Below are 288,358 nucleotides of genomic sequence, written 5' to 3' on the forward strand. Positions count from 1 at the left end.
CCCTTTCTTGTTTTAGTTTTGTCTTTTCTTTGTTTAAAGCTTTTTCCAATAGGCAATGTTTAGAAGTCCTCCAAAAAATAGTCCCCCCAGATCCCAAATCAAATTCGAGTGAAAGCGTGATAGTGAAAGATACCCATCTTGGCTGGTCAAGCACACTATCTCAAAGTTCAAATGATAGCTCCAATTCGGAGAATAGGACAATGATAAGTGTAGGGGCTAATGTAACCATAAATGATGATAATGAGTTTCAAGAGGTCCTCTCTAGAAGCTCTGAAAAAAAGGAAAAAAATATCCCCAATAAAAAACATTTCCCCTCTCCCTGCCCAAGATCCTCTCTCCAAAAACTTAGGAATTTACCTTAAAATTACTCCCACTACCCCCTTTGAAATAAAAATGGGATTTCTGCTAATAGCTGTAGAAGAACAGAAATCAGCAGATACAATAATTAACCTAAAATCCCTTCTGAATACCCCAATTATTGCATCTAATTGGAACCCAAAACAATCACCAACAAAAATAGTAGTTTATAATGTTCCCCCAGAGATATCTACTCAGGAGTTAAAAGAAGGGCTCTCATATAGGGCTGGAAACACAATCCCAGTTGAGAAAGTTACCCAACTTGGAAAACCTAACTCTAATGGCCTAAAAACTAGTAGATCCTTCTTATTCACACTGAAGGATAAAATTGATATACCAGAAAAATTATTCCTAATTGGGCAAATCAAACCACACAAGGAATACAAACCTAAGCCTATCCAGTGTCAGAAGTGTATCAAACTCTGACACACAACAAACAAATGTAATGAAATTCTCCGAGGGTGTAGTAATTGTAAAGCTTTCCATCATAAAGAGCTGACAACTTGCAACAACACTCAGCCTACATGCATCAATTGCAAAGGCCCACATGAATCTACAAATAAATCATTATGCCCTGCATACAAGAAAAGAGCTCTAACACTCCAAATATCAACAGAAAAGTCCATCCCATACCCCTTTGCAGCAATGGAAGCAAATGCTGCCCAACGATACCAAATAAAGCCTGTAATGAAACCAACCAAAACCCCCAAGTCAAATGCCCCTAATGCATCAAGCGCCCCATATAAACACCATTTTCTAAGCCCCCTAGCTCAAATCCCAATCAGAAGGAATCACCAAGCCAACAAGCCTCTTTGTCCGGTGAGATGATGTCAGCCTGCCCCCCCCTCCCAAGAAGACACAAACCAGAAACACTACCAGGAATCAATCCCCTAACCGAAAAACAGGATGCACAACCAAAAATGCAATCCCCAAATATATGCTTATTCATTCTAAACTGTAATGCAGTTCAGGCCATGAGCATGCATCAACTACAGAAAACAAAAATCATTACAGAATTGGCAAAAATCTACATCCCAGATGATATGTTCATTCAAGTAAAAAAAAGATCTTGCTTTACTTTTAACAAAGCTGAACATTGATACACAGTCATATGAAGAATAAATCAACAACACAACATTTATCAATACTCCAATGGAATTTAAGATCACTCACAGAAAATAAGCTAAATAAACTAATATTATTTATGAATAATAATTCCATTAATATTGATTTCCTCCAGGAAACTCATTTAACCCAAAATCAACAAATTAAGTCTCTGAGATATACTATCCTGAGAAAGGATAGATCTTCAGAGATAAAAGGAGGTGGGGTAGCTTTATTAGTTAATATAATATAAAATTTTGTGGCATCAATTTTCCAGATTTTGCAAATGATGTTGATGTAATTGGTATCAGTGTTTGGCTGAATAATTTAAAAACCTACATAATAAGCTTTTATAACCCTAATGGCCAAACTACAGATGCAAAGGATTTTTTTAATTATATAAATAATTCTAATATGTTAAAAATATCATTATTTGTGGTGATTTCAATGCCCACAGCCTTTTGTGGGGGAATAAACCAGCAAATAAAGCTGGTAAATTCATTGAGCATATGACTTCAAATAATAATAAATCAGCTGTTGCTACCCCTCCAAACCTGAATACATATTTCAACCCCAAAAGTGGCAGATTCTCCACAATTGACCTACAAATTGTGTCATTAAATTTTTTGAATAAAATTTTCATAAATAAAATTGATAGTCTATGTACTGACACTTTGCTATAGTTTGCTCCCTAAATGAACCTGCTGAATCTTTATCTCATACCTCCAAGTATGTCAACTATAAATCAAATTGGTCTATGTTCCAAAATAAGCTAAATGATCAAATTACAAGTTTCACCCATAGTTCCTGCATTTCAAACACAACAGTTGACATACATAATGAAGCCTTGATATTTTTACTAATAAATGCAGCTAATCATGCTATCCCTAGAACAACACCTAAGAAAACATACCCTAAACAAATTCCTAAGGCATGATGGACAAATGAGTGCCTAAATAAATGGAGGATAAAAAAGGCAGCAAGGACAGAATTCATAAAAAAAACCATCACCTACTACATATTTAAAAAAATTACAAGCAGAATCTAATCTAAAAAGTACTATAATAGATGCTAAATATAAATACTAGAATAATTTCGCAAATAATATCTCCAGAGAAACGCATGAGCCAATTATACATAAAGTCATAAGCAACATCTGTGCGAAAAAGACTTCCCCCAACCCACTCCTGTATGAGCTTATACATAATAATAGCCATTATGACAATGATAATGGAAAAGCTAACCTATTTGCAACTCTTTTTGTTAATAAGCTAACATCAAATAATCAAAATAAACTGTCCACAATTCCTATGAACCCAAGTTCCTACCAACCACGCCCAGAATCCGAGTACATAACTAATCCATTTTCAATCCAGGAATTGAATAATCCAATACATCATATTAGAACCAAAACTAGCGGCAGCTATGACAATATACACCCTACATGGATAGAGAATCTCACACCTTCATATAAACAAGAATTGCTAAATTGTTATAATCACGCTTGGGCATCTTATATGAAAATGTTCGTCCCCCCTACCAATCCTAAAGAAAATTAAACCAAATTATAACCCTGAGTCTTATAGGCCCATAACGATTACTCCTGTGATGGGGAAAATAATGGAGAAAATGATATATCACAAACTCCTCTGGTTTGTTGAAAAAAATAATATGATCCCTCACACTCAAACTGGATTCAGGAAACACCACTTCTCAACAGATGCTTTCATTTTGCTAACAAATGCAATAAATGAATCTTTCTCAGAAAATAATGTCCTAGTTGCAGCTTTCCTAGATTTTGAAGGGGCATATGACAATGTGAACCACAAAATCCTTTTAAACAAACTTGCAAAACTTAGAGTACCCCCTAAGCTAGTATCTTTTATTAAATCCTTCATAGAAATGCGAAGCTTCATCGTTTGTGTTGGTTCAGCCTCTTCACCCCAAAAGACAATAACCAAAGGCCTACCTCAGGGAGCAGTCCTCAGTTGCCTTCTATTTGCCCTATATCACTGGGACATGAAAAAACCCCACACAAATCTACAATATGCTGATGATCTAGTGCTATGGTCATCTGGCAACACCTTCCAGATAGCACAGTCAAATCTGCAAAAGTCACTTTTCCAGTTTGAAAAATTCTCTCAACATTCAGATTTACCCATTGCACCCACCAAGTAAAAAATAATCCAATTTCACCGGAAGCGAAACCATGTTAATGCAAAAATAACTCTAAATAAAATAACTATTCAAGAAGATAATCATATTAATTACCTAGGTCTCATGCTTGACGAAAAACTTAATTTCCACCTCCACATTTCAAACACAATAAAAAAATGCCATAGAAAAGCAAATATACTAAAAAGACTTCTTTCCACACCCTGGGGTTGTAAGGAGAAAACTTTACTCCAGTTTTATAAATCACATATAAGACCTAATATTGACTATGGGCTCATCGTCTATGGTGCATGTGCAAAGACCCAGATGCAAAAAATTGAAACAACACAAAATGATATAATACGTCTCATATTTGGTCTTAGGAAACCCACAAGCACCAAGTTTCTGCCTATAGAGAGTGGATTAACAACAATAAGGGAGAGACATAGCTTTCTCTTGACAAAACATCTTACAAAAATTGAATCAAATAGCTCACACACACTACATAACTGGTTAAGAAATCCAGCCATGTATAGAGGCATTGCAGATGAGTATGCCAATATTCAGAAGAAGTTCCCCATACCAGCAAAGTCTATTGCACCAACTTTCCCCCAATCTCCCCCATGGAATTGGTCAAGTCCCATAATAAATAATGAGTTCTCAAAGTGGAATAAAGATTTAACCCCCATTGCTTTTGTCCAGAAAAAATTTAAAGAACTTAATACAATTACCTATAAAAATCACTTCCAAATATTTTTTGATGGGTCAAAAATGAATGAGAAGGTGGCCAGTGGTGTTCTACTTCCTCACCTGAAAATTGCAATGGGTGAGAGATTATTTAATAATTTATCTATAATTTCTGCTGAGTTAAATGCCATAATCATGGCATTAGAACACCTTAAAGAAAACCAACCTTTGATTGCGAATTCAAATAATATTATCATATATTCCGACTCTCTATCAAGCCTTGAGTTGCTGGCCTTAGCTCCTCAATATAAGTTAGACATTGAAACTTATCATTGTCTCAGTATTATTGATAATCTTGCTTCGAGTGGCATAACAACTTATTTTCAGTACATTCCTAGCCACTCTGGCATAAGTGGTAATCATCAGTTTGATGAAATAGCAAAAAATGCTATAAATATTGACCAGCCAAGTGGGAGACCAATCCCAATTAGAGATATTTACCGATGGAGGCTATCAGATATTAATTTTAATAAGATTCATCCTATCCTTTCCCCCTTTCCCAATAAGTATCTTTCTAAAAATTTATCATAGAATTCGTTCTGGAAAAAATAGACTAAATTTTCTTGCATTCTCATATAAGTTTTCTAATTCAAGAGGTTCAATTCCCCTGTCCCCTCTTTGCAGGCATTGTAATATGAATAATGAAACAATTGACCATTGCCTATTTGAATGCAATATGCTGACGCCTGCACAACATACCTTGCTTTCTAAACTGTTAAAATGCTTCAAACACCACAAAATCAAAAATGATTCGGCACGCCTGGCGGCACGCCGCCACCGATACCGAATCACACATTCGCCGCCGTCATGTCGGCGTGGCGCGGCTTCGGGGACTAATATAAGATATTGTGCTGTAACATAAAGTAAAAAATATTTAGGATGTCTTAGCGACTTTTTGAAATGAAACTAAAGAAATTCTAGAAATTTTGAAATAAGCTTAATTTTAGTTTAGTTTTTTTTCAAACCTATCAGGACTGGTATAATTATGACTGCAGCTGTTGCTGCAACCTAGCAAGGGGTAACTGCAGCCATTAGTGACCAGGATTTAAAAAACGTGTTTTGGAAAAGTTTAAAGCAAGAAACGAACTTTTGCTTATAATAATAATAATAATCTCTATTTGTTCCCTTTATCACACTGCAATAACATGGGTATTGTCAATTTAAGCAAAAAAAAGAAGAAAAGCATAAAAAGACACAACACCAAGAAAAACATAAGTGATGAACCGTCACCTCTACTACAGGACACTATTGTTGTAATATCTGACATACTAGGGCACAAAAGAATTTGCATATCTTGTCGTCGATTGTGTAGGTGGGCATTTCAACAGTTTTTTTTACCCCTTTCATAGTTCCCAATCTTGTTTTGTGTGCGTGGGTCTCTGAAGTAAATGGAAAAAGGATATCTTGGTGAGTTGAAGGCTTCAGAATGTCAGCTGCACACTTCATCAGCATTTCATGCCTCCGTTCCTCCAGGTTTGGGACCTTGAGTTGGCTCAAGCTTTGTTCATTGTTTTTATAATTCGGCCCTAGAATTATTTTACAGGCTCTCATGTGAATTTTTTCCAGGTCATGTCTGTGTTTCCCTATAAGTGATTGATTACAGTCAGGACAGCCGTGCATCATTAAGGGCCTTACATAGGGGTGATAATACGAAAGAAGTAGTTGCTCTGTTATTCAAAACATAAGTATATTTGAACAGGATTTTAGAAAACCAACTGCCTGGCTGATGTGATCTTCAAACGAGAGATCATCATTTAATGTGATATCAAGTATTTTTACTGATTTCTTTGTTTGGAGAGGTGCAGATTCATTTATGCTCTTCTTATTCTTCATGAAGCTGACATGCACTACACAGCTTTTCTCGAGGCTTATCTGGAGCTTCACTTGATCAGCTTGATGCTAAGGCTCTGCAACAAGGGGTATGAGCTGATTTGGGTGTTAATGACAGGAAGTGCAGCAGGCTTACCGAAAGATTATCTGCAAATTTATACCTCTGTTTGTGTTGCCTCAACAGTCGGGTGATGACTATAACAAATAAGATGGGACCTAACTTGGCTCCTTGGGCAGCTCTACACGTGATGTCTTGGAAGTTGGATGTTTAATAGTAACTGATATCAGAAGCAACACTATAGTGTTGCCTATAGTAAAGGCCATACGGCTCCAATGTTTTATTATTTATTATTTATTTATTTTTTCCCAGAAGCAATTCATATGGAAGGGTTCGTCATATGAACTTCAAAGGGAAGCCCCCTTCGATTGAAAATCGAGAGTTCTTGTGTCATTTTTAAGGATAAAAAGCGACTGGAAGGCAACTAAAACCCCTTCCACGCCCATCATTTCCTCAATCAGAGCCGATCAAAATTTTGAAATAGCCATTTTGTTCTACGTAGTTGATTTTCAGATAGAAATTATGTTTTTGAGGAGGACACTCCCCCACAGCCCTCGGAGCACGGGTTGTAAGTTATGCCCTGGGGCATATAAGGTTTTAATAGAAATCTTTGTCATAGAAACAAAAGGACTCATTCGATTGGAAATTTAAACTGGCTAGTTCCCTTTTTAACAGTCGATAGTGATTGGAAGGCATCTAGCACACCTTCCACGCCCACCTTTTCCCCAAACACATCCAATCAAAAGTTTGAGATAGCCGTTTTATTCAACATAGTTAAAAGTTCTGGAAATTATATCTTTGAGCAGGACACTCCCCCCATAGTCTTCAGGGAAAGGGTTATAAGTTATGCCCTAGGGGCATACACGGTTCTTATTGAAGGAGGGCTCGTACAAACTTCAGAGAGGTCTCATTTTATTGAAAATAGAAAGTTCTTGTTCACTTTTTAAGTGTGAAAAGATATCAGAGGCTAACCTATATCACTTGGCTTGAACAAAAGAGAAAACATAATGGTTTGAAAATCAAAAAAAGTGGCTGACACCACGATATTTTCCACATAAGGCATGTTTTTTCTTTCCGTTTTTTTCTCATCAGCTAGCTGGGCACTGTAAAATCATAGAGATCTGTATAATGACTCATTTTAAAGGAAATTCCTACACATAGTGCCTTTTGTAATTAATAATAAAACAGTTTTTAGAATACATCAATTTTGGCAAAAAAAAGCCCTGCTTTTTCGTGTACAAGCTTGATGAATGACGTTATAATCGCATATAGGTTATAACCAAATATGACATAATAAGTGAATGCAATATTTATACACGTTCAGCTTCCGACAAGATAATTTCATTTTATTTTAGTTCTAAGTTCTGGATCGCTGATGTTATTAAGTAAACTGCAAAAATATTCATGGTGTCCGAACCATAATTTAAATTTTTTAATTAAAACTAGAAAAATATCTGAAAATTTTAAATTAGTTTTATTTTTTGTTCAGTTTTATATTAAAAGACGATCATTAGAAGAACGAACCAATGCATACATTCGACTTAGTTAACTGCCTGATTCTTTGAGGGTCGTCCTTTACTACTCCAAAGAAGATAAACCCGTTGGCGTTTCGCCTGTTTGTAATCAGGGTTTACATAATATCCGGGTTGCAGCGGTAGCTAGCAACCTAGTAAGAGACGATCACGTCCAATGTTAAGAAATATAAAAACCCCTAACTCCTAACAAAGGAGTCAGATCAAAACAAAAAGTACACCATTAGAACCGCCTTGTCCGAAACCCCTGTATAGTAAAATTTCTGTCCCTTGACTTGAACAGCAAGGGAAATATATTGGCTTGAAAATCAAGAAAAGTGGCAGCTATTACAACATTCTGCCTAAACGGGATATTTTTTGTTCTCTCTCTTTTCTTTGTTTCCAGAGATAGCTTGGCACTGGAACATCATAGAGAGTTTTTCAATGGCTCATTTTAAAGGAAATTAATTGGGTTTTTACATAAAGGATCGATACAGTTCATTATATCCGGGTTGCAGCGGTAGATAGCAACCTAGTAGGAGACGATCACGTCCAATGTTAAGAAATATAAAACCCATAACTCCTAAAAAAATCAGATCAAAACAAAAAGTTTACCATTAGAACCGCCTTGACCGAAACCCCTGTATAGGAGGTTTCGGACTTACCTTGAACAGCAAGGGAAATATATTGTCTTGAAAATCAAGAAAAGTGGCGGCTACTACAACACTCTGCCTAAACGGCATAGTTTTTTTTCTTCTTTTCCACAGATAGCTTGGCACTGGAACATCGTAGAGAGATGTTCAATGGCTCATTTTTAAGAAAATTAATTGGGTTAAAAAGCCTTTGTAATTAAAATAAATTATTTCTAAAAGAGAATAAATTTTTCCACTAGAAACTGCATTTTTGATGTCTTTTCATACTGCAGTCTTTTCAAAGATATTTGATTTTTGTACATAAATCATAATCGTATACCAGCGGTAAGATTTGAACCCACGCCTCCGAAGAGACTGGTGGCTAACACCAGCACCTTGGACCACTCGGCCACGCTGCCTCTCAGAATTATATATTTGAATCCGGGTTGCAGCAGTAGTTATCGTAAAGAACAAACTCTTGCCCTTAGTAACCTAGGTCTTGTCAATTTATCTAATTAATTTCATCTGATTTTGTTTTAAAAATGTTTCCCACACCGGGATTTGAACCCGAGACGGTCGGTTGGAGGCCAACTATCGTAAAATTAGTCGAAAACTGAGTCAAAACTTAGTAACCCCCCCCCCCCCGAAAAAAAATCCTGGATCCACCCTTGATATTTATTAATAAAAGACGATCATAAGAACAACTTTCCGGGTTGCAGCGGTAGCTAGCAACCTAGTAAGAGACGATCACGTCCAATGTTAAGAAATATAAAAACCCCCAACTCCTAACAAAGGAGTCAGATCAAAATAAAAAGTATACCATTAGAACCGCCTTGTCCGAAACCCCTGTATAGTAAAATTTCTGTCCCTTGACTTGAACAGCAAGGGAAATATATTGGCTTGAAAATCAAGAAAAGTGGCAGCTATTACAACATTCTGCCTAAACGGGATATTTTTTGTTCTTTTTTCTTTGTTTCCAGAGATAGCTTGGCACTGGAACATCATAGAGAGTTTTTCAATGGCTCATTTTAAAGGAAATTAATTGGGTTAAAAACCTTTTGTAACTAAAATAAATTATTTCTAAAAGAGAATAAATTTTTCCACCAAAAACTGCATTTTTGATGTCTTTTCACACTGCAGTCTTTCAAACATAATCGTATACCAGCGGTAAGATTTGAACCCACACCTCCGAAGAGACTGGTGGCTAACACCAGTGGCTTGGACCACTCGGCCATGCTGCCTCTCATAAATAATTATATATGTGAATCTGGGTTGCAGCAGTAGTTTACATTAAAAGACGATCACTGAAATAACAAACCATTCCATACATTGGACTTAGCTACTTGATTGTTTGAGTTTCGTCTCTTACTATTTAAAAGAAGAAAAAGCCGTAGGCTTTTTCCTGTTTGTATTTATAGTTAAAAAACGAAATCAAGTCCAAAGAAAATGAACACTGTGGTTCATTCATATTATCTTCATTATTTTAGCTAGAATGTAAATAAACAAGTTTCTTTTTGTAAATTTTAAATTGAAAAGATAGTGCTTTTAATTCAACATATTAAAAGTTCTTCCCGACGGGGAATCGAACCCCCTTCTCTACATAAAGGATCGATACTATAAACTGGAATTTTGCATGTATTAACAGTATCATGATTTCAATGATTGTCAAACAGTTCGATGTAACGAAATTTATAGTATGAGCGACTCGTCTCAATAGTAACAGAAACTCTAAAAAACGGAATTTTAATATCAATAGATACATCAAAAGAATCAGATTTTTATGCTGATTTTATAAACATAATCCGGGTTACAGCGGTAGCTTGCAACCTAGTAAGAGACGATCACGCCCCATAGTAAAAACAAATTAACATATAACTCCTAAAATTAGAGTCAGATCAAAACAATAAGTACACTATTAGAACCGTCTTGTCAAAAACTGTCTATTTAGGAAAACTTACCATCACTTGACTTGAATAACAGGGAAAATATACTGGCTTAAAAATCAAGGAAAGTGGCTGAAACCACGATATTCTGCACAAAAGGCATCTTTTTTCTTTCCTTTTTTTTCTCCTCAGCTAGGTGGGCACTGGAAAATCATAGAGAGCTGTATAATGGCTCTTTCTAAAGGAAATTGTTACACCTAGTGCCTTTTGTAATTACAAATACAATGGTTTTTAAAATATATCAGTTTTGAAAAAAAAACTGCATTTTTGTGTACAAACTTGGTAAATGATGTTATAATCGTATATAGGTTATAACCAAATATGACGTAATAATTGAATGCTATATTTATGCACGTTCACCTTCCGACAATAGAATTTTATTTTATTTTATTTCTAAGTTATGGATCGCTATCATTCAGTTTATGATGTCTAGGATATGATAAAAAATGTGTAAAAACTTATCCAATACGATTGAGGAACAATTAGCTTTTTCGTCTCCTCTATTATTTTTAATGGGGGCTGCTCCATTAAAACATAATGTCTAACCTTTCATGGTGGAACAAACAGTTTTCATCTCTATTTAATGGTTGATTTGCCACGCTATGACTTGAAACGATAGAAAAAAGTGATGAGTATGGCAATGAATAATTTTGATATTTCAGAAGGTTAGGCATTGAAACATTCCTGATTGCTATTGAGTTACACAAATACGTTCGTTCAAGATAATTGAACGTTCGTTCGTTTACATAATTTGTTCGTTCAAGTGTTTTTTGTATCCGGGTCACAACGGTAGCTTGCAATCTAGTAAGAAACGATTACGTCCAATACTAGGAAAAACAGTAGCACATAACTCCTAAAAATAAAGTCCAATCGAAATAAAAAGTATCGAAATACAAAGTATACAATTAGAATCAACTTTTCCGAAACTCTTATGCAGGAAACTTAAAGCTCCTTTGCTTGAATAACGAAGAAAATCCATTGGCTTGAAAAACAAGAGAAGTTACTTGAACTACGATATTCTGCATCGAGGGTCTCTTTTTTTCCACTTTTTTTCCACTCAGATATCTGGGCACTGGAGAATCATAGACAACTGTTTAATGGCTCATCTTAAGGAAATTCCTACATCTAGTGCCTTTTGTAATTAAAAAACAAAAAGTTTTTAAAATAAAATTACATTTTACGAAAAAACTGTATTTCCATGTTTAAGCTTGATGAATGATGACGTCATAATCGCAGATTGTAACCACATATGATTAATGATGAATGATGATGTCATAACCGTAGATTGTAACCACATATGATGTAATAAGTGAATGCAATATTTATACACGTTTATCTGTCGATAAGACAATTTTATTTTATTTTAGTTTTCAGTTCAGGATCGATAAAGTTAATATATAAACTGCAAAAATATATATGGTTTCTGAGCAATAATTTTAATTTTTAAATTAAAACTAGAAAAATACCTGAAAATTTTTAAATCAGTTTTATTTTTTGATAGGTTCTAACTACCCAACGCGTGATTTAATGTGTATTTTCTTTAAAAAAAATTTAATTGTTTTATTTTAGTTTTCAGTTCAGGATCGCTATAGTTATTATGTAAATTGCAAAAATATTTATGGTGCCTGAGCAATAATTTTAATTTTTTAAGTAAAACTAGGAAAATATCTGAAAATTTGAAAATTAGTTTTGTTTTTTGTTAGGTTCTAACTACTCGAAACAGGATTTTATGGCAATGAGTTTTTACATTGAAAAGTTATGGTCTCAAGTGATTTCAATACAATGAATATATCATCAAAGATCATTGAATTGATTCTTCCAACATCAGTTTCTGTTGGACTCCTTTACTACTTTGAGCGGAAGAAAGCCTACAAAGTTCTAGAAACCCTTGAATTCTTTTGGGATAGAGTTGTGAAATGCTTTGAGGAGCTTCTTTTAGGCAAGGTCAAATATGATAAAGGCAATCTCTGGTCAAAATTGATCATTTTTATTTTGATCATTAGAATTGGAGCAATAGGATGTCACCCCTTACCGGTCAGCCCAACTTCACAGGTAAACACTACTGAATTTTCATCTTGGCGAATACCGGAAGGGGAAGGGAAACTAAAAGGTGGGGACCTAAACTTAAAAAGAAAAGAGTGGTTAATAAATCGTGGCATGAGAATTAAATATTTCGAGAGAGTATTTCAGGTCTCGTTCGTTGACGGCTACAAGGACAAAGTTCTTTACAAGGTCAATGTAACAAATTCAAGGTTTTCACTGTTCTCAATTAAAAATAAACAAAGGCCGATTGCTACCACATTTATTACGGATCGTTGGTTCTCCAAAAATGACGTAAAGTTTTACCTTTCAATCGCAGTCACAAAGCCTGATAATAATGATAAACAAACAGCTGATATTGAACTAGGCAGAAAAGTGAAAGCTTTCACACAAATATTTGGCTACACGTTCAAAATCGGAGAAAAAAGAGAAGTTCTTTTTAGATATACAGATATGGCCACGCCGCCAATTGATTTACATAAAGCTCATTGGAAACTTAGAGGCTTAGAAGTAATTAAGGTCCTAGAATAAATTCACAATATAAAGTTCAAGTAAGAAGAAACAAAGCCCGACTTGATTGTCGGGTTTCTTTTAGTATTATACTGCTTAGGTATGATTACAATCTTATGTATTTTTGACATTGCTTGATCTTCCTGTTATGAAATGACTTTACTAAAGGTAGTGATGATTACGCGATACAACCAATTAATATTAAGAATGCAGTGATAACTGCTACCTAGTAAAGAACAAGGCACGTCTACAGAAACCAAACATTTTGATGCACATTTTAATACACTGTCGAGTGAATAGCTGTCGTGTCGAGTGACTTTTAAACAATCACTTTCAGTATTTACTTAAAAATTATACAATCTACTTTGAAGTAATCTTAAATGAAACTTATCTCATTCCTAAAGGCAAATACTTCACTCTGGCTTGAAATACATTTAAAGCTATTAACTTACAACAAAATTTAGGTGACTGAACAGTAACAGATAAAAGTCTCTGACATTTTGAATTTTTGTGAAATTAATAGCTGTGTATAATGAATTGCTGTGTAAATGAATAGTAATGAATAGCACATATGGTCAACTGAAATCATTTACGTCATCCTATATCCCGTCACATCATCTCAATGACCATGATATAAGAAGTCTATTGCACCATTTGTGACATTACATTACGTATTTTATGTATAAGTATGCATAAACTGAAATCACTAACTAAGTTTAGATCTGACAGAGCAAAATCATTGCTCCGCCTAGTGAAAATTGCCTCACCAAGCCACAAAAGGGCCTTCCGAAACGAAAGATAGCTGCTCCATGTTTCAACTTGAAGTTAAAACAAAATCATATAGCGAGACGATATTTTAAAAAAAACGGAATGTAAGAAAATCATATAGCGAGACAATATTTAAAAAAAGAGAATGTATGTTGAAAGATTTATGAGAAGTATTAGATTATATCTTGTATTGTATAATATACGTTGAAGAATTGTAGGAACGCATTAGTATTATGCTTAATAAATTTGCTTCTTTTTCGTAACTTAATTTTTGGTAAAAGTTGAAATCCCCTTTGGTCCAATAAATCAGAAATAAACCGGCTATTTCAAATTAGCCTAAATTAAAATACCTTCGCTTTTTCATATCAGCCGTAATAAACTGACAAATCGTAAAGTGTATTGGTATCTATTTGTTTCAGAGGATAGCAACTATTGAAACATTTGACCTGTTATAATAATTGAAGACCCAATTCAGTTTAGTTTTTTAAAAGGATAAATTGAATATCGTAAGGTGTTGCGACATTAACCTTAAGATTTGTCCCTTTCTCAAGGACTACAGTGGGTACTTTCCCAAACTTAAAATTACGGTTAATTGTGTAGCTGTGAGAATTAGCTTAGAATAACCAGGTTGTAACGTGGGGTAACTCACAACAAGGGATCGAAAGCTATTAGAATTTTGTTCCTTTCTCCGTCAACTCAGTGTTTCTTGGAACTTAAGCTCAGTCTTTACAATATATTTTACCCATACAAATTGGAATTCACTGGACTCTGGTTTTTGTTTACCTCCTAGATTCGTTCTCTGGTGTCTGTACGGTGGAGTCTGAATTCTGAGTAGAGGTCTGCCTTTTCCAGCTTGTTCTCTTACCTCCCCAATTCTGTCTCTGCTGTCCTTACGGCTAAGCTAGCTGTTACGTCTATACAGAGGCGCTAGGGAGAGGGAAGTGTTATTTGTCAAGCTCAGAATTGAAAGTTGTTTCTGCAGTCTTAGGAAATTCAGTTAAAGGTCTTCCATGTTGAAGTTGAAGTTTACCTAAGGTCCAAGCAGCACTTATTCTCGCTATGAGAAATGATCGGTAAACTCCTTGTTTCGAGTTGAACTCCTTGTTTCAAGTTGAACTGATGAATTCGTGTCTAATCATTAATGGATATTTCGAGTTCTTAGCTCACTTTGGAAGCCTTTAACTTACTTCCCCGTATCCTATTTGAAACACTTTTAACCGATCAAATAAAACTTGAAATATTAATAACCCCATTCCTAACCTAATTAGAAGAATTTACCTTACTTTAAAATTTGGATTAAAAGATCCTAATACCACAAACTCGAGCCAAAACTAGTTATTCAAGTGCATTCTATTAGAAATGTTCGGTAGTTTTCAACTTCACCATAAACCTTTTTTCCTGGTGATGACATCTGGACAGTAGAGACAGCATCTTTGGATAACTGCAACACACACCACACCACACCAATTAATTCCGACGAAAACCATTGGGGAAAATCTATTCAATAGCACAGAATTCAACATTTTGAATGATTAAGAATGATCTTCAAAGAAATAATCTTATCGCGGGCCTTACTTTGTTTTGACTGTACTTTATAAAAATGTCTTTTTGTTACATGAATTAGAAACTGTCAATACTAAACAGCTTAAAATAATACAGAATCCTTGTACCTCTCGAAAGCCATAGGTGGGTAACATGTCTGGCCAGTGAAAGGGATGCAGAAACAATTTTTCAGGAAATGGATTGTTTATCAAAAATAAATGAAAAATTAATTCTCCTGTCTAACAAGTCTATTTCATTTCATTAGTGAATGAATTTGACCAAGAACTGATAATAGAAAGGAACAAGACCGTAGAAATCTCGCATGAAACTTCAAGAATGATTATTGACTACATATTTAAACAGAATAACGAAATAAATTTCTTACGACTGCAGGTAGATATTGGAATTATATGAAGAAGATTACGCCTACAAACGTTACAATAACAGGTCCAAATGGAAATGTTTTCCTAGCAGGAATAACTAATGACTGTAAAGACGAGCTTGAAAATTTACTTTCTGTATACTTTCCGAATAGCTCTAGTTCAACCATGGGTCTAGATGAAGTGAGGAAAATACGAGCAAGTAGCCAAAAGGAAACATGTAACAACATATTAGACATGTTTATTCAACATTTTTGCCCTTTTTTATCCATAATAGGACTCTCACTGGTAGGAATAATATTAAAAAAAAAAATATCGGTAGACTATCGACACTAAAAGTCTTAGGGGTTTCATTATGTAGTAGCACTAGTAGAAACGAATTACAATGATTCTTAATAAATTCGTGTTTTTTTCTTTTATCCTTATGAAAAAAATATACTAAGAATTTAAGTGGGGGAAGCTGTAAGGACGCCTAATAGTCCAATAAATCAGACATAAGCCAGCTATTACATATAATAATTGAGAAAACGTTCGCCTTCCATATCGGCCGTAATAAATTGTCAAGTCATAAATATTATTGACATCTCTTTCTTGAAGAAAATAACAAGCATGGAATATTTGAGCCCTTGTAAATAACGCGGGACGCAATTTAGTCCATTTTCTCTCTTGCCAAGAGAAATGATTGGTAAATATTTTGTTCGAGTTGATTTGATAAATTTGGATCTAATAATTTCAGGTTATTCCAAGTTTTCGTATCTCCCTTTGGAACTCTTTATTTTACTTTCTCTCATCCTATTTAAAATACTTTTGACTGATCAAATAAAACTTGAAATAGTAGTACCCCCATTCCCCACCTAATGGGCAGAATTTGCCTTACTAAATAATTTGAATTAAAAGATTCAAATACTTAGGACTTTGGCCTTAACTAGTTAGCCAAGTGCAATCCAGTAGAAATAGTCAGTAGTTCTAAACTTTACCATAATCCTTTTTTCTTGGTGAAGACTTCTGGCTAGTATAAGCACCTTCCTTGATTAACTGCTGCACGCACAGCACACCAGTCGATTTTGACAAAAACAATTTGGTAAACTTCTTTCAATACCACGGAATTTAACATTTTCTTCTTTTGTTTTGTTTGTCAAATTTAACATTAAAATCAAGTTATCACCGGATTAGAGTCCCGATTTGAACCTCATTGCCTCAGTTAAAAGCGCTATGATATGTGATTGTTTCCTTAAGAACTCTGAGTGACCTATTTTAGAAATCAGTACCTTAAGAAAGAGCGTTTAGTAACGCAGGTTACCCAAAGTCTGCTTAAGGCAATAACCAGACTCAGATTCTGGTCCTCGAAACAAGACAACCTTACAAAGATAATACATACATATCAATACTATCACTACTACCACTGCTAATTTTACTAATAACGCTGCTACTAAACTACTCGAACTACTTTTTTAATTGCAACAACTTGTTCAGTTTAGAGTATTAAGATGAAAAAGGTGTCAAAAGGGAGTCAAAAGCGCACACCAGAAATGTTTTGGGAACAGCTTACCGTGCCAAGGTGAATCTTCCGGGGCATCATGAAAGGGATATTCAACTGATCAAAAGGCAAGATATACATGCTACTACTGCTATTAATATTGCTGGTACTACTATTACTACTACTACTAATGCGGCACTAACAGTGTAACTACTTTTCCTACTACCACCGCAACTGTGATACTTGCATTATTAAGGTTAAATCTATGAAGGTAATATGTGAGAGAATATGGATAGAAAATTTGAAATAACAAGCCCTAAGTTCATTTAAATTGTCAATTGAGCGTATCTTAAGAATTGATTTGTGTAATGATTTTGAACATCGTGTTTTTAAGGGGATGTTAAAAAACCAAAGGTGATGTGTGCATGCTACTATTAATGCTACTGCTACACAAACTAAGGGTATTCAGGTGAAGCTCTCAAGGAATATTTGGGCAGATGTTAAACTAAATTGAAACAAACTATGATCATGGAGATTCTCAAAAGGGTGACAAACAATATCACAATAGCGACTTATATTATTAAGTTAGCCCTTTCAGGCTAAGTTGTGGTGGATTTTGAACTAGCCAGAAGACACTATGTGGATACTTTTAATACTTTTGCTACAATTGCTGTGGCTACTGACACTTAGGGGAATAAGCTGAAATTTTTAGGGAACGTTTAGGGGGAGTTTCAATTAAACAAAATAACTATGTGCATGCGGGTATTAAAAGGGTATATAAACAATTTCATATGCAGCGCTACTCTATCATAGATAGTTATATCATTGATATTTTAAACGAGCTAACTTTATTGGAAATTAAAAGTTTTAGTGCCCTTTTTAACAATCAAAAGTGACTTGGGGGCAATCAATCTTCCAATTCTACTTCCCTGAAAAATACTTCTTCAATATAAAATGAACAGAAATTTATTAAAAGTTTATTAAAAACTAAAAACTAAAAGAAAAATGGGTAAAAATAGAATCAAATAATCTTCCAAGCATAAATACCGCAAATCAGCATCAATAAATGGATGAAACCCACAACAATCAGAACTTACAATAAATAACAAAATCAAACTCAAAACGAGCAAAAATTAACATGATTAGGCCTCACAGCCCTTATGCCTTTTGAAGGCCAGAGCAAAATGTCACGTTACTGAAAGAAAAATTTAAATGTTTTCGTTTTTATAGCTTTAAGAAATTAATTTTTTTAGATTTTCCGGAATAAATACAAGCATATGTATATTAAACTGACAATGCACATTCCTTTGAATTTTTTCATTAAAGTGCAAATTATTTTCTGGCCTTCAGAAGGCAAATGGGTTGTAAGCCCTAATCATGTAATTTCTGCTAGTTTTTGTAGTTTGACTCTGTTATTTATTGTAATTTCATTTTGTTTTGGGTTTCATTTGTTTATTGATCCTCATTTTCTGCAGTTTTGCGCTTGGTACATTTTATGATTATATTTCTGCCCGTTTTCGGTTAAATGAAGTTCTTTAGTTTTTTTTCTTGATAAAATTTATTTTGTGAAAAAAATATTTGTATTAATTATACTAAACAGCAAACTCTAAATCTGGGTTGTTGCGGTAGTTTCAACCTAATAAGAGACTATCACGTCCTATACTATGAGAATAATAGCCGTAACTAAAAAACGTGTCAGGTCAAACTAAAAAGTAAACCATTAGAACCTACTTGTCCAAAACCACTATAAAGAAAACCTACAGTCCCTTGTCTTGAACAACAAAGAAAATCCATTGACTTGAAAAACAAGCACTGCAATCACGATATTTGGCATCGACAACATCTTTTTTTGTTTTTTTTTTCTCCGCAGCCAGCGGGGCACAGAAACATTACAGATAGCTGCTTAGTTTTTCATTTTAAAGGAATTTGTTGCATCTAGTGCCTTTTTTAGTTAAGAAAAATATATTTATTTATTTTATATGCAAGATTGTGGTTGAAGCGATAGATATAATCTAGTAAAACACTAACAAGGCTATGTTTTGGTAACATCTGAGCATGTCACATGGAAGTAAAACTGAGAAAGGTATCAGAGCAGAGCAACCAAAATATCTACCGCAAGAAAACGGCATTACAGAAGCAACAGAGATAGTATCTTATAATGTAAGAGAAATAAATTGAAAAGAAATGAAAAAAATTATAGTTAAGAACCAAGTCTAGGCCTTAGTAACTGAAATCTTGAATTAAAACTATGGAACAAGCTTATCATATAGAATTATGAAGACTATTTGATATAATACCAGTGTGACATTATCTTGCATAGGAATATACGTTTTTTTTGGCAAACATGGCTGCAGCAACAGTAAAAAGCGAACATCGGCCCAATCTAACCAAAATTTAAAAAACGTGTTTTTTAAAAAAAAATGCCATCTGACACTTATTCAAGAATGTAAGGTATCCGGGTGTCTTTAGACTGAGTGTAAAACTTAGGTTTTTTTCAATAGTAGCACCCGTATGCCACCTTTTTCTTGGAAAAAATAGCTGACTTTGGAAATGAGAAAATAATAATTTGACAACTATGTGCAGCTAGAAGAGTACAGGGTTGCCATTAATGACACTTTTGTGGCACTTGTGGTGCTTTTTTCTTAAAGTGACACTTTTCGGGAAACGTAACACTTTTCTGAAACATTTTAGTAAAAGTGGTATTTTTTTTTCAAAGTAGCGCTTTTTTTACCAAAAAGAATTTTTTTTAACAAAAAACCGGAAGGAAAACTGTCAATGTCGAAGCATCATTATCCTTTTCTCTATTATTTTTCCATCTCTCTTTTTTCAGATTCAGAAACACTCTAATGCTATTTTTATGCTCCTTCATATTAATCATAAATCTTATGCTTCACCATGATCACATTGCTCATAAATAATAGCCCTTTTGGAAACCTGCTGATTAATCACTACCAAAAAAGATTGGACGCACTTTCTCCTCTTAGCAATTTCCCGGTCGCGAAGTTTTGAGTGTAATAAGTGATAATAATTTTTTTAAGTTTTGACTCCCATGTACCCTCACACAAAGAAATCCTACGGTGTTTGCCAATTAAATTATTTGAAAGAGTCAATGTTTGATCGACTGTTAGTTGTATTTATCATGAAGTCATCAATAGCTGCAATCAATGTTCGCGGCATTCTGTTCAGTATTTTCATAGAAAAATTTCAAGTACTAGAAACATTCTGTAATAATCCAGTTAGTCCATTGTGTGAAAAAAATGGATGGACAACTCTCATTGTAGACAAGTATTACTGTCCTTTTTTTTCCATTTTCTTAAAAGAAAAAAAGCTCGGACGGCTTTTTCTCTTTTCTTTCTTTTTTTGCACTATGACCAAAGACTACTTAGAACAAAAAAGAGAAAAATCACTCTGTGGGACGAATTTTAAAAATCAAGCACCATTTGTGATTTAGCAGGTTTTATGGGGGGAGGGCTGAAAAGTTGACAAGAGTTGAAGGGCTACGCAAAGAAGAGAATCAGCACCACCTAAGTAAAATCAATCTTACTTTTTGTTGCTTATGGATGGCATCAGAGCAAACTTTCCATTTTTGAAAATTAAATGTGGCAATTATGTTCAATTTGAAATGGTTGTTGGTACCAGCGCGAGCGATGCAAAGCATCGCGAGCGGCAAATTCTTAGAAAATTACAATTTTTATATGATATTGACACTATTTTGCCACCGAAAGTGACACCAAATAAACACAACCCTGTCAAAGTATTTAAATTAAGATTTTGAGAGAGGTAAGTGCTAAAGGCTAACGAAGATGATACATTTGAAGGAAGACATATGAATTCTAAACAGTACTTTAAAACAATTCTAAGCACTTAGTAATGCTAAAGCACATTGCTCAACCTTACCCCTCCCCCATCCTCAGTGGAGCAATTATTTATGTAGATCACTAGGTTTATGTGCATCCCTACTAGGGTAGGCTTAATAAGCTACCATAAGTGCTCAAACATGGCAAAATTCTAAAAATTTTTGCCAACGACGCAAATTTTGTCAGAAATTTTGCAAAATTGCCCAAAAATTTAGCAAAATTCTTGGTTTCTGCAGAAAATTTGGCATAAATCAGGTAGCAATTCAGTAAAATTTACAAAGATCATCTCTCCAATAAAATGAGTCTTGGGAAACCCCTGGTCTACAGGCTAAAGTTGGGCTATGTCTGGGGAAGGTATTTTGAAGTAGGCTATGCAGGTGGTGGACTACCAGTCATCTCACCCTACCTACCTACAGTCCATCTCTCTCTAGAGGGTCCTGACCTTTGATGACCTTTAAAAATCTGTGTGTTATAAAACTGAAACCTTTAAAATAAATCCTCTGCTTAAATGAAGTAGCCTACAACAAAGTTGTTTTCAGCTTCATAACTTTGCTCAATCCCAATTTATAAGGTTTTAAAGATATGCAAAAACATTTCCTAAATTTTGGAAAAAAACATTGATATGGCTTAAAATTCTACTCAAATAATAAGAATTGTATTTTCAGAACTAAAGCCAGAGAAAAAGAAACTGATTACTGAAAATTAAGGTAAAATGGTGTTTTGTCAAAATTTTAATAGGTATAAATCTGTCATATGAGGAAATTTCTGGACCCTCTAGAGGGAGAAGGAGTGTGTACTACACACTCCTTCTCCCTTGTAGTAGTTGTTGTAGTTGTAGTAGTACTACAACTTTGTTGTAGCCTACAACAAAGTTGTTTTCAGCTTCATAACTTTGCTCAATCCCAATTTATAAGGTTTTAAAGATATGCAAAAACATTTCCTAAATTTTGGAAAAAAACATTGATATGGCTTAAAATTCTGCTCAAATAACAGGAATTGTATTTTCAGAGCTAAAACCAGAGAAAAAGAAACTGATAACTGAAAATTAAGGTAAAATGTTGTTTTGTCAAAATTTCAATAGGCATAAATCTGTCATATGAGGAAATTTCTGGACCCTCTAGAGGGAGAAGGAGTGGAAGTAGGTAGCCTACTTCAAAATATCTTCCTGGGACATACTTTAGCCTGCAGATCCAACCCTGAAAGTTTCATTTTCCTAACCTAACTCCTTTCCAAGATAGCCAAAAGTTGCTAAAGTAGAATTTTACCCCAGTTCAGTGGCTTCTTGCATTTATGAAAAGTAGTCAAGTTAGGTGAACAAAATTCTCAGGAATAAATCCAGGGGCAAAAATATATAGCCTATCCTTGGAAGCAATGGCATTATTTCATCAAAATCCTTCAAGAGGGTGACAAAGTTAGAGCCAATTTTCCCAAATCAAGTGAAAATGACAGTGAAAACTAAAAAATGAGCCATATTGCAACCAGGCCAGGATTTACATATGGGCCCAGGCCTAGGAGTACACAATGCCAAGGCATGCAAAGAAAAAACACTGAGCAATTTTTTTCTTTACAAAAACTAGACAGATCTTATTTATTGTCAAAGGCCAGGTGTATTTTGGTACTGCTTTGCCTATTCATAGAAAAGTGATTTAAAATAATGCAGAAATTTTTTATCTGCTTATAAACTGTCATGTTTCTCCCAAGAATAACCTAGTAGCTGAGAACTTGGTATCACCTCTTTCTTCCATTACTTTTAGCTCCACCCTCAAAGCCACATTATACATTCCCCCCCCCAAAAAAAAATAAATTTTTAGGAATTATTTTAAATAGCCTATCTATCTATAAGCCTATCAAAGGTATATAATTCAAAACACTTTTCTTGCACCTTATTTAAGCAAAAGATCTATTTTACAAGGTTTCACTTTGATAACATATAAAGGCCATCAAAGGTCAATGTCCTTTAGAGGGTACTCTGACAATACAACCCCTGCCCCTCCTAGATAAATTCCAGACTACAGGAGTACCATAAACCAAGTAGATTTCTTACCATTTTTGTATTTTGTGGCATGTAACATTTTTAATTGTTGACAGAATCAAATGAGCATTCCAGGAAAGGTGTAGCTAAGCTTCTAGAAAACATATTATTGTGAAAGAATTGCTTTATTTTTCTTTTTTTAATATTTTTTGGTCTAATTACACCCCAAGTGTCTAGATGAGATTGCACCAGCATGTTTTGCAAACAAGGAACAAAGGCATAAGCAAACAGGGTATACTTCTGTCAACAGACTTCATTTAAAACATAATTTGTTTAGAGTTGCCATTGGTTAAGGAATTTAATAATTAAAGGAACCTCTCATCTTCACAAACACAGTGCAAAACTAGACGCTCAGTAAAAAAAAAATATTGACTAAATAACCATAAGAATCTTAAAAGTCATTAAATGTAAATTTAGTGAGCTTAGTTAAAGATAGGCTACATCAAGAGCTGTCTCTGGTTCTTTGAGTAGTTCCAAAATTTTGGGCCTGGGTTTGTTGTTAATGTCATCCCAGTCTTGCTATTTCCAAACATCATGTTTGACTTAATCTTGAAAATCCCATTGTTCTTTTTTTTAAGATAATGACAGAAATTTTTCCCCTTCATACACAAACTGAACATAATTTCTCACTTTTAGCAGTAGATTATGGTTCAGATTGCTAGCTGTATCACTATTGTCTTATGCCTCTTGAGCATTTATTACAGTAAAATTTCATTTTCATTGGTGGAAAAACATGCAATATCTAAGAGTTGGGTCAAATGGGTTGAATTTGGTAGGAGTGAGATGAATGCAATGTGGCCCTCTTTGGAATTCTTGAGAACATCAGTACTGATATTTGATGAAAGTCTGTCAGAAATGACAAGTTTTCTGCTTGGCTTTTTCTTTAAGAAGAGATTAAGGAGTTGAAAAAGTAGTCTTCAAAGCAAGTCAGGTCACTCCAATAAGACTTGGTACAATTATATTAGATATGGTACCAGCTGGTCTTCCTTCAACTCATGACAACCCATTCCTTCACTTTTGTAAATAACATGGGGAGACAGTATCTCAACTGCAACTGTCCCTGTTGTAATGATTGTTGTTGAGGTTTTTGAAGCTTTCAAAACCTGCTCTAGGTATCTTGAGCCTCTTTTTATCAGAATTCTTTTGCAAACCTGGGTCATCATTTTAGCTGGTCTCATAAAATTGACTATATTCCCAGGTGGGATGCTTTTGAAATACTTTTCAAAATGGTCAAGGTACTAATTGAACACTTCTTGGCTTGTTGGTGGCTTTTTTTGTTTGGTGTTAGTTATATATCTGTCAGTCAACTCAGCACATCTGCTGATAAGACTCTTAGTTTGCTCTTCTCCTAGCAATTATGAGTTAAACCATTTCACTCTCTTGCTGGCCCTTTCTAGATAAGCTATCACTAGGTAGCACAGGTCACTACAATCAAAGGGAATCCTGTTTCTGACATGATAATCAAAGTACAGATAAAAATCTCCTCTTCTTTAGCATTCAGCTCTATTGACCACCAATTTTACCAGTATACTGCTTATATTGTTTGTTCATCAGGTGCTTCAGGGTATTTTATGCTTCTTGGCTTCATTGTGTACTATCACATAAGTGTATTGTATACCATAAAATTCTGTTTCATGTGTCTCTGCTATAATCAGCATATATTCAACTTCCTGGTTATCTTTTGTGCTTGTGTCCTCCAAAGAAAAACTAAATCAAGGAGGCACACTTGTGCCTCTATAAAGAGGCGACCCACCACAATGTTAAGTGATGTCAGGTCCTAGAGGTCGCAGAGAGACGGCAGTAATCGCATTTGTAGCCCAAGCTCAAACTAAGAAACTTGCAAAATTTCATCCTCCTCCGACTTTATCTTCATGGGGTAAACTGGGCCAGAAGTTTCGACCCTCCCACCACAGCCCCCCTTTAACGTTGTCTGATTGGGTTGAAATTTAGAGGTTAAGCTTTCCTAGGGCCCGGGAGCTTATCCTCGAAATTTCAGCTCAATCCGATCACTCTTTCCCTGTTTTCAAAAAACCAAATATAGCCACTTAAAATTCCTCATCATCATTTCTTTTTTTTTATCCACGCCTACAGGCCACAGTTGGCAACTGATCCGGGTGAATGAGGACTCATTCGAAGCAGAATTCGACCTGTTAGGGCCTTTTGATATTTTCAGACCGAAAAAATTATCCCCTAAATTTACATTTACGAAAAACTTCATTTTCCTATAATAGCCCATGTTAATTTTTCCCACCACAACCCCCCTTTAACGTTGTCTGATCGGGCTGAAATTTAGAGGATACGCTTTCCTGGGACCTGGGAGCTTATCCTCGAAATTTCAGCGCAATCTGATCACTCCTTCCCTGTTTTCCAAAAACCAAATATCAAGTTTTGTGGGAATTTGCTTTGCGAAAATAGATTCTATTTACTAAAAAACAATTACAATTGTGTCTCATTAGTTCAGCGGTTGATACTTCAGACTGTCAGGTGGAAAACCCGGGTTCGATTCACCGTCAGAGCAAATTTTTTATATACTGAATTTAAACTTTAAAAAAGAAACTCAGTTTCTTTTTTAAATAAACTGTACAAAAACGTGCAGAAATTATTTGAAAAAAACTGCGTTTTCTAAAGAGTTAAAGAGGCTGAGTTACAAGGTCGAACCTTAAAACGTACAGGGATTAGGAGGCACAGTTGGGGGGCTGCCGCCCCCCAAACCCCCGCTTTCGCAGCCTTTACATAAAAAAAAGTTTTTTAAACTGAAAGTAAGGAGCGACATTAAATCTTAAAACGAACAGAAATTATTCCATATATGAAAGGGGCTGTGCCCTCCTCAACGCCTCGCTCTCTACGCTAAAGTTTGACTTTCTCACAACTCTTTTTTTTAAACAATAAGAACTTTAGCGTAAAGAGTGAGGCATTGAGGAGGGCACAGCCCCTTTCATATACGGAATAATTTCTGTTTGTTTTAAGATTTAATGTCGCTCCTTATTTTCAGTTTAAAAAAAAACTTAAAAAAAACAGTTGGGGGGCTTTAAAAAAAAAACAGCCCCCCAACTGTGCCTCCTAATCCTTGTACGTTTTAAGGTTCGACCTTGTAACTCAGCCTCTTTAACTCTTTAGAAAACGTAGTTTTTTTTCAAATAATATTAACTAAAGCTTGTGCTGGTTCATTGCTACTCCATTTTAGCATCTTAAAGTGACCATTTTTAGATTTTCTTCCCTAACTTTCTTTGTAAATAAATTACTGTGAGTACTGGTTTTTATTAACAAGAGTTGCTTTTTAGCTAGAGTTTGCTACTACAAATCGTTTGATCAAGGACCCTGGTAAATGTGAGGATGGCTGCACCCTCCCCTACTTAGCCCTTGTTTTCTAAATTTTACTTTAACATTTGTATGGTAGTGTTTTGAGCCTCTATTAAAAGTACATCCTGTAAAACTTGTCTCCAGAGGGCATGGGGTCTAAAATATTTAGAGACATTTTGGGATTATCATTTTTGTGGTTTTCAAGGAGAATTCTCTGACTATACTTTTTTATTGGTAATGGCTCCCACCGTTACTCCTCCCGCTCCAGCACAGGTATAAATATGAATATAATCTTTTATGTTACACTTAATAGTTCTACAGCAAGAAGAGAGCTGTTTCCCAGCAACACCTGCATAATAAGTTTAGGCCAAAAATATTCCTAGGAATGAAGGAACATTAGGGTGGAATGTTAAGGATTTGGGCCAAGAAATGCAGTTTTTGAGGCTATAAGCATCTCTGTCCTCACCCATATAAGGATCAACCAGCCCATCTCCATAATAGCTCATGTAAAACTACATACTACTATACATGATTTAACAAAGCCTCAAATCATTTGACAGAATTAAATTAAGCTTAAAAATAATTGCCTATATTAACTAGTCATATTGTTTGAACTGCATGTTTCTTTTGGGAAACATTACACCTCTGGGATTGGGAACCTTAGTATATAGCTTTTTGATAATTCGAATCAACTCTAGTTGATTATATTTTGATCATCTTTGGGCCAAAATTGTATTTTTACATAAAAAATGGCGAAAACACACCACTTTGCTGTGGTACAACGTTGTGCAAATCAAAAAGAAACTTTTCGTTTGGATTTTTACTAAATCTTTCAATATCTGTTTGAATGATTACTTGCCCAATATTCTAAGACTACATGTTTAATACAATAATCCCAGGGAAAAAACAAACAGACAAATAAATATGCATCTGTGGCAAACCTCAAAGAAATTGCTTTACTTTGTATTTTTGTAGTTCAGTAGGTACTTAAACCTCTTTAATAGGGCTGTCTGATGTTCTGAATTAAATGGCATGATTTCATTATCATTAGTTTCCTAGATTTGTGGCTCCTTTGGGACTCGTTTTTCTCAAATTTGCCAAATTTCCTCAGATTTGCAAACTTGATGAATTATTCTAAACTCAATAGATTTTAAATGTTTGAATCATCATCAGTTTCTAGAATCATCCCATTCTATTGAAGTATGCATTGTTACCAAAACTCCCTTTCTATAAAGTTTGATTATTCTTAACGTGTTTCTCCTTATTCACAGTTTACTGGTACAAACTATTAATGCTCCTTAAGTGTAAACTCTGAAACAAGATTAACTGCTCGTCCTTGAATACCTTCTAACTTTTTACTATATTAATTTTAAAAAAAACTTTTTCCACAAAATAGGTTTTCCAAAGAAAAATAAAGAACTACATTAAACAAAAATGAGCAAAAATAAAATCAAATAATATACCAAGTGTGAAACTACCACAAATCAGCATCAATAAATAAATAAAACCCAAAACTAACAGAAATTACAATAAATAACCAAGTCAAACTCAAAACGACCAGAAATTAACATAAGTTGGGCTCAAAACCCCTATGCCTCCTCAAGGCCAGAACATAATTTGCACTTTACTGAAAAATATTTAAATGTTTTTACTTCTATAACTTTAATAAATCAAATAATATTAAGATTTTGATTACTAAATATCAGTATATGTATATTAAACTGACAATGCACATTCATTTGTATTTTTTTTCAGTAAAGTGCAAATTATGTTCTGGCCTTGGGAAGGCATAGGGGTTTTGAGCCCAACTTATGTTAATTTCTGCTTGTTTTAAGTTTGACTTGGTTATTTATTGTAATTTCTGTTTGTTTTGGGTATCATTTATTTATTGGTATTGATTTGTGGTAGCTACACACTTGGTAGATTATTTGATTTTATTTTTGCTCATTTTTTGTTTAATGGAGTTCTTTACTTTTCTTTGAAAAACTTATTTTGTGGGAAAATTTTTTAAAATTAATTTCTGTTCGTTTTGTTTGACATAGTCTTTTCAGAAAAAAAGAAAATAATAATTTAAATCTTTTTGTGTTTTTAAGAATTTATTGTTTGTCCTGCTATTTGTATGCTGGAGAAAAATTTTCAGCAATTTTTAACAACATTTACCCTCTTAAAAATCTGGACACAAATAGTAGTGTATAATTTAGTTTCATACCTCCTCTAGTTGACCTACAATGGAAAGCTTAATACCATTCGAAAAAAAAAATCTGTTCACTTCCTTTGATAGCTTGGATACACTTACGCTATTTTGATTTGGTTAAATTTTAAGAGCAGAAGCAGCCCCGAAAGTTTGAACATAATATCCACAGTCGTTCTTGAGATACTGCTGAGATGCCTTATTGGGAATTAGCATTAACACAGTGCATTTTGATTAAATCTTATGGCAACATTTAGTTTTTAAACATAAAGTCAAATGGGAGGGTGGGCGTGGGAGGGGGATTAGTTTCCCTCAAATCACTTTTGACTATTAAAAAGGGCATCAGCCATTTCTATTTTCAATCAAATGAGCCCTTTTTGAAGTTCCTACGACAACTCCTTTGATACAAAGTGCCCTGGTCTAAATGACAACAACAACAACAACAAAAATACATTATACCCACATAAATCTTAACTATATAAATGTCAAGCCTTCCAATCACTTTTGACCATTAAAAAGGGCACTAGGCCTTTCGATTTCCAATCGAATGAGCCGTTTTTGAATTTCTACAACAACACTTCCTATAAACACCTTATATACCCCCAGGGCATAAATTACACTTCTTACCCTAAAGGCTGTGAGGGTGGTTGTCATCCTTTAAGACCTAATTTCCAGAACTTTCAACTACATTAAATAAAATGGCTATCTCAAAATTTTGATTGGATGTGTCTGGGAAAAGGGTGGGAGTGAGAGGGGCGTTAGTCTTTCTCCAATCACATTCAACTATTAAAAAAGGCACTAGCCCTCTGAATTTCCAATCAAATGAGCCCTTTTGAAGTTTCAATGACAACAATTTCGATGAAAACCTTATATGCCCCCATGGGATAACTTACAACCCTCGCCCTGAGGGCTAGGGAGGGGGTTGCCATCCTCAAAGACCTAAGTCCCAGAACTTTCTACTACGTTGAACAAAATGGCTGTTTGGAAATTTTGATTGGATGTGTTTGGGGGTATGGTGGGCGTGAGAGGGGGGTTAGTTACCCTCCAATCACTTTCAACTATTAAAACGGGCACTATCCCTCTCAATTTCCAATTGAATGATTCCCTTTTGAAGTTTTTACAACAACTCTATCATTAAAAATCTTATATGCCCCCATGGCATAACTTACAACCTTTGCCCTGGGGACTCTGGGTCATTTGTCATCCTTAAATATATAATTTCCATAACTTTCAACCACGTTGAACAAAATGGCTATCACTAAACTTTGATTGAATGTGTTTGGGGAAATGGTGGGCGTAAGAGGGGGGTTGATTACTCTCCACTCACTTTCTACAATTAAAAAGGGCAATTTCAATTTCCAATCCAATCAGCCCCTTTTGAAATTTCTTCAACAACTTTCTATATAAACCTTATATGCCCCCAGGGTATAACTTACAACCCTTGATGTTGTACAGCCACTGAGGGCTCTGATGGGGTTATCATCCTAAAAGACCTAATTTCCAGAACTTTCGACTACGTTGAACAAAATGGATATCTTAAAATTTTGATTGGGTGTGTTTGGGGAAATAGTGGGTGTCAGGGGGGGGGGTTAGTTGCTCTTCAATCACTTTCGACTATTAAAAATGCACTAGCCCTTTCAATTTTCAATTGAATGAACCCTTTTTGATATTTTTACAACATTGCTTTCTATAAAAACCTCACGCTCCCAGGGCATAATTTACAATCCGTTCCCTGAGGGTTGTGGGGGGGATCGGTTGTCATCATTAAAGACCTAATTTCCAAAACTTTCAACTATGTTGAATAAAATGGCTATCTAAAAATTTTGATTGGATGTGTTTGGGGAAAAGGTGGGCGCGAGAGGGGGGTTAGTTGCCCTCATATCACTTTCTAATATTAAAAAGAGCACTAGCCCTTGGAATTTCCAATTGAATGAGCCCTTTTTCAAGTTTCTATGACAAAGATTTCGATAAAAATCTTATATGCCCCCAGCGCATAACTTATAACCCTTGCCCTGAAGGCTTTGGGGTGAGTATCCTGCTTAAAGGTATAATTTGCTGAACTTTAACCAGCATGGAACAAAATGGTTATCTAAAAATTTGGATTGGATATGTTTGGGGAAATGGTGGGCATGGAAGGGGTGTTAGTTGCCTCCCAATCACTTTCGACTATCAAAAAGGGGACTAGCCCTTTCAATTTCTAATCGAATGAGCCCTTTTTGAAGTTTCTAAGACAACGCGTTCTATAAAAACCTTATATGCCCCCAGGGCATAACTTACAACCTTGCCCTGAGGTCTGTGGGGGAGTGTCCTCCTCAAAAACATAATTTCTATTTAGAAATCCACAACACTGAACAAAATGGCTATCTAAAAATTTTGATTGGATGTGTTCTGGGAAAAGGTGGACGAGAGAGGGGGGTTAGTTGCCCTCAAATCACATTAGACTATTAAAAAGGGCACTAGCCCTTTGAATTTCCAGTCAAATGAGCCCTTTTTCAAGTTTCTATGACAAAGATTTCAATAAAAACTTATGTGCCCTCAGGGCATAAATTATAACCCTTGCCCTGAAGACTGTGGGGGGAGTGTCCTGCTCAAAGGTATAATTTCCTGAAATTTAACTGCATGTAACAAAATGGTTATCTCAAAATTTTGATTGGATGTGTTTGGAGAAATGGTGGGCGTGGAAGGGATGATAGTTGCCTTCCCATTACTTTTACTATTAAAAAGGGCACTAGCCATTTCAATTTATAATTGAATGATCCCTTTTTGAAGTTTCTACAACAGAACGTTCTATAAAAACTTTATATGCCCCAGGGCATAACTAACAACCCTTGTCCTGAGGGCTTTGAGGGGGTTGTCATCCTCAAAAACCTAATTTACAGAACTTAAAACTACGTTGAATTAAATGGCTATCCCCAAATTTTGACTGGACGTGTTTGGGCGAAAGGTGGTCGTGAGAGGGGAGTTAGTTGCCCTCCAATAACTTTCGACCATTAAAAAGGGCACTAGCCCTTTGAATTTCCAATCAAATGAGCCTTTTTTGAAGTTTCTACGACAACCCCGTCTATAAAAACCCTATATGCACCCAGGGCATAACTTACAACCCTTGCCGTGAAGGCGGTGGAGGAGTGTCCCCCGAAAAAAAATTCTATCTGGAAGTCAACTATGCTGAACAAAATGGCTATCTCAAAATTTTGATTGGATGTGTTTGGGGGAATGATGGGCGGGGGGGGGGATCTGGTTGCCTTCCAATCCCTTTTGACTATTAAAAAGGACACTAGTCCTTTGAATTTCCAATCTAATGAGCCTTTTTTGAAGTTTCTACGACAAAGACTTCTATAAAAACCTTATGTGCCCCCAGGGCATAACTTGCAACCCTTGCCCTGAAGGCTGTGGGGGAGTGTCCTCCTCAAAAACATAATTTCTATCTGGAAATCAACTACGCTGAACAAAATAGCTATCTCAAAATTTTGATTGGATGTGTTTCGGGAAATGTTGGGTGTGGAAGGGGTGTTAGTTGCCTTCCAATCATTTTCGATTATTAAAAAGGGCACAAGCCACTCCAAATTCCAATTGAATGGGCCCTTTTCAAAGTTTCTACGACAACTTCTTTGATACGAAGTGCCCTGCTGTAAAGGAAAAATAATAAATGATAAAAATTGCCAACATAGTTCTTATATGCCCTCAGGGCATTACTTAAAACCCTTGGCCCAAGGGATGTGGGGGAGTGGCCTCCTCAAAAACATACTTTCTATCTGAAAACCAACTATGCTGAACAAAATGGCTATCTAAAAATTTCGATTGGATGTGTATGGGGGAATGATGGGCGTGGGGGGGGGCTAGTTGCCCTGCAATCACTTGAATATTAAAAAGGGCACTAGTCCTTTGAATTTCCAATCGAATGAGCCTTTTTTGTTGTTTCTACAACAACACCTTCTATAAAAACCTTTATGCCCCCATGTCATAACTTAAAACCCTTGCCCTGAAGGTTGCGGTGGAGTGTCCTCCTCAAAACCATATTTTCTATGTGGAACTCAACTACGCTGAACGAAATGGCTATCTCAAACTTTTGATTGGCGGTGTTTGGGGGAATGATGGGCGTGGGGGGGCTAGTTTCCCTCCATTCATTTTCGACTATTAAAAAGGGCACTAGCCTTTTGAATTTCCAATCGAATGAGACTTTTTTGAAGTTTCTATGACAACGCCTTCTATAAAAACCTTACATGTCCCCAGGGCATAACTTAAAACCCTTGCCCCGAGGGTTGTGGGGGAGTTTCCTCCTCAAAAATATGTTTTCTATCTCAAAATCAAGTACGCTGAACAAAATGGATATCTCAAAATTTTGATCGGATGTGTTTGGGGGAATGATGGGCGTGGGTAGGGGGGGGGGGCTAGTTGCCTTCCAATCACATTTGACTATTAAAAAGGGCACTAGCCATTCCAATTTCCAATCGAATGGGCCCTTTTCAAAGTTTCTATGACAACTCCTTTGACACGAAGTACCCGGGTATGGAGAAAGAAGAAGAAGAAAAGAAAGTGCGACTGCCTTCCAGTCAACTGTCCAAACGCTTTGAGAACTTGGAAGAAATTTCCAATTTTACTTTAAGAAATTTACAATTAAATTTCTTGTGAATTATTTGTCTCGATTTATTAGTAGTTATACTGTACCAATCGTGCTCAAAATCCTCCTCAGGGCCATACTGTGGTGTTTCTTTTGTGGATGGTGAAGTTTTCCCCACAGTAGAGTGCAGACGATCTGTTATCATAGTAATATCCTTTCTTTTTTACCTTAAAGCTTATTCCAATAGGCAATACATAGAACTCCCCCTAAAAAAGTCCCCAAAGATCCCACCCCGAATACCAATGAAATTGATCCCCATCTTCGCTGGTCAAGCTCACTATCACAAAGCTCACATGATAGCTCTAATTCTGAGAATAGGACAATGATCAGTGTAGGGGCTAATGCCACTATAGATGATAATGGGTTTCAAGAGATCCTTTCTAGAAGCTCCAAAAAAGAAAAAATCTCCCCAATCAAAAGTATTTCCCCTCCCCCTGCCCAAGATTCTCCTTCCCAAAACTTAGGAATTTACTTCAAAATTTCTCCTAATGCTCCCTTTGAAATAACAAAGATTACTGCAATAAGGGTTGCAATTTTTAAATTGTTAAAATAAATGTTCTCTCTTAACATTCACCGTGATGGATCTTTGCTTATAGCTGTCCAAGATCAGCAATCAGCAGATATAATAATTAATCTAAAATCTCTTCTGAATATCCCAATTAATTCATCTAAATGGAACCCAAAACAATCCCCAACAAAATAGTAGTATATAATGTTCTCCCATAAATACCTATTCAGGAGTTAAAAGAAAGGCTCTTGGATAGGGCTGGCAACACAATTCCTGTTGAAGATGTCACCCAACTTGGTAAACCCAACTCTAATGGCCTAAAAACAAGTAGATCTTTCTTATTTACACTGAAGGAAAAAATTAATATCCCAGAAAAGTTATTCCTATTCGGGCAAATCAAACTGCACAAGCAATACAAGCCAAAGCCTATCCAGGGTTAGAAGTGTCTCAAACTGGGACACACAACAAACAAATGCAATGAAATTCTCCTAGCCTGTCGTAATTGTAAAGGATCCCATCCTAAAGAGTTGACAACTTGCAACTACACTCAGCCTACATGTATCAACTGTAAAGGCCCACATGAATCTACCAATAAATCGCTATGCCCTGCATATAAGAAAAGAGCACTAACACTGCAAATAGCAACAGCAGAGAAGAAATACCCTTTTGCAGCTATGGAAGCAAATGCTGCCCAACCACACCAAATAAAGCCCATAATGAAATCAACCAAAACTCCCAAGTCAAACACTCCCAATGCATCAAGTACCCCTTACAAAACACCATCCTCTAAGCTCCCTAGCTCACATCCCTATCAGAAAGAATCACCAAGCCAACAAGCCTCTTCGTCCTGTGAGATGAGGTCAGCCAGCCCCTCCCCCCGTCCAAGAAGAAACAAACCAGAAATACTACCAGGAATTAATCCCTTAACTGACAAACAGGATGCACAACTAAACATGCAAACCCCAAATATATGCTTATTCATTCTAAACTGTAATGCAGTTTAGGCCATGAATATAAATCAACTACAGAAAACAAAAATCATTGCAGAATTGGCAAAAATCTACATCCCTAATTTTATGCTCATTCAAGCAAAAAAAGATCTTGCTTTACTATTAACAAAGCTGAACATTGATACACAGTCATATGAAAAATAAATAAACAACACAACATATAGAGTCCCTCAATATAGTCAATATAGAGTCCCTGCGATAAGTATGAGTGATTTACATTGGGCGCTGAAGAGAGTAAAAAGATCAGATTCTCCTGATTGTGATGGCCTATGCTTTAGGAATTTTGCTTATGATTGCCCATTATTGTTGAACCACCTGCAGTTATTATTCCAGATTTGTATAGCTCAATCTCTGGTTCCTGATAGTTTTTTTCCGGTAGTGTCACGCCTATATTTAAACGCGGTAAAGATCCAGATTTATGCTCGAATTATAGACCGATTACTGTATCTTGCTTTATGAGTAAGATTTTTGAGTATGTCCTTTTGCCTGAAATAACTTCTAAGTGCGATTTTTCGTCTTTTCAACTAGGATTTAGAAGAGGGGTGGGTTGCCCCCAGGTTCATCATGTGCTAAGCCGGTTGTTAAAGGAAGCTTTTGCCCAGAAGCGTTCATTGTATTGCTGCACAGTAGACATTTCCGGGGCTTTTGATAATGTTGTTCACGCCCAGGCCTTGCATTCCCTTGCTTGTTCTGGAGTCAATTATTCAGTTATTTCTGCATTGCGGTATTGTTATGATAATTCTTATGTGCGTATAAAGTGACTGTCAAATACTTCAGATTCGGTAGCTGTTAGGAAAGGCGTTAGACAGGGAGGAGTTTTATCTCCTTATATATTTAAATGTGTCCTCGCTACTTGTTTAAAACATCTACCTCCTACTGTGTTTTTTCCTGATATTGGTGTGAGTTATATTGCATACGTTGACGATGTCCATTTAGGTAGTATTTCTCGTCCACAGCTGGCTCGGAATTTCAGTAAGCTATCTTCTTTACTTAGGGATGTTGCCCTATCTGTTAATATGGGAGAGTGTGAGTTTGTGTTTTAATAGTAGCATTTCTGTATCTTCATTAAATCTTAGTTCGATTTCATTTCCTTGTTTGGATAATGTCAAGTGGCTTGGTATATCGTTTTGCCCGTCCATTTACGAAACTTGCTCCGAGTTGGTTACTAATGCATTAAAAAATATTCGTTTGTCATATGGTAAGATATCTCCAAATAGAGGGCGTTATTATCGAAAGGGCCTAGCCCGGCTTTATAATAGTTTTTGCTCTCCAGGTGTAAATTTTCTATCTGCATTCCACCACTTACTGAGGAAAAAAGATTTACGGAGACTTAGAAGTGGTTACTTTAGATATTGTAAATATCTGATGTATTTACCCGGCCGTTTTAAAAATAGAAATATTGTATCCCGTTATGGTGTCATTGATGCTTGCGCGCGACTGGCCAGTGTGTCTTCGAATGTAATTATGAATACTAGTAATTTTTTTCTGTCACTGACCCCTTAGTTTGTTTTTTTTCATCGTGATATCGGTTAATTTGTATTTTTTTGTTGTTGTTTGATTTCGTAATGATGTTGTTATTTTTTCTTTTATATTTTCCATTACTCCCCAGTGTCATTTATAAAGTCATATGTGGGTCATAAATAAATAATAATAATAATATATCAAAACTCCAGTGGAACGTAAGATCACTTTCAGAAAATAAGTTGAATGAACTAATATCTTTTATGGATAATAAATCCATTGATATTGCTTGCCTCCAGGAAACTCATTTAACCCAAAATCAACAAATTAAGTCTCTGGAATATACTATCCTGAGAAAGGATAGATCATCAGAGAGAAAGGGAGGTGTAATCGCTTTAATAATTAAAAATAATATAAAATTCTGTGGCATCAACTTTCCAGATTTTGTAAATGATATTGATGCAATTGGTATCAGTGTTTGGCTGACTAATACAAAAACCTACATAATAAGCTTTCGTAACCCTAATGGCCAAACTACAGATGTAGCAATGGAAAATTGGTTGGCTACACTAAATTTGGTACTAAATACTGACCGCGTCAAAGGCGATATTATGCCCAAAGGTCGTGAACTTACACCTTGTAATTTCTCCGATAGCGCCGCTTATAGCACTAAAGAGTGTGTCAACTAGGCTAGCGCCGCCCTCAATTAACGGGAGATAATAGAATATATAGACATGTAAAGGTGGCCTTTTTTTCTTGAGCTATCTGGATATCAGATTCCCTGGGAACGTTACCTTGGAGATTTTGCGAACTAATTACCTGTTTTTTTAGACTAGATGCAGACATATAAAATTAAATAAACACAGGTAAAAAACAATAGGTTTATTGAAACTTACATATTTAGGTGAACAGCAGTGGGTCACTCCAAATGACAATAACAGTGACCGAGATACAACATGAAAGAAATTAAGACTTCTATCTGAATGGTCCTGATTCTCCTTTACGAATATCCTCAAAAAGCATTTTAACCCCACTATCAAACGTAGCTCTTCAGTCCTGCACTGTAAGAACTGGCTCATCATTGGCCCAAGAGGTCCAAGGATGCGAACCTTTCGTCCAATAATGTTTCTTAACTATTTTTGATGATTGAGGCGTTCACAGGGTTCCTATCGTTTAAACATCCTTAGAAATATTGTGCGTAGCACCTTTTTTATTGCTCACTGTCTTAGCGAAATCTAAAGCTTGGATAGTGCTGTTCTTTGTCTGGGGGTGACTGCACTTTTTCTCTTTGCTGATTGAGGACTTTTCATTTTTGAAACTAGATTTAACTTAACTAGAGGAAGTCGGAAATATCTTTAAAAAGAAGGAACTTTGGTATTTTAAATACATCGCATTTTTCTCATGGTACATATTACCCTTTTCAACAATTAATGACGTCCCGTCATTAGCAATTGCTCGCCTTTGGGCTTTTAAATTGTTCGCCATTTGTTAACTATTTCTTCTACATAATTATTTTATATTTATTTTATGGCTTAACCAGGAGATCTAAAAATTTTCTCTATTACTTTTCTTTTTCTTTTTTTTCTACATCCATATCCGAAACTCGTCTACTGGAATAAGATTATTTATAATTCCAGGCTAGCTACTGTACTAAAGATTTTTTTTTCTACATCTAACACTGATTGCTTTTACAGGTTGGGGCTATTCTACCTTTACATAATATTTTTTTAATTCACTTTTTACAAGGCTTTTTTTTGCTGTCTATATGGCATACTACTTTCTATCTACGCTACATTAAATGAATAGCTCGACAACGCTACACATAAATATCTGGACATCTAACACTACATACAAAAATGATTTAAAACACACAATATTGTGCTTACCCTGTTCACTAGTAATTTTGAAACACTTTCCCTAGATATATTTGCTAAGAAACGTTAATGATAGGATATTGGGGTTATTGAGTAATTAAGGTTATTAAGAAGTAACAGATGTAAACTCAAACCTATTTCGTCACCTTTAAGTCTTTAGTGTACTCAATCCTTCTGTTGTAAATTATTGTTCTTCACTCTTTTTGTCTTGGCAAAAATTTTGAAGCGTCTACGTTATGGTTTCTTCATGGAACAGTTCGAGGCTGATTGTGTTCACACGACAAGTTTTCTCTAATTTTCAACTGGGAACTGATGCTTCCCACTACAGGTGTTGGCATATGCTATCAGGGTTCATTCTCACCTGCCTTTTTTGTAATAGTTCATATGGTGCCTTATCATTATGAGGTCGCACCCGAGACGTGCGTTTATTTTCGTCTCGGTAAGTCAGTGATAACATGTTTTTGGTCATTTAGAGAATGTTTTCTTGCTTCGGACTGGTCATCTATTCCTTTTATGAAATTTTTAACTTAAGGTTTACGTTGGTTAACCCTTGCGATGCTTCATTTTCTACTCACGGGGGAATGAAAGTTTGGATTTGGACGGGTTGACATCAAATTATAGTGAATCTTTCTAAATATTGTCTTTAACTTCATCTTCAAATATCATTTAACTTCAAATATCGTTAAATATCATTTAACTTCAAATATCATCACTATACAGTCAAATGATTCTGGGGTCCATAATGATTATCAAGGGCAATATATCTGTATTTATATCTTGTACTGATCAATGGGGTTCTCAGAATTAAACTTCAAGTTGTCTTTAAATTCAACTTCAAATATCTTCAAATATCATTTAGCTTTAAATATCGTTAAATATCATTTAATTTCAAATATCATCACTATACAGTCAAATGATTCTAGGGTCCATAATAATTATCAAGGGCGATATTTCTGTATTTATATCTTGTACTGATCGATGAGGTTGTCAGAATTTATGTGATTATATAATTCGATAATGCGCTGGATACTAAGATTCAAATATAATGTTACCTGATACGTAATATGGTTCATGGTCGTAGAAACAACGATCAAAGGTAATTGTTGTTCTTGTAGACGAAGCTTGGATGAAAGTTCACCGGAGTCCAAGGTGAGTGCTATTCATCGATTGAGATTTGATGAAAATAGATGCTACTATGCTGTATCTGTGTTGGATGACTTATTCTAATACTGAATGTCCAATTCGTCAATCCACTTCCTGTAATAAAAATAACCAGGCAGAATCACACGTTCTTTGAAGTAAATACTCATAGTACAAATAAGTCACGTATTAATTGGGTACATGGATTTTACGCTACGAGACGTAGTTAAGTAAATATACTAATATTAGTACTCACAACGAATTTTTTTTTGTTTATAATAAAACGACATAATTACCATTGGGAAATTCAATACATATAAGTTTCTTCTAAGTTGTTATAGCCTAACGACGTTATAAAATATAAATTCTTCAACTTTAAGTGTGGTCTCTTATTATACTTTCTAATATACACCACTACATACACTTTATTTTAACTTCTTTCAACACTTAGTTAATTTTACATTAGATTTAAAATAATCATTTAAACAGAGTTTGTGCTACATGGTTAATTTTGAGGTCTAATTTTACAACATGTTTCATGCCTCCATTGTTCACGCACGTCCGTGCTGTTTAAGAAACGCATGTTGCAGCGTCATAGCCACACGGTTTTACGTAAACGATGCTACAATGAGGGAACAACACATAACAAGGACGAGTGGCGACCTCAATACCCACTCATTTTCTAATGTCTTCCCTGTTTCTTGGCTTAGACGTTCTCATGGGGCTCCGGGTTTAACCTCTGCATTTCAGCTGTTTCCCCGTGTTCTTCTCTTGGTTGTCGTCTTCTTAGTCTTAGGATTTTTCTGTAATTAAAAGTCAGTAGGGTTCTTATGGTCAGGGAAGTTACGAATACGAAACATACGGCCAATAGCATGTTCGACCAGAAATTGGTCGACTCTTTGAGTTCATTCGTGTTTCTTTCTAGTCTTGTTACTTGTTGAAACAAGGTCTCGAAGGTTTTGGGGTCCAATTTCATAAAGATTTTCCATGCGTCATGGCTAGCTAGCAATGAATTTTCATGCTTGAATATTACTCCATGTTTTACAATATCTTGGGCCACTGCGTGAACAACGAGAATTATGATGATATTCTTAGGCCTCATCTTATTGTTTGTTTCTAGAATTAATTTATCATTAATTGTACCCATTTTTTGCAAAATTTGTTTGTTTACTGCTTTGCTATTATTATATATTTTTTTTAAGGCACTTTAATTTTTACTTAGGTTATTTCTTATTATGTAATCATTTTGTGGCATTGGCCAAAGAAAACTGATTTGTAGACGTAACACAAAATAAATATTTTAATGATTAGATAGGTTTAGAAGTAAAGTTAGGGCTTCCGAGCTTAATTCTTGTCGTGATATATCTCTATGACTGGTTGAGATACGACTTTAAAGCGTTGCTAATAATCGCTATACAATTTAATTTTTGCATTATATTTCTCGAGTAAGAAACACATGAATAAGCAAGCTTGCAGCACATAATTACACTGGTATCCTATTTTATGTGTAGGCCTAAAATAATTATAATCTGCACTAAGACAAAATATTTCATATAATTAGACGCTTCTGTACTGATAATTTCTTTTTTTTGATAATATCCATCTTGGTTAGGACATGGGTCTATTTTTCATAGAGAATCCGAGGGCAAGCACGCCCACAACAAATTAAAAGCTACATGGGCTTTGGTTTCCTACCCAGGCTTTCCACAAAACGTGGTCCAACACCACTTGTCGTTTTCAGTCGACCACGATCTTCCTACCTTTGGTTATTTTCTGTTCCAACCTTTCTCTCTGATCACCAGTCTTTTGACATTACTCGTATTATTATTATTTTTTTCATTAATATTGACTTGGTTAACTTTACTTGCACACTGTTAAATTTATTATGGTGGATCACAAGTTGATTTTCATAAGGGATTTGAAATTTGTCTTTACATTAATTAGGGATATTTCCATCTGTCAGGTTTTTTAACCGTTCTGCCTGACTGTGTCGTTATTTTCTCCTCTGTTTCTTGTGGTTTTTCTTTTTTGGTTTTTCTAGCGAAATAAGGTCAAACTTTTTCTATTATTTTTAAATTCTTACCCTTTTAATCTTGTTTCTTTCGTGTGTGCGGCGGCTGAAGTCGGTCTTGATTTTCCTATTTCTTTAACTACTATATGGTCTGATTCGTCGTCAGACTCTTCGGAACTAGTTTCCGACGAATCCGGATTAGAACTTTTAGAGGTGGCACTTTTTGAGGTATCACCTGCCCTTCCTTCGTAAATTTCTACTTCCCTGGAAGTAGAAGGTTTATTCTCAAAGTCCTCGCCTTGAGTTCTCAACTCAAGGGATGGGGAATTATTTGCAGTAAGGTTTCCATCCATGAAGTCCACTGTTTGGGTTTGACCTTGGACACAGTTATATCATGATATTGACCATGCTGGTCATCCTTGGGAGTTTTATTCTCGGGCAATGTACTTTGACTTTTTTTATGGGGAAATTAATTAAATCCATAGCTTCTTGCAGGTTTGTTTTAGTTAAATCTTTGGGAAGAGTTTTCTTTACAGTAATACCGGGGGTTTCTACAGCTCTGTTTAATTCCTCCTGTAAAGACAGGGGCCTTTCTATCGGTGTTGCAGGGGAAACCATATCGTCTGGAAATCTTTTGGTGGGACATGGGGTCGAAATTCTATCGGGGAAAAATTGGGTTTTTGGAGATATTGTATAATCTAACTCTCATGCGCTCGCCGATGAATAACTTTTCGGATCTTTTGGTGTTTTTATTTCAGGAAAAAATCCTGGTATTAGGGATTTTTGCTTAGGAATAACTAGATATTTCATTGCTAAAAATTCTAGGGTTTTAGCTCTGAAAATCTTGATTTAGGTGGCTCATTTTCCGAATCTGACGAATCAGTAGAGGAGGGATGTGCTACCCATCTCTCTGGAAATTGGGCTCTTTTTATTCGGCTAACATGCGCCTTGTAAGTTCTTCCACTATCGAGGTTTTCCATTTTAAAAGTATAATCGTTATTGTACCTTTTGACTATTCTGTACGGTCCAGAATATTTGTTGGAAAGTTTTTTGCCTTCCGTTTTTGCTTCGTTCTTTAGGTAGACGCAGTCTCCTACTTTGAAATCTATACTCCCCTTGACTTTGGGTTGGTTTCTTGGCTCTTGGTTTATTTTACATTTTCCCAACTCTTGCCTAACTATTTTATAAGTTTTCCTCATCCTATTTATGAATTCTTGTTTGCAATCTTCTGAGCTATTATAATACTGCCGAGATTCAATAATCTCATTATACGGGATTCTAAAATCACGACCAAAAAGTAAATAAAATGGATTATCTTTAGTTGTTTCTGAATAAGCAGTGTTGATTACGTTAGTTAAATAAGGTAAGAACTGATCCCAGTCGTTCCTACTGCCTTTTGTATAAATAATTAATACGTTTGAAAATATTATATGCCTGTTTTATATTTTACCATTAGCTTTTGGCTGGTACGGAGCTGTTACCATTTTCTCTATATTGAGAAAACTCATTTAATCTTTTGTTACTTTTGAAAAAAAAATGCTCTCGTTATCACCCAAAATTTTATTAGGAATACTGAATTTTAAAAATAATTTTGCTAACGCCCTATTTGTGGCATAAACACCTTAGATTTTTTAATGCTTTTGCAAAAGTAAATCCGGAAAAATGATCTATAACCGAAAGAATACAAGTATGGCCTCTGCTAGAGATAGGCAAGCCTCCACTTGTTCCGTATAAGTCAAATGAGATAATATCGAAGGGGTACGTTGCTACCGGGAACCTTCCCATTGGAGGATTTGGGTAAGCTGGGGGGATTTTTCTCAAGTTATATGCTTCGCATGTACTTATAAATTCTTTAAATTTTGTCATTTCAGACGGGACGTAAAAATATTGTTTTAATTTATGGAACGTTTTCATTACTCCTAAATGTCCACCTGTATCTGAATGAAAATATTCAAATGCAGGCACTATTAAGTTTTGTGGTAGCACAGGTGTTATTGAGGTTTGGTTTCTATTTGTCTCAGCAGTCAAGATTCTACATAGTATTTATTCATCAAGATCATATTAAAAATTATCTATCTCTTTTCTAAGAGTTTTGAATTTATCCGGTAGCGCATCATCATTCACAAAATAATCAATAAGTGCTACACACATTTCGTCCTTTTTTTGCTTTCTTTTTATGTTTTCTAAGGACATGGGACAATAGTTAACCTTATTTTCTTTTACCGTATCCTTGACTTTGTTTGTCTTACGTCCATGTTTGCTCTTAGCATTGATAGCGTTAACTTCATTTTCCTCAGTTTCCGAAGGAATATTTTCTGGGTATCTACTCAAAAAGTCACAAGCTGCATTTTGTTTACCTTTTAAATGTTCAAATTCGTAATCTAGGTCTTGGATTTTCATAATCCATCTAACTAGAAAGCCTGTGGGGTTTTTAAATGTGCGCAGGTACTGCAAGCTTTTGTGGTCTGATCGTAGCATAAATTTTCTACCAAATAAATAATGTCTAAATTTGTCCAAGTGGTGGATAATAGATAATAATTCTAAGTTTGTGGCGGAATAATTACTTTCGCATTTGATAAAGTTCTACTCGAATAGCATATAACTTTTTCTATTTGTTTTTGTTTAGGCGTTCCCTCTAGAAGATTAGGGTTTTCTACCGGGATTATTTGCGAAAGAATTGCGCCAATGCCTTTTGAACTAGCATCGGTTGTAACCACAAATATTCCATTTTCGAAATCAGGAAGTGATAATATTGGTTCAGAAGTGAGGGTCTTTTTGAGACGGTCTAGGGAAGTTTGAGCTTCCTGGGACAAGGTAACATTATGGGAGTTACCTTTAGTTAATTCCGTGAGAGGTTTTGCAATTTTGGCGTAATTGCGTACGAATTTCCTAAAGTAGCCAGTAAGACCTAAAATTCCCCTTAATTCTTTCATAGTTCTGGGGGGCTTGAGGTTTTCAACACATTTTATTTAATCAGGGTCAGGGGATATCTCTCCTTGGGATACTACTACTCCTGAAGATTTAATTTTAGGTTGAAATAAATTTACTTTCTCAGGCCGGCATTTTAAATTGGCTTGTCTGAACTTCTCGAACACCTTAGCTAATGTCGCTAAGTGTTGTTCAGTGTTTCCCCCACGCATATGACATCGTCGTCAAAATGAATGATATTCTTTAATCCTCTTAACAGGTGCAGTAGGGGTCTACATAGTGCGCTTGAACTTGTTTTCAATCCAAATGGTACCCTTAAGTATTCATATGAACCACATTCAGATGCTGAAAATGCAGTTTTATTGACATCTTTTTCGGCTATTTTCACTTGGTGGTAGCCTTGGGTAAGGTCCAAAGAAGTAAAAATTTTGTTTTTGCTTGAAATTGAGTCAAGAATTTCATCTATTCTTGGTAGAGGAAATTTATCGCTAACTACTTGTTTGTTGAGGGCTCTATAATCTACTACAAGTCTAAGATCACCATTTTTTTTTGGTATTAAGATCACTGGTGCACTCTACGGACTTATACTTGGGTGTATAATTTCATTTTTTTCTAATTCATGGATTTTATTCTTTAACCACTCTTTGTGCTTATACGGCACACGATATGGCTGTTTCGCTACGGGATTACCAGTCGTTAAAATTGAATGTTCGTAAAATGGTATTAATCCGATGTCATCTTCGGATGCGGAAAATACATCTTTACAATCCATAATAATTCGCATAATTTTTTGTTAAGTTCCAAGTCTGTAATATGATCCATATTAAATTTGTTTAAAAATTGCGATGTAGTTAAAGGATATTAGTTTTTTGAAGTTTTAATGCCGTTAACTAGGTTTCTTTTAGGATTTTCCCACGTATTTAAATCATTCTCCGTTAAAACCTGGATTTGAACTAAACACATCACATTTTTTATTGTAATTGCATCATTTTCATGGTTATTAGTTACCCAAATAAAACCTTCTCCTTTGTCATAAGATATAATGTGTTCCTTGCGGGCATTTCAGATGGGGTCGCAAACCATATTTCGGATTTGCTAACCACTGACTCAATCATTTTTGATATTCGAATTTTTTGCATCGTTTTGGGAGGGACTTTTGTTTTCCTTATCGCGAATCCATAGTATATCTCTTTATTTTTGTTATTTATTTGATTCATACTGGCGCTATGCTGCGCCAATGCGGCATCTTGTGGCGTCACGTTGGGTTTTACTATGTTTTTCCATAATTCCACTATTTTCTTGATTTCGTTTGACCTGTACTGCCGCTTATCTCCTATTTTCATTTTTGCAGATTCAATACTTTTATTATTTAAATTTACTTCATTTCTGCAATGTCTCTCAGGGTAATTGGACAAATTTCCAATTATGCCATGTCTTTGCGAGAAATGAGGTTCAAAATACTGCGACATTATACCACCAGAAATTTTGTTTACTGTTACGTTGTCTTCGTAACCTCTGTTACAATTTCTTAAGGTAGAAATTTCTTTCCCTACCTTAGCTGGGTAGACAGGCTTCTCATTACCCACGTCTAATAGTATTCTATTAGACCTTAGCATATTGGCGCCTATAATAGCCTCATATGGAAAGTTATCGCATATTATAAAATTTGTCTTGAAGATCCTATTGTCCCTTTTTACGTTTAGGCACATTGAACCTTTTGCATCCAATTTATGGCCTGTCAAACTCGTTAAATTGGGATTATTATGGTTCCTCTGTTGCCTAATATGCAGAGGCAACATGTTAAATACGCATGAGTTTATGATACTGATCGTTGCGCCAGAGTCTATCAAAGCCTTAAAATAAACATTTTCTACACAAAAATCATTAAATATAGGTAACTTGTTATTGATATCACTACAAGACGGCACCACCATTGTTTTGAACCTATTAAATATTCCGGGAACCCTAGGGGTCCAATTTATATTTCTTAGGGGCCTGAAACGTTTCCCTGAAGATTTATTTCATGTGTCGGTGCCTGTAATAGGTATTCAGACGTATGAGGCTCCGTAGGCATATTTAATTGATTTACATCTGCCTGCCTTTGCCATGTATAATCACGGTAACTTGGGTGCCCTGCGTCAGTGCCGCTTGCTGGCGCTGATTGCCAATGCCGTTGGTTGGCAAAATTTTCATTTCTTGTCGGCAAGTTTTCGTGATTTCTATATCGCATTCTTGCATTATATTGGCCTTGGCGAGTATTTGGGTTTTCAAATCGGTAATTAATTTGTCTATTGGGGGGAGGGGTATAAAAATTTTGTTGGTACGCATTGTAAGGTACTGATCGGCGTAATCTTCCCTGGTTGTAGCCTAGTTCACCATCAACGCTAAAATTTATTCTTTCGAACAAATGGTTGCCATAATTTTGCCTACTGCCGACAGCAATTCTTGGTATGTGGTTGGGGATATAATGGCACTCTCGCGATGTGCCCAGCTCGATTGCAATTGTAGCATCTTATTATTGTATGGTTGTTTTCATAATTGGATTGTTTGACAGGCTGAAAACGTACTGTTTTCTGCCTAGGGGGTTCTTGCGTTTTATTTCTTTGTGGCACTTAGGAGTTATCCCTTGAAAAGAAATTGGGGGACGCCTGATCGCTCTTGAAATTTATGTTCGCATTTGAATTGCCTAGGCTATTTATTTTTGCTTTACTGTGATTTGCGACCATTGTGTCGACTTCGATCAATCGCTCTACCTCCTGAACTGCGAGATCCAACGTCTGAATATTTTTGGATATTACCACTCTATTTAGTTTTCGGGGTAGCCCTTGCAAAAAGGTATTTAGCATGACTTTTTCATATAGTTGCCCCAAACCACTTCCGTATTTTGCCTCTACAGAAATGCGTATATTATCAAGGTATTCTCTTATATTTTGTGAAAAGTCAAAGCTCACTATTCCGTATTTTAATTTATTTATGGAACTGGTTTCTATAAACCTATCTTTAAATGTTTTTAACAAGTAATCAACCGTATTTATTGGCAAGTTGGCGTTATTGCCTATGGTATGTTCTATCTGTTTTAGGAAGGTTAAGGCCTGGCCTTTTAATCGTAGTAGGAGCATGTCGACTAACGCTCCTAGGTCTGTTTTTGTTAGTTGTACAAACTGGGCCAATTGGATATTGAATTCGTCAATATGTGATTGACCGTTGTACTCTGGGATAGATTTTGCTATTTCTATATTTTTCGTGTCCAATTTTTGCACTATTAATAACTAGTTAAGGTCGTCTGACATATTTTTTTTGCGTTTTAATCAACGTAAAAAAATTTTATTTTTTCACTTAAGCTGTTCTCGGGGAGGCTATTATCTCCAATGAGATATTTTAAAGGATTTCTCTGTCGTAGCTTAATTTTTTTTGCGTTTTAATCAAAGTAAAATAATTTTTATTTTTTTACTTAACCTATTTTGGGGGAGGCTATTATCTCGTAAGAGATATATTAAGGTGTTTCCCTGTCGTAGCTTAGAGGTTATAGGCCTAATCACTTTACTTATATGTCTGTATCTTTCTAATAATTGAATTCAAATTATAATGTTTATAGCGTAATTATTCCGCAAGTATTCCTCCAATTTCCGACCGTGCCATTTGTAGCGATGAAACATTGGTTGGGTAGCGATGAAAAAATATGTATTTGTAGCTATGAAAAAACTGGTTGGCTATACTATATGTGGTACTAAATACTGACCGCGTCAAAGGCGATATTATGCCCAAAGGTCGTGAACTTACGCCTTGTAATTTCTCCGATAGCGCCGCTTATAGCACTAAAGATTGTGTCAACTAGGCTAGCGCCGCCCTCAAATAACGGGAGAAAATAGAATATGTTGACATATAAAGGTGGCCTTTTTTTCTTGAGCTATCTGGATATCAGATTCCCTGGGAACGTTACCTTGGAGATTTTGCGAACTAATTACTTGTTTTTTTAGACTAGATGCAGACATATAATATGAAATAAACACAGGTAAAAAACAATAGGTTTATTGAAACTTACATATTTAGGTGAACAGCAGTGGGTCACTCCAAATGACAATAACGGTGACCGAGCACGTAGCTCTTCAGTCCTGCGCTGTAAGAACTGGCTCATACTTGGCCCAAGAGGTCCAAGAATGCGAACCTTTCGTCCAATAATGCTTCTTAACTATTTTTGATGATTTAGGCGTTCACACGGCTCCTATCGTTTAAAATTCCTTAGAAATATTGTGCGTAGCCCTTTTTTTGCTCACTGTCTTAGCGAAATCTAAAGCTTGGATAGCGCCGTTCTTTGTCTGGGGGTGACTGCACTTTTTCTCTTTGCTGATTAAGGGCTTTTCATTTTTGAAACTAGATTTAACTTAATTAGAGGTAGTCGGAATTATCTTTAAAAAGAAGGAACTTTGGTATTTTAAATACATCACATTTTACTCATGGTACACAGATGCCATGGATTTCTTCAGTTATATAAATAATTCTAATATGTTGAAAAATATCATTATTTGTGGAGACTTTAATGCCCACAGCCTTTTGTGGGGGAATAAACCAGCAAATAAAGCCAGTAATTCATTGAGCGTATGACTTCAAATAATAATGAATAAGCTGTTGCTACCCCTCCAAACCTGAATACATATTTCAACCTCAAAAGTGACTGTTTCTCTACAATTGATCTACAAATTGTGTCATTAATTATTTTAAATGAAATTTATATAAATAATGATAATCTATGTACTGACCACTTTGCTATAGTTTGCTTCCTAAATAAACCTGCTGAAACTCTAACACATACCTCCAAATATATTAACACTAAAGCAAATTGGCCTATGTTCCAAAATAAGCTAAATGATGAAATTACAAGCTTCACCCAAAATTCATGCATTTCAAATGCAACAGCTGAGACATATGCTGAAGTTTTGGCATCTTTACTAATAAATACAGCTAATCATGCTATCCCCAAGACAATACCCCGGAAAACCTCCCCTAAACACATTCCCAAAGCATGGTGGACGAATGACTGCCAAAATAAATGGAGAACAAAAAAGGCAGCTTGGAGAACATTCCTAAAAAAACATTGCCTACTACGTATTTAAAAGAATTACAAGCAGAATCTAATCTAAAAAGGACTATAATAAATGCTAAATATAACTACAGGAATAATTTTGCAAATCATCTCTCCAGAGAAACACATGAGCCAATTATACATAAAGTCATAAGCCACATCTGTGGGAAAAAGACTTCCCCTAGCCCACTCATGTATGAGCTTATACATAATAATACCCAGTATGACAATGATAATGAAAAAGCTAAGTTATTTGCCACTTTTTTTTGTTAATAAGCTAACATCAAATAATTGCAGCAAAACATCCCCAATCTTTATGAACCCAAGTTACGAACCTCGTCCAGGATCGGAGTATATAACCAGCCAATTTTCAATCCAGGAAATGAACAATGCAATACATCATATTAGGAACAAGACTAGCAGCGGCTATGACAAGATACACCCTACATGGATAAAGACTCTCACCCCTTCATACAAACAGGAACTTCTAAATTATTATAATCATGCTTGGGCTTCATCTACGTTCCCCAATATCTGGGAATGTTTGTCCCTCCTACCAATCCTAAAGAAAAATAAACCCAAAAATAAACCTGAGTCTTATAGGCCCATAATGATTACTCCTATGATGGAAAAAATAATGGAGAAAATGATCTATTACCGACTCCTCTGGTTTGTTGAAAAAAATAATATGATGCCTCACACTCAAACTGGTTTCAGGAACCACCATTCCTCAACAGATGCTTTCATATTGTTAATAAATGCAATAAATGAATCATTTTCAAAAAAATAATGTCCTAGTTGCAGCTTTGCTAGATTTTGAAGGGGCATATGACAATGTGAACCACCAAATCCTTTTAACTAAGCTTGCAAACCTTGGACTACCCCCCAAGCTAGTATCTTTTATAAAATCTTTCATAGAATTGCGAAGTTTCATTGTTTGTGTAGATTCAGCCTCTTCACCCCAAAAGACAATAACCTTTCCACGACGTCCACACAGGTATGGTTTTACTAACTCTAATTCTATCCCTCTTATGCCTGCATTCTCCGTTTTGTCACGAAGAATTTCATGGTTTAATGTTTCAAATGCTTTCTTAACATCGTAGAAAACAGTAGCCACATGGAAATCGTTATCTAAACAATCATTTATTTCTAATAAAAAAGCTGCAACTGCGTGTTGTGTCGAATGGCTTGCCCTAAATCCAAACTGGTGTTTGGTAAAAAAAAATTATCCTATCCAAATAATTTGAAATCCTTTCTTTGAAAAATGTTTAGAACACGTTAGATAAAACTGCAATGGGGTAAAACCTGATCTCCTCTGAATATCACACTTATGAGGTTTTAGAGCAGTGACTTTCAAGCTTAAATAACCTACTTCCCCTTTTCCAGAAAAAAATTACTCGACGCCCCTGGAAATTAATTTCTTTTTAAAATATAATAACAACTAAACAGAAAATGTTTTTTTTGTAAAAAAAGGTGTAGATTAGAAACAATGATGTTTGAAATTGTGTAACTATTGAACCCAGAAAATAAACGGTTATACAAAGAAAATTAAATATTCAAAATCATCGTATTAAGAAGGATTGACCTGATCTGCTGACAATTTAGTGATCTGTGATGAACACCAAACTAAACACTAATTTAGTTATGAATTTTGGCTCTATTTTCGTGAGCAGTATGTATCACAATTCACATGTAATATATTATTTCCAATCACTGTTATGTACCTGTGGCCATTACCGCCCCCTGCCATTCGACGGCTAACTATTATAGTATTTCCATGCTAAGCGTAAATAATGCAGCTTAATACTAGAGTATTTTCATTTTTTTAATTAAATTTAATTAAATAAATTTAAAAAGATGGAAAAAATTATCTTAAGATTAGAACTATTGTCTCGATCTGATCTGATAATGTAGATCTGATAATGTCAATCTATTAAATCCTCGTACTATAGCTAATCCAGACAGTTCTAAAAATATAATTCCAAGTTTTTTCTTGTTTACTAAATCTATGTTAAATTCATGGGCATAGGGAGGGGGGCAGCTGCCCCCCCCCCTAGACCTTCAAATTTACATTAGTTATGGCTGAAAAAGTAGATGGTTTGGAAAAAGCAGTTGATAAAACTCCATCCCACTATCGACTGCTCCCCCCCCTAGAGAATATGCTGCCTACGCCCATGGTTAAACTGGCCATTGAGTATTTCTTTCAATCAGCATTGCTATATTTTTCGATTGGCGAATTCTTCTCGCTTGGTATGAGAAGTAGGGTAGTTTTCTTTGTGTTGATTTTTTCAGTTTTTACTATATGTTTTAAATCCGACAAATTTAGGAAAAAGAACATCGTTTTTGTTTCAGATGTATTTTCAAGATTTGATGGTCGATGTGAAAAATTTCGAAGTAGTCCTACTGCCCTATTTTGTAGTATCTGTAATTGTTTTAAATGCGTCCAAAAGTTATTAAAATAAATATTTGAGCAGTTATTCAAATACGAAGCAATTAAAGACCGGTAAATTATTTTTAATATGGAAAAGAGAAAAATATTTTTCACGCAACCCATCGACCCAATATTTTGAGCAAGTTCAGCACTTAAATGCTCAGTGTGATTACAAAAAGACAACAATTTTTTTGTTGTTGTCTTTTTGTAAAAAAAATACAAAAAGGCAACAATGGATCAAGAAAACCCCTAAATAACGATATGACTGAACCCTACAAATTTTATTCTCACCATACTGAAGCTCCTGACAAGAAATTAATTGAGTGGCGCGTTTTGAACGACCAAAAACCATAAATTCAGTTTTAGTAAAATTTGGTACTAAATTATTAGAAACAAAACATCGATTAGCTGAAGTAACAGTTATAATCAAATTATCAATTAATGTAGATGAATCCCTCGCTTTAACAGATATAACTGCGTCATCTGCAAATAGAATAGCAAGACTAATATTCACCTGCAAACTTTGCGGAAGATCATTAATATAAAAAAGTGGATCTAATACTGAACCTTGAGGGACACCAATATCATTAAGGTTGTTCAAATTAGACAGCTTTCCATCGACATCCACCACTTCCACATCGTGGACATGGAAGTCATGGCCTTCCACAGGGAGCAGTCCTCAGCTGCCTCCTCTTTGCCCTATATCTCTGGGACATGAACCTCCCCCACCCAAATCTACAATATGCTGATGATCTGGTACTATGGTCATCTGGCAACACCTTTTAGATTGCACAGGCAAAGCTGCAAAAGTCACTTTTCCAATTTGAAAAATTTTCTCAGTATTCAGATTTACCCATTGCACCCACCAAGTCAAAAATAATCCAATTTCACCGAAAGCGAAATCATGTTAATGCAAGACTAACTCTAAATGGAAAAACTATTCCAGAAGATAATCATATTAATTGCCTATGTCTCATGCTTGACTAAAAACTGAATTTCCACCTCCACATTTCAAACACAATAAAAAAATGCTATAGAAAAACAAGTATAATAAAAAGATTTCTTTCCACACCCTGGGGCTGTAAGGAGAAAACCTTACTCCATTTTTATAAGTCACATATAAGACCCCATATTGACTATGGACTCATCTTCCATGGTGCATGTTTAAAGACCCAGGGGCAAAAAATTGAAACAATACAAAATGATATAATACGTCTCATATTTGGTCTTAGGAAACCCACAAGCACCAGTTTTCTGCTTATGGAGAGTGGATTAACAACAATAAGAGAGAGACGTATCTTTCTCTTGATAAAACATCTCACAAAAATTGAATCAAGTAGCTCACACACCCTACATAATTGGTTAAGAAATCCTGCCATGTATAGATGCATTGCAGATGAGTATGCAAATATTCAGAAGAAGTTCCCTGTATCCGCAAAGTCTATTGCACCAACTTTCCCCCACTCCCCTCCGTGGAATTGGTCAATTCCCATAATAAATACTGATTTCTCAAAGTGGACTAAAGATTTAACCCCCATTGGTTTTATCCAGGAAAAGTTTGCTGAACTTAATACAATTACTTATAAAACCATTTCCAAATTTATGTCGATGGATCCAAACTGAATGAGAAGGTAGCAAGTGGTGCTTTCCTTCCTCACCTGAACATTGGAAAGGGTGAGAGATTGTATAATAATGTATCTAGAATGTCTGCAGAGTTAAATGCCATAATCATGGCATTAGAACACCTTATGAAAAACCAATCCTTGATTGCTAATTCAAAGAATATTATTCTGACTCTTTGTCAAGCCTTGAGTTGCTGTCTTCAGCTCCTCAGTATAAGTTGTATATTGACACTTATCATTGTCTTAGTACTTTAGATATTCTAGCTTCAAGTGGCATAAGAACGTATCTTCAGTATATCCCTAGCCACTCTGGTATAAGTGGTAATCATCAGGTTGATGAAATAGCAAAAAATGCTATAAATATTGACCAGGCAAGTGGGAGACCAATCCCCATTAGAGATATTTACCGATGGAGACTATCAGCTAATATTTTTAATAAGAATAATCTTATTCTTTCCCCCATCCCCAATAAGGATTTTTCCAAAATTTATCATAGAATTCGTTCTGGAACAAATAGACTAAATTTTCTTGCATTCTCCTAACAGTTTCCTAATCCAAGTGGTTCAGTTTCCCTGTCCCCTCTTTGCAGGTATTGTAATATGAATAATGAAACAATTGACCACTGCCTATTTGAATGTAATATGCTGACGTCTGCACAGCATACTTTGCATTTTAAACTGTTAAAGTGCTTCAAACACCACAAAATCTCAGTATCAGCCAAGATCCTAGCCAACTATACCTGCACACAGAGCACAGAAATCGATATCTATCATCTTATATTTGAACTCCCTGAGTCAAAAGGTCTACTGAAAGATATCTGAGGATATTTAATAAATAAAAGGCAACCAAGTCAGTAGCTCTGTAGCCCACATAGTGAAGCAAAAGGAAAAGGGCTAAATAGTAAAAACTGAAAAGCCCGCGTTTGTGAAATAGAAGACGAAGATTGTGCCCACATCGTTCTTTACTCAGGCAGCGCTATCGTGCTGCCTATAATTTCATGAGTCTTGGGCTGGATAATTTGGTTACCACCTCAAACTTGAGGTGTAATGGCAGCTTATAATTTCACTACGTTAATTAACATAGGTGACTTTTCCAATTTCCAAGAGGAGACTATACTCCTTTTTAATTATTTTGTTAATTCTACCTCCTATTCCTTGTGTGCACAAGTTAACTTGGAAAATTGTCAAGCGTTGTGATAGTATGCTTGAAGTTTTATCAAAGAGGCCTCTACAGCTTAGTCAATTTATTTACAATCGTTTTTGTGATTATAAAATATTGTTCCACACATAATTTTACATATTGTAATGTCACATATAATGAAAAATAATATAGAGTAAAATAGGTTGCTTTTATTTAATTCTCAGTTTTAGCTCTATCATTTTTGACAAAAAGTGTTTGAAACTAATAAATTTAGACTGCTTGGGGTGACATATTTTGAATCAACATTAAAAAAATATTTTTGTTGTAGGAATACTGTTTAAAAGATACAAATATGAGTGCTGGTTTTCTCTTTAGAAAAAGAGAAGTTAAATTTTTTTATTAAAAAAGGTCAACATGGTGAAATGTTAAAAAAAATATGGATGTATTCATCAATATGATTGTTTTTTCTTCTTATTTTCTAGGCTATCAAATAAAGGAAAATTTGTAATTTTATGCTTTAGACTAATTGGGCTACTCACTACTTTTTATTTTGAATCATTAGCAGAACAGTTTAAAAAATACTTGAGTTAAAGATATGACTAATTACTATATTGTAAAATGACAAGAATATATTTTTATGCCATACATGCAAAATAAAAAGACATAGATTTAAGACCTGAGCTGTAAAGAAAGCCCAGTATACAACATAAGATACAAGAAAGAACCAAAAATTGTATTTAGTTAGATAGTTTGTTTTGATTTTAGTTTTAAAAGTTGGTGTAAATATTAAACTTTAAAAATCCTTCTTCTTCAACTCTCTGTTGTATAGAAATGCATGTTGTTGATATTAATTAAAGGAAAGTAAGCTATTAAACTAAAATATGACTATAAAATATTTCTTGGCAGATAAGTTCGATTTTTTACACAATAGCAACACTTTGGATCTTATATTAGTTGCATTTACACATGGACTCAGATTAAAAGAAGGAACACCATCTAATTTTCACATGACCATTTATCTACACTACAAAGCTCTGTCATGCCCTCACTTACAACATGCAGTTTTCTACAACTTATAAACTACCAAGGTTAAAAGTTTCTCTTAAAAATGAAAAACCTGACTAAACAATGATATACACATGTTATTGAAGCAAACTGCTTTATTGCCAGAGCTGTAAAAATGCTGTTTTTTTTTATCAAAGTATATATTAAGTTTTTTTTAACAAACTCTCTGTAGCAGACAATGTTTTTTTTTGTTTTTGCTCAGCTTGGGCACATCAATCGACTTTGGAGTGCTTCATGTTTTTCTCTGAAAGTATCTTAGGATGGGGGTAGGCTATGAGTTCTCAGACTGTTGTTTGGGGAATCCTCATTCCTCAATGTGTATACCACTATATTAAGAAGTTTTGATGTTGTTAACATACCAATGCCCTACTCACTATTTTTCAGAATGAATGAGATGATGAACCCTGAAAATATAGTTTCAAATGTTCACATAGATTCCAATGGGTGCTTTAAGTATGTGCTAATAAGGATTCATAAGGAAGGATCAGCTTCTGAATTTATTGTTAGAGGCTATGGCTGGGCTGCTTATCATGGTAAGGTGTTTTAAGTTACTTGAACAGTGTCAGAAAATCAGAGCGTTCTTTGTTCCTGTGACTTATAGGGCACAAATCAACCATTAAAAGTCCAAGTACCGGTAGGAAATAATTCAGTCTTTTAAATTTTCTTCTCTAGAAACAGCTGAAAACTGTAAATTTCTATAGTTTTAGGTTTCTTTATTCACAAACAGAAAAACAATTTTTACCATTTACAAACACTGTACTTACGAAAAATCTGACGTTTTTTCTAGTGTGCAGTGTAAGATACAAAAGGATTATCCAACTCTTCACAAGAACTGCAGGCTCAAGCTAATAAAGTCAGTGACGCCACTAAGCTGTTTGAGATTAGCATCGGCAAGACCAAAGTCATGGTGACTACAAGATATGAACCAGGCAACACACCCATTATCACCATAGGTGGGAAATAGGTTGAAACGGCTAACCACTTCTTGTATTTTGGTAGCCTACTCTCCTCTGATATCCGCCATAGCTCTGACGTGAAGCGTCGACTTGCACTTGCTAGATCTAGCTTCCAAAGACTAGCAAACCTCTATTAAAGTAACCGTCTATCCAACAAACTCAAAATGCGCCTATTTAACAGTTTAATAATTCTCATTGTCATGTATGGATGCAAAACATGGACACTGAAAACTTAAGGCAAAAGAACACTTCTAGCTTTCGAGATGAGGTGCCTCCATCGCATCGCTAGAATAAAAAACACCAACCGCATCACAAATATGGAAGCACGTCAAAGGCTCCAGTCGACTGAAATCATTCTCAGTAACATCAGGAAACAGTAACGGCGCCATGTCAAGCGAATGTAGCCGAGCCGCCTACCGAAAATCGCACTTGAAGGATCTCTACACGGCCTTCATCCACAAGGCAGACCAAGAAAGCAATGGATTGGTAACTTTAATCCCAACAAATCAAGTTTTAAATTGGTTATTACATATCACACCTGATAGAATAATGTACTGAGCCCTTACACATAAGCTAGCAGGAGGATTGGCCCCAAAATGTCAAACCAGGATGTTGGGACCTAAGTAAGTAAGTAAATATCCGTTATCCAGTGCCCTACTTACACACACACAAAAAAACAGTTGCTGCAATACGAAATCCTAACTGGGTTTCACTTAGTAAGCCATTAGTCTGGAGAAAATTATAAAGGTCTTTGTGGACGATTTTATATAATATCTTCGATAAAAAAAAAGGCAAAAAATATATTGGTTTCCAGTTTTCAGTGTCACTTTTGTAGCCATCTTTATGGAGGGATATGAATTTCCCGACTTAAACCTGTTCTGGGAACTTTCTAGAGAATTTTTCTAGAGAATCATTAATTACAAAAAGCAGACAGGGTGATACGTAACGTAAACTTGCTATAAGCCCTCTAAGAGACAAGCCATTAACACCAACTGAATTTGATTTCACTGACTTAATAATTTTTACTCACGTCTTCACTGGCAGTTGCATTGCACTGCATTTCCTGATACCTATCATGCACACTAGCTTGCACTTTAGGTCCAATATTAGAAAAAAAATCACCAAATTTATTAACAATTTCATTCACATCTTTACGGTCGCAATCACATAAATAAAGTTATTCACTTACCTTATCTTGTTTCTAACCCTCTAACTCATTTATTGTTTTTCTTGTTTCTCGCATATTACCTTTATGTTCCTCAAGTTTGCAATTGTAAACCTCAGAGACTGCCTTTTGCTATAGCTTATTCACTAGATTCCTCTATTTTTTAAACATTTCATATTTTTCATCGTTTCAATCATCCATCTCATGCAGCCTGTTTTTTATTTCAATCATCTCAATTATTGTCATCCACGGTTTTTGAGGCTGAAGTTTTTTTTTGGATATTATGGCTTCAAGAGGACTCGTTGTGTCATATAGGCAGAATAGTTGACATAAGCTAATCTAAAGCCTTTATAATTAAAATTTTCAATAGTATATTGCTGATGAATATCATAGGCCAATATTAAGGAACTACAGGATAATTTTTTAGTTCAACCTGCATAAAACGGTAGGTTTTAAGTCAAAACAGCTGCTGCTAACACAGAGGCAAGATGTCAATTTTTTTAGCGCTTCAGGTTTTTGCTTTAACATACTGAACTGTAACTTTACCCTCGTTTTTGTAATCAGAAGCTTCTCAGCTCTTAAACATCTATTTTATTAGAAATCAATTTACACGTACCTAACCTACATTGCTTGGAATTATGTTTTACACCATTAGCCTCAGATTTGTAAAAAAAAAAAAACAAAAAAAAAAAAATCAGAACTAACATGATACAAAAATAGCAGAATAAGAATGCATTTTTTAAAAAGGAACGCAGGCTGCATTAATTTGTTTTTTTTTAGAATGCCCAAATTGGAATTCGAATCTCATATTTGTTAAGTGTATAAACCTAGAGGGAGAGAAAGGAGGTGTTGGCCCCAGAACTCTGTTTCCAGAGGCACTGAGACTAGTTTTGCTGTTTACATCTATTTTACAATTTGGGCTTTAATGACTTAAAATCCCTCTGTTTGATCACTTAAGACTGTCTCCAGAATGATCCCTGAACGATTACTAGTCAAAAAAGGTGCATATGCTTTGGGCCGTCAAGAACCATAATGAGGCCCCAGGGCATAAGCAGTACAGCACTTGAAATAAAAAGGTAAAGAATATGGAACTTGGACTTTACAATCCCTACTGACAGTGCTGATCTCTTTTTCGTGGCCCTTCAGACAGGAAGTGCATCTCTGTGCTTTCGCACACCCTTTCTGTTTCCTTTCGCCATATTTCTTCAGGTACCCATTTAGAGCTTGGTCAACTCTGGCTGAGCTTACAGAGTCACGCTACTGGCTCCTGTTCCAAACCCCTGTCCTCAGCAACAAAGGATTTCAAGCCTAGCTCAGCGCTGGATGATGTATGATTTTATTTGACAAAAAAAAATTAAAAAAAAACTGAATAATAATGAAAAAAACACTATCAGAATCTGGAGGCTATTTAGTTTCAAATCATGGATCAAGTGAAGATATCGTATTTTATCCCAGGAATTTATTTTAGGGAGCTCATAAATGAAAAGGAGGCCGGAAAAACGGGAAAGGAAATTCTGCATGAAAGTAAAGTAAATTATGGGAACTGTTCTTTTTTAGATGAGCGGAAGATCAATGGCTCCTTGTGAATATGCTTAATCAGACACTTTAGGGGGCAGGCGATATTTTAGGTGGACACAATTTTGATTAAAACAAAACATGGGTAAATTATATTGAAAATGTGATATAGTAGGAAAAGGTCTAAAAGTCAAGAGATTTTGGGTAGAGCAGGAGAGAGGGAGGTATGCAAAGGCTTCTACTGGCTTACATGCCTGCACGGTAAAAAATCCGTTCGTACTTTTACGCTAAATTATGGTGCAACAAGTGGACATTATGCTAAAAAAGCGTACTTTTACTAACGGACGCTAATTCTATGTGTTTCAGTCAGAGGGTTAAAGATAAGGTATTCTAGCGTACATTGTGACTGATTTAACGTTATGGGCGGACCCACTGTATTCGTCACAGCCAACCCTCCGATCCTGAAATTACAATTTTTCAACATAAAATAACCCTTTTCTGTTGCGAAACTACAGTCATTTACCGTAATTTTTCGTTAGTTTGACGTGAGAGGCGTGGCCTTCCAGTTTCATTTCTACCTATCAAAGAAACCTCCGCGTCTTGATTTTTTGGCGTACAATTACGCTCCATTAGCGTAAATGGATAATGATTAGCCGTTAGGGGTGGGTCAACCCATAAAAGTTTATATGGGAGGGGGGGGGGGTCTGCACGTGATTTTTTGGTGTCAGGACAAAATGATTCTTTTTGGAGCAGGGATGGTCCCGATTTGAAATTTTGAACTGCAGCTTTTAGAATTTGATTAATTGCAAAATTAATATAGTACAACTATTATTCAAACCAGCATTATTGTTCAACAATTGTTAAAAATAGTCTATAATATAACAGTTGTATTACAATTAAATCGTTTCCAATAGCAAACAGGTTGTCAAACGACTGGAAAACAGTAGTTTGACAGGTGTACCGCAATCGAATCCTAATGTATTGAACAAAAAAAACAGCTTTTTCAACTGAAAGTAAGGAGCAACATTAAAACTTGAAACGAACCAAAATTATTATCTATATGATGGGGTTCGCTCCTTAGTCAATAACTAGCTCTTTACGCTTAATTTCGAATTCCAATTCTTTAAGAATGACCCTTGAAGCACAAAGGCCGTTTAATTAAAATAGATAGCTCTTTTCAAAGCACTAAAACAAAGTTTAGCGTAAAGAGCGAGGTATTGACTAGGGGGCAAACCTCCTCATATACGTAATAATTTCTGATCGTTTTAAGTTTTAATGTTGCTCCTTACTTTAAGTTGAAAAAAAATCCGGCGCTCCCTTCATAGAAATATCCCTTCCTCCATGAAAATATCGCCCCACGCAATCCCCTTCCCCCGACCCCCCTGATAAGGGGGGTCGGGATAAACGTCGGGATAACAGCTGATAAACGTCGGTATACTTCCAAATAATAAATACTATGTGTAAGCAATGGGCTAAGTTCATAACTTGCAGCCCTCCCCTCAGGGGCTTTGGGGGATTAAGTCATCTTTAAAGATATAGTTATTAAATTTTCGACTATGCTGAACCAAATGGTTATTTCAAAATCTTGATCGGGTGACTGAGAAAAAAAAGCATGGGGGGGGGGTTCTAGTTGCCCTCCAGTTTATTAGTAATTTAAAAATGCACTAGAATTTTTAATTTCCTTTCGAATGAGCCCTCACGCGATACCTAGACCACTAGATTGATACGATCACCCTTGGAAAGAAAAAAACAAATAAACACGGATCCAGGTTTTTTTTGGCGAAACATACAAAATTCCACATTTTTGCCGATAGAAGCTTAAAACCTCTAAAGAAGAGTTTTCTGATACGCTTGATCTGATGGTGTAATTTTATTAAGATTTTATCACTTTTAGGGGGGTTTCCCCCTTTTTTCGAAAATAAGGCAAACTTTTTCAGGCTCGTAACTTATATATATTTGTAATCAGCAAAAAAAAACAATTATTTGATGTATCTATTGGTATCAAAATTTAATTTTTTAGAGTTTCAGTGACTTTTCTGCCGGGTCGCTCATTACTTACAGTTCGTCACCGCGAACTGTTTGAAAGGCTGGATTTAAACACAGATCCAGATTTCAGGGGAAAATATCAAGTCAAATGGCAGTAGAAAAAAGTGCGAAAAGACCTTGATCCATCGTACCATACAAAGCTTAAATTCAAAGGGAAGCTTGCCAAGCAAAACCTCTACTATGTCCAGCGCAGTTGCCCCTGCCTAGTATACTAATAACTACATACGGAAACTAACTACATGACAAAAAAAAAGCATAAACAGTTTTGACCTATCACATTTGACTAATTGGTTTCAACTTGAAAACACGAACATCAGACCAAACACTACGGAAAAAGACAAACGAATCCAATTATTTCTTTATGATTCAATATAAATATATAACTCAATATAATCAATATCAAAAATATTTGACTAAGAAACTACAATAAAAACAAGAAAAATTATTTTAAGTTTGCTTAAAAATTCCCTGACTCTTGCTGGTAGGAGAGCTTTCTTCACTGGTTCCATCTTGGCAATATACCTGCAAAGATAGTTCATAAGGTCACTACAATCAGGAAGGGTTCTTCGTAACAATAAGTAATTATTCAGTGGGAGAATAATGTCAGTGTGTATAGCATTCAGGTTAGGTCAAGCTGTGATTAACAATATCTCCAGCAACGGCAGTAGCGAAGACAGGATGTTATTTTCGGAGGAAGACCTAGAATATAAGAGAGGGATGACTCCTTGGTTATATCAAGTAAAAGCGATTTAAAATTATTGTAGGCTAGGTTAGTTTTAGCAAGATGGAGATAGGACAATTTGCAAAATTAGTCCAGCAGAGTTTAAGGAGGCCAGGAAATACAGACATAATAGACACAAAAAGATAGTTCAATTTCTCTGAAGTTTTGTGCAGAAGTAAGGAAGGAGTAGGACGAGAGTTTTTACTTTAAGCTGGGACTTACAAATGATTCATTCAAATTTTGGGGAGTTAAGGTCTTGTTACAAGCAAAGGATTGCATGGTCGAAGCAAAAGTTACAACTTGCAAAATTTGATGGAATCTAAAACTGATCAATAATATAATAAAAAAAAAAAACAGCATGCTTCTTTGCGAAAACAGTCAAACTTCGAAATGGAAGCCCATCTTGTGGCTATTAGTAGATTCAGAATTTAAGTTTTAATGTCGGTTTAAGTTTTAATTTTGCTCCGTACTTTCAGTAAAAATAAAAATCGTTTTTTAGTTAAACCCTCATAAAACAAGTCAATGATACCTCAAAACGTTCCATTTTCCTACATATTCAGGAAATACAAAGAATTTAATATTTTGCCAAAATTTACCATAAGATTAGCCACGTCGCACTTGCCCTTAGTAGCTAAATGCAAGTTGATAGATTTTTCTGCTTAAGTCGCAAGTTCAATTAAATCCTCCCAAAATATAATACAAACTTCCTGCAAATCAAACATGGAACGGAAGCATTGACAAACAAAATATAAAGCGTTCTTACTAATGATTGCCAGTCAAGTAATATTCTAAATAAACTCAAACAAAAAATGTATCAAGGCTATTTACAAGTTAAGGCTGTTTCACTTAAGAATTATTTACCCTTTGAAAAGAGCTCCTCATAACACATGGCTGAAATAATCCTCTTCTGTTGCTGATATTCCAATTGTATGGACTTTACTAACAAAGAATCCATTTTGAATAAACACTCCCAAATAAGGCCACAAAGGATCTTGAACAATGCAAAAATCAAACGAAGATGGGATAATTGTAAAATAGAGTGATGATGTCTTTGGGATGGATGCTCTGCTTACTAATATGTACATCTATTACACCTAGAAGTAGACAGCAGTTAGAGCAAGACGTAGATGGCACAGTAACCTTTCAAATTGAACAAGAAAGCATTGCTTCCCGAAACATCCAAAAGATTAAGGCGTTCTGAAATTCAAAGTAATTAACACAGATAACCAGAAAAAAGAAAAAATTCTTATTACAGAAGTATTCGATTTGCAAACGCAACCATCTCCTCCCATAAAAAGTCCAAGATGAGTTTAACAGGCAAAAAAGAGAAAGAATATTTCGGCTTTCTAAATTCGAAACACCTTATCCTGAACTTGAAATTATGACTATGATGTACTGACACATCATCCAATGACCATCTCTCTCATCCTGCCTCAAATACATTGTCTTGGGGAAGGACAGCTAGCCTCTAATTTTAACAATCATACACACCTTCAAAACAAAGCTCTAAACGACAGATAACACCTTCCACGAATGAGATAAGATGATGTAGGATCAAGATCAAAATCAGGTACTTCTCGAATGTTCCAGCAAACAAGAGTGGAGCTCTCTTCAGAATCGCAGTAAAGATACGCCAGCTCTTGATCATAGCTTAGGGATTTCCTTGACAGAATGAGAAAGAACTGTCCGAGCAACCTAACCACATCCACTATTTCAGCAGCTTCTACAGCTGAGTGTGTCACATTGCTAATTACATAAAGTCTTTTCTTATAGACGACACCCTTGAAAATGAGGTCCTGGACTAAGCATGTGTCTTTCCCCAGCTTATGTGGAAACAGTGTCAAGTAGCGAGTGTTTGTCAGCTTTCCATTTTTAGAAACTGTATAGCTAATTTCCTGACACATTCTATTTGAAAGAGATAGGTAATTCTGGTACTTCTGGTAACTCTTGGCCATTGTCTTGGTCAGATTTCTAGTTGAGGATGCACTTTTAGCAGCATCTTTAAAATATCTATGTCTTGATTCAAACTGAAGAGTTGAATAGTGAATTAGGGGGCCCAGTGTTCGCACATACAAAGGAAAGTGACGCATTGTATGGTCCATTGACGCATTGAGCCTATTTTCATCATCCTCAAATATTTTTGCTTTCAATTCAAGGTACATTCTTATTGTAAAACCTAACTTTGCAATAAGCATGTCTGAAAACCTCCGACTTGGCACAAGCAATACAATTTTCCTCATCAGCAACATTAGGGACCAACATTCGTTTTCAGCCTTTCTTGAAACTAAAAAGTATTAGAGGAAACTGGCGAGGAAATACCAAATTTTGGATTGCATTATCTTCAAGGCACTTGAAATCATTTGAGAAAGGAGGAGGTTTGTCCTTAGCATCTATATCTTTTTAGTCAAAGTTGGCAACACTAGCACTAAGCGCTGATTCTTTGAAAACACCATCAATGCATCAAGCGCTGCAAACATTTTCCAGCATCCCACTTCATAACAGCTTCATACAAGTCATGGGCTATGCATGGCGGTAATCTGTCACACGAAAGTTGGGCAAGGCACTCAAATCAGAATTGAACTTCACGCCATTTACAGACTGCTTCCCAACATTTGGGTCTTACAGCTTGTCTAAAGATTCCTCATAGGATGCTTTAGTTCTAAGAGGAAACTGATTTTTCCAATAGTCTTTAGTTGCAGTTTTTCAAGAGAACATGCAGACTCTGCAGGGATTCTGCACATTTCGGTTGAAGCACTTCACGAACCCCCACATATACAGAGTTGTCTGTATATGTGGACATCACATATACAGACAGTGTTGTCTGTCAGAGTTGTCCCCACACATACAGAGTTGTCTCCACATATACAGAAAACTATAATTTTGAACCTTGTCCCATCAATCACAATGTCTTCAGTACAAAGAAACTCTAATTCATTCACAACCTTCTTGAAGACTTTTTCAGTACCAACGATCTTGAAGTTCAATGCCAGCACTAGCATAACTAACTGCACTAGATCTAGCCTTGCTCGAAGCCAAGGTAGGAAATCGAGAACTCTCATATAAAAAGCTAGAGTGCTGTACTTTCCTGATGTAGACTTTTTAAGTGGGTTTTTTATTTGTACCTAATCTTGGTAGAGCTGAAGAAATATCACATTTTTCTTCATGTCTGGATCAGAAGCATATAAAGAAGCAAAACGGTTACTATGATAGAAGTCTCTATATACACCTTTTGCTTATGTATGATACAAATCTATCAGAAATCCAAAAACTCCTCTATATTTGAAAATATTCTCCGAGGTGGCTGCAACTGAAAATACTTAAACAAATCTTCTGTTTCCTTACTTACCAAGTCCGGTAAAAACTTGCTCAGGGACCACAGTACCGCAACTTGTAAAATACTGGTCTCTCATGTACTGAGATCTCAGTGATCCAGTGGCAGGGTCTGTAACAAGCAGCAAAGGATCCTGCATATAATCACAGTCAATTTCATCACATATTTTCTTAAACAAATCTGGCTGAAAAACAGAAGAGATGCATTTAGCAACACGTTCTTTAAGTTCTTCTGCTACAATTTCATGAAACTCAGTTACAAGAAGCCTAAAGTTCTCAATAATAAAACTAACAGTTGAGGCAGCTACATGTTTCTCTGATTCTAATCGAAGGAGAAGCAAAGCAAGCCCATCTGCAAGTGCTTGCCTTCTAGACTCCATATCACGGATACCCGAGTCCCCTGAGGATGTTTGTCTCGATCCTGATGTTTTATTTGTAGCTGCTAAACCAGCTCCCATTATTTCATGTTGGTTCAAATCTAGCATTTCTGAGTCTAGTGGCTCAGAAGATTCATTTTCTTCATCACAATCTTTATCATGGTCAGGAGGAGTGTTCAGATTGTTTAAAGCAACATTATTTTCTTCAACACAATCTTTATCATGGTCTGGGGGAGTGCTCAGGTAGTTTAAAGCCTTATTATTTTTAGTTCTCTGCAAATGTGAGACCGCAGGGAGCTCTGTCCTTGGAACTTCTTACTACAACCTCTAAAAGGACATGGTACTTCATCTGAATCTTTTATATTTGGAGTATCTTTTATATTGGAGTAGAGGTGGCTAAACAGAAGGTCTCTCCTCACAAACTCTGATTGACAGCAACTTATGCTGCAGGGAAATCTGATTGCAGTCTCAATAGGCACTAGTGTAATAGCAGCCTTTTCAGTTTCTGAGTGGGAATCTAGATGAGTAGCAAGTTTGTTGTGCCAACTGAATGCCTGATAGCAGGCACGACGAGATGCCAACAGATTGGCATGCAGTTTAACATGAACTGTATATTCTCGCAGGCTGTTAAGTTCCAATGAACAAAATGAACAAACTATGATTTGCCATGAAGTTCTGCAATTTGATTCCATCAAGATGAGATTTGCAATGAAGTTTGACAATATACAAAATTGGAAAAGATAGCTATTAGAAAATTATAGGTGCGAACCTCCCCCTCCTTTTCCATAGCGAATCACGTCCTTAATTTGTAGCTTGATATTCCTATCATGTTCTGTTGAGTAGAAACTTAAGCATGAATGAAAAAGTAATAAAGCAAATAGAATAAATGCTTATATTTTTGCAGCAGATCATGGTTTGATAGTTTATGTTCATCAAGAGTATGACAAAATATTGTAATGCACATCCAAAATATTCATAACCATACATAGCATGTTCTATGAATAAAGTGTTTCTGAAAGAAACATAGTTAGTTTATTTCTGTATGGTGACTTGTGGCCCAACCTGTTAAACTTAATTTCAGCCATTTTCTTGGCAGGTAGGCTAAAACAGAAGGACAGAACAGCTCCCATTAGTACTGTAGAAGCCAAAACACCTTTCATATGTTTCAAATTTGACATACAGATGAAGGTGCAGAAAAAAACTTTTAGTGAACAAGAATTTCTGAATTTTGACTCAACTGCTAGAATATTTCTAATATGCTTAAGTAGGTGAAAACTTTTGCAATATAGTGGTTTAGTGTGGGATGCAATGTGGAAATTCCAGAAATTTTCTAATTTCCTGACTGGAGCTTCCAGGGGAAGTGGCTGATACGCTCAAATGGAGGATTGAATTCTGAATCACATGATTTTTGTAGAGAATAAAAATAAGACAATTCCATTATGTTACACTTCTCTGCGAAGATGAGGCGCCACCCGTAAAATATCGGATTCGATTATCAGAAAATTGGAAGGAGCCGGGACCCGAAGGCCAACGCTCCTTTGTATATGACTTTTATCCCGTACCTCCTCTTGAAGCTAACACAAAACTCAAATGTCACATAATTTGCTTAATTTATATTAGTAAAATCCTACAATCTATTTGAAGTCGTATAAATATATTATCTAATTACTATTTGAAAACATGTATAAAAATGGAAAGAAACATGAAAATCTTTTTTATAGAATTTTTATGTATATTTATAGTGTATTATAAAAGTGTTTTCTGATAAGAATCCCCTTTCCTTTTTGATTTCACAAATGGACGCCACTGTATAGAGAGTGGTCACTAGCGTTTACCCCCCCCCCGGAAAATACCCCCCGTTGAATATTATACCCCGCTGGGTATTTTACTGGGAGGTGTAAAAGCCTAGAATCACTGAGAGCATTGTTTATTTCTATTGGTAAAATGCTACTTTTGCTACTTTTGGCTATTTTGGAAAGGGCCTAAGCTAGAAAAAAGAAACTTTCAGGGATAGGTCTACAGGCTAGAGTCCGTCCCAGGAAAGTATTTTGAAGTACCTACCTCCACTCTTTTTGCCTCTAGAGGCTCCTGAAATTTGCCTACATGACAGTTAACAATTCCTGTTATTTGAGTAGAATTTTAAGCCGTGTCAATGTTTTTTTTTAATTTAGGAATTATATTTGCATATCTTTAAAACCTTATAAATTGGGATTGAGCAAAGTTGTGAAGCTGAAAAGAATTTCTTTGTACTTTATTGATGCAGAAGATTTATTTAACAAGGTTTCACTTTTATAACACGCAGATTTTTAAAGGTCATCAAAAGTTAGGACCCTCTAGAGGGAGGAGTGGAGGTAAATACTTCAAAACACCTTTCCGGTACATTCTTTAGCCTTTAGACGCATCCCCGAAACTTTAATTTTCCTAACCTAACCTCTTTCCAAGATAGCCAAAAGAATCTAAAGTATAAATTTACCATTCTATCCTCAAACTTAATAAGAATTTTATAAAAGTAAAAAAAAAAAATCAAAAGAACTTACCTTTCCGAAATGAGTCCACAACAACAAGTGAAAGGTCTTATTTTGTTTAGATTTTAATATCAATAGATCAAAAACCCGACCCCGTTTCATGATATTTTTGCATCGGTCATGCCCCGCGGTATGACCCATTTTCGCAAGAGTTGATAAGCGCAAGAGTTGATTGTCATTAGCTCCTCCCAGTACACTGAACGAGTTTAAACATATATTCGAGGAATGTAAAAATACGGCAAAAGTACCTATACACTCAAAACGTGTATTTTCACGCTAATCCAAAAACTAGGAAGTACGCTTATCAAACGTGAAATAATGCTGTCAACGTCGGACTACGTTTTTTTTTACCGTGTGGGGTGTACAGCTTCATTGTCAATTGTTCAAATTGTATTTCTATTATTAGCGTGTTTTTTGGAGGAAAACTATGAGTGTTATTTCATAATTTTTCCAACTAAGGGAGGAGATCCTCAACCTTGATTTGGATGTAGTTTCTGCTTATGTTTTCTCTAGTATGTCACGCAAAAACAAAATATGAATCTTTAATGTTATAAAAAAGGAAAGAAAAACCCTGCCAGGATTCAGCCTAGGTGTATTTAATCAATTAGTTACATTAAAAACACAAAAATGCATGTTTTTTTTAATGAATACACTGTGTTGAAAGTATGTTTGATTAAGGACAATGCTCTGATTATTTAGAACTATTATTTTTTATCGTTTCTCTTAGTAATCCTTGAATAATAAGGATTCAAAAAAGGTGCAACATGTTTATATTCATTGAATTTTAGGGCTTGGGGGGGGGGTTTCTGACCCTGTAGCCTTGCTGTGGGGTCTATGATTACTCTGATCTAAAATTATTCAAATTGAATACAAATCTGGATCAAAAATGTCATTTGAGCATCTTAAGAAGAAGAAACAAAAAAAGTTCGTAATTTGAAAGATTCGGGACAAAGGGAGGAAGTTTGGGCCTTAGGACACTGCCCTGGATCAGCCAATTTGCCGATAAAAATTCTTCATGACAAACCATCCTTCAATACAAATCGCTGTAGAAACTGGAAGTTATTTATCAGAAGTTCACTACAAGATATGTTTTTTTTTTTAAACACCAATATTAAAGTGATTAGTGTAATCACCTTATATTTGTAATTAGTGGCTTCACAAACTCTCAAGCATTATCTTTTATGGGAATAAAACCCCAAATGTGAAAAATGGATTTATTGCCTTTTGGCTTGGAACCTTATTTGATTATCTAAGACCATTCCCTGAATGATCAGGATTCGAAAGAGATGCAACGTCCCTACGTTTAAGAAATTCAGGACAATGGAGATTCAGGCCCTAAACCTGGCTCTCAAATTATGCATAAAAAATTAACAGAATATCCACAGACCAAAGACTGCGTCAGTACACACTGCGGTAGAACTTTGATGCTTTCAAACAGTTCGTGGTAACGAACTGTAAGTAAGGAGCGACCCGGCTCAATGGTAACCGAAACTCTAGAAAACGGGTTTTTGATAACAATAGATACATCAAAAGAATCGTATTTCAATGCGGATTTCAAATATATAAATTTCATCAAGTTTATTGCTACCAATCAAAAGTTACGCGCCTGAGAAAATTTGGCTGATTTTCAAAAAAAGGGGGAAAGACCCCCTAAAAGTTATAGAACCTTAATGAAAATCACACCATCATATTCAGCGTATCAGAGAACCCTACTGTAGAGGTTTCAAGCTCCTATCTACAAAAATGTGGAATATCGCATTTTTTTGCCAGAAGAAAGATCACGGATGCGTGTTTATTTGTTTGTTTTTTTTTTTCCCAGGGGTGATCGTATCGACCGAGTGGTTCTAGAATATCGTGGGAGGGCTCATAAAAGTTCTAGTGCCCTTTTTAAGTGACCAAAAAAAATGGAGGGCAACTAGGCCCCCTCCCACGCTTATTTTTTCCCAAAGTCACTCGATCAAAATTTTGAGATAGCCATTTTGTTCAGCATGGTCGAAAATATGATAAATATGTCTTTTAGGATGACTTAATCCCCCGAAGTTCCCAGAGGGAGGGCTAAAAGTTATGAACTTTACCCAATGTTAACATATAGTATTGGTTATTTGGAAGTATACAGAAGTTTTCAGGAGGTTTTTTTCTGGTAGTGAGGGAAGGGTGGGTCGGTGGTTATGTTGGAGGATCTGTTCATGAAGGAAGTTTTCATGGGGGAAGGGAAATTGCCAGGAAGGGGGCGCCGGACTTGCCAGCATTATTTATTGGTTATTGGGAAGTATACAACCATTTTCAGGAAGGATTTTTTCTGGAGGGGGGGCAAGAGGAGAGGGTTACTCTGGAGAATATTTCCGTGGAGGATGTTTCTTTGGGGTAAGGGACATTTCTATGAAGGGGGCGCCGGATTTCCAAGCATTATTTAAAAAACGATCAGAAATTAAATAAAAAAACATGTTTTTTCAACTGAAATGTAAGAAGGAATATTAGAACTTAAAACGAACAGAAATTATAACGTATGTGAGGGGGTTCTCCCCAAAGTCAATACCTCGCTCTTTACGCTACAGTTTTTTTTAGTGCTTTCAAAAGAGCTATCAATTCTAATTAAACGGCCTTTGTGATTCAGGGGTTTGTTAATAAATTTTTTTTTAACTTTTAACGTAAAGAGCGTGGTATTGACTAAGGGGAGAACCCCTCATATACGTAATAACATATACGTAATAAAAAAAAACAATAAAAAACAAGCGATACGGCTCAATAGTAATTGAAACTTTTAAAAACGGAATTTTGATGTCAATAAATGTATCAAAAGAATGGGCTTATAATGCTGATTCTAAATATACAAATTATGTTAAGTTTAGTATTACTCATCAAAGGCTATGAGCCTGAGAAAATTTACTCGATTTTTTAAAAAGGGGCCCCTACAAGTGAAAGAATTTTAATGAAAATCACTGTCAGATTCAGCGTATCAGAAAACCCTATAACATAGGTTTCAAGCTCATATCTGCAAAAATCTGCAACTTTGTATTTTTTTCCAGAAGAAAAATATACGAATATAGAAGTTAGTTACGTAAGTTAATTTGTAAAGAGATCCATTTAGCAAAAGAAGAGTAAAAATTTTATGCAAATAAAAGCTGCATTAACTAAAAAAACGATCAGAAATTAAATAAAAACAAAACAAGTTTTTTTAAACTGAAAGTAAGGAGCGACATTAAAATTTAAACCGAACAGAAATTATTCCCTATATGAAAGGGGCTGTCCCCTCCTCAACGCCTCGCTCTTTACGCTAAAGTTTGACTCTGTCTCACAACTTTATTTTTTAAAACAATAAAAACTTAAGCGTAAAGAGCGAGGCGTTGAGGAGGGGACAGCCCCTTTCATATACGGAATAATTTCTGTTCGTTTTAAGTTTTTATGTCGCTCCTTACTTTCAGTTTAAAAAAACTTGTTTTTTTTTATTTTTCGTTAAGAAGATAGGTTTACTTTACGTGTGTTTTTTTAATTTATTTATTTATTTTGTTTTAGGACTTCAGTGTTATAGTGCCAAATTCTTATTTCCGACTAATGAATTCAAACGTTATCCTTAAATATCAGCTTCGGTTGAAATGAAAAACAATGTACAAAATGTGTTCTTACCCTGTTTCGGTTTAAGACAGTACTTTGATCATTTGAGACTATTCCTTAAACTACCTTAGATCCCTGAAGAATTAGGAGCTGAAAGAGGTGCAATATGTCTGTATTTTTAAATTAAGGGGGGAGCGATCTCCAGGGCCGTGCTTTGGGTAATAAGTTCGACAGGCTAAAATTATGCCGACCAAACAATCCTTTCCTACAATTTGCAGTGGTCATTGTCGTTAACTAGCTCAATATTTCAACGACATGATGTGTTTTGTTTTAGAATGTTCTTATTCAAATTTTAGCCTTATATTTCTAGTTGAGGTCTTCAGGTACACTTAAATGCCAACTTTGGTTGAAATCAAACTCACTATGTAAAAGAAATTACTGCTGTTTTTTTGCTTTAGGATGGTCATTTGATCATTGAAGATCACTTTCAAGATGATTCCTAAACGAATGTGAGTCGAAAGAGGCGCAGTATGTGTATGTCTATAATTATGAAACTGTGCGCAGAAGGAGGGTAAGGGGACAGGACCCAGCATTAGGCGTTTCAAATATCAAGACAAAAACTGCTACAGACCAAAGAATCCTGCAATTTAGGCACATAATCAAAAGCCAGGTTTGAAAAAAAAAATGTTTATCGTATGTTGATTTATGATTTAAAAATTATCTTGACCATGAGTCAAAAGCAAGTAGCGAGTCAAAAAATAATGCAACATGTCTATGCTTGTGAATTGGAGTTGTTAGGGAGAGGAGTCCCTTGCCTTAGGGTTGAGCACTGACGTAGACCAAAATCTATGCATAATCCAGATTTTGATAACTACTACTACTACTAACAACTCACCGCAGCACCAAGCCGACTGAGGCCAACACAGCTACGCACGCTCCTCCTTCACCCCAATCTATTCAAAGCCTCCCTTTTTACACCCGCCCACGAAGTTCCTATTTCCTTTAAATCTTTCTTTATGACGTCCTCCCACCCCAGACAGGGACGACCTGCTTTCCGTTTAACCCTAGATGGTTGGCCGAAAAGAACAATCTTCGGCTATCTGTCATCCTTCATCCGCACAACGTGCCCTAACCACCTCAACCTTTCTTTCATTATAGACCTAGAGAGCGGTATTGAACCACATTTTTCGTATAGCCTATTGTTTGAAATACGGTCAGTCAGCCAGGTACCCAGACTTTGATAAGGTACCTTTATATTACATTTTTATTAAAATTTAGTATCTAGGAAGTTTCTTTAAATGGTCTTCTTACAGGGTCAGGGGCCTATGTCCTTGAGGGTGCACTGATCGAGTCACTCCAAAGGCCCATAGTTTGGACCTTTCAATCGTTTTAACGAGATGAGTTATCTCGATTTGATTCCATTTGGGCTGAAGGCGTGCATGGGGAACACAGAGCATTAAAAGAAGAGCTTTCTTACTTGTAATTGAGTTTAGGAATAAGCTGTTCAGTCCAGTTTGGCACCATGAATAATTTGGACGACAATCTGAGGTTATCTTCTGTTTGGGAAGTGGAATATATACAGTAATGATTAGTCCTAATTGCATTCGTATGTCCGAAAGTTGGTAGCTTGCTCAATATCAGTTTTTCTCCAAAAATGGCAGAAAAGTGCTCAATTTTCTGCCAAATGAGCCTTCCCCCTAACTTCAATGACCATATATTTTCACGGCAAGCAACTTCGTGATTGACCTAAAATGGTGCATTCTTCAAAAAGCTTCATCCCAGCCAAACTCAAAGCCTCATACAAACTCCTCGTAATTACCGTATCGCTAATTGAACTTTGCCGCTCATCATCATTAAATTTAAGCAACTGTAATTAAAAAGCTTAATATCCGTTATTTTTTTAAGGTTGGAGACCTTGTTGTATATCTCGTATATTCTGAATTTAGTTATGCTGGTCAGTGGTGCATTGCTGGGTCCTACTATATTTTTATTGGGTTCTCCCTTTGTCTCCTAAAAATTGATATCTGGAATCTATTTCATCCTTTTGTGAGTGGCAGGATTATATTAAAAGAAAGTTTGTTATGAAAATTCAATTAGTATGGTTTGATTTTAATTGAAATGACATGTCTGGGAGAACCTACCATTGTAGCGTAACTGCGAAGTCACCTGCCTAGTAAGCAGGAGACCGTTGACTGGAGTTCCACCAATGGCAAATTTATGCAGCAAATATCCTGTAGTTTTATTGTTTTCCTTTCTTTCAACTTCATAATAGATTTTTAAGTACCCAGGCTGTCAAGATCTGCCCCGTTATCCTGTAAGATAAGTGTTTATTGGCAAATATATTTGAGTCTTCAAAAACGATACAGAAATTTTTTTATTCAGTTAACAGGTTCACATAGCTCAGGAACGTTTCCTGTAGATAGTTGGAAATTGTTTTCCTTTTTGTCCTCTCTCAAGAGGGTGAAAGGAAGTTTCATTGACAGTTCTCTTGGAGTTACCCATGACATCCCAATTGTAACCTGAAACAAAAAAACACGATAAACAATATATGATAACGCTGTTTATAAATAGGACCTTCTGTAGGTGAGCAGGGTTGTCGTTTCTTATGATTTGTCACCGATTGTTTTCCTCCCTTTTGATTTTGTTTCCTCCCTGTATTGACCTTTTATGGGGTCGATATGGTTCTACCCCCAGAAAATACCCCCCCCCCCCCGCAGAAAATATCCCCTCCCCTCGGAAAATAACCCCCCCTCCCCGTGGAAAATAAGGCTCTCCAAATTTGAGAATTTTATTTGAGTTTTTTTCCGTAGTGGGAAGGAATTTTGGTACTTGTGTATAATGCACCACTCACTCAAGTTTACGCTGTGTAAAATTCGAGAACACACCAGTTTTTTAGTTATTTTCTTCGTTACTTTATAAATAAATTTGGGCTATAGATTTGCATATTTGGGGGGGGGGGGTAAAGTATAACGGGTCTGAATGCAAAATATGTTTTGGTGCAATTATTCTGCATATTAGATTGATAGATAGAGAAGTGTATTTTAAAGGCAAGGCCATGATCATAGTAAAATAACATAAATGAAAGGCACAAATAACATAAACTTTGATTTAGTGATCATCATAAAACACTTAAATGAAACACTACATTAACCTAATAATAGTACTTAATACTTTGAAAAACGGTCATTAAAATCACAACACTTGGAAAAACACTTAAATGAAACATTACATTTACTTTAAACTGGGATTTTTTTTTTTTTTTTTTTTTTTTTTTTTTTTTGTTTGTTTGTTTTTAGTTAGTTAACAAAATTTCCAGATACCTTGCTATTCTTCTGTGATATTTTATTGGTCATACCTAGAAGGAATTATTTTCTGACTTCAAACTGTCCAACTACTTTACCCCCCCCTCCCCTTATATGCAAATATATAAATTATATATTTCCCTTAAGCTAAACAAAACTAACTAATAAACCGGTTTGTTCTCGAGTTTTACACAGCCTAAACTTGAGAGAGTGGCGCATAATACACAAATACCAAAATTCCCCCCCCCCCTACGGAAAAAAAAAAAAACACAAATAAAATTCTCAAATTTGGAAAGCATTATTTTCCACGGGGGGGGGGGGGGTAAACGCCGGCCACCAGTCGATTTAGTGTCACCACTAAGTGGACTTTCCATAGACACCGATTTTAGTGAAAATTTTCTGTAGATTAGTTAAAAAAGTTTTTCTATAAAAAACATCTCAAAAAAAAAAATAAAGAGCGAATCCTAAGTCAAACTTGATCGAACTGAAATTATCATAAATGAGAGTGGGGCATCACAATTCAAGCGGGTCTATCTATTTATTCGTTGGATGGACCCCGGAAATGGCTTACACCTTAGGAAATCAGTTCCTTTTCTCTTTTTTCTAAACGTTCTTGCTCCAAAAGTTTCGAGCATGTTCTAGAAGTTTTCTTCAAATGTCTATAACTATATTTGTAAAATCTATAATAATAATGGTAATACTTTTATTTTCCCTCAGGATACACTATGAGGAGTACATTCAATAAATATAAAATATAAAGACACAACTACAATTAACAAGACCAAAACTACCGATAAATACAACCATCTACGTCTGTGAAGAATGAGCCAACTCCATAATTTAGGCCCTTACCCTTTGGGCTGCATAGATCGTGTCCTTCCTATAGACAAATTTTTGGATCTTTCGACCATTCTAAGTGAAATGCCTTATGAAAATTTTGATCCGATGCCATCAGGGGCTACAGGATTGTCCGGCGTAAAAAGGGCAAGGGAGGGGACCTGGTTGCCCCAATCACTTTTGCTGTTAGAAAAGGCTATTGAAATATCGATTTCCGGTCGAATGAGACCCTTTGCAGGTTCCCATTGTCATTTAGAAAAACCAAATTGCGACACTAACTTAAAAAACTTGCAATCCTTGTCATTTCCCTCTAGTCAAAGACATTTTTATACAGTTTCCGATTGATTTTGACTAAACGAGGTTTTTTATGCTCTTAATCTTATAATCTAGTGATTGTCTTTGCTTTCCTCGGTTGAAGAGTAACAATACTATATGAATAATGTGGTGATCTTTCCATACAAACTGTATTAGGCAATTTAGACATAATGTCATAAAAGTTTTCTGCCAATAAGTTTTTCGTGCATAAATTGGATTTTATCAGATCAAACTATAATTTGTTTTAAAGGAAAAATTACGTTCTTTTGAAAAATAGAACTACCGCTTTTGATTTTATGCTTGGTTATATGGACGAGGTCTTTCGGACTCTGGGTCCTTATTGGTGTAGCCTACACTTAGGACTCAGAAGGTTGACTTCCTGGATTTCGGGACTTGAAAATTGGGACTTTTGATCCTGGGGTCTTAATTTCGAACTAGAAGTGTTTAAAGTCGATCTGCAAGTATGCCAAGCGAACTTACTTCGAGCCTCATAGTTAATAACCGTTCGTCAATCTCTAAACTCGTCAATTACTAAATTGATGTCACTGTCAAATTACTATATACTGCGCGTTAGAAATGCTGCACAAACTCAAAATGAAAAATGAGGGAGCAGAGTGTGAAAATCCTCCGGTCCCAAAAATGTAGTCAAAATAGGAAACGAATATATCTGACCAATAATTGCATTAATATTTGCATTGATACTGATCATGCTGTATCTGAGGTCAGAATTTTTTTATGGTAAAATAAAAAAACATATATACATGTTGAAAAAAATACCATAAATAACGATAAGTATCGTAAATAATAAGTGTAATAATAATAACAAGAAGAAGAAGAAGAAGAAGATTTTATTTGAATAAATCAACATAACAAAAAAACATATACCCCCAACAGAGAGCAAAGCTCGCAAAATTGGGTATTAATAATAAAAAAAACAACACAAAACAAAAAAAAAAACAACAAAACAAAAAAACTTTTCCTCATCATAACAAAAGAGAGAAAAAAAAAAACCTGGTTAAAGAAAAAAACAAAAAACATAACAAACATAAAGAAAACAAACGCTGGACAAGTGGGGCATGGAAGGCTATCCCAACACGGGTAACAAATATAAACAAAAAAAATAATAATAATAATAAAAAAAATTTCTATTCCACCATCACAGGTCAATACATAATTTTAATATTTTCTTCCTTAGAACTGATATTTGCCGAAATGACTCAATTTGAATTCTATCTTTCAGCCTATATTTATTTGAAATAAATGGTATTTGGTATCTAATTGAAAATCTAGATCTTTCACAATTAACAAAGGGAATTCGATATGTTCCAGAACACCTAAGAGCCGAAGGAGGGGGCAGAATCAACAGAGATTTTTCATAAAAATAACTACTAGGATCTTGTATTTTAAAATGCCATATTGATATATTAAGTTCTCTTATATGTTTCAGATCTAATAAATTCAAGAAAAGAAATAATGTTTCAGTTTCCGATGCATCTCTAAGTTTTGATGGACGATGTAAAAAATTTCCAAGTATTCTCACTGCTTTATTTTGAAGGATCTGTAGGGGTTTTATATGCGTCCAAAAAGTATTTAAATAAATAATTGTGCAATAATTTAAATAAGGAGCAATCAAAGAATGATAAATTATTTTTAAAATTAAAAATGGAAAAACAAGTGTAAAGAGTGTTACTCAATGCCGTGTCCGTGATTTTGTTTGGTGGGGGGGCAACAAAAACAAACTTTATAAAACGCAACAAATGTTTGTTTATATGTATTTATGTTACTTTTATTTCAAATTTATGGACAAAATTTTAGGAGGGGGGGGGGTTCAAAATGAATTGAACTGGTACCATTTGTCCGGGTAAGCGATATTATGATTCAATAAGTGAAAAAATAACGTTCTCTAAAAAATTTAAAGCTAGGCTAATATTGTCATTTTTAGAGTTTTGCAAGTTCTATGCTAATAAATGCAAAGTTATGTTTTAAGATTTATGCGTTTAGAGATTTTTGGAAAAAAATTCCAGAAAACAATTGGAAGAGATTACCGCAGAGTTTGTGTTATTTAAAATTATTGGTGCCGGTTGCTATATTCAGTTTACTAACCTTGACATAGTATTCCACATAAATTGTCCAGTAATTTCTTTCCTCTCCTTCCTCTTGGAAAGTAGATCCGGCAAGTTGATCGCCCCCTTCTTCATAGACTTGCTCAAGTGCAATCCATTTTTTATTTTCATTACTGATAATTTCCAATTCCAGTACATAATGATCATTTTTAATGTTCAATCGACTGTCAGACATATCCACTGTGGCCAGATTATTCTTGATTTTTCCATTACTAAAAGCAGAGACATCTACTTTTTGTATCAAGCAAGCCTGAAATAGTTATATTTAAACTGTGCCTTTATTTCCATTTCTAGCTCTAGTTGGCCAAGTATCGCCAGAACCGATAACCAACCAATACAACCCCTTGATGAGGTGGGGCACGAGTCACTCTTTTTGAGTATAATTGGATTGGTTATCCATTCTGACGTCAACGTTCTAACTTTGCCTGAAAAGGGCTAATAGAGAAGTGACTTTAAAAATTTCATATTGCAAATGATCATGAAACGTCTTCATGTTATATCTTATAAGCCTGAAATAGCTTATATTTTAGCTCCAGATCTGTAACAGTTTTTCTTGGTGGGGAGAAGGAAGGGGTGTTAAAACAGTCTTTTTATTTTGCTATAAAGGTGTCGTAATTTTCTGAGCATTATACAATTGTCGTATTCTATATGTAATTTTGGTATTTGAAATGGAGGGGAAAGCATGCTTCTGTGATGACTACCTCATAAATCTTTTGATTTTGAGTAAGATCTTTTGAATGGTCAGCGATTTGGATGTTTTGTTATAACAATTTTATAAGTCATTCGAGATAGAAAATAAATTAACTGCCAACAATATCTGAGTAAAGAAGGGAGGTGATGTTAAAACAGTCTTTTTGTTTTGCCATAAAAGTGTCGCAAGTAGGGAAACAGCCACCAGTCAATCAATATAACAATCGACGAGGATAAGGAGAAATCATTCCTAGATAACTGGCTTCGCAAATCTTTGCTAAATGATGCGAGGAAAAAAGTGCAAGGAGCTAACCAAAACGCACTCTTTCTGTAATCTATTATAAATTAACGCATCTAGGGCTTTTTTATAGGTATCTTGTAGTCTATTAGAGCAAAATAAATAGTTAACTCTCAAAAGTGTCCGCCGTGACTAGCATATTCGTAATCTATTCCTTGCTAAACATACTCTTCTACAATTTGTGCTAAATTATTTTGAAATAATTTTGTATTTAATATTGACAGTAGCCTCTGCATGACTGCCTATTCTACCTTAATTCTGAGCGCAAAAGTAGATTTATTTCTGACACGTAAACCGTGTCGTGTAATAGCTAAGACACATGGAATACGTTAGATGGCTATGCTTCAGACACCAATTTCAGGGCACAAACTTTTCAGTGACGAATAAATAGTTAAATCCTAGCGATTCATTTTCTTATTTTGTTTCTGATTGTAATATTTTTCAGTTTTATTCTTATTTGATTTTCTTTATAAATATTTGTTTTTCTTTTGAAATCGAGGTCTGAAGTGTAGCCATCTAAAGTATTCCCTGTTTTTAGCTATTATATGACATGGTTTACGTGTTAAAGATAAATCAACTTTTACACTCAGAATTAAACTTGATCAGCTTTGTGAAATAATCTGATCTGTAAATTTTATCTTCCCAAAATTAATCCCCTAACTAAAGCCATTCCTAGCCAGCTCCCACCATTCCACTGCTCCTAAAGTATTGAAAAAAAAGAAACTAAATAAAAATAGATGTCTTCATTTAGCCTGGACATAAAAGGTATCTTCCTCTAATGTTTGCAATATGACAGTGCAAAATCTAAACCCAATCCCTGCAAAAATCTAATTTCAGTTATATGGGCCATATGTGGTAATTCCTCCTGCTTTATTGACTTCTGATGCCAGTGAAATCAGTAGGTTTTACTGGTATTTAAAATATTAACATTTATCTATAAAGATAGATGCCACTCATGCCATTACTGTTTACGAAACGTAAAGAATTCTGCAGCTGAATTATAAACGATATCTACGCACCTCTATGAAGTTTAGTTTGCTAGATCAAGTCTTAAGGATCGAAAAAGCACCTGCGGTAGGTTTGGGGTCCTCGCCTATGCCTTCAACCGAAATATAAAGATTTAAGATTGTCCTATAATTTCTTATTCCGTGTTTATAGATGTAGTCCAAAAATTGGTTTGGTATATATTAGGTTTCTAGATATACACATACAATTCTTTTCTGTTCCTTTCAAGTTTTAACACTGCTCTTTGCTTTCATTTGTTTGTACTTGCTTTTGTTAAATATATCCGTACTTGTTAAGAACCCAGTAAACACGCGGGGAAGACCGCATCGAAATCTCAAAGATGCTTAATGTAAAACATGTTTTCGCTGCATATTGAGGTAATGCTCACTCCGTGACAAAGATTTAAACTTTGGTTTTCTGGGGCTAAAGGGGCAAAAAAAGGTACCTAGGTTAGGTTAGGTTACGTATTTAATATATGCTATGTTTACCCCCCCCCCCCCTAATGTGCAAATATATACCCAAATTTGTTTTTGAACTATTATATTCTCATTCTATTTTGTTTTATTTCATTAGCATTAACGAAATTTCACTTATCGCGTGTTTAACAGATTATTAACAAGTACCAATATATCTCTGTTAGGTCGGGTCAGACTTTGTGCGTAGATTAAACTGTAGAATGCGCTCAGTTATAAACAGTGCTGGAGGGCTGGATTCCCAAAATGCATTTTTCGGTCGCAATTTTCTAATTTTGTATGATTAGACTGGAAGCCATTGACAAATCTTGTTCTTATACGGGGCTCCTACGGCGTCAATAAAGTTAATTAAGCTGTCCACAAAGTTAATAAACCCTTTTCGTTGCATAGCTTTGTTGATTTTATTGCTGTAGGAAAAAAGTAGCTTTATTTAACTTTTTCAAGGAAGTCCACAAAGTTCAGCCAATAGCAGAAGACTTGTGGAAAATTTCAAATAAACCACACACAAATAAGTGTCTACGCATATTATAGCGTATACTTGTTTAAATATTTTGCTGGGTAAAATAATAAGGGTTAGGCAAAAAAAAAACATCTGAGTCTTACTTATTAAGAGAAAACAAATACTTAAGAAGGTGGTCTTCTCAGCTACACGTCTGATTAATTCAGTTATTTGCTATGAAAAATTGTTGTAAAGTCAAAAAGGTGAAATTCTTGTGTGAGTGGGGCCAGCTTTACGGTGCTCAATTAAATCAAAAACTGTATTAACCTTGAGGATGCTGTGGGAGCCCTGCATTAGGGAGTGTATTGACTTAATTGTCCCAACTCTAATAAAGTAACTAATATGAAAATCTGGGGTATTGATACTAACGATTATGTTTATTATCAACAAAACTTTAATAAGTAAACTTATCTTGTGAAAGGCTATAATCGATATAGTTTTTTTATATTCCAATGGATTGTTTATCTTTCTACTTAGGCCTACGTTGTTATTTCTTCCAAGAAACTCCGATTAAAGCAAAACTTTGTAGAATGCGCTTCTCAAAAAACCTGAATTTTAGATTGGTCAAAGAATATAATGCATTGAACTCATCTCTCTCTTAAGGACTTCTAAAGCCTTGGAAATTTGTAAGCTCCCTTGTAATTCACTTAGAATAAGTTTTTGCTCTGTTGATATTTTATTTGCCCCCACCCCCTTCTATATGCTGTGATTGCCGTCCTATCACGTTCGGTCTTTAAAAGAAGTACTAGAAGTTTAGTTCCAATCGAATGAGACCCTCTTCCAAGCTTTTACGATAACTTTTTCCATACGGTGTTGACGGGGGAAAAGAATAACTAAAACAACACGGACGGCACATGACTCTTTATTGTAGGCAAAACATTGTCTCTGATCGACCGAATGAGTTTCTTTTTTTTTTTTTTTTTTTTTTTTTACGGAATATTTTGACAAATAACAAAAGTAGGAAAATCCACATCTTTCCTGAAATCAATATTGTTCCTGTCTCTATTTTTCTTATATGGTCACTTGTCTTTTATTGCTGCTTGTTGTTTCTTTTACTCATTTTCGACGGACCTTAAATTCTAGTAGGCTATGATGTTTCATCTTTTGGCTTTATATTTCTTGTCTAAGGTTTTTCGTTTCTAATCATTTGTTTTTAACTCAATTTTTTTATTTTTTCATCCGTTCTACTCGCTTTATTCTTAGCTTTATTCTTAGCTTTAGCTTTATTCTTTATTATGTTTTATGTTTTATTATCTGTGTTGTCAGATCTGGAACATGAGTTCGGCTTCATTAGCTTGCGACGGTCGTTAATCAATAAAGTTTTATCTTTCAGTCTGTGATGATGGTCGAAACTCTGTGCATAGGGATTATGATTATAGATACGCGTAATCAGGGCCTTAGACTTAGTTCAGACGTTTGGGGGAAACGCATGGGATTTCCTTTAGGGAGATTGTTCACACGTATCCGAACTGCAAATATTGGCAAAATATTCAAACATCAAAAGTCATGACTGAACATACAGACTTGGAAGTTGCTTTTTTAGCTAAGTTGACTTTTCGTGTAATCTGAACTTGAAGCATCATACAAAAGTTGATAGTTCTGTACAAGGGCAATCAAATTGGGTGTTTTATGATGCCTGACAATCGACAAGTTTTTCAAATTTCAAAAATATCGCCAAAAATTCCCAATCACTTCAGCCCTCCGTACGAGTCCGTACGGAAAAGCTAGAAAAAAAATCCAAACCATGCTCCGAATGGGAATTACGAAACTCCCTATCGAAATTCCCATAGTGAGAATGGGAATTCCCAAACGTCTGAACTAATTCTTAAGAAGATTATAGGGTTTTCTTAGGGACCTTATGCTTGAAAAAGAGGACAGTTTTATGCTCAAATTCACGGATGATAACAGGAGTGAACCCTGTCTGATGGCAGGCAGTAAAAAAGAAAAACACAGCACATGTTCTTTCGTGAGGATTGGAGGAGAATTTCTTGGACTTCTGCGAACACAAAATTTGATGTCGCCTTGCCCCCTCCTTAACTCAAACTAAGCCACCAAAGAAAGTTTTAACTTAATCTCCATTCGTAAAACAAAACAGGATAGATTTACCAAAACAATAACTTAAAAAATTCTCATTTATAAACCGAAATCATTCCTACCCCCTTTAATCGAATCCTTTATCCATCTGTTAATGAATGATAGTCTAACTATCGATTTTCGGCTGTAGAAGTGGATTTTTTTTTTCCAAAAAAGTAATAGCCAACGGAGAAAAAGCGTAACCTAAGGCCCAGAAATCGAGAGTCTAACAGCCTACCTACTGAGGTAGCCGGACTGTTTAGTATGTTTTTCACCTTTGATATGGTTTTCCCTAGATTTATAGACACCTTACCAATTATATAAATTAAAGTGTTTGCCCATTTTAGGGCAGAAGTTCCTTACTTGGTTGGCTCTGAAATTAAATTTAAGGAGAACTAGTGATTATGTCCGTCAATATTATGAAATCTGCTAAACGTTTCAATCTGGAACACTGCTGGTTAAGCGGGACTTACTTTTATTTTTTTGATAGACTTCTCTGAGGTGTTATCGATGTCTAGTGATAAAACAATCTTTTCTTTTGGCTTGTATGTCCTCTTGTCTAGTGATGCTGTGACAAATAATTTTCCTTCGGTAAGGATTTGAATATTTTTGTAAATTGTTTCTGTTGGCTGAGACTTTTCAAATATAAATCTTGGAACTTCTTGTGTTACTCGGATGTTCATCTTGACCATATTTTGTCGCAAGGGATTTTCGTCATGGAAATCTTCTGCAAGAAGAAAAGAGGATAAGCGAAATGTCGGATAACGAAACGAGGAAAATTCACTGCTAGTGAAGACAAGGAAAGGTGCAAATATTTCGGTCGTGAACTCCGCTCAGCTATCATCAGTATAAAAAAGTCCAGGAAATGCTAACAAAAGACAAACGTTAAAAAACTAACCTTCAAATGAGAAGTCATTCTCTCATGTGAACAGCAGAAACACGATATAAATAAATAAAATAAATAAAAAAAAATATATAATAATAAATAAATAAATAAAACATCAGATATTGATCTTATCTCTTATTGTCATGCTTCGCTAGGGTGGTTTCTAAACTCGCTTAAGGAGAGGAGATAGATAGGAAGTAACATTTAAAAATCATACTTAGAGCATAAAATGATAATTTGGAATTAGTTATGTTTATGTACTGTCCTTTGATCTTTTAATAGCAGATAGACAGTTTCGTAAGCACAAACTGGAACAATACGCGACATGACCTGAATAATTCCTGGTTTGCTCAGACAGCCCTCTTCTAAGAACATTTCAGTTTTTTAAACCATTAAATAAGAAGAAACGGTTTTATTCACTAAATGTAAGGAGAAACATTAAAACTTCAAAAGAACAGAAATCATTCCGCATATGAGGTGGGCTACCCCCTCCTCATTACCCTCTCTTAATGCTAAAGTTTTATAAGAACTTTCAAAAAAGGTTCTGATTCCAATTACACGGCCCTTGTGTTTAATTAAATTAAAAAAAACTGACGGTGAGCCAAAATAAAAGCTGCATTAACTAAAAAACGATTAGAAATTAAATAAAAAACAACAAGTTTTTTTAACTAAAAGTAAGGAGCGACATTAAAACTTAAAACGAACAGAAATTATTCCGTATATGAAAGGGACTGTCCCCTCCTCAACGCCTCGCTCTTTACACTAAAGTTTTTTATTGTTTGAAAAAATAAAGTTATGAGACAAAGTCAAACTTTAGCGTAAACAGCGAGGCGTTGAGGAGGGGACAGCCCCTTTCACATACGGAATAATTTCTGTTTTAAGTTTTAATGTCGCTCCTTACTTTCAGTTTAAAAAACTTGTTGTTTTTTATTTAATTTCTAATCGTTTTTTAGTTAATGCAGCTTTTATTTTGGCTCACCGTTATTGCATAAGTAAACAAAATTTGCATAAAAATTTTACTTTTCTTTTGCTAAATGGCTGTCTTTATATTTGGTTCTGACGTAATTTACAAATTAACATACGTAACGAAATTTTATACTCGTATATTTTTCTTCTGGCCAAAAAAACAAAGCTGCAGATTTTTGTAGACATGAGCTTGAAACCTATGTAATAGGGTTTTTTGATACGCGGAATCTGACGGTGTGATTTTCATTAAAATTCTTTCACTTGTAGGGGATGTTTTCCCCCTCTTTGAAAAATGAGGTAAATTTTCTCAGGCTCATAGCCTTTGATGATAATACTAAACTTAATAAAATTTATATATTTAGAATCAGCATTATAAACCCATTCTTTTGATACATTTATTGACATCAAAATTCCGTTTTTAAAAGTTTCGATTACTATTGAGCTGTATCGCTTGTTTTTTTTATTACGTACATGTTATTACGTATATGAGGGGGTTCTCCCCTTAGTCAATACCACGCTCTTTACGTTAAAAGTTAAAAAAAATTTTCATTCACAAACCCCTGAATCACAAAGGCCGTTTAATTAGAATAGATAGCTCTTTTGAAAGCACTAAAAAAGAACTGTCGCGTAAAGAGCGAGGTATTGACTTGGGGAGAACCCCCTCATATACGTAATAATTTCTGTTTGTTTTAAGTTCTAATGTTGCTTCTTACTTTCAGTTGAAAAAACTTGTTTTTTTTAAAATTTAAGTTCTGATCGTTTTTTAAATAATGCTTGGAAATCCGGCGCCCCATTCATAGAAATTTCCCTTACCCCAAAGAAACATTCTCCTCGGAAAGTAACCCACTCCTCCAGCCCCCCCCACCAGAAAAAAATCCTTTCTGAAAGTGTCTGTATACTTCCCAGTAACCAATACAATATGTAAACAATGGGCGAAGTTCATAACTTGCAGCCCTTCCCCTGGGAGCTGTGGGGAATTAGGTCATCCTTAAAGACATATTTATTTGATTTTCGACTATGCTGAACAAAATGGCTATCTCAAAATTTTAATTGGGTGACTTTGAGAAAAAAATGAGCGTGGGAGGGGGCCTAGTTGCCCTCCGTTTTTTTTTGGTCACTTAAAAAGGGCACAAGAACTTTTAATTTACGTTCTAATGAGCCCTCTTACGATATTCTAGGACCACTGGGTCGATACTATTACCCCTGGAAAAAAAAACAAATAAAAACGCATCCATGATCTTTCTTCTGGCAAAAAAGGGAAAATTCCACATTTTTATAGATAGGAGCTTGAAACCTTTACAGTATGGTTCTCTGATACGCTGAATATGATGGTGTGATTTTCATTAAGGTTCTATAACTTTCAAGGGGGTCTTTCTCCCTTTTTTCGATATCGGCTTCGATTTTTTCGAATCAGCCAAATTTTCTCAGGTGCGTAACTTTTGATGGGTAAGATTAAACTTGATGAAACTTATATTTTTGAAATCAGAATTAAAATCTGATTCTTTTGATGTATCTATTGGTATCAAAATTCCGTTTTTTATATTTTCGGTTACCATTGAGCCGGGTCGCTCCTTACTTACAGTTCGTTACCACGAACTGTTAGATGAATCGTCCTTAATGAATTCAGACAAAAGATCGAGCTTTGCGCAAAGACTGGGATATTGAGGAGGGAGTAGCCTCCTCCTGCCATGAAAAATTCCTCCATAGAAAGTTCCTCCCTAGTAGAATTCTTTCGCCGGGAAATTACCCCCCTGACAATTCCATCCTCGCTGCGAAGTCCCCCCAGAAAATTTCTTGCTTACAATTCTGTCTGCAAAATACTCCTTAACATACTTTAATTTGAAGAAGATTTGTTTTTATTTAATTTCAGATCTTTTTTAAGGTCATGGGGGAATCCCCCCTCTATGTTGAAAATATTTCCCGGAGATCCCCCCCCCCTATTGGAAAGTTTATTTCGCAGAAAGTTTCCCCATGGAGGATTTCTCCCGTGGGAAATCCTCCCCACGTAAAAATCCCCCAGAGAATTTCAATTCCGCTGAAAGTTTCCCCCGGACAATTCCCCCATAGCATCTCCGCATGTAAAATGGGGTCGTCAACGAGAAATTAGACAAATAAAACGGATTTCGTATACGAATTCTTTCAAAATCCCCTGGAAAGTTCACCCCGAAATTTCCCCTGGAAAGTTCACCCCGGAAACTTCCACCCCAACGGTAAATTCTCTTCGTAGAAAATCCATCCCCAAAAAATCTCCTCTCCCCTGAAAATGTCAGTGGGCCTATATTTCCTTATAACAAATACTAAATGTAAACAATAGGCAAGTTAAACAACGCAAATGTAAACAACTTGCGACCCTTCTCCGAGTGGTTCTAGGTAATCGTGCCATCTCCAAAGACATAGTTGTTCTACCTTCCAACTATACTGAAAAAATGGTTATCTCAGAGTTTTGATCAGACGTCTTTTGGGAAAAAGGGTGTGGGAGGGGGCTAGTTGCCATCCAGTTTTTTGGTCACTTAAAAATTGAACTAAAACTTTTAATTTCCGTTCGAATGATCCCCCTTGCGATATTCTAGGACCATTGGTTCGATATGATCACCCCTGGGAAAAGACTCACAAAAAAACCCAAATAAACGCACATCCATGATCTTTCTTCTGGTAAAAAAAAAAAAAATACAAAGTCCCCATTTTTTAGATAGGAGCTTGGAACCTGTACAATAGGGTTCTCTGATACGCTGAATCTGATGGTGTGATTTTCATTAAGATTCTTTTTTTTCACTTCTAGGGGTGGTTTACCCCCTTTTTTGAAAATCTGGCAAATTTTATCAGGCTCGTAGCGTTTGATGGGTACCTTCAAACTTAATGAATATTATATATTTGGAATCATGGCTCACCTGATATCGCGTCACGAATATAAATTGTGCCTACTCTGTCCTTCAACTAAATTGAATTTGAAAATCTAGTTTCGTATAAAAATTAAAGAGCGAACTCAAAACTTAAAGCGATTAGATATTAAATTGCATGAAGGATCCAACCTAAAATAAGCAGAATTGTCTATGAATAAAGAAGAGAAACTTAGAGCGAACATAAATGAAAATGAGCAATGAAGCCTAATTTAAAACTAATGTAAATTACTATAAACAAGGGGGGGGGTAATTTAAATGTAAATTAGTATCTCATTCTTCCCGAAATGTTTTCGTTTTAAATTTGGCTTAGTTATTCATTTTAATGAATGTTCCTTAGAGTTTTTTTGTTATTAGTAATTCCCTCTTGTTTTCGGTTTGACACTAACAACCTCGGAAACACTTGATTACCAATTATGTTAGAAATCCAACGTCATTTTATAAAATTTATGCTCATTGTATTTTGGTTTGGGACTTTTCACGGATTTTTTGAATTTCTCACGCAGTAATATTTACTTAGGAAAGTTCTGAGTCTCGCAGCTTTTTTATTTATTTATTTATTTATTTATTTTTTTTTTTGCTATTTATATAGACTGGGTGGCTGGTATGAATTGGGAATAAAAAGATTTGATTGTAAATTTAGAGTTGTAGTGTTCTTTTATAGACACAGAGTGATTGGAGGGCAAAGAGTCCCCTCTGTCGTACCAGTTGACGCTAAAGTTTGACTCTTAGTCACAACTCTGCTTTCCAAGTAATAAAAAACTTTTAGCGTAAAGAGCGAGGTGTTGAGGAGGGGACATCACCTTTCATATATGGAATGATTTCTGTTTGTTTTAAGTTTTAATGCAGCTCCTTACTTCCAGTTGAAAAAATTTGTTTTATTTTTAATATTTAGTTTCCGATCGTTTTACAAATAATGCCAGGATATCCGTGAGACCATAAATGGTGGACACGATTTTTGAAGACCGCATGGCAAAACTAACCCTCAAGAATTGATAAAAAATTATTTTTCAATGTGTTGATAATGTAAATTAACTTTTTGTTCTTGAATTTTTTCTATTTCACACTTGAAACACTTGATTACCGACTTTGTTAGAAATCCAACGTTATTTTATAAAATTTATGCTCATTGTATTTTGGTTTGGGACTTTTCACGGATTTATTGGATTTTTCACCCAGTAATATTTACTTAGGAAAATTCCGAGTCTCCTGGCTTTTTTTTTTTTTTTTTTTTTTTTTTTTGGCTACCTGTAGAGACTGGATGGCTGGTATAAATTGGGAATAAACAGATTTGATTATAAATTGGAGGACACAGAGTGATTGGAGGGCAAAGAGTCCCCTCTGTCGTATCAGTTGACGCTAAAGTTTGACTCTTTGTCAGAACTCTGCTTTCTAAGTAATGAAAAACTTTAGCGAAAAGAGCGAGGTGTTGAGGAGGGTACAGCACCTTTCATATACGGAATGGTTTCTGTTTGTTTTAAGTTTTAATGCAGCTCCTTACTTTCAGTTGAAAAACTTGTTTTATTTTTAAAATTTAGTTTCCGATCGTTTTACAAATAATGCCGGAATATCCATGAGACACAAAATGGTGTACACGATTTTTGAAGACTGCATGGCAAAACTAACCCATCAAGAATTAATAAATAAATTATTTTTCAATGTGTTGATGATCTAAATTAACTTTTTGTTCTTGAATTTGTTCTATTTCCTGTGCACCTTTCGTTGTTTTTCTTCCTTTTTTTTTACAGTCAAGGATTGTTATTCTATTATGTGACATATTTTTTTAATTATATGTTGATTTTTTGATTACATAAACTACTTCTAAAATATCTAAACATGACTTGGTTAATTTTCTGAAGCTGGTATCATAATAGAGCTGAAAATTGGTCAAGGTTAAACTAACTAAATAAATTTTTGGAGAAAATCTTTAACTTCCACTATACTTTACCCCCAGTCCCCTTAGGTCCCATGCATTTTGCCATGTGTCACTCTTGTTTTCACTGTGAATCCATAAATTGAATCAATGATGACACAATAAAGAAACAAAGAAACACAAGAAATATATAAGTTGGGGTAAAGTATAGAAGAAGTTCCTTCAATATATTTTTTTTTTTTTTTTTTTTTTTTTTTTTTTAGCATAATATTTATGGCGTCAGATACTTAGGAGTATCTGACAAACCTCCATTTATTTGCGTAGTTCAATCATCTCAAGGTGTTAAATGTATATTAAAGCTTTTTTTTAAGGTATTAAGAAAAGGATTTGCAAGGATAATATCTACAGGAAGATCGTTCCAGATAGAAGTGCAACGCCGGATGAAGCTGTTCCTCAAGTACTTGGTTTTCGGCGTATCCTCCTTTAGATAATTGGACCGAGCCGTGTGCCTTCGTGTCTGCCTTGTCGGCTGGACAAAGGGGGGCACAATTCGAGAGAGCTCGTCTGAGGGAGGCAAATTCATGTACTTGTAGAAAACAGCCATCGACGCTACATCAAACCTTTCATTTAGAGGCTGGAGCGATTCTTGTGTAGAGGCACAGCCCGCCCTATTTGCCCTATTTGGATCTTCTGAAGTGGTGCCAACAGCGTTTTCGGAGCACCAGCATATAGCGGGCATCCATATTCAGCTATGGGTCTGATGCAAGACTTGTAGAGTGGGATGATCGAGCTTGAAGGAAGAAGGTTTTTGCAGCGAAGAGTAACTCCCAGCTTTCTTACGCAGGAGGCTCTCACCCGATCAAGGTGGTTGTTCCAAGAGAGATCGGTGTAGAAATGAATCCCCAGTAGACGAAGCTCGTTGACTCTCTTTATAGTTTCATTTTTGAAAATGAAACTGGGGTGTTCACGTGGCACCTTTGATCGGGTAATAAGAAGCTCCTTTGTTTTCGATGCATTGAAGTTAATCATCAATGCATCAGACCGCTTTTCAATTTTAAAAAGATCCCTTTGTAAGGAAAGAGAGGCTTGTGTTGGGTCTTCTTATCGTGGGACGGCTGAGTGTGTCGTGGAATCATCAGCAAAGCACGACATAGGGTGTGTGAGGTGGCCTCCCATGCCGTGAATGTATATAATGCAAAACATGTGTCACAAGAAAGATTTCAAGTGTACCTCAGATATCATTTAGTATTCATCGGAAATGAACCCGCCAATAATAAATCGTTGAGGATGATTAGGAGTAATGTTCTCTAATACTTTACTGACATCCATGAACACCGTACGCATAGAGTTTCTTTAGCAGGCCATAGTACCATATTCGGCCAAAAACTTTTGCATGACAGAGGATAATTTCCTGATCTCGTATCCCATTGCCAGAAGGTCAATGCAATTCTGGTACTATGCCACTAGGCAGTCAATTGTTGAGCGTTTCCGGCGGAATCCATATTGGCGATCGCCTAGAAGGTCATTTGATTCCAGGTACTGAGGAAGTGTTTTATTGGAGACGTTCTCGTCAACTTTTACACCACATAAAAAAAGGCTGGTACGCAGATAGTATCCCATAGTCGTTTAATCGCCTTCTGACCTTTAAGTACGCATAAAATGGGTGAACTTCCTTGTTTGTGGGGAATTCCTGGATTAAAAGCAAGGCTAGAAGAGCAATGACAAGGGTCCAGCTAGTTTGGCACTGCAGGACTGAAGGACAACATTTGGTTGGTTGTCAGGACCCGTAGCTTTGGTTACATCAAGATGCTGCAGAATGCAAATAATCTTGGGAGCAGAAAAGTTTACGCGTTCCAGGACAGTGTTAGTTCGGTCGGAGAAATTTGGCACTTCTCTACCGTCGTCGTCCAGATTCAAGAATTCGGCAAAAGCCTTACCAAGAGCTTCAGCCTTTGCCTGTGGATCTTGTACCACTATCCCGTTAGTCTGGAGAGAAGGAATTGCGGTCCCCTTGGACGACGGTAAAGCCTCTTTGACAATTCTCCACCAACTCTTTGCCGAAGCAAGTTGAAGCTTGTTGGCGAATTTTTCCTTATGCTGGAACCGGGACTGCCGAATCACTCGAACTGCATCTTTGTGCGCATTTATGAATGCAATTCTGTCCTCTTCGCTCTTCGAAAGTAGCCATCGCTTGTGTGCCTTTTGCTTTGCTCGGATTGTCTTCTTACACTGGATGTTGAACCATGGTTTGTCCTTGCTGGACACCTGGATCCGCTTTGAAGGGATATGCTTTTTGACAGAGTCAACTATGGCCTGCTGGTACTTTTCTGCAGCTTTCTCTGGGCCTTCAAGAAGGATGTCTCTCCACTGCTGAGAAAAAAGAGTGTTTCTCAAACCGTCCCAATCACCACTTTTGTGTAGCCAGATTGTTCGCTCATGCTTTAGTGGAGGCAGAATACGTAGGTTTCCACGTGAAACGACGGCAACGTGGTCACTGGTGAAAGCATGACCGTCTACCTTAAAGGAGTCAGGGTGATCTGCAAGGAAGAGGTCAAGACGAGATGATCCGTTTGGGCCGTGATACGTGTCGAAATCGACAAGTTGTTCCAGCACGTAAGAGAGAGAGATAAATCACACAAGTCCGACCCTTCCTTATCAGTATTTTTGCTGCGAAGCCACACGCTATGATGGACGTTGAAGCTCCATAGAGAGATAATGGCAGACTTAGCGTACTTGCCCCGAATATATTCGAGGGAGGCTTCAAGGTAGCTGGTAATCTGGTAAGTTGGAGGGTTATACACGGTACCGACAATCACGGATTTATTTGGGAGGGTCACCCTAACCCACAGAGCTTCTTCGCCTGCTGAATCTGGTATGTTCAGGCATGAATAAGGTATATGGCTCTGTATATAAACAGCGACACCTCCTCCTCCGTATTTAGCACCGTCAGTACGCTCTCGATCCCGCCTGAGGAGCGTGTATCCCTGCATGGCAACCTCACTGCTCTGTTTTTCTTGGTTTAGATTGGTCTCAGTGATGCACATGATAGATGGCTTGACCGAGTTCACTAAATGTAGGAACTGGTCAAACTCAGATCTGAGACCTCGTACATTGCAGTAGGCTACCGTAAACAGGTCCATTTGGATGGTTGGTGGACGTGCTACAGGTCGTCGTCGAAATGGCTGTTTGGTCCGAGGCTTTTTGTTGTTAACCAGGCAAAAGAAGCTTTGCCGGGTGGTTAGCCCGACAAAGCCCATAAATCCATTGCCATGCATCATTAGACGGGGAACGGTGCCACCTGCCAACGCACCTCATTACCGCATCTTCAACATGGAGGTGGTACCCCATAATGAATTAGGATTCGGCACAAGTGCCTCCCACCTTGCAATATAAAATGTCTTTTTCTCAATAGCCCCAATTCTTGGCTAATACCATTGGTTTTCAGCCAAGTGGATTGGTGCGCTGGATTTTCGATCCTTTGTCCGAGAGGACGAGGGTTCGAACTCTAGTGTACCCAATTATTTGGTTTGGGAAGGGGGTCAGTGGCGTGACTCTGTAAGCTCAACCAGAGTCGACCCAGCTTTAAATGGGTACCTGGACAAATCTTGGGAAGGTAAACAGGAAGGGTAAGTGAAAGCACAGGACGGTTGGCCCTAAAACCCCCCCATTGCACTTCCTGGCTAAAGGGCCAAGAAACGGAGATCAGCAACGCCGGTAGGGACTGTAAAGTCCAATGCCGGACCTTTAATGTTATTGGACCTTTGAACTATGCTAAACAAAATGGTTCCCTTGAACGAATTGTAAGTTCGTTGCCCAGTCCTTCTCCTTTGACAAGGCTTGGGGGTGGTTGATAAGAGGTGCAATATGTGCAGCCACATCTGGCGAAATAATGCCATGAAAATATAGTCTTTTCTCAATTTCAAACATTTTCCCTGGGAAACTGTTCTAGTACGTAACTTAGTAAAGCAATAAATAATGAAAATATAATTAATTTTTTTTCCAACTTGGAAATTTTATTAGACGAAGGGAAATCGCGGTCAAAGCAAATTCCGTGTGCTTTTTCCTATTGTCGGATGCTTTGAAAAGAAAATATCGAGGTTGTTTTGCCAGAAGATGACAATCCGATTCATCCACATACCTATCCTCATCGCCTTAACTATGAGGCTTGAGCTGGATCAATCCTAAAAGTCATTCGATTCAGGCGCAGCAACAATAATTCTGCTTATCCTCCTAAATAGGTAGGTAAGTTAAGATAATGAAGCGTTACCATTTGTGTAGCCTATTAGTCATTTCTATTATAAGGGGCAAGCAATCCAGAAACGGCTTTGCATATTAACTTGAATAACTCCATAAGCCCTCGCCTATACATGCTGCGAAAGTGTATCTCGAAGAATCGAAATTAAAGGGACACTATGTCTAAGAAAAGGCCAAGAAAAACAAACAACATTTGAAATTACACTAGGTACTTTCCAGAACTCAGAAACGGCTTTGCATAGCAACTTGAACAAGTCCACTAGCCCTCGCCTATTCATGCGGTGAATGTGCGTCCCAAATAATCGAAATTAAAGAGACATTATGTCTAAGAAAAGACGAAGACAAACAAATAACATTTGAAAGATCTAGGTGCTTTCCGGAACTAAATTATCATTAGTAACCATTACTTATTTTTTGCTAGAAAATTTTAAACAAGTTTTGTTATTTCTTTTCTATGAATGATCATAATGACCTATTAAAATATCGTATTAGTTATTTAACTTTTTTTTTAATCCTTTTTCCGCTGTTACCATTATCTGATAAGGGTATGCAACAAAAGATTGTGTCACTTATTACGTTATAATCAGAGTCGACGAGTTAGCGTTGATTGCAAGTATTATTTATCCCCCCCCCTGCCTCCATACCACTTTGTACAGAAAGAGTGGTAGTATAAAATTTAAAGGGTACTCATCCGATTTATATAGTCCTAATGCTAGTTTTAAGACCCGAAAGTGATATTAAGGATGCTGGCTTTTTTTTTTATTCCCAGGGTCCCTCTGACCTTCACCGGCATCAGATCCAAGTTTTTTTTGTAACGTTTTCCTCAGGATTGTCCAATTAACATGATACTGGCGATGACATGGCTCATGCATCCTCAGTGGTACGGTTCCCGAACTATGCAAATTGACCATTGTTCACAGATAGGCTTCCAATATGCAGCTCAATAGTAACCAAAACTCTTAAAAATAGTTTTGTAACAATAGATACATCAAAATAATAGAATTTATACGTTGATTCCAAATTTACAAGGTTCATTCAGCTTAATAGCACCCATTAAAAGTTACGAGCCTGGGAAAATATGCCCAATTTTTGAAAAAGACGGGAAACAGCATAAAAACTCAAGTGATATTAATGAAATTCACACTATCAGATTCAGCATATCAGAGAACCCTATTGTAGAGGTTTCAAGCTCCTATATGCAAAAGGTGGAATTTTGCATTTTTTGCCAGAAGAAATATCACGGATGCATCTTGGTTTGCTTGTTGTTTTTTTTTGTTTTTTTTTTTTGCTTTTCCCAGGGTAATCGCATGGAACCAGCAATCCTAGAAGGTCAGTGGAGGGAGCATTTGATCCGAAACCAAAAATTTTTGGTGCCCTTTTTAAGTGATCAAAAATAACGGAAGGGCCATGCCTCTTTTTTACCAAAGTCATCCGGTAAAATTGTGAAATAGCCGTCTGATTCAGCATAGTTCAAAGGTCTGATAACTATGCCTATGGAGATGAAATGGCACCCATAGTCCCAGCCACAGTCCTTGGAGAAATGGATGTATGTTACGCAATTTGGGCATTGTTCACATACAGTGTTTGTTATTGAGAGATATACGAAATTTTTTAGGGGGGAAAGTTTTCCGTGGAGAGAAAAGTTTCTGGGGGAACTTTCCATGACAAATTTTAAACGGGAGGGAGGGGATTTTCGAGCAATATTTGAAAATTCGTCATATATTTAAAAAAAACTGAAAGTAAGGAGCAACATTAAAAGTAGGAAAGATCAGAAAGTATTCGATATATGAAAATCCCCCACTCCACCCCCCAGAAAAAGAATAAAAAATATTGCGTCAGTATTGCTTCTACATTAAATGTCTTTATATTTTTTCGTGACGCACAGGGCGAAAGCTGAGGATCTTCTTTTTTATAACAAAAACATTAATCTTACAGCTACAGCATAGCAAAACAAATTTGAGTAGCCTATTATTTTGTTTTGCTCATTTGTAATTGTTTCAGCACTTTGGAACTTTATCCTGCTTGTAAACATTTTTAACTGGCGTTTTTGTGTTGTTAAGTAACTTTTCTGTGTCCATAACTTCTGTCGAACACAACGTCAGTGTTTTGTTGCCAGTGAGCTAGTGACAGTTTGATTTAGTATTGTTATCCCTGATTTTCAAAGGAGGGAGAGGGGGTAATTTCCAGGTCCCTTTTTGAAAAACGGTCAGAAATTAAATAAGGAAAACAAGTTTTTTCAACTGAAGCTAAGGGGCAACATTAAAACTTAAATGGAACAGAAATTTATTCCGTATATAAGGGAAGCTGCCCTCTCTTCAGTACCTCGCTCTTTACGCAAAAAGTTTGACTTTTTGTCCCAATTCTTTCAGAACAGCTCCTGAAACACAAGGACTCTTTAATTAGAACCAGAAGCTTTTTTAAAAGTAATGAAAAACTTCAGCGTAAAATGTGGGGTACTGATGAGAGGGTAGCCCCTCCCCCCATCAAAATTGTTCTCTATGACACTTTAATGATTATATTCAAAGAAACCGTCATTAGAAATGAAAGTTATTTTGTAAAAATACAATAACTCAGTTCTGTTGAAAGGAAATAAAGCGGAACTCTGAATGAACTATACTTGCTTTTTTGAAACATATTAACAGTTGCAAAAAAAAAAAAAAAAAAAAAAAAAAAAAAAAAAAAAAGATTTTATTATCCCCATAGACTCTTTATCTCCAAAAATTGATTTTCAATGGTTTAATCCCCATAGAAGTCCCAACAATTTTCAGATTCTCAATTAGTATAATTAAAAATCCTCCTCGATACTCACCCTGTATTTTATAATAAAGCATTACTTGAAAAATATTGCACAAAACTATTGCTGATTTGTCATTTTTCTGAATATCTTGCCGAATTGGATTTATATTACCAGTGAAATTCCAAAAGAAAAAAAAATTGCTATAGACTGAAAATAAAACCGAAAGCGAAAAAAAAAATCAAATCTAATTTGAAATTAGCAAATATTAAAAGAAACAAATATTATTGCACATATTTTATCTAAGAAATCATTATTTTCTTTCCTTTAAACGTGGTTAACATTGTGATTTTTAAGTTTTTGGTTTATTTTATGATAAATAAAAAGTACTCTTCGAAGTACATAAACTTTACTTAGATATTAGTTTTTATGTTCTTGAATTAAATAAAAGTAAAAGAATTAGTAGTGATGAATTAAGAATTAATTTAAAAGAACTAAATTGAAAGTCAGAAATATATTTTGCTTAGAAATTCTTTTTTTTTTCCTGTAAATTTAATCAGTATTTTGGTTTTCTTCTTTCTTATTTAATCTTGCGACAACAAAAAGCGTTCAAAATGAATTTAGTTATTTGCAACAGATGGGTAGCAGCAACTAAAAAAAAAAGAGAAAAAATAGTTTTGGAAGTTTGAACGGTATTCCAGTTCTTAGTAGGCCTATTGCAATGAAATAAGGGACATACTGATCAAAATATAGTAGCTATCAGTGAAGTGTGAATAACGCTCGTGTCTTCATTGGAGCTTACGGAGGAGGATATTCAATTGTTATATCCACTAAACTTTTTTAAACTGGACTTGATTATATATTTAAAATTCTATTAGTTCAGGTTGAATGTGTTATTTTAAACTTTGCCTTGATTATTCATTTTTTATTTTTTTCATCTTTTTTTTTGTTCATTTTTGTTTTCAGTCCTTTGCAAGTTTGAATCGTTATCAGCTTTACTTGTGCCCTGTTTAAGGTTTTAATATCGCTATTGATTTCTTTAAAGGTGGTTTTCTTGGACAATGGTTTTCAAGTTAACAAGTCAAAACGGCTAGGGTTTTACTTCCTTCTGCACTTATAACACTAAGTGTGTTTTTCTGTTTTTTTTTTATTCTTAGGTCTTTGATTTTTTGGATTGGACATTTCTTCTGATTTTGTCTGAAAAATCAGGTCATATTACATATTTTAGCAAGGTTTTGGTGTCTTCATCCTTCTGCATTCTGCCGTCGCCTGGGGAGGAAGTGTCAAAAACCTTTAACCGGAGATTTTTCAGGCGCTCCATCCTTTTGAGAATTTGAAAACCTGAGAAAATCGTTTTTTGCCCCAATATCACTGATGTATCTCTTTTTTTTCATTATAATCTGAAGAAAATATTTATTGCAATCCACATATTAAATACAAAAGCTTAAATCTTTCACGTGTTTTGAAAACAAATTGGTTTACTTGATCATTTTTAATTTCCACAAAATGTCATTGAAAAAAGTATATCGTAAGACAGTACATTTCAAGAGGAATACTAATTAAAGATTACGATTGAACTCAGAATACAAAGTTGCATTGAGAACTCAACTAATTTATCAGCTGTATTTACAGAAAAAAGGAAATGCTCATTCGTCCTGCTTTTCTGTTGCAACAATCCATGATGTAATATGACAGAGTATTCCTTTACTATTTAGAACTCGTTGAAGTATTAGTGTCTTATATTTGAGGAGTAATTATGGGATAGGGAGTGCTAGGGCTGTGGTACTAGTGGTCCGTAAAAATATTTTCTGATAAAAGATATCATTTTCAGATTTCAGCACCAATTGTTGGGCAACTGTTTATATAGTATAAAGGATATGTGCTTTTCCACCTCGAAGATCTTATTTATTTATTTTATTCAATACAGGAGAAAGCCATAGGCTTGTCGTAATATAAAAAGGCACAAGTCACGGTTTCGCTGATAACTTTCTTTATTTGATTCATTAGTTTAGGAGCATTATTGCCTACGTCGTGATTCGGCCTGAGTGATTGAGTGATTTGAAATGAAGGGAAGATCATATCCTAGTTACGTTTCTGCACCAGAGAATAATTGTTTCTACTGGAAAAAGATTTTCTTGTTCATCTCTTACAAATCTGGAAATGAGTAGACTTTTGCCAAGCCGATAATTTGGGAGTGACGTTTAAAAAAAAATTGGAACAGAAAATTTTTCAAAAGTAAAATAGTCAATAATATATTTTGATGTTTTAATGCTGGTCAGTTGAGGAATTGTAACCATCATAAATCGGTAAAAACGCTATAGCTGCCAAATCCATCATAAATTAGGATTTGCGGTCGATTTTTGGAAGAAATCTGATAAATCCTAATGGCACCATTGCTTGGAAACTCGCGCCGATTGTAAAACCTGCCCCGTGTTCAACAGAGCTTATTGCGATTAATTGCAATAACTTGCTGAATGAGTGTGATTATTTTGTCTATTGAACATGGTTTTAACATCAAACTGAATTTCCTACAAAAAAGTCTTGCAAACCCAAAGAACCTTGGAAACTAACCAAAAATATCTTTAGCGTATATAAATATCCACAGATACGAATTGCAGCTTATTGAGCTGTGAGAAAATAGTTAAAATAAGATAGCCAAAATAGTTAATAGCTAAAATAGTTAAAATAAGAAAATAGTTAAATAGAAATGGCTTCAATAAGTGCTTTTGAATGCAACTCAATAATTGCAATACGCTTGTTGAACGCGGGGTGGGTTCATCAGTAATAGTTCACAATGACTGCTTGCACCTTATTGGCGAATAAGTAATGTTACCAAACAGGAAATTAACTGACACTAAGAATCAACAATCAAAACCAGAACGAACAGAAATAATTCCATGCGTAAGAGGCTCTGCCCACTCCTCTACCCCTCGCTCTTCTTGCTAAAGTTTTTTTGTGCTTTAAAAAAACTTCCTATTCCAGTTACTATTGGCCCAAGTCGCTCCTTTTTACGGTTCGTTACCACGAGCTGTTTGCTAGTGGGAAAATAAAGTGGTAGCCTTTAGTCTGAATTGTTGTCTAGACTTTTTTTTTCAATTTCAATCGCTTGGCATTAAAGCAATCGGACTTATTGTTTTCTAAAAACTAAGCTTTCTTGAGTTTTTTTTTTATAGTTAAAATCGTGTCTTAAAGTTCATTGATGTCAGGAACAGTTGAAGACTATTGAGAGCTTTATAAAGTGTTCTTTTATTTCAGCAGGCCACTTAAGGATTTTCCTGTTTCTATTCGCGTTTTGTTTGCGTTGGTTTTGTGTTTCAGAATTCTACAAATATAGGGCCAGCTACAAATATCACGAGCCAGTTTGTTTGAAACAGTTTTTCTAAAATATGTTGCGTAAACCGTAAAGTAGTAATTTTTGTTCGTTTTTAGTTTCAACTTTGCTCTTTACTTTCATCAAAAAAATTTTTAATTATAAGAATTCCAGAACCAATATTTTCTCCAAAACACTGATCGAATCGAAAAAAAAGTTCGTTCATTTCCATGTGCTAAGTTTTTATTAAAAAACTCGAACAATTGTTTTTTTTATAATATGAAAAGGTAATGCGAAACAGCGAAAGAATCATTTTCTCCTTTATTTATTCGGAAATTATCAGTTAAAATTACGATGATTAGCCTGTTCGAGGACAAAAACATGCAATTTTCAAAGAACTTCTCCAGTAAATTTGAAAATATGACTAGAACATTTTCCCAATTTTCACATTTTATGCAATTATTTGTTGACTTTTTTTTTCGAAAGTTGTTTGTTATTGATTAACAAAGAGTTTCTTTTCGGTAGTTTTTTCCCACTCGTTAATTTGCACTAGATAATAGTTTTCCTCTGTCCCTCTGGCGATTGTTGGAAGCTTGTTTCTGTGACATTCATTAATTGACAGGTTTGTAAAGACGGGCTTAGTGTGCTTAGTTTTGTCAAGCTTCATTGGAATATTGGATTTCTCTCTAACCTCATTGTACTATCCTGTGATGAATGAAAAAGCGGTGTTTTTTTAATGAATGTTTAAGAGCGACATTTTAATCTAAAATGAAAATAAATATCGTATATGATGGAAGCCTTTCTTATACTTATTGAGAGCGTAAGCAGTATCTATAATAGGTTAAAATTGAACGTAAAGAGCAGGGGACCTAATGGGTAGAGTGGAAACATTTTTTATGTTTAGAAGCTTTTTTCGTACTTAATCTGCCCGGGAAAAGGACTAGTGTCGTCTCAGTTACTTCACTAATACCACCTGCATTACAATGCCTTTTTGATGTTTTGCAGGACCGGATTTTTCTTCTATAAAACATTCATGTGAACGAAAGGAATTATGGAAAGTATAAGGCCCTTGACTGGGACTGCAGGTGTCACGCCATTCCCGTAATTTTATTTGACCTTAGGCTGTTTTGAGGGAAATGATCATTTGGTAATTGTTATTCGATGCCATGGGACTTACGGGATGTTTAGGGCGAAAAGGCAAGAAAGAGGGGGTGGTTCCCCTCAAAACACTTTTGGTCCTTAAACAGGACAGTAGAATTTTCAATTTACAACCGAATGAGCTCTTCCCTTTGTTTCTACGACCATCCCTTCCATGCAAAGCGTCCTGGGAAAATAAACAACAAATTAGCCTAATACATGGAAGACCATTCCCTTTTTACTGAGGCAATGTTAGTGGTTTGATGCATAGGGGGCTGTAGCCGTGAAATCATATTCTAATATTAATTTTATTTGTTTCAACTGAAACGAACCAGTTCAACAGTTAAAGTTGGGGTATTGGGTTTCGTTGATTTATCGGACCTATGTGGTCCGATCGACTCGCGGTAAAAGCTACATTCTTTTCATCACCATACACAAGGCTACGCCTTTGAGGCTGCAGTTAAATTTGGCAGGGATTACTTAAATTATTATTAAAACCATACATTAATATATTGCCAAAAACTCGTATGTTAGCGAGAAAAATAAGTCAATAACTTTGAACTGTGTCTGGAATGAGTGATTTTTAATTAGTAAGGTAAAATAAATTTTAACATCATTAACAATTTTTCTGCTACTAGTTAGATAGAAGTCCGTATATAACGTAATACGAAGTCGTGTCCGGGCAGGGTAATCCCCACTGAGCCATAGGTTTGTGACTAGTGAAATATGTCGATAAAACATTTGCAAGTATAAATTTACTTATTTTCTAACTCTACCGTATTCCTATAAAATGTAGTTGGAAAATATATAACATATTCTGGAGGAGAAGAGGTTCATTAGCAGCAATTTGGCACCTAGAAAGTGTATACACTGTCTTAATTAAAATGCTGTGCAAATTGTATAACCAGCAATTTCTCATTGGTATAATTAGCTAATTCTACATCTTTTTATACCAAATTAATCTTTTATTCTTTCACGAAGGAAAATGAGGCTGCGCTTTCATACTGATTGATTTTCTAACCTAACTTTTGTATTATAAACCAAATTCGGGTACATTAACATATTATCAAAACACAAGAATAACCGAAATGTATAAGATTATTTGAGTATTTCCCCATAAATAAATTGCAACAACCAAGAACCATAACCAAAATAACATTCTCGTAGTTTGCATTATTGGTCCGTTTCAATATTTGGGCTATGGGCGCTATACGGTTTGACAAATTTGAATAATGGGCTTAGTAGGTTTTGCTATACTTTCCCGCCTCATCCTAATCTTTAAAATCTCAACAGTTTCTTACATAAAAGTCTTCTCTAGATCTGATAATTTAAAAGCACTTCCTTTGAACAATAGGGGGCCCAAGTTCATCGAATTCATTTCTAGTTATCCAAATTTCCCGAATAAATTCCAAGCTAGATAAAATCGAGCCCCCGGCCGAGCCAGAATATTTTCTCTCTTCTTGACAATTCGACATTTGATTTGATGTGCTGGCTTCTGGAAATTGTTCTTTTTTAGCAAGTTACAAACTTTTCCGTTATACATTTTTCTTCTGTTTTGAATGTGAAGTTGGAGGAAACCAAGTTTTCAAAAGTTTAAGCGGTTATACTAGGCTTTAATACAACGTCCGTAATTCCCTGTTGCACTTGGGATAAAAGTTTAAGCCGTTTTCTTGCAGCATTTTGCTTTGTCAGCAACAACTTTTCATTAAAAGAAGAAAATAATACCATCAAAGAAAAAAGAAGATTAAGCAATACAGAAGAATTTTTGTTTTCGATTTTTTTTAGGTACATTTATATCTGAACAATTTGCAAATTTTTACTTTTGTTATTCACGTTTCCCCTCGCACTGAATCAAATTCCTGTGTACATGTTTGGTTGGAAAATAACAATTAATTTATGAGAATGATTATATTTCTTGCAGTGTAGTCAAGCTATCAAGCGTCCAGTCGAGTGGTTATCGCGCTAGTCTTAAAATCCTGAGGACAGGGGCTCGAGGTTCCTAGGGGTTCGAGACTGGTTATTTTGGTTTAGAACGGGGGTCAATGGTGTGACTATCAGCCAAAGTCGACCTGGCTCTAAATGGGTACCTGGAGAAATCTAGGGGGAAAATACGGGAAGCGTCGGATGATTTACTGCCAACCGCGCTTTGCACTCCCGGCCGAAGACAGAAAATCAGAAGATCGGTACCTGTACTGCGCAGACCGTTGGTCAGCATGCGAAAAAGTTTAATTTTATAGTCAAGCTACTTTTTTTCAGTTTTGTTTTAAGATCAAGGCTGAGGCTGTTAAAAATTGTGCAAGTCCGGTATGTTTTTGTTCTATTCATATAGATAATGTCTCCGTGTGTGTGTGTGAATAGCATTGTTTGTATGTATATGTGGCGCACTTCAGTCCCCCTTCCTCTCTTGAATAGCCTTTTGCGTGTGTGTTTGTGCGTGTCGGGGAGGTGAAACTGCTCGAGAGAAGCGACTGCCAAAAGCCCAAACTGCTATTCATAAAGAGTTAAGGAGCCGGAATAAGGTGGGAAAAACCCTACGAATTTTCTTGCAAGTTCACTGGGCAAAGCAGGCACTTCTGCTAGTACAATTTTTTAGCGTGCTTGTCTTCACACTTAAAAAAACACTAAATAATACAAGCTAGAAACTTGAAATTGTGCTCAACAATTTTGGAACTGTGGATATTGCTATAGGCTGTAATGAAAGAAAGGTTGAAATCGCTAGGGCACGTTCTACGGATGAAGGATGACAGGTTGCCAAAGATTGTGCTTTCTGGCTAAACATCTAGGGCCAAACAAGAAGCAGTTCATCCACGAATGAGGTGGGAAGAGGTGATAAGGAAGGATTGAAAGGAAATCAGCACTTCATGGAAAGGGGCACTAGAGGAGGCTCTAGACGGTCAATCATTTCGATCAAAAGCTTCCGTCAATCGATTGACAAGCATGATTGACCGTCTAGGTACCAGTTTGACGCTTGATTCAAGTGTTCACGGTGATTGATAGAAAGTTTGAATGACAAAGGTGATTGATAGAAAGCTTCAATCATTTTGACCAAAAGCAGTGTGTTAGAATAGCTATGGTCGAGATTGAAGGGCCGATTGAAGGTTAATAGAAGCACACATCAATTGATTGACGGAAACTTTTGATCACAATGATTGACCGTGTAGGGCCTCCTTAATAGTTAAAGTGCGGTTTAGTTTAGTGCGATTACAGCGATATGCAATGTTCTAGTGCCTGACAAGCGCCAAAGGAAAAACAAGGTCACATTAGTGACACAAAGACTAAAATAGTTTTTTTTGGGGGTTTGCAAAAAGGCGGGGAGGGGGGCTCACAACCTTCTTTAATTATTTTCAGTAAGAATATCAATGGCGCACTTGCTATTTCGATCTGCCGCCCTTTTCAAAGGTTTTGAAGCTCTCCACAAATTGCCATGAATTCGTTTTCCACGTCACTTTTTACTTTCAAGTTTAACGTGAGGATAATAGTTACCTTTTCTGAATTTGGGTCAAATGTCGATTCTTTTACGCTTAAAAATTTATTTTAAAACGTGCTTTTAAATAGTTTATTAATTATAAGGAATTTATGTTTTCGTTTAATTTCTATTCGTTTATAATACCATATCCAGGGCAACACTAACTATGATTTGGGTTACCACCCCTTCATCCCTCACTCTGTAAATTAAAGTTTGATTTTTGAAAAAAAAATCATTTAATTTTTGAACAAAAAGGGTTCATTTAGCGTATTTGCTTTTCAATGTGAAACATAATTCTCCAAAGTAAACTGTCGCTCTGGCAAAATGAGATGGACTTTCAGCACCCATACGTCTCCCTTTGTGCTATATATGTCCATATATGTATCCTATGTAATGAAGGGTGGTCAGAGGTCAAATCCATATTCATCGGAATATTCCTTAATTTCGTCTAAAAAACTTCTCATTGAACGTTTAAAATGTGCTCCTGCAAAATTTTCAAGTCTTAGGATCACCCCCTTTTTTCCCCATAAAACATTAAACTCTTTTGTTTATCAAAATAAGATATATTGGCGTGTAACGCTATCCTGCTTTATCAAGTTTTATTAATGCTGGTGCAATTAGACATGTATTTAAACTACTATTTCTACTAGATACGAATGCAAGAACTTATTTTTAGAGATATTATATTAAACAATAAATAAAAGTTCAAATGGGAATTTTTTTTATTAGACAGTGATAACATTCACAAAATGTACTGATATTTCGATCACATGTACAGTGACCGTCATCAGCAGTTGTCTAATAAAAGAATTTATCCCTATTCGAACTTAAATTTATCGTCATGGAAAAGCAGTGTGGTCTTCGAAATTATCTAAGGTATGATATTTCCGGGGGAAGGGGATTATAAATTCCAATATTCGAAAAATCGGAATAATCTTGAGATTTAGCGGGGCGTAGGGACGTGGGCCCCTTATGTATATGCTTTATCAAACATGTATGCAGAAATCTTTTTCGGCTTGACGATTAATGGGAGGGGGAGGGTATAATTTTTGATTAAAAACAAAATTACACAAATTAGACAGATATTATGCGAATTTCTCATGGTGAGCTCGGGTTAGTTAGTCCGGATGCTTTTTTTGCTTCCAATTTTAATAATATCCTCAAAAAAAAGCGCTTGAAAATTTTAGAATATGAATATTGACTTATGTCCCGGACGTCCTCAAGGGTCGCGTTACCATATATATTCACATATGTCGGTTCACCTCGTAATCTTTTATTTTTTGCATGATTATTTTTTTCTGATTACCAATAAAGTAATTTTTGGGCGAGGTGTTAGAGGGAGGGGGTAAGATACCTGCAAACATTCGAATGTCATAATTGATGCCAATTGCAGCGCCTTTGTAGTCACTTGCTGGAACTAAGCGAACTGACGGTGGAAGTTTCTTCAAAATTTGTATACAGAACGCTTGGCCAGAGCTTCCCAACTTTTGAAGAAGGAGAAGCTGAAAGAAAAACCAGCATGAATATAGAATATAGGATGATTTTATGTATCTAGATATCTTATACATTTAAGACTGCATTTTTCTTCCCCAGATGCTTAATTTTTTTCGGGGGGGGGGGGGGTAATTACAAATCTTGTATGAAAAATTTTATTTTTAGACGCCTTAGAGCAGTATCAGGAATTGAGGGTATTATGATGGATTGTGTTTAATTTAACTGACGGTCAAAGTGTTTTAGTAATTTTGGGCGTGTTAAAAGGGTTCTACAAATTCACTAGTATTCATTATTAGGAAACTGAAGTAAAATTAAATTAAGTAAGACAGGCCCCATAACCCTACACGAAATTGAAACTTTGCACTAACATTTGGTATCATATTTGTATATTTTCCTAATCTAAGTTAACCAGAACAGAAGCAGGTTTTACGCATCAAATTTGTATATTCAATAATATATATTTTAACTCGCCCCCTTTGCAGACTGTTTATCTTGAAAAAAGGCTGGTTAGCCGACCCAGTAAAAAGCACACCTTTCGTTTATGAAAAGGGTCGACTTGCCTTTGTCCGGACAGCGGATTAGGTGGTTAAAAAACAGCTACAAGACACATTTTGTATAAGTAACCTCGCTTCTTCGTTTAAGAATAATTGTAATGGCTTGTCATCAGTAGAACATGTACTTCGATTATACGAATGATAATGTTATTGTCGATTTTTTGGTTTGTGTAACCGTCTTCTCTTCTTAGCCATTTTGCGCAAAGACCAAAACCGGGATTTTATGCAAAGAGAGCTTTGTATTTTTTTTTTTTTGTAACGTATGATTTATTAATTATAAAACCCTTTCTCATTCTCATGGTTTCAAGATTAAAAAAATAAGAATCAACCCAAATCTATACCTAAGGTTTGGCAAAAGTAATTCCTCTTTGTTTGTTATTTTATCTATTAAAAATTAATTGTTGTGGTTACATATGTGGTTAAATTATAGGCAACTGATTAGCGGTTATTAATTATAGTGGTTACAAAAGTACTTTCTTATTCAGTCAATATAATTCTTTATGGCAGCAACACAGGCAAGAAGAGAGCGTACTTGTCAAAAATGTTTTGACTCAAAAAGTTTGTATTCTTTTTGGTGACTCAAAATTTGGCATAATGGGTCAGACATTTTAGACGTGCATCAAAGAGAAACCACACGGATTATGTGATTGGCTATCAAAAATACATAAAAAAAATACTGCTATTACTACTACAACTTCCTGTAGCACTAATCTGTCTCAGGGCATCACACCTACACAGCCTTCTCCCCCATCCCAGTTTATTTAAAGTCTCTCTATTTGAACCCTTTCAAGAAGTTCCAGTTTCTCACATCTTTCCTCACGACCTCCTCCCACCCAAGTCGGGGACGACCTGCTTTCCGTTTGGCCCTAGATGGTTGGCCGAAAAGGACGATCTTCGGCAGTATGTCATTCTTCATCCGCAGAACGTGCACTAGCCATTGTACCTTTCTCTCATTATATCAGTAGAAAGCGGGATAGAACCCCATTTGCCGTACGGCTTATGAGGGAACGGAGAGCCCAAACCATCTAACAACTAAAATAAAATAATAGAACACACTTTTAATGCTGAATTTTGGGACAGTAATCTCTATTTTTCTCTTTGATAGCCAAACCCAGAACGAATGTAAACTAGATTTCCGTCGCTGGGGCAATATCAAATGTTTTGGGAACCCTTTGTCGGCATCCGGAACACTTTGATTTTGTTCTTGCGCCATCGACTAAACGACATAGTTTTCGAACCTTAAAAATGTGAGGCCCGAAAAAAAACAATTCTGTCGATTGTCGAAAAGATACAATTAACTCCAAGTTCTCAGTTAATGCAACCATCAATTCTAATTACTAGATCAAGGTGTAGTGTTAGACATATTGGGCTTCAATTTGGGAAGACTCGCCGAATGAGTTAAGGTGGAGAATTTGTTTTGCCGAAATTTCGTAAACTGCTTAAAGTGTATTGTATTAAAGCTTAGGAATTTGTGTGTTCTTCTCAGCTGTCTAAGTTGTGAATTCTTGTTGTTTTTGGGATGGTTGGCATTGGATTTGCGTGGATTTTTTCTTTTGTGATTGGGGGTCTGATTCTGGTCAACCTTATTTCGTCTTTTTTTTCTTCCTCTTCTTTTTCTCTTTAACTCAATTGAATTGTTTTGGTAATATTGTAGGATCGTATTGTAATTGATGTATGTGTTTTCTTTATAAATCAACCTATATATATATATATATATATATATATATATATATATATATATATATATATATATATATATATATATATATATATATATATATATATATATATATATATATATATATATATATATATATATATATATATATATATATATATATATATATATATATATATATATATGTATATATATATATAGTATATATGTATATATATATATATAGTATATATATATAAACGCTGTATTATTTTGCTTCAAAGCATAAGCCTAACCTTATTTGTGTCTATGCTACTAGGGCTATTTTACTTTCCCTTAACATATAGCATATATTTATTGTTCCATATGTATTTAATGGTGAAAATAATTTGATTCTATTTTTATAACTGAATGATCGCCACATAAACAATTTACTAATAATTGCGTTCATATATTATTTTCTACCATCGTTGCGTATCCACTTGCATGACGGCAAATTTCTCTATCGCAAAAATTTGATGTGGTGTCAATGGCTGTGTTCTGCAAGTACATCCGCCAGTGTCCTCATCTTAAATTTTTATCCTTGAGTCAACTTATGTTTTTATAACTACCTAACACGTCTTTACCCTTCCTAATCCCCACTTTAAACTGACTTAGGACACTGCTTGAGTGTGATCTTCACTTCTAATGTTAAGAAACAGCTTTTCTGTATATCCTAGTGTTGTCAATCGAATCCGTAAATCTTGGATTTACAATAACATAATCAACAAGGTTAGCCGTCTTACTACCATGCGAAATTTATTAAGAATGTCGCTGCTCGAATGATGACATAAAAGAAAGAAAACAAAATAAAAAGTTCAAAGAATTTAAGCAAATGCAGAAACTGTGCCACCAGGCTGTAAGAGAAGATGCTTGACAGTAATACTGGAAAACTGCTGGTGACGATATGCTAGTGACGGCTTCATGCTCGGACACAAGAAAGCTGTATCTGCTACTCAGGGAAGAAGCAGGATGGTCAACCAAACATGCAAGAGAGACTAATAAAGATTAATCTGATATATCTAATAAAAAACAAAAATAAGGTTGTAGAAAGACGGTAACAGGATTTTGAAACCTTGAAACTCCGCATTTGGACCTGATTAATCAACCGACACTGTACCATTAAACGGCACTCAATCAACCATGGCCGACAAAACAGTTCCGACTGCAACTGCATATAGGAGCATGGACTATAGCTACCCATTCTTCTTGGGAATTTCAGAAAGCTATCAAAAACTTGAATCATCACAAAACTCCTGGGATAAGTGTTATGTCAGCTGAGCGTTCGACACACACAGAAAATACGAAGAAAATAAAATGATTCATAAACCAAAATCGAATGAACGAACAACCAACGTCGCTCCGTAGCCTGCAGAAAATAAAAGAGTGATCTATGAAGCCTTTCACCAAACATGCTATCTTTATCTTTTAGCATACAATTTAAATTCTTTTGAAAGCTCAAGAATAAAAGGAAATGTATTTTCAGCAGTTACATAGCTACTATTTGTTTTTTTGGAATGCCTAGTTTTCGACTTGTCGGGCAATTTGAGGTTTGGTATGGTCCGATGTCTTTCTTGGATTTTAATTTGGATGTTAAAACATAAAGTTAAATAGAAATTAATTATAATTTTAAACACAAACTAAGTATGACCTTAGTTAGACACATTTTGCCTTTTATTTACCAGACATCAAATAACTCAAGAGGCTTATTTACCAGACAACATGCTTGCAATCTCACAGAGATTCCAATAAGCACAGATTACAAATCAATAAAAGATCCATTCATGTTTTAAGGGCGATGCTGCTCGGACCCTTACAAGTTCCCTGCAAGCAACTGTTCTAGATATTACACTAAAGCTGCTAAGCTGTTCAGACTATGGTTTGCTAGAAAGACACCACCTAGAATCAGAGATGCACCTGAGATAAAGATGCACTGTGATAATAATTACCTGAGCAGAATTCAAATTTTGTGAAATAATTGGTCCTTCTTCTGTCTCTTGCGGGAAAATTTGTCGTCTGTATAATATTGATTCATTTGAAAGTCGTAAACCCATCACTTCTTCGTCATCTCTTCCGTATCGAAAGGTAATCGTAACTTGTATAAATACCTAAATAACGTAGGTAAATAAGATTAAATGAATGTACACTATAAACTTAGACTGAATAAATTTGTTTGTAAAACTGATTTTATTATTAATTTGACAATGCTTAAATGAATCAGTTAATCCCTTACATGATATATCCCTTACAGGCTACAGCCTTTGAGAGGATGAGACATTTTAAGGGATGGGTGCAAATCAGAGTTGGGAATTTCTTTTACTCTGCCTTGTGTGCAGTTAGTGCTGCTGTCGCTTGTAAAGTGGCGCACACAAATCCTAGAAATCTTTGAAGATTGACGTTTCGTATGTTAAGTAAAATTTCAAAGTCTCATGAAGCAGTTCTTGGTAACGAACTGTAAGTAAGGAGCGAGTCGAGCCATTAATAGCTGAAACTCTAAAAAACAAAATTTTGATAGCAATATATACATCAGAAGATTTGGCTTTTTATGCTGATTCCAAATACAATCATTATATTTAATGTTACCCATCAAAAGCTATGAACTTAAACTCAAAAGCGAAAAACTAAGCAATCTTAATGCAAATCATACCATCAGACTCGGCATATCAGAACCTTACTGCAGAGCCTTACTCTAGACGCTTCAATCTCTCATCTGCCATAAATGTGCAATTTTGTATTTTTATTTTTTTCTGCTAGAAGAAAAATTGCGGATGCGTGAATATTTTTTTTTCTCCCAGGGGTAATCGTATCGAACTGATAAGTCCTAAAAGATCGATAGAGAGCTCACTCGAACAAAATTCGAAAGTTCTATCGCCCATTTTAAGTGAAGGAAAAGATCGGAGAGGAACTATTCCCCATCCCGCAGCCCTTTTCCCCCAAAGTCACCTGATAAAAAAATTCGAGATAGCAATTTTTCAGCAAAGTTGAAAAATCCAATATTTGAGCCTCTGGGGATGAAGTTTTCGGGGGGGTGTTTTTCTGGGGAAATTTTACACGGGGTTAATAGCCAGAATAAAGAATTCTAAAAAATTATTTTGATTTGTCTTACTTTCTCTTTGGCAGCTCAATTTTACATGTAATGATATTCCGGGGAAAAATTTCAGCGGGGTTGGAACTGTCTGAGGGATTTTTTGTGGGTGGTGGGAATTTTCCGTGGGAGAAATTCTCTATTTCTAAATATGTAATTCTATGTACGTTAAGAGAAGAGTTATTAAAATCAATCTTTCAAGCCTTGTGAATCATATTTGATAGACTTAAGGAAACTTGTAAATTGTAAATGAATTGCAAAGCTTCTCTGTCCTCTGAGAACAGCCTAGCAAACGGTTTTTGACAATTATTTCTGGAGTGTGAAAATGCGAGATACGACCTAACAATAAGAAACTGACAAAATGGCTTGTCTAATATAGTATCATATTACAGTCAATGAATTTGCACTTACTTGTAAGCATTCTTTTACTAGCACTGACTTTTAATTATTACCAGTGAGTGAAAAATCATTTATTTGTCAACTTCAATATCTTTTTTAGAACCAGTAGCAGGTGATTTTGATTCAATAAATAAATTGACTTTTGCCTGAATTAAATTAAAAACTGACGATATAAACTTGAATGATCAGAGAGTATCCTTTATGCGAGGGGGGGGGGGGTGCCACTGACCACGTCTGCCCAAGTGCTTCCAGAATGCGACAAATAAGTCAGTTGGTGATCTAATGTATGGTACTTACCAGATACCTTTCAAAATATTTAAACAAACAGTTGCATTGTTTAAAGCAAATATAACCAAAATAGCCCTTTCATTATGGTAGTATTGTGAGAAAAAAAATATTGCCCCACTGTTCTTGTACCCTTTCATTCATTATTGAGGCATTTATTAAAAATTCAAACTGTATCTTAATGAGCGGGGGGGGGGGGCCGAGGGTATTCGCAGACCCCTCTTAATTTGAAAATATTATTACATCCATTTTTATATCATATTTTGGATAATCTTGATTATGACGGGGTGCTGCAAGCCTTTTTTGGCGCCTTTCTATTTAGACTTAAAATTAAACTTCTTGGGGCTTTATCCCCCCTCCCTCTAAAAAATGATACACTGAACTTCTTTCTAATAACAAAATGATAACAATGCAGTATCTTAATTTTAAAACGATAATATCAATGTATAAACGGCATATAAAACCGTTCATTGTTTATGGAACAGACACTAGTTTAGGCGTGAATGTTCTGCCACATGATTCCTGGTCAAACAAGGGGCAATCTGTCCATCTTTTCTACTACAAGTTCATGAACAAAAGGTAATCCTGGAGGTATTTTTTGGAACCTTTCAACTGCTCTGAATTAAAATGAATACCTTCTAATTCCTAGCAAGGCGCGATATGCCCGCCTCTTATGTGATAACATATATGTCAAGAATGGAATAATTACAGAACCTTTGTCCTTGGGGCTACGTAGGTTACGTAATTTTTCGACCCTTAATATCATTCTGACGGAATTGGCTATATCAAAATTTTGATCCGATGCCACGAGTGAGCCGTGCCTACTGGCAGAAAAAGGGCACCAATTGACGGTGTATTATTATACAGTCACTCAAGGCTCTAAGTTCTTACGATCGCCCTTTTATGAGTTACCCTTTCATCGTTGCTTGGAAAGGGCCTTCCTATTTTAGTTTCAGTGTTTGTTTTAAGGTTTGGTTTTTCTATTATCCATTGGACTTCTATCTATATTTTTTTTATTATTCTGCACTGAAGACGGTCAAGCAGAGGTCTCGGCCGAAATACTTCATAGTTCTCTTCGATTTTTCTCTGGATGTTATTATCCTCGTTTCTCTCTTCTTTACGATTCTTTCGTGTTATCGTGATTAGCCAGTGTGGTCTCAGAAATTGTTTGATGTAGATCAGGAATATCAAATGTGGGACTTTTCATGAACTGCAGTAATGAACCGCCTTTCGAAAACAGCTTAGATGACATTTTTAGCAATTATATCAGAAGCATAAGAATGTCAGTGACGATCATTAGGTGTGACAGTGACTATTTGCCTTAATTTGTCTGGACAGTTTAGATGACAATTTTTGGCAATTATATCAGAAGCATAAAAATGGCAGTTGCGACCTTTAGGTGTGACAGCGACAATGTGGGTTTTATTTTTATAAATTGGTTAAAAACGTAATAAATCTTCTTACCTTTTTTGTTTTCATCTCTTCTTCTTTTATTGTGAAAACACCATCTATTCTAAGGAGGTCATTTTCTGTTATAACAATATCCCTTGTGGGTAAGTACAAAGCTAGGGCTCGACTTAGAGATACTTTCTTATATACCCTATAAATGAAAACAAGTGGATGAAATGAAATAAATGAAAATCAATTGTCTACAAAAAATATATGTTTCTTCTGAACCATATCTCCCATCAGTTAAAAGTCTAGTGGATACTAAACTCTATAGTGACCATTTAAACAGTAAAATAAAAATAAAGTAACGATAGTAAACAAATAATATAAACCTGAAAACGTAATTAAAGAATTATAAAACATCTAAGAAATCAAGATATATTGTCTCAACTTTTTTTCTCTCAAGGACCGGCCTACAGAGAAGCACTGAATTTTACTTGTAAAACATGTTGTGACTCTGGAGCATTTTTATGTTTTTACTAGCTTAAAATTTCATATAATTCAACCAATCGCTTTTTGCGTTCTTTTTATCGGCTCAAAGTTCGATATAACAGCAGTAACACATTAAAAAATAGGGGGGCTAGTTGACTTCCCTCTCTGAGATACGCAAAGGAATAATGTGATCAGCTATAGAAAAGGAATAATAATAAAAAAAATTGTGACCGTTGATGCTATAAAATAAACTTTTTTGTTTAAAGCTCAATTTTTAAAATCGAAGTATAGGACAATAATCTCTGTTTTACTCCATGTTTGGACTCTCGAAGAAATGTCTACAGTGCTTCTGGTTAAATTTGAGCTGTGATCTTGAGAAAGGATACATAAGTAGATATTTTCGAACGATTTTTTTGAAGGGGGGAGTAGATCATTTTTCAAAATATAAAAAATGGGGGGAGGGAATTTGTAAAGATTAGAGAATTTTGCAAAATCTTGAAAAGCATAAAAATTATTCTAGGGCTATCGTGTGATTTTCCTATCCTTTCTATCCTTTTTCACATCTTTTTCATCCTTTTTTATATCTATCCTTTTTCATTTCTCAAATGTTTGCGAGCTCGGTAGTGGTAAGAGATGAAAAAAAGTTCCGCTGCGGGGATTAAGCAACGGAGAAGAAAGACTTGAAAAGAAGGTAACGACATTCTTAAGTAATTTTCTAGAAATAAATTGTCGTTTCTGGTTTTTTTATTTACTAAATAGTATAAACAAGAAGTAAGACTAAACATTAGTAGAATGGGGGTGTTACTCCGGAACGAACTCCTTATATGGGCATAGAATACGGAACGAACTCCTTATATGGGCATAGAGTCATTAGGGAGAACACGTGGTTAATGGGGTCAATGACCTCTTTTTCCAAGGTCGATTTATTTGATGTTTCTATGTGTAATAACTCCGGAACGAAGGTTGCACATGCGCATTGAATTCTAACGGGAACAATTTTATTGATCTAGGACTCGAGGGGGAAGTGAATTTCCGAAAACTTGATTGCATAATCGATCGTGAATGTTATGAACCAGAAATAGTATTTGTTATTGTTGCTCGAGCTGAATGTTATGATCCAGAAATAGTATTTGTTGTTGTGGATAAAATTGTTCAATGTTATGAGTTCCCCGGAAACAGTTAGATCACGTGTTTCCTTCTCAGCCAATCAGCGAGTCGGTTACATCCCCCTTCTCAACCAAACATGGGCCTGCTTACATATAATTTTCCCCATTACATAACAATTCGCCCTTGAGATTTCGTATATAACGGGCATGCAATGTGATTAAATTATCAGAAAGTATTTTGACACTGTGTAAACAACAATGGATAAATTTAACTCTTTAGAAGCATTGACAGCCGCAATTAGCAATGTAATTGCATTTTTATTTTCAAACGAATTTTCCTTGGACATCCTCCAGTATATTCAGCTAAAACGTAAATATATTCCTTTACCCCAAACCCCCCACCCCCAAACCATACAAACATCATTATAATCAATGGAAAACGCAAAATATATTCTTTTTACCCTCGAAACCTAACCCCCCCACTGTTTTACAATCAAATTCTCGCAAAAAGAAATAATTCTCTTTTCGTTAAAGTTTGACTTTTCTCTATTGTATTCCTTTCTCTAATGTGATTTAAAGTGTCTACTGACTTCTGTCAATTTTTAATGAAAATGCCGCTCTGTTTTGACACAAGACTCCAATGTGAGGCCTATAATTAGCTGTCACCCTTTTTCCGGTGTGTTCACGCTATCCGTCTAGTCAAAGGGTTTTGTTTTGGCTGTCAAATTAAAACAGTTTTAGGCAAAAAGAGATTGCTGTATATTAAGCTTGTAGTTTCATAACCTTGTATTTGTCGGAGAAGCGGTGGAAGAGATTATTTTTAAATTAAGTTTAAAAATATTTTTAGAACATTTTGTGAAAGGGGGGAGGGGGCAATACATTGCTTCTAACAGCTTCCTTGTAAGTAAATTATGTAAAGGGGGAGGGCAATGCCTTCAATTCTACCGCCATCAGTGTAAAATGAAAACAAACTATTTCTTTGCATTAAAAGTAAGGGCATTGTATTTGTCAGAGAGCCGGTGAAAGAGATTATTTTCAAATTAAGTTTAACAATATATTTAGAACATTATGTGAAAGGGGGAGGGGGCAATACATTGCTTCTAACAGCTTCGTTGTAAGTAAATTATGTAAAGGGGGAGGGCAATGCCTTCAATTCTACCGACATCAGTGTAAAATGAAAACAAACAGTGCAGGGCTAGAAAAGTCTTTGGGAGTTGCATGAAGCTAATATTATGTATAAATTGAATAGCTTTTTAACCTATGTTTGCAAAATATAGGCCTACAGGTCGATGGGTTAACGATCTAATTTAAAGCCTATAGACCGGAAAATTTAATATTTTTCTAAATGGTAAAAATAGAATCAATTATTCCTATCCTATGGCTATAGACTACTGATTGTCTAATAAAAACGTTTGATTTCTAAGCATAATATATTTCTCGCGAAAATTTTACTTTTTACTTTACTGAAAAGAGATAAATTACATGGATGAGGGTACTAACTTTCTTTCTGTAAAAAAAAAGGGGCAAATTATTTTGATACTAATTTTTTCTCTTCTTTTAAGGCAAATTGTGAAGAATGGTTGTCGCCGTCACCCGCTAAGAAAGCGAGAGTGGATGAACCAAGACCATCCATTATTAAGTATGCTGGCCCAACCCCAAAACAAGAGTTGCCGGCCCAAGTGCAGCCATCACTGCCAGCCCCCATACAGTCCAGTCAAAAACCGAAAAGAGAATGGGCGGCTTCTTATAATATGGTGAACCCTGCCGGCTCATCTATGCAATCCCATAACATCGCAGTCCAATCTGCACAAGAACAGTGCGACGCCGCCCCGTCCACCCTCCAACACGCACTACCTGGTCCTTCGGGCACCCAAGACCAGACGGATTATGCAAATGTAAGCATTTTTTCCTACCTTTCTATTTCTTCCAATGTTTTTTTCTTTTTCAATTCCCAATATAAACTTATCTCAGCGGGATATTATCCCCTCACCCCCCAACCATTGTTTTAAATTTCTCTCCCTCGGAGATATCTAAAAGTTAATTTTTTTTTTGCAAAGAAACCACTCTTTTCTAATCTTTGCTATCGCTTCGATATCTCATAAGCGAATATTTTCAGGTAATTTCTATTAATAATCACCGCCTTTGAAATTCAAAATGCTATTTTTTCTAATCTTTACTATTTTCTCTATTGCTATCACATATATTTTTAGGTACCTTTGAAACACCGACTGCTCTTTTTCACGTAATTTTGAGAGAGATTATCCCATCTGTCACATATTGTCGTTCTAATTTACACTGAATATTTCTATCGTGCCATGTTTCGCTCCTACATAGAATATAGAACTCCAATAACCTAATATTAATTTTGCAGACAATTTGTTTTCCGCTATTTCAGAAAACAAAGAATTACGCAAAGGCCATTGAAACCTTGATTGACTAAAACCGCTAATGTAAAACAAAACAGGGAAAGGAGATGCCAAAATTATTTATAATCTCGCGCGGGGAGCTTTATGTCAAAACACAGCGGTATAATGCCTAAGAAGTGACGGGGAAAGCGGCTTAATGGTTCTCAACATTTTGAAGTTCAAACTCGTTCATCTAACCTCCATAATTAAACTCATGTGTTTACCGAACCTGTATGGAATTAGAAAAAATATTTCAACTTTTTTGGGAACATTATGTAAATGGCCGGGAGCCGCGGAGCCGGTGGGTCCGGGAAGCGCCGGTTTGATTTTCTTTCAGTTGAATTAACCAAATGCTACTATGCTCATACTGCTACTACTACTAAGCGCTGACTTTAAATAATAATTCAAATTTTAACAGTAGGGGTGATTTGAACACATTGAAAATAAGCTATTTTTTCATTTATAGTTTGTCCTTGTTCCATACTCCCCATCTCCCCCCTGCTCGTCAGTTGGAGAAGAAGAGGAAGAACCAATTCTAACACCGCCAGTGGAGTTTCAGGACAACGAAATCATTAACTCTATTGAAGTCCCTTTCGATATTGATGACTTTTTAGCTGATTTTTTTAATTTAGATAATAGCACAGTTGAACTGGGAGACTTACATTTGCTAAGTCCTAATAATTTGCAGCTTTTAGCGTTTTTTACACGGTAATTAACAGGTAACCCTCAAACCTCCTATACCCTAACGACTCCACTTCGAACAACTGAAGTGGAGCATTCTCCAGATATTGTTGAACAACTTGGGGGAGGGGGTAATATACACGCGGGGGCGGGGGGTACAACTTTCCCCGATTTTCAATTGTCGAATACAATTTTAAATAATATAGTTGTTTTCACTGCAACGTTTGGAGATCCCTTTAATACCCTAATGGGGGGAAAATTTGTTTTTGAACCTGTAAAAAGTGTGAGTGTCTTGTCGTATAATAGCAGTGCACTACCGGAGAACCCATTTTAGTGGTGGGGGAGGGAATCAAGGAAGGTTTCTATTGTTCTAAAGGTTTTCTATTTGGATGAGTTGCAAAGCGAAGTTTATTCTCATTATGTACATTCCGAGATGCGTTTGGTTTATTCGAATTTAGAAAATTTTGAGGGTGCTTTCATGGATTGGGTAGATCAAATTATAACGCATCTTGAGAACTTTAATGAAAATGGGAGTGGATCTCTAGTTCTTTTTGTTGAAAATTTAAGTGTTAATATATGTAAATTTAAGAAAGGTTTTATTTTAAGAGGGGGGGCAGGGTCTGAGAGGGCAGTAGTTTTAAATTATAATCCAGATCTAGTAGGTTGTCAAGGTGTCCAGCGGATCTGTTTTGAAACAGGTCATATGTGTTTCAGATATGCTTTCCTCATCTCAGCATTCCAGCCTCTAGCTCGGAACGCTACCAAGACGAATTTAGACAATTGGGCTGTACATGGGAAGGACGGGTCCGATTTCCCCATTGTAGATTTTTCTTGCTTAGATGGGAAATACCCAGTGACGCTAAGATCTATTTATATTTTTGAAAGGGCTAATGCTCACTTAAATATCGGCATTACTGTGTTACAATACGAAACTGAATTTGAAGATGGAACTCGCTCTAAAAAGAAGGGGGTGGTCTTCCCCGTAAGGGGTCCCTCAGTTGATTTGGTTAAACACTGAGTTTGGTTGCTTTACACGGCACCTAGTCAACCGAACATAATCGATCATTTTAACCCTATCACTGACATCAGTCGAGTTCTGGGGGGTGGTAAGCTTAATGGGGTACGTGTGTACTGCACAAATTGTCTGTCAATAGTTCGAGGTGAAATAAAAATATTGGATCATATGAGGCACTTTAGCCAACACGGATATTAGACAGTGCACCCGGTTTCAGGGAATCGGGTCGTTTTCTGATTTAAAAATGTTAAAAATAAACTTCTCCAATGCGAAAACATATCTGGGGACACCGAGGATCACTTGAGTAGGAGGACTGATCCCATAGATCACATTCGAATCGAAAAATACAAAGACGTTTCAGTGTTCTACGCCTATGTAATGATAGATAGTTCTAACAACCTGCAAGGGTGATACATAGCTGAAACAGTTGCTGAGCGGGAGTGCATGGACAAGGCACTGACTAAACTGATTGGCACGGCTAATGGTGCTATTTCTCGTTTGAGAAATACCCCTTATCCAATGGTGTTGTCCGCAGAGGATCGTCTCGCGATTAAAAATCAAAAAATAGGTGGGGTTTGTAAGGGGGAGTTTGCTGAGGTGGATAAGGGGACTAACGGGTAACGCGGGGGGCGGGAGAAAGTCAGAGATCATGACCATTTGTGGCAGGAAATATCCTCGGGGAGTAGTAATTTTAGGGGGGTTGCGCATCAATCGTGTAATTTAACTGTGAGCCATCATTTTTTTATCCCTTTTTTTATTCATAACTCAAATTATGATTTAAAATTTATTTGACCAACACTGGCACGTATGCACGAAGAGGGAGGGGGAGTAGATTGTCCCGGGTTCAATAGTTCATTTACCTACAACATTATTCCCAAATCGGCTGAGAAGTTATTGCTTCTCGAACTGAAATGGCAGGCAGTGAATAATGGGCATATGTGCTGGAATAAAATCAGGTTTTTAGATTCCTTTAGTTTTTTCCCCACAGCATTTAGTCAATTGATTCAAGTGCAAAAAAGCGACAATTTTGATAGCTTTCCCTTGCTTAAACAGCACTTTCCAGACAGTGAAATGTATGACCTGTTGACCTGCAAAGGTATATACGCATACGATTATTACTGATCTGGCGCTCGCTTAAGTGAGGAGAAACTACCTCCAATTGAAGCTTTTTACAATTCACTGACCAACAGTGAATGCACAGCCGAGGAGTATGAGTTTGCCAAGAAGGTGTGGTCCAAGGGGGATTGTAAAAATGGGTGGGATTATTGTAGACTGTACTTGGACAGTGACGTTCTAACTCTGTTGGATATAGTCTGTAAGAACACAGACCAGATCTATTCAGAGTTCGGGTTAAATATAGGCTACTTTTTTTCCACACCCTACTTAGTACTGTATTTAATTTTAAACATTAGCAGGGAGGACATAGGCCTAATCACTGACAAAGATGAACACCCTTTTGTAGAGCGTTCAATGATGAGTGGGTATGTTTTTCACGGGGACCGCATCTTATTAACCGATCTGAGCGGACAAAGCTCTGGTGCAAAGTCAAGTGCAGTGTTCTTTGACATGAACTCATTGTACCCCTCGGCAATGTCCCACTTCTCTTTGCCGTGTGGGAACTATCAATGGCTTGAGAATCCTTGTGAGTTCTCCGCTATAACCACTGTCGAAGACAATGGGCCACTAAGATGTTTCGTTGAAGTTGACGGTCACATTCCGCTGGCGCTTCACGACTCAGTCAAAGATTTTGTCTTTCCCTTTATCAATGGGCCCGTGAGCAGGGACTGTCTGAGCCCCTACACTCATTCAGTGGTTGAGGATATGGGGATGCACTGGACTCCCTCTAAACAGAAACTGATTGCTGATTTGGACCCTAAGGAGAATATCGTTGTTCACCATGTGCTTTTGCACTGGAGGGTGAGCAATGGCTTCAAGATCACTAAAATACACAGGGTCCTGCAGTTCAATCAGAGACCATAATTAAAAACGTTTATCGACACCTTTGTCGATAAACGCTCTAGGGCAAGTTCAAAGGTGGAGAAGGAAATGTATAAGCTCATCCTAAATTCAGCGTTTGGCAAAATGTGTGAGAGCGTTCGTAATAGATCTCGCTGCGACGTCGTGCCTGACCCTCTAGAGTGTGCACGAATTATTGCCGACCCTAATTTTACATCGTTCACGAGCATAGAGACTGGCATGGTTCTTCTACACAGACGAAAGTGAAATGTAGTACTTAACAATAATATAGCAGGTGGTAGTTAAGTACTGGAAATTTCAAAAAAGCTCATGTTGTCGTTCTTTTACAATGTTTGCAAGGTGCACTGGCTACGGGAGGGGGAGGTTCAAGTTGATTATGGGGATACAGAGTCTCTGCTGTTAACGGTAAATGGGACTGAATTGGATTTATTGGGTGATTTAGAAAAGGGGGTACACATCAGCTCGCGGATGGATTTCATCAACTGGAATCCAACTCTCTACCCCGAGCTGGTGAAACGTCAAGCCCCCAACCAATTATTAATGTTAAAATCAGAGACGGGGAGTGATTTGATATCCAGGGGGGTGTTCCCGGGCCCCAAAGCTTATTGCGTGGAAACTCATAGTGGGGAAGAAAAGAAGGCGTGTAAAGGGGTGCCTACACCTTTTGTAAAGAGCAATTTCAACATGAGCGTGTACAGAGACTGTGTAGAAAGTAGCCTAGTGCCAAGAGCACAAGTGCATGCAATTCGCTCTCTACAGTATATAAATTATACTGTGAGAGTGGAAAAGAATGCAATATCGTGTATATCCGACAAAGTCTATGTGCTCAAGAATGGTGTGAGTGTCCTACCCCACGGCCACTACCGTATTTAACATCGGGTTGAATGCGTAGACTATCGCAATCAACTTGGTCTGGATAAATTAACCTAACCTGAACTAACCACCACCACCACTCAACCTTTCATAAATTAACCTAACCAGCTAATCTAACCCAAGCACTAACCACCACCACTAACCCATCCACTAACCTGCAGTGACGATAACTATTTTTTTCCACCGCCGCTCCCGGGGGGAGGGGGGGGTCCCTTCCCGTGGCCGCCCAGGGGGGTGGGGGGTCCCCCCCGTGGCCGGCCGGCCTTCGGCCCCGCGGCCCCCGGGGGGGGGACCCCATTTTTAAATTCATAACGTTCAACTGTGCTAGTTCTCGGGTGTGTATTTTGTTTTACAAAAAGTGTTGTACAGAAAAGTGTTGTACAGAAAAGTGTTGTTGATTATGGACAAAAAGTATTTTTTATTGTACATAAAGTTTTGCACAGAAAAGTGTTTAAAGACAATAAGTGTTTATTATAAAGTGTTATCATTGCCGAGTTCACGTTGAACAAATAGAGTTTTCATTTTGACCAAGTGTCACGTTGAACAAGTGTTATTTTTATCAGTGTCGATTTCACGTTAAACAAATAAAGTTTTGATGTTGACCAAGTGCCATGTTGAACAAGTTTTATCATTTTGTTTTAATAAACGTTGCCATTAAATATTGTTTTTTTTTTGTTCTTGAATATAAAGATCCTTGGGGAAATTACTAAGTAGTCTTTTAGAAAATATTATTTAAATTTATTTGCATTACAAAATTTGTCAGCAGCATCAAATATCAATTAAAAACGACCTTAAGATCGTTTCTGTGTGGTCCGTCAATGTCAGGGAAAACAGCGCTTTTAACTATAATAATTCAAAATCGTGATAAAATGTTTTTGAAGAAGTCGAAAAAAATCTATTATTTCTAGAGTATTTTGCAGGAGTCCTATGCTAAAATAAAAGCTATTACCACCTCCATACCAATACAATTCATTCGGGGATTTAATGTTTTCAGTTTTATTGAATCGAGCTCGTGGCTAATTATTGATGATTTGGCTAAATCCATTGAACAGTTCTCGAAGGAAATGCTACAACTGTTCAATCTTCTCTCCCACCATGAACACATTTCCATAACTCTGGTTCTACACAATCTGTTTCATCAGAGCAAATGCATGCCAATCCTTGCTTTGAATTGCACCATCTATATTATCTGTCGAGTTGTTCGTGATTCTAGCTCACTCATAACTCTCAATAAACAGATAAACCCCGGAGCTCCGAAATTTCTGTTGTCAGCGTACACTCAGGCAATTAGCAAGCCCTACGGTTATATTTTGCTGCATCTTAATCAGAGCACACTTGAGGATCTATGTATAGTCATTGACATTTTCAACAATGAAATTACAGTATATCTTCCGGCGAATAGTAGAAAAGGCTATTATTCACCATTATGATACTGAAGAAACTACGTGAACAACAGCATCTGTTTTCCGTGTTAAACACTTCAAAACCATTGCTTATGAAGGCTATACTCAAACATGGCGTTGACAATGATTTCATTAATCTAATATCTGAACTTTGTTTAAATTTAACTGAGGGCAATGTTCAACTGCCAGAAGGTTTTATAAAACAGACAACCAAAAATCTTACCCCATTCCGCGCCTGGGCTTTAAGAAACAAAGGAAAAAAAAATTAAAAGAACACGGCTCCTTCAAGCAGGCGGTAGCTTTTTCACACTTTTACTACCGATAATTGAAGGACTTGTAAACAGTTTTCTCTAGTGAGAATGGCAAAACCCTATAAATTGACTCCATTTGAACTTGTCCTCTCGCCCGTCGAACATTTTGAAGACAATCTAAGCAAATTCATTAACGACGAGAATATTGCCGACGACAAAAAACTGCTTTTAATTCAAGATGCATTGCGACGTGTGGACAAACATAAACCTTATCGTGAGAGACCCACTGTCACCACCGACCCCTCTAAACATAAAACATCTCCTCATGATTCTGCAGCAGCATCAATGGAGAAGGAATTGAATTCGAGTTTATTGAAAATTGGAAATATAGTACCACTCACCTATCGAGAACAGAGTAAAAGAGTATTCTCATATCTCATGTTGGAAACTGGCGATCAAGTTCAAGTCGAGAGCACAGGGAAACGAATTATAATTCAAGGAAAAAGTTATAATCTAGTTGATTTAATTTGTGATATGGTGACGAATCATAAAGGACTTTTATCCGTTGACAATAATCTATACACCTTTCTGTGTGTATCAAACTTCCCCAAAAGTCTTATTGGCAATAAGCAAATTCTAAAGAAACTAAGAAAATATAGTCCTCCTCCAACACCATTTAAAAAAGAAGAAGAAGATTCAATATTTGAAAGATACTATTAGCGCTACAGATTTTACAACACCTGTGGTTGCTAGTCAAAAGCAAAGACGAATTGGTTCGCTACTCAGTGTGTGAAAGGGGAGAGAACATTTCTCTATGTGTTTAGGTTTCAAATGGCTGAAGTTTTGAAAGGTATTTGTGAAAATATTGACGAGTCGGGAAGTTTAAGTTCCCACAAAACGCTTTCCAAAGTCTCTGGCACCACATTTAAAAATTCAAAAGAATGACTAGAAAATGAATCGAGTTACACACTGCATCGAAATCACAGGCTTTTCAGTAAATACTATCGAAAAACTAAAGACTTTTTCCCTCTGCATAGAATGCAAATAGATATTTTAACTCTAGACACAATTCAATTGTATCATAATGCACCATACAAATATATTATAGTGGCAATGAGTATCCTAAGTTACTGTGTAAATGCAATTCCAGTACGATCAAAGAGAGGTGTTGAAGTTGCTCGGACCATTGAAAGTATTCTAGAACATGATTCCTATAGAAAAATTTAATCGGACCGGGGCAGTGAATTTGTTAATCCCCATACGCAAAAGTTTCTTTTGAAATATATTACTAAACATTATCAGAGTCACAGCCCGAAAAAGGCTGCATTGGATGAACTATTAATAATAACGATTCGTATATTAATTTAAAGATATTGCAAATTGAAAAATACCCCAGCTTTTATTCACTATTTAGATAAAATCATGTTGATTTATAATCAACGGCCCCCTCGATCTCTGTCCAGCTCTACACCAACGAATGTTCAATAAAATTAAAAGACATTTGATTTTTTTCTAAAGCAATGCTCCACTGTTACAGAGAAAAAAGAGAAGGAGAAATTCAATGTTGGTGATACTGTTCGAATTAATAGAACCACCAATATTTTTGAAAAAGGGAATTATTTATGGAGCACTGAACTTTTTAAAGTGTCCAAAATTTTAGACGCAAAATTGAGCAGTCGACATATCGACTGCGAGACACCAAAGATGATGAGATTCTCGGCGGTTTTTATGAATATGAACTGCAAAAAGTTAGAAACACTAGTAAAATTTATCAAATTGAAAATATATTAAAGAGTCGTACACGCCATGGCAAGAAACAGTTGCATGTTAGCTGGCTAGGATACAACTCAGATTTTGATTCTTGCTTCAGTGTTGAAAACATTGACAATGCCCAATGATTTCTATTTAACTTTCATGTCCAATTTTTCCGATCCTCTCTACAATGACTTGAAAAGAACAATTGATTTTTGGAAAAAAATCTCTCCCACCATCAAATTTGACGACGGAAAGTATGAAGGGTCTCTTGTCGACTGTATTCTCAAAAATACCTATGACATCCCGAGAAAGAATCGTAAATATGAAATTAAAATTAGACCGTTTGATTGGCCACCGCCATAGACTGGTGATCAAGAAAAAAATCAAAAAATCAACTGGATGGATTATCCATATATTGAATTACCCTACGAGAAACTCACCTTTGTGAACGATTTATGTCATTCTATTAATAAAATAATTTCCACTCGTAAAAAGGGGGCTTTTCATTTCAACTATTCAAAGGAGGAGGGAAAGATCCACATTACTTTACCTATTGCCGGTGAAAAGGTTATTTTCAATGATAACCTAAAGGATGTTCTTGGCTTTAAGCTACATATAATCAATGGCGCGAGTGCCGGAAACACGAACTTCATTTTTGCAGACTATCTACCTGCCTTCTTCATGAACACTTTTGTGTTTCTACATGCTTCATGTGTGGAAACATCACGGATTAGTAATTCAAATGTCCACCTCCTACTAGTTCTTGAACAAAAAAAACATCAAGAACATATTAATAAATACAATATAAGTCATCTTCACTATAGTCCCGTAAACTCTTCCTATTTTGAACTCTGTCATTTAACACTAATAACCGAAGTGTGTGATCAACTAGCACTTTCAAAATGTTTGGCTTTGATTAGACTCAATGTTTCACCCATCTTTGAACAGCAAGATGTCTCATAAAAAATTGGTATTCACTTATCCCTATATTGACTTCTATGTTAATACTTTTTGTTCGAGACAACAGGGCACTGGAATGAACTACTACAAAGGTCACTTGTCAATGTGTGATTATGGTCTCGGCAGTTGATTTGATAAGCTGTTTCGATCTTCACTACCACGGGCCAGAAAATATCTTGTACCGGCTGCGACAGATTTTGCATCCTCTAAACTATACGAGTGGGGCTCTGGTAAGGATTTAAAAAAAAGTGTTTCGTATAATCTTAGGTCTAGTGCGCGAACCCTTGGCGAGAGAGTAAAACAGAATGGTAAAGGCTTAAAAAGGTCAAGAAACAATGCATCACAAATCAGTCTCCACTCAGGACGGAAACGAAAGACATCATTCCTCTTGTCAAAGAAAAGAAGGAAAAAGCGGACACGCGCTGTAAACAGAAGTCCCAGAAAGAAAATTGTCAGATCGAAACTAGATTTCTTCTCCTAAAATGTCCTACCTAGCGCATAAGGATTCTCAACCTTCAATCACCGCCTCATTGAATCTATTCAATGCTGAAAATGTTGATGTGAGTGTCAAGCATGGATACTATGAACAATTTTATCCACAACAACCCCTCTCCGATAATATCCACTTTCAAATTTATTCTAATGAAGACTACTTTATGGACAGGTCTTCAACATTTATAGATTTGCAAATGAAAGTCCGGAAATCCGATAATACAATGCCAATTCGGGCCGATGGACTATCCTATGAAAATTGTATATTACATAATTTATTTCGTCAAATTAGTGTTCACATAAATGGTACTTTGGCGAGCACAAGCAACATTATCTCAAATTATACAAGCTATATGCAATTCATGCTGATGACACCCAAGTCATATAAGGAATTGAAAGGTACCTCCAAGGGATATGAATATATTACTAATACTGATAGTAAAGATGCACTTAAAAAATGCTACAACTAGTGAATTACATCTAGTTGGAAAAATATATCATGAAATATTTAATATACCCCAATGGCTGCCGCCCAATGTTAAAGTGGATATAAAACTAACGCTTGCACCCTCCAATTTCATATTGCGAAAAGAACTTGCTGCCAATCCTGATGTAAGTCTTTCCGTCACCTCGTCAATAATTCAAGTACGCAAACAACAGGTCATGAGTTCTGTTGCTTTGGCCTTGGAAAAACTGAGAGCCAATGGAAAAAATATTAAACTACTTGGTCCTCATACAATCAACACTCAGCTTAATTGATCAGTGGGCTCATATACATTCACCGATACATTATTTATCAATGTCGAAATTCCATCAAAATTTGCCTTGGCATTTTTAAAAAGCTCCAGTGCAATAGGATCATGGACTGAATGCCAACATAAATTCGAGATGTTTGGACTTTCATCTCTTGTGTGCACAGTAAACGGCATCCCACTCTACAATCTATCTTTTGATAAATCCTATAGAACATTGTATGAGTTGACCATGGTTATACCATTTGAAAATGGTATAACAGAAGGTAGGTTTGCTAAAACATATGGTATCATTGTATTGGATTTGTTTGGTACACAGGATCTGAGTATAGTACGTACGGGGAGCGTGCGTTTAGAGTGTACATTTGCCGACCCATTGGCTGATAGTATAGCACTAATCTCACTAAATCAATATGAAACCTATTGGGAAATTACTCCCGAAGGCAGTGTTCTACTAGACTTGGCGCCATGAACACCAGTCAAATAATCAGTGTATTTAATATGGACCCCTATATGTCCTAGTACAAATCCTATTGTCTGCCCTCGGACTTTTTTGGAAAAATTCAAAGTGTCAACAATACCTTGATTATTGTTAATAGCAGTCGGTCGACTGTGCTGACGGGTCATTGGCTGTGCATCTTTCAAACAATGAAGACGATTGAATTTTTTGATCCTCTTGGTCTACCCTATACATTCTACACACCTCACATCAGCAACTATATTGAGAGCAGTGGGGAAACTATTATTCAAAATCGAAAGAGGGTTCAGGATCTAACGACTAAAAGCTGTGGCTTCCATGCACTACTATATTTGTGTTCCAATGTTGCAGCTATACTTACAAGCAGTTTTTCCAAATTTATGTTGACAATCCACGTCTGAATGACTTTCTAGTGGAAAATACTCTCTCACACCTATATAGTATCGATTTCAGTTCCCTAAGAGTAAAGTACTTTAAAAATGTTCGTGAATTTGTTTATTAATAAAATTAATATATATACAACATTGTATTTAAATCTTCACTTTAGAGTTCTTAATCTTCGATGTATAGGCAACTGTCGTGAACCACTAATGCTGGTAAATCATTTGGATTCACTGTATATTGATCTTGATTGACTGCAAAGTCAGGGTCACATTTTCTACAGTACAATGTAACTTCACTCTTGTCATATCTCTTTGTATATTGTCATATCTCTCTTAGTAACTATTTGCATTCATATTATGAAATTCAAGAGTTTCAATCTGTCTATTTGAAGCAATATCACATACAGTGTTTTCAACTGGTGAATCACATTTGGTCACAGCCAAATAAAAATCACTTAGTTTATAATCATAGTAGGTGGTGACATCGCAACGATGACTTAGAAACAAGATTGTCTTGTTACCCCAACAGTTGAATCGTAGAAGGATTCCTCTTCCCAAAATAATTTAAATCCACGACGATACCAATCTCGTAGAAATAAACTAAAAACACGTTTAGGATTCTTTCCAATCATAGCGGTGTAAGTATTCTCCCACTGATCACATTTATCATAGTGAGAATTGGAGCACAGGTGCCCTCTAGGATGAGAGTCACACACCTCCTCAAGACATGAATTACATCCTTTAATTTGTACTGCATAGCCTCTATGTAATTTACAAGGATTACATAATTTACACTTTTCACTATAGTCATATATAATTGTACATTTCTTACATTGATTGCAACTGCCAAGAGTGTACATGTACAATGGAAATACATAGAAAATTTTTCGGTTTCCTATGTCAACTCACTCACAGATAAAACGAAAATGATCCTCTTCGATCGATAAATTTAAGGAGAGGGACATGGGGGAGAGAGGAGTAGCTCTGTGACGTTACCTCTTTCGAATGATGGGGGAGCCATCTACATTGAATCCATTGGCAATGTTTTCAAAAGTATATCCACAATATGATTCTGCTTTGTTCCAATTAATATATCAATAAATTGACTATAAGCATTTGAATCACATTTTAAAAGTTTCATACAATAGTCCAATGGGGGAGAATCACTCCTCATTATATGGTCAATTGTTCCCTGACATGAGAATATCCTGCGTTTAAAAGATAACTCGAGAAAATCATCATAAAAAATCAAATGTTTTTCAATAAAAACTATATTTGATATATTTATCTCTTTCTCAAATTAATTAATTTTTCAAACCTTTCACTTCTACTGCTGACTCTAGACTGACCCTGATTCGTTAGCCCTAACCAGAAAAGAAAGAAAACATTTTCGATTTCGAAACAATTTTATTGAATAATTATAACAACAACGTCAATAATACAGAGCATGTAGAATTAGCGATACTGTTTATTGTCTTCAATATGTTTCACCAATGCACTTAAAGCACATTGAAGTCTATTCACATGTGCTATATCAACTTTTGCGGCGAAACATAATTGATCCTCCATTTTAAATTTGCTCAAGGATATCACATATCTTGCATATACTGCATCCCATTCCAGACAAAGCCGTGATCCTTTCGTGATTTCCACCGCAATGTTTGGTGCTCTTGTACTATTATCATCAATTCCACTATCAACTTCTAATAGGGTAAACATTCCACTCATTATTACAAATATATATCCAAATGAGTAAAGTCAAAACTGTTCTTCTCACTCCTTTGAATTCTATTCACAGACTAATAAAAACTATAGCAAAAATCCTTTCCTCATATTCCCTCCGCCGCTAATATGTAACAAGCCCTCTGATTGGCTGAGATGGAGGATGTATCCGACTCGCTGATTGGCTGAGAAGGAAACACGTGATCTAACTGTTTCCGGGAAACTCATAACATTGAACAATTTTATCCACAACAACAAATACTATTTCTGGATCATAACATTCGCCTCGAGCAACAATAACAAATACTATTTCTGGATCATAACATTCACGATCGATTACGCAATCAAGTTCTCGGAAATTCACTTCCCCCTCGAGTCCTAGATTAATAAAATTGTTCCCGTTAGAATTCAATGCGCATGTGCAACATTCGTTCCGGAGCTATTGCACATAGAAACATTAAAGAACTTAATCATGGAAAAATACGTAATTGGCCCCATTAACTAAGTGGTCTCCATACTGCGTCCATGTCCATATATGGAGTTTGTTCCGTATTCAATGACCATATTAGGTGTTTTTTTCGGAGAACCGCCCCCCATTCTACTAACATTCTTAACTTCAAAGGAAAATTTCTTACTGATCATTTATCGCTAGATTCCAAAATTGTCTCTCCGATCCCTTAGATTGTAAATTTGTATTTCATAAGATTTAAAAATCTCAAGCTCAGAACTCTTTCCAATTTTGTATTTTGATCAATTTTTTCTGAAATCTCGTATATATTTATAAAGTTCTGGCCCAAAAATAGATGAAATAAGTCTAGCATGGATTAATCCGACTCATAGGTGGGAAAACACTGGCCTTTTTTTCTGGTTGCAAATCTGCAAAACAAGTTGTTGCATATTAATCAGACGTGATTGGAAATTAACGTTAGTTTTCTATTTGTATGGTGGAAGCATGACGTTTTTCCTTCTTAGGCCTTCGATCTTAGTTTAATACCAGAAATTGGTAAGGGTATAACCTCTGCGGTTTTTGTAGAGAATGTAAAATCAAGTCACATTGATGAATGTGATATTAAATGTTTCAAAGAGTCGCATAATTCTTGCATGGAGCCAAAAAGGTTTTTCTTGAGTCAGAACTCACAGTGTGTGAGCTAAAATGAAGTTTCAAAGCCTGTTTTGGAAACGGTTATCAGAAGTTCTTCCGGAAACATCTCGTTTCTTCGAGCCGTGTCTCTGCTTTCGAGTGGAAATCTGCATTCAAGCAGGCAAACAAATAGGGCAAATAGGGCCCAGTTTCAGATTCAAGTTACATTAAAATACAAGTCTGATTAAAATGTGCGTAGGCTCCCTGCCCTATCGCCAAAATATGTTCTTCGAGTAATAGATGCAAACATTCAGTGACCCAAAAATGGAAAATTTCTCCATAGGTCCATAGGACTTTATTTCTCCATAAAGTCCTGCCATCTAATATTGCAAGCCAATTGTCTGTGTTTTTGGTTTAGCTTATTTCGTTGTTTTTTTTGGTACTCGGGATTGAAGTAAAAAATGGTTTCACATGGGCTTCTAAACTGTAGCTATTATTTTATTGCTAAAGAAACTGAAGCTTAGCCTTTGAGCCTCATTTAATAGTTATATTAGATGACCCGAAAATTAACTGTTAAACTAGGAGTGAAACATATTCCATTTTTTTACCAATGATCAGCAAACCTTGAAAAAGCGATATATGTTGGTGACGTCATTTTTTTTACGATTCATTCATGATATACGTGCCATTTTGAAAATTTGAGGGCTTGACAACTTCATTGTTGTGGTACCCATAAGTAGAAAAAACTGGATGATAAAAAGCTCTGCTCTAATTTGGCGCAAAAAAAACGTCAAGTGCTTATTTGTTTGCAAGGATAATATGGAGGCACAGAGTTGGTCCGTGGTTCCTCCATCGCCCTCGCCTAGTCTCTCCTCTACTTTGCGGAACTACAGGCATTTCACACCATGTTTGAAGCAAAATTACGCAAGTATTTTCAGTTTCTATAATGGGAGGTAAATACTGAACATTTTGTCCCGCTACCCTCCACTCTCTCCATGTACTCCTCCAACCACTGACTCGCTTGTCATTTGATAGGCTTGACAAACCTTGTTTGAACCAGAACCAGGCAAGGATTTGTATCTTTGTGATTGGAGAATCAAAGTGGGGAAGTAAACCCTCCAACGACACACTGCTTCCACTACCAGCATTTTACCTGCAAGTTAGGCATTTTGAACCTTGTTCGAATCAGAATCACTTGAGAATTTTCTATTTATGTCAGAGGCAACGCTGTAGCGTTGCCCATAGTAAAGGCCATACGGCTCCAATGTGTTATTATTGTTTTTTTTCCCCAGAGGCACTTCATATGGAAGGGGTCGTCGTAGAAACTTCAAAGGGAGCTCATTCGATTGGAAAACGAGAGTTCTAGTGCTCATTTTAATAGTCGAAAGTGATTGGAGGGCAACTAGCCCCCCCCATGCCCATAATTCCCCCAAACACATCCAATCAAATTTTGAGATAGCTATTTTGTTCAGCGTAGTTAATTTCTAGATAGAAAATATGTTTTGAGGAGGACCCTCCCCCACAATCCTTAGGGCAAGGGTTTTAAGTTATGCCCTGGGAGCATATAAGGTTTTTAGAAGGCGTTGTCGTAGAAACTTCAAAAAAGGCTCATTCGATTGGAAATTCAAAGGGCTGGTGCCCTTTTTAATAGTCGAAAGTGATTGGAGGGCAACTAATCCCCCTCTCACGCCCACCTTTTCCCCAAACACATCCAATCAAAATTTTGAGATAGCCATTGCTTTAAACATAGTTTTGAGTTCTGGAAATTAGGTCTTTGAGAATGACAACTCCCCCACATTCCTCAGGGCAAAAGTTGTAAGTTATGCCCTGCGGGCATATAAGGTTTTGTATAGATAACGTTGTCGTAGAAACTTCAGAAAGGGCTCATTCGATTGGAAATTTAAATGGCTAGTTCCCTTTTTAATAGTCGAAAGTGATTCTAAGGCAAGTGACACCCCTTCCACGCCCATTGTTTCCCCAAACACATCCAATCAAAATTTTGATATAGCAATTTTGTTCAATGTAGTTGAAAGTTCCGGAAATTATAAGTTTGAGCAGGACACTCCCCCCACAGTCTTCAGGGGCAAGGGCTATAAGTTATGCTCTCGGGGATACATATGGTTCTTATGGAGGGAATGTTCGTATAGGCTTTAGAGAGTGCTCATTTGATTGGAAATCGAAAGTTCTAGTTCACTTTATAAGTGTCAAAAGATATTGGAGGGTAACCAGCTTCCCTCCCCCTAAATCCTTTTCTCCAAATGCATCCAATAAACATTCTAAGATAGCTATTTTGTTAAAAATAATTCAAAGATCATATAACAAAAATTCCGGCGTCAAAACAACCCACCAGGGCCCGGGGGCAGGCGTTGTAAGTTATGTCCTGGGGGCATATACAGTTCATATGGAAGGGATGCTCGTATAAACTTCAAATAGGGCTCATTTGATTGGAAATTGAAAGTTCTAGTTCACTTTTTAAGAGTCAAAAGAGATCGGAGGGCACCTATCCTCCCCCCCTCTCGCCCTTTTTTCTTCAAACCCATCCGATAAGAATTTTGATATAGCTTTTTTTAAAATAGTTCAAAGACCATATAACGAAAACTCAGGGGTCAACACAGCCCCCCAGGGCCCGGGGGCAGGTGTTGTAAGTTATGCCCTGGGGGCATATATGGTTCTTATTGAAGGGATGCTCCTAAAAAATTCAGAGATGGCTTATTTGATTGGAAATTGAAAGTTCTAGTTCAATTTTTTAGAGTCAAAAGAGATTAGAGGGCAACTAGCCCCCCCCTCCCACGCCCCTTGTTCCCCAAATTCATCCAATAAAAATTTGAGATAGCCATTAAATTAAAAATTGCTCAGAAGTCAGATAACAAAAACTCAGGTGTCGACACAACCCCCCAGGACCCGGGGGCAGGCGTTGTAAGTTCTGCCTTGGGACATATATTGTTCGTATGAAAGGGATACTCGTATAAACTTCAGAGAGGGCTCATTTGGTTGGATATTGAAAGTTCGAGCTCACTTTTTAATAGTCAAAAGAGATCTGAGGGCAGCTAGCCCCCCCCCCCACGCCTTCTTTTTCAAAACCCATCTGATGAAAATTTTGAGATAGACATTTTGTTAAAAATAGTTCAAAGGTTGGATAAGAAAAAATCCGGGGTCAATAGAACCCCCCAGGGCACAGGGGAAGGCGTTCTAAGTTATGCCCTGGGGGCATGTATGGTTCTTATGAAAGGAATGCTTGTATAAACTTTATAGAGGGCTCATTTGATTGGAAATTGAAAGTTCTAGTTCACTTTTTAAGAGTCAAGAGAGTTAAACTTGTCCCCTCACGCTCTTTTTTCCCCAAACCCGTCCGCTACAAATTTTCAGATCGCCTGTTTTTTGGAAATTGTTCAAAAATTGGATAACAAAAACGCCCCCCCCCCAAAGCCCGTGGGATAGGCGTTGTAAGTGTTGTCCTGGGGGTGTATATGGTTCCTATGAAAGGAATGCTCGTATAAACTTCAGAGGGGGCAATTGGAAATTGAAAGTTTTAGTTCAATTTTTAAGAGTCGAAAGATATCCGAAGGCAACTAGCCTCCCCCCCACCCATACACCCTTTTCTCCCCAAAGCCATCCGATAAATTTGTTATAATAGCCATTTTATTAAAAATAGTCCAAAGGTCAGATAAGAAAAATTCCTGTGTCGACGGAACCTGCCAGGGCCCGCAGGCAGGCGTTATGAGTAATGCTCTAGGGGCATATATAGTTCTTATGGAAGGGATGCTCGTATAAACTTCGGAGAGGGCTCATTTGATTGGAAATTGACATTTCTTGTTCAATTTTTAAGATTAAAAATAGATCGGAGGGCAACTAGCCCCCCCCCCCGTCTCCACGTCCTAAATGTATCAGATGAAAATTTTGAGATAGATATTTTGTTAAAAATAGTTAAAAGTTGAGATTACAAAAAACTTCGGTGTCGACACAGTCCCCCAGGGCCCTAGGGTAGGCGTTGTAAGTTATGCCCTTGGGGTATATATGGTTGTTATGGAAGGGATGCTCGTATAAACTTCATAGAGGGGTCATTTGATTGGAAATTGAAAGTTGTAATTCACTTTTTAAGAGTCAAAAGTAATTTGACAGCAGCTAGCCTCACCCCACACTCCATTTATTTTTTTCCCAGAGGCACTTCATATAGAAAGGGTCGTCGTATAAACTTCAAAGGGGGTTCATTCGATTGGAAATCGAGAGTTCTAGTGACCTTTTTAAGAGTCAAAAGTGATCAGAGGGCAACTGGCCCCCCAAGCCCCTTTTCTCCAAATACATCTGATAAAAAATTTAAGGTAGCCTTTTTGTTAAAAATAGTTCAAAGATCAGATAAGAAACAACTCCTGTGTCGACACGACCCCCTCCCCCAGGGCCGGGGCAGGCATTTTAAGTATTGCTCTGAGGGCATAGATAGTTCTTATGGAAGGTATGCTCGTATAAACTTCAGAGAGGGCTCATTTGAATGGAAATGAAAAGTTTTAGTTCATGTTCCTAGAGTGAAAAAAGATCGGAGGGCAACTAGCCCCTCCCGCCCTCCACGCCTTTGGGTGTATTGGATGGATAAACCCATCCGATAAAAATTTGAGGTGACCATTTTGTTAAAAATAGTTCAACCATCAGATATTAAAACTCCCGGGTCGACACAACCCCCTAGGGCCCAGGGACAGGTGTTGTAAGTTATGCTCTGGGGATATATATGGTTCTTATAGAAGGGATACTCGTATAAACTTCAGAGAGGGCTCATTTGATTGAAAATAGAAAGTTCTAGTTCACTTTTAAAGAATCAAAAGAGGCCGAAGCTTAATCTAGTCCCCCACGCCCTTTTTCCCCAAAACCATCCGATAAAAATTTTGAGATAGCAATTTCGTTAAAAATAGTTCAAACATCAGATAATAAAAACTCTGAGGTTGACACAAACCCATTTTTTCACTTTGATATTTTTACTTTGATATCAGTTTTGATACTTTGATGAATATTTGATTTTTTTTTTAATGTTTGCTTTTGAAATAAGGAATTTTTAAAAACTTGAAATTTTTTGCAATCAAAAACGAACAAAAATTAATAAAAAAAAATTCTCGAAAAATAAGTTTTTCAAAGAAAATTAAAGGTTATTTTAAACTTAAGCTCAGCAGATACAAATATATTTTCAAATTCAAACTCAAAACGACCAGAAATCACTATTAAAGAATAAATGAAACACAAAACGAACAGAAATTAAATAAACAATCATAGCAAAAACATACAACAAGTGCTAATATAAATGAATAAATAGATCGTAAAGCGAGTAATGCTTAGATTGAATATGAATATCAAGCTTAAAACGAAAAAAAATATCCTACTGAAGTATAAATGAAATTTAAATCGAACAGAAATTACATAAACAATCAATGCAAACAAACATACAATAGATATTAATGTAAATTAATAAATAAATCTTAAAACGAGTGAAACTTAACTTGAATATGCAAATCAAGCTTGAAACGAACAAAAATCATTACAGACAACAGTTTGGGTATCACCTCCTTCTCTCACTGTAAAAGTCTAAAACCTTCTGCGTCATTGGAGCTTTACTGAAAAATATATGCGTCTTGAAATTTTGGAAAGTATATAAAACATCAAATTTAAAAATTTATGAAAAATGATATTAATTGTTGAAAGATCCATCAGTTCAAGAATTTATTTCACTGTATTTGTATTTTTATTTTCAATGCTGTAAGAACTGGAAAAGAAAATATTTGTAATATAATCTGTTTTCAGTTAAGCGCCAATCTCACAGTAGGCTTTTGGTTTTTATTTACAGTTAGGAAAGGAGGCAGTATCCAAACACTTGTTTGTAGTGAAACTATATTCGTCTTTAACAACTTTAAAAAGAGCTAATAAATTAAACTGAATATTTGATGTTTATGTACAATGATACTAATTGCTGAAAGCTTGTCAGTTCAAAATGTTACTATAATTTTAACGTTTATTTTCAATATTAAGTACAAAAGAAAATATTTGTCATAAAATTGGTTTTCAGTAAAGCGCCAATGTCGTAGTAGGTTTTAGACTTTTACAATGAGAGAAGGAGGTCATACCCAAACTCTTGTTTGTAGTGATTTTTGTTCGTTTCAAGCTTGATTTGCATATTCAATATAAGTTTCACGCGTTTTAAGATTTATATATTAATTTACAATAATATCTATTGTATCTTTGTTTGCATTGATTGTTTGTGTAATTTCTGTTCGTTTTAAGTTTCATTTATACTTCAATAGGAATTTTTTTTTTTCGTTTTAAGCTTGATTTTCATTTTCTATCTAAGTATTACTCACTCTAAAATCAATTTGTTCAGTCATACTATTAAATGTTGTATGTTTTTTGCTATGATTGTTTATTTAATTTCTGTTCGTTTTGGGTTTCATTTATACTTTAATAGTAATTTCTGGTCGTTTTGATTTGAATTTTAAAATATATTTGTATCTGCTGAGCTTAAGTTTAAAATGGCCTTTACTTTTCTTGGAAAAACTTATTTTTCGGAAAGTTTTTTTTTAATTAATAACTGGAGTAGGATCAACAAGAGCTCATGATCTGTGTAGCTGCACCCCCAGCGCCAAGTTTTTTGGTCAAACGCTTAGAATGTGACACTTTAGTTATATTCTTTTTATTTTCATCCATAGAAAGGGCCTATTGCATCCAAATTGCATTTCGTAGGGATTAGCGTGTACGATTTTGTCGCGAGGGCTTGAGAACGTGCCAATAGATACTGTGTATAAGGTTGAAAAATATTTTTAAACCGAAGCTTATAAAGTAGATGAAAGAAGATATAGATGAAAGTAGAATTAGGTGACAGTGGTGAACCGAAGCCATCCTCTCCAATGGAAACTCCAATCTTTTTCCCACACTTATTTTATATGGTGTCATTAAAAGTAAACGTTTTAAAATGTACACTTTGTACTGAAGCATAAATTCGGACTTTATCGCACAGGGGGGGTGTGAGGGGATTGGGGTCAGGTGGACCTGCCGCAAAAGTATTATGGACAATTATGTTCATTTTCGCTGCTCTTTATTTTCTTGGTATTTTTTTTTGTGAACACAAGGCGATATTTTGTTTAAGAACCTACCCCAAGATTTTTTAAATGCTAATAAAAATGTCAGTGACCCGAAAAATGGATTGATACGCTTCGAACATGCCGAAGGAAGTTTTTTATATATGGTTGTATAGTACATTAATAGTTTTATATAATACTTTACATAATCTTTATAGTTTTACATACTTTACAGTACTTTATATTTTACAATACTTTACTTTGTATACTTTATAATACGTTATAGTTTTACATGATCTAATTATGTGATTTTAGTACATTGCAGCTGAGATGAGAAGGGGGGGGGGTTACTACCGTTATTTTAAGATTTCTCATGTTAAGGAAGTTCATATTTAGAAAACAAATCCGAAGTTATTTTAAATATGAAATAGGGTATTTCGACATCAAATTTTTTTTGGCAACTTTAAACCAGGATTGCTCTGATGTTTTTCTTGAAAGAGCCCAGGATCTGAACAAACAAGTGTTTTGTGGTATAACTAAAACACATAAATTATATATATATATATATATATATATATATATATATATATATATATATATATATATATATATATATATATATATATATATATATATATATATATATATATATATATATATATATATATATATTTATATATATATATATATATACTAACACATACCCAACTTTATATTAAGACATGAATACTTATGAATACTGTTTATTGTTGGATGCTGCTAGTGAAGTTTGACATCTAATGTTTTAAAAACGCGAGATGGAATGGAGAGGTGTTCGTTGTTAATTGCGTCCATTCGTGAGCAGGAGCTGTAAGATTGGAGTTTGACAGGAGAGACGTTCTTGCATTTTGTAGGTGGAAAATAACCTCACTATGAGTTTTGGGCACTGAGTTTTGTCATGAGAAGTTCAATAAAAATATTCAGAAAAATATGTGGTAAGGAAAATTCGAGTAGGAAAAGATAAAAATCTAAATTGATTTTCCGAACGATTTTCTAACTGTTGTTATTTTTAAAATCAAATCTTAAAAAATGGTTTATTAACCAAAGTATAAAAAAAATAGTCTTAAATTAACCAAAGTTCTAGTTACTTTTACAGTTTCATTTTTTTTTTTATCATCTGTTTCTGGTCAAACTCACTTTGAATGGCGTCTTTTCATACCTGCATTGTGAATACTCCGCTCCATCGCATCGTACATCTTCTCCCTTGTCATTTGATGTTTCATTTTCATCCTCATCAATTCTAAAAAAGTTTTTATGTTAGTTTTCTAAAGATGTAGCTCAATTTTTTGGAGGGGAGGAGGCAGCACCGAAAAGATGTTCGTCACTGATACGGGGCTGGTTAGATACATTTTTACATTGAATTAAAAAAATAAAAATTAGAGATGTATCGCAATCAGTGGCGTCCTATAGAGAACCCCATATTCTATAGGGGGTTCTGGCACAACTCCACCGTTTCCTTGGTTTCTTTTAATTGTGATGTAAATTACCTATTTTTGTGTTTTTGGAATTTGAAAATAAATCTCTGTATAGATAACTCGTGTCTGAAAAGTACATGTGCGAACATAGTTCTCTAGATTAAAAAATAAAATAAATGGATTTCAAGTCCTAGGTAGGCCTACTCTTATTTCCATCATAGCTTATATTCGATCTTAGCAAGACAATTAGCATTGATATACTTCTTTCAAGACCGCTTTGGGCCAAACGCTTGCTAGAATACCTTGGGTTCTGGGTATTTTCCCCGGAAAATAACCGTAGAAATATCCCCCTTCCCAAAATGCCCATAAATCTTAATTACTGTCTCGGAAACTGAAAAGCTCAATATACAGTTTTTCGATAAATCTAAATGGATTCGCCGTCTCGAAATTTTCACAGATAGCTTTTTGGCTCCCTTTGGATTAAGGTTTTTATTTTGCGCCACAAAAGAGAAGGGAATATCACTGCTTTTTTTACGTTCTTGTCGGGTAAAAAAACAAAAACGAACAAGTAAACATGCTTCCCAGCCCATCCTTCTTGAAAAAATACAGGAATTCCCATTTATCTAGACAATGGCTTGAAACCTCTACAATAGAGTTCTCATATATTTCTGAACTTTATGTAGTAATTTTCATCAAAATCACTCACTCGTTTTGAAGTAAAAGGGACCCTGTGTCCTTTTTAACGCTGATCAATACTCCTTGGAGAGATGTTAAATTTATGTTGCGTCAAAATTTTGGCAAAAATTTGCACATGAAGTGCATTATTTTGAAAATTTTAATGGGTTGACAACTTCTATGCTGTGATGCATCGTGGAAAAAATTGGAGTGTGAGTTATTTAAGTTTTGAGTATTTTCTATTACGTAGCAAGGTTGAACGTGAACACACCAGTAAATGCGTCTTTTGGTGCTTTTCTTAATATTCTAACTGATTTCATCGTCAATTAATCTCTTAAAGAGGTCCTTAAAGCAGTACCCTGTTGCTTATTATTCGCCAGTAGAAAATGCTGACCAAAATCCTGAAAACTGCTTTAAAACAATCATAACTACTTATTTGTCTCAACAATAAAAGGGCATTACTCCACTTAGTCAACTCTGAATTTACCCTTCCTTCGATGAAAGGGTATTTCTTCGTTAATATTGTTTCAATTGAAGGAAGGTTTGATGTGAATTGACCCCCTCCCTTTCTATGCTGCTATGAAATTTAAACCTAAAATACACCTATTGATGCTTTATGACGTCCCCCCCAATTAGAGATCCATTGACTTTCTCTTAAACATGGATTTGTGATTGTTAAATAATGTGCATACAAGTTTTTAACAAAAAAAAACTGTAGAATGGAATTTCAAGTTTTTTTGTTAGTAACTGCCCATTTCATATTGAACCACACAGGCTTATATGTTTAGTGATGAAATGCTACGCTGCGTGGCAGTATCCAACAAACAATTGCCGGCAGTACGTCCATCATGTCCTTTTAAGCAAGGGTGTTCGATACCTCTAAAATGATTGGATACCAGGGTAAGATTCTATATGAGGAACTATCACTTGCTCAACATGACCCCCCCCCCCTGGGTAAAAATCGTATTAAAAAAATACTCCCAGTTTTTTTTCGACGTAACACCTTAAATTGGTATCCTTTTTAGGTATCCAGTTATAGCAGACTACGGTCTGTGTCTTACTCACTCTCTTCTGGGTTTGTTCATTAGTGATCCAGGAACGAAGGGCTGCATCAGTGTGCTAATTGGTCTACATCCTATTTGTTTCCTCACATTTAGATACATAGGGAAATTGGTCTTCATGCACACATGTGAATATTAAAAGGCAGTGACGTTGTTTAGCAATTGTTAGTTAAGTGTTTATGTAACAATCACTTAGTGATAGAATCAAATCTTCCTTTACCATCAAATACATCTAAAACAAATAATAGAGGCTATGTCGTGAGGTAAAGTATAGCCTTAGCTTACCCATGCAACATGTTTTTGAAATAAACACGTTTGAATAAATATTAGATTTCTTTTAGAAAAAATTCTTCTTATTGCATAGCTTACCATTTTAAAATTTCTTAGGGCTCGACAACTAAACAGGAAACAGAACCAAATTGTTGCTTCTGCAACACTTTAGTCGGTGAAGCCGACCAAAGATGAATCGAGTAAGTGCGGTCCAAACTATTGCACTTACACTTTTTTTTGATAAATTTCAAATTCAATATCATTATCAGTATTGGAGTTGTATATCAAATAAATTTGTCGTTATATAGATTTTGAAGATATGACAATAGGAATGTTGAAATATATTTTCATGCTCCTAATCGTTATATTTTTTTTACTCTCGAAACATGTTTTCCAGACAAAAAACAACAACAGAAAACAGCATCTAGGAATAAATACTAAAACCTGTATTATGTGATAAAGTGGTTCTGATTTTGGACCGAAGAATATAGGAATAAATCTATAATTCATCAGCTCGTCACTCTTAACTATTATTCTCCTTTTTAATCCACCTCTATGTTTAATTATAAATTTTTAGTCTTAATGAACTAGAATCGAATGATGCTGTAATCGAACAAACCTGTGTTTTTTATTATTTTACCATTCTTAGAACCGAATTCCCTCGTAGCGAGAAAAAATTAGATAGGCCCTTGCAAGATGTTGATTGGAAATTAATGCCCATGTTAGTTGTGTAAACGGTATTACAATTAGAAAACCGTTACTCTTAATGAGGCAACTGACTAGTTTGTTTCCTCTCCCTAATTTATAGGCTAATGCAAAGAATATGATAAAGTAGAGAGAACCTAATGGATTGTATATACGGGTGGGATAGTTTTTAAGTGCTATGGTTATATAAACTCTATGACATCGCATTTCTGACAAAAATAAAATAATTATTGTTTAAACGGCCAAAATACAAGGGTAATGCGAAAAGTAAAGAAAGGCTCTGACACAGATGCCTCACCACCATGATAATATTAGAAACAATCAGGTCTTTCCATTGCTTACGTCGAGGTTACTACTGATATTACGTTTCTGAAAATATTACCTTTTCCCTACGATGCTCAAAATTGTTGAATCGATATTTTTTAAAGTGAATTCCGAAAGTTGTAAGCTGAATAGATGTCAAATTTCCAATCCCTTGCTCAAATAAGTCAGCGTAGAAAGGCTGAAAATGAGACTTAATCCAGAAAGAATTCTTTGTTCGAAAGTTGGCAATACGCCTGTATGGAATGGATAGCTGATTTTTCTAGCTTGTCAGGCGAATGAATCCGTTGTACTTCTCTTTAAGTGATTTAACGAATGTTTCCCTGACATTGATCTCGAGATTTTAAGCACAGAATGGAAGTTTTTTACCCTTTTATGCTAATTTCAAACGAATAAGATCATAACCAAATCCTTTTATGATTTTTTCGCTATTTTCAGTTTGATTTTTTTTTCAAGATATCCTCTAAGGTTCTTAGGAAAATTTTACATATTTTTAGAGACTATCCCTCTAAAATAAAAAAAAAAATGAGATTTCATGCAAAAAAAAAATTGAAGGTGAAAATACCTACCGAACCCTTAAAGGATTTGGTTAAAATTCTATGTGCCTGGGATTTGCATTAATCGGTAAAGCAGTTTTAGATTTAAGTGGTCTTGCGCTGATTTTGTAAATGCTGCCACCAATACGAAACACAAAGCTGGCGTTCCCTCCTTCCAAATCTAAGCTGACAATATCGCGTCTTGTTCATTCAAATGACATTGCAGGAATGTTATTTTCCACAATTAAAAACCCTTTTAGCCCTTATATTTAAGCCCTTTTATATTTAGCCCTTTTTTAAAGAAGAAGCCCTTTTATAGTTAGGCCCATAAAACTAAGACTTTCAAGCACAGTGAATGTTTGATGTGTGGTTAGAGACTCAAGTATCGGTGAAGTTCCAATTGTCCTTGCCAAAAAAGAGATTCAAAAAAATAAACTTCCACTCGAAAAATTCATTTTGAAGCATCTATTCTTATAGGTTCTGAACAAAAGTATCAATTATGTTTAGAGTATCAAAGGTTTTGTCGTTTTTTCTTTTTTATTCGATGAGTGATCTGTAGCGCAGTAACGGTAGTTTGTTTCCCCGTAAATTAAATAGAAAAAACAAAACCGTCCTAGCTTCGAAAGTAAACCTCTTAAGGATCATATTATTTCAGAGTGATGTGGAACATGAAATCATTTCTTCGATACCGGAGGTTTCATATACCCTCTAGATTAATAGGAAATAATTCTGAAAAGCTTAATCTGTCTTTTTTTTTCTTCTTCTTCAGAACTTCTACCAAAAAGAGGCATTGGATCTCAACCAAACTTAGGGGAAAGTTAGAGCAAGTATCCTAGTTGGCCCCTTTAGTGTCGCATTTAATTCCAACTTTGGAAGTAAAAGCAAGTGTTTTAGTTATGCTTTTTGAGAATCTAGAACCGATGCAACCTTTTGGGGAAGGGAAAGGGGAGGGTACCCAAACTCATGTCATCGAGACAGCTAGCACAAAGAGTTATCGGATCTCAACCGAAATTGATCAGAAGTACTAGGTCTCAGTAGTGTTTCGAAGATGGACGGGGGTCTATCGTACCCACATTAACCTCCATGGCTATAGGGTCCCTAAATCCATTTCATCGCGACATTTACTAGAGGGTTGTAGAAAATAATTTTGGGTAGAAAATAAGAGTTAGTACCCTATCTCTGTCTATAGAAATTTACAGCCAGTCTTACCGAGTTTTCAGAGGAAATCCTAAGGAACCATTTTATTTTGTAAACAGGAAAAGGGAAGAAATGAAAATAAATCCTGCTCTTGTAAAATCCTGCTCTTGTAAAATCCTGCTCTTGTAAGAAATTCACTTGATTCGAATATAGAATCGGGAAGAAATGATAATTAAACGTATTAAACCCTATTTTAGCAATCAACAAAAAACTTGGTTTCCATTAAAGCGAGGTTAGTATTGGTCAGTAAGGAAATTTTTTCGGGAGAAATAAACGTTTAAAGAGGAAAAGAAATATATGTATAACTCCGACTCAAAGTTCATGTTTAGAAGTCTTATTCTTCACTCTTTTTTTTCGGGGGATCTTTACTACCAGTCTCAGAGCTCCCTGTTCCTATGTGCATCTATATTATTAACATCCGCTTATTTGGTAGTAACATGAACTTTTGCATGGCTTTGCATAATTTTTTTTACATTAAAAAAAATTCACCAAATGTCCCAACCAAAAATCCCAATCGAAAGCGTTTAAACCATGCGAAGTGTGCGACAAGAGAAATTACAATCAACTCAGAGGCTGAAACTCTTACAGCTTAGAAATGCCATGAAATAAGAGAATTGATATGTTGTCGGTAAATGAGTTATTTCGTGATAATAAAGAATCTTATGTATCAGCACGAGCATAGCAAGAAGTTCAAGGTCTTGAACGGACAGTTTTATAACACTCTCCTGGACAGTCCTGGCTTATTCTAAACGGTTGTCACTTGTTCTTGCAACTAATAATCTGTTTTATTTGTTAGAGTAAGGGTCAAAACGATTATACGTCCAAGAAAGCTTGTGCATAAGCATGGGTGCCGGCAGGAGGGGCATGTCCCCCTGGAAATTTGGGACTGTGAAGTAATTATAAGGAAACCAAAGGAAAGAGAACAGAATAGGGGGAAACCATGCACAAAATGTGTGCTGTCCCATTGTTGGCTGCCTGCCAATAGATTTTGACCCAGAAATAGATTAAAGAAAATACAAATTCTAATTTGTGACTGAGTGACCCCTTTCTGGATTTCCAGAAACATTTTTTAATATGATTTGGTTGGAGCAACAACTAACTATTGATTAAGATTAAATCAAAGAATCAGCTTTTTGTGGTGATTCTAAATATGTATTTGTTTATTAGTAATTAGTGCAGTTATTAGTAAACAAGAAAGTTCGTATAATAATAGAAAACAATTTAATAAGGGGTTCGTATAATAATAGAAAACAATTTAATAAGGGGCATTTCGGTAAAAAATATGTCGTCAACTTTTGCTTGCATTGCCAGAGTACCCATGAACTGAATGCTGGGAATTTCTGTGTTTTCCCCCTGAACGGATACGTTTTTTGTCTTCTATTATCATTTTTTTTTTCAGGAGTGATTGTATATATCTAGTTTTTACTTTCAAAAAGATTTAATTTTTTACAGCTATGAAGTATACAGGTGTCAAATATATTGGTTTTTGGTATTCAAAATTAAATAAAAAATATTGAATTAAAAAAAAATTATTTGATTTTCTTAATATTAGTTTTAATGTTTTACTTTGAACAAACTACTTGGATAATGCGTTACTTCTTATAAGCAATTGAGTCTAAAGGCATTAAATATTTTGGTGTCTGGTAACCAAGTCCAAAACTGTCGATATTGTTAAAAAATATCCGTCCAACGCTTCGGCATTGTTCAACAGAACTGATTGCTAGAGGTTTATATCTTAGTTTTTGTATGTAGGCTATTGTTTTGTGTATTTTTTGTAATTACTTTCTTTTTTCATCTTTAAATACTTTTACTTTAATTGACATACTTTTTCCAATGCCTTTAGAAAAATGTTTCTCTCTACGCTTCATTAAATAAAAAAAAAATAATTTTCAACGGAAAGTAAAGAGCAACATTGAAATTTAAAACGAACAGAAATTATTACGTATATGAGCGGGGTTGCCCCCTCCTTAACACCTCAATCTTCACGCTGCATTTTTTCGGGACTTTAAAAAACAAGTTACGTATTGCTCTAATTAAACGACCCTTGTGTTACAGGAGTCGTTTTTGAAGAATTGGGACAAAATTTCAACTTTAGCGTAAAGAGCGAGGTGTTGAGGAGGGGGCAACCCCCGTCATATACTTAATAATTTCTCCTTAATTACAGTTCTTTACCTCGAACCGTTTGATTACCAAACAAAATATAAGCGGTGATCATTGAAATATTGGTCGTTTTTCTGCCTTACCAAAAGTATAGTATTCGTAAATCTTTACAGTTTCATCAGATATAATTAAATAAATAGAAAAGGTTTTCCAACTAAATTAAGGAACAAGTTTAAAACTTAAAACAAATTGAAATTACTCTGTATATAAGGGGAACCGCCCCCTTCTCAACACCTTGCTCATTAAACAAAAGTTTTTTTAGTGCTTTGAAAAATCTTTTTCCTTTCAATTGCAAATTTTCTTTAAAAATTTGGACAAAAGCCAAACTTTACAGTAAAGAGTAAGGAGCTAAGAAGGAAACGGCCCCCTTCACATAAAGAATAATCTGTTCAAATAGGTTTCAAATCTGTTCCTTGCTTTCTGTTCTCTTTTTGATTCAATTTCTGATTTGTTTTCAAAATCATAACCAGGGCTCAGCAAGACATAATTTGAGGCACCGGTCCATTACAGGGGCGGATCCAGGATTTTTTTTCAGGGGGGCGCAAATTAGGTTGATCCGGTAAACATGCGTTAGGAACAAGTTTGATTAACGCAAACTTGCGTTAATTAAGTAAATTAAACTACTTTAGTCTACGTTAGGTGGGGGGGGGGGTTGCTCCCCTCGCCCCCTGGATCCGCCAAGGCTTAAATGCCCGGTTAATTGCTTTTAAAATGTGTAAACCAATAATTGTACGTTGATTAGTACCGTCCTACGTTTAAATTTGCAATTTCAATTTTGGATTAAATTTGAATATACTTAAAAATTGGCAATTAATAGCCTTGTTAATATTACTACTAAAGAATTTCGGTTGGATGAAAAGGAGTATTATTGTTTGTATGGATGGAAATTCTTTTAGACCTTTGGTCTTCTACATAGCTGAAGCCATCACAACCTATAGCATAGGATTTTCTTATCATTAAATACCTTACATACATTTCTTTAAATACATTGAAGTACTTCATATAAATAGAAAAAGAAAATATTACCATTTAAAATTGCTGAAAACTAAGTTCCTAGCAGTATTTGCCACCCCACAGAAATTTCCTGGCGGGGCTGATGATGGTCTGCCTTGCCTTTTCCACTTCTGTGCTGGTAGATGTAGGAATGTAATATTTTAGCTGTATAGAGAAACATTTTAATTAATACTACTCCCCCCCTACATCTTTCAACATTTATCTGAAGCCTCATGAAGAGTAAGTGGTTTGTCCATTAAAATGTACTTTTTTAGGAACCTGTTTTATCCCCACCTAAACAATGACTCACTCCCCCTCCTTATAGCTGATACGAAATTACAGATCACCAAACATATCCTAATTTTATTACAAATAAAGCGAATCAACTTGGTTGAAATGTTAGCCTAAAATATAGTTATATATACTTTTAAATCAATTAGCTTCTCAGAATTCTAATTGATTGCAAATTCGCCCTCTTTGGAGTGAAGTCGTAGTTTGGTGCCCTAAAATGGCAGAAAACTAGACTTTCCATTGGCCCAATCTGTATGGTCGCTTAAAAAAGAGCTTTAAGTTTTTGTTTGAATGAGCTCCCTCCAATTATCTTGGACCTTCGGTTTCATACAATCACCCCTGGGAAAAACCAAAACAAATAAACATGCATCGACGATGTTTCTTCTGAAAAACAATGCAAAACTCCACATTTTGAAGATTGGAGCTTGAAACCTCTACGGGTTCTCTGATATGATGTATCTAATAAAGGATTTTCAGTAAGATCGCTTGCTTTTTTGGGGGCTGCTTCCCCTTTTTTCAAAAATCAGGCAAATTTTCTAAAATTTTTAGTTTTGGGTGGGTAACAAGACAGCAACCCAAAATTTTTAGTTTTGGGTGGGTCAACAGCAACCATATAAGAAAATTAAAATATATTTTCTTGTGAATTATTATCGCTTCTAATCAGCAGTTGTACCAAACCAATCCTGCTCAACTCATCCTCAGAGCTATACTGTGGTGTTTCTCCTCCCCATAGTATAGTGCAGACGGTTTGATATCATTGTATTTTCCCTTCTTGTTTTAGTTTTTTTTTTTAAAGCTTTTTCCAATAGGCAATGTTTAGAAGTTCTCCAAAAAAAAAGTCCCACCAGATCCAAAATCAAATTCCAGTGAAAGTGCCATAGTGAAAGATACCCATCATGGCTGGTCAAGCACACTATCTCAAAGTTCAAATGATAGCTCTAATTCGGAGAATTGGAGCTAGTGTAGGGGCTAATGATAAGTGTAGGAGCTAATGTAACCATAAATGATGATAATGGGTTTCAAGAGGTGCTCTCTAGAAGCTCTAAAAAAAGGAAAAAAATCTCCCCAATCAAAAGCATTTCCCCTCTCCCTGCCCAAGATCCTCCCTCCAAAAACTTAGGAATTTACCTTAAAATTACTCCTACTACCCCCTTTGAAATAAAAATGATCTCTGCAATAAGAGTTGCAATTTTTAAATTGTTAAAATCAATGTTTTCTCTTAATATTAACTGTGATGGATCTCTGCTAATAGCTGTAGAAGATCAGAAATCAGCGAATGCAATAATCAACCTAAAATGCTTTCTAAATACCCAACTTATTGCATCTAATTGGAACCCAAAACGATCACAAACAAAAATAGTTGTTCATAAGGTTCCCCAAGAGATATCCACTCAGGAGTTAAAAGAAGGCCTCTCAGATAGGGCTGGAAACACAATCCCAGTTAAGGATGTTACCCAACTTGGCAAACCTAACTCTAATGGCCTAAAAACTAGTAGATCCTTCTTATTCACACTGAAGGAAAAAATTAATATCCCAGAAAAATTATTCCTATTTGGACAAATCAAACCACACAAGGAATACAAACCTAAGCCTATCCAGTGTCAGAATTGTCTCAAACTGGGACACACGACAAATAAATGCAATGAAATTATCCAAAAGTGTAGTAATTGCAAAGCTTTCCATCCTAAAGAGTTGACAACTTGCAACAACAATCAGCCTACATGCATCAATTACAAAAGCCCTCATGAGTCTACAAATAAATCGTTAAGCCCTGCTTACAAGAAAAGATTTCAAACAATCCAAATATCAACAGAGAAAGCCATCCTATACCCCTTTGCAGCAATGAAAGCAAATGCTCCCCAACAATACCAAATAAAGCCTGTAATGAAACCAACCAGAACCCCAAAGTCAATCGCTCCCAAGGCATCACGCACCCCATATAAAACACCATCTTCTAAGCCCCCCAGCTCAACTCCCCATGAGAAGGAATCGCCAAGCCAGCACGCCTCCTTATCCGGTACGATGAGGTTATTCCGGCCCCCCCTCCCAAGAAGAAACAAACCAGAAATACTACCAAGAATTAATTCCGTAACCATCAAACAGGATGCACAACCAAAAACGCAATCCCCAAATATATACTTATTCATTCTAAACTGTAATGCAGTTCAGGTCATGAACATACGAGAAAACATCAACTACAGAAAACAAAAATAATTGTAGAATTTGACATAAACTACATACCAAATTATAAATTTATTCAAGCAAAAAGACATTTTGCTTTTCTTTTAATAAAGCTGAACAATAATACTGAGCAATATGGAAATTAAATTAACGACACAACATATATCAATTCTTCAATGGACTGTAAGATCACTCACAGAATGAACTAATATCTTTTATGAATAATAATTCCATTAATATTGCTTGCCTCCAGGAAACTCATTTAACCCAAAATCAACAAATTAAGTCTGTGGGATATACTATCCTCAGAAACGATAGATCTTAAAGAGAAAAGAAGGCATGGTAGCTCTATTATTTAAAAACATAATAAATTTTGTGGTATAAATTTTACCGATTTTGCAACTGATGTTCATGTAGTTGATATAAATGTTTTGCTGAATAATATAAGAACCTATATTATAAGTTTTTATTGCCATACTGGCCAAAGAGCAGATGCCAAGGATTTCTTTAATTATATAAATAATTCTAATATGTTAAAAAATATCATTATCTGTGGAGATTTCAATGCCCACAGCCTTTTGTGGGGGAATAAACCAGCAAATAAAGCTGATAAATTCATTGAGCATATGACTTCAAATAATAATGAATTAGCTGTTGCTACCCCTCCAAACCTGAATACATATTTCGACCCCAAAAGTGGCAGATTCTCCAAAATTGACCTAAAAATTGTGTCATTAAATTTTTTGAACAAAATTTACATAAATAAAATTGGTAGTCTATGTACTGACCACTTTGCTATAGTTTGCTCCCTAAATGAACCTGCTGAAACTCTATCTCATACCTCCAAGTATATCAACACTAAAGCAAATTGGTCTATGTTCCAAAATAAGCTAAATGATGAAATTACAAGTTTCACTCAAATTTCATGCACTTCAAGCACTACAGTTGACACACATGCTGAAGCCTGGACGTGTTTACCAATAAAATCAGCTAATCATGCTAGCCCCATGACAACACCTAAGAAAACATTCACTGAACAAATTCCTAAAGCATTTTTGACAAATGAGTGCTTAAATAAATGGAAAATAAAAAAAGCTGATAGGACAGAGTTCATAAAAAACCATCAACTACTACATATTTAAAAAAATTACAAGCAGAATCTAATCTAAAAAGGACTATAATATATGCTAAATATAATTACTGGAATAATTTTGCAAATAATCTCTCCAGAGAAACTCATGAGCCAATTATGCAAAAAGTCATAAGCCACATCTCTGGGAAAAAGACTACATAATAATAACCATTATGACAATGATATTGAAAAACCTAAGCTGTTGGCAACTCTTTGTTAATAAGCTAACATCAAATAATCAAAGCAAACTTTCCCCAATTCCTATGAACCCAAACTACCAACCACGCCCAGGATCCGAGTGTATAACTAATCCATTTTAAATCCAGGAATTGAATAATGCAATACATCATATTAGGACCAAAACTAGCGGCAGCTGTGACAATATACACACTACATGGATAAAGTATCTCACAGCTTCATACAAACAAGAACTGCTAAATTGTTATAATCACGCTTGGGCATCTTCTATGTTCCCCAATATATGGAAATGTTCGTCCCTCCTACCAATCCTAAAGAAAAATATACCCAAAGATAACCCTGAGTCTTATAGACCCATAATGATTACTCCTGTGATGGGGAAAATAATGGAGAAAATGATCTATCACAGACTCCTCTGGTTTGTTGAAAAAAATAATATGATCCCTCACACTCAAACTGGTTTCAGGAAACACCACTCCTCAACAGATGCTTTCATTTTGCTAACAACTGCAATAAATGAATCTTTCTCAAAAAATAATCTCCTAGTTGCAGCTTTCCTAGATTTTGAAGGGGCATATGACAATGTGAACCACCAAATCCTTTTAAACAAACTTGCAAACCTTGGAGTACCCCCTAAGCTAGTATCTTTTATTAAATGCTTCATAGAAGTGCGAAGTTTCATCATTTATGTTGGTTCAGCCTCTTCACCCCAAAAGACAATAACCAAAGGCCTACCTCAGGGAGCAATCCTCAGTTGCCTCCTATTTGCCCTATATCTCTGGGATATGAACCTACCCCACACAAATCTACAATATGCTGATGATCTGGTGCTATGGTCATCTGGCAACACCTTCCAGATAGCACAGTCAAATCTGCAAAAGTCACTTTTCAAGTTTGAAAAATTCTCTCAACATTCAGATTTAGCCATTGCACCCACCAAGTCAAAAATAATCCAATTTCACCGGAAGCGAAACCATGTTAATGCAAAACTAACTCTAAATAAAACAACTATTCCAGAAGATAATCTTATTAATTACCTAGGTCTCATGCTTGACCAAAAACTTAATTTCCACCTCCACATTTCAAACACAATAAAAAAATGCTATAAAAAAGCAAATATACTAAAAAGACTTCTTTCCACACGCTGAGGTTGTAAGGAGAAAACCTTACTCCAATTTTACAAATCCCATATAAGACCCCATATTGACTATGGGCTCATCGTCTATTGTGTATGTGCAAAGACCCAGATGCAAAAAATTGAAACAACACAAAATGATATAATACGGCTCATATTTGGTCTTAGGAAACCCACAAGCACCAAGTTTCTGCTTATGGAGAGTGGATTAACAACAATAAGGGAGAGACGTAGCTTTCTCTTGACAAAACATCTTACAAAAATTGAATCAAATAGCTCACACACACACTACATAATTGGTTAAGAAATCCAGCCATGTATAGAGGCATTGCAGATGAGTATGCCAATATTCAGAAGAAGTTCCTTATACCAGCAAAATCTATTGCACCCACTTTCCCCCGATCCCCCCCATGGAATTGTTCAAGTCCCATAATAAATAATGAGTTCTCAAAGTGGAATAAAGATTTAACCCCCATTGCTTTTTTCCAGAAAAAAGTTGCAGAACTTTATACAATTACGTATAAAAATCCCTTCCAAGTATTTGTTGATGGGTCAAAAATGAATGAGAAGGTTGCAAGTGGTGTTTTCCTTCCTGACCTGAAAATTGCAATGGGCAAGAGATTATATAATAATTTATCTATAATGTCTGCTGAGTTAAATGTCATAATCATGGCATTAGAACACCTTAAGGAAAACCAACCTTTGATTGCAAATTCAAATAATATTATAATATATTCCAACTCTCTATTAAGCCTTGAGTTGCTGGCCTCAGCTCCTCAATATAAGTTGGACATTGACACTTATCATAGTCTCAGTATTATTGATAATCTTGCTTCAAGTGGCATAAAAACTTATTTTCAGTATATTCCTAGCCACTCTGGCATAAGTGGTAATCATCAGGTTGATGAAATAGCAAAAAATGCTATAAATATTGACCAGCCAAGTGGGAGACCAGTCCCAATTAGAGATATTTACCGATGGAGGCTATCAGATATTAATTTTAATAGGATTAATCCTATCCTTTCCCCCTTTCCCAATAAGTATCTTTCTAAAATTTATCATAGAACTCTTTCTTGAACAAATGGACTAAATTTCCTTGCATTCTCATATAAGTTTTCTAATTCAAGTGGTTCAATTCCCCTGTCCCCTCTTTGCAGGCATTGTAATATGAATAATGAAACAATTGACCATTGCCTATTTGAATGTAATATGCCGACGTCTGCACAACATACCTTGCTTTGTAAACAACTGTTAAAATGCTTCAAACACCACAAAATCTCACTATCAGCCAAGAGCCTAGCCAACTATACCTGCACACAGAGCACAGAAATCGATATCTATCGTCTTATATTTGAACTCCTTGAGTCAAAAGATCTACAGAAAGATATCTGAGAATATCTAATAAATAAGAGACAACCAAGACAGTAGCTCTGTAGCCCACAGAGTGCAGCAAAAAGAAGAGGGCTAAATAGTACCAACTGAATAGCCCGGCTGCTGTGAATTAGAAGGAGAATAAGAAGAAACTGAAATAATTTTATATATTTAGAATCAGCAGAAAAAGTCAATACTGTTGGTTTACCAATTGTCATGAGAATTCCATTTTTAGTTTTGGTGAATATTGGCCCAAGCCAGTTTTTAATTCCAGTTTTTTATCGCAAACTATTTGATAAGATTCTCCTATGATGGATTTTTTTTGAACCTGTTCATTTTATTTAGTTGAACAGGCTAATAAAAAGAAAGGGTGTCAATTTGACAGCTGGATAGTAAGTTTAAATTTTGTTTTTCTTTCGCTATTCTGTTTTTTTTTTATGTCTGGATATATAAGGGATTTAAATTCGAGGGGGAGAATTGTCCTGCTATGAAAGAGGTGCATTTTACATGGCGGGTATAAAATCAAAACGTGGTATCTATGCAGACAGGATGATCTTTGAGTATCTGTTTACTATTTCTGTAAACTATTCTAAGGCGTAGGAAATTGCACAAAGACAAGTCAACCTCTGTTATAATCTACAGAAGCAATAAATTTTCCTGTAATTTTGGTTTGAGTCTGATTTTCTTTAAAGATTAAATACATAATAATTAAATATATTAGTGATTAAATAAAGTGATCCCTTTGCCAGGAATCCTTGTTGCTTAAAATTTACTGTATTTTGTTTCATTTTGCATTCAATCTAATTGCTCTTTTATTCGAAAGTTTTTTTCCTAAAAGTATTTAGAAATAAACCTCCTCCTACAAAACAAAAAAAATCCTGAATTATATACCCTGTCACCCAACCACCACTGCTATTTTGGCGTCTGTCTCCCTCCCGGAAAATTTTCTGCCGGCGCCCTTGTGCTTAAACCTTGGAGTCTGATTTAACATGTTTTAATTCATGCATAAGAGCATTAGAACAAACGGTGTTCAACTCTTCTTTCGAACCAATATTGATTTTGGCCTCGTAAAATGTTTTTTTCATTTCTAAGATGAACAAAGAAAATTAAGCGGTGCTCTTCAAGGCTTTTTTAACCACAAATTTGCTATAAAGAAAAACCGATGAATACAAAAAAAAAAAATCTTATTACCAAAAGTAATGCAGAGTCAAGGTTACTCCTGTGCGTGATCATAACGATTGTATCGTCTGTCAGGTCTGTCAACAAACTTCATAACAGCTTTATATAATATTCTCGCCAATGATTTGAATTTGTTTGTGGCGGTTTCTTTGAGCTCCTCATTGCTTTATAGCCTCTTCCTCCCCAAGCGGCTTCTTCAATTCAAGGAAAAGATAGAATTCACTCTGCACTCAGTCGAGACTGTGTGGTGGGTTTTCAAAAACTTTCCATCTAAATTGCTCAGGGAGCCTTTGAGTTGCATTTAGTGTTTTGAGAACGGACATTGCCAGGAATTAAAACAATTCCAAAAGTCAACAAGACTCTTCTTTTAAGTAACTCTTTGGTGTTGCAAAATTTTCACAGTAAAAATCTGCAGTAATTGTTGCCCGCTATATAAACTCGACAAATACTGCACGTTTTTCGTCCCAAAAACATTTGGCATAACCTTGCTGCAGTTGAATGATCGTTTGAACATTTGGGTTTGTTAGGGGAACTTGTATGAATCCATTGTTGTGTATTCTCGAACTCCCACTATGTATTTTTTACTTAGCCCTGAACGATTCTCATCTTTTCCCTCAGTTGAAGAGTAGGTTGAGGGCAGCGCTTCAAAATTGACGATGAGCTCAAAGAAACCGTCAACCAGTCAGCGTTTTCACCTCTACCGTTTTTTTGGAAGACCTACCGAATTCCCAATCCATCTTCCGACAAAAAAAAAAAAGATCTCAAAACTATTTTGGGTGGATAATTATTGATAGGTCTCCGATAAAAAGGATTCTAACGAAAATCGACGAGGTTTTGCAGACTGTTTGAAGAGATAAGTTGAGACATTGCAAACATTCCGAAACCCTCACTTCATATCATTGAAAGAGACATCATGGTTGTAGGGATAGCTGCAATCATGGTCGCAGAGGTACCTGCAATCATTGTTGAAGGGGTAGCTGTAACCTAGTAAAGAGCAAACTACGGCCCATAGTAAACAAAAGTTTGAAAACACGTTTTGAAAGGAACCGTGTTGTAAGAAAAAAAAATGTCATTTGAGGCTGGTTTAGAAATGGTAACTATTATTTTGTATTAATCTTAATAGTAAAAGTTATTGTGAAGACAGATTTATGGGAAGTTCAAAAAACAGCCTGAAACCTTTCGGAAAGGGCGTTGGATCGAAATGGAAAATGGACCATCGGAACTACCATGGTCGAAAAAATCCTCTCTAAGAGAATTGCTGCACGCCATCTTGGACAACAACAACAAAATCACTTTTTTGTATGGGAAGCACTAAGATTTTCCCTCATTTTCTCTTTGTATCGTAGGGAAGACCTTGTCTGCCAGTGGTAGTAGAATGTTGGGAGAGGGCTCATTAGAAATTAAATTGCAATGTCCAGCGCCCTTTTTAAGTAAAAAAAAGACATCGTACAACTGCAAAACGGTATCTTCTGCCATTTTGTGCCTCAGAACAATAATATCTGTTCAAAGAGGGTTAAAATACCGGGAAATGGAAATTCTGAGATGGACAATTGACCTGTAATAGTCTAAAACCTCAGACAGGATGTTTCGAGCCCCTCACCTTGAAAAAGGCTGTACAATATGTGGATCAAGCCTTACAATATGACATGACATTTCGAGTAATAAAATAGATAGTGCCTTAGCAAGGTGGCATTTCCGGCCATTTTTGGCCATAAACCATCAAGGATCGAATGCAGAAGAATGCAAATTCTAATATACCCAATCGGCATGTCCGGATTTAAAACTATCAATAGGAGGTTTCGACCCTTCCCCCCTTCCGACCTCGAATAAATATAAAAGTTGCTCTTTTATCTGGTTAGGATGCGTCTTTTTATTTTTTTCGAATTCTTTTTTCTACTAAAGCTGGCAGGAAACCGAATGATCGTAAAGAGATGCTTGATGGGTTACCTTAAAAGCTATTGCCCCTATCTACATGCGTCTCATAAATTCTCCTTGCTTACTCTAGGGCCGTTCTTTTACTCATCTTTGTGCTAAGATCTTACATCTTTTAACAAATAACGCTTAAAAGTGAAGTCTTAGCGCAAAGATCTTACATCTTCTAGCGTTCTTTTGCAAACGTCTTTCATCATTCCGCTCTGATCAGCGGTCTAAGAACAATGATGAGTATGTCATCAAAGTTCTATCATCATTGTTCTATATGGCAGAAAGATGGCGTCTTTCATATTTTTTGCTAACATCAGTGAGCTGTAAAATCTTACAACTAAGATGAGTTAAAAGAACGGAAATCTGCAGAAAGATGTGAAATCTTAGATGTAAGATCTTAGTGAAAAGGAACGGGCCTTCTATTGCAAAGTGCCAAATGGCGCAGAAAATTGCACTTTTACAGGGCATTTCTGGATTGGAAAGTCGGGGAAGCACAATAAGGGTACCATTGTGACCTCCATGGTCAAAGTAGTCAGAGGTTTACAATCGCCCCTTTTGTATTCTTCATCTTTTAGCCCCCTTAGCTAGTGAAAAGTAAAAATCGTGTTTAAGAAAAAAAATACTTCAAGAAAAATTTCATTATGTATTTTAATTTTCGAAAAAATAACTGAATTTATTATGCGTAAATTCTCAAATAAGTAAGAGGTAACATGCCTCTCGGACTCTTTAGTTACGTGACAAAGATCCACATATCTTGCAGAGGCAGTTTTAGGGAGCAGAGGGGGCACTCGCCGGGGACGCAGGTTTTAATCATTTGTATTTTTTTTTAGTTTTACTTCTATTGAAATAAAGTAAAGGGCGCAGCTGGCAGTAAGTATAAGGGGATTGAATCCGAAATGTTTCTTTTTTTCCATATATTCATCACCATTCCTTGAAAATAAAAGTAAGTAGGCCAAATTTAAATAATTTTAATGTTTAGAAAAAATCTGGTGTCAGTCTTGATAAAATTAAATAAAATAAAACAAGTTTTTTCTCCTCAAAGTAAGGAGCAACATTAAAGCTTAAAACGAAAAGAAATTATTCCGTATATGAGGGGGTTACCCCCTCCTCAATACCTCGCCCGTCACGCTTGAGTATTTTAGAACTTTTAAAAAAGCTTCTTATTCTAATTAAACAACTCTTGTGTTTCAGGATTCGGTCTTAAAGAATTTGGACAAAAGTCAAACTTTAGCGTAAAGAGCGAGGTATTGAGAAGTGGGCAACACCCTCAACGAACAGAATAATTTCTTCTCGTTTTAATGTTGCTCCTAGCTTTCGGTTGAAAACTAATTGTTTCTATTTAATTTCTGATCGTTTTTTTTAAATAATGCCGGGAAATCTGGCTTCCCCTCCATGGAAAGAACCTCTAAATAATTTAGTCCCGTGAAAATTTACCCCGGAAAAGCATCGTGGCTCTTTATTTACACTTTGTTACCAGGAACTGTTTTATGATTGTAGAAACCAATGACTGATTCAGAACATTGTCAGATTTGAACACAAATTTTGAGTTTTTAATTAATACTAAAGAGTTATTTTAAGATGGCACGAATGTTGATGATATTAAAGCGAATTGCCTCAAACTTGGTGAAAAATATTGCGATGATTTAGATCCCATTCAGTTATTCCACGGAGTTCAAGATATGAAAAAATTAATTCAACACCAACACATTTCCTCAAAGAAACCTATAGATGTCTTGTAATTAATTGTGCAATCCGGAGATGAAGGGTAGTCTTCACAAACGTAAGAGTTGTCTGTCAAATATTATTAGAGATTGCAATGTTCCGTAAAAGCTGTATTAAATTTAATTTATTGGCTCGGAGCGATTAAGTAGTACAACATTTACCCTCTGGAGGCGCTGAGGTACGCGGGGTCACTTTTGGAGTTTTGTCAGTACTTGGGCAGTATGTGTTTATACTTTGAGTAAATTGAAATTAATATTAACGTGCATCAGATCAAAACGTGCCTCAGGCAAAAGGCGACTAGTGATTTAGCGTTAATGAGCATGTAACGTGAAGAATTACATGCATCTTCTCAAACAAAACTCATTATGTATATTTAAAATTAATAAAAATTGGAATAAAGTAATTAAAAAACGGAGTTTTTCTTACGGAAGTGAAGGGCGAAGTTGAAATTTAAAGCAAAAATATATTGCTTCGCCGATTATGTAAGATACATCTTCAAAACTCGCTTAATAAGCTGACTCATGATATATTCCAATATCTCTAGAATTCTAAAAACTAGCACTTTTCTGGAAACTGAGCTTGCCTACGATTTTTAGATAATTATAATTATATGCTAAAAGTTACTGGTGACAGGGCCGGTGAAAGAATATTGAAAGCCTTATGAATTAGTTTTCTATTTTCTGTACGTTTTTTTTGTGGAATTTTCTGCTATTATGGGAACATCCTGTTTTTAGGATCTGTTATGGGTTTTTAGCAAAGCGCTAGTTTTAAGGTTTCTGCAGATTTTCGAAAATATAACGAGACAGTTGATTTGAGCTAGTTTTGTAGATATATTTTGCCCAATCTGCGAAACAACATTCCTTGTTCGTTTAAACTTTCAACTTCGCCGTTTACTTCTGTAAGAAAAAATTCGTTTTGTGATGAGTGTATTACAAAGCTTTTGCACAGATATGGCAAATGCGTCAATCATCAAGGGGATTATGTAAAGAAGTATGCTTGATTATAGATTACTCTTTGTAATAAAATAACTTCATTTTTTATATTCACCTGTCTTTCCTTTATAGCCATTTAGAGGTTTAAAAAGAAAAATCCTTGGTACTTAGCGTTATTAGCGCTATCAGCCTTATTCACTTTATTGCCCCATAGTGGAGGATCCTTATAGTACATAGTCGTTAATTAAGACAAGCGAGCACAAGAATTAAGACAGGACTTACGGCAATATTTGGATGGGAAAAAAAACTTGGCCAAGTGGTGAAAACCAAGATCAAGAAGAGAAATTCTGACTCGAATCTTTTAGCAATAGGAGAACATAACATTGCAATTGAAAGATTGATCCCACATGACAGCTACGGTGACTACATTGGAAAATAGACTAAGGACCTGTGACTGCAAATAAAGTTCTTAGTTTACGGTTTATTTTTATTTAGTTGTGCCAAAAATTGTCTTTACTTTCAGGAATACCCTCGTGGAAGCTCTTTAAAAGAAAGAAGTGAATACATAGTGTTCGTTAACATTTAAATTAATGACCACAAGAATAAGTATAATATTTTAATGTTTAAGGCATTATAATATTAAAAACTTAGGTCGGTTTTTCTTGGTATTGGCCGTAGCATACCCTTTACTAACAACAACTCACCGCAGCACCATGCCGCCAGAGGCCAACACAGCTACGCACTCTACTCCTCCATTGCAATCTATTCAAAGTCTCCCTTTTTACACCCTCCCATGAAGTTTCATTTCCTTTAAATCTTTCTTTATGACGTCCTCCCACCCCAGACGAGGACGACCTGCTTTCCGTTTAGCCCTTGACGGTTGGTCGAAAAGAACAATCTTCGGCAATCTGTCATCCTTCATCCGCACAACGTGCCCTAGCCATCTCAACCTTTCTTTCATTATAGCCCTAGAGAGCGGTATTGGACCACATTTTTCGTACAGCCTATTGATTGAAATACGGTTAGTCATCAGGGTACCCAGAACAATCCTTAAGCAATTTCTCTGGAAGACATCTAGCAAATCTTCATCCGCTTTTCGAATCGCCCAAGCTTCAGAGCCATATTTGACTACTGTCGTCACTGTAGCTTCTAATATTCTAATCTTGGTTTGTAGACTTATCTTCCTATCCTTCCAAACTTTTTTTAATTGTGAAAAAACACCCTGAGCCTTGGCTATTCTACTTGTCTTTCCTCTTCGAATATGCTTCGAACTACCTAGCGCTGGAAAGAGGATGGCCAAAGCGTCACTTCTTGGAATAAAGCTATTCTATTATATTTTTTTCACCTAGCCCTGCGCTCTCTGACATGGATGAAATAGCGCCAAAGATCTTACTAAATAGGGATAGCCTAAATAGCATCATTAATACCAATCACTTTTGTTGAGGATTAGGTCTAATCTTTCCACCAGTTGGAAATCCCTTGATGAGAACTTTGATGATATATTCACCAAACTCATATCCCTGATCAGAGGGGAAAGAAATTTGATGATGGTAGTAAACGCCTGATTACTGAACAAATAGTTCTCTTAGGTCTGAAAATATCTTTTGTAGTTTTATAAGCATGTAGTTTTATGTAGTTATATAAATGGCAGACGCATGCGTAAAAGTCAATTTTGGAGAAGGGGATATGATAAACCCAAGAAGAGGGTCAAACTAGAGGAAAAATACAAGTACTCGTTGAGAACACCAAGCCAGTTTCAGGGGTTGCACAGCCCCCGTCCCCCATACGCCTTTTTACCTGCTGAATGACCATTTTTATTTATTAGTTTGCTCCTTTCTATTTCTCTTCATTTTCAGAAAGCCTCTTTCTTTAATACGAGAGACAAATAGTATCCTTATCAGTGAAGCGAATCCACTTCTCTTTTTTTCGATTTATTTATTGGCTAAGGATTCATAAAAGGAGTAAATTTCCTGAGGATATATTGACAACTATTTCTATGTATATTTAAATTCTAGTTTTTCTCTTTCTTTTTTTCTTGTTATTGTTGCTTCCCCCATTAAACTGTAGTCTTTCTATATGAGTCCAACAATAACTCTTCACCACCCCCGTGGACTGTATCTATAATTTTGACTCGGCGCTAGGAGATGGGATTCAAGGTTAGGGGATTTTCATACTTTACCCCAGGATAAAGAAAATTCCAAGGTGTGAAAACCTAAGGCCATTTTTTCTAGAGAAGATTTAAGCGCTACATATGCGACTAAATGGCAAAACCATGTTTGTTAAAGAAATATCCTCAAGCACTTTTTTAAACAATGAAACTATCTTTGACAATAACACGACGGAGATCGTCATGGTTGCAGCAATAGGTGCAACCTTGTAAAAAGCGGTCTATAGCAACCGAATGTCTAAAAAAGCATTTGGAAAAAAAAATATATTCTAAGACTATTTTTAGTAAAACCTATATTTAATTAATTTAAAACAAAAGTTTTTCTGATGAAAGTAAAGAGCGAAGTTGAACCTAAAAATGAACACTAATTACTGCTTCGCGGTTTATGCAACATATTGTTGAAAATCAAACAAACTGACTCGCAATATTTCCCTATACTCGTAGAATTATGAACCTGATTACGTAATTATGTATACGTAATTATGGTACGTAATTATGAATTACGTACCTGAAAACTAAGGTTTTTTTAGTCTTTTAGAGAGTTAAAATCGTGTCATAAAAATTATTGATTTCATAGCTGGTAAAAGATTGTTGAGAGCTTTATGAATTGTTCTTTTATTTTCTGCAGGCCACTTAAGGGTTTTCATGTTTCTATTTCTTTTTTATCGCGTCTGTTTTGTATTTTCAGTAGAACGCTAGTTTTTCGGAATTCGATAAATTTAAGGAAATATCATTAGCCAGTTTATTTGAAATAGTTTTTCAAAAACTATTTCATCAGAACAACTTTGTTTTAAATAATTTGTTATATTCTTTATGTTTTAAGAATAGTGACAATAAGTCTTTGGCAAAGAAACTGATGAAAATAATATAAGTTTTACCAAAATTGGGCATCAACACTTCAAAGAACATGTTCTATCCAAGATTGAAACTTCTGTCACCAAAACCACAAGGGTGAACCGTAACCACTAGATTAAAGCGTCTGCTTTATACCATTTGCTCTTTCAAATCATAAATTTACTGCCTGGTAGAAATTTCAGACAATAAGGCTTTTTAATACTCTTTTCCACTATAAATCCACAAAATGTTGCCTGTATATATATATATATATATATGTATATATATATATATATATATATATATATATATATATATATATATATATATATATATATATATATATATATATATATATATATATATATTATAATTCTTTTCCCAGAGGCACTTCATATGGAAGGGGTCGTCGTGTAAACTTTAAAGGAGACCCATTCGATTGGAAATCGACAGTTCTACTGCTCTTTTTAAGGGTCAAAAGTGATTGGAAGGCAACTAACATCCCTTCCATGCCCACCATTTCCCCAAGCCCTTTTTTCTACGTAGTTTATTTCCAGATAGAAATTATGTTTTTGAGAAGGACACTCCCCCCACAGCCCTCAGAGCAAGGGTTGTAAGTTATGCCCTGGGGGCATATAAGGTTTGCATAGAAAGCTTTGTCGTAGAAACTTCAAAAAGGGCTAATTCGATTTGAAATTCAAAGGGCTAGTGCGCAGTAGGTTTTAGACTTTTACAGTGAGAGAAGGAGGCGATACCCAAACTCTTGTTGTAGGGATTTTTGTTCATTTCAAGCTTGATTTGCATATTCAATTTAAGTTTCACTCGTTTTAAGATTTATTTATTAATTTTCATTAATATATATTGTGTGTTTGTTTGCATTGGTTAATTATTTAATTTCTGTTCGTTTTAACTTTCATTTATACTTCAATAGCAAAATATTGTTTTTTGTTTTAAGCTTGATTTTCATATTCAATCTAAGTATTACTCGCTTTAAGATCTATTTTTTCATTTATGTTATTACTTGTTGTATGTTTTTTGCTATGATTGTTTATTTAATTTCTGTTCGTTTTGGGTTTCATTTATTCTTTATTGGAAATAATAATAATTTATTTATAACCCACTTTTATACAAAACAAGCGGAGTAAAGTACACTAAAAAGGAAAAAAAAAAAATCAAATACACAAAAACAAAGATAACTTAAACGTTAATCAGTAATAAAAAAACACAGACAATATTATGCTTTGGGCCTAGGCAGACAAAGGTATGTCTTGTTAAATTAGTACTAAGCAATTCGATCTATTGGATAATGTCGGTAGCACCATACTTCTCAATAAAACGCGTATTGCTATATAAATTGGGAAGGTACAGTAAAAATTTGCAATATCTAAAATAACCAATACGGATCTGGCGCAAATCGTTCTTATTCAATGACGAATACATTCCACTTAAAAACAAGACAGAATGGTCACAATATGTGGAATACATTTTAGCTAAAGCTCGGCGTGAATATTTTCCACGGTTAGGTACAATTTTTGCATATCCGATCTTCAACTTTTCTTTAACATCTCTGAGAACTTGAAGTCGGAAAAAAGTGAGTGCAGAACAAATACTAATTCCTAACCACCGTAAACTCGTAACATTGCGAATTACTGAGGATCCACAGGACAAATTATGAGCTGATAATGGGATGGGATGCTGATGGGATTGAAAACTAAATATTCGCATTTATCAACATTCAAAATCATACCAACATCCCAAAACATCATAGAAATACGTTGCACCGATAATGCCAAAATAGACTTGGTTCGGCTTAAAACTAGCAGGTCATTCGCATACGAAATACAAGACACATTAGATGAACTATAAAACTACGAAGGCTTGATTCCAAATAACACATTTTGAATGCAAGCAGTAAATAGATAAGGTGACAGAACCCCACCCTGTCGTACTCCAGATTGAACTGGTATATTACCGCAGTACCCTGTACCAGATTTTAAACGAAGAAACGAATTACTATACCAAAATTTAAGTACATGTATGACAAAAGGGTTCACTCCAGACTCTTACAAAGAGTGCCACATTTGTGCATGGCAAATACTATCGAAGGCTTTAGATAAATCCAAAGCGCAAATATGTAATTCATAACCTTTAGACTGGGCATCATATAGAGTTGAAGCTAAAACATTATGTGCATGTTGACACCCAATACGAGGTTGAAATCCAAATTGGCTTGAGTTTTTCGCAGTTCGTTCAATAATATATGGGAGCAGAACATATTCAAAAATCTTACAATATTGCAAGCAACAATGATGGGCCTATATGAACAGCAATCAAATTGGTCTCTTGCACGTTTAAGAATCGAAGTTACTGTTCCACAAATGAAAGACTCAGACACCATTGACTAACATAAACAGAACTGAAAAAGTGACTGGAGCTGAGCGACTAGTGACGGACAATCACAACGTAAATAGTGAGCGCTAATCCCACCAAGATCACTTGATTTTGACTTAAGTTTAAGCATACAATTAACAATACTTTTAGTTGAGACGGGAATAACATGACGTTGCAAAACTTTAGGCAAAACTTTGATAGTGAACACTATACTCAATGTTACAAAAAAATTTTTATAATGCCCAAGCCAAGACGAATCTGGGATAACATCACTGGTCCCTAATGAATCAAATTTAGAACTATTACTGACTTCTTTCCATTGTACTGCACTTTTAGGGAACTCAGCACCATTATATCGAACCAAACGAAGATTGGCTCGATATATATATATATATATATATATATATATATATATATATATATATATATATATATATATATATATAAACTAGCTTTGTAATGAACCCTTTAACAGTTCTCTACGATCTTCCAGTGCCCCGCTAGCGACTAAGAAAAAAAAAACAGAAAAAAGAGAAAAGAGGACGCATCAGTGCTACTCGTGCAAAAAAAAAATGATTTTCCTTGTTGTTCAAGGTAGGGAGCTATAATTTTCCTGAATTGGGTTTTTTGACAATGGTGATTTTAATGGTTTAGTTTTCAGAATTTGCCTGATTATCGAAAGGGGGGGCAAATATTCATACAAGTGAAGCGAACTGTATGAAAGTCACATCGTCAGGTTCAGTATATCAGACAACCCTACTGTGGTGGTTTCAAGCTCCTATCTACAAAAAAGTGAAATTTTGTATTCTTAGCCATAAAAAAGGTCCCAGTTATGCGTATATTTCTTTTTTCAAGGGTGATCGTACCGAACCATTGGCCCTAGAAGATTGGGAGAGGACTCTTTCGAACGGAAAATAAAGACTCTAGTACCCTTTTTAAGGGACTAAAAAGAGTGGAAGGCAACTAGCCCACCCTCCCACGCCCCTTTTTTCCACAAAGACATTCGCTCAAAATTTTGAAATAAACATTTGGTTCACCAAAGTTAAAAGGCTCAATGACTATGCCTCTGCAGATGACAGGACCCCCACAACCCCCGAAGAGGGCTGTAAGTTCTGCCATTTGCCCGTTGTTTACATATAATATTGGTTATTGGGAAATATTTGGGGTTTTTTTTTTTGGGGGGGGGGTCCGCGGGGAGGGAATTTTCTGGGAGGAGTTTTTTAGGATAAAGTTTACACTGGGGGATCTCTCGGTATGATTTGAAAAATGGTCAGAAATTAAATAAAATCGAACAATTTTTTCAGCTGAAATTAAGGAGCAATAATAAAACTTAAAACGAACATAAATTATTCCGTATATGAGGAGGCTGTCCCTCCCTCATCCCTTGCTCTTTACGCTAAAGTTTGAATGTTGGCCCAATTCTTTAATAATGACTCCTGAAACGTAAGGACCGTTGAATTTAAATGAGAAGTATTTTTGAAGACTTTAGCGTAAAGAATGAGGGACGAGCAAGCGGCAGTCCCCTTCATGTACAGAATAATTTCTATTCGTTTTAAGTTTTAATGTTTCTCCTTACTTTCAGTCTAAAAACATTTTTTTTTTTAATTTAATTTCCAGTAAGATGAATTTTGGAAAAGATTTACATATATATTTTTCTCATCTTGGCATGCTTTATCAGTGTGGTCTCCAAAAAAGAATATCTAGAAAAGGGTCAAACTTAATTAAAAAAAAAGTTTTTCTTATGGAAGTAAAGAGTGAAATTGAAACTAAAAATGAATTAAAGTTATTGCTTTGCTGACTCCACAAGCTATGTCTTAAAAACTGGCTTAAATAAAGTGACTCGTAATTTTTCCAATATGTGTAGGATTCCAAAGATAAGATTTATTCATAATCTTCTCTTAAAAACCTCAACCAGGCTCAGTTTTCAGTAGTTTTTAGAATACTTCTGATATTGGAAAATATCAGGAGTCCGTTTATTTAAGCTAATTTTTTAAGTATATCTTGCGTAATCTGCAAAGCAATATTTTTGCTCGTTTTAAGTTTCAACTTTGCTCTTTACTTCCGTGAGAAAAAACTTTGTATTTTAACATTGATGTTGTAGATAACTGCTTTTGAAGTGTAGATACATTAGCAATAAATGCTAAGACTAAATATATTAAAACGTTTATATGCTAAATAAGTTGCAAATATTTTAATTCCAAAAGTACCAAAATAACATTACTCTCAATGAACAGTTTATATATTTACATTTATACATAAGATTACAATTAGTCGATATTCCTGTAAAAAATACCTGTGTTAAAAACTGTAGTGAATTTCCAGTACCATTTAACTAGTTGTTGTAGGATGTTGGTGGAGGGTTTGTTTTAAAGGAAATTGACTTGTTTAGTGCCCCATTTAATTGTCAAAAGAGACCGTATCACAGCACAGTGGTATTGTCAGCCATTTTGTGCCACCAAACATCAATTCCAAGAGAATAGAAAATCTAAAATACCTAATCGATTTTTCACAGCCTGAAACCCTAGACCGGGTTTCTTCTCCCCGTCTTGACAAATCACAGCAAAGTGGCGTTTTCTGTCATTTTGTGCCACAAAACATCAAGTTCTCCCCAAATAGAACCAAATTGCCGGGAGCTCTAAAGTATGATGTGAATGCTGCCCTGAACTACGTTTTTATTCTTAAATTGTCCACTGATAATGACAGGAATGTTGCAGTGATTATTTTGGTTTATGATAAACTGTCACTAGATGATGGCTGTTTCAAGGGTACTGGCGCATTATGCGGGCACCGCTATATACTGTATGTGGAATGTCAAACAGGAAATGCTACAGTCAAACGGGAGAGACAAAAGAAGTCAAGTTTGGTTTATGCTAATGAAATATAATAAAATAGGATGAATATATAACAGTTTAGAAACAAATTTGGGTTATATATTTGCACATTAGGGGTGGGAGGGATATAGCATAGCATACATTAAATACATAACCTAACCTATTCTAGGTACCTCAATCCCCCCTAAACCCCCCAAAAACAGCAGTTTAAATATCGTAAACGCAATGAAAACTACGCTTTGCATTCCATTTCTCTATTGCAGATACCCGTTTGGCGGGTTTCGTCTCTCGTTTCCTTGATACCCCGTTTGACATTCCACATACAGTATATAGCGGTGCCCACATAATGCACCAGTACCGTTTCAAGTAACAAAGGGGATCGTGCCACAGCTAAGTGACGGTTTCTGCCATTTTGTGCCACCAAGCATCAAATCCCAGAGATTGGAAATTCTGAAATAGCAACTCATGGTCTAAAAACCTAAACGGGAGGCTTTGATCCCCCTCTCCGTCTTGACAAACCACAGCAAAGTGGTGCTTTCTGCCATCTTGTACCACAAAACCACAATTTTCCCCTAAAGAGGGTCAAAATACCTTATGGCGCTTTTTGGTGCAACTTTTGGATTGGAAAGGCTGAGAAGCATAACGAGGGTACTATTGCAATCTCCATGGTGGAACATCCTTACCCGAAAAAAAAAACACTTCGGAAAAAAAACCTAATGGATAAAATGGTACTTTTTTTTACATTTATTTTCATTTTTGTGAAAATAATTGATCTTTTATGTGCAAAATCTTAGAGGTAGTAATAATGACATACCTCTTAGATTCTTAGTTTTCGTGGCAAAGTTGACTTATTTAGTTTCATCGCCCAAGTAAAATATATATTTTCTTAAGTTTTTTTTTAATCAACGAGCAAAAGTTAATTTTAAAAACCATGTTTTTCATACGGAATTAAAGAATGATGTTGAAATTTAAAACCAACAAAAACTAATGCTGTGTCGATTATGCAAGACATATTTACAAAACCAGCTCAAATAAATTTACTCGTGATATTCCCCAATTTCTGTGGAATTCTAAAAACCACTGCTTTACTGAAAACTGAGCATGCTTGAGTTTGGGAGTATTATAATTGCCTACTAAAAGCTATCGATATTATAGTCGCTGAAAGACTATTGAGAGACTGTCAGTTTCTATTGCTGGACGTTGATGCTATACTTGTAATTCTAGTGTGTCCGTACTAGGTTTTAGCTGTGAAAAACGAGTGAAATTTGCTTTTATTTCTGTAGATTGAATCTCGAAAAGTATGCAAGAAACAGACAGAAAAATTTTGACCTTGTCATTTGACTGTATTTTCAAAATCTCGGGGGGAGGGGTAAGTTTGTCGTTTTTCAAGTATTTGCAGTGAAAATACAAAAAAAGCATTTTCCAATAGATATCCCCCCTAAAAGGGTATTTTTTCAAAATTCGGGGGAATGGGACAAAAAATCTACGGTGTGTGCATGCTCCCTGGCCTCTCCCATACCAATTGACGCCACAGCTTAAGCCAGTAAAAAACTGGAAACCAACAAGAACGTTTTACTTGTATTCAGTATTTTTTATATTCAAAATATATTAAAAAAAAAAACAAAGCGGAAGTATAAGTGCACTTTCTCTAAAACAGTATGAAAAAGAAAGATGCACTTGCCTTTTGCCATTAAGGTGCGGTAAAGCCTCGTACGTATCACTGGTAGATGCTTTTAGCACATTGTCCTTTTGTATTCTTCCCTCCATAAAGTCTGGGTAACTTTTAAAAGTCTTTGTAACACTCATTATATTAGTAACCGTTTGGACGACTTGTTGAAACCTCTTTTTCTTTAACTTTTCCATACTTTATCAAGCTGCTTACTTTTACACTGATGTGTATGTGTTCATAGTATATTGAGAAACTCCTTCATTTGCTCATATAGTAGCATCCTCATCTCCTGAAACATGAAAGGCTAAGACTTTTCTTAAGGTAAAGCCTATTGTAATAGCAAAAGCAAAAGAGACTGTTTCTTTTTTCGTGTCTTGCCTTGATGTTTTATTCAAAAACTGGCACATGCGCTTTACAAATGCTTATGGCAATCAAGCAGTATTTTTCTTTATTTGCTTCGTTGCAAAAAAAAAAAAATCGTTTCATGGGAAAGGAAGAGCAACACTCTTATTGACCAAGAAAGTTCACTTAAGAATAACAATTTGCTTTTATTTAATCCTTCCACAAACTTGGCCTCTGGAATGCTTTTTATTCTATTAGGTTTCGGGATTGTCATCTTATTACTCTACTCAGGAAAAGCGGCATTAGTTTGTCATTTTTTGTTTGTTTATTTTTTGTTCTTTTGTTGTTGTTTTTTTTTTTTTGGGGGGGGGGGCTCTAAAAATACAGTAAATAGGGAAATTGTATGAAAAATTTAGAAGATTATGCAGAAAAGTAGGCGTGTATATGTGATTTCAGGAGGTGAATGCCAGTTTCTATGTACCGGCCTGGATTAATACTACTTGTGTTGGTAGCTATTTATTTCTTAGAACATTCTATGTTGCACTTTGTAACAGGGGCGTTACAAACATGACTCTAAGTTATGCTTTCTTGCCATTTGTAAGTTTTTACCACAGTTTATAGAATTAGCAGTATGATCATACCCTATCTCACCCATTATAAAAACCCGGACCAAGGTGCGAGTGCTCCAGAGAACGTTTTTGCAGATATAAACATAAGCGGCATTAGATCTTTTCACGGGTAGACAAGTCAGATTTCTCTTGGACACGAATCAAGTGGAAACCCGCTATTACGAATAATGCACTTTGTAACCATTTCTCATTGATTGACCGAAACAGACTAACCCGCTAATGCAGAAATAAGTGGGAGGAGCTTTTTGTTCGTACCGAGAATGAAGACCAGAAATGATCTGCGATAAACTTACTGGATAATTCCATAAACTGTGGTTTTTACGCTCTCAGTTGATAGTTTCTTAAAAGTTTCGGGCTTCAAATATACGATGCCTTGCGTTGCCGTAAGATAGCATTCTAAAAATGAACTTTCCCAAACTTTTTAAAGTCCAACTAACTTAATGAATATTAAACAAAGGATAGTTTAAGGATATATATATATATATATATATATATATATATATATATATATATATATATATATATATATATATATATATATATATATATATATATATATATATATATATATATATATATATATATATATATATATATATATATATATATATATATATATATATATATATATATATATATATATATATATATATATATATATATATATATATATATATATATATATATATATGATATATATATATATATATATATATATATATATATATATATATATATATATATATATATATATATATATACTTTTTTTTTTTATCCGGAGAGCCTTTAAATTCCTGAATGTGGTGGAATTGTCAATTGTGAAATAAGAAACAAAGGGACAGGAAAGAAGGGAAGAAAAACAAGTAGTTGGAAAAAAAGACCGAAATCTTAAAAATGATTTATTTGTCTATTGGATGCTAGCCATTTAGTTCTATTGATACAAGATGATAATAGCCTACTTTTATTTGCATAGCTGGCTCTTTTAGCAGTTTTACTAAGGCAGGATGAAGGTGCCAGAATCCCTTAGTTACTAATTTCGGTGAAAGTTGGAAGCCTATTGTAATAGCAAAAGCAAAAGAGACTGTTTCTTTTTTCGTGTCTTGCCTTGATGTTTTATTCAAAAACTGGCACATGCGCTTTACAAATGCTTATGGCAATCAAGCAGTATTTTTCTTTATTTGCTTCGTTGCAAAAAAAAAAAATCTTTCATGGGAAAGGAAGAGCAACACTCTTATTGACCAAGAAAGTTCACTTAAGAATAACAATTTGCTTTTATTTAATCCTTCCACAAACTTGGCCTCTGGAATGCTTTTTATTCTATTAGGTTTCGGGATTGTCATCTTATTACTCTACTCAGGAAAAGCGGCATTAGTTTGTCATTTTTTTTTGTTTATTTTTTGTTCTTTTGTTGTTGTTTTTTTTTTTGGGGGGGGGGGCTCTAAAAATACAGTAAATAGGGAAATTGTATGAAAAATTTAGAAGATTATGCAGAAAAGTAGGCGTGTATATGTGATTTCAGGAGGTGAATGCCAGTTTCTATGTACGGGCCTGGATTAATACTACTTGTGTTGGTAGCTATTTATTTCTTAGAACATTCTATGTTGCACTTTGTAACAGGGGCGTTACAAACATGACTCTAAGTTATGCTTTCTTGCCATTTGTAAGTTTTTACCACAGTTTATAGAATTAGCAGTATGATCATACCCTATCTCACCCATTATGAAAACCCGGACCAAGGTGCGAGTGCTCCAGAGAACGTTTTTGCAGATATAAACATAGGCGGCATTAGATCTTTTCAAGGGTAGACAAGTCAGATTTCTCTTGGACACGAAACAATTGGAAACCCGCAATTACAAATAATGCACTTTGTAACCATTTCTCATTGATTGACCGAAACAGACTAACCCGCTAATGCAGAAATAAGTGGGAGGAGCTTTTTGTTTGCACCGAGAATGAACACCAGAAATGATCTGCGATAAACTTACTGGATAATTCCATAAACTGTGGTTTTTACGCTCTCAGTTGATAGTTTCTTAAAAGTTTCGGGCTTCAAATATACGATGCCTTGCGTTGCCGTAAGATAGCATTCTAAAAATGAACTTTCCCAAACTTTTTAAAAGTCCAACTAACTTAATGAATATTAAACAAAGGATAGTTTAAGGATATATATATATATATATATATATATATATATATATATATATATATATATATATATATATATATATATATATATATATATATATATATATATATATATATATATATATATATATATATATATATATATATATATATATATATATATATATATATATATATATATATATATATATATATATATATATATATATATATATATATATATATATATATATATATATATATATATATATATATATATATATATATATATATATATATATATATATATATATATATATATATATATATATATATATATATATTTTTTTATCCGGAGAGCCTTTAAATTCCTGAATGTGGTGGAATTGTCAATTGTGAAATAAAAAACAAAGGGACAGGAAAGAAGGGAAGAAAAACAAGTAGTTGGAAAAAAAGACCGAAATCTTAAAAATGATTTATTTGTCTATTGGATGCTAGCCATTTAGTTCTATTGATACAAGATGATAATAGCCTACTTTTATTTGCATAGCTGGCTCTTTTAGCAGTTTTACTAAGGCAGGATGAAGGTGCCAGAATCCCTTAGTTACTAATTTCGGTGAAAGTTGGATGCCCCGGGACAAAAATGTTTTTAGTGTGTTTGGACCCAGGACGTTGACATTGGGCTCTTTATCGATGGCATCGATTTGGGGGCATGTTTCCCTGGGACTTTTTACACCCTTCCTCCCCTTTGTTTTAAAAAATCCTCTTTGGGGTATTGTCATTGAAAAATTCCTTTTTGTTATTATCATTGAAACAATTTTAAAACGACAAATTTCCCTTCCCCCTAGATTTTGATAGATACTTTTTCCCTTCTCCACCATAAATGTTTGTGAATTCGTGCCACTGATCTTTATGATCTTAGTCATTAAAATGTGTTAATTTTGGACCAATCCAAATATTGTCTGAATGATTATTACTCAAAAGTAGTAAAATATTATTGTATATGTAATATAGGGCCAAGGGTGAAGGCGCATTGACACCAAGGGTCCCAGCTTTAAATCTCTTGTTATACGGATTGAAAATCTTGTCCGTGACTCAGATATCAAACATGCTGAAACATTTACCTGACGTATTTTTTTTTGTTCTATATTTTCAATCCTAGCGTCAGATTTTATAATCAGCGAGCCCAGGAATCCTTACAAGTCAATTTTGGGGGAAATCATGCGCTATTTATGAAAAAAATTACTTAATGAGTTTCAATTTAGGCTAGTCTCATCTTAAATATCTTGGAGTGGTTAAATTTTAATCCATCAAGATCATTCCATAATGGCCTACATAAGGGCCATGAGGATCATTCCTAAGGGGCCCCAAGGTCCTCCCTTAGGACTAATCTTTATGGTTGCAGGGATAGCAGCAACCTAGTAAAGAGCAAATGAGGGCCCATAATAACAAAAGGTTTAAAAACGCTTTTTGAAAAAAAAATATCTAGTGAGCAAAATTCCCATTTGAAATTGATTCAGTGACGGTGCTTATTGTGTCGATTAATGCTAATAATTTATTACGAAAACAAATTTATGGGAGTTCCAAAAAAGCTTGAAATTCCTCAAAATGGCGACGTATTCAAATTAAAAAGTGCACAACTGGAATCGCCGTGGTTAAAAACCTTAGACAGGAGAAATACTGCCTTGAACCTTGAACAAGAAAGAAAATTCCTTTCTTGTATGGGTAGAACTGATATGTCTCTTCCTCCAGGGTTGATCGTATCGAACAAGCTTTCGTGGATTATTGGGAGAGGGTTCATTTGACAAAAAATATCAACATCTAATGCCTGTTTTAAGTAACAATAAATGTCACGCCGTAGCAAAGTGGTGTTTTCTGCCATTTTGTGCCACAAAACATTTTTTTTTTTTGCTAAAAGGGGTTCAGAGGGCTGGGGAATGCAACCTTTTACCGTCAATTTGAAGTTTTAAACCCACGAAGCATGAAAGCATGAAGTGGAATTTGAAAACGGGTGACTAAACAGGTGTTTGTGCTGGATTTAGATAAAGTATAAACAGTTCGTGGTAATGATCTGTAAGTAAAGAACGACATGTATATGTAGCTAAGAGTAAACTGTTAGTTAGGTATATAATTAAGTTAGCATACAGTACCTTATTTTTTTTTTCTCTACCAGGACTAGCAGACTACCGCAAGATCGCAGAAATATATTTGATGTGTCATTTAAAACCACAGTTTATATAATTAGCAGTATGATCTTTCCCTATCTCACCCATTATAAAAACCCGGACCGAGGTGCGATTGCTCCAGAGAATGTATAAACCGGTATAAACATAAGCGGCATTAGATCTTTTCACGGGTAGACAAAGAATAATCACCTACGGAACAAGTACTGACAAAACCACTTGGCCGGCTCACCAATAAGTGGACAATAAGTGCAGAAATAAGTGGGAGGAGCTTTTTGTTCGCACCGAGAATGAAGAGCAAGAAACCATCTGCTGTAAACTTACTGGATAATCATATAAACTGTGTTTAAAACCTACTGTCTCTAATAAATTTGGCTTAGTAACTCAGTCGTGAAGAGCCATATGTCACCTTTTGGTACCATTTCTAGAGTGGAAGGCTGGCAAGCATGACAAGGGCATCATTGTAAGTTCGATAATCGAAAATCCCAAATCTCCCTGTCGTATAATCCCCCTCACAGCTCCCTAGTAAGTGTAAACTGGAAAATAACTGTCTGATGAAAACCGTCATTTATTTATTTTTTCGCTAGAATAATTGAATTTCCAATAGGAAAATTTGAACTCTATATTTATGTGGCAAAGTTGCGCATATCTTGTGCAAAGTTTACGACAGGCAAGAAATGAAGTCAATATTTAATGCCCCGTAAAAAAAAAAAAAAAAAAAAAAAAAAAAAATGTTGACTTCTTTAGTTTCGTCGCCTAGGGTAAACTAATTTTTTTTTGTAATTTCTTTAATTAAATAATTTCTCTTCGTTTCTTTACTAATTTTGTTGATTTCTTTAATTAAAATCTTTGGTATATTTTTTATACTAAAATTTTCTGTATATTTAATAAAACAAAACCGAGCAAAAATTAATTTTAAACATAATCTTTTACCGAAATAAAAAGCCAAGTTAAAACTTAAACCGAACTTGAAACTTAAAGTTAATTTGTCGATTACGAAAGATACATTTACAAAACTAGCTCAATTATTCTGTCTCGCGAAATTTTACAGTATCTGTAAAATTCGAAAAACTAGCACGTAACTAAAGACTGTTCTTAGTTAAGTTTTCTAAAGACTTACAATTGTATATTAAAGGTCATCGATGTCATGGCCGGTTTAAGACTACTAAGAGGCTTATAAATTAATCTTCTATTTTCTGCAGGATACTTATGGAATTTTCTGCCCCTAAGTGAACGTCTTGTTTATTGACGGGTCAGCTTTGTGTTTTCAGTAAAGCGTTAGCTTTTAGAATTCTACAGATGGAGGAAAATATCTTGAGTCAGCATGGTTTAGCTAATTTCAAGATATATATTGAATAATAAAACATTTTTGCTTGTTTTAAGCTTCAATTTTGCTCTTTATTTGCGTAATAAAACCTTTGTTTTATAAGTTCGTTGTGAAGGATCATTACTCAGAGTTAAAATGGTTTTCAAGGACCCAAAAGACACATATTGTAACCTGCGGTGCATATAATTTATTTTTGATAAGACTATTAGTATTCTTGTGCTTGATTTTAAAATGACTCTTTATTTTTAGCTGATATTTATGACAGCGCAGAGGAAGAATTGTCAAAACTAGGATACGAAACTGAGTGTCTCGGAGGTGGACGTATTCTGCACGATTCAGTTAATAAAACAATCAAGGTTTATGGATATTCTATGGTAAAATCCTAAATTTGTTTTTCATTTTTGCAATTTAAGATTTTATTTTCTGTTAATGCCTGATTTCTGTTATAATCCAAAATTTCAAAGATACGTTTTTTATGGGTTTAGTTCTTTTCTGGGGCGGGGGGAGAAATTGTTTAATGAAATTTTCATTTATTGCTTCTTCACTGAAAAACTTAGTCACATGAAAAGACAAAGCAAGTAACTAGAAAAAAGTAAAAAACATGACAATAGTAAAAAACATACAGCATGAAAAACAACACAAAATAAATTCGTAAACAAACAAAAACCAAACACCGGCCACTTTTTTATTATGTTTTTCAATGTTTCAAGAGATAACTACTTCAGTATCTGCAATTTTGTATCTATAAATTATCGGTATATTTCTGTGTAGTAGTAAGCAAAAACTTTTTAAAACGGAACGAAAAAATCAATGCAAAAACGGACTAGATGTTGAATCGATGAAAAAATAAGTTTTATTCTACTACGGTGTAAAAACGACTATTATGTACTTCGTCCTTTCCCAATGCCAGCTTAGTAGCAGAATGATAGACAGGTAGCACCTTGTTTGACTAGTAAATATGTAAGCCTTCTCAATCTCTATTATTGGAGCATAACTGTTTTTTTGGGCTCCCCCCCCCCGCCTTTCTCCAGATTCTTAGCAGAAATAATTGCATGTTGCATCTTCCTTGAGCCAGAATCGCGAAAATTATCAATCTGTATTATGACAAAATAAAAATAGCCCAATGGCCCCTTCAACATTCCCCCACCTCTCCCAAGCCAATTTTTTTAGCTAAAAGGTAGGCATGTTCCACCTTATTTCAATCGGATTTAAGAACGTTGACCCTTCCCTCTCCAACACCCCTCTCCCTTTGCTCATTCCTTCCAGCCTTTTTGGCAGAAAGATTGGCATGTTGGTTTTGATTCATGCAGGGGTGTAGATGTCTCCAGCTGTAATGGATGCCTTCTTATTATCTTGTGTGATCTTCGGATTTGAAGTTACTAAGTAGACCATCTCCTTTTGGGCTACGAATCGAAGATAAACTGTCTGGTATCCACATAATTCCACTCATTTATCATGTTTAGAGAGATTAGATTTATTCAGTTTCAGATATACGTACCCTGGATGAATTTTAGGGGTAATGATGCAACGGGTTTGAGCCTTTGAGTGATTGAAAGGGCCTTTGAATTTCTGATTAAAATCTACCGAATTTAGTAGACTGTGTTAAAGGCGGAATAAAGTCTTTTTAAAAGGCTAATAGTATAAAAAGTTCCTTCTAGGAAGATTATGGAGCGTACTGAAATAATTTCATCTATAAATTTGGCACGACATAAGTTGGGGATCATCATTAGTAGGATGGGATCCAAGGATCAGGAAATAAGATATTGATCACCTCTCCGAGGAATTGCCTTAACTGTTTTTTTTAAGCATGGAGTTTGTTTGATGAATTTCAAGCGCAGTTTAGCAAAGGTTTTAAATCAAACCTTTGTTAGCGACTTCAGAGGAATATTTTGAATAAAGTCATGCCAAAATAGAAATTGTATCCCAAGTCCTGAAAACTGTAATTTGAAAGTGCATTTAGGCATAGTAGGGTGCCAAAATGTTTTTTGTTAAATTATTATAATTAGTATTTAATTTTAATAATTTTTACCTGAATTTTTTAGAACAATTTACGGTTTGGAGAATTTTCTTTTTTTCGGGGGGGGGGGGTCAAACCTGGTAAACTCCCCTTACCTGAATAATATAACAGCTATTAAAATAGAAAATAATTTAAGCAGACTAAGCACGATTAAGTATTCAAATTACTCGCTTAAACTGGTTTCCCGCTGAAAATTTCGCACTTTAGTAGCAAAAATATACACGAAATATAGTGTCATTGTCCATAAAAAACAAAGAAAAATAATTGCTAATTTCCAACTAAAACAAGATTCTACCTACCTGCTAAACAAATTGAACACTTCCAGTAAGATTAAAAAATCAGGGATATGATTTTCCCCTAATTTTCTGGTCAGGACAAATTAATTTCATAATGCAAAGTTGATTCATCTTAAAAATATTCCTGCTGATGAAGAAAAGTATTTATTGAGACAGTAATTGTTTTTATTCTTATTTTTTGCTATTAAGAGGAAAAGAATAACATAAAAAAAATTATAGTAATAAAACCATAAAGCATAAAAATAATAATAGAGTAATAAACCTTCCTGTTAAAATAGTATATTACATAGTAAACCGTATATTCCAGCAATTCTTAGATGCTTAAAACAGAAAAGGAATTCATAAAACTCAATAGAACGTAATAACTATTCACATCTGTCAATGGTTTTCCTTTGGATGAGCTTTTGTATGGACAAATTGTAACCAGAAAATACAGGGATTGTAAAATCTAAAATAATGACAAGTTGCTAATAGTTTTTAAGGTAGTTCCATTTTATTTGTAATCAACAAGTTATATGCTCATTAACACCTTGCTTATAGCGCAAAAAAGAAGGAATATGTCTATTGCTAATACATTTCTTATTTTCATCGTTGTTTAGTCTTTGGATTATATGCTAAAAAGAAAAGATAAATGGGAAGACTTTTTTCAGTTTTCCTTTGCTTAAAAGAAGCAAGTACAGAGCAAGAGGCGAGTACAATTATTCTATTTGACAAAATATAAGAAGCAAGTACAAAACAGCTCAAAAATCCTGTTTTGCGGTTTTATTTTGTATCCATTTCATTTAGGGATGGGGTATCATCCTATCAGTTCACTTCCTTATATTTTTGACCCCCCCCCCCCCGGTGAGTTGTTAGTAGTAGTAGTAGTAGAAGTATGTTTGCAATGGTTAGTGAAAGTTTGTTATTAGCAATCCTTTTTTGTATTTTTTTCATACCCCAGTATCACCTCAACTAAAACTAGTGTGTCGTGTTTACACTATTAATTTACATATTAAAGTTTCGAAAAAAAATATCTCCTTGTTTATTAAACTTTCGTAAACTTTCTTTTCTTATACTAATAGAAGTTTTTAGGCACAAATGAGGTGAAACCATAGGGGGTTTTTCCCATTAGCTCTCTTTTTCTAACGGTGCATTTTTACTTCTCATTTTTAAGTAATCAAAATAAGATATCTCGAACCGTTCGTGTTTACTTTTGTGTTGAACATTCCATCCAGTTTTAGGTAAGATGAAGATTCATTGGTCATTTAAATACGAGTAGTATGTAGTCTAGACTAAAAAAAAAAAAAAAAAAAAAAAAAATCAAACAACAGTTTTTCAACTAGACTTGAACAGAGACTTAGAAAGGGCATTAATTATGATGTAGATTTGGGGGTGTTATCCCCATCCCCAGCTTGTGTGGTCTTTAAGCTTAAGTTCCTACATATTATGTACAGTAATCATATTCATAATTAAACTGTAATGTAGTGAGTGAGGGAAAGGGTGACAGCCCCATCCTGTTTACGTTGCTATTTAGTTTTGACACTTTTATTTGATAGCTTATTTAAGGCTAAAGTGGTTTACTTAAAACCTGATGTGAAAACCTGATATAGAGCCTGATATGTCCTAATTGAAACTCTATCTACTGGTTCCTAAGAGCATTCATTCTACCGTAAAACATAAATTTAAACTTCAGTGCAGATATCAGCTTGCATAATTGCTTTCCACTTTAAGTTTAACAAAAAACTAGTGACATTTCAGACCCCTCCCTCCTCAATTAAGATTAAAGAAGTGAAAATTTTTATGGGAGATTTTCAGTTTTGAAGTAGTATTATGTCGAAGTTTCTTTATCACACAGATTTAGGGTTAACGAAAGGGGAAGGCCGCCTTTTATTGAAAATAATCTGGACGCGATATCAAAACGGACAGAATTTAAATAAAGTAAAATACAAGGGAAAAATACTAATGAGGGGAATTTTTTTTAATAAACTTTAATTGAATTAGGCTTCTACACAGATATAGAACCAATTTTATCGAGCTATATTTAGGCACAAAATACAATACAAGTAAACGCAAGTAAAGGGCGACATTAAAAGTTCAGACAAGCAAAATTACCTTCTACAGTAGAGAGCTGTTGACGTCCTCAACCCCCCACTCATAAGGATCTAGGAGTTACTGTTACTTTACTGAAAACAAAAAAGCCTTCTGTACTTTTGTTGAGAACATCAAAATTCTTCATCTTTTTTAAGAAACCAAAGGTTTGCAATCACTTATTCGTTATAAGTGGGGTGCAGAAATGGGAAACAGTTGTCTCGCTTTTCATTGTAACTTTTACTCGTTTTAATTTTCAATAGCGCTCTGCATTCAAAAAATGTTTTTTCTTATGTAAGTTCTGCGCACTTTTATCCATGCAATTTTTTTTATGAAAAAAGAAAGTGGAAGCTACGATCAATTGAGGGCCCTGTCCTTTAATTTTAAAGCTAAATTATAACTTTATTTTTAAAGTCAGGTAATAAGCTTAAAAGCTTTTTTTATGTAGTATTTGATGCTGGAATAAACGTTCAATCGGAAATGCTACACAGTGAAAATACATATAAGAGGCTTCTAAATAAGTTACAAACATATGGGCAATGGTTAGTTTGCTTGACCATGAAGATATTATAAAAACAACCTTAAGTTAAGAAGAATTTTAAAAAAACGGAAAAAAGTTGCCAATTATTAGACATAAAACTCTGTCATCTCGAAGTTAAACAATTGCAAGCCAACGTGTAACTGACTGGAAAGTCCTATTCCCATAGGTACTTAGCTAGACATCAGTGTCTAGCACAATCATTATCTGCCAATCATAGTTTGTTTCCTCTTTTATAAGCAGCCCTGATTTGTCCAAACACAAAGGGCTAGAAATCAATGTCTAGGGAAGTATACGTGCGACCGGGATTTTAATGACTTGGATTACGCTTTTAAGAAAATTAAGCGTATTCTCTGGGTCTGGCCAACGACGGTGGTTTGTTTGAATAATTTTAATGTTGGTTATGCCCTTATTTTTAATCTTGCACAGTTTTATTTCAGATGCGTGTATGTTAGTCACTGGTAATGTTAATTCCGTTTTAAAGCGTGGCAGATACCGTAAACCTTATTCATCTTATTGCCCCATTGTTGTTTTGGTACATTTTTATGTGAAATTTCAAAGTATATTCTAATCCCAGGCACGTAAGAAAAGTGTAACGTCTCTTCGTTTCAGTTAGGTCTTAGTAATTGGGAGGATTGCGTGCATGCTTATGTCCTGAGCCAACTGATGAAAAATGCCTTTTCTGATTGAGCTCCATTTTTCGTCTACTCGATATACGTAAGCCCTATCTGGTATTTCGATAATGTTGTGCATGCCCAAGCTGATACTCTTTTAAGTTTAGGCATGAATGTGCCTATTATCGCTAAACTAAGACCCACGCAATATTGTACCGGACCTACGCAACCCACTGCGCCGACGTATGTGACATTATAATGGTGATAATATATAGCTGTCTCTTGCTGTTGGAATCTTGTATTCTTGTCTTGGATTTTTTTGTTACTGTTATTTTTTTCTGTGTAAAGTTTTAGCATAATGGGTGAAGACTGGGGTGAAGTAATAGTTTGTTGTAGTGGAGGTCTTGTTCGGTCAGCTAGAGGGTAGGAACGTTTTCTGTCCCCCATCAAAATTTTGCTGTAAACTCAATTTTTAAGATTGTTCTATTAGGAAGTAATGTCTTTGCTTTTACATTGAAAATTGATGTCAAGATTTTTAAAATATTGCACCTTTTGGTACTACTCAGAGATGAGAGTAGTACTACATTACATTTTTCAGAAGGGGGTTGGGTGGCCGAAACTAACAAATAAGGTGATAGAATGGAATTATTATCGAATCACGAGCATTTTTCAACGGGAAATCAGGCATTAAAACCTTACAAGCGAATCTGCCACCACATGGTAGTATATTCTCAATGCCGTGAAGTAAAACATGTAGAATTTCAACAATGTTGAATCCATTGATTTTCTCAGAGTTTACTTCGAGACGATATTTTGCCTTTTATCTGGCCAAAACATGTTGTTTTCGGGCACCAAATGGTCAAAAATGGCGCTGAACATCACGATATCATTGCTGATTTTCAAAATTAATGCTGAAATTAACATTAGCTTTCATATTTGCTTTTATTTGGCTTTCAGTGACTTTCCAGTAGCCTGCTAGAATTGTGAATTATTGTGGAAGTCTGGGACCAAACCCTCCCTCCCTCTTATGTAACCTATTTTATGCATGATACTGAAAAATATATTAGCTAATAACAGCTAAATTTGCTCTATTGTATCTTAAAAATTATTTGAAAATTTATTTTTACCTTCTAATGACAAAGTTGTTCCTTTTCCAGGGGTTTGGCTTAGCAGATCACTCGAAAACTTGCGAATTGCTGAAAGTAAAATATCCAGATTACACAAATATAAGTTGGACGAATGAAGGATATTAGCAATTTTTATATAATTTTATATAATTTTTATACTGGTCCTCTATTTGGTTGTAATGAATGTTTAATCATCTGTTCGTGATATTATGTATAATTGCATCAACAGTTAAAATAACAACTGAACTTACTACAAGAAAATGCTTAAATAGAGGAATATGAAACGCTAAAGGCGCTTTATTAACAGATTAATTAACAAAAAAACTTCCCACGAAATAAGTTTTTCAAAGAAAAGTAAAGAACTCCATTAAACAAAAATGAGCAAAAATAAGATCAAATAATCTACCAAGCGTAAAACTTCCACAAATCAGCCTCAATAAATAAATGAAATCCAGAACGGATAGAAATTATAATAAATAACCGATTAAAACTCAAAACGAGCATAAATTAACAAAAGTAGGGCTCTCAACTCCTATGCCTTCTCAAGCCTAGAATATAATTTGCACTTTACTGGAAAAAATTTAAATGTTTTCACTTTTGTTTTCACTAAATGTTTTCACTCACAAATAAAAAATATTAAGATTTTAAGAAATAATTCATTTGTATTTTTTTTTGTAAAGTGCAAATTATGGTCTGGCCTAGAAGGCATAGGGGTTATGAGCCCTACTCTTGTTAATTTCTCCTCGTTTTGAATTTGACTCGGTTATTATTGTAGTTTCTCTTTGTTTTGGGTTTCATTTATTTATTGAGGCTGATTTGCGGAAGTTTTACGCTTGGTAGATCATTTGATTATATTTTGCTCATTTTTGGTTTAATGGAGTTCATTGCTTTTCTTTGAAAAACTTATTTCGTGGGAAAATTTATTTTTTTAAATAATTTCTGTTCGTTTTATATTGACAGTCTTTTTCAGGTAAAAGAAAACAATAGTTTAAATATTTTCAGGTTTTTCTTTAAAAAATTATAGTTTGGCCTCCTATTTGTATGCTGGAGAAACTTTTTCAACTATTTTGAACAACATACACCATTTTGAAAATCTTGACACAAAAAGTAGTGTTTATTTTAGTTTTATACATCCACTAGTTGACCTGAAAAATAAAACTTAATACCATTCCCCAAAAATTTTTCTCTATGCTGTTTGACAGCCTGGATACATTTGCACTTTTTTGATTTAGTTGAAGTTTAAGAGCAGAAATAGTAATAGAAGTAGCCCCGAAAGTTTCAACTTCATACCCTCAGTCGTTCACAGGATATATATGAGATGTCTTATTGGCAACCAGCATACACACAGTGCGTTTTGATTTAGTTTTAAAGCAACATTTAGTTTTTAAGCATAATGGGAAAATTACATAATTGTGGAGGGCTGACTTACCCAATTACGCTAGAGATATAGTTACTAGACCGTTCAGCTATGCTGAATAAAATGGCTATCTTAAATTTTGATTGGAAGTGTTTGGAAAACTGAGCTAAAGAAGAGGGTTGATTGACCTCCAATAACTTTTGACTCTTAAAAAGGGTACTAGTACTTTTAATTTCCAATCCAACTAGCTCCTTTAAAATATCAATGATATTTCTAGCTATGTTACATCAGCGCTGCCTATGACATTGCTTACATGCCCTTTTAAAACCTGCTTGCGTATAGTTTTTTCGTTTAATTGAAACTTCCTCGAGACGTTCCCTAAAAGTTTCGACTTAATGGCCTTTAGTATCATTAGCTACAGTTATCGTAGACGTATTATTAAAAGTATACACATAGTGTCTTCTGGTTAGTTCAAAATCCGCCACAACTGACCCTGAAAGATCTAACGATGTACCTGAAAGATGTAAGCCATTATTGTGATATTGCTTTGTCACCCTTTTGACAATCTACATGATCATAGTTCATTTTGATTTAGTTCAACATCCGCCTAAATATTCTTTGAAAGCTTCACCTTAATACCCCTAGCTTGTGTATTAGCAATAGCTGTAGTAGCAGTAGTAGCTTTAGTAGCAGTATGCAAATGCACCTTTGTTTTCTTCAACATCCTCTTCAGCAAACGATGAAAGTTTCAACTTAATACCATCAACCGTTCCTGAAACATTGCTGATACGTCTTCTTGGCAACTTATGTGTCTACAGTGTGTTTCGATTTAGTTCAATACAATTTCAATAATGTCCAACATTTTCTCCTTAATACCCTTGGCTTCAGTAGTAGTAGTAGTAGCACCAGTAATTATTGCAGTAGCAGTAGTAGTAATGGCAGTAGAATTAATAGTAGCAGTGTTAGCTTTAGCAGCAGTAGTAGTAGTAGCAGTAACAATAATAGTAGCTGTAGTAGTAGTTTTAGGAGTAGGAGCAGTAGTATTATCATGCAAATATTGTCTTTTGGTTAGTTTGACATCCCCTACAACAAGCCTTGTAAGTTTTAATTTCACACACAAAACTATTCCTAAGATTTTGCTGATCAGCCCTTTTGACAACTTGCATACGGATGGCATGTTGTGATTCAGTTTACCTTTCCCCCTAAAACTTTTCTGAAAATTTCACCTTTATATCCAGGTATAGTTCTAAAAGTAGTCACAGCGATAGTATTAGTACTCAGGTTAACACATTTAGCCACTGCTATGAAATTTTTTGACATGTCCTTTTGACAACCTGTATATTTGTATACTTCTTGAACTTTTCGTCTTAATGCTCTTAGCGTTACTAGTAGTTTTAATAGAAGTAGTAGTTGGAACAATAGTAATAGTAGTAGTAGAACTAGTAAACGTGGCCGTAGCAGTAGTATTATAAGTAGTGTGCACGTATTGCTTTGTGGTCAATGACCCTTTAAGCATTCTCTGAGGGTTCCATCTTATTACACAAATCAATTCTTAATGTACGCTCTTTTGACAATCAAAATGCACATAGTGTCTTTTGTGAGTTTGAATGTGTCATCAATATTCTCTCAAGTTTTACCTTCATAGACTTAGCCTTAATAGTACTAGTATCAAAGTAGTTGCGGTGGTAATAGGAGAAATAGTTGCAGTATTAATGTTGTATTAGTAGTAGTAGTAGTAACAGTAGTAGCAGCAGTATCAATAGCGGTAGTAGAATGTACATCTTGCCTTTTGGTCAGTTGAACATCCCTTTCATGATCCCCCGGAAGTTTCACGTTGACACGGTAAGCGGTTCAAAAAATGTTGCTAATGTTCTATTTTTACGCCCTTTTCATCTTAATACTCTAAGCCCTACAAGTTGCAGCAATTTTATTAGTAGTTGGAGTAGTTTAGTACCAGTAGTAGTGTTAGTAATAGTAGCAATGGTAGTAGTGTTAGTAGTGCCATGCATATATTAGCTTTTTGTAAATTGATCTTCCCCTTTAAGTATCCTCTGAAAGTTCCAACTTAATACACAAATTTATTCTTGTTATACGTCCTTTTGACAATCTGCATAGTGTGTTTTGATTTAATTCAAATTCTCCCTCGATATTCTGTCAAATTTTCACCTTCGTACGCGTAGCCCTAGTTATACTAGTATCATAGTAGTAATGGTAATAGTAGAACAATAGTAGCAGTAATAGTGTATTATAATTATTAGTAGTAACAGTAGTAGCAGCAGTATTGATAGCGATAGTAGCAGGTACATTTCACCTCATGGTCAACTGAACATCCCACTCATGGTGCCCCCTGAGGTTTCCTCTTGATACGATAAGCTGTTCCAAAATGTTGCTGATACGCCCGAACCAGCAATCTCTATGCTCATAGCATGTTTTTATTTAGTTCAACTGTCCCCTCAGCGTTTCCTAAGATGCTAATTTCAATATCATTAGCCTTAGTAGCAAGTAGCAGTTTTAGTTATAGCAGTGGTGGTAGCAGTAGTAGTTTAGATAATAGTGGTAGTAGCAGTAGTAGTTTAGATAACAGTAGAAGCAGTGGTAGTTGTAGTTGTAGTAACGTGCAAATATTGCCTTTTTGGTCAATTGATCACCTCCCTTATCATTTACTGAAAATTCGAAATTAATATACTTAGTCATTCCTGAGTTAGGCCCTTTTGACAACCAATATACATAAAACATGTTTTGATTTAGTTCAACACTCCCCTTTACATTTCCTGAAAGGCTCACCTTAATGCCCTTCGTATTTTGGAACACTAGAAGTCAAACATGCATATTTTTTCTCAATAGCATATACTGTATGTATACAATGAACAAATTTCCTAACTTACAGCCCTTGCCCTGAGTCCTTGGGGGGGGGGCATCCTCAAACGCATAATTACTGGACAACGCTGAAAAATTGATGTCTCAAAACTTAGTTTGGGTGTTTGTTTTGGGAAATGATGGGCGTGAGGGGAGGGGGGCTGGTTGCTCTCAAATCACTTTTGGCTCTTAGAAAGGGCACTATAACTTCCAATTTAAAATCAATTGAGCCCCATTTGAAGTTTATATAACTTCATTTCCGTAGAACCTTACATACCCCCAGGGAATAACTTACAGCCCTTGCCGCAGGGCTCGGGGGGTTGTGTCAACACCGGAGGCATTGTTAAATGTTTTTTGGACTATTTTGAACATGATTGCTATTTTACGATGCCAATTAGATGCATCTGGTGAAAATAGGGGTAGAGGGGGTGCAGTTGCCCTACATCACTTTTGGCTCCTAAAAGGCAACTAGAACTTCCATTTTTCAACTAAATGAGCCACCTCTAAAGTTTATACAACCATCCCTTCCATAAAAACGTTAAATTCCCCTGGGCATAACTTAGAAGCCTTGTTATATAAGTCTTGGGGTATTGACAGAGTATCAATACATTTGGTTTTAGTTTAGTTACTATTGCATAATGAAATAGTTTCTAGAAAGAATACTACAAGACTGTTTGGTGGGTCATCGATTTTTGTCTTTTGGTGCCTCGCTCTTTACGCTACAAGTTTGCTTTTCGTTCCAATTTTTAAGAGCGACTCCGGAAATACGAGGGCTGTTTAATTAGAATCATAATTTTTTTTAGCACTAACAAACTTTAGCTTAAAGAGTGAGGTATTGAGAAGGGAGTGACCCTCCCTTATATACTTAATAAACTCTGTTCGTTGTAAGTTTTAATGTTGCTCCTTACTTTCACTTGAAAAAACTATATTTAGCTAAGATTTGAACTGCTTGGATCTATGATGGTATTGAAAAAGCCATAGGATTTTGATTTGTTTGGAATTTTTTGTACTAAAAACTAGGGGGACCTTCGATTGTCATTTTTGTTTTAATACGTAGGTAAAAACTTTAGCTCAGACCAAAGATACTAAGTTAATATTTCTAACAAGCCGTGAGTTGAAAGTATATTCTTGAACTCTTACAACCAAGAGACCATTTTGCTTATTTTATTTTTTGCTCGCTATTGAACTTCGCTGAAAAAAAGGTTGAAAAATAAAACAGGACACAACGATGCAAAACAGTAAATTCAACAAACGAATAACTTGTTTTGGGTCAGAAACTGATGTTACTTTCTTAGTTTCGTTCCAGGAAAGTCGCTTGGATTTTGGAGAGTCGAGAGGAATAAGATTAAAATCTTGTGTGAAATCACCAAATCTTCACCTTTTTTTCAAAACATATCAAACATACAGATAACCGGCACTAAATAAAGGAATAAATAAATTTTAAAACGAGTAAAGTAAGATTAAATTTTCAAATCAAACTTAAAACAAACAAAAACCACTGCAAACAGGAGTTTGGCTGCTGCGCCCTTCTTCCTCTCCTAAACTTAAAAGTCTAAAGACTACTGCGTCATTTGCACTTTACTGAAAACGAATTATATTACTGATATATTTTTATTTACATCATTGAAATGTAAAAATAAAATTACAGTGAAGTAAAATCTTGAATTACTGAGCTTTCAGCACTTTCAGCAATTTAGCTGGTTAAGTTAGATGATCCAAGTTGGGTTACTTTAGGTTACGCTGGCGCGCCAACTTATATTAAATTAATCTAAATTTAAAAAGGTTAAAAAGATAATTTGGGGAAAGAAACGTAGGTTAATCTAACCTAGGTTAATAGAACTTAAAACTAACCTTTTTGATTATCTTTAGGTGTTTTTCTGACTTCATTAAAACTCTGTTTGTGTGTTTCAAAAGCTAACTTGGGGCTATGTAACTTAAGTTAAAATAGTTAACAGCTAGCTTAGGTTAATCCAACCTAGGCTAATGAAATCTAAAATTAGTTCCTAGATTATGTTTTGGACTTTTTGAAAAATCTGTTCGTTTATGTTCATATGTTTTTAACTTTTTGAAAATTCTGTAAGTATTTGTCTGAATTTTTGAAAAAATATATTCGTGCATTTTCACGTGTTCTTGAATTTTTGAAAATTATGTTTGCATGTTTCTGACATTTTGAAAAATCTGTTCGTCGATTTCTGACTTTGAAAATTCTGGACGCATCTGACTGTTATTGTTTCTGACTTTTAAATAATTTGGTTCACATTTCTGACTTATGTTAACATGTTTTCTAATTTTGAAAACTCTATTCGTCTATGCTCACGTGTTTCTGACTTTGAAAATTATTTTGGTCTGTTTTTTACCTTTTTAACTTTCTTTTCGTACGTTTCTGACTTTTTGAAAATTTTGACTTTTTTGTAAAATCTACTCGTGTATGTTCACATGTGTCTGATTTTGAAAATGGTGTTCGCGTGTTTCTGACTTTTTGAAAATTTATTCCTTTGAAAATTCTGAAATTTTTTGAAAATTTTGGTCACGTGTTTCTGACTCTGTTTGTGTGCTTATAACATTTGAAAATTCGTTTTGTGTGTCTTTAATCTTTTCAAGTTTCTGTTCGCGTGTTTTCGATTTTTTCAAGTTCCTTTTCTTGTGTTTTTGACTTTTTTAAATGTTATCTTCGCATATCTCTGACTTTTTGAAAATCTATTCTTGTGTTTTCACGTGTTTTTGACTTTTTTGAAAATTTTGATCATACGTTTGCTACTTTTTGCGTGTTTTCAACCTTTTTAAGTTTCTGTTCGTGTCCTTCTGACTTTTTGAAAATTTGGCTCGCATGTTTCTGTCTTTTTGAAAAATCTGTTCGTGTATGTTCACGTGTTTCTGACTTTTTGAAAATAATTTTTGCACGTTTCTTCCTTTTTGAAAAATCCATTCGTTTGTTTTCACGTATTTCAGATATCCTTCTGTATAGTTGACAAAATGCTTTTAGTTCATCCTGTATGGTGGTTATGTTCATTACATTCATTTTTGCACAAAAACTTAATCGTTCTTGCATTCTGAATCTTGTCATTGCAAATAACTGTTTTAATTGTTTTATTTAGTACATTTAAAGATACAAAAACAAATCATTAACCTCAAACGGAGAGCAGGGCTCGTGAAGTTGGGGCAAACACATAGTACGACGTATAAAAGAAATACTATAATAATAGCAAATAATAATAGCAAGTCATAATAATAGCAAATGCGGTACAAAAAAACAACAAAAACGTAAAAAACAAAGAAATAAAGAAATTCTGGGCAGGAGGAGTGTGAGAGGTCATTGCACCACGGGGACACAAAAATAAACAGACAAACACAGAAAATATAATATATTTCAGTATATCCAGTGGCTTTGCCATTTCCTCTTTCTTTAGAGGGATTTTAAGTCGAACTCGTAGCTTAGTATGCATATTCCTTTGGGATACAGCCGGATCTACTCCTTTTTTAGTACCCACTTAGTGTAGGCAACTTAGTTGCAATGTGAAACCGTGGCAATTGATACTTCTGGTAAAGATTTTGTGAATACATGCTATTTTTGGAGGTTTTGGTATAAATAATGATAAAGTTCGTTGTAGGCAAGGAGATTTTGTTGAAACCATTTTTCTCTTAGTCTTTGAGGTCTAAGAGTTTGATGTATCTGGAAATGAACGCTTAAAATGGGGATCGTAATTAGTGCCGTGGACAAAATCTGCGTGAGTGTGGTATTTAATGGTTTTTGTCATGGCAAATACTTCTCTTTGTCCTGGGGACTAGTAGAAAATTAGCACGTATAAATTCACCTAATCATGGAAGTACCAATAGCAACCATAGATTAACTTAAATAACGGGTTTAAAAATGTATCCAACATTTGATTATCAATTCATCCAACATCGAGTAATGTTGCCAACATTTTCTACTTCTGTAGCTTTCCCATGGAATTTGACTAGCCTAAGAAAAAGGGCTGATAATTGCCTGAAACTCGCACCCCTTAACATAAAAAATCCTCATAATGAAACATTGTCACTTAGCTGTCAGATCGCCTACTTGCTCTAGCTCATCTCAACAAAACAATGTCCCACAGTCCTTCAATAGTCACTGTCCAGGGATTGCAGGAATTTACTTAGACCTCACTCCTCAACAAAATATGATCAATCAAGCTTTTTTGAATAGGCCTAGCAGAGAACATTAGTTCTTCAATTTTACCAATCAATTTTTTACTAAAAAATATTTAAATGTCAAAATAGGATTATTTACCATCACTGTTTCTTTGAACAATTGCAGTTTCATTATCTTCCCTGGGCACAGGCTCGTAATCTTCATAATTTTCAGTGTTATCCATCATAGAATTTGATATGATGATAATAATAATGTTACGTTACTTGCTGAAGATGCTCGTTAACTATCTTTAATAAAAGTTACTGAAAAAGTAACTTCGAAGTAGCTTTTCTGTCGTTCTAGGTATGAAATAACGTCAGCTGGAACGGAATAGGCTACATTTTAGTAACTTTTTGTCGAAGCTGGGACGCCCCCTAAACAACGTCACGAAGCCACGCCTCTTATCATCGCTAATTTAATCACTCGATGTGGGGTGCACCCGAAATTCGCTGTCGAATTTTTGAAAATGACCCTGACGCCACGCCAATTTTTTTTTGGGGCCGATTTTTTCGGGAAACAGCGGGGCACCACCGGTTGACGCCGAGTTTTCTTATTAGGAAGGAGTTTAAAATCTCTTCAAAGCATTCCGAGTTATGTATTGTTCCAATCCGAATATAAAAACGAGTTTTTAAAGTCCTTCAGATATCCGAGGGCACGTACTACATAAAGACACGCGTAGATTCGAGAATAACGTGATACAAACAACAATACTAAAAAATTATTAGGATCAAGAGTCTTTTTTCAGACTTTCCAATCTTTTGCAATGCAACAAACGGTAGTGTTTGCTTCCTTCCGTGTCTGTGTTATCATGATACCTGTCGTTGAACTCAATGAAACCCAGTAATCACATTATCAAGCCTTTCAAACCAGTGTGTGTCACAATAGTGAAGGAGCTCGTGTTCTTTATATGCAGCAGAACACTGAAGAAACTAAGGACTCAGTTTGTTAGGAGGAAGAGGAAGAAATACATATAACAATAATTTTTTAAAATACTTTATGGAATTTGAATAGACCCGTTTTGGAGGCCCTAACTAGGACAAAATTAAACAATAGAAGGCTCAATGTATTTAAAAGCAAGTGGGTGCTGCTTATTACATGCATTGGAGGCAAGGGCCCTCACAAGGGGTGCGGGGGGGGGGGGGTGAAGCACCCCAAACTTTTTTAGATTTGGTAAAATTTTTGAACCAGAAGTCCAAAATTAGACTGAATCTAAAAAAAACAAAACAGAATAGTTACACCAGAATCTCAGAAAGTCCCAAATTTTGATTATTCTTTTGTCATTTCTATAGATCAGTCATGCTTTACTCACAAGTTTACACAAATGTATAAACGTTTAATATTTCTTAGATCACGCATAGAGAGAAATGTTAACGAGGGTATGGCGGTTCTCTGAATATAATGTCAAAATTACCTTTAATCAGAGTTAGATGTTTAATAAAACCTTTTGAAAAAACAAGTAGCTTTAGATAGAGATTTTAGTTGTGAAACAAACTTTTAATAAGATTTAAAAAAAAATATTAACATGGATCGAAGATTTCTGCAAAAAGGAAGAGATGAGGTTATGTTCAAGAGGGCTTTACTTTATAGAAAAGGTTCTGAAATAGAAAATATTACATTTGAGGAATTTTTGCAGGAAATGGATAATGAAAAATTCAAGCAACAAGTATTTAAAATTTTTCATGGTGACCACAAATTTAGATGCCACTGAGAAGAAGGACGAAAAAAACTTCTGTTCACGTTCAGAATGAAAAGTGAACTTATTGCAGAGTTAGTGTATTCTTTGCATATCAGAACAGAGGCAGATTTTTTGGCTGGAAACTTATTAACTGGTGGCCAAATTGCCCAACCAATTACAAAAAATTGAGTATTTATGAAAGACTTCGACCTCCTGTCAATGTTAGAGAAAGGCACGGCCAATTGCCCAACAAATTACAAAAAAAAACTGACTATTTATGAAAGACTTGGACCTCTTATCAGTGTTAGAGGAAATCAAGGCAAAGAGTTTTACAAGAAGTCACCAAAATGGGCTGATGAAGGAAAATTCAATAAAAGCGATTTAGAAGAAATTACCAACCAAATGGGGTAAAATATGCCAGAAGGACTGGCGGTACAGGTTCTCGCTCTCATATAAAGCTCAAATATAACTAGCAAGGTCAGGGACCAGGAAAAAAAACACCGACAGCAAAATTGGCAAATAAACGCTGTAGCTATGGGACAGTATGTTAAAACAACAAATGCGAATTTATTCATTAGACTTAGAATTATAATTTTTTTGAATTGATGGATACTAAATTATGTGTTTGATATTTTTGCAGTAGTTTATCAAAATTGTTTATGGTGTTCTTTTTTGGCAGAGGAAAGGATAAAAATTTTGTGCTCCTGAATTGGAAAATTATCTGTTGTTAAAATCCTGTGTATAGTTTTTGTTCGTTTTTGCCTATATGTATTGTTATCCTAAACTACCCAATAACCTCTTTCAGGGCTATCAAAGGTATACTAATGCTCGACACATGGACAAAATTGGGGTGGTCATGTTTTCTTTTGAATATGCTTTTTAGTAGAAATAATGACAATTATAAAAAATGCCAACAACCCGTCCGGCTCTCCCAGGTGGTCACCCATACCAAGTACTGATCGGGTCTGAAGTTGTGCGAGTTACAGGATTTGATCTTGTCTGGGTATAATTTACGGGTTTTTAAGGAAATAATCTCCTCCGTCTCCCGTAAAGTCGTACGCTTTGCTACTAGATAAATAGGAAAACCCCTTTTTTCACTTAATACACTCGGTTTGCTTTATTTTTAAGGCTTCGTTCTTCCCATGTGATCGCATGCTATAGTTTCATTCAATTAATTTGTAGCCCTTAAAAGGACTGTTGGTCGATTTAAAGTATAACCGAGGTTAGATTCATTTAAGGTTTTGCTGGTTTTTAAGTCTTCTTTCCCAGAAAGACTGCTTGAATGTTGGGTAAAACGGCTCCTTGGGCAATGGCAACTCCCGAAAGGAGCTTGTTCAACTCTTCGTCGTTTCTGATAGCACGCTGAGGGTGATGAGGAATGATACGAGTCCTTTTGTTGTCTCGTGCAGAATTGCCGGCAAGCTCAAGAACCTCGGCAGCAAAATATTCCGTCACTGCCGCAAGGTAAACGGGTATCAGAGTTGCCGTTGCTCAGAAGACGGTGGATCCTTCTTCCTGGGCACTGGAGTCCTGTCCTGTTTGAACGGGACTTTGGCTTTCCTTACATCTTTCCATCCTTTCCTCTTCCTAACATATTTCCTAGGTTGCAAAATTCGCTTTAACTCTAATCACAACAACTTTAAAATGATGTCTGATTCAAATCGCAAAATATTTATACTCGAGCAGGAAACTTGAGTTCCTTTTAAAACTAAACTGTGTGCGAACTTGGGCTTGTATGAAACCTAGTCGAATTTTTTAAACGCTATTCATCTGATTTCGTCAAAGAAGCATTAACCATTGCTCCAAAGACTTCTTTGGAGCCATGGTCAATGAAATAGAGATTTAAGTTGTCAAACAAACTTTTAATAAAAGATTTAAAAAAAGATTAACATGGATCAAAATTTCCGCAAAAAGGAAGAGATGAGATTACATTCGAGAGGGCTTTACTTTATAGAAAAGTTTCTGAAATAGAAAATATTACATTTAAGGAATTTATTTAGGAAATGGTTAACGAAAAATTCAAGCAACAAGTATTCAAAATTTTTCATGGTGACCACAAATTTAGATGCCACAGAGAAGAAGGACGAGAAAACTTCTGTTCACATTCAGAATGAAAAACCGCGTATGACCTATTGGTCGAACGCGTCAAACCCCAAACAACAGAATAAAAAGTAAACTTTTTGCAGAGTTAGTATATTCTTTGCATATCAGAACAGAGGCAGATTTATTGGCTGGAAAATTAATGACTTATGGCCAAATTGCCCAATAATTACAAAAAAATTGAGTATTTACTGAAGACTCGGACTTCCTGTCAATTTATAGAGAAAATCAAGGCAGAGTTTTACAACCTTTGTTTCACCTTGAACGCTGTTAACATTGAATCCTCCTCCTAACATTAAGTTTCACCTTAATGCCCTTAGTTTTATTAGTTACAGCAATCATAGTAGCAGAATTAGTAGTACACACATAGTGCTTTTTGGTTAGTTTAGAATCCACCACAACATACCCCGAAAGTACCAGCTTAATCATGTAATGTGTTCCTGAGATATGGTTGTTACACCCTTTTGACAGTCTACATGCTCATTGTTTATTTTGATTCAAATGGGAAAGTTGGAGGCTAATCGGTTGTGACCAAAAAGTTTGATTTGCAAAGACTGGAGTGATTTTCCAATTAGAGAATTTTATTTGGTAAGGAAAGTTTCATGGTATTGTTGACAACACTGGTGGTGCTCAAGATACCCCTCGTCTCCATCTTTGTGCCGCTTGACATGTGAATGTTGTTCTACGTGAACGTTTTTTTGCAATAAGAGAGGTGCTAACTCTCTTAGAGGTGCACTTAATTTTCCATGGTCATAGATTTTCACATGTTCTTTTTGATTCACCTTTTTCACCAATTACAGTTCAGCGTAGTTAGGTTATGTAAAGAAATGGGCAATCTTATCTTAATTTGCCGGGGAATAATTCACTTTTTAGGTGACCATAAAAATTGAAAGGCAACTAGCCCTTCTTCCAAGCCTCTTTTTCCACAGAAATCCGATCAAAATTTTGAGGTAGCCATTTAATTAAGCATCGTTTAAGAACCAATAACTGCATTTGAAGATGACATATGGTTTTCAATGAAATGAAAGTGACACAAATATTATGTAGTAAGAATTGTTTTCTAACTTCACACCGTCCAAATACTTTACCCCCACGCCCTATTCTCTTCTTATACTGAATAATTTCGTGTTCGTTTTGACAATTACTGCTGCTCTTCATTTTCAAAGGAAAAGACTTGTTTTTTTTTAACCTGATCAAGATTATGATCCATACGCTCACTCTCTTTCATGGCGCTGAATATCCTCCCAAGCACTCCTAGAAAGCTTCACCTCAATACATTAGCTTCAGTAGTAACAATAGTTGCAGTAGTAGTGTTAGCTTTAATAGTAGTATAGACATTGCACCTTTTTTTTTTCAACGTGCCCCTCAATGCATGCTGAAAGTTTCAACTTAATACCATAAATCATTCCTGAGGCACGCGCCCTCTTGACAACCTGTATGCACATAGCGTGTTTTGATTCAGTTCAATACTGTGTCAACATTACCCAAAATTTTCGCCTTAGCACCTTTAGCTTTAACAGCAGTAGTACCACTAGTAATATTAGTAGCAGTAGAATTAGCAGCAGCCTTAGCTTTAGTAACAGTAGTAGTAGTAGTGATAGTAATAGCAGTATTAGCAGTAGAAGTAGTAGTGCAAATATTGTCTCTTGGTTAATCCAACATCCCCCTCAACAAGCCCTGTAAGTTTCAACTTCACACACCAGGTCGTTCCTTGGATATCGCTGATATGCTCTTTTGACAACCTGCAGTCAGATGGCATGTTGTGATTCAGATCAACCCCCCCCCCCTCACTATTATCTCAAAATTTCACCTTCATACACTTAGCAATAGTTGTAATAGTGTTCACAGTAGTAGTAGGAGGAGTACTAGTAGTACTAGTTGTAAGACTAGTTGCGGTATTAACAGTAATAGCTTTAGTAACAGGAGTAGTATTAAAATGTTGCCTTTTGGTCAGTTGAGCATACTTCTCATCAAGGACTGGAAGGCTTCATCTTATTAGAATTAACCATTGCTATGATATTGCTGATGTGCCCTTTTGATAACCTGTATATGCATAATGTATTTTAATTTAGTTGAACTTTCCCCTTGACACTTCCTGAAATTTTTATCTTATTACTCTTAGCATTAGTAGTATTAGTAGTAGCATGCACGTATTCCCTTTCGGTCAATTGATCTTTGCCTTTAAGTATTCCCTGAAAGTTTCAAATTAATTCCCTAAGTCATTCCTGAGATTCGCACTTTGGACAATCCGCACGCACATAGGCAAGATGCATTGACCAAAAGGCAATATTTGCATGCTACTACTCTACTGCAGCAACAACTACTACTACTACTACCACCACCACCACAGCTATTGCTTCTGTAGTGAATACTACCAAGGCTGGGAATATTCAAGGGAAAATTTGAGAAAATGTTAGGGGAAAGTTGAACTAAATCAGAACATATAATGTGCATACAGATTGTCAAAAGGGTATATCATCACCAAGCTAACCATATCAAGCTGAAACTTCCAGGGCATCATAAGAGGGACGTTCAAGTGACCTAAAGTCAACATGTGCATACTGATACTGCTATTAATACTGTTGCTACTACTAATACAACACTACTAGTGCTATTATTCCTCCTACTACTACCACTACTATGGTGCTGGTACTATTAAGACTTAGGGTATGAAGGTGAAGATTTGAGAGAATATAGAGGGGAAATTTGATCCAAATCAAAAAACTGTCCATGTAGATTTTCAAAAGGATGTATCTCAGAAATGGAATAGGGTTATAATAGTTGATTAGTAGTAAGTCTTAGCAGCATGCAAGTATTGTATTTTCTGTCAATTGCGATTTAAGATTGCGAATTGCATTTTTCGCCAAGCTACGATTTAAGGTAAATTAAGGTAATACACTCAGTCAATCCTGATTTACGCCCTTTTGATTAACTGTATGCACATATCTTGTTCTGATTTAGTTCAACACTCCCCTTAACATTCTCTGAAAAGCTCACCTGAATGCCCTTTGTCTTTTTGGACATTAAAGGTCAAACATGCCCAACTTTCTCAGTAACAACTACTATATGTAAATGATGGGCGAATTGCATGACTTACAGCCCTTGCCCCAAGGGCTGTGGAGCATTCCCAAAATACACAGTTACTGTACCTTTCAACTATACTGAAACAAATCGCTATCTCAAAATTTTGATTGGATGTATTTGGGGAATTGATGGCTTTAAGAGGGGGGCTGGTTACCCTCCAATCACTTTTGACTCTTAAAAGGGGCATTAGGACTTTCAATTTCCAATCGAATGAAATCCTCTTAAACTTTCTGCGGCAACTCCTTCTATTCTAAGGGCCTTGGCAATAAAAAAAAAAAAAAAATACATTGTACTCACATCGCTCGTTAATTTGGCAGTGCTATTAAACTACCTATCAAAGGGAGAAAGGGGAATAGTTGCCTACCCACCACTTTTTAATATCCCTCTCAAAATACCCTGTTAGTTTAAACTTAATGCCTGCAGCTGTTCTTGAAATATTGCAGACATGCCATTCTGATAAATTGGATACACATAGTATCTTTTGATTTAATTTAACAGACCCCCTTAAAATTTCGCAAAGTTTCACCTTAACACCCTTAGCCTTTTCATATACACCCATAATCAAACATTGCCCCGTTTCCCTAATGATAAATACTGCATATAAAAAAGGGCAAATTGCATTTTTGGAGGCATTGCATTCTTGGAGGCACAGTTGTTCGACCTTTTCACTGTTTTTAACAAAATCCCTTTTTCAAAATTTTTATCAGTGATGAAAGAACGGAGTATCTGAAAAGGACAAGTTGGGCTGGTTGCCCTGAAATAGCGCTTCGACATCCCTGAAAGTTTGAACTTTAATACCCTCAGCTGTTCCTTAGATATTTCTGATCCTCACTTTTGACAACCAGCATGCACACAGTGTGTTTTATTGTGCTTGGCATCTCTCTCAAAACTGTGGGGGGGGGGGGTATGTCATCCCTATAGACATAATTATTTTACTTTAGACTATTTTTAACAAGATGGCTATTTCAGAATTTTGATTGAATGTTTATGGGGGGATGGCAACTAAAAAGAGCATGAGAAGGGGGCCGGCAGCTCTGCAATCACTTTTCAATACCCCCCTCAACATGTCCTGAAAGTTTCAACTTAATTCCCACAGCTGTTATTAAAATATTGCAGATCCTCCTTCTTGATAGCCCTTACCCTGGGGGCTGTGGGGGGTTTCGTGAACCGTGGATGCATACTTATTTGACCTTTGGACTATTTTCAACAAAATTGCCATTAGAATCTTTTCATTGGATGCATTTTGGAGGGAAAGGCTAGGGGGGAGGGAATGGTTACCCTCCTTTCACTTTTGACTGTTAAAATAGGCACTAGAACTTAGAATTTCCAATCAAATGGGCCCCTCCAAAGTTTATACAACCATACCTACCATATAAAGGGCTTCAGGTAAAAAAAATAACAATAATAATACACTGAAGCCTTTATGGCCCTTACTATAGATAATACTATTGCAGTGTCTCTGATTACACAAGAAGATTTCAGTATTCTCCTTATAAAACTTCATTTGTTTTTTTTTTGTTTTTTTTTTACTATTACAAGAAAAAGAATAACTATAATGTAGCATCAGGGTGTAGGCATGTAACCTTTTGCTTTACAAAAAGTGATGGTGGAAAACTTTTTAAAAAGGTTAGTCAGATTTAAAAAGAGTCAGATGTATTAGAATTTCGTTGTCAACCAGAATTGATAGTGGGCCATAAGAGTCAATGAATCTGGCATCAAAATGGTTTGATAAAATATTATACAAATTTTCAAAACAAAGCACAATGTACATCAGCCTGGACAGAGCTTTATGATCTTTATGATCAGAGCTCTTATGATTTCTTGCAACAAATGAAAATCAGTGGCACAGGGGGAAAAAAAATAAGAAAAAAACAGCGCTTGGTCACTAGGGCATAAAAAACAATTACGATCCCAGTAGGCATCCTTCAATTCCCATTGCTCTTTCTCTATTTCTAAGACTTTGAAGATTGCATCAAAAACAGGTCTATTTTTTAATTTTTGTTTGATTCTGCTTTTCTATAACCAGGGGTGGCTCAAAGGACCAAGGCTTGGGGGGGGGGGTGAAAGTCCATCATTTAAATTACTCTTAGGTCACAGTATACGACTCTTGAAAGTTTATTATAATGAATGTTCGATCACTTATACTTATCTATGGAGACAAAGAAGGAGCTAAAACGGAATAAGCCATGCGTAACTAAGGACAGCTATGTTTGTATTCATCTGTTCTTCAAAGTGGACAATCTTGTTTAAGTCAATGGCATCGGAGAGGCCCTTCTCAATCGCAACAATATAAGGAATCTAGTCAAAAATAAACCATGGCTGTTCTCAGCAAATTCTTAACAAACTTGAGCTTTCTAAATGGTCTGTCGCTCGCAGCAACTGCAACAGCTACTGTCGCAGCCAATTTGAAAATGCGATTGGTTTGAAAGGGCCTCGTGGGGCTTCTTTTCTTTGAATTCTAATTACTTTTCCATTGTGTTTAGAAATTTCCTGCCACTTTTCCACTTGTAGTCAAAGTTTAACCAACAATCCATTTACGTAACCTTGTCTCTTACTTTTGGCTTGTTCATATTACCTTATCAGGCTTCAGTTAAATTTTCCCGAACTCCTGAACCATCAGACAGAAATAAACCATATGTGAGCATAAACATATTTTTAAGGCCAGTTGCTAGGCTACCAGACCAGTCCCTTTAAACCTGGTTTTATTTAAACGCCTCTGTTTAAATTCGAGATTATTAAAAAGAAGAATTAAACGACAAAATAAAATGACTATTCTATTTACAAGCGAATTCGGTATTTGATATCTAAAATTGAAGCTGAGTTTTGTCAGAATCAGCTATTTCTTTACCGAGAAGTTTGAAGATGCAAAAGTCTTTCCAGAGAAGGAGATACAACTTAGACTGTCTCAGAATTAAGCACCTGGGACCTTAATGTGGTGAAAATAAACGACTTATATGACTTCGCAAAAAGCAGGGGGGAGGCGGGTCATCCCCCCCGTCGAGCCAGCCCTGTCTATAACTTTGCACTTTGGAGATATAATTTCAATGACGTTTGGTTCTAGGCCATGCCAAAAACAATTCTCGGCTTTAAGAAGCACTTTTGCAAAATCTTTAAAACACATTGGAAATAAGGACTTGGCAATGGTATAATACTCGAAACATTTCTATTGCGGTTCGTTTCATTTCAGTTTCACTTTTATATAACTAAGTTTGTCTAATTTTATCAAATACCAATACCTTCTGGAGGGTAGAGAGAAATACTTCAACAGAATTTGTCAAAAGCATTCTAAAAAAAGAGACTGTTTAGGTGATTAATATTTTGAGAAAAAAACTATGTTGTTGACCCAATGATAACCAAGTGACTTGACCCAATTTATACCAGTTGGCCAGTATTGTTAGTAAATTTATCCTGTAAGATAGAAATCAAACAGCAGAAAATAGGAATATCCTACTTGATTCCTTACTCAATTTTATTTCTAAATATAACCATTACTCCAAAATTAATTGCATTTTTTTCTGCCCCCCCCCCCCCTCTGTTTGAGTTCATTGATTTTGTTTTTCTAATTGATATTATGAATCATCTTTAGACTAGAATTAATAGTAGGCCTAGGAAGCAAAGTCAATCCTATACGAGTGGCTTTTCACTTTCTAAACAACACAGCAGCTTTAGGAGAAAGGGCTTTCAGGAACAAACTTAGAGCCTAAATTATGTCCTAGGAAGGTGTTTTAAAGCTAATATTTCTAGTCTTTTCCAATAAAGCTTTAGATTTTAAGATTAATTTTCCAAAATTTATTAAAACATCATAAATCATGATTTAGTAAGTTTCAAGGCTCAAAAATTTTCGTTTTGGGAGCTATAGATCTGTTGAAAGTTTCATTTTTGTAACATAAAGTCTGCTCAAGTTCATCAAAGGTGTGTGCTCTTTGGAGGGGGGGGTAGAGGTAAATTGATGCATATTCGCATGATTTAGCTAGGAAGAAAGTGAATACATTGCTTGATGCCTCTTTTTATGTTCTTTTCAAATTCAGTAATTGTTTGTGGGGCCAATTTCATCATGATCACTTACAGGAGCTAAAAACAGCTATAGTAGCCAAAAGTTTAAAAGTGTGTAATTTCTAGGTAGAAAAAACTGTCTGGTGAGAAGCATTTCCTCCCCCCTTAATTTGGATACTGTAAACTGTATGTATGCAATGAATTTTCCCTTATTTTTATATGGGATGTTTTTGCCACTGTAGTATGGCTTGTGAAATATATTACCAAACACTTACTTCTTAGGGCTGTATTCTGAATTGTGTTAGTTGAGAAATTTTTATTGAAAGTTCTTCCACTACAGAAAACTCGTTGAAGCACCAAGCCATTCGAAGCCAACACAACAACTCAGAATCCTTTTACTGTTTATTTCTGCCAGTAAAGGTCAAACTTCTTTCATATTTTTCTTTTAATCTCATCTACTAATCCCTGAAGTCATGGCAAGATGAGATATGGCGGTGGTGTTGGGGTAGACCCAAAAATTTTTCCATAGGTCTATTTTTCGAGCGTTACTGAAGCTAATTTGTGGCTATCTGTACCAAGAACACATGATAAGTTACTCTACTAATGTTGACAACGCACTACGAGTAGTCAATTAAAGAACGCTCACACAAAAAGATTCGCAATAATCTGCTTCGTTATTCAAACTGAAAGGTTTGCTAAATGAAAAATAGAAAAAAAACCGTCTATACTATGCGGATGTTAAACACATCAAAAATGTTTCCTTTTAAAGTTTATACTTTTATAGTGATTAGGGATAAAAATGAGTTTCTTTGCCCTTTGCGGTGCCAACATGGATCATTTCCCTCTTATAATCATTCCAGTGCAGCTGAATAACGACTCTACTGTCTCAATGGTAGCTGACACAGATAGAATGATCCATGCAAAACTAATATTGACGACATTTTGGACAAATTTTCTTTTCGAAAAGGCTACAGATAAATTTACTTGAGTCAGGGATATTGGTTCTTTTTGCATACGCTGCAAGACTTTGCAAGAAATCGATCTGATTAATGATGAAGTTACATTTTCGTCTAAAGATTGCCATTAACATCATTTTATGTCAAGAAAAAGTTTTCCAAGGCGGAGTTGTCGGAGGGGGATTTTCCATATTAAAATGAATAGGATCTGCATATTTTTTTCGACTCTTTGTCAAGTCAAATAAATTGATTAGGTAATTCGTATAAATACAGGGTAAGGGACAAGAGGCGTTTCTTTATAGACGCCTTTCCTAATTTAAAATTTTACCATAGGCCTAACTTTGCATTTTACCATATGCTATTTTCCCAGAAATGAAGAGGATATTCTCCATGCGAGATAATTCTTACTGGATATAGTACGGCTTTTAAAACACGTGACATTTCAATGTCTTTTAACGTATTTAAAGAAGACATATTTTTGACAAGGAATGGACAATTTCTCCGAGAAGAATGAAGATAAACTTATTCAAGACTTTGTTAATAAATGAAACGAGGAGATATTGCATCAGAGAAAAAATAAGGAGGATTCATGAAGCTGTGGGGAATAACTTTCAGCTGCTTATAACACACAAAACCAAATGGAAGAACCTCCTGCAAAGAGAGTAAGAACTGACTTTTTATCTGACACCCTTTCTACAAGTAAAATTCACCAAGACGATTTCCTCTTCATAGATCACTTTGTTCTGATAATTTACTCCACCAAATAGATTGTCAATCTCAGATAAATGTCGAAAATTTTCTTTTTCGATATAACAAGCATATTGGAGACATCCCCCTACCTCCTCTACAAGTAAAACTTGCCAAGATGATTTCTCCTCCATTGAGAAATAGAATATCAATCTCTGATAGATTTCTAATATTTTCCTTTTTGAGATAATAAGTATGTTGAATAAAACCATCCTACCCCCACTCAAATTAAAATCCACCAAAAGGATTTGCGAGACTCTATTTTGCCCCCTCTAGAAGTGAAATTCAGCATTTTGCCTCTTCAAGTGTAATCCAGCAAGAGGATTTACCAGACTTTGTACCCCCTTCCAAAGTAAAATTCACCAAGAATTACACAGTGTAAATGAATTTATAAGTGATGTTTAAAGAGACGTAGAAATCAATTATCAGTCATTGGTATTGGAAGATTTTCTTTTTGGAAAAGGTATTTTTATTATTAATCAAATTGAGGAGGGGGGGGGGGCAAAGTTCACAAGCAGTAGCAACATTCCCACGCCCGCCAGTAACGCAGCGTCTACAAGAAACAAAATTCTCGTGCCCATCACTAGCACTAACGAAATTCCCAAGAGGAAAATTTTAAAGTAAAAATCAAGCCTTTAAGGGCTATTTAAGATGATACACACTAAAGCCTTTGTTTATAAGAAATGTTAATAATACCTGGAAAATTATTGAGGGGTTGAGAAATACTTTGGAAGGAATGCTAGAAAGAATTCAAAATGAAGAAAAAAGTTTATGTACACAACTAGCAGCCCATGTTGTTTTCTTCTAAGGATGGCAAAGAGGAAGGTTATTTTAATAATAAAAATAGAAAATCTCCATTAAAATGGAAACGTCCAGGAGGTTTTAGACGATTGCGTTTCTAAAATAAATAAATAAGGTCAAAAATACTCTGAAAATGGCGGTGGTTTCACCATATCAGCCATTGAGAGGTTGGACGTTCATTTAGTGCTTGGGACATACTTATCCCGTAGTTGGACGAAAAAGCCCTCCAATTCCTCCTCTGCAAGAGAAAGAGTGGGCAATTATTGGTTTACCCTTTGACCAAGATCATGAATATTTTTAAAGGGCAGTTTTAGCTATATGGCATCAAGTTTTGTGGGAAAATGCAAAGAAAATGGAGAACCCAGTATAAGATTAAATAAAAAAAACAAGGTTTTTTAACTTAAAGTAAGGAACGACGTTAAAACTTAGAACGAACAGAAATTATTCCGTATATGAAAGGGGCTGTCCCCTCCTCAACGCCTCGCTCTTTACGGTAAAGTTTTTTATTGTTTAAAAAAAATAAGAGTTGTGAGAAAGTCAAGCTTTAGCGTAAAGAGCGAGGCGTTGAGGAGGTGACAGCCCCTTTCATATACGGAATAATTTCTGTTCGTTTTAAGTTTTAACGTCGTTCCTTACTTTCAGTTAAAAAAAAAACTTGTTTTATTTAATTTTTGAACATTTTTGAATTGACGCAGGTTTTGATTTTGGCTCACCGTACATGAATAATTAAAACAAAATTCGCATATTAATTTTACTTTTATTTGGTTAAATGGCTTTCTCGAAACTTGTTTAATTTTATTTACGAACGTTTTTATTAGTAATAAATATACGTAACTTACGAATTAACTTACGTAACGAAGTATATTAGGGGGCTCGCCTACTAGTCAATACCTCGCTCTTTAAGCTAAAGTTCGAATTTTGTTCCAATTCTTTAAAAATGACCTCATAATCACAAAGGCCGTTATTTAGAATAAATAGCTCTTATGAAAGTAGGCTACTAAAAAATCTTTGGCTTAAAGAGCGGGGTATTGACTAGGGAGTGAACCCTATCATACACGTAATATTTTCTGTTCGTTTTAAGTTTTGATGTTACTCCTTATTTTCAGTTGGAAAACTTGTTTTTTTTTATATTTAATTTCTGATTTTTTTTTAAATAATGCTGGGAAATCCGGCGCCCCCTTCATAGAAATTTCCCTTCCCCCCATGAAAACTTCCTTCATGGAAAGATCCTCCCACATAACCCCCATCCCACCCACCTCCCTACTACCAGAAACCCCCCCCCCTGAAAACGTCTGTATACTTCGTAATAACCAATACTATATGTTAGCATTGGGCAAAGTTCATAACTTTCAGCCCTCCCCCCGGGGACTTCGGGGGATTAAGTCATCCTCAAGGGCATACTTATCATATTTTCAACCATGCTGAACAAAAAGGCTATCTCCAAATTTTGATCAGGTGAAATTGGGAAAAAATGAGCGTGGGAGGGGGCCTAGTTGCCCTCCATTTTTCTTGGTCACTGGAAAAGGGCACTAGAACTTATAATTTCTGATCCAATGAGTCCTCCCACGATATTCTAGGACCACTGGGGTGATACGATCACCCCTGGGGAAAAAAACAAATAAACACGCATCCATGATATTTCTTCTGGCAAAAAAATACAAAATTCCACATTTTTGGAGATGGGAGCTTGAAATCTCTACAGTAGGCTTCTCTGATACGCGGAATATGATGGTGTGCTTTTCATCAAGGTTCTATATTTTTTAGGGGGTCTTTCCCCCTTTTTTCGAAAATCAGCCAAATTTTCTCAGGCGCGTAACTTTTGATGGATAGGACTAAACTTGATAAAAGTTATATATTTGAAATCAGCGTTGAAATCTGATTCCTTTGGTGTATCTATTGGTATCGAAAACCCGTTTTCTAGAGTTTCGGTTACCATTGAGCCGGGTCGCTCCTTACTTACAGTTCGTTACCACGAACTGTTTGATAAGGAACATTGTTTGATGTTCAAGCTAACCAAAAGTTTTCTGGAAAAAAAAGAATAGAAGACACACCATTCAATTTTTTGACACTTCTAATTCCTACCGAAATTGCTTGATACACTCAAAGAAGTGAAGAGTAATTTTCCAACATTAAGATAAAAATCCTTTGATGTTGAATTTTTCCTTCTTATTCGCAAATGGGTTTTCCCCTATTCTTAAATTAACTTATTTCAACATTTTGAAGAAAAATATTTCCAAGGAAAGCAGGTTTCTTTTTTAATGACTTAATTAAACAAATTTCTCAAGAAGAATATGAATTTGCACACATAGTTGGGACAAAATTCAGTTAAATTTGACGATTTTTTCGTTTCTGAAAATTCAAACAATAGCAACCTCTTGATTCCCAAGAGGTTGCTTGGGAATCCTTATGCTGTTTGTTATCATATGCTTTTAGCTTATTTTTTGCCGAATTTTAACTCGTTTCTTTTTTGAATTTTGCACCCACTACTACCAAAAACTACACAATTGCGTAGGGAGAATTTCATTATGAACCAAATTCCTGATTTTTGCGAATTCTTTAAGATGTGTATGGTTGCGCAAGTTTCCAATTAACCAATTTAAACAGTCAGAGTTTCAGTTTCACGGTCCTTGGCCTTTTTTCCAGAATATCTAGCAGAACGTTGAAGGAAAGGGTGAAGAATGGTTTGTTTATTCAAAATTTGATATCAACTTCTAAAATGCATAACAAAACATATAATTTTCGCAATAAGAAAGACAAGAAAGTAAAAACAATGGAATGTTAACTTCAGGCAGGTTGACTAAAAACAAAAACAAACTTCTCACAACCTCTTAAAAAATGGAAGCTCATACATATGGCATTACATAGTATGATTATGCGTGTAGTTCACAAGCCCAGATCGCTGCTTCTGTTTCCTCTGCTCGGTCATCTAGAAAAAAAGATTAGTATGTGAGAAAACCTATTAGGGAATACGCAGAATCACTAATAGGGAGCACACAAAGGCAGATTCTGACTGAACAGAAAAATGACCAACAGCCAATAGCTGATTGAAAAGACTTAGATTGACTGAAAAATATTTGGTTAAAATAATTAACTATAAGGTATATTTATATCTATTTAAAAATAATGAAAGATTTCCCGTTATTCTGAATCTTGTCTGTATGAAGAAAAGGGGAAAGAGAGAAAGGTTATGTTCATCCACTGAAAAAGAATTATATGAACAGTCAGTGATTTCAATTAGAGGTGGGAGGGGTGGATTAGGAACAGCGGGCATATCCTCTCCTAAATTGTTTGCCCCTCAACTAGATTTTGAGAATACCCCATTTGCGTTTAATTTTTATTTTTTTTATTTTTTTACTAAAAACTGCCTTTTTATTATATTTTCAATGAAAAAAAAAAAAAAAAAAAAATATAAAAAAAAAAAAAAAAAGAAAAAAACCCCCCCCATAGATTTAAAAAAATGCAATTTACCCCCTCTTAATTTTCTGTGAATTGACGCAACTGTGAACAGTAAAAGACCGTATCTGGCCATACAATTTATAAAAAGTAACAGAGAAAGAAAACAAATAGAAGAAATTAATATATAGGATCTGGTATCCAGAAGACTTAGCTGTAATCCTCAGCAAAAAATAAATAATTAAATAAAGATTGGCCTATTACTCATTTGAATTACTGCAGCCTAGCTTTGTAAATCACATGGGCAACTACGGTAGTATTTGAATAGGTTCTGAAACCACACTGGATATACAATGCGTACGAAAAAACGAAAAAAAAGACAAACCAACGAAGAGGATAATTTTCAGCAAGTCAACAATGCAAATTAAGAAAATTAATTAGAAAATTAATAAATACTAGAGGTTAGTTGGCGTCTTACTTAAATGTCAACGAATCGCGTACATACAACACAATGGCATTTATGAGGGGAAGGGGAAGGGGAGCATCTAATTTTCTCCCCCATCCAATTTAATTTTCACGAATTGCCAGGACTGATACCACATGGCGGTATTAAGTGATGTCAAACCGTGTCACAAATTCAAATATGTCAACCCGTCTTTGACTTCTGCACAATCTGCTAAAAGAATACACGAACGTCAGGAGCAGCACAATATCTGTATATATATATATATATATATATATATATATATATATATATATATATATATATATATATATATATATATATATATATATATATATATATATATATATATATATATATATATATATATATATATATATATATATATATATATCTTACATTTTTCTTTACTATTTGGATATATTTTTTTTAATGATTGAATCATTTTAATGGATGTTAGATGCTACAACGCCATGACGCATGTAAATCTTTTTGTCATGCCTTTTTATAGCTTTGTATCTATAAGCAATACTGCCAGACAATAATAATAATTTATTTATACAATCTTTACAAACATAAATGCTGATAGAGGAGTAAATAAAGGAAAAGGGAAAAAATACACACAGACACACTAACAAAATACAACATAGGATATAAAAAAGATGCAATGAAAACACCTCTGGTGAATAACAATACTATAACAATAACAATACAATACTATATGATGCAATTAAGAGGAAAATCAACGATATATTCTCTACGCTTTTCAAACCTTAACGCAAGTTCTTCCATTTTCAACGTAATATCAAAAACTCTGTATATCTTAACTATGTAAGTATTCCTGATCCATAAGGGAAGGCCAAGAAAAAACTTACAATATCTAAAGAACTGTCTACAAATTGTAAGGCCTTCAGTTTTATAAAAAAAAAAACAACATCCAAACCGGTGTGATAAAAATATATGGGGCGCAAACATTGCATTATAGAGCCTTCCTATACAAATCTTGTCAAACTGCCCTTTTATTTTGGCAAGCATACCATGAATCTTTCGAAGGTTTTCCCTAATAGCTTGAATAATGAGAGTTCGCGTTTTCTTCATAGACGCAGCAAAAGGTAGTCCCAGATAATTTAACGGATCCAGACATACAACTGAGGATGAACCGACTAGAAGAGACTCACCTACTTCAGGATTTAGATGAAATACCATAAATTCCGTTTTAGAAGCCTCTAAGGAAATCCCTATGTCTGAAAGACTAGATTGAACAACATTAACGGCAGATTGAAGTGAATCAAGATTTCCTAGCTTGAAGTGAATCAAGCTAGCAAAAAATATCATCAGCATAGGATAGATGGGTAATATAAATGGACCGATCAATCAGGAAAGGGGGAATATTTCTAGTAGCTGTACGGATAGAGTTATTCAGTAAAGCTGGATTAATGATCGAACCTTGTTTAGCCCCTCTCTTTACTGGAATTAACTGGAATTTTACTGGAATTTTTTTTAAGTGAAAGTAAGGAGCGACATTAAAACTTAAAACGAACAGAAACCAGTCCGTATATGAAAGGGGCTGTCTCCTCCTTAACGCCTCGCTCTTTACGCTAATTTTTTTATTTAAAAAAAAAGTTTTGAGACAGACTCAAACTTTAGCGTAAAGAGCGAGGCGTTGAGCAGGGGACAGCCCCTTTCATATATGGACTAATTTTTGTTGGTTTAAAGTTTGAATGTCGCTCTCGGCTTGTTGGTTTAAAATTGATGTTGGTTTTGAATGTCGCTTGTTGGTTTAAAGTTTGAATGTCGTTCCTTACTTTCACTTAAAAAAAACTTATTTTTTTTTGTTCAATTACTGAAATTTTTTGAATTAATGTAGCTTTGATTTTGGGTCACCGTACATGAATAATTAAAACGAAATTTGCATATTAATTTTACGTTTTTTGGCTTTCTCGAAATTCTGTTCTGACGTAACGTAACTTACGAATTAACTTATGTATCGAACTTTTATATTCGTTTTTTTTTATTACGTATAGTAGAGAGTTCACCCCCTAGTTAATACTCTACGCTAAAGTTCGAATTTTGTTCGAATCACAAACCCCTGAATCACAAAGGCTGGTTAATTAGAATAGATAGCTCTTTTGAAAGTATTAAAAAAAACTTTGGTGTAAAGAGCGAGGTATTGACTAGGGGGCGAACCCCCTCATATACGTAAACAATTTATGTTCGTTTTAAGTTTTAATGTTGCTCCTTACTTTCAGTTGAAAAAACTTGTTTTTTTTTTTATTTAATTTCTGATCGGTTTTTAAATAATGCTGGGAAATCCGGCGCCCCCTTCATAGAAATGTTCCTTCCCCCAAGGAAACATCCCCCATGGAAATATCCTCCCCCACAACCCTCTCCTCTACCCACCCCCACCCAAAAAAAAAATCCCTCCTGAAAACTTGTGTATACTTTCCATTGACCAATACTATATGTAAACAATGGGCAACGTTCATGATTTGCAGCCTTTCCCCCAGGAACTGTGGGGGACTAAGTCATCCTCAAAGATATATTTATTAGAGTTTTGACTATGCCGAACAAAATGGGTATCTCAAAATTTTGATTGGGTGACTTCGGGAAAAAAATGAGTGTGGGAGGGGGCCAGTTGCCCTCCAATAAAAAAAAACAAAAAAAAACATGCATCCGTGATCTTTCTTGTGGCAAAAATACAAAATTCCACATTTTTGCAGATAGCAGCTTGGAACTTATATAGTAGGGATCGCTCCTTACTTACAGTTCGTTACCACGAACTGTTTGATACGATTGGTAAGATGAATACCAGAACACACCTTAACACGAGAATTTTCATACCAATGCCATAAGCAACAACAAATGAAAGGGTTGACGCCATTACGAAGGAGAGCAGGGATAGCATGAGAATGAAGGACAGAGTTAAAAGCCTTAAAGGTGTCTAAGGCAAACACATACAGACTTTTCTTAGCCAAACGGTGCCGATCAATAATATCAAGGAAAACAGCGTGTGCATTTTGAACTCCAATGTCACTTCTGAACCCAAATTGATTGTCGCCAAAATTGCAACCTACATTAATAAACGGGAAAAGAACTTTTTCAAGAAGTTTGCCTTTTTCAAAAAGTTGGACTTTTTCAAACAGTAATTGGTCTATACGAACCACAAACTAAAGGGTCTTTATTATTTTTTCTAATGCAAGTTATAACACCTTCACAAAGGGCCTTGGGCATATATTGCTGAGACACAATTCCCTGGAACAACAATTCCTTGTTGTGGTCAAAAAGGTACGGCGTACGGTACTTCAGATGTGCGGCCTGTAGTCCATCCAGATCGGGGGCTTTTGCCGTTTGCATCAATTGACTTTGTATAGCTACAGATGAAGGTGGAATATTAACAAACTTCTAACTATGGTCTCGAGACATTCTACAAAGAATGTATCGAAAAGAAGGCTCTAGAGGTGGCGGGTCTGCAGAAAAAATTGACGAAAAATGATTCAGCCACTCAGAAATACTAATCTGTTCAGATTCAAGGGAATACGAACGAGTAAGTTTAGAAACTTTTTTCCATAGAAGTTGAGGATTATTTCGGGCAGAATAAGATATATCATATACTTGTGTTTTTTTTTTTGCATTTTCCAACAACCTTACGGAATGCACGTTTTGTAAATTTCCTAAGTTCAAATAATACTCCAAAACGAGGTCCATGGCACTCCAACCATATATGATACCATAAACGATGTTGGAGCTTCGCCTCTTTAAGCAGAGGAAAATCCGACTAACCTTTTTTCTGAATGTTTTTTTTCTAACAGAAATTGAAGGTACGGCAAAAGACTAGGCAATTTTTAAATAATGTGCTCTCTCAGAAAGATAGCAATCTAGATCAATAGAATTACTTTTAGACATACGAGATAGCAATTGAAATGGGACCTTAATCTTTGAAAGGTGCGAATCAAGAACATAATGGTGTAGCTTAATATTTACATTATTTTAGCCCTTCTTCATAAATTTTTTTTTATTTGTTGAAAGTTTACTTCTCGTTACCCAAATAGGTAAAGAAGATTCAAGGTGAGAATGATCACTAAGCAAAAAACACCCGAAACATGTACTGATCGACTTGCTACTTGACGAGAGTTGGTGACCACAAAATCTAAATTAGAAGTCGACCCAAATATATGAATATAAGTAAAATCTCTATAATTCAGAACAACAGACATATACGGCGGCAAAGAACAAGTAAACATCTGCGAAAAGGGCGACGTAGCTTTTGAATGATCGGCATTAAAATCACCACAAATCGTCAGTTTTTACCCAAAGGCCATATTTGGTGAGTAAGCTTCGACAGCGATGCACAAGCCATGGCATATTTATGGAATGATTTCTCATCACGGTAATCTGTCGGCATATAAACACATATAAGCACCATGTTACTAAAATCAACTGCAACAAAAAAATCACTAATATCAAGAAGCTTACATTGATGCTTTTTATGAACTACTACCATAATTCCGCCAGAGGGCCGACTTAGGGTAGATCTAGCCGGGCATCAACTAAAACTTTAACCGTGACACACTTTCTCCTAAAACTAACTAAATAGAAATACTTTTTCTGTTTTTACTAGATTTTTTTTTAGACATTTTTAGCTACATTTTTTTTCTTACTAAATATTTAGTTCCAAAAAATTATTTTCTGACAATGGAAGCATATCATAATCCCTTTGGGAAGTATTTTATTGTTCATTCTAATCGCTTGAAATTTTTTTCATGTAAATGTTTTGACCTTTAAGTAACAATTACTACTTTGGATTTCTGTTGCTGCAGCTTTTTGGCATGCTTCTCTTAGTTTAAAGGCATCGAAGCGCATAAGAATATTCTATCTTAATAGGATTATCATTTTATAGTTTTACTAGTGTCAGAATAGTTTACCTGATCTTTTAGGTCTGAGAGTTGTTTTGAAAGGACGAGAATAGCTTCTTGAGTTGTAGCCAATTGGCCTTGAAGTGTGCGAAGTTCGTTCTGCTCGGATACTTCACTATCGTCCAGCGACAATGCTCTCAATCTGGGGAACCAGTCCAGGTTCTTCTCCTAAAATAGCAATAAATGATAGGATTCGGTAAAGAAATATAAAATACAGAAAAAGAGAGCAATACAAAAATAAAAAGTAAGGTGGGTTTATTATTATTGATATTAAGTAAACTAAAAGACATCGTATTAATGGAGATGCACTTCTAATTACGTCCGGTAACTCGACGTGTGCCAGCCTCATATCAATTATTATTTGAAAAAAACTACGTTTTCTAAAGAGGTAAAGAGGCTGAGTTACAAGGTCGAACCTTAAAACGTACAGGGATTAGGAGGCACAGTTGAGGGGGCTGCCGCCCCCAAACCCCCGCTTTCGCAGCCTTTAAATAAAAAAAAGTTCTTTAAACTGAAAGTAAGGAGCGACATTAAAACTTAAAACGAACAGAAATTATTCCGTATATGAAAGGGGCTGTGCCCTCCTCAACGCCTCGCTCTTTACGCTAAAGTTTGACTTTCTCACAACTCTTTTTTTTAAACAATAAAAATTATTTAAATAGTAAATGGAATCTATTTTCGATGCAAGCAAATTCCCACAAAACTTGATATTTGGTTTTTGGAAAACAGAAGGAGGAGTGATCAGATTGAGCTGAAATTTCGAGGATAAGCTCCCAGGCCCCAGGAAAGCTTATCCTCTAAATTTCAGCCCGATCAGACAACGTTAAATGGGGGTTGTGGTGGGAAAAATGAACATGGGCTATTATAGGAAAACGAGGTTTTTCGTAAATGTAAATTCGGGGGATAATTTTTTCGGTCTGAAAATATCAAAAGGCCCTAACAGGTCGAATTCTGCTTCGAATGAGTCCTCATTCACCCGGATCAGTTGCCAACTGTGGCCTGTAGGCGTGGTTAAAAAAAAAAAAAAAAAAAAGAGAAATGAACTTTCAAGTGGCTATATTTGTTTTTTTGAAAACAGGAAAGGAGATAACGGTTTGAACTTTAAGTTTAATGACTAGCGCCCAAGCTCTCGTAACTATTAAACTCGGATCTTCGACCGAATCGACTACCATGACATGGGGAAGGGGGGAGGAGGTTTGATACTTCTAAACCAGTTTACACCACGAATGTTAAAGGAAACTGAAACTTTGCACGGTTCTTAGTTTGAGCTTGGGCTACAAAATGCGATTACCGCCGTCTCTCTGCGACCACTAGGACCTGAAATCGCTTAACATTGTGGTGGGTCGCCTCTTTATAGAGGCACAAGTGTGCCTCCTTGACAAGCCCAAATTTATAGTACTTGCCTTGCCAATTTGTCAAACCTATTAGGCCTAATAGTTATTGACAGAACTATGATGTTATTTTTAGCTTGTGACTTTTTTTTTACATTACTACCTGGCCTAGAAATTCTCATGCCAAAAGTATAGCGCGTTTAAGGCTTACAATTGAAGATAGCGTTTGAATAGGATCAAGGCCATTGACTGTTTTTCTTTTTTCAATATACCATTACATAGAGGTGGCGATATGATTGACTTAAATTATTATTTAACAGTTTGTTTATTGCTGTTACATTAAGGTTGTTTAAAAAAAAGTTAGATGTCGCCGTTGAGGTAGTTACTTTTAATTAAATTAGTTTTCAACTCGTTGGCTTTCGTGGTGGAATTTATAATGAAAATGTAATTGGTTTTTATTTTTGATATTCCGAAATCTTCTGATTCAGTGAATCATGCTTTATTGTATTGGCATTGGAGAATACGTAATTTCCTCGTTTCTATCATGTCGTATGCAGAGTGTGAAACCTTGGAAAGCGAAATCTAAAACTGAAAAGGTTAATTGTGGCGTTTCACAAGGATCTGTGTTATGACCATTTTATTCCTTGTACACATCAAATGATCTTAATAAAAACTATTACGGGTCTAGCTGATTCCCAAGAGAATTATATATCCAGAAATCAAGCGAATTTGCTTTGTTCGTGGATAACAAGAAATTAATCGCAGCTGCCGCTAGAGCATAGAATTTATTAACATTAGCTAGGATTGAAAAATGGACGTTAGTATTTTCATTAAATAATAAAAAAAAACGTAAATTTATCTTTGGTAGAAGATCGCGTAACTATTACGCCACATTATATATATATATATATATATATATATATATATATATATATATATATATATATATATATATATATATATACATAAAATCAATTGTTTAGTGTAGTGATAGTCGGAGAAAAGCACCTAAGAATAGTTGGTGATGAACCTTTATCTTTTAATAATAATACTGGATAAATTGTTTCTAAACTAGACATGATCCATAACTCAAGGCAGATGTTTCAGCCAGTTGTTTTATGGATGCTATATTTTTCATTAGTACACCCTTCATTTATTGTGTGGATATGTGGGTACCAACTTTCCGGTAGCATTTAGATAGTTCACGTATTTACCAAAATAAAGCTATCCAAATATTGGGTGACAAAAAAAAACAATGAAAGAATTTCTAAGAGATAATTGCAAATGCTTATATATTTTACATTTTTATGGAATTATTAAATACTATAGGAGTTTATTTATGGCTAGGTCTAATATGAGCATTCTTAAGGATTTTTTTCAATTTTAATCCAGATTCAGAGTGGCATGGTTTACAGAACTCTGCATTGCGTTCCCACCAAAGGCAAAAATAAATCACATTTTCTTTTTGAAAAAAATCATCAAAAGACAAATTAATGGTAAAAAATCTTGAGTATACCGAATACGTCCATCTCTATAAGTTCTCTTCTTTAATGATTAATAGGTGGCATGGCTGGTGGTTCCCCCCTGAGGTTTGCTATTTTGCTAAGTAACAACGTACCATCTTCTGACAACAGATCCTAATTTAATAGCATTGTCACAAGAATTTGCTTTGTTGCTTTCTGAAGTTGCAGCTCAGACATAGTACAATCACTAATCTCATGATAAGATCCCAGTTTTTTAGGTAAAATCATCATACCATAAAATCACCAACGGTGGCAACCCTGGTTCTACAGAATTAAGGAAACCGAAGAGTGTGACAAGATCTTGTGCCCTAGCCGTTATCTTCGACCTGAATTATAAAATGACCTTCCAGATTAATTGAAGTCAATGAAAGAAATGAAGGAGTTTCCTGCCTCCTTGAAATGTACATGTTTGGAGGGAGAGAGAAGAATGACATGTTGTTAATGATGCGTGTAAGGATGAGTGTTTAGATGTGTGAGGGTGAAGTTACAAGGCATTTCTGACTGGAGGAGATTTGAAAGGTTTTTTGGTTGTAGATGTTTTGAGCCTTTTTATGGGCTGAAGGGTTGGGGTTTGAGAGGAGGGAAAAGTAAAAGGAGAAAAATCAACATATTGGTTTACATCTAGCTATGCAATCTCATACAAGCTTCTACTTTAGGAATGATGCGACTTGCGTTGTTGGTAAATCTGTAGGATCACTTTTGGATAAATAAAAACAAGAATAAAAATGAGTTTTTGTGAGAAAAAAGGGAGAGTGAGAAAGAGAAGACAAGGAAAGAGAGAAAAAAGAAAGAGACAGAGAGAAAAAAGAAGAAGTTATTTTGTTATCAAAGTACAACTGGAAGATTATATATATTTTTTTTTTTTTTTGCAGGCTCAAAAACAAACTAAAAACTATTTTCTCATATTCTTTCAAATAATTTTAATAAATTTATTTAATATTTTTTATTTGTCTTATTTTTTATTTATCTATTTTTTTTATGGTTATGGAATTTGAGAAAACAATGAAACTAGAGAATCTGAAACATTGTTGCAAATACGTTTTGCAAATTTTTTTTCTAAGTAAATTCTTTGTAAGTAATTTTTTAATGTTTAATGTTTTCAACTTCAATTTAAATTAGATTTTATTTAAATTTAATTTACATTTCAGATTCAAAATTTACTTTATAATCTCGATTTAAAATTTAATATAATTTTTTGTAAGTAATTTTTTTTTTCTATGTAAAAAATTCCTTACTCGAATCATGTCAGCAACAAAGCTTTCAGGACCTGTAAATTCGGTAGGATCTTTCGTCTTAATAAGGATAAGGAAGAACAAATAGTGCCACATATTGTGCTCACAACGAATGTGGTATTCAAAAGTAACAGCCTTGTTGTCAAATGAGGTCCGCTCCAGTCCTGAAAGAAAAAAAAAACATTATGAGTGTGTACATTAACATAAATTTACTAAATAAAGCATATCTAGGGGAGAAATTCATCCCCTGAAAAGAGCCTATGAAAACTGTGAAAAAAAAGAGATCTTTGTGCTATTGTGAATCCCACCGTTCAAACTTATGCCTATGCCATTAGAGACCAGCCAGTGGCGCTAATTCATGAGAATATTGGGGGGGGGAAGGCAATTTTTCGTTTTTTTTAAATGAAAATACGCCTAAAAATTGTATTTTTCAATATCTAGGGGGAGGGGCAAACCCCCCTCCCATTCCCACTACTGGGATCAACAGTAATTCCAGTAAATGTAGAACGGTAGCTTTTCCTTTTGTAATTCTCAATCCTGGTTTAAGAAATTAGGTAAGAATTCTCCACTTGTCAGTTTTTCTGCTAAGATTTTTGTTGTTCCAAAAATAAAGATTGTTATTGTTAATTATTTTGTAATGTTTGGAAAAATTTTTTTTCCGTAAAATTAAAAATGTAACTTTTGAATTTAGAACGCAAATTTACATCAAGGAAGCTTACCAGGCAATTAAAGCAAAATTTGTGGACGTTGGCAAAATTCCAAGATAAAACTGATAAGAATAGTCAATTCATCATTTTCTAACAGGAAAACGTAAAATTTTGGAGGTCAGTGTAATAAAAAGTGTCCTAAAAGTGGCTATGCCAGACAGAAAAGATAAGCTGACTAAATATTTTCGCTGTGTTATGCGTTAGCATTATTGGTCCACTTTTCGGACAAAATAATTTTAGAAGAACTTTTTTTTTTTTTTTTGAATGAGAGGGGAAAAAATGGGGTTTGGCAAATTCAATTAAACTAATACGCAAAAAAATCGACTGATACCGACAGCATGACACAAACCTAGAAATATTAACATTTCAGGGGAGGGGCATCAGCACGAAGACCCTCCCTTAAGTACGCCCCTGCTAGAGAGTACTGCTTATATAATTTTTCCTATATCAATTAGCAGGATCGTATCCAGGATCTTTGTTGGGGAGGGGGAAGTAAAAAAAGAACATATATTACATAAGCTTTACATGTATTCTTGATTATTTTGTACAGGTCAGAAAAATATTCTGTGGAGAGGATTCCAGCCGGTACCCCCCCCCCCCGCTCTGGATACGGCATTGTCAATAAGTATAATTATTTTCAGCTCACTAGTTTAAGAGCTACGAATGTCACACATATATGTTGAGTACAAACTTGGTTAATACGCTAAAGCATAACGTGTTTTGTCCATCCAAGCTGCTTCTATGCTGTCTGAGCTTGTTATGGGAATGTGGTCATTTGAGAAAAGCTTCATTCAAAGCTTAAAAAGAGATCAAGCACAGACGAACGAAAACTCTTTTCTTTTACTTTAGCAGTTCATCCATGTTAGGGGTGACCTTAACCGCTGTTACTAAAATTTTCTCATCGCTTGAGTCACTTATCCATCGTTTATATGAGAACATTACAGCATGACCATCACTGCTTTTATCATCAATTGCAGTTAAGTTCATTTGAAAAGGAAATGAGGAATTTATGGAATGGGGGCAGGGAAGGGCAATAAAAAAGCCGTATTACACAAAACCATGGGAAACACCGCGAAACTTGGTTGGAGGGTAGTCAAAACTGAAGGCTTCTACCCTCACACGTACCTACTGATTGACATTTTTAGCTCAAAGTTTGTGCCATCCCATAAGCCTGATCTTCCGTTTTAAAACGGGAAAACGGGATCCGTTGGTTAAACATATTCGCGCATCTGGTCCATCTATATGTTGTTCTAAGCCCGTTCTAAAATCGAAAGTAAAAGATACAATTCCATATTACGATATACATTAGTGGCTACACTTAGCCATAAATTACTTTAAAAAAAAGAAGACAGGAAGCTTACCACAAATAAAACAGGAATTTTTTAGGATTTCTTCTCTTTTGTCCTTCTCAGTACGCTTGTCGGCAAATGTGTCAATGATGACACCGAATATGAGGTTCAAAACGATGACAATCATAACGAAGAAGAAGAACATATCGTATATAACACGGTATATATAGCCAGACTCCTTGAAAGCAAAGAGAAAAAAACAAACTAATTCGAATCGTATAATACCAAAAATAAGTTCCTAAAATGATGAAGAAAAATAAGTGAACAAAGAAGAGACGCCAAACTAATTAACAAGTTAATAAATATATAATAAGATAATTACATTGCCAATTCAGGAATAGGAGAGAAAAAAAGAGAGAGAGAGAGAGAGAGAGAGAGAGAGAGAGAGAGAGAGAGAGAGAGAGAGAGAGAGAGAGAGAGAGAGAGAGAGAGAGAGAGAGAGAGAGAGAGGGGAGAGAGAGAGAGATGACTAGGCTCTTCAGTATAAAAAAAAATCAAGTCCCATAAAACCTTTGCCAACTCATCTGGCTAATTTAATCAGTCAACGTATTACAGATTCAAATTACTGTTTTTATATTTTCTTATATATAAATATCTGATTGTTTTTCATTTTGGATGCCAGAAATGAGCCGTCGGCGTGGCAAGCATTGCCTGCTAACCAAAAAGAATGAAATGAAATAATGCAACTAAAAAAGTTTATCAATTTATTCAGATGCTCAGAAAGAAAATCACTGGGATCTTTGACATTTTAATGTATGGATCACTGCAGATTAACCTAAGTTTATTAATGCCTTAATAAGTGCCGCATCTTCGACTATTTGAACATGTAAGATTTGCATACGGGCATAGACCTCGGCTGTCCAAAACTGAAAAAAAAACAACTAAATTTAGAATATCTTTTTCTGCGCGAAGGGGTGGAATTAAGCGGCGATTGAAGTCCAAATCCGGCTTATAGTTCAAGGAAAAATAGGACATTAGTCAGTAAGTTCATCTGCAAAGATTTAAAAATATATATTTAACATTAAACTACCCCAGTCAGAAAATTCAGCACATATCTCTATAGCAGGGGTCGGCCGCATAGGAAAACCTCGGGAAAAATGAATTTGGTTTTTCCGTAAATAGAAAAGTGACTACCCAAAGGCGGTCAGTGCCTAGGTCAAATGTATTGGAGACGGTACATTCGCTACCTTAACACAAACATTGACCTCTGAGGCCAGCGAGCTTATAAAAAGAAGGTTGAATCCCTTTATTATCACTTATTTATACAAAAAGCTACATGTGATTACGGTACTTAGAATAAAGATTCTACTGATTTAAAGCAAAACTTCGTCTAAATACCAGCATGGGTAACTGGCAAGACAGTATTTGCGTTTAAGTACACAAAATCGCTGATAGAATGCACCTAAGATCATCCGTAGCTTTTTTGCTCTTTCGGTGGGCGATGAATCGACTCTGATATCCTCTTCAGAAAAAGTAATTCAACCAATTCAGCTTCTGACCTTTGTCTTCTTTGCGATCGTTTAATGTTAATTCTAACATCTTTTCAGTCAAGCCAACATTCAGAAAGTCCTTTTCTTCCTCCAAACACTCAAGTAAATCTTTAGGAGGGGCCTCAACGACTTCTTTCTCTTTCCTGCGTGAATCATCTGTCTCTAGCTCTGCTGTCTTCAGCTTCTTGTGGACCATCACTTCAACTTTAATTTCAGCAGCCTTCTTTTCAGATTTTCCTTTTCTACTTCTTCCTGTCTCCGTATAGCTATCAGCTGTAGCTCATAACTAGATCTAGCTGGTTTGGCAAAACAGAGCTGCTTTTTTCTTATCGCTGTAAGTTATAGTCTCTTCTCTTAAGAACGTGCCTCATCAGCTCTAGCTGATCTGGTAAGACAGAACGGCTTTTTACCGGTACAAGCTATGGCCTCTTCGCGTAACAACGTACCTCATCGACTTTGGCTGATCTGACAAGTCAGGGCAGCTTTCTTTTTTATCACTACAAGTTATGGCCTCTTCTCGTAATAACGTACCTCATCGCCAACAAAAGCTTTAACAGTCACGTTCCGAAAAAGATAATCCTAGCGAAGTAAAATTTTATCTGCATAGCACACTACGTACTTCTTGTAGGCATGGCAACGTTGGGGTCTCATGCAAATAAAGGTGGGATGGTAAGGTGTCTAAAGGAGTTTCATCTTCCAAGACTGTTTGTTTTAGGGGACTTAAGAATCCAAAGATCGTCGTAACCACCTAAGGAACCTTTTCTGGAGCAGGGACAGGTTTTGTTTTTATATATATATATGTATATATATATATATATATATATATATATATATATATATATATATATATATATATATATATATATATATATTTATATATATATTTATATATATATTCACTGGACACTGTATTTGCGAATTTTAGGAACTAAGACTAGCTTGGTTAACCTGATTATTATTAACATCATAAAAAAGCTAAAAATAAAATACATCATAAAATGGCCCAAAAAGGTGAAGGAACATACCTCTGGACCTATTTTTCGAAGAATATCACCCACGCCTCCGCCTTGTCTAACTCCAAGGTGCAAAGCCGTAATGATACACATTAGTAGGGTATCGCAAGACCGTTGCCTCGTTGATTCACCTAATTGAGCCAAACATTCACTGCGTTGAGGCGAACCTGAAATATCCGAGTTTTAATCAGTTTTGATTAGTTATATTTAATTATATTTATTGCTTTTAATTAACTGTTTTTAATTATTTGATTTTTATCTAAGTTTTATTATTTTATTTTTCATTATTACAAACTATATTTAATTATTAATTGTACCTGAGAAACTTTAGAGCAATCAAAAAACCTCATCGAATGTTTAGTACCAGAAACTGAGAGCAATATATTTCCCTCGCTTAAAAAAAAGAAAAGAAAAATATATGTGTACATATGATATATATATATATATATATATATATATATATATATATATATATATATATATATATATATATATATATATATATATAAAATATATATATATATATATAATATATATATATATATATATATATATATATATATATATATATATATAAATATATATATATATATATATATATATATATATATATATATATATATATATATATATATATATATATATATATATATATATATATATATATATATATATATATATATATAAAATAAGTCATCAAAACAGTATAAGTTAGTTTTTAGTCAATATAGTAGAAGATAGTTGGTTTAAGATTATCAGTTAAAACAGTATAAGAAAAGAATTCGGAAAACTGCGAACTAATATCCTGGAACAAAAATGTACAATATATCTGATAAAGAGACCTATGTCTCGTTTTAGTCAATTGTGAAGAACTAGTTTAATTGTATCAAAATTTAATTTCACGAATAGATTGTATCAACGAATTTATCTTAATTATTTCTCAAGTAGTTTAGAGGATAGATCGCTATAATGTTTTATGCTATGAATATTATTGTATTTTCCGAGTGCCCTTTGGAAGCAAGAGGACACTTCGAGTGTCCAAGAATTGGTTTCTTGATCGTTTTTGTCCCACTTTACTTTTATAAATAAAGCTCCTTAGGGCAATCTGGCACCTTAAAAAATCAACTGCCTCGTCCTTCAAAAACTTCTTGTTTGTTAGTAGTTACAAACTTTTTAGTTTAGTATTCTAGTTAACTAAATAACATATTATTTAGAATTGATCGGGATAAATGTTAGAACTTGGATAAGAGATCCGAATAAACGACAGAAAACTAAAAGCCAATACATACTTGCTCGGAAATCTTAGGAAAACTAATAAACTTCTTCCATTTTGTGCCGGGGATAAAGATATTCAGATTTGATGAAACTCACATTAATAAACAGTGTGACTTTTTAACGAGAAATTTTCTTTTAAACAGTGTGGCAGTCGTTAAAATTCTATGAAAGCAGGTGTATTCTGTTTTCAACTGTTTTAGGTTATAAGATAGCTAGGTCTAAGATATTTGAAAAATTTCTTTTTCTATACAGAATCTAGCACAGGCTTTTGACAATACTACTCGTATTTTCCTCATATTGGCTCTTAAAGATCATTTCTTGGATGTCTTTTTTTTTTTTTTTTTTTTTTTTTTTTATTATTAAGAATTGGATTCGATTGATTCTTCTGCTTTCCGTTCTACCCCATCTCTAATTCTGGAAAATTATTCCCAAGAGCTGTGTTTTCAAATTGTATTTTAACGAATTTTTTTTTTTACAATTAGTATCAGTGCCTGCTGTCTCGTTCTATCCTAAACTCTGAACCTGAAACAAACTATTTCCAAACAGTGTATTTTAGGCAATGTTATTTTAGGGATTATTGTTTTTACGATTAACTTAATCCTCTGCTGTATCGCTCTATCCCATAATCTAAATCTGAAACAAATTATTTCCAAGAACTGTATTTTCAGATAATGTATTTTAGGGGATAATTTTCTTACAGTTTTCTTACGATCTTCTGCTGTCTCATTCTACCTTTGCCTTCTGTCTGAAAACATTATTTTTCAAGAACTGTAGTTTTAGACAATTTGCATTTTAACGAATGTTTTTTTACAGTTAATTTAATAAAATGTTTCTCAAAACAAGGGTTTCAAAGAATATTAAATATCTATGTTAAAAGCTAAAAGGAGCAGAAATGCAGTCATATAATTAGTCAAACTTAAAGTGAACATAAATTACTATGAATGAATAAACGAAATCTGAAACGAACACAAACTAAAATGAATAACGATGTCAAACTTAAATATAACAGATGATACTGTTGATTCTTTGCTATTATTTTGATAAGTGTCAAAATTTTCTTTATTGTTGCTGTTTTGACAAATAAAAACCACACCGTTCAAAATACTTATTGTTTTCAGTAAATTACGAGTAATTGGAGCCTTTTAAAGGGTTTGAGAGGACGGAGGGGGTAGCACTACTCTTATTTGTGGTAGTTCTTGTTTGTAAACATTGTTAGTATTGTGATTTTCTTTCGTTGTTGGATTGTTGTCAATGTTTTGAACACTGTTCGCAATATAAATCGCTTTCGGTGAAGCACAAGTGCCACATTAATCTTTACAGGGTTTGAAGGGGCAGTAGCCTCACTCCTTATTCATGTTTATTTTAAGTTTGACTTGTTTGTTCATTGTAATTTCTATTCGATCTGTCGAAAAAAAAATAGCACCAGTGCCAACTAGCGTTTGGCGTTTTTTGGCATTTCTTCATTGCAATAATAATGCAAAATTAGTGTAGTTTGCGCAATCGGCAACATCAGCGTAGTAATAAATGTCTGATGTCAGTTTCTAAAAAAAATACAATTGCGAAGCATGAAAAAATGCCAAAAAAACGCCAAACGATAGATGACGTTGATGATTTTTTTTCTTTTTTAGACACTATTGCCAGTTTCGACTCTTAAAAGTTGCCCGTACTCTTTGATCAATTCATCCATGGTGGTACGTGGTATTTTACGTTTGATTTAATTATTCATTTTAATTTATGGTCGTTTCAGGTTTGTTTCAAATATTCATTCATATCCATTCTTGACGTTTGAGTCATTATATGACTATATTTGGCTCGTTTTAGGTTTCAACATGGCACTTATTTTTTGTTCCATAACGTTTTTTAGATTAACCTCTGTTTGTTTTCGACTTGACATATTTTTATCGCGGGTTGATAGTAGAAATATTTTGAAGTTTTTTATATAGCATCTCCGCCCCCTTCTCCGAATTTATGTTTGACCAACATGCTTGCCCGTGGCGATAGGCAAATAGTGAAACGAAGATACTCACCGGATTCAAATTCAGAGACATCGTCACAACTTGGCCGAACAAGTGGCTCAATTTCCAGTTGAAAATCATCTTGAAAAAATATGAATCCAACAATTGAAAATAGGTAGACTAGAACAAAGCCAAGGGCGGCAGTGAGAATAATCGATCGTCCGTTTTTTGTTACAGATTGAATGACGTTCTTTAATGTTTCTTTCCGATAAATCACATCCAAAAGCTAAAAAAGAATAGAAAATAATTAACGCAAAGCATTGAAATACAAAACAAGACCGAGAAAAGGAGTGTGTGAGAGAGAGAGAGGTAGGGTGAGTGAGGGTGAGAGAGAGTGAGAGAGAGAGAGAGAGAGAGAGAGAGAGAGAGAGAGAGAGAGAGAGAGAGAGAGAGAGAGAGAGAGAGAGAGATTCACAAATCTACATTCCTAATTAGTAAATAAAACCATATGAAAAAAACTTCATGTCTACATAATATTAAATTATTACATCTTACTGTTCTAAGAAAAAATAACAAGAAGTTGCTAAAGCAAAATTTTTAGAAGTGAAAGCAGCTTTTACTTAATCGACAAGCTTCGTTTTTAGCGCACAATTTTCGGTATATTACTGGGTCTTTTTGCCAAGAAACAGCTGAGGTTAGAAACAAGGGAAAGGAAATGACCATAAAAGCTAATGTGACGCTTATTACGTTTTCTTTCTGTTGTAAACATGGATTCTTTTTGTGATAATAAGTTCAAACACCGTAGAAGAACATCCTAGTCTGGAAAAAACTTGATGGGCATGGAAAACCATGACTATTGAATATTTTTTCAAGCCCCCCCCCCCAAAAAAAAAGACTCGCTAGATATGTTTCTGGAAGTAAAATATTTTTCTATCAAAAATATACCCATTTCTGTTACAACTGTCCATTTTTTAATTTCAAATATTTCATAGCTTTAGAATAAATACTAATTCGCTTTTCCATCTCTTGTTTTACATGTAGGAAGAATGTTTCATGGATGTGTTTGCATTTACCATAAATTCCAAAGCACAAATGTGAATTCTAATTAGTCCGACTCAGCACAAAAATTAATGTCTAACTAACCAGGTTAGGTAGCTAAAGGGCTAAAACTACCGTTTATATTGGGATATGACAAAAAGTCATTATAACAGTCTTCCAACGTCATCGACTAGAGTATTCTAATTTACAAAATTTATGAACACTGTTTGAGCCGATAATTGCTTCTATGTTTCAAACACTGTTTTTTTTCGAAAAAAATTCATAAAAGCCAAACATTAAACTTAAAAACTTTAAAAAGCGCAAAAAAAGTTTTAAACAGAAAACATTTGTTCGGCTTTAATTGTACCTTCGTGCACCAAATTTAACCACCCCCCCTCCCCCTAGAAAAAAAACAACAAACAAAACACCATACTTAGAAACAAAATTTGACCAAATATTACTTGCAATTCATTAAGGTTGAAAAGTATTAGCCAAAAACGATTTTTTTTACAACTTGGCAGAGCCTTTTTTTTATATAATAAATACCACAGATCATTCAAATTAATAAGATTTGCGGACTTACATTTACCAACTTGACATTGAAAAACAAAACAAAAAAACGATGTCATCTAAATCTCATGCCGCTGTGCATTAATATGCACAGCGTAAAGCAAACTGCTTGTCAGTCACAAAACAAAGAAGTAAACTGCGACGCATTCAGAATTGAAAGTAGATTTTTCAGCGCCCAGAGCAATGTCAGCCCCCCCCTCACAACAATATAAGTCGACCTATCTTTCCTTATATATATCTAGATGGCACCCAACAGATGCTGCAGCTGGGGACAAGCATGTTCAATTTCTACCCCACCCTCTTAGCTACGATGTATCTAAGACTCTATTACCCAAATGAACTAGCATTGGCAAGAGCCTAGGAGCCACTAAGCTCGAGGGGCCTACTTGTAGTTGTTTTTAAATGTAATAATTTTTGAGAAGTATATTCAGATATATTTAATTTTGTAATACTGAATAATCCACTAAGGCTAAACTAAATATCTTCTTTTAAGTAAAGTGATTCAGGAGTCTTGAAATCCGGTAGAAGACAAAGATCCTTTTGTCAAGCCCTTAGTTGAGAGCCATTTAGAGAAGTAGGGTCTCAAACCTACATTTCAGAAAATGGACTCCACTTGAAATCTTTGTTGGTTTTAGTTTGATATTTATACAGAGAACACCCTTTCCAAGGTTTCGAAATTTCATTGTCTAGAGTCCTCACAAAATCTTAATCAGCCCTTTCATTGCTGCATGCTGAATATAATATATGCGTACGTCAATTTTTTCATTCTTTTTATTTATTCTATTAGAAGCTATTTTTGTTTCAACAGCCACAGGTCATTAGGGCTTCTCTTAAAGCTCAAGGCTGATTTAGCTAGTTTGTGGCAGGCTGTTTTGTAAGAGCTTCAAATTTATTGCATAATTCAGTTAAAAAAGCTCGTTTTACTGTCTTGTCGTATCATGTCATTTTATTAGGTCAAAACTGGACTGGGAACTGTCCTTTAGTTGTATGTCTTCTACAGTTTTACACAAACTTTCGCTAGCATAAGTCTATGATCTGATCTGTCAGCATCTCCGTAGGCCCGAACATCTTGAAGACTCAATGGCCATTTTCTTCTTTTGGGGCAATGACCAATCTGATTTTTGGTCAGTCCAATCTGGTGACGTTCACAATTACTAGTGTCGATCTCTCTGAAGAAATCAATTGCAAGGTCATTAATAAGGGCAAAGTCAATCATAAGCTCCCCATTTCCGTTTCTTAAACCAAACCATGTTGGCCAGGAAATTGCGGGCTGAAGGATTGGTCGTTCCCTACTTCGGCGTTAGTCACCAAGGATGCACAAAACATCGTTACTTAGTACAGCTTTGGTGGCTTGAAGTGGTCTGTAGAACTCGTCTTTTTCCTCATCAGTGGTTTCATTTGTATAGGGGTGGCAAACAATGCATGGACTGTTCAACATCGGTTCCCAAGAGCCTTTCACTTAACATTCTTTGGAATGCGGGTGTCTATTTCAGGAACGATTTGCGGCTCGCCTTTGGCATCATCACGGCAACTCTGGCTACTCACCTATTTGATGGTCCGCTGCATGAAGATGATATGGTCGGCATCTTGCCTCTCAATTCCTGATCCAGTAAACTCGACTTCCCGCAGTGCTAATAAGTCTAGCTGGTAATCTCCCATCACTTTCTCTACTTGTTCAGTTCTAAAACAGTTGAGACATCATTCGCAAGTCCCAGAAACCAAACTTTAGTTTATTATTTGTCTTCATAAATCGTGTCCTTGGGTGTACTGGTCTTATTACCGTTAAGGAGATCGATCCGAGGGTCAACCGTGATGTTTCAAATGCGATTAAATACTGATCACTTCTATCACAGTTCCGTCCCAGCCCCTCCAAATGGGGTTGGATATAGCTGTAAGGTACACAAATTTGCTGGTTTGGCGGGTTTGAATTATTTTTTGAGCCAATTTCTTATAAACAATATAGCCAAACCAAAGCGCAGCAAAACCGGTAGCTTTAAAAAAAGCAATTTTAAAAGTTGTTAACTTTAAAAAAAGAAAAAAACTGGATGCGTAGAAAATACCCATTTCTAGTGAAAAGATTATTTTTCTGCGGCGAAGTCACGGAATTAGAAAAAAAATAGTAATAAAAAACTAATGTGAAGTTCCATAGCCTTGCCTGTCAGACAACAATTTTAGGTTAAAATGCCTCAACACTAATGCTATGCCACGGATAGACTAACTTAAAGAAAATTAGTATTAGGAGATTTGAGTTTTATTTTATTTTTTTTTTTGCTACCCTTCCAACAAACCCCAACTATCTCATAAAAAATAAAAAATTAATTTTGGTAATTCCTAAATCGTTTTAAAAAATGCATGCAAAAAAAAAAAAAACACACTCGCGGACAAAAATTAGTTCGGAGAGGCAAGCGTTTAAGATTAGAGTTTCTTGCGAATTTCTGAAATAAAAAAAAAATATATTTCTGCACTCTACATACATTAGCTGCCCAGGCAAATGTGCTAATTTTTTTAGGTCTCTATTCTATACTTTAAATTAATCTATATTCTAAATTAAAAGTTCCTAATTAAGGTATGAAAATAAATTACAATATTTACCAAAAATGCATAGCAGAAGGGATGAATGATGAGACCGACCAAGCTGACCGCTAGATACAGGCAGTGATACACAAGCTCGTAGTTCTTTATAGCTTCAATGAAAGTTTTTGGAAACATCCCGTAGTTGCCCATAATGCTCACTATATGGACAACCTTGATAACCACCTAGATTAAATACACTTATATGACGAAGCAAAGAAATATATATGTTAAATACAAATAAAAAACATATCAAACTAAACACACACATATATATATGTATATATATATATATATATATATATATATATATATATATATATATATATATATATATATATATATATATATATATATATATATATATATATATATATATATATATATATATATATATATATATATTATAATTAATATATATATATAAAATTTTATATATATATATAAAATTTTATGTCTGGCTGTTCTGTAAGCATTACTACACTGTTCATCCCATCGCAAAGAAACTTTAAGAAGTTGGTGAGTACATTCTTCCGAGGGTTTTAGGCATTTATAAAATACCCCTATCCCAACACCCTCTTAATACTTTTCGCGCTGACTGAAATTACAGACCCCTCAACACAGATACTTGAGAGTCTTTCAATCACAATATTTACATTTTCTGGATATTCAATTAACTGGTTAATTAATTATGAATTCTGTCGCCTAATATACCTCTGAATTATGAAATTTCTTTTTCAATAAACTCGCTAAATTTGTTACCGTATTCAACAGTTCCGTTAATTCCGTACTCAACCCAAATTTGTCAAATGCTTTAATTTTAAATTCAGCATCGTTATCTTACATATGGGTAAAATAATTGTAAGGGAGGGAAAATTTTCAGCGGGGGGACGGGGAGTTTTTCAAACACTTTAAATTTAAAAACGCAATCGTTATCAAAATGGAGGTGTGGGGGTGAAATTCTCTCTTTCCTTTCTTTTGTGATCCCAGCAACGCGCGACGGGTAATAAGAATTAAAAAAGAAGAAAAATGAGAAGAAGGTTCCTACAGCTGACCCTTCTCCCTTGCCCAAAATTTGTATGTTTAATTTCACAGGAGAAAGGAGAGGGCTATTAATAATTAGGATAGCAACGGTTTAGAACCACAGCGTAACAGCATTTTTTGTATTATACACAAGGTTTCGGTCCTAGGACAATAAAAATTATGCCTAAATTAAAGAAAATTCCCTAACGCTAGGTAAAAGCCAAATTTGTTTATGTAAAGTGTGTCATAATTGTAAAGTATGGGTGATCATCCGTTCGAGCTTCCTCGGCTGCAGTGGAATACGAAGCTAGACTTACAGCTGTTCTAGACATCCAATGACTGATTCCTAAGGATTAGCAGCAAAAAATATCATTTGATTTCGACGATTCTTTTATATTTATCATTTTTACAATCTTTTTACAAATTTAAATCATTTTCATGATTTTTCATATTCATCTTATATTTGTTATTCCTTTCATAATTGTTCCTTTCAGTTTATCTTTTATATTTACTACTGTCAAACGCTAAAGCCGACGCGAATAAAATTTTCTATGAAAAATGAGATCGTGGGAATTTATTTTTGTGAGATAAATATTTTTTTTCGTCTTCATGATTATATTAAATAGCGACGAAGACCACACTGCCTTTCCATAATAAACAAATAAGTAGAACAACAGGGAAATTTTTATACAAAACAGTGGAGACAGTGCGTTCCACTGTCTTGTATAAAAATTTCCCTGTTGTTCTACTTATTTGTTTATCATGATTATATTCCCGCTGAAATATGTAATTTTGTGCCAAGCCTAAGCTGCAACCATCACCAAAAAGATGCTTGTAACCACCAGCTGTTACATTTAGGGATCGAACATCAAACTAAGTACAACTATTACGAAGTCCACATACATTTTGGTTAAACGCTTCTAATACCAAGGTCATCTTCGGTGATGAGGAGTGCGCATCCTTTGCTAGTGGGTGTATTTATTATTGGCTTCTGACGCACTTGAGAATACAAAAAAGTCGGTTCCATGTCCGCTAGGGAATGTCTCGGCTGGATTTGACCCCGGTGGGGAAGTTTGAGGGGACTTGCGAGGTTAAAGAATTATGAACATCCAGTACACTTTTTTATTCGTTTTCGATACACTTAAGGGTATTAAAAATCATTGTAACCTGGAATTAAATATTTACACGACGATTATAACTAATAATAAAACAATATCACGTAGTTCCTGAATAGAGAGGTAGTTCCTGAAATGCAATTATTATATTCATTTAAAGAATATGATTCTGAAAAGCGACAAACAGCTTTACAGTGCTATCTAGGTTCAATAGGGTTATATTACAAGTTTTAATCCATCCATGGTTTCGAAATTTCAACTCTCCACTGTTACTAAAATGTCTGTTCGTGCTTTATGTTGAGTTTATAATATTTACGGAAAGCAATCGATAGCGAAGAAATAAAACCAAAACAAGGGGTTAGATACTAGATCAAATATTGTCTGCATTTTATTTGTCTCCAATACATTTAAGGCTATGTTACATGTATACATTTATGGTTGAGCTGGTGACAAAGTCAAAATTTTGTTTCGGGTACATTTAAAGGTATATTACATATATATATATATACATATAAATATATATATACATATATATATATATATATATATATATATATATATATATATATATATATATATATATATATATATATATATATATATTTAATTGACTACTTACATACCAATAGTCAATTAAAGGGATAAATATAACAGAAGAGGATAGCCTAATTGGTTCTTTCTAAAAAGATGTTTTTGTAGGTAAATAAATTAACTAATAATTTGATGCTTTTAATCTTGAATAATGTTAATAATACCCATGTTAATCCATAGCTTAGATATATAGCAGCGTTTGTCTTTTTCTATAGCAATCAGAGAAGTTATAGCTTCTAAAGCTCCAAGACGATATGTTTTTTTCGCTCATTTTCTGCAGATTTTTCAAACACATTAGTTATTTTCAAACTTCGTGCCCGCTAGGGGTAAATCTACCAAACTGCAAATGGAGATCTTTTGCGTTAAAAATGGAGCTCCAGGGTTTTCCCCTGGAGCTCCAAATTCCAAAATTCCATTCTTAATGTCTGTGGTAATTTAAGTTTCAATTAGCAGCAAAGTCAATATAATATTTTTCAATCTGCTCCAGAATTGAAATCCCAAGGTCGGCGGTTTGGAACGAGGGGTCAATGGTGTGACTCTGTAAGCTCAGCCACAGTCGAAGCAGTTCTAAATGGGTACCTGGAGAAATCTAGGGGAAAAACACGGGAAGCATCGGATACTTGCCCTCAACCACTGATTGCAGTCCTAGCCGAAGGCATTGAATCCGAAGATCGGTACCTGCACAACGCAAACCATTGGTCAGCACGCAAAAAGTTTTTTTTTCAAGTTTTTCCTCGAATCCTTGATCAAAGTGTTGCTCCTGCAAAACATTTGTTGGCGAAGTCAACGCTGTACACTTTAAGTTGTCTATGTAACGCAAATCTAGTATATACTTAAGGATAATGTACTGATGATAAATACTATTTTTTGACCTACCCAGCCCCCAAACCTGGAATCTAATAAATTTTGCTACTTTACTCCAATCAAATTTGTAAACTTACTTTGAAAATTTTTTGTCTTCACGGGGAGGAGGGGAGGCAGACACAAACCCCTGCGATGCTCTTGATACTATTTCAAGTAATTTTGATTTGAAACTTACCTTCAATGCACCAAAAAAGATAAGCGCGGGATGAGGTCCAAACAAAATCACAATTAGCAGTACAAACGTGCAAAAAGCTATGTCCTTCGCCTTTTGTTTATCTTTGTAGATGAATGACGTCACCAAAGAAATCATGAAAATGCTGAAAATGAGAGTAAAATATCTTTGCAGCGTGTAGTAAGTACCTAAAAAATAACAGAAAAAAAAATATTAGATTTAAAACTAGAAACTAATTATTAAGACAAAAGAAGATTTCACGACAAAATGTCCACTGTGTCCATGTTTCTGTAAATACCGCAAACCTTGAGGCTAATTTTTTGTTTCCTTTTATTCCTAATTTGGTTATGTAAACCTTTCGTTATTTATATTATCCTACAGGGTTTCACATCACAATTTTTCTCGGACTTTACATTTGTTTAATTTATAGCCAAAAACATTGGAGGGCGTACAATCATGAACTTTCTGTTACTTCTAGATTTACTTTGACTTTTATTTAGAATTTTTGTTAAATTTACTGTCTTTTAGAATTTCGATTAGTGACCTAGATCAGAGAGTATAGAAAAAGATACGACAGATAAATCAAGCCCTTTAACATGGGTTTAGTAGGAACTGGAAAATAAAAGCGGCATTGAGATTGCACGGGTATTCAGCAGAAAAAAAAAAACTTAATTCAAAGCCTGAATTTCGTTGAATTCAGGCTCAATTCAGCCGGGAATTTTCGGAATTTAAGTGGACTATTTTGTTTTTAAAGAGAAAGAGAGTGAGTGAGTGAGTGAGCTTGTGAGCGAGAGAGAAGAAAAAGAAAGAAAGGGAGAGAGAGAGAGAGAGAGAGAGAAACACAGAGTGAGAGAGCGACAGAAAGAGGGAACTTGTTGGGGGGAGAAGTGCCGATAAAATTGTATATCTAAAAAATGGGAACAAAAGGATGTTAGTGATAAATACACTGAGACAATTAATGTTCAACCATTGTTGCCTTCTTGTCAAAGACAATCGTCAAAACGACAGTTTGTGGAATAGGCAGTAATGGTTTATTAAAAGTATTCAGGTAACAATGCGTTTTGCTTTTTGGCCCCTATTACTGCGACCTATTTAATAAATTATGTTTTGGCCGGTGTTTTTGGGAAGAAAGTAACAATACAATAACGCTAAATCAAACTTTCCAATGGGAACTGCCAAATTTCCCACAACGTACCAGCGACCGCACCTACAAACATGGTTTTTACTTTAAAATAAATATAGTTGCACCTACAGTCAACTACAATTCGAAATTACATCTCCTTGTAAAGTGTGTACACTAAGACTTTCGTGTAAAAAGATTCAAACACAAAGTTGGTGTCACTGGTGAAATGTCAGTCGCCACCCCCTGAAAAACTAAAAAAATAAGCTTTTGTTCTTCGCTAAGAAATGCTCTAAGAACTTAGTGTTCTGACTGTGCATAGCAGACCAATAAGAGTGCTGGTGAATAGGTATTATGTCGGTAGGAGAATTACCTTCTTCTGAAAAACATCGGCCAAAATAATAACATATGGAATTAGCTCTCCCACCTACTCTCTAGTTCCAGTAAATGATTATTTTAAAATCTATTATTCGACCTTCACGTTTTGTATACTGAGTACAGTAGAATAAAAGTCCCAAAGGAAAATACATAGTCAATGAACATGAACAATAAAGCACAAAAATTACTACGAAAAACCGGGGAAAACATCATTTCAGGAAAACAAGACGATACAAGACCTGTCTATAAGTTCGTAAAAGAAAAGGAGACATTTTTAAAGAATACTAAAAAACCTTAAGAAATCACTCCTATTTCCAAACGACACTAGAATGTAAATAATTTTTTTTCTCCGATATCCGAAAAACTAAATCATTTAACATGAATAAGGAAAGCACGGGGTAGCTATGATAAAACTCGTCATTGAATAGTTATAAAATATGCTAAAACAGCTCTTTTTTTTAGTCTTAATATCTTATTTTTTTGGTTTTATTATTTTTAATAAGACGATAATTTTCTTATAAGACTTCATATTGGTCTTATAATCACACTTTTAGTCTAGTCTCAATATTTTCCAATTTTCCAAATAGCCTACCAGGATTTTTTTTTTTATTTCTTTTATCTTTTCGTGCGCTGGCGAAAATAGCGTTTTCTTAAAATTTCTTGTTTATCAAAAAAAAATTATCCTCATTTTTTAACTATTCAAGGGCTTTTAAATTCTTTAATTATTTAAGAATATCGATTCCCGTTTCTGAGACTTAATTACAAGACAAGGCCTAGCTTTCGTAAAAAAAAAAAAAACGAAAAAAAAAACAATATTGATACTATAAACAGGATATTGAACCCTCGAAATTTGGGCGTTCAACCGGAAAAGACGAAAATAAATAGAAGCGTTTATAAAACAGAACCTAAACTATGCCAAATAAAATATATATATATATATATATATATATATATATATATATATATATATATATATATATATATATATATATATATATAATAATAATAAAAAAAAATACAAATATGTCTATTAAGCAATAATAGACATATTTGTAAAGATCTTGTTGATTCAACCATACATATGTAAAAGCTTAATCATAAATACTGCAAACCGAAATAAATTACAGGTAAATGACAAGTAAAGATTTGCTCCTTAATGTCATAAAACGTTTATCTCAGCCTTCCTTAGACCTTAGTTCCTCCTATGCCGGCAGGAGCATCACTTCCACCTTAATTCAAAATTTTCCACTGTATTTTTTTTTTTTAAATGTTATTATCATTCTATATTTAATTTTAATTATGTTCCTGTATTTTGAATATTTACGCCATTTATTTCTTTGTCAACGAAGATTAGCAATAGCCGTTTCAAAGATTCTAGAATTTTCAAGATGCGTTTTGTGTTATATATTCAGTTAGACCGTATAGCCACTATTGGAGGGTGGAGGGGCTATGTGACGCAGAAAAGTGAAAAAAAGAAGAGAAAAGACTTACGAGAAGCTTCGCCAGAAAAAGGATAAAAGAATATAATTATGACGTTCACCATCAGGGCGAGATAAAATAGGATTCTACCAGATTGACTCATTTGTGCGCTTGTCCAATATAATGTCGAAAAACCTGTAAGGATAAAAGTAATGAAGCGACAAAGTCATTAAATATAAAAAGTGTGAATATTTAGTTTTCAATTCTAAGCCTGTTTCCAAAAGCTTGAATTGCAGCCTTTCTTCTGTTCGTTTTGTTTCACAGATACGGTGGCAAGGAATTCGTGGAATTCGGACAAATATATCAACCCTACGTACACAGGTTCTTAAAGATGTTAAAGGAAAGCTTAGAGTCGGCAACGCGAAGATTGTTCCAAACCTCGGGCGATACTCTCGCAAGGCAATTGACAGACTATTTTTAATTTGTCTGATCATTTTGTTTTATTTTTACGGGGCTTTACCCACTTCTGAAAAAGCAGAGATCAGCGCGAGGTTCACATACTTTATTGTAGATATTGCAAATGTTTGCTTTACCTTCCGAGATCGTATCGTAACACTGCTATTGTTCACAAATATGGTGAGACTAGTATACTTTCATGTTCTGAGTTTTTAAGTAGTAAGCTAAAAAATGCGGCTGTTTCCTTAGGCACTCCCTTACACAATTTAATACATCTGGTCTACCAGTGAGTGCGATTTTTGTTCTGCTATTCTTGCTTTCGTTATATTACTCCATTTGTGTTGTTGTATAGTGGGTCAGAAATAAATTACTATTATTATTATCATTACAATAAATAACAACAAAAATGATTTCATTCATGAAATGATATGTATGGCCAATAATGGCCTAAACTCAGATAATTTTTTCCCCAAGTGAAATATGTGAGGCCGGAATACTGCCTGCAAGACTAAACAAAAAAAGAGAAACAATATTTTGAGAAAATAGCCTGTATATAAAAGAAAAAGAAAAGAAAAGACAACTGTTTAGAAAATCACGAGGATAATTCAATTTTATAACATTTCCGTAAACCTGAAATCAATGTTAATGAGAAGTAAAATGACATTCGTTTTAGATTTGGATCTAAAAATTTCTGATGGCCCATCCTCCCAAAACAACTCACAACATCATCATGCAGTCCCGAAGGCCAGAAAAGAAATGGACAATCCCACTCTCATCAGTCTTACAGATAGGAAGGGAAAGGAGCATTGTGGTTGTTTTTTTTTTTTTAATATTTTGTTTCAATTGTTTTCAAATTAATATTTTGAGCTCAAATATCACATTATCAGTATCACTAAGCCCCATATCACAATTCCTAAATTGTCCTCAAGTATCACCCTATCCCTATCACTAAGTCCCTTAAGGCTACTTCCAAATTGTCCTCGAATATCATCTGATCACTATCACTAAGTCCATTATGACTCCTCTTAAATTGTACTCATTATCACTGTCACTAAGTCCCTTATCCCTATTCCTAAATTGTTTTATAGTATCAAATTATCACTAAGCACCTTATATTATTCCTAAATTGTCCTCAAATAACTTTTCAGGATCAAGTCCAATATTCACACCTCTTTTTGCTTTAGAGCTATGCTTTAAGGCAGGTATGCAAGAGAGTTGGGATACAAGACCCAAATCCTACTCCAAGAAATATCGTGAGTAATTACATTCCCCATAAATTTCAATGGTTTTTCTAAAAGTAACCTTCGTTTTAAAATTACCAACCATTTTAAAATTAACTGACGATTACATATTTCCTGTCTTCTTATTTCCTAAAATCAACTTCTACCATTGTCCAAAATTTGGTTGCGTGATTTATCAGTACAAACTAATTTTAGCTATGCTACGAAATGGCCACACTTGTTTGCGGAACGCGGTCAAGTTCCAGATACGGTTATCTAGATCGCATTTTTTTTTTATTGTTATTAGAAATAACTTACTCCTTAGTTTTTTCTGCCATCTCATCTCCTCATATAAACCATCAACTCTTGCGAAAAAATCAGAGACCTTAGAGCCTTTGTCATCTCTATCACAACTCTGAAAGACTTTTTGCTTTGTTTCTTCGACTATATATTCACATATTTCAGGAATTGGGAAAACAATCTTTTCCAGTCGCTTATCCTGCCGTTCAATCTAGAAATATACAAAAAATATGCATGCTAATCAAAGTCTCTTTCATTAAAGTCACATATAATTGATTTAAAAAACAACGCCAGACACCGACAGTCGATACGATACCAAAATGTATTAGTATCTTATCGATACTTGATCAAGCCCAATTCAGCCGGCTACTAAATGGTTCATGTGAGTGCGTGTTTTATTTTCTAGTTATGTCTTTAAAGCTCGAAATTTCAGATTATGGCTTTAGAAGCTTGAAATTCCAGGTTATGGGTTTAGAACCTAGAAGTTTTAGGTTATGAACATAGGGGCTTGAAGTTTAGAAGCTTTAGTTTCACGTAGGCCCAGTTAAACGGGGCTCAGTTGCAAGAGGGTTCAGTTACATGAGGATTCAGTTACATGGGGGTTCAGTTACATTGGGTTTCAGTTGCACGGAGGTTCAGTAACACAAGAGTTCAGTTGCATGGGTGTTCAGCTGCACAGGGTTCAGCTGCACGAGGCTTCAGTTACACGGGGGTTCAGTTGCACGATGAGCCAGTTGCAATGGAACCGCTTTGAACAAACTGGAACGAGGAAAGAGCGTGTTCAGCTGTGTTGGCTTCAGGTGGCTTGGCGCTGCAGTGAGTTGTTACTAGTAGTAGTATGTAAAACTTGTGTATTTTGGTTTCTGATTGGTAAATAATTTTCATAGTTTTTGGTTTAAAAACCGAAAGGTGGATAAACTTGATAGGTTTTCTGGTCTACGATGACAAGTCTTTGAAAGGAATTTTTCTTGCAAGAAAAAAGATCATATTCTCTGAGTATTGTAAATATTTGGGCATTTTTCTTAAAATTCCCTATCTTTATTTTTGTAATAAAGATAGGACAAACATAATTCAAATTATTAAGAAGTTGTGAAATATTCAATATCTTCCAATGTATACTAAAGATATTGTTAAGAAAGGTATTGTATTACCAGAACGTGCAAAAAGAGAACACAGATTAGAAAATGTACTTCAACTCTATAGGATGTGCTAAACATATGGTTATACATACTTTAGGAGTATTCTTTGTGCATGCTCTCATACTCATAAGTTTTTTTTTGTTTTTTCTTTGTTATTTTTTAAGAACTGGAGAACATGATTTTAATAAAAGTCCGAGTAAGGAATCCAGGAACAGAATTGTAAATATAATCGGTACTTTTAGTGCAAGTTCCAGGCTATGGGTTTAGATTAGACCCCGGCGCCGCGCCGGCGGATCGACCGAACGCCGCTGACGAGAGGCCCGGTCGTAACGCCGCCGGCGCGCCGCCGCCGGTAGAGGCGGCGGCGTTCGGTCGACTTTAAATTAATTTTGCGGCAATTCTCTATTGCGTCAACCGCAAAGCCCGAGCTTTTCCTTCTCGTGCGGTTTAGTATTTCGATTTTCCTGATTAGACATCAAGCAGGGCTTACACTATCCCCGAAATTTCAGGTATTTCCCCAAAAATCTATGCGTCACCCCGAAAAAAATTTGGTTCCCCGAATCCCCGAAAATCACGCAATCACGGTGCCACCCCTAGCGATTTATCACCAGTGACTTTCCCTGCCAAATATTCTTTGCATACCATAATTCTTCACTATTCACTTGTTCATTAATTTTCGTCTCTTATTTTACTTTGCACAAAAACCAGACAGATGCAATATGCAATTGCAAATATTGCAATATACACAGTTCTTCATATGTTGACAAAACAAAGTATCGTCTTTATGAAATGAGTTTAAATCATTTCGAATGCAGTTTCCCAGTCGCTATCTCTTACATCATTCGTTGTCAAGAATTTTATTTTCAAGTTTAATAGAATAATAGAAGGCATTCATTACTATACAGCTTCAGCCTTCACCTGGATTTTGAAATTGACAGCTGACAGATTGTTTCGAAAGCTGAACTTTAAGTTTGAAGTTTTTTTTTCTGTTTTTATATAAGATTTTCTTAATGTTTAATACTCAATTGTTGAACGCCTGATGCAAAATACAATCTTCTTTCTAAAACATTTTACCCCCCCCCCCCTAAAAAAACACCTTCTATTGAGACAAAATTTAGCTATAGACTAAGCTATGTACAAGGTTGGGGAATTAAAGATTTAACCGGAAATTATCCCAAAAATATGATTCATAAATAAATTGTAAATTATTGCCTATAGGGGGGGATAGGGGGCTATCATTTTTAAATGATAATACCTCATTTTTTTTTTTATTGAAAGCAGGGATGCCAAAAAGATAATTATTTTTTTCATTTAAAGTGGAGACAGAAGAAAATGATATCAAATTCCCATTGAAATTTTTTTATACACCCAGGCCCCCCCCCCCCATTAGGACTTGTTCATTGTCTTGGGTATTTTGCGATTTCTTATAGGCTACTTGCCTAATTTAGCTTTTGTGTGTGCTCCCTTTTAATTATATTCTTTGGATCTTTGGAATCCCAAGGCGAATCAATGCCTAAGTTTTCCAATAATTTGAGGTATATCTGAGTAATTTAGACATTTTTGTTGTCGTCTTTGTACCCCTTTACTCATACCCTCAATTTTTTTTTCAAGGAACACTAAACTGTTTAACGTTATTTTGCGTGTTTGTTTGAACCATATAGCAACCTAGTTAATTATTAAGTAAATTATTCTTCTAATTAAAAGCTGAGACGGCATCCTATCAAAGAGGTATCCAGAGGGGGGGGGGGTAGGGAGGTATTAAATTTAAATGATAATATCTCAAGATTTTTTTATCGAAAGCAAGGATCCCAACAAGTTTTTTTTTAATTTAAAGCAGAGACGGCATCCTATCAAGGTGGTATCCAGGGGGGAGGGGTAGTGATCTATCATATTTAAATGACAATACCTCGTTTTTTTTTTGAAAGCAGGGGTGCCAATTAATTAAATTTTTTTTTATTTAAAGCAGAGACGGTATCCTATCAAGATGGTATCCAAAGGGGGGGGGGGGCATAGGGAGTTATTATATTTAAGTGATAGTACCTTGATTTCTTTTATTGAAAGCAGGGACGCCAAAAAGTTGACAAGTTGACAAAAATTAACAAGATTTTCGTGAGCTATACTTGATACAGTACTTGCATGGTTTTATCGTCCAAAGGGAAAGGGACATATACGTCCAACCCTTTTTTTTCTTATTGATGAAACAGGTTTACTTTGAAAACATTCATTCATTAGTATCAGGCAGAATCACACTAAAACGAATTGGTGTGACGAAAACGATATCGACATCCCCACCTAACGTTGCGCTCGGGTGACAATGGCACCCTTGGTCCAGTGCCCAAGTTACATTAAAAGGCCAGGTCATAATAAAAGCTTTCAATTTGGGAGGTTCAAGGAGGAGTCTTTGACAGTCTCATGACCTCAGGGTACTAGATGTTGCAACGTTCTTACATATTTACAGTGGTTTCAAAAATTCGATCCCCCCACAAATGATTACCAAAAATATGCACAAATATAACAAATGTAACATTTGGAATATTATAACACTTTTTTCAAAGCTTTGAAGAATAGCAAAAAAGGCTAAATACCCCTAACTACGCTTGAAAGCTATTTTAAAAAGAAACTCTTTGGAGATTTCCATGGAACTGACCATAGCAGAAGCTTTGAGCCTGGGTGGGGATCAAAGAGAAGTCTTTGAGTATTTTGACCACAGGTGACTTATTGTTGCGATTTTCTTGAATTTGATAATTTTTGTGAGCATTTGGAAATCAAAGTTTAAACTCAATAACTGATACTAAGTCTCCTAACATTTTGCTTGGATTAAAAGTGACGAACTAGGAAGAAAATCTCAACATCTTCCTGGAGCTACTTCAGTCTGCATATTATTTCATTTAATTACATTTAAAATGGATGAGCTTTTCATTTTTTACCTAAGAAAATAGCTGGCACTTCATTTTTCTTCATACCGAATAAACCACAGAGTGTTTTTTGTTTCATTGTAATTGAAGTGTTCTCATGTGAAGTGTTCATCATGTGTTTTTCAATTTGATAAATTTATTCCTTTTAGATACAGTTTAGAATTTATAATTTGGAATGAATCCCCAAAAGAAAAATGAATACTATCCAAAAGAGCAGCCAAAAGCAATAAAAAAGCAGCAGTTCAGCCTTAGCCTACATGACATATATTCTATAAAGAAGCCAAAAAAAACTTTAAAATGCATTTTTTTTAAATTGTTATTAAAAACCACTTTTTAATACAAGAAGACTTTTTAGGAATCCAAAAGAGCAAAAAAAAAACAATCAACATCAAAGTCGCCCATTTCAACTGTTTTAAAGTCGACAAAATAGATATAGGCGAAGGTCATTAAGAAAAAATTAAGCTTCTAAGTTCAAACTTATATTCAAAGTTTTTACCCAGATAACTGACGAATTTTGTGATACGGTATTTGAAGTTTTGTATGCAGCAGTGTTCGATGAAAAAAAACTACTAATTTTGATAATTATTTATGTTAAGAATTCACACAGCCATTTCATTTCTACCAGATCTCTACTTCTCTTGATAAATAACGAAGAAGACCGGTTTCCAGCCAGCGACTTGTGAATTTTTGAACTCATGAATAGGCTCGAATCTGTTGTAAATTTAAGCTGTGATTTGAGAAAGACTGATGAAAACATTAATGTTTGCGGTCAACATTGATCGCACCGGCGGCGCGCTGCCGACATCTTACCGGCGGCGTGGTGCGGCGTGCTGTTTTTGGCCCCGCCACCGCCGGTCTTTCCTCATCGGCGCGGCACCGGGGTCTAGTTTAGATGTTTAAGTACAAATAACAGCTCAATAGGGACAAAAATACCTACGTCGGATGCTTTAAGTTTCAGGTTATGGTGTTAAAAGCTTCAAATTTCTGGCTATGGGTGTTGAGGCTTGGGCTGTTCGGTTATAGGTTCCTCCCTATATTTTTTGCGCCCTCCCCATCTAGATTTAGAAAAATATCTTTTTTTCTGTTATTTTCATTGAAAAGTCTCAAGTCTCATCGAGCCTTAAAAATTTTAATTTTAGGCCAAAATTGTCTCGAGCTACAAATAATAAGTCCTTCATATGAACATCCTGGCGAAATTTAACCCTTTTATCCTCAGGTGTCCATACATAGGAGCGGGGGCGACCAGAGGGGGGGGGTCGCGCGCCAACCCCCAACATTTTTGCCATTTGGTAAAATATTTTCTCAAAGTCGAAAATTTCGGCAGAAATTTAGCAAAATCGTCTGAAATTTAGAAAAATTCTTCATTTCTGCACAAAATTCGGCATAAATCAGGTAGCAATTCGGTAAAATTTACGTAGATCTCCCCCCCAGTAAAATGAGCCTCGGGACAGCCCTACATAGGAAGGAGAAGTTTAACCCTTATAACCTCAGGAGGGGTCCAAAATGGGGAGGGGGGCTGATAGGATTAATTCTTCAATGAATCATGTGAGTGTATGTGTTATTTTTTTTCTGCCCATGGAAATGACGGTCTCGGATCAAATGCAAACAGAAGATTTATGGTATAAAAAAACAAAACATATATGCTTGTTATATTTAAATTGCTTTAAATGTGTGGTTTTCAATGTCTTGAGCGCAACTAGCATTTTGGGGAGTACCACGTACACCTAAAGGTAAACAATTCTCAAATATGCAGGAACAAAAGTTGATTAATTTACTTAAAATTAAGGCAAAAAAGAAGCAACCAGCCCCGGTGAAAATCCTTGATTCTTGACACTCGGCAAGTAAAATCAAGTCTGTTAAAAAGTGTTATCTTCCCACCTCTCTTAAACTATCCAAAGAAAAAATACGCAACTTTGTCACAGTGTCACTCCTCGCATCAAGAACAGCGAGTATGAAATAACATATGGATATCCCAACCACTATATCATTTGGGAAAAAAAAGAAAGAAAAATGGATTGTAACCGGTGACCTCTCGAGCCCAGGTCGAACGCTCTACCACTGAGCTATGATTTATAAGAATATCGCGTTAAAATTAGACCCAGCTAAAAATACGGTCTATTGGGCTTAGAACATTAAAAATTAGCCAATGGATTGAATAAGCAATAAGTTGATACATGGAAATATTTTTTTTGTGATATGAGTGAGCGCTTTCCGACTTTGTAAAGCATAAATTATCGTTTTTTCAATAAAAAATATATAAATATAATATTGACGTCACTTTAAGAAAAGCAAGAAGCAGACTAAATTGTTAATTTTTTTGCTCCTTTAATAAGTATTAAACTTATTGACTAAACACAAAATCAAAGGTTTGGGACAAAGAACTATAAGTAAAGAGTGACTCGGATAAGAGTAAAGAAAGACAAAGAACTATAAGTAAAGAGTGACTCGGATAAGAGTCAGGAGCGATTTGCAGAACCATAGCAGAAGCTTTGAGCCTGGGTGGGGATCAAAGAGAAGTCTTTGAGTATTTTGACCACAGGTGACTTATTGTTGAGATTTTCTTGAATTTGATAATTTTTGTGAGCATTTGGAAATCAAAGTTTAAACTCAATAACTGATACTAAGTCTCCTAACATTTTGCTTGGATTAAAAGTGACGAACTAGGAAGAAAATCTCAACATCTTCCTGGAGCTACTTCAGTCTGCATATTATTTCATTTAATTACATTTAAAATGGATGAGCTTTTCATTTTTTACCTAAGAAAATAGCTGGCACTTCATTTTTCTTCATACCGAATAAACCATAAAGTGTTTTTCGTTTCATTGCAATTGAAGTGTTCTCATGTGAAGTGTTCATCATGTATTTTTCAATTTGATAAATTTATTCCTTTTAGATACAGTTTAGAATTTATAATTTGGAATGAATCCCCAAAAGAAAAATGAATACTATCCAAAAGAGCAGCCAAAAGCAATAAAAAAGCAGCAGTTCAGCCTTAGCCGACATGACATATATTCTATAAAGAAGCCAAAAAAAACTTTGAAACGCATTTTTTTTAATTTGTTATTAAAAACCACTTTTTAATACAAGAAGGCTTTTTAAGTATCCAAAAGAGCAAAAAAAAAAAACAATCAATATCGAAGTTACCAGTTGTAATTGTTTTAAAGGTTAAAAAACAGACATAGGAAAGGGCATTATGAAAAAATTAAGGGTTTAAGTTCAAACTTATATTCAAAGTTTTTACCCAGATAACTGACGAATTTTGTGATACGGTATTTGAAGTTTTGTATGCAGCAGTGTTCGATGAAAAAAAACTACTAATTTTGATAATTATTTATGTTAAGAATTCACACAGCCATTTCATTTCTACCAGATCTCTACTTCTCTTGATGAATAACGAAGAAGACCAGTTTCCAGCCAGCGACTTGTGAATTTTTGAACTCATGAATAGGCTCGAATCTGTTGTAAATTTAAGCTGTGATTTGAGAAAGACTGACGAAAATATTAATGTTTGCTGTCAACATTGATCGCACCGGCGGCGCGCCGCCGACATCCTACCGGCGGCGCGGCGTGCTGTTTTTGGCCCCGCCACCGCCGGTCTTTCCTCATCGGCGCGGCGCCGGGGTCTAGTTTAGATGTTTAAGTACAAATAACAGCTCAATAGGGACAAAAATACCTACGTCGGATGCTTTAAGTTTCAGGTTATGGTGTTAAAAGCTTCAAATTTCTGGCTATGGGTGTTGAGGCTTGGGCTGTTCGGTTATAGGTTCCTCCCTATATTTTTTGCGCCCTCCCCATCTAGATTTAGAAAAATATCTTTTTTTCTGTTATTTTCATTGAAAAGTCTCAAGTCTCATCGAGCCTTAAAAATTTTAATTTTAGGCCAAAATTGTCTCGAGCTACAAATAATAAGTCCTTCATATGAACATCCTGGCGAAATTTAACCCTTTTATCCTCAGGTGTCCATACATAGGAGCGGGGGCGACCAGAGGGGGGGGGGGTCGCGCGCCAACCCCCAACATTTTTGGCATTCGGTAAAATTTTCTCAAAGGCGAAAATCTCGGCAGAAATTTAGCAAAATCGGCCGAAATTTAGCAAAATTCTTTATTTCTGCAAAAAATTCGGCATAAATCAGGTAGCGATTCGGTAAAATTTACGAAGATCTCCCCCCCAGTAAAATGAGCCTCGGGACAGCCCTACATAGGAAGGAGAAGTTTAACCCTTATAACCTCAGGAGGGGTCCAAAATGGGGAGGGGGGCTGATAGGATTAATTCTTCAATGAATCATGTGAGTGTATGTGTTATTTTTTTTCTGCCCATGGAAATGACGGTCTCGGATCAAATGCAAACAGAAGATTTATGGTATAAAAAAACAAAACATATATGCTTGTTATATTTAAATTGCTTTAAATGTGTGGTTTTCAATGTCTTGAGCGCAACTAGCATTTTGGGGAGTACCACGTACACCTAAAGGTAAACAATTCTCAAATATGCAGGAACAAAAGTTGATTAATTTACTTAAAATTAAGGCAAAAAAGAAGCAACCAGCCCCGGTGAAAATCCTTGATTCTTGACACTCGGCAAGTAAAATCAAGTCTGTTAAAAAGTGTTATCTTCCCACCTCTCTTAAACTATCCAAAGAAAAAATACGCAACTTTGTCACAGTGTCACTCCTCGCATCAAGAACAGCGAGTATGAAATAACATATGGATATCCCAACCACTATATCATTTGGGAAAAAATAGAAGAAAAATGGATTGTAACCGGTGACCTCTCGAGCCCAGGTCGAATGCTCTACCGCTGAGCTATGATTTATAAGAATATCGCGTTAAAATTAGACCCAGCTAAAAATACGGTCTATTGGGCTTATAAAATTAAAAATTATCCAATGGATTTAATATGCAATAATTTTATACATGGAATTTTTTTTTTTTTTGATATGAGTGAGCGCTTTCCGACTTTGTAAAGCATAAATTATCGTTTTTTCAATAAAAAATATATAAATATAATATTGACGTCACTTTAATAAAAGCAAGAAGCAGACTAAATTGTTAATTTTTTTGCTCCTTTAATAAGTATTAAACTTATTGACTAAACACAAAATCAAAGGTTTGGGACAAAGAACTATAAGTAAAGAGTGACTCGGATAAGAGCCAGGAGCGATTTGTTATCAGTGACAGCTTTGAGAAGTTGCAGATAGAAAATTTAATTATTTATTAAACAGCTTCCTTGAGTCAAAAGGTTCAATCACTTAGTGTTTACTATCACAAAGGAAACTTTTTTTAAAATCAGCGTTAAATTCCATGACTCTCAATACATCACTGCATCTTAAATGAGCTGGATCAAGCATATTGGATTTTGAAAATTGATTTTGACCATGTGAAATTAATTACTGGTCATAATAGCATGGGATTAGATTTCAGAAGCAGAAGTTATAAGTATAATTATGTCAAACTATAGTATCCTTTTGAATCAGCCCCATCATACAGGTTTACTTCTGATGTCTAATTCTGAAAATCCTGAGCTATTTTTTTTTCCTACATAAAGCAATGCAGCATGGGTTCAACAAAAATAAACTAGTATTACTGGGCCTGTGCTGCTAGTCTATTAGTAAAACGTCCAGACCAGTCCATGGCAAGTCAGCCTGTGAGACCTTGATTTAGGGGAAAGGTCCTTTCAGGGTTGAACTTACAGCCAAAATCAGGGTCTGAGAAAGTGCTCTCAAGTTTTATTTCCACTTCCACCTCACTCCAAAGGTTCTGTTAAACTATCGCTTCTATCATAGCAAGTTAGAATCGAACAAATAATAGTTCGACGTCAGCCACTAAAATAGTTAACACCTTAACCAGCCATTTTCAGTTCGATACGATACTTCGCAAAAAAAAAAAATCGCATTTCCATGAACAAAAAGTGCGTGTAATGGCTATCGATAGGATCATTATAGCCAAAATCAAATCTTGATATGGCAACTTTAGTTGCAGGGGGTAAAAGCAGCAACGAAGGTGACACAGCTCTAGACCCTAGAAAAGTATGGGGCTCCAGGGCCCTGCACGGGGATCTTAACTAATTGTGCTGCAACTGTTTTTATTTGTATTGATTAATTTGTTACTTATTTATTTTTTAACCTGTCACTACAACAAAAGCAAGAAGACCGAGTAAAAAAAAAGAAAAAGAAACTAAATCAACAATACTGCCTAAGGAGGGACGACCACTCGTGCGACATCCTTGTGTTAAAAGTGTCGATCTATTTTTGAACGGCCTGACATGGTTCTTTAGCTTTATAACGAAGGCTAATACATGAATTACGCATCCACAAAGGTAGTCTCAACAGATACTTGGCATAACGAAAGTAGTATGACTGAAATTACTTAATATCCGATTTCCAGTAAGGTACATTCCCCAGAAAAGTACAACATACAGAATATGCAGCAGCACAGTCTCATTATATAATCTAGCTAAAATCACGCATGAGCTTATTTGACACAATGCTACCATATGATGTGGATATTCATTTTTGCAGATGACTAATTAAGAGGAAGTTGTAACGGGAGAGGCCCAAAAAAGTAAACGAAAACACTGGCTTATTGGTGGTATCACCAAGTCTAATAGATCCATCAGTCGAATCTTTTCGATTAAAAAGAAGAATTTCAGACTTAGCTTCATTGAAAGTAAAACCAATTTTCTGGTATTCGTCATTTAACATTTTAAAATTCTCCTCAAGGCACGCAATGGTTCGACATGGCATAAAAACGTCTCCAGCATAAAAAATTAGAATTGGATTCAAACCACAAAATATGCACGAACACTAAATTGTTGATTGTGGCTATTTTATTGGGTTGTTGAAAAAAAAAAAAAAAAAAAAATCAGGTGAAACAATAGATCACTGTCTCACTCCCTTATAAATTGGTAATAAAACATAAATATCCCTCAGACCTGGAAAACTTTTAAATTCTGTTAAGCTAAGGTCTGACAGAAGAAGAGATTTTGTGAAGAAGAGAATAACAAAGCAGCAATTATATGTGAATTCTGGCTGGTGTACCAGATTATTGAAACAATGCTTAGTGTTTTTAAATGGATCAATACAACATGGATTTTATCTATTTTTGTTCTGTATGAGAAGCAAGAAGGATTCCAAAACAGGGATTTTCAATTTTCTGTATTTTTTTAATGAGGGGGGGGGGGGACATTAATGTTTTCTAATTTTAACGAAAACACAAAATGGAATGTTTATAAATAAATGTTATTAAAAAAATATGGTATAGAACCCCAATAAAATTGAATATTAAAATGAGGCATATTAAATACACCAAGCTCCAGTTGTATCCAGAACGGAAAATTTTTGACAGAAAAAATACGTTACAGTTTAACATAAAATACGCTAATTCTTAATCTACTAGGAATCAAAAGTACAAGGTTACTACCTCTATCTGAACCCAATAAGATCTTACCTCTATCGGTCCTGTATGGGTAGCAAAATATGACAAGGCAGCTTCCGAGTCTGAGTTTTCAATAGGTTTCAATGAGGCATTCATTTCTTTATTATGTTTTGCCAATTGGTGACATATAATATAGATGTTAAGGCCCATTTCCTTGGAGCCTGCTCCTTGCAAACCTTTCTTATGGCCCTTCTGATAGGCCGCCACAGCTGCTTCAATCTTAAATTATCTTCCATTTGAAATCGAGATTTAGCTGGGTATGCCCTTTTCAAATGCAACACTAATGTAAATTCAGTTATTTCTACGAGATTGAGTTGAATGAGGCATTGGGGTCGGGTTAAATGAGGTTGAGTTACATGGTACTGAGTTGAAGGTGGATGAATTGGGTTGGTTCGATTTGAACGTAGGTTCACTTGAAAAGTTACCCACCAGTTTTAACCGTAGTACCTAGCTTTTAATATAAAGAAAATGAAATTTTAAATAAAAAAAAAAAATGCAGCAATAAAAATGGTTTAGTTGAAATCAGGAAAAGCTTTAAAGATTAAAAAAGACTATTATAAATAACGACTATTCCAGATAAATCGAAAATTAACGTTATAACATGTAGATTAAAGGTATCCTAAAATACCTCAAATTTGAAATTCTGCTCCTAATGAGTTTAGTTTATGGTTTTTTTTTTTCAAAATTATGAAGAGTCCATTTACATTGTAACTTAATGTTATAGCTTGTAAATGCAAGATGGCTCGAGTTCCCACTGATTTGGGGTTCATTTCCTAACCAGTATTTCTTGTGGTAAATATATAATCTTTCTTAAATATCAAAATTCCACTGAAATTGCAACTTAATGTTACAAACTTGTAAACGCAAGATGACCCAAAATCCCAAAAATTTAAGGTTTGTTTTCTAATTATTGTGCGTTGGATAAATCTGCGATTTTTTTTCTTAAATCAAGAAGATTCCATTGAAGCTGAAAGGCTATCTTTCCTAAGGTTTATCTAATGCAAATTCCTGCTTTAACTTTCAAATTAGTACAAATAAACCCCTTATTTAGACAGGTTTTATACGGAATAATCCTGTTTCTTTAAGCAGTAATGAGCACAACAAACTTCGTGGTACATACAGTTCAACGTATTTTACCTTGCAGAGTAATTATTATAATTGCAACACAAGCAGTAATTAGTGAGTTATTAACTCCTTAGTAATGTGTGATTTATTGTGATATGCAACTTTGTCAATTCATAATCTGGTTTTTGAGCTGAAACTAATACCTGTATAATTGTTATATCTGGTTGTAAATGTAGCATTTAAAATTGAAAAAACAAAAAATAAACAAGAAAAAAAAGCTAATTCAGAAAAACTAGTAGTTAGACATGAGATATAAAGAATTGTAAGCCTCCATACTTATAAGGGTTATTTGCCAAACCCCAAATATTTCAATGAATCTCCCCCGTTGAAATATGGTCCTCCCAATGAAAATTGTTAAAACAGGGCAAATACTTTGAACATTTTTTATTCCTGGTAAGAAAAACTTTCAGGCATACAAGCAGAGGAGCTTCGGACCTTCGCCCCTCATCTATTTTTATCGAATGTAAATTTTCATCATTGTCCAAATGTAACGATAATATAATTTATATAATATAATCATATACATTTTTATAATGCAAAGATAAAAGAATAACAATGATATTACTATATATTATGAATGCTGTTTCATCGGTGTATTAAGGATGAAAATAAAAGCGAGCGTTAATTGAATTCTATGGATTTTAACCACTTCTTACATTTACTTACTGTTTATCAACTTTAAAGCAGTAATAAAAAATAAATAGAGTTAAAGTATAAATTTTAAACACGTAATTTTAAGTAATTTTATGAAAATCATTTTAGAATAAAATGAAATAAACACAACTGCAAACAAATATCAATTAATTGAACAAATGTTTAGATTAAGTACAATGTTTAAAAGAAAAGCTAATTATGTAGTAACAAAATGTATGTAGTAAATTTTATCTAGTAAGTTTTATTTAATAAAAGTAAAACAAAAATGAATATAAAAATTTTTGTTGATGTCTTTTTTTATCGTTTTTTTGGTACTCACCTCCCCGCGAAAAAATCCTGGATATATTCTTGTACGATACTAGTGAGCCTAGTCAAGGATATATAAATATTCACAATTTTTTTTTTAGAAAGGATTCTTGCTACCATCTTACTATTCGTTTGGTTGTAATGATGTAAAATATAATATATCTCTGTCCGTCCGACTTTCTTATTTCGTTAATTGGTGAACAGTGTTGCCAATACATAGTAAAGCTCAATTTTTCATCAACTATTAATTATTAGCAAAGGAAAAAAAGGAACTATACTATGTTTGGGCGCATCTTCTATACGAAATAATATCTTTAATTTTTTATTTAACATTTTGTTTGTGTTATGAAAATTTGAGGAATCAGCTCAAATATCAATTCCTGAAACTTGGTAAGCTCAGCTTAAAAAGCTGCGCAATCAATTAAGATCAGCCATTTTCTTTAAAATTTAGCTGAAATTTAGTCAATGGGGTCAATTGATAACATGTAGGGGAAGAGGGACAATTTCATTTTTTTCCCACGAAAATCCGAAAAAACGTATTTTTTAATAGAAATACTCAAAATATATATTTTTTTTAATCTAGGTAGAGGAGAGGGGCATAAAAATATAGGGGGAGCATCTCACCCCATTGACGCCATTGAACCTTGTCACTGCTCAGCCTGCATGACCTGGCAACGAGATCAGCAAAAACCTGACGTGTACCATCACAAGTTACTTACCATCTGTTTGGGGTTCATGTTGCCTAACATCTTCTCAGCATTCTCCGTGTCTGTTCGACTTTCCATAATGGCCAATAATAGTTTACAGGCATTATTTTTCAATTCAATAATTTTGCCTTGAACTACACGCGCACCAATGTCAGCTGTCAAAAGGCCAACTACTCTGGCTAAGCCGTTTGATTCATGCATTGCCAAACAATTTTGATTTTCATGACAAGGTCCCTGAAATTAATAAATATTAGTATAAAAAAAAAAAAGAAAAAAAAAGTTAAGGTAACTAAAGAATGAGGAACTGCCAAAAAAAGCTAGAAAAATCGCCTACAAAAACTAAACAACAGATACAAATTCTTTAATATTGCAAATTTACTTAAATTTGCTTTTCTTCTAAATTTATCAAATTGATTTTCCACATTACCAAAGAATTACGATGTAGACGTTTGATTTTCTTTATGTATTGACTCCAAGTACAACTTTTTTGGCTTCCCAGCCTGTAAATTATCTACAAGGACGAGAATTTAGAAGGGCGGTGCAAATTTGGTTTAAATGATCACTAAGAACCATAGAAAAGGGAGAAATTATGAGATAGAAACCAAAATAAAAATTTTAGAACGCGGTATTACTGTGAGTGTGTTTTGCTGCAACAACAATGTCAAAGGGTCAAAACCTCACAGAATGTAGTACTTGTTTTAGGTTAAATGCCTCAGTGTTTCATGATATTTTTCTTTTAAGTTTATTTTGTGCTTATCAGTGGACAGTATGGATCTAAGAGCATTTTTATTCATAGAATGCTTTCTTTTTATAAAAAAAAAATCCAACGTTAACAGATAAAGACAATAGGATGCAGCAATACTGCCTCATCGATACGAAAAGACAAAAAAGGCAAAACACAAAAAAAGCAGCCTGTCCTGCAAATGACCACAACTTCTTCCTAATCTTCAAGCAAGATGATCCTATTTATTATGCATGATTTTAAATTTACTTCTTAAGATTTTTCAAATAATTTTTGCTTGCATTATTGACAAAAAAAAAAAAAAAAAAAAAAAAAAAAAAAAAAAAAAAAAAAAAAAAAAAAAAAAACAGAAATGACGAAATGGAAATTTACTAAAAGGCCATATGACTTGTGTGAAGATTTCTATACTACAAAATTAAACACACTGCACTAGAGTCCCTAAATAATAAAAAAAATCACCACATGACACAATAAAATCAAGAAAAAACATTAAAACCGATTTTCTACTTTTCAGCAAGATTCAGATGCCTATATTGGCCCCTTCTTGAAAGGATGAGGCAAATCAAATTTTTCTTCAGTAATTATTAGACCTAACATGATGCTTGTTACTTATGGCATTTCTTTTTTACCCCAAATTACTATTGTTGTCATTTTGCTAAAGGGCCTCTCTAATTTACCCCAAAGTACTGAAACCATTATCGAGTCTCCATGCGAGATGATCCCGTTATCATATCTGTTTTTAAATTGACTTCTTTACACTTTTCATGCAATTTTTCCATACCTAGCCCATTCAAAGAGAAAAAATGTTTATCGAAAAAAAAAAAAGTTTAAAAGTCCAGGAATTTGCTAATAGGGCATACGTTTTTAGTTGCGATCTCTTAACTACAAAACAAAACACACAATACTAGATTCTCAAATTAATAGTGAATCGCAGTATGACACTCTGGAATCAAGAAAAAACGCTAAAACCGATTTTCTACCCTCCTCCAAAATGTAGGTTTCTCTATTGGTCTCTTATAGGAGGCACAGACTACAAGTAATGCCCCGGGGACATTTAAGGTTTTTTATGGCGGGGGTGGTTGTAAAAACCTTAGTGGTGGCTCATTTGGTTGAAAATTGGAAGTTCTAGTCAGCAGCCCCCCCCCCCCCCAACTACTCCGCTTTTCATCAAACGCATCTGATTGAAATTTTGAGATAGCCATTTTGTTCCAAATAGTCCAAAGAACATATAACAATGCCTCCAGGGTTGACACAACCCTGGAGGTGTGAATACCCCGGAGGTATGCATACCTGAAAAGGTATGTATGTTTGACGTCTACTTTCCCAAAATACAAATGGCATTAAGGTGAGTCCTTCAGGGAATGTTGAGGTGAGTTGTGAACTAAATCAAAACCTGTTATGTGTATATAGGCAGTCAAAATGGCGTAACTAGGGAATGACTGAGTATATTAATTTCGAACTTTGAGGAAATGATAAGGGAGATGATTAATTGACCAAAAAGACAATGGTTGCACGCTAATACTACTACAACTACCACTGCTTCTACCGCTATTAAAACTACTACTACTGTTACCACTACTATCACTAAAACTACTACTTCTGTAGCGAGCACTACTGAGGCTTAGAACATTGAAATGAACACCTCAGGAAACGTCGAGGGGAAAGTTGAACTGAATTAAAACATATTATGTGCATACAGATTGCTGATACAGGTGTATAATCAATATTCTTGGGACGGCTTATCGTATCAAGAGGAAATTTCAGAGGCATCGCGAGTGGGATGTTCAGTTGACAAAAAAGCAAAATATACCTACTGCTACTCCTATTAAAACTGCTGCTATTACTGTTAATACTATTAATGATAATACACTATTACTGCTACTACTGTTCCTACTACTACCATTACTACTATGACAATAGTACAATTAAGGCTATACGTTTGAAGCTGAAAATTGGACAGAATATTGAGGGGGAGTTTGAATAAATCAAAACAAACTATGTGCATGCAGACTGTGTAAAGGGCTTATCTCATGAATTGATTTTGGTATTTAGTTTGAGCTTTCAGAGAACACCTAAACGGGATGATCAATTGACAAAAAGGTAATACATACATGTCACTACTAAAAATACAACCACAGCTACTTTTACTAATACTACTACTACTGCTACTAAACTGCTTCAACTACTACTTCAATTGCAACAACTTTAAAGGCTTAGAGTATTAAGATTCAAAGGGCGTCAAAAGGGGGCCAAAAGCGCACATAGGCAATATTTTTGGAACGGCTTACCATGTCAAGGTAAAACTTCCGGGGTGTCATGAAAGGGACTGATCAAGAGGAAAGAGGTACATGCTACTACCTCTATTAATACTACTGCTACTACTGTTACTAATAAAACATTGGAACAACTTCTACAACTACCACAGCAACTACTGTGATACTAATACTATTAAGTCTATGAAGATAAAATTTGAGAGAATATTGATGGCAAATTCGAACTAAGTGCACTTAGATTGTAAAAAAGCGTATCTTAAGAATTGATTTGTGTATTAAGTTGGAACTCTCAGAGAATGCTTAAAGGGGAAGATCGATTCACCAAAAAGCAATATGTGCACACAACTACTAATACACCACTGCTGCATTTACTAGTTCTACTACTATTATTAATGCAGCTCCAACTACTACTTCTATTGCAACTATTTGTAATGCTAAGAGCATTAAGATAAAATTTCAAGAAGCATATATACAGGTTATCAAAAAGACATGTCGATAATGTCATGGCAATGGCTAACTATTAAGTTGAGAACTAATACGAGTGCTGTGACTACTGTTACAACTATACGTAAGGGTATGAAGGTGAAATTTTCAAAAAAATTTTAAGGTGGAAGGTAAACTGAATCACAACACGCCATATGTATGCATGTTGTTAAAACGGCATATCAGCAATATCTTAGGGATAGTTTTGTATGTGAAATTAAAATTTACAAGGGTTGTGGTGGGGAATGTTGAACGAACCAAACGACAATAGTTGTATCATAATAATACTGATTCTACTCCTACAACTACCACTACTACTACTGCTACTAAAGCTAAGACTACTACTATTAATTCTACTGCTACTACTACTACTACTATAACAACTGGTGCTACTACTATTAAAGCTAAGTGTATTAAGGTGAGAATTTTGGGAGTATCGAAACTGTACTGAACTAAACCGAAAAACACTATACCCACATAGGTTGTCAAGAGGACGTATAAGTAATGCTTCAGGAACGGTTGATGGTATTAAGTTGAAACTTTCATCGTCTGTTGACGGGGATGTTGAAAAAAAAAACAAAGGCACTATGTGCATACTGCTACAAATGCTACTACTGATACTACAACTAATGCCTACTACACAAGCTAAGGGTATTAATGTGAAGCTTTCAAGTAATATTTAGGCAATAGTTGAACTAAATCAAAACGAACTATGATCATGCAGAATTTCAAAAGGGCGACAAAGCAATATCACAGTAACGGCTTACATTATTAAGTTAGACCTTTCAAAGGAAGTTTTGGCGGATTTGAACTAGCCAAAAGACACTATATGTATACTTATAATGCTACTTCTACACTTACTCTAGCTAATGACACTAATGGCATTAAGTTGAAACTTTTATGGAACGATTAGGGGGAGTTTCAACTAAATGAAAAACTATATGCACGGAGGCATTAAAAGGGCATATAAGCAATATCATAAGAAGCGCTGCTCTTCATTGCTAGTAATATCATTGATATTTTAAAGGACTTTATTTGATTCAAAATTAAAAGTTCTGGTGCCCTTTTTAAGAGTCAAGAGTGATGGGGGAGGGGGCAATCAGTCTTCCTCTTTAGCCCATAATTTTCCAAACACTTCTAACCAAAATTCTAAGACGGTATTTGTTCAGCATAGCTGAACGGTCTAGTAACTGTATCTCTAGAGTTATTGGGTGAGTCAATTCCCGCCCTACAGTTATGCATCTTACCCATTATGCTTAAATATTAAATCAAAACGCCCAGTGCATGCTGGTTCCCCATAAGACATCTAAGCAATATCCCAAGAACTACTGAGGGTATTCAAGTCGAAACTTTTGGGGCTACTTCTATAACTACTTCTGCTCTTAAAATTTAATTAAATCAAAATAGTGTAAGTGCGTCCAGGCTGTCAAAGAGCATAGATAGAATTTTGAGGGAATGGTATTAAGCTTTATTTTTCAGGTCAATTAGTATAGGTATAGAACTAAATTAAACACTACTATAAGTGTCAAGATTTTCAAAAGGGTATGTGTTGTTAAAATTGTTGAAAAATTTATATCCAACATACAAATAGCAGGCCAAACTATAAATTCTTAAAGAAAAACCCGAAAAGATTTAAACTATTATTTATTTTTCCCTAAAAAGACTATGTCAATATAGAATGAACAGACATTAATTAAACGAACTTTTTCCACTAAATAAATTTTTCAAAGAAAAGTAAAGAACTCGATTAAACCAAAAATGAGCAAAATATAATCAAATGATCTACCAAGCGTAAAACTACCATAAATCACCATCAATAAATAAATAAAACACAAAACGAAGAGGAATTACAATAAATAATCGAGTCAAAATCAAAACGAGTAGAAATTAACATGAGAAGGGCTCACAATTCTTATGCCTTCTCATGGCCAAAACATAGCTCAGCTAATAGAATTATGTGGCTAATAAAATTAGGCGAAATAGTCTCTAGGCCATGCATTATTATGCATCCGGGCAAGATTAGCAAATTAAGAATAAGCAAATTAAGTAAATTATGAAGTTACCTGACAGTATTCCGTGAGGCTTTCAAGAGCCTGATTAATCAGCAATATGTTCTGCTTGTTTATATATAGTGCAAGGAGGCCAAGGCTACCAGTTGTTGAGCCACAGATACAGTCCAAAAAAACTAGAGTCTCTGATACAAGATTGTAGTTGTTTTTACTATTTTGAGTTCTTAAAAAGTTCTATAAGAAAAAAATACAACGAAATGAAATTTAAAGTAAGAAACAGTTAAGTTTAGATCAGTTACAAAGCTGTATTTTCAGAACAATAGTTACAAAATACAAAACAGTCTTCCAGAAAAACCACAAAGAAATGGTTTCTGACGTGATTATAAAACAGTAAAACAAACAAAAGAGAGCAAACAAAAATAAATAAAAGCGTAAAACCATAAAATAAGAATATATAAAAGGAATATTAAAAGATCAAAATAAATAAAATAAAGTAAGAGAAAAGAATAAATAAAAATTAAAACAAATAAGATGAGAGTAAATAAAAGTAAGAGTAAAAGATCCAATCAAAGAGTAAACAAAACAATAGCAAACAAAAGTAAATAAAAGAGTAAAACAAACAAAATTGGAGCAAACAGAAGTATATAAAAGATTATAACAATCAAATAGATTAGATAATAGTAAGACTAAAAGATAAATCAAAAGTAAATAAAAGAGTCAAACAAACAAGATAGGAGTAAATAAAAGTAAGAATAAAAGAGCAAACAAAAGAGTAAAACAAAACAAGAGCAAACAAAAGTAAATACAAAGAGTAAAAAAAAACAATCAAAATAAGCCAAAAAATTGCCTTTCAGAATTAAGGTTTTTTTGTGTCAGAATTCTATCCAAATGTCACCCCGCATCCAAAAGTAAAAGCAAATAGGGCACAAACGGTAATAATATTTTATACGAATTTGTTTACTCAAGCTTTACGATAAAGAAAGCAAAAGAAAGGAGATGTTATGCAGAGAATGAAAGAAATTATTTGAAAAAATCTAGACAGTTCAGAAGTGGAGATACAGGCTAAAAGGTTCCCCCTGCGCAGTTTCAGGGCTGAGGATGAATGTTCTAAAACAAGGGACAAGGGTTTCAGTACAAGAACGAGAATTCGAGTGCAAATAATTGTTGAGATGGAGTTTTCTTTAGTTTTACAATTTTAAGGGGACCGGGATTATTTTTTTCTAGCAAACAACTGTAGAAAGGATCCTACAACGACCAAAGAATTCGTTTTAATTAATTTATAAATTGTATTAATAATAATACAACAAACACACACACACACAAATGGAAAAAAATAGAGGAAAAAATGCGAATGATTGAAAATTTAGAAATTGTTAGACAAAGAAACAGACAGACAAGTGGCAGATCATAGATGCATACACGCACAGAAACAAAAAAAAGCCCACACAAACTAATGTACATAGAGACAGAAATTAATCCCCCTTTTATCCCCAAAGTAGACCCCCGTGAAACCTCAAGAAATCATGGCGTAATATTCTTAGTAATGTACGAGTTAGTTTACAAGAGCTATACGCCAAAGAAGCACAAAAATGGGGAGGCTATGCAGAGAATGTAAGGAGCTAAGGGTAAAACCTTGACATCTCAGGAAGAGAGACACAGACTTGAAGGCTCCCCTGCAAAGAGCACAGGGACAAGATCACCAAAATAAAAAACACAAATTATAATAAAGATGGAGTTATCTTTACTTTCATGATTTTAAGAGAGCGTGTTCTTTTTCTTAAAGCAGACAATAAAAGCAAGCGTTAACTAAATCTAAAGCAACTTGGGTGGAGGGGGGGGGGCAATTGCCCTCCCCTAGTATTGGAAACCAAACTTTTTGGTATTTTAATTGATAAAATAAAAAAAAATTCCCTCTTACCCTGATTTTCAAAATTAGCTTTGTTTGGTATGTTGATTTGAAAAAGAATAAAAAAAAAATTCCTGCCCCACCCCTGCAGTTTTACGGGTTTACTCCCCAGGAAACAAACAGAGATGGATGGCAAATCACAGATGCATGCACACACACAAAAACAAAAGAGCACATAGATACAGTAATATCCATACGCACGAGGATGGAACCAAAGAATTTTAAAGGATGAGTACATACGTCACACAAAATACAAAAATAAATCAAGCAAAATTATGAAAAACGAGGAAAAAACACGAATAGTTGAAAATTAGGAAAATGTTAAACAAAAATTTTCAGAGAAAGATGGCAAATCATAGATTTATGCTCACATACAAAGACAAAGTAAAGTGGACACACATGAGCGTACGTACACACAAGATCAGATCCATAGACATACACAAGGATGAGTGCAAACATCTAACAACAAAGAGGAGGAGCTTGAAAATATGAACTTGATATGAAAAGATATGAAAAGATAAAGATATAAAAAGATATGATATAAAAAGATATGAAAAGATAAATAGATGAGGATGAGCTTGTGATAATATGCTGAGTAAGCAGAGAAAAACAAATAACTGTAAGAAAGAGCAAAAATATTCATCCTTGATGATGTCGGTTGGAATTCTTAGAAAGGAGTTGTACAAATCTCAAAATGCTGAATACTGAAAAAATAAAGGAAAAAACTAGCTTTAAGATAACATGCTGAGAAAAATATTAATACTTGAAGAGGCCGGTTAGAATTTTCACAAAGGAGTTGCAAAAATCTTTAAATGCTGAAGGTGCAACAAAGTGATGAAAACAGCTAATATGAATATTAAGCAAGAGAAAAAAGCTGAGCTCATAATAAACAGGAAAAAAAATAGCTAGGTTAAAAGGGAAAAAGCATTCATACTTGAAATAATTAATTAGAAAAAAAAAGAGAAAAGGTATACTTGAAGATCTCGGTTGTGATTCTCACAAAGGAGTTGTAGGAATCGCAAAACAGGTTCCATAACATTAATCTTCGGTGGTAATTCGACTACTTGTGTTCCTGAGGAGTCAGAAGGGTCTTCTGCAATAAAAAAATGAATCAAGAATTAAAAATGGAAAGGGTTGAAAGTGGTTGTTAGAATCCAACATAAAAATTAATTTGAAGATAACAAACTCGATGTTTCAGTCAAGCTTTAAAATTAAAACATCTAACCCTAGTGAAGCAGTAGCTAATCAGTTTTTAGGACAACTATAGCAGTTGCTGCAAACAGCGCATCAAGCCCTCTATAACTCTATGGAATACAATCTAAAATCATTTTACGTACAATATTCAAATTTTAGGACTCCTTCAGACTTGTAAATATTCAAGTTCTGCTGCAGTTGGTCACTCGTTAACGCATCTAAAACGGTACCTTCTAATTCAGAGTAATTTATGTACTTGAACCTTAAGCATTAAAACTTAAACGTCGTTCCAATTTTAGGAATAAATTAACTTTGTTAATTAATTTTACTATAAACTTTATTGACTTTATTATAAATTAGCTTTAGCCTAGTATGAGATGCGTTTGTAGATGTGTTATGATTATTGCAGGCCATTATTTGTAAGGTGAACGTATAATCAGGGAGCTTCTGAAATAAGTTCTATGTGTACCAAGTAATCTTCACATTTTGTATCCACTTTGTTTGTGTTTTTACCTGTATTAACACTATAAACTATTTACTCAAGTTAATGAACATCCCTGAAACACTTTACTTCCGGAGATAGAGGAGTGCATGTCTTCTTCCTTACTTTTCATGTCATTAAGCGTCTAAAACATGATACAAATCAAAATCGAAAATTTTGAACAAAGGAAATAGATCAGAACTTATTTTGTTTCGAAATCAGGATTTCCCGAAAATTTCCCGAAAAATTATAAGAGATAGAGAAATTTTGCTTCAATCGTCGAAGATATAATATGAATTTTTATCAATCTACAAATTTATTTGATTTCGAAGCTAAGGCATTTTACTTATAAAGAATATAGAAAATTCGCAGGATCAAAACTTATAAATGGAAAAAGTCAAAGAAAAAATTTATCTATAGAAAATCTTAAGAGGGTAATATCTAGTCATCCACATTGGAAGAAATTTCTACTTTGTATCGGAAATAAGTTACCTTCTGGTCATTTCTAAGTGAACCAAGCAATTTTGCATACAAGAAAGTTTATATCGTATTACGAACTTTTCTTACATACCTTGTACAATTTGCGAAGCTAATATTTTTATTACGCTGCACAAATTTGCTTTTGTGTCACAGTTACTAGTACCACACCTCAAAATAAATTATTCGTTTTTTTTCCCCAAATCACCCCATTACCCACAATCGGTCATACAGGTTTTTTTTTTAGAAAAAGATTCAAGAAGAAATTTGACAATATTACAAAAATTTTCAACCCTAATGAGACAAATTATTGGCTGCTTTGGCGCAGCAAGATTAATATTTAAAAGTAAAACAGCGACCCTTAATTTGTGCATTGCTAGGATAGAAAAAATTCAATAAGTGATTCAAAGATATTTCCTCTAAAAATATGCAACGATATCCTCAAAATTTGTCATTTGGCCCAAAGAAGTTCGTTTCTTACAAAATCAAAATGATTCCCTACAGGAAATTCTTGGAGGAAATATCAGAGTTTTTAGAGATGCTTAGGAGGAAAAAAGTAAAAAAAAAAGGTTTAAAAACCACTATCTTAAACTAAAGAAGAATACACAAAAAATTTGCTGTACCTTTTTTTTTTTTTCAGACCCGGCTCCTCGTCAGCTGAAGGGCTGGATCCAGCTCCAGATGTCTTAATCTCTGTTTGAGCTTCTCTCATTTCCCACAAATGACCTGAAAAAAAAATTAGTAGAAGTTAGCACAGTAAACACAATAAAAGTTAACACAGTAAAAAGATTAGTATATTGTATAACCTTTGCTAGGTTACAGCTTCCACTGCAAAAAAAAAAAAAAAAAAAAAAAAAAAAAAAAAAAAAAAAAAAAAAAAAAAAAAAAAAAAAACACGATAGACAGTTTATCAGCTGCCAAACCACAAACACAACGACATAAAACCTGGCGAATCAAAATTACCTAAATTAACGTTATTACAAAATTACACACTCCTTGTTTAGACTATACATACCTAACAAACTATATATATACACCACATACCTCGTTTGAAATATTTTTTCTGCTTTAATTTTTTTTTATGGAAATTAAATAGGAAAGTACATATAGACATATAATATACAAATAAATGTATAAACAATACACATAATTATAAACATGTAAATTTAAAAAATCTTCAACTTGGGAAAAGATGGCCATACCAGGCTCATTCTAAAGGTATGCCAAGTTCCTTTTGCGTCCCCCCGCCCCCTTAGAACAGGAATAGTGGTACATAGAAGAAGTAGCCTTCTTCAGACCCTCTAATTATTTATTACAGAACCTTAGCCACCTGTTGCAAGAAGACGTGCTATATTTAAAACTGAAACAATCAATGCTAAACATCCCTCGACTAGTGTGATTTTATTGTGATTTGTAAAAGTGGAATTTTTCTTTTTTTTTTATTTATACTCCGTTTTTACATTCATTTTAAATTTTTTGAGTAATAGATCAATAATGCCTTCAAATAATTAAAAATTTCAAACTAGTAAAAGCCATCTAAGTGACCAACGACTTCGAAGCGACAAATTTTTGGCCCACTTTCAGGTCCCCCTCCTCCCTACAACAAGATCATGGATGCATGTTTATTATAACTATAATTATTATTTTTTCCCAGAAAGATCGTATCAAAAAATGGTCCTAAAAGATCGAGAGAGGGCTCATTCAAATTGAAAGCAAAAGTTCTAGAGCGCTTTTCCAGAGACTAAAAAGACTGGAGGGCAATCACGCGGTTTTTCCCAAAGACATCCAATAAAAATTTCAGATAGCCATTTGATTAAGCATAGTTAAAAAGTTTAATAGCTATGCCTTTGGGGATGACAAAGCCCCCCCCCCCATAGTCCCTGGGGAAAGGGCTATTATACCTGGGGAAAGTATAAGTGACAAAATTTGCTCATTGTTGAAATATTATATTTGGGAGAGCCGAGGTCCCCCCCACCCCCAGAAAATCCCCCCTCCCATGGAAAAATCCTCCACACGAAAAACTGAGCAGCCACAGAAAAAGTACAAAATAGGTACATCAAAATATCAACCAGGTGTCCTAAGGCGTAGCAAAAGGACCAGATATCATGCCCTTTCTCCAGAGAAGTGTAGGGGTCATGGGTATCTAAAATCTTTCATCGAATGTCTTGGGAAGGGGCTACAGGGTGCCAGGCAGGAAAAGAGAGTGCGAGAGGGGTTGGTTCCCCTCCAATCCTTTCCAACTCTTAAAAAGGGCATGAAAACTTTCGATTTTCAGTCGAATGCGTCCCCTTCAAAATTTCTACGATCATACCTTTCATATGAAGATGCCAGGAAACAAAAGAAAAAAAAAGTAATAATGAAGAAAGGAAGGAAAAGGAAAGGACAGGAAGGCAAAATATACCGGACATGAATAATACATGGAGGGCATAAGGCTCTTTACTTAAATGTCCACCATTTATAACAGATAAGATTTTTTTTTATAAACTTTTAAACTATTAATAGAATCTCCTAATGTTATGAACCGATCATGAGGCCTGAGGGTTATGTTTTGTTCCCGTTTCTATGGAATATTTTCCTAACTGTCCTGCACGAGAAACACTGATCTTTTTTTTTCTGCTGCCAATTTCAGTCAATTCTGAGAAACTGGCACACCTTTTCTTGAGCCGTGTTTCTGCTATCGAGTGGAAGGCTCGGTTCGAACAAGCAAGGAGGCGGCTGGCTGCTTTAAATTGAAGTCGGATAGAGTTCTAACAGTGTCAAAGCTGTGGGAAGATTCCCATTGCCCCATTGTCAAACTGCTTTTCAAAAAGGGCAAGAAATACGACCATCTACTATTTCCCCTCATGTCAGGGTGGGTTTAATTCTGTTGAGTTTGTGATTTTATTTCTATGTTTGGGACTGAGGTAGAATAAATTTATGATTATCTCAGTATTTATCAGCAAAATTTGGTTTTAACACCCCTTTTTTGTTCTTCATACAAAACAATTTAATGCCGTTTATGAAAAGAAGGAATTTTCGGGTGATTTTCAATTAATGGAAGTGGCAACCCTGGATGAGAATTCATAAAACATTTCCAGTGCTCCTAAAGTGTAAACTACAAAAACAACGTTCATATATCCCTCTCAAGGCTCTATGTCCGGGAATGCAATGAAAAAGAAAAAGAAGAAGAAAAGGAATAAAAACAAAGACGCTAAAAGGGAAAATGACGAACAGTCATACATCACTGATTATCCCCAAAAACAAAGTAAGAGTAAAGCATCATTTTCAATAAACAATACAAAAATACATTTTAAACTTGGTGCAGAGACATCCACCGCAAAGAAGGGGAGGGGGGGGGGACTGAAAGCAAAAATATTGTGTGATTTTTCTGATGACACCAAACGAGTGACACTTTTTCGCTGACTCCGGAAGAAAAAAAGAACTTTCGAAACAACCCACACATCCCAAGCCTAATAAAAATGTAACACCTTTAAAAATTCCTGAGCAATTTCTGGATTTTGCAGCTTATTGTATATACTCTTTTGTATAACAGGGTTGCCTCCCTCCAACAGAGCTATGCCAAGCTCAATGGCACTCTGAAATATGGCGGTGCTCGTGCCACATTTCATGATGAGCTCAACAACGAGATCTGACGCACCCTGGCTATCTAATGTGCACTGAACTTCATGAAGGGTCTTTCCGGCTCTTCGAACCATCATACCTGTAAGTTATTACGAATTAATGGTAAGTTAAAACACACTGGAAAATACTATACTAGAATGTACAAAAATTGCTTGACCTGGAAAAACAATACTGTTGTCCTTTTTTCAAATACAAAGAAAAATTAATTTTTACATCTTTTACTGAAAACAAAACAAGCTAGAGATATTTTTGTTATTAATTGTCTTATAACTTAAATCACTCATAGTTCTACTAGGAGAAGGATAACTTAAACATATTCATCGAGGCAAATGAAGAAACTACTATATCTTTTTGATAAACATTACGCATAATATACCAAAAGGTTACAAAAAAGCAAATAAGTATGCTATTGAAAAAGAATAAAAGTAAAATGTAAACTGGAGGTTTTGTACCCTCTCAGTAAGGCCAAGACCCAATCAGTGACAGTGATATCCAAAATCCTTCTCAGGCAATCATCGTCAGACCCTCAATGCTAGAACATCAGTATCCAGTCAAACTAAATATAAACTGGAGGTTTCTGTAACCTGTCAGACCCTCAATGCCTCGGCATCAGTAGCATTTATAGTCTAAGTTTCACTTTCGTATAACAGTTCTGACCTGATTAACACATTCAATTTTGGTGGGAAGTTTGATTCACTGTCTCTGACACAGGGCATTTCTCAACTGCACAAAACTAAATCCACCAAAGGTATCTGGAATATTAAATATCCACCAAAGGTAGCCCGATGGTTGACCAGTGGATTGATCTTTACCGGGAGAAATGAGGAAATACAGTCGGGATTCAATCCTAACTGCTGCAAGGCCGACGCAAAGAGCCTTTGTAGTTAGAAGCGTCGTTAACCAATTAATGAATAAAATATTCTAAGTTGCATCTCAACATTGCAGCCTTGTATATCGGTCGAAGAACACAACCGCGTTGAAGCCGCGATAAAATTCAATAGTTTATGGTACAATTTAGAAGTCTTGGTACAGTCCTGTACATTTGGAAATTTCTCGGTACAATATAAATTTTCTGCATTTTGATTTTACTTGCTCCTTTCTTTCTCGGCTGCCTGCTCAAGTTTTAGTTTATCCAAAATCTTCTTCTTGTGCAAGTTAAACAAATGTTTAACCTGCTGTTCAGATGGTAAAAATTATTTTCTTGTTATACAACTTTAGTCGTAAAACCGGTAGAATATACTTCAAATCGTTGGCAACGCTGGAACCCAGGCGCTTGAAGTTCATTATTTCTTTGATAATACTTCTTCTCCGAATCAAGGAAGACCCTGGGAGCTCCAGCTGGAGCTGAGTCGCTACCATATATTTGGTAAAACAATATATTTTGTTTTAGCTTTATCTATCTTGAGAATAATATCATGGTTGGCGACTTGTGTGAGCATCTTTTGTACTTTGTTGGCTGATTCCGTGGGTATGGCAACGTAATCCAAGTAGACGAGGTTTGCTATAGCAAAATCTGAAAATACATCAATTCATACCGTCATTCTGTTACCCAGTCAATGACAAATTCGAAGAGCATTGGTAAGAGAACGTATTCCTATACGACCATTGACAAATTTTCAGGGATATTGCATGATTTCCTTATTACACCATGACTGTGCTACTTACCAACGTAACATACTGTGTTCAATGCAACTGCAATACTTGCTAATGTTTCTGGCGGTGGTACGTTCCAAGCATTCCACACACGGCTAGACAACGATTTTTGACCTGATCTTTTCTGAGGACATGGTGAGTATCAGGGACGTACGCAGGGGGGGGGCCTCCGGGGCGGGCCTCCCCCCCCCCGAAATCTCACGATTTCTTTCATTTTCCCATAATTTTCTGACTTTTCTCACAGAATAATGGGTTTGAATGATTTGCCCCCCCCCCCCGAAACAAATTCCTGCGTACGTGCTTGGTGAGTATATTTTATAGTATATTGTAAAGTTGTTTTCCTGGGTAAATAAAACGTTCAGGATTCAATGCACATCCTAAATGAAGTCCAGGATGAATAGGGTGGGGGGAGGGTCTAAGTACACGTCTCTGTGGATACGATCAATTCTAAGAAATAATGAAAAATAAACTAAGCTTTACTACCGTTTGCAAATATTTTGTTTTGCCAAAAAATTCCATAAGCTTGAAAATGGTTCTAACGACTCTTTTGGTTGCGTTAGTAAAAGAAGTAAATTACGCTAGTAACGAAGTATGTTAGTACAAAGAGTTTAGTCGTTGATGTAAATCAAACTTATTGTGCCATCTTCAAAAGGTGACTGAAAGCTGTTCTTTTGGCATTTTAAGCGAAAAGAAGAGAACTTTTACGAACAAAAGTAAGGAGCGATTACAGCAGCCTAATCCTAGCTCTGAAGCATAATATTTACAGAAAAGTGGAGAGGCTGCAGAGAAAATTCAAGACACTTTACAGAGAAGTCGAGAAACTACTCAAAATGCTATTTGAATAACTCTTAACGTTAAAGCTCATTTTTATTTTGGGCCTTTTTTGAACAAAAGTATAACAGAAATTTAAACTACTTAAAAATGAAACATACAATTGTCGTAATTACTTTTAAAAAAATTAGGTAGCCAATAATTGAATTGCAATCCAACGGGCGGAAAATCGTCTTTTTTTAGTTAAATATCCCATGGCCCGAATTCCCAATTGTTCATTCCATATGGCCTGAATGTCCAATAATTCAATGGAACATTATAGTTCAACTGGATGTCCAATTTTACAGGCAGAATTGCAGAGCATGAGGGACTCATCTTCATCCAGTACTCTGTGGACTGAACGTCGAATGTTTTTTGCAGTATCCCTTGGCCTAGAAGTTCCATTTTTCATGCAACATCCTGAAAGCCCAATTTATCACTCAATATAATATGGACTAAAATTCTCATTTTTATCCAATACGTGAGAGGATTTGAAGCCGTAGGCTCCTATAAAGCAAAAGCTCTTCATATTTCAAGGGAGCCCAATATTTGATTCCCTAACTCTCTTCCTCTTTTTCTCCCACTTTCTCTTCACCCTCTCTTTCCTTCACTACCTCCCTCTTTTTATCTGAGAGTGAGAGATAGGAAGTGAGAGTGAGAGAGAGAGATTGTGAGAGAGATAGACTATTAGAGGAAGAGATGAAGTGAGGGAGAGGTAAAGAGAAAGTGAGAGAGAGAAAGAGAGAGAGAGTGTGTGTGAGAGTGAGTGAGTGAGTGTGAGAGAGTTAGAGAGAGAGAGAGAGAGAGAGAGAGAGAGAGAGAGAGAGAGAAAGAAAGAAAGAGAGAGAGAGAGAGGGAGAGAGGAAACAGAGAGGGGGAGAGAGCGGTTTAATGAAATCACACAAATAGAACTTAAGCATAATATGTACATACCACCTGGGCCAGCAATTTTCTTAGAATCCGTTGTTTGTGATGGTTTAGTAGCTTCTTTTGGCCTGTTGATGGCATCTTGGGACTTGCCAGTGATTTTCTCTGTAGGTACTATCTCAACATCTGATCCCAAATACTTTTCTATTGCAGTTCTTCTTAGCTTTCTTCCCTAAGGAAAAATATAATAACACCAAAAAAGTAGAGAGGAAGAGCCAGTCCATATTTCAGGCATAATGACTAAGGTCATTATGCCTGGTCATTATGAATTGGTCATTCAACCAATTGGCTTGGGTTCGAATCCCGGTGTGGGAATTATTTTTAAAACAAAATCAGGTGAAATTAATTAGCTAATTTGACAAGACATAGGTAACTAAGGGCAAGAGTTCGTTCTTTACTATAAAACAGGCTCGGGTTCGATTCCCGGTGTGGGAAAATTTTTAACTCTATAATCTTCGAATATTTGAACCTTTTATAATTTATAATGATGTATAATATAAATACTGTAATCTTAACTATATTAACTATAGTGAAGTTGCGTATGCAAGTTAGTATAGGGAAGAGTTCGATCTTTATTATAATTATGTATTCATGAATGAGACCATTTACAGTTTTGACGTTTCTTATATAGTAATTATGACGTCACTGCATCAAAAATACAGTTTTTATTGGAAAAATTTATTCTCTTTTAGAAATAATTTATTTTAGTTACTATAGATTTTTAACCCAATTAATTTCCTTTAAAATGAGCTATTGAACAACCCTCTACGATGTTCCAGTGCCAAGCTATCTCTTGATACAAAAGAAAAAAAAAATAAAAAAAGAAAAAAATATCCCGTTTGGGGAGAATAACGTGGTTAAAGTAAATTTTCTTGATTTTCAAGCCAATATATTTCCCTTGCTGTTCAAGCCAAGGGACAGAAAGTTTCCTATACAGGGGTTTCGGACAAGGCGGTTCTAATGGTGTACTTTTTGTTTTGATCTGACTCCTTTTTTAGGAGCTATGGGTTTTTATATTTCTTAACATTGGACGTGATCGTCTCTTACTAGGTTGCTAGCTACCGCTGCAACCCGGAGCAACCCGGAGCATATAAGCTACAGCATAGCTTATACATATTTGAGAGAAAAGAAGGGGAAAAAGAAAGAACAGAACTAAAGCAGGGAAAATGACACTTTAGGACGGATAAAAATACATTAAAGACAGAAGTGGTCAATGATTTTTGAAGAACCTTTTTTTCAAAATATGCAATTCGGTTAGGGAGCTTTTTGAGGAATTATAAGTTGGAAATACGCAAGAAGATCATCTGGTCAAACTGGTCACTCGCTTGCCTATTCATTTCACTTCTTATTGTTATTGGGTTTTCCCCTAAGATCCAGACTTTAGATTAATACGAGAAAGTTGTATGGGTCTAATCTCTGCTGTTTCACAGAAAGTTTGGACCTTCGGCTACAATAATGAACACGACACTGTATTTTGGAAGCTGGGTATCATCCTTGCTTAGAGCTTGGAACCAGAGCCAACACTCCGTGAGCTTAAGTAGAAATTTACAGTCTGTCAGAAAGACTATCTGCAGCTGTTCCACCAAGCTTCCATTCCTTCAAGCCCAGTTTCTAACTTCCAGTGGAAAAATTCCGTGCAAGTAGCTTAAGATGTGCCACAGCTCATTTGCCACATCATCATAGCATTTACTTTAATTGAAAATAAAAAATAAGGTACCTAAAAAAGGAGCATTTCCCCAAGGGTCCAAGAGTGTTACCATCTATTGACCCAATCCATTGCTTGGGATTTCGTTTGAGTTTATTATTTCATTTAATAAGACTGGGGCCAAGACAGGGTAAAGGCATGACACATGCCTCCTACACTTATGATTATCTGCGATGCTAAAGAAATTTGCTCTTTTCTTCGTAGTTTATAAAATCATAAACTACATCAATTTCACGTCATTACAAATACTTTGCTGTTCGTTGGGTTGAACGTCAACCTTTAAAACGAATAGAGCTGTTTTTAGTAAAACTGAACAAGAAAACATTACATCTGATTCAAGAAGTCGATTCGTCACTGTTACCTGACACCTTTTATTAGGTGTCTTGCTCGATTTTTGTTTATAAGTTTCTTAAATTCTTTTCTGCCTTCATCTTTTCGAAACTGTTTTCGCGGGCAGAAATGCGCCAAGAATTATCAGGAGAAAGGCAACTGTTGATTGTGCCCTTTTCACTGACTACTTGGTCCGTTTTCTTGGCTAATGTCGTATGTGTCTGGGTTTAGAATTGTCTACCAGAGCCTTTGAGACGGAGATTATCACTGCTCACTTTAGGAAAAATCTAACGAAACTCCTTTGTATTATATATATATATATATATATATATATATATATATATATATATATATATATATATATATATATATATATATATATATATCATGTATATATACATGATATATATATATATATGTATATATACATGTATATACATATATATATATATTATATATATATACTACATATATATATATATATATATATATATATATATATATATATATATATATATATATATATATATATATATATATATATACATGTATATATATATATATATATATATATATATATATATACATGTATATATATATATATGTATATACATATATATATTATATATATTATATACGAGGCATGTTTTTTAAGTAAGAACCGTTTGGGAATTAAAAAAAGACGGGCGAAGATATCACAACAATTTTATTTTTACATGAAAGCTTGTACCTTAATCTACTTTTTTACATAATTTCCGTGAATATTGAGGCACTTGTCATAACGTGGCACCGGTTTTTGTATACCTCCTCATAAAATCCTGCCGTCTGACTTGTTAACTACTGTATCACAACTGTTTTGACTTCGTTATCGTCTTGAAGACGCAATGCAACACAATGCAATACAAGACACTACGAGAATATTGGTGAAACCAGTCACATATTGATGAAATTGTAAAGCGTCTGTTTTCTCTGACATTTTCTTCCATTTTCTGCGCCAAATCTTCATTAAAGAGACTCTTCATTAAAGACTAAAAGACGTCCAATTCGTTCTTGATCATGCACATTTGTGCGGCAATCCTTAAATGCCCTCACCCATTTCCTTACCATTCCATCACTCATAATGTTTTGTCCATAAACTTGACAGATCTCATGACAAATATGGATCAGTTTTATGCCTTTAGCACTAAGAAATCAAATAACAGCCCGTACTTCAGATTCGGCGGGAATCACGATTGTCGGAGGCATCTTAAAAACTCAGTAAACAATGTATACAATGAAGAATCAGACTGTAATGGTGTCAGTGCATAGACAAGAGATGTAGATAACCAACGCACATGCACAGAACACCAACCGTAGCGCTGTGGCAGCGGAATCGCAAAACGGTACTTACTTAAAAAACATGCCTCGTATATATATACTACATATATATATATATATATATATATATATATATATATATATATATATATATATATATATATATATATATATATATATATATATACCATTAGTGAGTGCAAAAAATCCTGATCCCATCTCCTACTGAATAAATTAATATTTCGTTAAAGTAAATTTGATTAGAGGTATCTATTTATTGAGACTGAATGAATCCCACACACAGGAAGGAGCATGACTGCATAGAGTGTCTTGTTTTATTATATTTAAATTTATTATTTGTTTTATTTTAAAATTTTTATTAATCAATTTATTAAATTTATTATTATTTATTGGTTTTTAATTTATGTTTGGTCCAAAGGGTTGCTCTTAGAGGCAAAGAAAATTATTTTTTTTCTCTTTGTTGTTAGCTTGTGAAAGCTTTGCTCTTTTGTTCTTATTTTGTGTGTCCTCAACAGGATTATTCCTAGAGGCCAAAAAAAATTATTGATTTAATTTTTCTCTTTCATTTGTTAGATTGTGTTAGTAGATTGATTAGTTAGATTGTGAGTGTGCTGTAAATGTACTAATATGATTTCAAACCAAATTCAACTGACCTGAATGCGATATCAAGACACTACAGAATAAAGTTGTCTTTCAGCAAATAATGCGTATTTTGAGACCGTCTTGAAGGAACGTGTCATCATTTATTTAAAAAAAAAAAAAAAAAAAAAAGATTAACCACACCACAAAACCTAGGCAACTTAAAGCTAGAATTTTTTCAAACATTCTTCTATTGTCATTCTTCTTTAAAGCAGCATTCTTGCATTACCTAATGTCATGTTTTCTAAGTTGCATTTAAGGTTGATTGTCTCAAATGTCTTATTAATATTTTTTTTCGAAAAAATTAAAGCCATGTGTCTAGTTCAAGCTGAGAAAAAGAAGGAAATAAAAAAGCATCACCTGTGTGAGAATTGCATTTAATAACACGTGACTTACTTTTATTTCATACCTAAAACGGTCTTTTCCTGGTTCAGCCCCACTTTCAATCCCACCTTCCAAAGTGTGACTCTGTTTATTTTTGTGGGTGATAGGACTTGTGCAAGTTATTTTTTACAATTCTAGTAAATTTTATCAAAAATTAAAAATTAAATTTAACAGTGGCAGGAAAAACAGAGAGAAAAGGCGTAAATACTAAAACGTGAACCAGTAACAAAATACATTTCAGTTAGCAACTAGCATTCTACTATTAATACCTTCCCAACCAAGCAAGACTTACCAGCTTCCATCATCACTCCTACTCCCTGCCTATGCAACCCATCCTTCCTGCCTGAGTAAAAATATTCTATATCACCTAATTTTATATTTCCTACCCATTCTACGCAAATAATATAAAAAAGCGTGAAATAATAGAAACTTCCTAATCACGGTTAATTATCGGAAACTAATGGGGGTTTGAAATCTCAGGCTCAAGTTATTGGATTTGACAATAGATCAGGTCATTCATCAAGATCTTTGAATTCACTTTCCGAACTAAAAACAGCTTAATAAAGAAAAGGATTAAAAACATTATTTTTCCATTTTGGCAGTTTCCCCTGCGTAAATTCCTGACTGAAGGACATTAAAACTTTAATAGGGAATGAAACTGACCTCTTTTCTAAATTTCGATTTCAACTCCATCATTTCTCTAAGGGAAATCAAGACCCTGAGGCAAAGTTTTTCTTCCTGAGTTTCGAAAATCTTCTTTGTATGGGCAATCAACCTGTATAAATAAGCTCAGTAAACAACAATATATAGAATCAATACGATTTTGAATATGACTTTAGTGGAAACGAGACAAACCTTTAAGAGAACGGGGGGAGGGGCAAATACTGTGAGTAGAGGGCGGGGGCGTATGTTGTATCAAGAAGTAGCTTAATATTATGTATTCATAACATTCATTTCTGAAAACAGTTAGGAGATAAGCCACAGCTGAATTTAAATTTAACCAAAATATAAAGCAATCAATCAAGCCACATTGGAATACAACTTAAGCGTTTTTATAGCTTCTAATTTGAAAGAAGTTGCATATTCTAACGTTTAAAATATATAGGAACACTTTCAAAAATTGCATTTTTATTTCCTCTTCTTTCTTTTACCTTCAACTAAAATAAATAAGGCAAGCCAATTACAAAACAAAAAGAAGGCAAGACGTAAGATTTGGTTTAATAAAAAGCACTTTTTTTAGCTAAAGATTTACAAATTACAAATTAAAGAGTGACTAGGTTCATACTAAAAATAGAGTCCAGCAGATCCTTAATGTTACTAGAGGATCCTTAAGATTCCGATACTTAACGTTTAAGTTCCTGTATAAGGTTTTGCTATTTCATTGTTCTGCAGTAAGTCATATGGTTAGAATTTTCCAAAGCAGGATGATAAAACTGTAACCATTCGAAAGCTGAGATTCAGCTTTATCCATCGAACAGATTACACTTTTACCTAGAGCATAAACCTAAAATTCAAAGATTGATTTTCACTACATGAAAGAAAAAGGTTTTATTCCCAAGTAATATATGAATTCCGAATGGTAGGTGAAGCGGACAACCAGGGACGGCCCAAGGGGGGTCGGGGAGGGACACGCCACCAATCCCCCCCAACTTTTTTGGCATTGTGTAAAATTTTCGCCGAAAATTTCGGCCGAAATTTTGCAAAATCGGCCGAAATTTAGCAAAATTCTTGATTTCTGTAGAAAATTCATAAATCAGGTAGCAAGAAAGCCCCCCCCCCCCCAATAAACTGACCCTCGGAACGCCCCTACGGACGACGCATGGTCCTGCTGCTACATCAAGAAGAAGAAGAAAACGATAGTAACGATAATAATGTAACTCACTTCTTAATAAAGCCAATTTTTTCGCATTTAACTTTAGCAGACGTTCCTGCGATGAACAAAGCTTCTGGGCGGTAAAATATATCAACAAGGACTGAAAATTCTGCTTCAATAAGCGGCTTAAGTCGAATTTGTAATTCATCAACAATGCTTGTAATACTGCCAATAATTGTCCGCTCTTGTTTTACTGTCTAGAATAAAAACAAAAAACAAATGGTACAACAAGTGACAACTTAACACCTCACCTGCAGTTAGCACCTTATCCCCATCAATATCGTTTTTAGCCACTAACATGAAGTAAAATTGTCTTAACGTATAATATATTGGAAACGCACAAAAGATGCACCAATTAGCACCTGTCTGTCACCCTTCGCTCCTGAAGAAAATCTTTTTTTGTTATAGAAAATTTTTACAATTTGCATAAAACCTGTATTTTTTTTTTAATCCGTATAAAGCATTTTTACAACTGTGCATATTCTGGCTAAATACGTCTTGTTCAGAAACCAATCTGATGAAGTGATTGTTTCATATTTTTTTTAGTACACCAGTGACAACTAAATTTTGTCCAAGTTGTAACATATAATGTATCAATCTTTATTGTTTTAGCCTATAAAGTGTTGAAAATGAATAAGATATGCATCAGTTAGCACCTGTGTGACACTTTGTCACTGAAGATGAGCATACTTAACGATTCTGACTTACAAGTCATTTTTTGCAACAGGGTATAAACGCCTGAATAATAAAATTGACCCCTGGTCTGTGGTTTAGGAGGGGCCACGGGCCTTCTTTGTGCCTTTGATAAGTCATAGTGAAATTTTTTGGATGATTCCGCTTCAAGCACAGGTACACATGCCTAGGTTTTTGTTAAGAATCTAGAGAGAGGTCCTGGAGGGACCATAGAAACCTTTTGTGCCTCAGATTATAAAGGTTAAAAATAATTACACGTTTTCAATTTTAGAACAGAAAAACTAGAAAATTGGTGATTGGAGGGTGGGGTGCAAGATCGGGCTCATTCAGGCCCTCCAATCAAATACATTTAAAATCGCTGCATGAATCCGCCTCGGACAAGATGCAAAATCCCTACAAAGCGGTCGCCTGAGGTTAAGACAGTGGTGCATGCTTTACATCCACCGCTATCTATTATAATCAACACTTAAAAAAAATAACAACTGTTTTACTAGTATTTTACTAAATGAGCCAATATTGGAATGCAAAACCAACTGGCGGCAAAACCACTGATTATAATCACTTGGGAATTTTCAACAGTTGTAGAAGTAGTAAAGTAACTTATCCTAATCAGACATCAGATTTAGATATGTCAAATAATTATTGAGTTCGAAAATGAGTATTTAATAAAGCAGATTAAGGGCTGTATCCTCCCCCTCTTGATAGCAAACCAACCGCCAAGTGATCTATATTTACTAAGCAAAAAGTCCACATTTATTTCTTAAATAAATAAATATACGAGTTTTACTTCAACGATTCGAATCTTTGTTAAATCTTGTGCTCTAAGCCCATCAACAATTTTGTCCACCAACGTTTCTTTTTTGCAGGAGAAAACTACTCTACGTTAGTGACAATTTTATGATTAATATCCAGTTTTGTTGAGGCGATGGATAAAAAGCTTCTGCAATTTCGAATTTTTCTTTACTTGAGTTCAGTTTACACGCATAGGACTTGGCCATTATTTTCGATTCAAATTTTTTCTAGATATCCTGTAAGGCTGTAAGGAAAACCTAAAAGGTTTTAGAGTCTTTTTGTTCTAAAAAGGAAACAAAAAGATTTCTTGAAAGATTTTCAAGGTAAAAACAATGACAAAACCATTCAAGGATTTTTTCAAAATCCTTCCTGCCTAAAACTTTATTGCGCGGGTCTCATGCAAATGCGTATGTTCTGCGTGTGCTACACCTACACACATCAAGCATAAAAAGTTTCGTTTCAATTAGCAAAGTTTTAGAGCCTTTTTTTTCTAAAAAGAAAAAAGAAAAAAAGATTCCTTTGTAAGATTTCCGAAGTAAAAACAGTGACAAAATCCTTCCTACCTGAAATTTTATTGTGCGTGTCAATAAATACAAATGCGCATGTTGTGCGTATGCTATAGACATCAAGCACGGAAAGTTTCGTTTCAATGAGCAACCGAAGCTGAATTTGCCATCCATCAGCATTACTTAGATTATTAGACTTTAAATTATGGTACACTCTTATAGCATGGAACTATAAATAAAAACGGAGTACACACACCAAATTATCGTACCTGACATCTATTTCTATCGTAGCGATAAATTGATATTAGCTTCAATTGTGTAAATTATTCGATGCTGCGATAATCATGGGGCTTTGTCGACAAATTTAGTTCTCTCTTATTGCTTAGAAAGAATCATAGAAAGAATGAGTTATTAGTATTTTTACTAATAGATTAAGTCCATCTATTTTAATTGTTGTTATTTTTATTACTACTTATTTTTTTCACCCACCGCTATACAATAGTGTACTGCGTGGAGTAACAAGCATATACTTGAAAAAAGATGAAAATCAAACAAAAGAGAACACGAAAACAATCAAAACAAACAAACACACAATGGAAAGAGAGAAAAAAAAACAGTCATCCAATTCATAAAAACGCAAGGTTATGGCAACAGAAATTAGTCAGACCACCCACCCTATTCAATTAGGATACATATTATTAATCCAATCATTAATTATTTTAGATTTTGTAAATTTTTGTTGTTTCTTCCACCTTGGCCTAAAAACAGGTAACTATTAAAATTTTTTTTTATTCCTGATGTTACTGTAAAACTGGAAGCACTACACAGAAAGCTTTCAAATACCGCTTGTAAACGTTTTTCTCCGCACCATCACCTTATCAAGTTTTTTCAGTCGTAAGTTTTTTTTCCTTAATTTGTTTGTTTGGTTTTCTTTCTTTGGTCACTCCATATTTTTTAGTATTGTAAAGAGTGAGTAAAAATCAAATAATGATAACAATAATGACAGCTTGCGTCCATATTTATGTATGTTACTGCTTATTAGATTCTACAAGTTGTGTTTTTTCTCTTCTTATTTTTCCCCTCCGGTTATGTTATTTCTATGTCGTTTCAGTTTCTTTTAAATTTTATGTGATACTCTGTAACTGGTATTCTTTGATTTCTATATTGATTTGCGGTGCATTTTTATGTGTTTTTCTTCGTAATACTCCACGTATTGTACCTCTGTATAGTGTGGGTTAGAAATAAATAATAATAATAATAATATTGTAATAATAGTAGTTTTAGATAATCTCTAAATGAGATATCACTATTCCGTTCAGGAATTCGGTCATTTGACTCATTGACATTTAAAAATCAAGTCTTCCTGCAATTAAATAAAAAAAACAAGTTTTTTTAACTGAAAGTAAGGAACGACGTTAAAAATTAAAACTAACATAATTTATTCTTTATATGCAGGGGGCTTGCCCATCAACAAAGCATCTATATTTAATATAATTTTTTTTTATTGTTTAAAAAAATTTTTTTTTTAGAAATTAAACATTTAGATTAACGAGCGAGGCGTTTAGTAGGGGACAGCCCCTTTCATATAAGGAATAATTTATGTTCGTTTTAAGTTTTAACGTCGTTCCTTACTTTCAGTTAAAAAACTTGTTTTTTTTATTTAATTTTTGAACGTTTTTGAATTAATGCAGGTTTTGATTTTGGCTCACCGTACATGAATAATTAAAACTAAATTTGCATATTATATTTGGTTAAATGGCTTTCTCGAAACTTGTTTAATTTTATTTACGAACATTTTTATTAGTAATAAATATACGTAACTTAGAATTAACTTACGTAACGAACTTCTATATTCATAAAATTTTTAACACGTATATTAGGGGGTTCGCCCCCTAGTCAATACCCTGTTCTTTGAAATATATCTTTAATTTTTTTTCAGTTCTTTTAAAATGACCTCTTAATCACAGTCAGTTGACCAGTTGAAAAACTTGTTTTTTTTTTATTTAATTCCTGATATTTTTCTTTAATAGTTTTGGGACATCCGGGACCCCCTGCCTAGCACTGTCCCTTCCCCCAGGTACCCGTCCTACATGGAAAGATCCTTCCATATAGCCCCCGGCCCGCTCCTTCCCCCACCGACCAGAAAAAATCTCCTCTGAAAAAGTCTGTATACTTCCCAATAACCAATACTATATGTTATCATTGAGTAAAGTTCATAACTTTCAGCCCTCCCCCTGGGGACTTTGGGGGATCAAGTCATCCTAAAAGACATTTTTATCATATTTTCGACCATGCTGAACAAAATGGCTATCTCAAAATTTTGATCGGGTGACTTTGGGAAAAAAATGAGCGTGGGAGGGGGCCTAGTTGCCCTCCATTTTTTTTGGTCACTTATAAAGGGCACTAGAACTTTTAATTTCCGTTCCAATGAGCCCTCCCACGATATTCTAGGACCACTGGGTCGATACGATCACCCCTGGGAAAAAAAAACAACAAACAAACAAACAAACAAATAAACACGCATCCGTGATCTTTCTTCTGGCAAAAAATGCAAAATTCGACATTTTTGCAGACAGGAACTTGAAACCTGTACAGTGGGGCTCTTTTATACGCTGAATACGATGGTGTGATTTACATTAACGTTTCGAGACTTTTTGGGGGTCCTTCCTCCTTTTTTCAGAAATCGGCTGTGTTTTCTCAGGCGCGTAACGTTTGATAGGTAGGATTAAATTTGATAAAACTCATATATTTGAAATCAGAATTAAAATCTGATTCTTTTGATGTATCTATTGGTATCAAAATCCCGTTTTTTAGAGTTTCGGTTACCATTGAGCCGGGTCGCTCCTTACTTACAGTTCGTTACCACGAACTGTTTGAAACTGAGATAAATCTTGTAAGTTCCTAACAGAGGAAAATAGGGATTTCAATCTATTAGTTTACTTACCGGGCTATCTTCTCTTGCTGTAAGGGGATCCCTTAACCACTTAGCAGTTTTGAAACCCCCAACATTTTTTGATACCACGATTGCTAGTTGGTGATCAAAATCTGGAGGAGTAGATATACTGACTTGTTTACCCGTATCATACATGACTCGAAGGCAATTTTCGACGTTACTTCTCTTATTGGAACTTAGCCAGGAACACTGACAGAGTGTGTAAGCTGCTTGGATTAACTGAAGAAATACAGGCTGACGACTCTGCAACAACATTGATTACATAATGAGAACATTGGAAATCAGAATATAATTTAAATTATAAAACGTTTTGTGGCATGAATCTTTAAATTCTTTTTTTTTTGCAATTAAAAATTCATTTTCAATGAAAAGTCACTCATTCTATTTGCCCTTTTTCCTTCTCGTCTTGTTTAACAGATAATGAGATCACGAGAACATTGGAAATCAGAAGAATAACTTAGACTTATTTTACATGCATAAAAAAGTTTTTGTGATATGTAACTTTTTTTGCAATTAAAAATTCAACTTCAATAAAAAGTCACTCATTTTATTTTTCCTTTTTCCTTCTCGTCTTGTTTAACAGATACTGAATAAAAAATTAATAAACATTTGTGGTTATACTGGTACATTATAGCTTTAGTAGTTATTTAACCACTGAAATCGGTTTTGCCAGAAGTAACAGTTTTTTTCAAGACTGAGTTACAAAAGCTATCTTGTGTTTATTTATATATATATATATATATATATATATATATATATATATATATATATATATATATATATATATATATATATATATATATATATATATATATATATATATATATATATATATATATATATATATATATATATATATGTATATATATATAAATCTTTAGAATGGTCTAACTGATATTGCTGTAGGACGTCTCTAAATGCTTGAGTTTTGTAGTTCTCCTTTACTGAATCGCATATTGTTTAAAGCGGTTCCGCCGAATCGCATTCGCATGGTCCGTTTTGTCGAAAGTCGCTGATTTGCTAAACGCGACCTAGGAGAATAAAAAGGCAATCTTTCTTATCTTGGTGAGCAAGATATTTAGTTATGGGGCCAACATTGAAGCTTCCCAGCCACTGAATCTCATTACTGTCGTGCCAAAACCAACAAAGATTTCCTTGGCCCTTCACTCAATATAAGGGCCATATACATGTTCCTCTCAAGGAACATGTATATGGAAAATTTTTCGATTTTGATTTTAATCTTGCATTTGAGATTCTTAAAACTGGTGTTTGTGAAGAAAAAAAGTCGCTGAAAAAAAATGGTACTGAATTATCTGAGGAGGCCAAAACCTCTCATGCAAGACATGTGAAAGGAAAACTAGAAAGCAAAGAAGAAAGAGATAAAGACAGGGCTTCGGATTATTCCGTATTGTGTTTTGTCTGGAAAAGTTTTTTCTTTGCCAAAGGGGGATTTTTCGTTTTTTTTTTTTACAAAAGGAAGATCACTTGCTTTAATTAAACTGCTATTCTTACCTTTCACTGACAGACATGAGAGCTAATGAAGAAAGTATAGTGTCGTTTGTGGTCAGAATGTATTGCTGGTAGAAGTGGAAATGATATTTCCAGTGGTCTTTGTGCTATCCTTGATCAGGTGTTTACCACCTATCCTGACATTAGAAAGTTGGTTACATTGTCAGATTCATGTGGGCTTCAAAATCGTAATCGAATAATGAGCTACATGAGGCAAGACATCCTGAGGAAGTTTTCGCACGTCCAGAGTATATCAATGAAGTATTCTAAGCCTGGCCACTCCACAATTCAGGAGGTCGACGCTGCTCATAGAGTCATTGAAGGGTCTTTGAAGCACAAAGAAGTCTTAGCTACTAGACTTGACAAAAAAAACTTTTAATTGTACGACCCCGTGACCCATTTGAGTCTTATTAGAAGTTAGTAACAGAGCTGAGGTACCTAGTACTTCATCTGAAATCACAGTTTGTCCCGAAGCAACATCTGCCCCCGAAGGTTAAGACTTGAATTCCAAGGAGCTTCTTGCTATGTGAGACCTCCCGCTGATCTTTTGCTATATTTTATTGTAAAGTTAATTGTCGATATTAGAATTTGTCCACCAGATGAAATACGTTTTGCCGAAAGTTGCCTTTCTAATTCACGCTGAGTCAAATCCGGATTGCCCTATCTTAGCTATGTTCCTGAATTTTCAGGTGGTTTTGCCAAAGCCGATATTCATTCCGTTTTGTTTCAGGAACAGTTCACCTTAGACGAATAAAAATAAGCACAACAATATATGAAATTTTTCTTCTTAGTTTTCAAAAAAAAAATCAGCGCTCTAGCAATAGCCGATTCTGAGATACAAATGTCATAATTTTAAACTCGTTTTTCTCGGATTTTTGGAAAAACAGATTCGGCAAAACCGGTTTCAGCAGACGTGTTGTCTATACTTCTCTTCTTGGAGCACAGCCAGGTAAAAAGTGTAACTACTTGCATCAACTGAATAAATACAGGCTGAGGTAACAACATTCAAGCCATCATGAGAACTCACCAGAAGAAACAAATTAAGTAACAACAAACAAAGGTTAAAAGGAAATCGGAAGTTCAGTTTAAATAGCTGTACACAAAAAGCTATATTACTTCTGAAAATATCTACAATTCAATACATTTTTCTGGAATGGTTCAATTAATGTATTAAAACTCTGTTACGATAACACCAATAAATAATTGTCAGAGGCAACGCTATAGCGTTGCCTATAATAAAAGCCATACGACTCCAATGTTTTATTATAATTTTTTTTTTCCAGGGGCACTTCATATGGAAGGGGTCGTCATATAAACTTCAAAGGGGCTCATTCGATTGCAAATCGAGAGTTCTAGTACCCTTTTTAAAGGTCAAAAGTGATTGGAAGGCAACTAACACCCCTTCCACGCCCATCATTTCCCCAAACACATCCAATCAGAATTTTGAGGTAGCCATTTTGCTCTACGTAGCTGGTTTCTAGAAAGAATGAATGTTTTTGAGGAGGACACTCCCCCCACAGCCCTCAGGGCAAGGGCTTTAAGTTATACCCTGGGGGCATATAAGGTTTTTATATAAAGGTTTGTCGTAGAAACTTCAAAAATGACTCATGCGATTGGAAATTCAAAGGACTATTGCCCTTTTTAATAGTCGAAAGTGATTGGAGGGCAACTAACCCCCCTCTCACGCCCCCCTTTCCCCCCAACACATCCAATCAAAATTTTGATATAGCTTTTTTGTTCAACGTAGTTGAATGTTGTGGACATTATATCTCTGAGCAGGACAATCCCCCCAGAGTCTTCAGGGCAAGGGTTATAAGTTATGCCCTGGGGGCATATAAGGTTCTTATGGAAGGAATGCTCGTATAAATTTCAAAGGGGGATCATCCGATTTAAAATCTGTATAGCTGTTGCCCTTACTATTGGCCAAACATGATTGGAAGGCAACTCGCACCCCTTCCACGCTCACCTTGTCTCCCCATACTTACAGTAAACATTGGGAGTTAGCCATGTTTTTCCACGCTGGCGAAAGTTCTGGAAATCATACCCCCGAACATAGAACTCCTCTCAGAGTATCTGGAATACGGTTTATTATTTATGCCCTGGGGGTATATAAGGTTCTTATGGAAGGAATGATCGTATAAACTTCAGAGAGGGCTCATTTGATTGGAAATTGAAAGTTCTAGTTCACTTTTTAAGCGTTAAAAGATATCGGAGGGTAAACAGCCCCCCCATGCCCTTTTTTCCCAAATGCATCCAAAAAAAATTTTGAGAGAGCTATTTTGTTTTAAAAATAGTTCAAGATCATATACCAAAAACTCTGGTGTTGACACAACCCCCCAGAGCCCGGGGGCAGGTGTTGTAAGTTACACCCTGGGGGCAAATATGGTTCTTTTGGAAGGGATGTTCATGTAAACTTCAAAGACAGCTCATTTGATTGGAAATTGAAAGTACCAGTTCACTTTTTAACAGTCAAAAGAGATTGGAGGGCACCGAGCCCCTCCCCCCTCCATGCCCTTTTTTCCTCAAACCCATCCCATAAGAACCTTGAGATAGCCTTTTTTTTAAAAATAGTTCAAGACCATATAACGAAATTTCAGGGCGGACACAGCCCCTCAGGGCCCGAGGGCAGGCGTTGTAAGTTATGCCCTAGGGAAATATATAGTTGTTCTGGAAGGGATGCTCATAAAAACTTCAGAGGGCTGATTTGATTGGAAATTGATATTTGTAGTTCAGTCCTTGAGAGTCAAAAGAGATTGAAGGGCAACTAACATCCCCCAACGCCCCTTTTTAGCCAAATGAATCCGATAAAAATTTTGATAAAGCCGTTAAAAATTGTTCAAAAGTCAGATAACAAAACCTCAGGTGTCGACACACCCCCTCAGAGTCGCAGGGAAAGCGTTTTAAATTATGCCGTTGGGGAATATATGGTTCATATGGAAGTGATGCACCTATAAACTTCAGAGGGCTCATTTGACTGGACATTGAAAGTTCGAGCTCGCTTATTAATAGTCAAAAGAGATCCGGGAGCAACTAGCCCCCCCCCCCCCCCCGCAAGCCTTCCTCTTCCAAACCCATCTGATGAAAATTTTGAGATAGATATTTTTTTTTTAAATAGTTCAAAGGTCGGGTAAGAAAGACTTCGGTGTCAATAAAACCCCCCAGGGCCCCGGGGAAGGCGCTCTAATTTATGCCCTACAGGCATGTATGGTTCTTATGAAAGGGATGCTTGTATAAACTTCATATAGGGCTGATTTGATTGGAAATTGAAAGTTCTAGTTCACTTTTTAAGAGTCAAAAGATTTAAGGGCAGCTAGCCCCCCCCCCCCGCCTTTTTCCCCCAAACCCATCCGCTACAAATTCTTAGATAGCCAGTTATTTGAAAATTGTTCAAAAATTAGATAAAAAAACTCAGGTGTCAACACAACCCCCCCCCCCAGGGCCCGGGGGGTAGGCTTTGTAAGTGTTTTCCAGGGGGCGTATAGGGTTCTTATGAAAGGGATACTCCGATAGATTTCAGAGAGGGCTCATTTGATTGGAAATTGAAAGTTCTAGCTCGCTTTTTAAGAATCAAAAGATATCCGAGGGCACCTAACTAACCCCCCCCCCCCCACACACACACCCCTTTTTCCCCGAAACCCATCCGATACAAATTTTGAGCTAGCCATTTTATAAAATAGTTCAAAGGTTAGATAACAAAAACTCCGGTGTCAACACAACCCTCCAGGGCCCGGGAGAAGGCATTGTAAGCTATGTCCTGAGGCCGTATATGGTCCTTATGAAAGGGATTCTCGTATAAACTTCAGAGAGGGCTCATTTGAATGGAAATTAAAAGTTCTAGTTCATTCTGTCATAGTAAAAAAAGACCAGAGGGCAACTAGCACCTCCTGCCCTCTACGCCTTTGGGCTTATCAGATGGATAAACCCATCCGATAAAAATTTGAGGGGACTATTTTGTTAAAAATAGTTCAAACATCAGATATTAAAACTCCAGGGCTGAAACAACACCTCAGGACCCAGCGACAGGCGTTGTAAGTTACACTCTGGGGGTATATATGGGTCTTATAGAAGGGATGCTCGTATAAACTTCAGAGAGGGCTCATTTGATTGAAAATGGTAAGTTCTAGTTCAGTTTTAAAGAGTCAAAAGAGACCGAAGGGCAAATAACCCCTCAACGCCTTTTTTCCCCAAACCCATCCGATAAAAATTTTGAGATAGCTATTTTGTTAAAAATAGCTCAAACATCAGATAATAAAAACTCCGAGATTGACACAAACCCATTTTTTCACTTCGATATTGTTACTTCGATACCAGTTTAGAAACTTTGATGAACATTTGATTTTCTTAAAAAATTTGATTTCGGAATAAGCAATTTTTAAAACTTGAAACTTTTTGCAATCAAAAACGAACAAAAATTAATTTTAAAAATACTTTCCGAAAAATAAGCTTTCCAAAGAAAGTAAAGGCCATTTTAAACTTAAGCTCAGAAGATACAAATATCTTTTAAAATCCTAACTCAAAACGACCAGAAATTACTATTAAAGAATAAATGAAACCCAAAACGAACAAAAATTAAATAAACAATCAAAGGAAGAAACATAAAACAAGCAATATTACAAATGAATAATTAGATCTTAAAGCGAATAATACTTAGATTGAATATGAAAATCAAGCTTAAAACGAAAAACAATATTTTGCTATTGAAGTATAAATAAAAGTTAAAACGAACAGAAATTAAATAAACAATCAATGCAATCAAACATACAACAGATATTAACGTAAATTAATAAACTAATATTAAAACGAGTGAAACTTAAATTGAATATGCAAATCAAGCTTGAAACGAACAAAAATCACTACAAACAAGATTTTGTGTATCGCCTCCTTCTCTCACTGTAAAAGTCCAAAACCTACTGCGTCATTGGCGCTTTACTGAAAACTATATGCGTCTTGAACAGTCTTGGAAAGTATAAACAACATCAAATTGAATATTTGATGTATAATGATATTAATTGTTGAAAGATCCATCAGTACAAGAATTTATTTCACTGTAATTTTATTTTTATTTTCAATGCTGTAAGAACTGGAAAAGAAAATATTTAAAATACATTTCGTTTTCAGTTAAACGCCAATGACGCAGTAGGCTTCTGGTTTTTATTTAAAGTTAAGGAAGGGGGCAGTATCCAAACTCTTGTTTGTAGTGAAACTATATGCGTCTTGAAAAACTTTAGAAAGAACTAATAAATTAAATTGAAAATTTGATGCATAATGATATTAATTGCTGAAATCTCATCAGTTCAAAATTTTACAATAATTTTAATGTGTTTTCAATATTAAGTACAAAAGAAAATATTTGTAATAAAATTGGTTTTCAGTAAAGCTCCAATGACGCAGTAGGTTTAGACTTTTACAGTGAGAGGAGGCGATACCTAAACTCTTGTTTGTAATGAGTTTTGTTCGTTTCAAGCTTGATTTGCATATTCAATTTAAGTTTAGCTCGTTTTAAGATTTATTTATTGATTTATGCCAGTATATATTGTATGCTTGTATACATTGATATTTTATTGAATTTCTGTTAGTCTTAAGTTTCGTTTATGCTTTAGTAACCAAGTATTAGTTTCGTTTTAAGCTTGACTTTCATATTCAATACAAGAATTAATCTCTCTAATTTCTATTTATTCATTTATACTATTACTTGTTGTATTTTTTTTGCTATTTTGGTTTATTTAATTTCGGTTCTTTTTGGGTTTCATTTATTCTTTAATAGTAATTAATTACAAAAACTTTTACCAAAAAAAAGGTTTTTCAAAGAAAAGTAAAGAACTCCATTAAGCCAAAAATGAGCAAAAACGAAACCCAAAACGAACAGAAATTACAATAAATAACCGAGTCAAACTCAAAACGAGCTGAAATTAACATGAGTTGGGCTCAAAACCCCTGTGCCTTCCCAAGGCCAGAACATAATTTGCACTTTACTGAAAAAAATTTAAATATTTTTACTTTTATACCTTTAATAAGTCAAATAATATTAGCATTTTGATTACTAAATATCAGTATATTATTAAACTGACAATGCATATTCATTAGTATCTTTTCAGTAAAGTGCAAATTATGTTCTGGCCTTGGGAAGGCACAGGGGTTTGGAGCCCCAATCATGTTAATTTCTGCTCGTTTTGAGTTTGACTCGGTTATTTATTGTAACTCCTGTACTGTAATTTCTGTGTTTTTTAATTAATTTCTGTTCGTTTTATATTGACATAGTCTTTTCAGGGAAAAAGAAAATAATCTTTAAATCTTTTCGTTTTTTTAAGACTTTATAGTTTGGCCTGCTATGTGTATGCTGGAGAAAAATTTTTAGCAATTTTTAACAACAAGCACCCTTTTAAAAATCTGGACACAAATAGTACTGTTTAATTTAGTTTCATAACCCCTCTAGTTGACCTGAAATGGAAAACTTGATACCATTCGCAAAAAAATCTGTTTACTTTCTTTGATAGCTTCCATACACTTACGCTATTTTGATTTGGTTAAATTTGAAGAGCAGAACTAAG

At 35.0% G+C, this 288,358-nt stretch overlaps 3 protein-coding genes and 1 pseudogene across 11 annotated transcripts in view; 1 reads left to right on the plus strand and 3 right to left on the minus strand.

The window, feature by feature from the left end:
* The first annotated feature begins 19,972 nt into the window (after nt 1-19,972).
* Nucleotides 19,973-183,371, plus strand: LOC148951358 (14 kDa phosphohistidine phosphatase-like). 9 transcript variants are annotated; one of them, XM_089090260.1, is made up of 5 exons: nt 19,973-20,031; nt 20,242-20,261; nt 55,706-55,854; nt 176,606-176,730; nt 183,046-183,371. In XM_089090260.1, exons 3-5 carry the CDS (start codon nt 55,707-55,709, stop codon nt 183,139-183,141), a joined length of 369 nt encoding a protein of 122 aa, XP_088946386.1. In that variant the 5' UTR covers nt 19,973-20,031; nt 20,242-20,261; nt 55,706; the 3' UTR covers nt 183,142-183,371. The 9 variants fall into 9 exon arrangements, with proteins under 9 accessions (XP_088946386.1, XP_088946382.1, XP_088946383.1 ...); XM_089090256.1 differs by lacking the exon at nt 20,242-20,261 and having other exon boundaries at nt 19,979-20,064; nt 183,046-183,370; XM_089090257.1 differs by lacking the exon at nt 19,973-20,031 and having other exon boundaries at nt 20,252-20,338.
* LOC148951359 (phosrestin-2-like) lies at nt 73,833-171,771 on the minus strand. The gene is made up of 9 exons (XM_089090251.1): nt 171,682-171,771; nt 169,764-170,040; nt 139,622-139,702; nt 113,624-113,759; nt 110,340-110,498; nt 106,001-106,148; nt 83,597-83,850; nt 78,066-78,335; nt 73,833-74,027 (listed from the first exon to the last, which is right to left on the minus strand). The coding sequence occupies exons 2-9, from the start codon at nt 169,943-169,945 to the stop codon at nt 73,887-73,889; spliced, it is 1,371 nt and encodes a 456-aa protein (XP_088946377.1). The 5' UTR covers nt 169,946-170,040; nt 171,682-171,771; the 3' UTR covers nt 73,833-73,886.
* Nucleotides 183,372-194,322: 10,951 nt separating the features above from the next.
* LOC148951360 (histone H2A-like) lies at nt 194,323-194,665 on the minus strand (annotated as a pseudogene).
* A 12,765-nt stretch (nt 194,666-207,430) lies between these two features.
* The window catches only part of Itpr (Inositol 1,4,5,-trisphosphate receptor), a 244,336-nt gene continuing 163,408 nt past the window's right edge, over nt 207,431-288,358 (minus strand). The window contains exons 25-45 of the mRNA XM_089091077.1: nt 280,293-280,544; nt 275,367-275,554; nt 274,148-274,259; nt 269,095-269,260; nt 265,545-265,777; nt 263,623-263,674; nt 262,706-262,803; nt 260,900-261,019; nt 258,074-258,253; nt 252,525-252,746; nt 249,733-249,939; nt 238,252-238,444; nt 236,330-236,452; nt 233,344-233,528; nt 229,597-229,761; nt 225,469-225,682; nt 222,179-222,333; nt 219,676-219,841; nt 217,611-217,771; nt 213,531-213,689; nt 207,431-207,678 (exon numbers count right to left, since the gene is read on the minus strand). Of these exons, the coding sequence (XP_088947203.1) occupies nt 207,610-207,678; nt 213,531-213,689; nt 217,611-217,771; nt 219,676-219,841; nt 222,179-222,333; nt 225,469-225,682; nt 229,597-229,761; nt 233,344-233,528; nt 236,330-236,452; nt 238,252-238,444; nt 249,733-249,939; nt 252,525-252,746; nt 258,074-258,253; nt 260,900-261,019; nt 262,706-262,803; nt 263,623-263,674; nt 265,545-265,777; nt 269,095-269,260; nt 274,148-274,259; nt 275,367-275,554; nt 280,293-280,544 (3,420 nt within the window). The 3' untranslated portion in view covers nt 207,431-207,609. The remainder of the gene's footprint in view (nt 207,679-213,530; nt 213,690-217,610; nt 217,772-219,675; nt 219,842-222,178; nt 222,334-225,468; nt 225,683-229,596; nt 229,762-233,343; nt 233,529-236,329; nt 236,453-238,251; nt 238,445-249,732; nt 249,940-252,524; nt 252,747-258,073; nt 258,254-260,899; nt 261,020-262,705; nt 262,804-263,622; nt 263,675-265,544; nt 265,778-269,094; nt 269,261-274,147; nt 274,260-275,366; nt 275,555-280,292; nt 280,545-288,358) is intronic.

The sequence above is a fragment of the Artemia sp. Qi Xiang Cuo genome, chromosome 6, assembly GCF_049724085.1.
Source record: "Artemia sp. Qi Xiang Cuo chromosome 6, ASM4972408v1, whole genome shotgun sequence".
Classification (NCBI taxonomy): domain Eukaryota; kingdom Metazoa; phylum Arthropoda; class Branchiopoda; order Anostraca; family Artemiidae; genus Artemia; species Artemia sp. Qi Xiang Cuo.

Excerpts from the sequence above, each read along its gene's own strand:
- LOC148951358 (XM_089090252.1), top strand. The coding sequence starts at position 21,209 with ATGAGTCTTGGGAAACCCCTGGTCTACAGGCTAAAGTTGGGCTATGTC. Across the intron at positions 21,265-55,705 it reads TTGGGCTATGTCTGGGGAAG|AATGAATGAGATGATGAACC; the intron begins GTATTTTGAAGT and ends ACTATTTTTCAG. Across the intron at positions 55,855-176,605 it reads TGGCTGGGCTGCTTATCATG|CTGATATTTATGACAGCGCA; the intron begins GTAAGGTGTTTT and ends CTTTATTTTTAG.
- LOC148951359 (XM_089090251.1), bottom strand. The coding sequence starts at position 169,945 with ATGGAAAAGTTAAAGAAAAAGAGGTTTCAACAAGTCGTCCAAACGGTT. Across the intron at positions 139,703-169,763 it reads CCGCACCTTAATGGCAAAAG|AATTGATGAGGATGAAAATG; the intron begins GCAAGTGCATCT and ends AAACTTTTTTAG. Across the intron at positions 110,499-113,623 it reads AAGAGATGAAAACAAAAAAG|GTATTTATACAAGTTACGAT; the intron begins GTAAGAAGATTT and ends TACGTTATTTAG.